The 288,358-nt window shown below is 42.9% G+C and overlaps 2 protein-coding genes across 2 annotated transcripts in view; both read left to right on the forward strand.

The window, feature by feature from the left end:
• The first annotated feature begins 11,676 nt into the window (after positions 1-11,676).
• Positions 11,677-141,801, forward strand: LOC126174797 (juvenile hormone esterase-like). Its single transcript, XM_049921168.1, has 10 exons — positions 11,677-11,904; positions 19,479-19,610; positions 47,250-47,394; positions 49,568-49,753; positions 56,136-56,326; positions 86,356-86,512; positions 109,096-109,262; positions 109,693-109,837; positions 126,673-126,808; positions 141,518-141,801. The coding sequence occupies exons 1-10, from the start codon at positions 11,689-11,691 to the stop codon at positions 141,663-141,665; spliced, it is 1,623 nt and encodes a 540-aa protein (XP_049777125.1). The 5' UTR covers positions 11,677-11,688; the 3' UTR covers positions 141,666-141,801.
• Positions 141,802-183,909: 42,108 nt separating this feature from the next.
• The window catches only part of LOC126176181 (juvenile hormone esterase-like), a 126,308-nt gene continuing 21,859 nt past the window's right edge, over positions 183,910-288,358 (forward strand). The window contains exons 1-9 of the mRNA XM_049923323.1: positions 183,910-184,125; positions 208,896-209,027; positions 210,494-210,638; positions 227,994-228,240; positions 238,462-238,675; positions 248,270-248,426; positions 262,405-262,571; positions 268,602-268,746; positions 280,437-280,572. Of these exons, the coding sequence (XP_049779280.1) occupies positions 183,910-184,125; positions 208,896-209,027; positions 210,494-210,638; positions 227,994-228,240; positions 238,462-238,675; positions 248,270-248,426; positions 262,405-262,571; positions 268,602-268,746; positions 280,437-280,572 (1,559 nt within the window). The remainder of the gene's footprint in view (positions 184,126-208,895; positions 209,028-210,493; positions 210,639-227,993; positions 228,241-238,461; positions 238,676-248,269; positions 248,427-262,404; positions 262,572-268,601; positions 268,747-280,436; positions 280,573-288,358) is intronic.

The raw sequence follows: 288,358 nt of genomic DNA on the forward strand, positions 1-288,358 counted from the left end.
ACACACAATATATTTAGCGCAACGCAATCTGACTTTCAAAAATCCCTACAAAAGAGTGGCCCTGACTAACATTAACCTATACCTTTCACAAATGACTTATCTCACCAAAAATCTTCGTTACTCGAACTATTGCAATACAGCGAGCGCCACTACTGCCAGCTAAATAATAAATTCAAACTACTGAAGGCACTAACTACTGATAGGCATAGTTAGCAAATGAAAGATTTTGGTAGAGAACAAACAATGTATTTACCTTAATAGTGTTGAAAAATCATTATATACATAGCAGTTCATGACATCCAGTCTTACAAATTTCAGAACTCCGCCATTTCTCTCCCCACATCCACCACTGCTGGCGGCTCACCTCCAACTGCGCAACGCTACACGCTGTTCACATCCGGCTGCCCAACACTACAATGGCAGACAACAATGCAAACTAGCCACAGACTACACACAGCACAGCCAGTGATTTTTCATACAGAGCGCTATGTGGCGTTACCAATAAGAAAACCTAAACAGCCTACTTACAATGTGGTGTCAGGCATTCAGCAAAACCAGATTATCCTGTGAGGTGGACCTTAAGTCATTGGGTGTGGACTGACACATCTTTTCACATAGTATCTCGATTTTTGTTTTTTGATCAAATTTTGTTCATTGTTTAACTTGTAATATCTTTATATTAATGTCTCGCTTTTCTATATTTGTATTTCTGTAACTTGTATATACTACAGTGTGTCTGCCGCTCATGTTTTCCTGTTTTCGGAAACGTGTATAGTGGTCGAAGCTAGCAAACCTCGCCCCGCGAGCTTGCAGTGAGACAGAAATCTCAGGATTTGAACTCAGGGCCGTCCGGACCCCGTTAACGCGCGATTTCTCTATTTCATTCAACGAGAGGCTTGTTTTAGGCAGAATATTTCCTACTGCCCAAAGTTAAGTATAAGTTCGCCCTTAGGATCGTGTGTTCGTGAAATCGCAATGTTGTTGTTGTTGTTGTTGTCTTCAGTCCTGAGACTGGTTTGATGCAGCTCTCCATGCTACTCTATCCTGTGCAAGCTTCTTCATCTCCCAGTACCTACTGCAACCTACATCCTTCTGAATCTGCTTCGTGTATTGATCTCTTGGTCTCCCTCTACGATTTTTACCCTCCACGCTGCCCTCCAATGCTAAATTTGTGATCCCTCGATGCCTCAGAACATGTCCTACCAACCGATCCCTTCTTCTAGTCAAGTTGTGCCACAAACTTCTCTTCTCCCCAATCCTATTCAATACCTCCTCATTAGTTACGTGATCTACCCACCTTATCTTCAGCATTCTTCTGTAGCACCACATTTCGAAAGCTTCTATTCTCTTCTTGTCCAAACTAGTTATCGTCCATGTCTCACTTCCATACATGGCTACACTCCATACAAATACTTTCAGAAACGACTTCCTGACACCTAAATCTATATTCGATGTTAACAAATTTCTCTTCTTGAGAAACGCTTTCCTTGCCATTGCCAGTCTACATTTTATATCCTCTCTACTACGACCATCATCGGTTATTTTACTCCCTAAATAGCAAAACTCCTTTACTACTTTAAGTGTCTCATTTCCTAATCTAATTCCCTCAGCATCACCCGACTTAATTTGATTACATTCCATTATCCTCGTTTTGCTTTTGTTTATGTTCATCTTATATCCTCCTTTCAAGACACTGTCCATTCCGTTCAACTGCTCTTCCAAGTCCTTTGCTGTCTCTGACAGAATTACAATGTCATCGGCGAACCTCAAAGTTTTTACTACTTCTCCATGAATTTTAATACCTACTCCGAATTTTTATTTTGTTTCCTTTACTGCTTGCTCAATATACAGATTGAATAACATCGGGGAGAGGCTACAACCCTGTCTCACTCCTTTCCCAACCACTGCTTCCCTTTCATGCCCCTCGACTCTTATAACTGCCATCTGGTTTCTGTACAAATTGTAAATAGCCTTTCGCTCCCTGTATTTTACCCCTGCCACCTTCAGAATTTGAAAGAGAGTATTCCAGTCAACATTGTCAAAAGCTTTCTCTAAGTCTACAAATGCTAGAAACGTAGGTTTGCCTTTTCTTAATCTTTCTTCCAAGATAAGTCGTAAGGTCAGTATTGCCTCACGTGTTCCAACATTTCTACGGAATCCAAACTGATCTTCCCCGAGGTCGGCTTCTACTAGTTTTTCCATTCGCCTGTAAAGAATTCGCATTAGTATTTTGCAGCTGTGACTTATTAAACTGATAGTTCGGTAACTTTCACATCTGTCAACACCTGCTTTCTTTGGGATTGGAATTATTATATTCTTCTTAAAGTCTGAGGGTATTTCGCCTGTCTCATACATCGTGCTCACCAGATGGTAGAGTTTTGTCATGACTGGCTCTCCTGAGGCCATCAGTAGTTCTAATGGAATGTTGTCTACTCCCGGGGCCTTGTTTTGACTCAGGTCTTTCAGTGCTCTGTCAAACTCTTCACGCAGTATCTTATCTCCCATTTCATCTTCATCTACATCCTCTTCCATTTCCATAATATTGTCCTCAAGTACATCGCCCTTGTATAAACCCTCTATATACTCCTTCCACCTTTCTGCTTTCCCTTCTTTGCTCAGAACTGGGTTGCCATCTGAGCTCTTGATATTCATACAAGTGGTTCTCTTCTCTCCAAAGGTCTCTTTAATTTTCCTGTAGGCAGTATCTATCTTACCCCTAGTGAGACAAGCCTCTACATCCTTACATTTGTCCTCTAGCCATCCCTGCTTAGCCATTTTGCACTTCCTGTCGATTTCATTTTTCAGACGTTTGTATTCCTTTTTGCCTGCTTCATTTACTGCATTTTTATATTTTCTCCTTTCATCAATTAAATTCAATATTTCTTCTGTTACCCAAGGATTTCTATTAGCCCGCGTCTTTTTACCTACTTGATCGTCTGCTGCCTTCACCACTTCATCCCTCAGAGCTACCCATTCTTCTTCTACTGTATTTCTTTCCCCCGTTCCTGTCAATTGTTCCCTAATGCTCTCCCTGAAACTCTCTACAACCTCTGGTTCTTTCAGTTTATCCAGGTCCCATCTCCTTAAATTCCCACCTTTTTGCAGTTTCCTTAGTTTCAATCTGCAGTTCATAACCAATAGATTGTGGTCAGAATCTACATCTGCCCCAGGAAATGTCTTACAATTTAAAACCTGGTTCCTAAATCTCTGTCTTACCATTATATAATCTATCTGAAACCTGTCAGTATCTCCAGGCTTCTTCCATGTATACAGCCTCCTTTCATGATTCTTGAACCAAGTGTTAGCTATGATTAAGTTATGCTCTGTGCAAAATTCTACAAGGCGGCTTCCTCTTTCATTCCTTCCCCCCAATCCATATTCACCTATTATGTTTCCTTCTCTCCCTTTTCCTACTGACGAATTCCAGTCACCCATCACTATTAAATTTTCGTCTCCCTTCACTACCTGAATAATTTCTTTTATCTCGTCATACATTTCATCTATTTCTTCATCATCTGCAGAGCTAGTTGGCATATAAACTTGTACTACTGTAGTAGGCATGGGCTTTGTGTCTATCTTGGCCACAATAATGCGTTCACTATGCTGTTTGTAGTAGCTAACCCACACTCCTATTTTTTTATTCGTTATTAAACCTACTCCTGCATTACCCCTATTTGATTTTGTATTTATAACCCTGTAATCACCTGAGCAAAAGTCTTGTTCCTCCTGCCACCGAACTTCACTAATTCCCACTATATCTAACTTTAACCTATCCATCTCCCTTTTTAAATTTTCTAACCTACCTGCCCGATTAAGTGATCTGACATTCCACGCTCCGGTCCGTAGAACGCCAGTTTTCTTTCTCCTGATAACGACGTCCTCTTGAGTAGTCCCCGCCCGGAGATCCGAATGGGGGACTATTTTACCTCCGGAATATTTTACCCAAGAGGACGCCATCATCATTTAATCATACAGTAGAGCTGCATGTCCTCGGGAAAAATTACGGCTGTAGTTTCCCCTTGCTTTCAGCCGTTCGCAGTACCAGCACAGCAAGGCCGTTTTGGTTAATGTTACAAGGCCAGATCAGTCAATCATCCAGAGTGTTGCCCCTGCACTGAAAAGGCTGCTGCCCCTCTTCAGGAACCACATGTTTGTCTGGCCTCTCAACAGATACCCCTCCGTTGTGGTTGCACCTACGGTACGGCCATCTGTATCGCTGAGGCACGCAAGCCTCCCCACCAACGGCAAGGTCCATGGTTCATGGGGGGGGGGGGGAATCGTAATAGATCAATGTTTTCTCAAGGCCATCACATGTTCATCAAATTGACATTTTGCCTGAAGTTTGCATAAAGTCTAGAATCTTCTGGACGTTGAGTGTAGTAGAATGCTAAGTGGAAACAGAACAATTAATAGTACTCTTCAAGTCAGATAGCATCAAATTAATTTTACCTTTTCAGTAAGTGTAAAACTGAGCGAGAAAGGCGATAGCCGACATTGCAAACATTTAATCTATTATTTTGGTTGTTGTTACCGGCACGTAAAGGGGCCGTTGTCACAAGTGTGACGGTTAATATTGTAAATATTAATTGTTGATAGGGCTTTGATATGCAAATGTTGTTAATTGATTATTACTGCTGATGAATTCATGTGTATGTGTAATCAATAAAGAAGTGTTGGAACTACAAACTGGTTGTGTTACTGGTATACGAGGTTACAGTGTGTAATCGCCACACCACTGAATACTAATTTTTACAAATGCGCGGGAGGGTGTAGCACATGCCCTGCAGCAACAGTAAGCAGGACTCCGCTGTGCTGTCACTTTCAAGGATTGTCTAACCATACTTGCGAGAATTCACCTAAGTCGGACCTCGACGCGTAAGATTTTGAGTGTGATTATAACAACAGGACTAACCAAACTGACATCTTTGCTGAGAAGGAAGAAGCCGATGCCTAATTTTTCTAACCTTCTAGACGAGAGAGGCCAAGGCGTTAACTTTGTTTGTGAGGCTTCATACTCTGCTGTGTGTCTTTTCATTAGCAGTAATTTTCATTTCTTTAAGTTTTAGCTGATAATAAATGACCCTGTATTAGATGTAACGGAAAATTTTAAAAACTAAACACTTTATAGATCCAAAGCTGTGATGTACCTGTACTAGATGCAGGTGCCATCGAAGAGTGTAAGCCGGTTGGAAAGGGGGAGGTGGAGGAGAGGGATTCGTCGGGTTGTTGAACTTTGAGAATTACAAGCTTTTACCATGAAAGACTTTCATTCTTTTGCTATTTTAAACGGCTTTAAATGAACTGAGTACCTCGTCGTGGGTTGGGGTGAGGTTTCCTGATGTTGTTAAACATTAACCATTAGAGGCACCTAGCTTTTTATTTTAAAGAACATTGAGAAATTAAAACTGTAGTGATAGAACCTATCCCTGTTGAGGGATTTTTTTATTTAATGTACACTCCTGGAAATGGAAAAAAGAACACATTGACACCGGTGTGTCAGACCCACCATACTTGCTCCGGACACTGCGAGAGGGCTGTACAAGCAATGATCACACGCACGGCACAGCGGACACACCAGGAACCGCGGTGTTGGCCATCGAATGGCGCTAGCTGCGCAGCATTTGTGCACCGCCGCCGTCAGTGTCAGCCAGTTTGCCGTGGCATACGGAGCTCCATCGCAGTCTTTAACACTGGTAGCATGCCGCGACAGCGTGGACGTGAACCGTATGTGCACTTGACGGACTTTGAGCGAGGGCGTGTAGTGGGCATGCGGGAGGCCGGGTGGACGTACCGCCGAATTGCTCAACACGTGGGGCGTGAGGTCTCCACAGTACATCGATGTTGTCGCCAGTGGTCGGCGGAAGGTGCACGTGCCCGTCGACCTGGGACCGGACCGCAGCGACGCACGGATGCACGCCAAGACCGTAGGATCCTACGCAGTGCCGCAGGGGACCGCACCGCCACTTCCCAGCAAATTAGGGACACTGTTGCTCCTGGGGTATCGGCGAGAACCATTCGCAACCGTCTCCATGAAGCTGGGCTACGGTCCCGCACACCGTTAGGCCGTCTTCCGCTCACGCCCCAACATCGTGCAGCCCGCCTCCAGTGGTGTCGCGACAGGCGTGAATGGAGGGACGAATGGAGACGTGTCGTCTTCAGCGATGAGAGTCGCTTCTGCCTTGGTGCCAATGATGGTCGTATGCGTGTTTGGCGCCGTGCAGGTGAGCGCCACAATCAGGACTGCACACGACCGAGGCACACAGGGCCAACACCCGGCATCATGGTTTGGGGAGCGATCTCCTACACTAGCCGTACACCACTGGTGATCGTCGAGGGGAAACTGAATAGTGCACGGTACATCCAAACCGTCATCGAACCCATCGTTCTACCATTCCTAGACCGGCAAGGGAACTTGCTGTTCCAACAGGACAATGCACGTCCGCATGTATCCCGTGCCACCCAACGTGCTCTAGAAGGTGTAAGTCAACTACCCTGGCCAGCAAGATCTCCGGATCTGTCCCCCATTGAGCATGTTTGGGACTGGATGAAGCGTCGTCTCACGCGGTCTGCACGTCCAGCACGAACGCTGGTCCAACTGAGGCGCCAGGTGGAAATGGCATGGCAAGCCGTTCCACAGGACTACATCCAGCATCTCTACGATCGTCTCCATGGGAGAATAGCAGCCTGCATTGCTGCGAAAGGTGGATATACACTGTACTAGTGCCGACATTGTGCATGCTCTGTTGCCTGTGTCTATGTGCCTGTGGTTCTGTCAGTGTGATCATGTGATGTATCTGACCCCAGGAATGTGTCAATAAAGTCTCCCCTTCCTGGGACAATGAATTCACGGTGTTCTTATTTCAATTTCGAGGAGTGTATTTGAGAAGTTTGCTTTTCTTGTCAAGCTCTGTATCGTGGTAAACCTGTGACGACAAAATAGGTCTCAGCAGTGAAAGGTGTAGGAAATTTAACGCTCCACAAAAGATCAAAGTGCTGTTGTTGCCAGATGTTACTATTGTAGGATACAAGGAAAACTCAATACAGAGAAAAAACTGAAGAAATTTTCAAAATTTCGATGTTTTTTGGCTCTCCAAGTTAGAACAGAATTATCGACGTCGAAAACTTGGATTCTACACTACAGATCACCTAAGCAGATCACACTTAAAATTCATGAAGTTCTGAACCTTTATAGGATGCAAAGTATCTACAGCCGCGATTAAGAATCAAATAGGACAATTTTTAGTTCTATTGGACCATTAACAATAAAAATAAAAAATAATTCTATTCTCCCACTATTTGACGTTTTAACGATGCGAGGTTTCACATTCGCAGTTCTGTCGAAAGTCTTTGACGCACTTTGAAAATTGCCTTGATGTGCCAGCACTACCTGCTGGAGACATCTACTGTGGTGACATCCTTCAAAAGATGCGTCTGAGAGACGTCCACTACCAATTAATTCAGTATTGTGAAGCTTTATCAACATACTCCACATCCAAGTCTGATGACGAATTTGCCAATCGGAAACGTCTAATGGCTATAATGGAGTAAGGTGACTGAAAACGAATGAATGAATGTGTGTGTGTGTGTGTGTGTGTGTGTGTGTGGGTGGGTCTGTGTTGTTCTTGGGGTTTCCTCGACGGATAGAATATTCCATCGCTTTTAAGGTATGTGCATCCTTAACAGCAAAATTTCTTCTTTCGATATTTCTGTTAGGAACTTTTACAGCGATCTTTATGCTTTCTTATACGCGAAATTTCTCTCTTTCTCCTACCACACAGGCCATGAAGGCCCAAAGGTACCGACTGGCCGCCGTGTCATCCTCAGCCCACACGCGTCACTGGATGCGGATTGGAGCGGCACGTGGTCAGCTTACCTCTCTCCCGGCCGTATGTCAGTTCCCGAGACCTGAGCCACTACTTTTCAATCAAGTAGCTCCTCAGTTTGCCTCACAAGGGCTGAGTGCACCCCGCTTGCGAACAGCGCTCGGCAGACCGGATGGTCACCCTTCCAAGTGGTAGCCCAGACCGACAGCACTTAACTTCGGTGATCTGACGGGAACCGGTGTTAACCGCTGCGGCAAGGCCGTTGTCATGCTAAACTTCTGGGCAGCCTATAAAGAGGCACGCTTGGATACTGGGAACACAGTCCCCACATTGGTCTGACGACTGCTATAAAGGTTCGCAACTGAAATATTGGAAGAAGAAACGTTGCTGTCTAGGATGCATGCCGGAAAGTCCACATACATTACAAAAATGGATGGATGTATATGTTCAAAAAAAGAGTCGAATACTTTGAGAGGTGGTAGTACTCATCGAAAGAAGGAAAATATGTCCAATAAAAATGGGTCCGGAAATGCATACTTTCTGCTATAAACACGTGTTTACAGGGAGTGATCAACGTGGGGCCTATTCATGACAATGTACCCCTCTGGCTTCTGGCGAAGGAATGACGCGCCCTTTGAAGTACACCCAATTTTTGTTATACTTGCTGGCACATATTGAAGACGCGACCCCGTTGTGTCCGTACGTCAAGTGTCTCCATAACGAAATGTGTAGAGGATTAAGGTCAGGGGACCGAGCAGATCAAGGTGTGTCCCGCCTGTCCCCGACCAATCCAGCGGTCCTGAAATGTCTGCGGCAGTTCACGCACATTGTGACGAAAGTGTGCTGTTGCGCCATCTTGCGTGAATCACATTCGTATTCTTTGCTGCAATGACACAGCTCCCAGCAAGTTAGACAATTCTTTAATGAGAAATTCTAGACAATGCATAACAGCTAACCTTTGTGGTAGCACATATGGCCCTATTAATCCATCGCCAAGTACGCCTACCCTCTTTCCTGAATTGCTTGAGGATTCACATCTGCCCTACATTCTGGTTTTGGAAATTCACAACACAATCTCTTGTGAACCCTGCCTCATCGGTAAATAAAATCTTGAATGTGAACAGTGGATCTGCGCACACTTCTGCAACAGCCGTTGACAGAACCGCCGTCTGCCATGATGATTCCGTGGCCTGAGGCCTGTAGATTACGTTTGTACAGCAATTGTTAGTGAAGTGCCTTCCAGATAAGGGAGTGAGACAAGTCTTCTGCCGCTGCTAATAGTCGCACACTGGTCCCAGGGGTTTCTTTGTCGAACATAGCACGTGCTCGTCCATGCCAGGCGTGCGGACTGTTCGGGACCTTCCACTGCCAGTCTTCACGTGTACAAGGGTATGTGTGTCCCTCAGAAGCTGTGACAATTCACCGAGCAGTTTATCAGAGGGCACTCTTCGCTCTGGCTACTCAGAATGTCATATCCGCCATTTCACTGGTCGGGTAGAAGGCTTCCGTTACTAAAAAGTAGTGGACGAGAGAAAATGTAGATGTTCTATATCTTTTGTACGTAGAAACAGCGCAATAGCAGGAAACACATAAGTGAATCCACAGTTGGAAGAAAGTAAAACACCATGATACGTTCCCAAGATTGACAGAACTTACAATAAGGCACACAAACAAAAGTAGCGTAGCCTACAACATGACACGAACCACCTCACTCACTGCAGACCACCTAATGCTAGCTAGAGTACTGTGAGTAAGACATGATAACACCCTGCCGACACATTTGACGGAGCGTAACCACTGTGCTGATATCCGCAACCAAGCGTTGTGCAGCTGTTCCTATAAACAAGTGTTCATCTCGCAAAGTATGCATTTTCGAACCCATTTCTGTTGAACTGATTTTCTTTACCTCTCCAAGCAGTCGACACTTCTTTTTTAACACCCTGTGTATGTATGTATGTTCCACATTTCCTTCTAAACCACTGCAGTGATTTCACCCTAACTTGTTACAAATATCACATACTGTCTGTAAATTATGGCTGTAAAAACCACCGGCCTATTAAACGGATGAGGGTGGGGCTTAAAAATCAGTGTAGTCCATGAATTGCGAATACCTGTACTTTAGACATCTATTATTTGAGAATGAGAACACTTAGAGACGTACGAAAAACTTTGCACATTATTTCAAAATTTTATGAAACATTTTTGAGCTGAGACCCCACAAAATGATGACAGGGAAAAAGTTTGCCTCTTAGTATCTTTTCGCTGTTCATGCAGTAAAACTACCGCATGAAGCATGACGTTTTAATTCATTGCCTCTTTACTATGAACTGTGTTCGGGACACATTTTGCAGACAGTGTTCACATATACCACTGAACGTACCAAAAAACTGCATCACTCTACGACACATAGTTCAGGAGATATAACGTCGTAAATATTGAGATGCTTGAAAACTGCTGCATTATGCATGACTTTTAATTTATCATTTCTTTTCTACTAACACTATTCAGAACAGATTTCGCACACAATAGCCACATATACCACTTTATATACTTGTGAAATTAAAACAGTATGTAGCGCACTGTTCACGAGAAATGACATCATGAATATTGAGCCGTGTGGAAATGAAACAACAGAGCGAAATTCGCTACAGATACAGGTTTGATGATGATGTTTGGTTTGTAGGACGCTCAACTGCGTGGTCATCAGCGCCCGTACCAAGAACAAATTTTTACACAGTTCTGTCTAGCCACTGTCACGAATGATGATGATGAATTGATGAGCACAACACAAACACCCAGTCCCCGGGCAGAGAAAAACCCCCAACTCGGCCGGGAATCGAACCCGTGACCCGTGATCCAGAAACAGCAACACTAGCCACTTTTTTTTCCCCAGCCACTATACCACGAGCTGCGGACACTGATACAGATGAAACAAGTGTACAGATACGTGTGAAATATGTTCAGTACATGTGGAATATATTTGAAATGTGCGTACACAGGAAAAGCGATGAATAAAATGCTCACTTAAACCCATAAAACTATTTCACCTAATTTGGTACACATACTAGTTACGATCTGGAAAGAAATGCTGTGGGCGTGAGAACCACCAGTCTTCTATTGGAATGACTGTGATAACGTGGAAAGAGAAGGGGGAGAAGCAGATGAACAGGAAAAGAGATGGGATGGAGGAGATGGACACAGATAGGGTGATGAGGAGATAACAGAGAGAGGAGGAAGGGGAAATGGGAAGAGGGGTGGGAGAGGAAGAGATGGACAGATAAAGGAAAGAGAAAGACACGGAAAGAGACATAGGGAAAAGAAGAGAAGCAGACAGGTAGGAGAAGAAGATAAACAGGCGGAGGGAGGAGAGGGAAATGCGCAGAGAAAAAGAAGAGGAGTAGATGGACAAGATAGGAGAGGGAGAAATGCTCAAAGAATGGATAGAGGAAGAGGTGAAGAGGGAGAGGGGGGAGGGGGATGAGAGAAAGAGAGATGGACTAACAGAATTTTGAAATAAGTATATACCTGGGCAATCGTAGGTACTCAGCTCGTGATAGAATAAAAGTATTTTTGGTTATTGACTCATAGAACGCACATGATTTTGAAGCAACGTCGTTATTTGACAAAATAGTGGGCTTCGAAATCCGTTTCGGTGTAGTGGTGAATCACGGTTTTAAACCTAATCTTCAATAACAGGAAAGTTCCTTGCGGTCTATCTCTCCCAATAGTAAAGTGTTACAGGGCAGCTACGATGGGTCAAGGGATTCGATAAGCGGCAGAGTGGCTGCGAGACCGTGACCCCGCAGCCTATCCTCAGGGTAAAAGCAGTGGCGCGCGTACAAAGCGTGAGTCAGTCAGTGCAGGCATGCCGGCTGCGGCGTCGTTGCTGTACTTGCTGGCGATCTCGGCCGCGTCGCTGCTGCTGGCCCTCTTGCAGGGCGGCGAGCGAGTCCAGCTAGTGGTGCCGACGCGTCAGGGCCTCGTGAGGGGTTCCACCGAGACGACGAGGGGCGGCAGGCAGTACCTGGCCTTCTACAATCTGCCGTTCGCCAAGCCGCCGGTGGGGAAACTCCGCTTCAGGGTTAGTGAACCGCAGCTTAGAGCAGGGAAACGTCTTATCCCTTCTGCCAATACCATTGTCAGAAAGAACGACGCAGGCTTTGCGAATGGGGCGGAAGTCGGTAGATGTGATGAACATATGCTAACAAACAAATGATTACACTTCAGAAAAAAAATGGGTAGTTCATTGAAGTGAAAGGGTCTCACCGATCGAGGAAGTCAACAATGCGTTGGTCCACCTGTGACCCTTATGCAAGCAGTTATTCGGATTGACACTGATTGATATCTTCCTAGAGATAACGTGCCAAATCCTGTCCAACTGGCGCGTTATATCGTCAAAATCCCGTGTTGGTTGTTGGGCTTTGCCCATAACAGTACAGATATCTTCCGTGTAGGAGAGATCCGTCGACCTTTCTTGACAAGGTAGGGTTTGGCAAGGGCGAAGACAAGCCGCAGAAACTCTCACAGTACGCGGTCGGGCATTATCTTCCCGAAATCTAAGCATATAATGGCTTGCCGTCAAGAGCAACAAAACGGTGCTTAGAATATTGTCAACGTACCAGCGTCCTGTAAGGTTCCCACAGATGACAAGGTGAAGGGTCCCGGTACTAAATGGAATGGCACCCTAGACTACCATTCCTGGTTGTTGGGCTGTACGGCAGGTGACAGTCATCCTGGTATCCCACCACTGTCTGGGAAATCACCACACAAGTCTTCGAAGTGCAACCTCATTGACTGCAGTAGAATTGTCTTAAGTAGGAGTTCCGCTTCGAACTTAGTCTCAATAACCATAAAAGACCTACCTGGAGGCGGCCTGGACAGTGGTGGGACACCAAACTGACTGTTTCGCTCCATACGGCCCAAGGAAAGAGTGATTATTTCATAGCAAGAGCCCTTTGGATGTCATCTGCTGCACCCTTACAGTAGAGCGGTACGTGACGATATTGTATTCCCAGTTTTTTTATCCTTCATTGCAAGCCATCCTCTGCTTACGTTTCAATAAGATAAGGCCCGCCCACGCACGGCTAGAGTTTCGACTGCGTGTCTTCGTGCTTGCCAAAACCGTGCCTTGTCCAGCGAGGTCGCCGTTGAGAACGTTTGGGGCATTATGAGCAGGGATCGGGATTTTGAGTACCTAACATGCCAACTGGATAGAATTTGAACGGTATCGCTCAGGAGGACATCCAGCAACAAGCCGAGTAGCTGCTTGCATTAGGGCCAGAGATGAAGCAGTGCGTTATTCACTTGCTCAGTTTGTGAAGCTGTTTCTCTTGAATAAACCATCCAATTTTTCTGAAATTTTAATTATGTTTTTGTGTTTGCATGTTCAGCGTGTCTACCGATTTCCGCACCATTCGTATAATTTCCTCGTAGTGTGTAGCTTCCTTTACCGTAGAGTGCAATGACTTGGAACGACTTGTTCACGATGTGAAAAAATTGCCTCACTGCGCTGTTGAGATATACCAGTAGTAAGTATCAGTGTTTTCCCCAGGGAATACAGGACTTGCGACCTCCGTTACACACGTAAATTAGACACACTGAGAGCGGGACTTGACTTCACAATTGGAATTTAAATACTGTCTTTGGCTCGAAAGTAGACTAACTACCCAGCGGCCATAAGACTTCCTAGCAGTGGTTGTTAATGGCAGCATAAAATGAATGTAAGCAGATGGACGCAGTTTGACCCGTAAAAGAAAACGACACTGAATCTTATAATTGTAGATCAAAAAGTTTATTTCTCTGAAAAAAATAGAGCATTTTGCGGCGTATAACTGTTTAGCTATAAACGAAAGCTGGCAGGCAATGCACAGAGTGTGTCAGTATCTCATTACATGGAGAATTAAGTTCATTTCCTACGCCTATTATTCCCTTCGTAACGATACCTGATCAAAGCTTCATTCACAACATAAAGTATAAGGAGTGATCAATAAGTTTCCGTTAGAAGGCCGTACAGTCCAGAATCGGTATGCCGATCAGGCAGAATGGCCGTGAGCGTTGAGACAATCGTCCCAACGACGCACCACGTTGAAGATACCCGTTTGGTAAAATACCGTGTTCTTCTGCGTGAATAATTCCTTAACTGCCTCCTGCACATCCTGTCCTGCACGCACGTCCGGAAGACACGAATGCTACACTAATCCCTTACCTATATGTCGGCGATTGTATACGAGCATTGGAGTCGTGCTTTGTTGCATGTGTGTGTGCACATCACAGTATGGCCCTCAAAAGGAAATTTTTTGGCTTCCCCTTACAGTTCACAAAAACACGCGACTTTCATAATCATCTGCCTCGCAAACTTGCGACTGCGTGGCTGTAAACCGTCCACATAGTTGTGAAACCCAGTTTGTGCGTGTAGAAAAATCGGTTTCGCAACAAACTGTGGGGTTGTTCCACCTTTAAACAACAGTACTGGATTAAATATGTACAACTGACTGAATTAACGATTTAGAAATTTTCGGCCTAGTAGTGAGATTTAACACTTTCGGTGTATTTTTCCACCGTAGTGTACTATTTTATTTTCGGTCGATATACGCGTCTGTAAGCGTTTTATGGAACCAGGCATAGCATGCTTTGTAGTGAACATTATCTTCTACAAGTCTAAATTCCAGTGCCATCTGTTTATCAACTTTTGAACTTTCAAGGCATGTACAAAGTGTCGTCTGTGAAATATTGTGGCTGCGACTACTTAGCCTTTATAATTGTATATTTTTTTCCCAAATAATCAATAGTTCTGGTACTTTTTCCTGTTGATGAAGGTTTCCATAATTTCAAAACCAGTTGCAATCGTAAGTTAGCGGAATTACAGTTGCCAAGGCAGCTTCAAAAAATCGTGAACGATAATGAACAAAGTGTCCTTAGCGATCCTTATCTTTGGTTTCCTGCAACAATCCTCGTTTTACATGTATGCTGGTTCTAAGTGCTTGGTCTTGTCTTCTCTTGTCTTGTTGTTAATTAGTTGGAGTTATTTCAATAATAATGAGGAGTTAAAAAAAGGCCAATGTGTAAGAGATTGTAGAAATTCAGGAAAACAGTGACAGTCCGCATCTGCTACTGAAGAACTTGAAGGTGATATTTTTTTTCTTCGGTGACCGAAAGCAATAATAAACTTTCGCAGACAATAGATGATCCAGAGGAGGAAGATGTAGCCGAAGCTAATCATGATGTTGAGTCTGCTTCTGATATACTATGTACTGCATATAGTAGATTATGGCACGAAAACGGACTATAAATTAGAGAGGCAGACCATCAGGTGAAGCTAGCGCAGTACATGTGACAGCAAAGGGAAGAAATGAACTGAACCGGTAGAGGATATCAGATATGATTCTGTGGACCATTTACGATATTTTGATCAGCAGGAATCGGTATATAAATGTAAAAACTCAGGCTGCAAAGCTGAAACTCATATGCAACGTACCAAACGCAAGCTCCATGTTTGAACAGGTGGAGGGCACAACTGCTTTCTACAATTCTACACAAAATAAATATTACTTGAAAATCATCCCACTTTTTAAAGCTTTCTCTAATAAATTTTCATAACTATTTTACAAGCGTGTTTTTTAAGTGTCCCATTACTTTAAAAACAAACGTCACAATAATTTTAGAGAAGCAAGGTAAAGAAAAATTTCTGAAAAGTATGAAAAATTATACCGCTACGTCAGAGTGTCCGCCGCAGTGGGCAGCCCATAATTTGGATATTACGATTTCGGTTTCTTCTACATGAAAACGTTTCTAAAAAAAGTTTTCTTGAATACAAAATTACGAAATTTTCATCCCACAAAATAAACAGATTGACAGAATAGGGATAATTTGGGGCGTTCACAATTATTTTATGCAAAAATACTGATCTCGATTCTTGTGACTCTGAATTTATTCCAAAATTTTTATGCATAAAATATGAAAAAGAAATGCCTTGAAATTGTTTTATGCACATTTCAACCCTCAATAAAGAATGAAGATAAATAATTAACGCCTGACTAAGTTAATTAATTTGGGATGGGGTATGCTAAACATTGTTTTCCTTTCCTAAAAAAAAAATTATCGTAGTTTGTTTACGCATCGATAACAGCGATTGTATGGATTGAATGAGAAGCTGAAGTTATCCATACAGCTGTGGCTGTACTGTCGAACATGGAAAAACTAAACCGTAAACGATGTTCAGTCCCGAAGCTCCCACTGATCCAACGTGTTGGTACTCTTGTCATACTAGTCAATGTAATGCGAGCAGACCGCTGGTGCGTGATCGGTTGCCATCAAAAGCGCACCGAGCAGTGCGCTGCTGTGAACTCGAACATAGGACATGAAACGTTCCCTTAGAACAATTGTACACGACTGTGCTTAAACTGACACACAATATTTTTTTAGCGCAACGCAATCTGACTTTCAAAAATCCCTACAAAAGAATGGCCCTGACTAACATTAACCTATACCTTTCACAAATCACTTACCTCACAAAAATCTTCGTTACTCGAACTACTGCAATACAGCGAGCGCCACTACTGCCAGCTAAATAAAAGATTCAAACTACGGAAGGCACTAACTACTGATAGGCATAGTTAGCAAATGAAAGATTTTAATAGAGAACAAACAATGTATTTACCTTAATAGTCATAATATATATATCAGTTCATGACATCCAGTCTAACAAATTTCAAAACTCCGCCATCTTTCTCCCCACATCCACCACTGCTGGCGTCTCACCTCCAACTGCGCAACGCTACGCGCTGTTCACATCCAGCTGCCGCTGCCCAACACTACAATGGCAGACAACAATGCAAACTAGCCACAGACTGCACACAGCACAGCCAGTGATTTTCATACAGAGCGCTACGTAACGTTGCCAATAAGAAAACATAAACAGCCTACTTACAGACAATGCTAGTCACCGCTGCTGTGGAGAGCTGCCTTCCAAATCTGCCACTTGGGACCTGCAAAGTAAGTTCCACAGTTGAGTTCCCGAGAGCCAGATGGAGAAGTAACGGAATACAACAAAAATGCCAAGGGCGAAAAAAAGAATGCTCATGTTGTCCTTCGATTAAACGAAGAATGAAGACGACATTTTGTAACCACTTCTGAAGAGTAATTTGAGCATAACACCGACATAGGTCTTGCTTGGATTGTAACAGCAGTGTCTACAGCAGAAGACTCTCTTTTTGTATGTATATTACAAGGTGTACAACTTTGCTTACGCCGTTTTTTTCGCCAACATTTGAGGCTTTAATGAAACAAATTGGTTACACATGTATCATTCAAAGTATTTTCCATCGCTAGCCACTACTTTCTCCCATATTTCGGGCAGTGTACGAATCCCGCCTCGAAAAAATAGTTCATCTTTTGAAGCGATCCACGAATCGATCCAATTTGTGACTTCTTCATGAGATCGGAAGTGTTGATCAGCCAGGTCATGCGCCATTGATCTAAACAGGTGATAGTCAGAGCGAGCAATGTCAGGAGAATACGGCATGTGGGTAGGACTTCCCATTTTAAAGTTTCCAAGTACGTTTTGCCCCTTAAGCAACGTGGGGTCGAGCGTTGTCGTGCTGAAAAATCACTGTCACCAAGTAATGAAGTTATTTTTCTTTTCTGTTCCCTCGGATAGAGAAAATCATACGAACTGGTAGAGTATATCACTGATGTTATTAGGCATATTTCATATCCTGTCATATTAACTGACAAGTATGTCAGACTTTTATTACTGCTACTATATGTATTATCATTTTTTAGAAATCTATATACTCATAGTTGTTTGCTCCTCTGTATCAGATGCTACAGAGCATGGGTTACAAACCCGAAAACCAGTTTTAGCAAATAAAATAATTCTAGTGCAGCTGATGGTGTGTAGAATATGTCCTTCAACAAATTTCTGTAAGCTGCAGAGCACGAAGCATAGCATCGTCTCCAAACCCTCCAAAAAGTACTCGACCAATTTACTTCAAATTTTTATACATTTTTAACAAACTTTTAGACTCGTTGAATAGTACAGAATCTGAATTTGAAATGAGAATAAACGAGATTAAATGTCAGAGAGGATGGGGAAGAGAAGATGGGCGAAGAGAGGGGTGGACGTGATCGATAGACGGAGGGGGAAGGAGGAGCATATGGAGAAAGAGAGGTGGAGGAGGAGGCGGAGAGAGACAGGGGGAGAAGGAGATTCTGGCCTATATCCATTCTCCACGCATAATTCAAACATGTGCTTCCTATTTTCTTTCTTTTCCTCTTAACCAGACAGCCACGCAGACGCTGGCAGGGAACAGGTAAGCTTCAATAAAGCATCTCGTCTTTTCTCAAATATGATATTTTCTGTCCAGAGCACAGATAATGTAGCGGTAATAGTTGGTTTGTGCTAATCTGGTATACAATCACTGCTATAATGTTATCACTTTCATTAATGTATTTGCCTAACTTAGTTATGTACGTCTGGAGAATTTTTCCGCCATTCTACTGCACGCACTTCTTTATTTTATATTACTGTCATGATTTCGGTCTTAAGTGGTTATCACATACAACAGAGTTGCGTATAATTAGACTTTGTTAAGGGATGTCATCGTCAGGATCTATTAACCTGGGTGTTCTGGCTTGTAGATAAGTACATAATCGCAAAATTTGTGGCAGACAGATAGCAAACATTTTCTCCACTCATAGAACAATTGAGCCACAGAATGAACATCATGTGCAGTGATCACGGTCTGAAAATATACTATATCTGGTTCACTGCACATAAAATGACTGTACTGGTGTTTTCCGTGAGTCAACTGTTCTATGGTTGAAAAACATGTTTGTCATCTGTCTGCCATACATTTTGTGATTTTGTGCTTACTTAGAGGCTGCGACACACAGTTCAGTAGATGCTGACGACGACATAACTTGACAATGTCTAATTATACTCGGCACTGTTGTACTTAAGGCCGAAATATTGATGGCACTATAAAATATATAGGTTTGTACATTCGAATGGTGGAAATACCTTTCAAACACTATAAACATGACAGTGGCCCAAAAATATGGGAATATTGGTTATGTATATTTCGTCGTATTGCCGATACGACCAACATTTTATGTATTGTTGCACCAAATGCATGCTACGTGGTTTATATTGCTAAAATAATATTACTTCCTCAGGATAAATTTCTATGGTTGACATCAACCAAGAAACATTCATTAAATATGTGATTCTTCAGTTTCTCACGGCGTATTTCTTGCTCGAACAGTCCACGGGTGTACTGCCGGTCCATAGTGTCCAACGGGCACTATATTTCGGGGATCAGACATGTCGCCATCGTCAGGTGCGCTGATGGTTACATGTCTGATCGCCGAAATACTGTGTCCGTTGGACACTACGGACCGACTCATTAAATAGTACATAATTTGGGACGTTAAACCTGCCACTAAGTTAATTTATTTTGTGACAGGAATACCTAGAAACTACCTGTCACTCCATAGTCCCAGTCTTTACATTTCGGTATTATCAAACGGCTAACACTGTTTAACGGCTCAAATACTCCGTACATTTGGAGAAACTACTGCATAAATGTGACGTACTTCAATATGCGCCCAAGCAGTTTCTTATGCAATTCCTCAGTTCGTTTCGTTTTGTTACAGAGCCCTCGACCTCCTGACTCCTGGCTGAACATCCGCGATGCCACCGTCCCGGGCCCAGTATGCCCACAGAATAAAGCGCTGGGGCCCGACGAGAGTGAGGACTGCCTATACCTAAATGTCTTCACGCCAGAGGTACACTCGTGCTTTATTGTTTAGTTTATCCTGTGTAGGGTTGTAACCACATTTAGACGTTGTACCTATCTATCGACGATAATATTGTAATCTGAGTTATTAGCTTCGTGAAAGGTTCGTATCGTGTCTCTTACAAAAATTTATCAACAATGAGACGCATACGATGCCGCCACGAGATGACATATCAGCAACATTGGGAAGAGGTGTAACGTCCTCAGTAACCCACAGAACTACTTCTGTTATCGTTTACTTTCAAGTCATATTAGGGAAAGTGCTCTCAAGACATATTTGACGATTCAGAATACAATATTAATTAATGTTAGAGTTGTAAAAGCTCCCATACTGCGAATTTACGTGATGTTAGAAGTGCTACTGTAATGTAATAAAATAAAATATGAGCCGTGACTTATACAAAAAAGAAACACACATTAATGCAATGGCTCAGCATAAAAGAGAAATAACTAATGTAGGAATATTATAAACAGTGTAATACGTTGTTTGATTTAGCCCGAGGTATATAACCACTCAGTAAACTAGCTCAATTCTCAGGGTAGTTATGTAATCGTCGATACATCGTTGTTTCGTCTCGATTCCCCAATATAAGATAACAAGAGTAGCATCTACAAATGAAATCCTATAGTGGAACTGGAATCTTTTGACCAGACCTTTTCTGCCTGGGATGTTATCTCGTGATATAAAGAAAATCTGTAAATAAAATTGTTAAATTATTAGTAGCTGCCTCCGGTCTCGTGGGATCTGAAATAAAGTTAATTGTCCCAACCGGCGGCGCGTCTTGTAAATGAGCTAAAAGAAAAATGTTAAAGATTTTTCTAAGATGGCGCCTAACAATTAAAATTCTTTGTTAAGGCCCATATCTACTTAAGACAACAAAGTTATCAGATTTACAATAGATTGACCACATACACAAATTATTTTGACGAAATAACCATTATATTTTTCGGGTTTTAAGTACAACTTACATTATCAGCTGGTACAGCAAGATGAGCTTCACACAAGAACGTCCTCTTAGGTCCGAATCCGAGCAGATAAGATAAGCGAATGACAAAGGAAAGATATTTCATGCATAGAAGCGCAAGAGTCCATGGAATAATATGTCCATTGTAGTTCTATCTCTTCTTCTTTGGCGTACTTGTCGATTATTTATAAAATTTGTCATAATATTTAGTTTACTTTTTTTTAACCCGAGTCCACCCAGGAGAAACAGTACAGTACGAGGGAATCACTCAGCAGAAGAGAATGATGTGGTGTGGAAGTGGTTTGCAATCAACTTTATTATCCAACCTGAAGAATCACCAACAAAACTGGCTTATAAACAAGAAAAATATCCTGTGTGGATAAACGAAATAAAAATAAAATACTCCTAAAGGCTTATACAAGAGACGGACAAAAATATCGAAACACCAAAACCACAAGATATTACCATGCCTAGTACGGGATAGGCAAACCGTTCTTATTCAAATCAGCTTCCAGCCATCACGTAATGGATAAATGGAGGTGTCGTATGGTTTTCATGGGAATCTCATACCACTCGTCGACCAAAATAGCGGCAAGTTCTGGTAACGATGTAGGAAGTGAATAGCAATGATGCACTCTTCTATCCAATGCAGACCGCAATAGTTCAATACTACTGAGACCTGATAATTTTAGTGACCAGGGGACATGTGACAGTTCATCCTAGCGCTTATAAAACAAGTCATGGACTATGCGAGTTGTGTGAACAGCGGTCGTGTAGTCTTGAACCAAAGCGTTACCATTGGTGAACAAACATTCTACCATAGGATCGTTTTGATCAGCTAGAACGGTCACTTAATGCTCGGAAGTAATGTGAAATTGCTTTCTAACCACGAGGCCTATGGATACCACGCTATGGCTGCTCAAATCATCACCGAACCCCGCTGTATTTCACTCTTGGGACGAAAACTCTGCCAGAAATTGGAAACAGTTTGAAACTAGACTCATCCGATCAAATGATATTCTTCCATTGCTCCATATTTCGCGTTTTATGGCTTCGGCAACCCGTTTTCCTGTTATGGGCATTTGCATCACTGGAGTGTGGTTTTGGAAATCCCGGTCCCCCTGTATTCCTATCTTATGGAGCTCCCTTTTTTGGTACTAATAGGGTTCACGAACGCGACATTCACTTATGGAGTGACTTTTACAGCTATGGTAGAATGTTTGTTCACCAATGGTAACGCTTTGGTTCAAGACTACACGACCGCTGTTCACACAACTCGCTTAGTCCATGACTTGTTTTATAAGCGCTAGGATGAACTGTCACATATCCCCTGGTCACTAAAATTATCAGCTTTTCTGTCACAGTCCTGTCCAATGAACATCCTTTACTATCACGTAGTTTTTTCCGCGTTAGGACTTAAGGGATTATTTTTATCCCCTTTCCCTGAATGCGGTAACAATCTTCGATGCGCTACCACTTGAAACACGAAACACTTCTGCTACTTTGGTAACAGCACCACCCACAAACGACCACTAACACTTTGCCCACATTCGAATTCAGTTAGTTCAGATACAATGCCACACAGAACACTGTTATGACCACGAATGACACTTGCACATGTGTCATCCATGATCAAATACAACAGAGTAGGGAAAAAATGGGACAGAGTACGCACTTAGCATTTAACCGCTCAGACCCAGTAGATAAGTTTAAAACAAACTTTTCTTATAATAAATTATTGCTGGCTTAATTGGGAACAACGTATAACGGTTGCAGCTGCCTAGCTTTTAACATGAACCTCAGATGTCTACATATGTAAGACATTGCTCGTTCGTACTCTTAGCCGCATAGTCTTGTGATGGTGCACGACATGTATTCAAAAAGTACGCACTAAAATAAATCACAAGAAAATTTAACATGTCCTTCATAACCTGTGCTTTCTTCGTAGCACTATTGGGAGCAACTATCACATTAATCCAGCGTTCAGTGATAGGCTGCTTGCAGACTTCGCCACACCCTGGACAGTTTAAAACATGGGAGCGCTCCTTGGATTTGGATCTGGTTGTTCCTGAAAATGATTGCACGGATAAGTCCAGATTAGCCATAGAGATTCTGCGTTGTTGATACTGGTATTTTGTCTCTTCTTGGTTTTGTCTGATTTAGGTTGTTTGTTTAAGAATGCATTTTGTCGGATTTTCTTCTTTGTTATGTGTCGATCATATTTTGGCAGTGGATAAATACTCGACAGGCCTACGGCTGTTCGTATATCAGCTCTCTGAACTTCGTTTGTGTTACGCTCTTGGTTTTTTCCTGCTGACTGCACAGACAAATCATGTGTCACTGAGAAGCAGCATTTGTCCGTGGCCTCCTGTTATACTCCTCTGCCTTCTTGAGTAGTTGGAAATCCAACTCTCTCAGTTATTTTTGATGGAGAAAAATCTTCTGATGCGAAGACATCCGGATTAAACCTAGGAGGATTTCTCAGCTGTTTGGATTGCGGCTACTCTAGAACATGAAGCTCGAGCAAAGCACTCACATATGTCTGCCCAATGGGCCTTCCTGGATTAGTAACCGTTAGAACCGAAGACGGAGGAGCGGGGAAGGGGGGAAGAGTTAGAGTACGCACGTAATCTTTCCCGCTGTCTTACAGTGTACTCTTAACCGATTGGCCAGACAGTTCAAGAAAATATCACAAATGGCAGACTCTGCTTGTTTCCGCTGTTTTGCTGTGGTTTGTTGCTCAAAGAACGGTGATTCATTTGGCAAGTAGTTTAATTTCCTAGCGCACACCTAGATAGCGCTTACTGCTTAGATGTACAAGTAAAAGATTACTTAATCTAAAACAAAAGCTTATATTTAGCTGCTACAACCCGTAAACCTGGCGGAGCTCTTCAAGATTACACGTGATGGCGTCAATATAGAACCAACAGCTAAATGCACTTTTCCGGTTTCGGTCAGCGTTGCCAATGAAGAGAAGATGCCACTGCGAACTCTAACCTGACGTGTACTCTTACTCTACCTTACCCTAACCTGCAGGCTTGGCCAGCAGCTGCACTTATGTTCAAGCACACATTTCTCGCGTTGTTACCATATTTGCGCCCGGTACCTGTTAACAGGGCATGTATCCAGTAACACGTAACGATAATAAAATAGTAGTAATGTAGGTTCAAAGGCCTATGCGCAAGATGTACTATAAAGAAACAATAATAGAATAAAAATATAGTGTGCACCAAGGATAAATTTCAGGGAAAGAATTGTTTAAAAGAAACTAATGGAAGTAGCGTGTTTAGTAACTTCAGTAGGACTATACCACAAATGTACTACATTAAGTGTATTAAGGTCCATAACGTACAACATGGAATGGCAGATAGCACATTCAGAAAATTCAGTTCAACTTCAGTAGCACAGAGCATCGTTCCTCTTAGGGACTCGAGTAAACGGCACACAGTAGAAAGCGCAGGCACTGCCTGTGCCCTCGACCAAGAGCAGTGTTAGGAATCAGATGGCCCGGCACGCTTTCTACGGCACTGCTCTGCGCAGTCGGTGCCATTATCTCTGATGTTGTGCTCCCAGGTGACGGCACTGTGCTGCCCCTTCTCTGGCTAAGACACAAGCAGCTAAGCGTTCTCCCCTTGCCGCCGGCTAGAAAAGACCCTCTCGTTACGCTGTTCCCGGCCAGAGGCAGAAGGTCGCTCCGTGTCTGCATACTTGAATCACCAGAAGGCATACATCATGAAACTTCCTGGCAGATTAAAACTGTGTCCCGGACCGAGACTCGAACCTGAGTTCGAGTCCCCGTCCGGCACACAGTTTTAATCTGCCAGGAAGTTTCACATCAGCGCACGCTCCGCTGCAGAGTGAAAATCTCATTCTGGAGGCATACAGCAATCAGCCATTATTTATACAGCTCGATTTATTCTAGGACGCGGAAATGCCAAGGGGCGGAGAAGTGTACGGTCCGTCGCTGGGGGCCAGGCACTGGCGCGGGGACCGAGCTTGTTCGGTATCGACGGGGCTGCAGCAAGGTGTTCCGTGTTCAGAACGGAGGAAGGGCATCCACTGATCCGCGTGAGGCCACCGCGGAGGTGAGAGCAAACACCTACGGAAGGAAGCTCGACAGTGGCGCCTGGAGTGGGGGCGGTTAGCATGGGGGCAGCAGGACAGGGGCGTTGCCGACCGTCGGCACCGAGAGTCGCCTGCTGTTAACGTGAGTCGTCGTCTGCTGGAGCAGCAGGCGGCGTTCGCCTCCATGTGTTTAGAGCAGTGGTCGTTAAACTGCAGCCGGCGGGCCGCATGCACCACGAATCATGCGCTCGCGCTGCCCACGGGTCTCAGCCGTATTTTATAAAATTTGCTTCTCGCGATTGACCGCAAAAACTTCAACTAACGTTAACAGCTTCTTAACACTTTGCCGTCCGCACGTCTCGTACAAATTTATTCACTTGGCGCCGGCAGCGCTAGTTCGAATTACTTGGCTTGTCGCCGGCCGCTTGTCACCTTTCCGTTGATGACAGGCCTCAAACACATTGACTTTTGCGCGTTTTTATGTTCCTGAAATCCTCTATTTTGCCGTATCGTTCCACAAGCTCGTATTTTCTTTTCAAGTATTTTGTCTGCAAGTTCTACACTGTTATTATAATGATCCATGCAGAGGTGATGCCACTTTCCATCACAAGGTGTCAATAGTTCCATCACTGTTTTCGCTGGAGGCTGTCCAGCGCCGGAATATTTCTGAATGAGGAAAGTATCCCGTATTCGAACCACACAGCATCCGAATGAATCTGCAGAATTTCGTAATTGTCGACGAATTGTTAACTTTAGAATTTAACCTTCCACGCCACAGTACCATTCCTTCATCAGTTGAGATATTTTGACTTAGATTAAACCCTTTCTATAAACTTTTTGGACAAATAATCACTTACGAATTGCACTTTGAGAAGCCGGTCGGCATTATCCGGTTTATTGTTGCTGTAGGAAAAATGTAAAAATGATAATATTTGTCTGAATCTGTTTCGGGACATCGTTTTGCGGAATATCGGTTCGTCTATCAACGGATTCGTTGACTAAAATCATCGATCCACGCTTTTTTTATAATTCCCATAAGGATAAAAAGCCCAAACCGATTTCTACGTTCGGATCCCGTAACGTCGGCAAATTTGGCATTTTTTTTAAAATCCAGTTTCCTTCTATCGCAATTTTGCCTGTAGTACTTGTTGGTTTCGTTGCTAATATATTCAATTAGATCGTTCCCAATATATAATTCTACGATATCCTCGACGCTTTGTGTATCCTTAGGAAATATATTTTGACCCGGGGATCCTTCAAATTTATTATTGGTCCTCGGTAAAGTATGACCACTGTGCACTGTCTTCTTTGTCTGATTCAGCCGAATCAGTTGGCAACCGTAGCGTTCGCCGAATTCTTCTTGGTAGTATTCCACTATCTTCCTACGTTTCTGCTTCACTTTCATTTTTTTGATATTCAGTGTCTTCTTCCCAATCGGCCAAATCGTCCGAAACGTCACACAAGACTTCCGCGCATTCATTGTAAATAATCCTACTGTCTCTTTCGTCCGCAATGATGAAAGGGCACAAGTACTTATAAAAGCAAAAAACTTGTCGTGTGTAACTTTTGTTACCTAAACAAAATACCAACAGAATGCAGAAGATACTAAAGTGCTGTCGCCGGTCACTGCGCAATACTATGCTCTCGACACCACCGTGGTATCGCTGGCCACTGAACGTACTATGCACACGAACCCACTGTGGTGTCGTCGGCCGTTGACCGCCATTTCACACACGACACCACTGTGGTGTCGCCGGACGGCATAGTGTTAACAGCGTATTTTTCTTGCTCGGTAATAAATAAATATGTTTACGGAGATACAAATATTTTAAAATGAACTTACTATTAATCGACGTTGGTGAATTCGGTCGTGATTTAATTGAAGTTTGCCGCTTACCTCACGGAAGAGTGGTGATTAGCGCGCCGGCTTCGGAGTTACTAGCAGTGAGAAGGGGAATAATCTATTTCTTGTCTTCCAATGACCACAACTTCCGTGCATGCTCAGCTAGTACCAGTCAACAGCTATAGCATAGATGTCAAACGGAAGTAACGTGGATTCGTGAATACTCATTAGACACGATCATCTTAAAATGTGGCACATCATTACATGTTCGTAGCAAGTAGTATGAAAACAGATGAAAGCTGTTGAAATAAAATGCAATGAGTAGAAGAAAAATGACATCCAAAATTGTTAGCAAACATTTAAGATCGTGTCCCGTATTACCGTTATTAATTAACATAACATACTAATTTAAGTAGAGTTCAAATTAATTGTAAGATCGTTAGGGGAAAGTGTGGTAAAGCCACCAGGGTGGAAAAGTGGCTATTGTATACTTATTATCCTGAAAAGCGCTACTGCCCGTCGAGAAGTGGTCACACTAGTTCTAATATACATCGCTAATGTTGTCGCTGAGAATGACAGAAGAAATTTTCTCTGTTACTTTTTAGTAAAAACTTTTTTGATTTTGAATCGTCTGATACAAAGTAAGTCATTTAGATACACATCAAAAAAAGTTTTTCATCACCTCGGTTCCGAGAGTTCCGGAACTTGTGTAGGAAATTGGAACAGAGATCAACATAAACATCTTTTCCGCCCTTTTTATTGCTCATGAAAACCACACATTTCGTGTTGTACCACCATACAGCGAGACTTTCAGAGGTGGTGGTCGAGACTGCTGTACACACCAGTACCTCTAATACCCAGTAACACGTCTTCTTGCATTGATACATGCCTGTATTCATCGTGGCATACTATCCACAAGTTCAGCAAGCCACTTTTCGTCTAGATTGTCCAACTCTTCAAAGGCGATTTGGCGTTGATCACTCAGAGTGGTTGGTGGGTCACGTCGTCCATAAACAGCCCTTTTCAATCTATCCCAGGCATATTCGATAGGGTTCATGTCTGGAGACCATGCTGGCCACTCTAGTCGATTTATTTATTTTATTTTGCGTTAGATATTCCAGATGTCTTACAGTACTATACGCATTCAGCATGGGAAACTTAATTAACATGCAAATGTAACAAAACATTATTCATTTTAAATTTAGTTATACATATTACAGCACTTATAAACCTACAGGGCATACATGTTGTAATCTGTCAAAAAAATTAACACTTAAACAGAAACACTTAAATCACAAAGCCAAGAAGTGGCGCAGTCTGTGAGTCTATGCAGATCCTCTAGTGAACCGTCTCCAAGACCATGAATTTCACACTCGATTATGTGATGCATCGCCTGTATTTCGCCGCAGTCACAGTGAGGATCGTCCACGTAGCCCCACTTGGCCATCAGCTCGTTGCACCATCCAACAGCAGTTCTCATTCTGTTTAGTGCCGCCCAGGTTCTTCGAGGGATGTTGAGGCCAGGAACACGATCAGCCGGGTTCTTAAGGAGGTGTTGTAACCTCCCCACAATAATTTACAAGACAAAGCCAACAAAAATGTGAAATTCGCAATCTGACTCTGGTGTAAGCTTCCGCAAAAATAATGGAAAACATTTCAGTGCTAATAAAACTTCTGTGACAATGAAAATTCAATTAAACCGAAATATCGGTCTTTGGCCCTGTGCAAATCAGAATTAAATTCTTACCTCATTGTAACTGCTAGTCACATTTCTGCTCTTATTCTTGCGCACAGCTTGGAGGAACTGCATTGCAAATAATAATATTCCTTTTTTTTTTTAATTTAACTGAGACTTTTGTTTTTAAGGGAAGTGGAACGAAATTTAGTTCAATAAAATTGCTTTTGAAATCATAATTATTATTGGGGCACTTGTCGGAAATTAATTACAATAAATGAACTTTACATTATCTGATGATTACCTTAATTAACAATATACCTCATTCAGCATCTTGACCAGTGTTGCCGACAGACTACATCACACAACCGCACTGGGCTGCTACTACTGTACTCCACGACGACTACCACTGAACTGCTCTCAACGACTACTAACAGAGTACTGCTCGCAACACTCGCGCGGTCAAGCGCAGACTAACCACGAAAATAGGCTCTCTGGTCAAAGATTTTAACGTGCCTCACCATCGCTGCTACGTTACATACGTGTTTCATAACCCTCCACTGGGGGGGCAAAAATTTGGCAGCGATGGTGAGTCATTTGGACTTGCCATCGCAAGAAATTTTTACAATTTACAGAATATTAAAATTTAGTACATAAATTAAACGTTGTGCACATGCACCGAGTACAAAATATATCAGACAAAGACAGGATGTGAGTACAAAACATAGTAGTAAATCAGAAAACTGTATATACAAATTATTTGACAGATAGCAAAGTGCACACGCACTGAAAAAATTCTTTAGCATTTCCAGAACAAATAAACAGAATGGCAGAAAATCGTGTTGATAAGTGACATGAGTGTACTCGCACTGGAGTTGAGAACATATTAGCAATTTACGAAATGTATATACAATTAGTAACAAATGACATAAGTGCATACGTACTGAAGTATTGAATATACAGAATGAGTACAAATCATATTGAAAATGCACAGGCACTGAAGTTCAGTAGAAAACATATTAACACACAACATAAGTGCACATGCACTGTAGTTCCGAACATATCATTAAAAAAAAATAATAAATAAAAAAAAATGTATATACAATATAAAAGACAAGAGTGCACATACTGTACTTGAGAACAAATCGAAAAAAATGTCTTAGGCATTTTTGCAATAAGTAAACATAATGGCAAAAATCATATCGACAAGTGACTTAAGTGCATTCGCACTGGAGTTCAGTGAATCAAAAAAAAAGTGTATAACCCTTGAACATAAATAATGTTAGCAAAAAAATGATTTTCACTATGTGACAAGAATTAGGATAGGAAAGGGAAGGATTGCATCATGGTTGTAGCACTTTAGATTGCACACAGCTGTTCTGAAAGTCCATATCTTTCCACAGAAGTACAACACCAAGTGACACAATTTGAAGTTCTTTTCCCATCAGAATTTACCAGTGTAGCCAAGACACTGAACTCTCGTAGTAACATTTCATGTTCTCATTTTGGCAGTACATTAGGTACACCAAACAGTGGGACCATAATAACGTCTTCATCGCTCACGGTGGTGGACAGCATGTCGTGTCAACACCACGCTCTTACAAGGCACACCAACATAGAATTAGTGCAAAACCAAAGATAGTGCTCCATGATCACTAGGATAGACAGGACAAATGGACATTGCAGTAATTCAGGGTAGTTAGCTCATGAGGTGAAGGACATTAAGTCACATAATATTGACAATTACAGTCTTCATTAGTAGTTTGCGGCATTCATAGCCCAGTGATTGAACATTTCTGTACCAAGTATGTAGTATTACAGAAAAATGTTCATTAATTGTTTTACATAGAATCAGTAACCTTCTTCTCCTAATTACAAAGCATTATGAAACAATCGTATTCTTTTCCAGTTACAAAGTATGGCATAGTTAATTCATTATTTGTCATTCCAATAGTAATAATCATTAGCCTTCTCCTAATTACAAACCATTATGAAGCAATCACATTCTTTTCCAGTTACAAAGTATGGCATCGTTAATTAATTATTTGTCATTTCAATAGTAATAATCATTAGCTTTCTCCTAATTACAAAGCATTATTACACAATCACATTCTTTCCCAATTATAAAGTATGGCATAGTTAATTAATCATTTGTCATTCCAATATACTAATAATCATTAGCCTTTTCCTAATTACAAAGCATTATTAAACAGTCACATTCTTTTCCAGTTACAAAGTACGGCATAGTTAATTAATCATTTGTCATTTCAATAGTAATAATCATTAGCCTTCGCCTAATTACAAAGCATTATGACGCAATCGCATTCTTTTCAGTTACAAAGTATTACATCGGTAATTAATTATTTGTCATTTCAATAGTAATAATCATTAGCCTTCTCCTAATTACAAAGCATTATTAAACAATCACATTCTTTCCCAATTATAAAGCATAGTTAATCATTTGTCATTTCAATATAGTAAGAATCATGTTCTTTTCCAGTTACAAAGTATCAACATTGAAAACAAGAGCTAATTAATGGCATAATTAATAACATCATTCAGTGAGTGACATTAATTATTGGCACTCAGCGGTCATCAAGTATCGAATAGTATAAAACATTGTTCCTCATTCAGTATTATTCAGATCATTAAGAAGTAATAACAATTCATTGAGTGACATTCAGATCATTACGAAGTCATTATTAAAAATCAGCTAATTACAGTCATAGCATTAATAATCATACACATTATAAGTAGTCTCATTACAATAAACAGTGGAGTTATTATAAGGGAAAGCAAGAAGAGAAAAAGAAAAAAGTTGGTAGTGGGCTGTTCCTGTAAATCAAAAATGTGTAACGTCATTCGTCATGAGTCAGCTGTAGCAAGGTTATGAAACAAGGCAGTATATGTGATCACATTTATAAATGATAAACACAAATGGGTAAAAAATAAAAATGCAAGTACTAGAACAGGTATAATAAGTAACAGGTTTAGTAAGTATCATGAAAAACTTCTCCTGGAAAAAATACAAAATGGATTATTGACCTGAAAGAAGAAACGCACACTATGCTGAAAAGTAGTGAACTTCGAATTAACAAGTAGTGAAATGTGTATAAACATGTGTTCCATAGCTGTCCTTTCCAAAACTTTCCGTCATCCTACTATGCAATATAACACCTGCTGTCAAAACAAACTGCAACAAATACTTAAATAACTACGTAGCATAAATACATAACTTCAACATTATCCTCATCTGTAAAGAAAAAACTTCATTATCAATCACTTCATTATCCATATTAACATAACTTCATTATTATCATCACCTGTAAAGAAAAACTTTATTATTCATAATAGCATATTCTTCATCATTATTCATCAGTATTCATTATCATCTGCAAAAATATCACTTCATTACTCATTATACAACTATTCCTTATCTCTAGCATATTTCATCACTAAAACTAAGATGTGTAGTTCTGTCCGACAGCCTGCATCAATCACCTTGTATTCTGAAAGAAAAAATTAGTTAAGACTGCTATTCTACGATGAGTATAGTGTATTCTTGTTAATGCTTGTTAATCCTGATCCATTTACTCTTCTTCATAAGGTTTTTGTATCCTCTTTCGTCTATTCCGTAGTTGAAATTCCCATTTCTGTTTAATTTATTTCCTTTACACGTTATTTCTTTCTGAAAATGATGAACAAAGATTAATGTCTTGCATTTACATCATATACCCACTAGGTAATTACTGATTAACGGTAATATAATTAAGCATACAGCATAACATGACAGAAAACGTAATATGTCGAAAGCACAGACAGTGTTCAAAGGCAAAATGTACAGAGAATATCACAATGCAGCAGCAAAAAAATGTAAAAGTCACGATGTTGAGATGTCATAAGGCCAAAAAAAATGTCAAAGTCGACTGGTGTGTGTTATATCTTAACTATTTCACAGTGCATATAGACAAAACTGGAATACAATCGTACATAAAAGTGGAAAATGTGCATGGTCTGATGTGTAACGACAAGAAAAGCGACCTGCTAACCTTACCTTGCCGGGCATTTGCCAAGAAAAAATACGATAATCATCAGTAATTACTCAGGTGAAATAATTGCATTAGTAAATGGCATCATAGCATGTTACATCATAAAGTGATTTCATTCAATATACGGTTTAATGTTTGAGACATGGTGATTGCCTTTCGATTTTCTGGTTCTCAAAGTTTCGACGTGTACAACATTGGGGTGAGGGATGCTGCGAATCCGATATGGACCTGCGTATAGAAGTTCAAATTTACTGCACTTACCTTTTAATTTGCTGGATAAATAGTGTGTACGTACTAATATTTTCTGTCCAACGTGAAAGTCGCGGCGTGTACAAACCTGTTTTTGCTGTCTTCTCCGGCGCTCTGCGGCACGTTTGATGTTGTTCAGTGCAATGTCGATTATTTCGTGGTGTCGTAAGCGACGAGATGTAGGAAAATTTATAAATTCTTTAATTTTGTTTGGTGGTTCAACGTTTTTCAGTATAACAGACGGAGATAGCATAGTGGATTCATTTGGAATGGAATTAATTACATCTTGGAATGAGAGTATGTGTGTATCCCAATCAATATGTCTTTTGTGGCAGTATATTCGGCACAGCTTACCAATTTCTTTCATTAACCGTTCACAGGGGTTCGAAGAAGCGTGGTACTTGGATATATAGATCGGAGAAATGTTTCTGGCTCGTAACATGCGTGTCCATACGCTACTACGAAATTGAGATCCATTGTCAGAAATTACTTTCATCACATGCCCTACATGAAATAGAAAATGTTTTACAAATGCTTTCGAAACAGTTTTAGCAGTAGCTTTGCGTAACGGAGTGAAAGTAACAAATTTTGAAGTGAGCTCAACAGCGACAAAGATGTAGCAAAAACCTCTGTTAGTTCTCGGAATCGGACCAAAAATATCTACTGCGGCCATGTGTCTTAATTTAACAGGTACAATGGGATATAAAGGAGGAATATGTGTAGTGGTGTCTGATTTAGCTTTCTGGCAAATTTTACAAGACGCTAAAACTCGTCGTATACGTTTCTCCATGTTGTTAAAATAACAGTTCTGTCTCAGTATAAGAAAACATTTTCTGGCTCCGTAATGTGCGTAACTTAAATGAGTGTACCAGATTAATTTGTTAACAAGTTCGTCAGGGATGCATAATAACCAATTGTTGCTGTCAGGATGAGAACGGCGAAACAGAATGTCATTGCGTACAGTGTAGTGGTTCCTAATCGTAACATTTTTCCTATCTTGCCAAAGGTGTTTAATTTCTTTCCACACATTGTCTTTATTTTGTTCTTGTGCTATGTCCTGTAATGACGATGAAATAAAATTTTCAAATGCTACTTGCTGAATGTACATGACACTGAAATTTGTTTTGCAGAAGTTTTTTGCTACGTCTTGCTGATTGTTGCTGAGAGAACGAGATAGTGCGTCTGCTACAACATTTTGTGTGCCGGGAATATGAACAATTGTAAAATTAAATTCCTGTAAATATAGTTTCCATCTACTTAATCTGTCGTGAGTGAATTTAGCCGAAAGTAAAAATTGTATCGCTCTGTGGTCTGTGTAAACTGTGGTATGTCTGCCGTAAAGAAAGTGCCTAAATCTCGTAAAAGCCCGTACAACACATAATGTTTCCAGTTCTGTAACGGAGTAATTTCGTTCAGCAGGTGACAAAATGCGGCTTGCAAATGCGATGTTTTTAATTACTATTGAACCATCTTCTTCAATTTCCTGAAAAATATGTACGCCTAAAGCTGTGTTGGAACTGTCGGTGGCAATGGAAAAATTTCTGGTAAGATCTGGGTGCGATAAAAGTGGTGCATTCAACAAGGCTTCTCTCAGGTTCACAAATTCAGAATGTGCTTGCTTATCCCAAGACCAAGTACTGTTTTTACCTGTCAGTTGACATAATCTAGGTGTGTCTAAAGCAGAGTGATGAATAAATTTACGAAAAAAGTTAATCAAGCCCAAAAAACTGCGTAGTTGCTTTTTTGTCGTAGGAACAGTAATGTCACGTAGAGCTTGAAGTTTTTCCGGATCAGGTGCAATGCCTTCCGCTGAAATTACGTGTCCAAGAAATTTTATAGAAGTTTTGCCAAAATGCGATTTACTAAGATTAACTGTGAGTCTTTGTGCATGGAAAGTTTGTAACAGTTGTTCAAGAATCATATTGTGTTCCGACCAGTTAGCTTCTGCGATAAGAATGTCGTCTACATACGTCGTAATTCTGTCCTTAAGTTCTGTCGGAAGTATAGTGTTCAAACCGCGAATAAAAGCTGCAGAAGAAATAGTTAAGCCGAATGGTAATTTGCAAAATTGATAACAGTCGCCGAAACAGAGAAAAGCTGTATATTTTCTGCAATTTGGATGAAGTTGAATTTGCCAAAATCCCGATTTCAAATCTAATGTAGAATAAATAGCAGTACCGTGAAATTATTGTAGAAGTTCCTCTAGTGTCTGTGGTCGATCTGTTTCATTAATAATAATGTCATTAATGTGACGTGAATCAAGTACAAGGCGAAGTGAGCCATCTTTTTTCTTAACAATATGTAGCGGGTTTATGTACGGACTAACTGCTGGTTCTATAATTCCTTGATCAAGCATATCCTGTAATTCTTTTTTAACTTGTTCTCTGTGAATATATGGAATGGGATAATGCTTTGCTTTAAATGTGTCGTGCTGTTTCACTTGAAATTCATACATAAAACCGGACATAGTACCAGGAATGTTGTCAAAAACTGGAGCTTGTTGTAAAAGAATTTTGTGTAATCGCGTTCGTTCGTCGTCTGTAGTTGCACTGCTTTGTCTAACTTTATCGGACATCATTTGCATTACGTCGTAGTCAACTTCGTCTGGAGTATTATCGTTGTGTACGTACGTATTCGTGAACAATGTGGGATTACAGTCTATGTTACGTGTTGCGGAAATGACCTCTGTGCGGTTAATTGTTTGTTCTTCCGCAGATAAAGAGTGCTGAAATTCTAAAGCCAATTGTACATTTTCATCCTTTAACATTAAATAAGAATTCTGAAAATCAATAACTGCGTCGTGTTGTACCAGGAAATTCGTACCTAAAATTACGTCTGTTGTCAATAAAGGAACAATCCAAAAATTAGAGTGGAAAGTATGACCTCCAATACAGAATGATAAATGCGTCTGTAATTTAACGTCTACTCCTTTACTCGATACTGCTCCTTTCACTTTTGTTTTGCCTAAAGGTAATGTCGGATAAGTATTCTCTTTGTTGCATTCGTTAAAAGTCTCCTCATTTATTACTGATATAGGTGATCCATAATCAATTACTGCTGAGAATTTCGATGAACCAATTTTGATTTCGATAACAGGATGTGAAATAGTTTTCTGAACAAAGGGTCTTTCCTGCAAGAGAGTGTCTCTGATGTCATCAAAAGTAATTACATTTTCGTGAACAACATTTTGCTTGTCTGAAGTAGTGCTTCTATTATTGGAAGATGCGATCTGTACAGTATCTAGTCAGATTCTATCTGACGTGTTATTATTATTAGGAGGATTCTGTGGCATTTCTACTATTTGAACAGTTCTATTACTTCTTCCAGACGTGTTACGCTCTGGATGATACCTACTGTCGGGTTCATTCATGAGAATAGGTTCTTGTGTAAAATTTTGCTGTTGGTATGTCCGACTGTTGTTAGATGTACGCTGAAAATTGTTCTCATTATTTTTACGCCTGTCGTAATAGTCATTCCTATACGGTGTATTGCGATAGGAATTGAAATACTGCCTTCTTTGTACGTAGTTGTTTCCTTGCTGCCGTACGTTACTATTTCTTGTATCAGGGACTATACGTGCGCGCGGCGAAACATTAAAGCCTGGTTGACCTTGTGCATTACATTGTTGGTTACGTATGCTAACCGGCTGGTTTTGATGTTGTTGTTGTGAAATACCTCTATTGTTACTAAAGTGTGGTTCCTGTTGCTGAAAATTTTGACGAAATTGATAATTAGAATTTTGGCTGTTACCAAAGTTCTGGTAGTTGTCGTTTCTAAAGCGTCTGTTACTTTTCCTATTGAAATTACGTCCATGATCATAATTACTGTAAGTTTGTTGACCTTGGTTATTATACGAAAAGTTTTTGTTTACAAATGAATAATCAGATTGCTGTACTTCTAAAAGCTGCAACAGATCCCTGAATGCTGAAATGTTTTCTTTTTGCTGGCCCGTTAGAAGTGACACTCGTAATGACCGTGGTAATTTGGAAATGCATAATTGTATAAGTGCGGATTCACTGTACGGTTCACTTAGGTACTGGTTCTGTTGCACCATGTGCTCAAAAAATTGCGTTACACTGGGAAAATTTGAGTTTTCATAGTTTGGCAAGCTAATTAACTGATCTTTAATTCCGCGCTGTGTCGTCTTCGACCAGTACGCTGACAGAAAAGCATTCTGAAATTCCTCTACTGAATAGCATTGCCTCGCGATCGGTCTCATACGAGTTGCCGGTTCGCCTTCCAAAAAACTGCAAATAAATTCAAGTTTATGCGTTACAGGCCAAGTCGGTGGAAGAGCAAAGCTAAATTGTTGAATCCAATCCAGTGGGTGAATCTGCGTTCTATCGTTTTTAAAAACTTTAAACTTTCTCACTGACAGAAAATGTTTGTAATCGAAATTATCATCTCTGTGTGATGGAACAGGTTCAGGATCGTAAGAGTATCTATTGAACTGTGGTTGTTCGGAATCTAAGTCCCGTACTCTGTGTAGATTACTCAAATTATATGCACTGCGTGAGTCTGGCAAATGTTCGAAAAGTGGCGCCTGCTGTGATGTGTTATTAACTGAAATATTTTTAATCTCTGTTACTTCTTGCTGTAAACTCGACAGTTTTCTACGCAACGTGTTGTTAGACGAGTCGATCTCATTAATTGTCTGCTGCAAATTTTGAAATTCAGGTGTTTGGTTAAATGAAACCGGTGCAGTATCGTCTGATTTGCTGTCATTAGCACTTTCGATAGCATCAATACGACTGGCCAATTCATCATATTTTTCAGTCAGTATTTTTGTCTGATCATCGGTTTTAGAATCGGACGCATTAATCTGTTTTTGCAACTTACACGTAGTCTCGCTCAGTTTTTTAACATCAGCTTTGATAACATCGCAATCCTGTGTTAGTTCTAATTGTTCGAATCTGTCTGTCACTGTTTGAATATTTACTGTGTGTGTATCTGTTTTTGATTTAAGATTGGAAATTTCGTCACGTAATTCTGTGTTCGACTGTTTGATGGAATTAATTTCGTCGGACACTGAGGCAATATTGTTGTCTACGTATGTCTTCGCTTTCGCGAACATTTTACGTTTGTCTTCTTGTCTCTGAGCCGTGATTGTTTCCATGACTTGTCGTTTTACTTTGTTTTGATCTTGAATAAATTTGCGGAAACGCGTATCACTGTTCTGTATGTGCTGATTAAAGCGTTCGTCAATCTGAGTGTTCTGCTGTTCGAATTTCGCGTCTATCTTTGCGTCCACTGTGCGCGAAAGTTCTGCTGTCATTGCTTTAAACTCGTCGCGTAATTGTGTAGCTTTTTCAGAGCATTGTTTAGCGACTCCGCTAATTTCGTCTCTGAGTGTTTCTGTTGCGGCTGTTTGCATTTCCCTTAATTCTTGCGCAACAGACTTAATTTCTTCGCTATTTTTTTGTGAACAAGCCTCAATTTCCACGCGTAACTGTTCCTTAGTGTCATGACACTGCACGGCAACGGCTGCAATCTGCTCGCTAAGCTGTCTGGAATTGTTGTATAATTTTTCATTAAAGTGTTGTTTGAGATTTTCATTATCTTGTTTGTTATCTTCTCTCTGTTGTCTGACCTGTTCACTAAGTTCTTTGTGATTTTTGTCTTGTCTTTCATTCTGTTGTTTAAATTCTTCCCTAAATTGTAGCAGTATTGCCAAAATTGGATCCGAGCCTAAATTAGCATTTCTATTATCTGTGCTGTTTAATGGTGGATCTGAAATTGTTTCGCTTTCTGTAACCATTTGGTCATTCTGTAATTTACAAAAACGTTTATCAGTCGCATGTACACTGTCAGTAATTATTTCGGAATTACATAACTCCGGCGTACTTTGTGTAGCTTGTTCATTTTCATTAAAAATATTTGTCTGTACGTTACTTGAATCTTCCAAACCGGTTGTGTTAAGCTGGGTAGCGCTCATTACAATAGAGCGTCCCGCGTCATCAATTGTCGTCAAATTAACAGAAGAGACAATTGAGTTCGTTTGTTCATCATTAAGATAAAAGTCATCATTATTGGTTGGAATGCACTGATTGTCAGAGAACGCAGGATTGTCATCATTACACTGCGTGTCACAATTACTATCGGTCACGTTGTTTAAGTCGGTAAATTCATTCATAATACCTCGCGATACACTATTCATAGTCTTTCGCGGCATTTTTACAGTAGTCACAATTATACACAAAACAATAAACACAAATGCAAAAACAACACACAAATACAACAGAGCAACAAATTGCCGTTGACCTGTAGAAAGAAAGTCACAAGATTAGTAAAAGCGTAGCGCCAAATCCTAATTATATCTAAGTAAATAAGAGCAGATATCTGACTGTTGTTCAAAAGATTCTCAACGAAATACGATCCTGGACTGGGTGTCGCCAAGTGTAACCTCCCCACAATAATTTACAAGACAAAGCCAACAAAAATGTGAAATTCGCAATCTGACTCTGGTGTAAGCTTCCGCAAAAATAATGAAAAACATTTCAGTGCTAATAAAACTTCTGTGACAATGAAAATTCAATTAAACCGAAATATCGGTCTTTGGCCCTGTGCAAATCAGAATTAAATTCTTACCTCATTGTAACTGCTAGTCACATTTCTGCTCTTATTCTTGCGCACAGCTTGGAGGAACTGCATTGCAAATAATAATATTCCTTTTTTTTTTTTTTAATTTAACTGAGACTTTTGTTTTTAAGGGAAGTGGAACGAAATTTAGTTCAATAAAATTGCTTTTGAAATCATAATTATTATTGGGGCACTTGTCGGAAATTAATTACAATAAATGAACTTTACATTATCTGAGGATTACCTTAATTAACAATATACCTCATTCAGCATCTTGACCAGTGTTGCCGACAGACTACATCACACAACCGCACTGGGCTGCTACTACTGTACTCCACGACGACTACCACTGAACTGCTCTCAACGACTACTAACAGAGTACTGCTCGCAACACTCGCGCGGTCAAGCGCAGACTAACCACGAAAATAGGCTCTCTGGTCAAAGATTTTAACGTGCCTCACCATCGCTGCTACGTTACATACGTGTTTCAGTGTCCATTTTTAACATTTGCTTGTTGCCGTAGGTGTTTCCATTCTGCTATGGTGTGCCGATTGTTCGAGGGGTGGTTCCAGAAGGGATTTCTTGATTTTAATCGTGTCGTACCATGCAGATCAGCGAGTATTGAGAGTGTGATGTAAGCAACATTTTTTGCATTCCTCTTTGGATTACGTGGTGCCTGCGGAGTGAGGGAGTTTCAGTGTTTGCCAGCACAGAGAGTCATGGTGTTGGGATAGGTCTCACTGTTCGAGTTATTGTTCGCAAGGTGTCATTTAGGCGAACATCTACATTACTGACGCGCGTACTGTTGGCCCATAAAGGTGCACAGTATTCTGCAACGCTGTAGACTAGAGCCAAGCACGAAGTGCGCAGTGTCGTAGCATTACTTCCCCAGGTAGAAGCTGCGAGTTTCTGGATGGTATTGACTCTGCCTCTGAGTTTTTGGCTGACATCCTCGCTGGTGTTCTTTGAATGTTAGGCTGCGGTCTAGTTTAATACCCAGGTATTTTTGGTGCTCTTTCGTGTCTTATATTCTGGCCTGCTATATTCAAGGGCAGCTTCCTGTCTGCTTGCTTGTTTTTCAGGTGCATCACTGAGCTTAGTGTTTTTGATGCATTAAGGTTCAGTTGCCAGGTCCTGTAGTAATTATGAAGCTGCACCAAGTCAGAATTTAGGCCTGATTCCAATTGTTCGAATGACTCTCTATGCAAAGCAATAGCCAGATCATCGGAATATGCGAACTTCCGTTATTTTAATTGCAGCATATCAGAGATATGCCCCTGTAGTCGAGCAATTTCGTTATCCTGAAAGAAGTCATTCAAAAGATGTGCACGATGGGGGCGTGAATTGTCCACGAAGACGAATACCTCGCCAATATGCTGCCAATATGGTTGCACTATCGGTCGGAGGGTGGCATTCACGCATCGTACAGTCGTTACAGCGCCTCCCATGATCACCAGCGGCGTACGTCGTCCCCACATAATGCCACTCCAAAACATCAGGGAACCTCAACCTAGCTGCACTCGCTGGACAGTATGTCTAAGGCGTTCAACCTGACCGTGTTGTCTCTAAACACGTTTCCGACGATTATCTGGTTGAAGGCATATGCGACACTCGTCGGTGAAGAGAACGTGATGACAATCCTGAGCAGTCCATTCGGCATGTTGTTGGGCCCATCTGTACCGTAATGCATGGAGTCGTGGTTGCAAAGATGGACCTCGCCCTGGCCGTTGGGAGGGAAGTTGCGCATCATGCAGCCTATTGCGCACGGTTTGAGTCGTAACGCGACGTGCTATGGCTGCGCGAAAAGCATTATTCAACATGGTGGCATTGCTCTGTGTTCCTCCGAGCCGTAATCCGTAGGTAGCGGCCATCCACTGCAGTAGTAGCCCTCGGGTGGCCTGAGCAAGGCATGTCATCGACAGTTCCTGTCTCTCTGTATCCCCTCCATGTCCGAACAACATCGCTTTGGTTCACTCCGAGACGCCTGGACACTTCCCTTGACGAGAGTCCTTCCTGGCAGAATGTAACAATGCGGACGCGATCGAACCGCAGTAGTGACCATCTAGGCATTGTTGAATGAACTACAGACAACACGAGCCGTGTACGTCGTTCCTTGTGGGATGAATTGAACTGATCGGCTGTCGAACCCCCTCCGTCTAATAGGCGCTGCACATGCGTGGTTGCTTACATCTTTGGGCGGGTTTAATGTCATCTCTGAACAGTCAAAGGGACTGTGTCTGTGATACAATATTCACAGTCACCGCCTGTCTACAGGATTTCTGGGAACTGGGTTGATGCAAAACTCCTTTTGATGTGTGTATCATTCTTGTTACTTTACTAGTATATACCTAAATTGTATAGCAATGTTTAAATGACATCTTTTGGCCTACAAATGTATTTCTTTGATATCTCCTTCAGTTTGTTAGTAGCTTCCATGCATCACTAATGCCGACCTGGCTTCCAATCGGAAGAACTGACCAGACTCTTCCTCGCGGATAGTGGTTCAAATGGCTCTGAGCTCTATGGGACTTAACATCTTAGGTCATCAGTCCCCTAGACTTAGACTTACTTAATCCTAACCAACCTAAGGACATCACACACATGCCCGAGGCAGGATTCGAACCTGCGACCGTAGCAGTCTCGCGGTTCCGGACTGCAGCGCCTAGAACCGCGGATAGTGGCCATGGTGTTTAACCAAATAAGAGTTATCTACTTCCAAAAAACACGCATAATACAACAGATAATATTGACTTCTCTTTGGGACAAATTTGAATTAAGTATAGCATATTACTTAAAACCGTCTCTGTTCTGGTCTAATACAAAAGTCCGACTGAAACGGTCTGCTGTAGCGGCTTGGTATTTTTCCAGATACTAAGACATGAAGATGCCTGGAACATATGCCCAGAAATAAAAGAGAAAGACAAAACAAATACGGAGTCGTGCTGCAATGGCACTGGCCACCTTGACATGGAATATTGGTCACTATGTAACCGTTCAATAAATAAATAAATAAATAAATAAAATCTAGTTCGTGTATATAGTTCCATTTATCATTTAAAATATTTGATTTGATACCTTGTAAAACTTTGAATTAAAATGTGTAAGTGGTAACTTTCTAACCATGGTGAAATTCCCTTTGAGTGACCACTTCACCCCCCCCCCCATCCCCCAACCACCTCCCTACGCTCATGTGGCCCGAGGTGCCTTCCGACAACGCAAATATTTGCTCTTGAGCTAAAAAGTTTGACGACCTCTTGTCTAGAGGATACGGCAGCTGGAAGCCAGCAAGCATTTGCGAAAGAGATATTTCCTTTGCAACGAATCGAATGCCATGCATAAAACTGATACTCGAGACAAGTGTACCTACTGCAGCGCCTTTGGCGTTTTATTCTGAGTCTCGTCTGTTTAGCGAGGTCATTTTCGTGTACATGTAAGGGCCAAAACTGTATGTGTTGTGAAAAACTGTCGGTTGTGTAGTCTGTCATCTGAATGGTGAAGGCGAGGTTATGAGGGACTACTCGTTTTGAGAAAAAATCGAAATATAGTAACAAAATGTAGGAACAAGCAATGATAACAAAGCTTATTAATAACCAAAGCACAGTTCATGGCGGTAGTTCTTGTGAGAGGTCGCGTTGTAAATTATTTACCCTCCTGAGAACTGAAAGAATACGAAAATATCACGCAAACGTTTCAGAACATACGCATTTATTTGCTCGAGAAAATATAAACGTGCAAACACATGGAACACCATGTCTACAACGCAGTAAAAAGCTGCTTCTTCTTTCCCCTTTCTGTCTTCCTTCCTTGCTCAGTACCAAATAACATCGAAAATTATTTTTCTCGTCATATAATTCTGACATTTCCACTGTTGAAATAACTTTCATTAAAACACGTGTATTTATTTACGTTTTTGTTTATGCATAGTGTAGCTTTTTCTCTGTAAAACGTAAATACGTTTCTACTTCCTGATATTTTTTTCTCTCCTGTAAGAGAACACTATTATGAAGTATTACCAGGACTTTGGATAAGATTTCAGTGTCTCATGAAAAGAAAGCAAACAACGGAATAAAGATTAAGAAGACGCGACAGCATAATACCCATTTCTGTAATAGGAATGAGCTCCCCCAGAATAGGTTAAAATCCGGTGTCATCAGACGCCGCTGTACTCCCCTGTTTCTACGCATGCTCAGGTGCACCTTGACATGGAAATTTAGAAGACAATCGGCACCATCCATAGATTATTGACTTTATAGACACTCTTACGTCATGACGGGTTCGAATTTACACGCAGGCACAAAAGGCACCCGAACTTCGAGAAGTCGATATTGACCAGAAAGTCGCTCGTATGAAACAGGTTTAAGAGTTACTTGTGACATTCTGTTGTATAGACCCTTGCGTCCGTGTTAAATTAGAGTATTGTCAAGATTATGAACTGATGAAACGGTGTGGCCACTAATTGGCCTGTAATTTGAGAAGCAGTGTCTTCTGTAAGTCAGTTATATCTCGATGTAAAATTTATGGCCTTGTGAGACCTGAACACTGTAAAGCAGTGATTTATCTGGGTAACAGTATTTTGGTGATACGCTTTCAGTGGTTCAAGTTGTCTGTTTACGTGCCTTGTTAATTGATTTACGTTTTTTTATTCTTTCGCTGTAGGGCCTGCTTCGTGTCCGTGCTGTCTCTGGGTATTTGCTTAGGTGTGGGTCGCAATGGGGTGTCCTCGTGCGAATTTGTTGACAAGTGCACGTTGTTTCAAGTAACGTCCACTGCCCGTTTCGTAAAGTATCTATATTGGATGAGATATGTATATTAGGTTAAGATTTCCTGATTATGTATTCATTTGTGCATCCCTAAAGTTTTTCTTTATACTGTGGGCTGATAGCTTATTTTCATGAAATTTTATGTTGTAAAATTGGGTGTTAAGTCAGTTGGATAGTTAAGTTTAAACTAACGGTTCATTTTGTGATATGTATGCGCTCAGATATTTGCGTGGTTCATACTGTTAGTAAAATTAAATTACAGTTGGTTGAGAGTCCACGCTCGCGCACCTCTCAGCCAAACTTCAGTCCCACAGAAACCCCGCGTCATAATTTTCATGTCAAAACTACATACTCCCCTAAAAGTAGTACACGAACTGAAGATTGGTGAAAACACGAAACGAATCTTGGCATAAATGAAGCTACGTAAAAAGTCACCGTTTGCTATGTTTCCTAAATCCTAGAACACTATAGAGGGAAATCGTTACATCGCTACTAAACCATCCTAAATTTTACTGCTCCAAATTTTATTCAAAGAAAGTCTTCATTTACATCTTATGCACTAGTTAATTTCTGTTATTTGATTTACAAGTATATGTTATATGCGAAATAAATACGATATGTGCTGTTTTATCCCCTATAATATTAATGTCACTGCTCAAAACTTTATTAGAAAACAATTCATAATTTGTGTTATGCGTTAACTCCAAGAGTATAAGGTGTACAACTTTGCCTCTGCCGTTTGCCGATAGGTGGCGACAACGGTAAGTAGCGGTCGAAAGAAACAGATCGCAGACGTCAGACAGTTAGCTTGGACCTCGGTCAACATTACCTCATTCAAACATTAGTCGATTTGTGTCTGCATCATAAAGTTGTTTTTGATTCAAAATGTCAGTTTACGAGCCTAATTCTCATCATTTGCGGGAGGCATTACTGTTTTGTTTCAATACGAAGAAAACAGCAGCTGAGTCTCATCGAATGCTCTCAAGTACGTATGGTAAGGACGCTATTAGTGAAAGAACGTGTTGTGAGTGGTTTCAACGCTTCAAGAACGGTGATTTTAACGTCGTAGACCGGCATAGTGGTAGAAGAGCTAATGTTTTCGAAGACGCAGAATTGGAGACATTGCTGAGCGAAGACTGGCGCGAAACTCAAGATGGATTGGCACGATTAGTGGTAGTGGCACAGCAAGCCATTTCAAAACTTCTCAAGGCTATGGGCATGATTCAGGAGGAAGGAACTTGGGTTCCGTGTGAGCTGAAACCAAGAGACATTGAACGGCGTTTTTGTGTTTGTGAACAGTTGCTTAAGAGGCAAAAACGGAAGGGATTTCTGCATCACATTGTGACCAGGTACGAAAAATGGTTTCATTACGGTAACCGTAAACGCAAAAAAATCATGGGGATATCCCGGCCATGCTTCCACGTCGACAGCCAAACCGAATATTCAAGGCTCCAAGATCATGCTCTGCATTTGGTGGCACCAGCTCGGCGTCGTGCACTATGAGGTGTTAAAACCAAGTGAAACAATCACTCAATTAATGCGTTTGAGCAGACCATTGAAAGACAAACGGCCGCAATACAGTGAGAGGCACGAAAACGTGATTTTGCAGCACGACAATGCTCGACCCGACGTTGCTAAAGGGGTCAAAACGTACTTGGAAACGTTAAAATGGGAAGTCCTACCCACCCGACGTATTCTCCAGACATTGTTCCCTCTATCACCTGTTTAGATCAATGTCGCATGACCTGGCTGACCAACACTTCCGATCTCATGAAGAAGTCACAAATTGGATCGATTCGTGGATCGCTTCAAAAGATGAACAACTTTTTCGACGCGTGATTCGTACACTGCCCGAAATATGGGAGAAAGTAGTGGCTAGCGATGGAAAATACTTTGAATGATACATGTGTAACCAATTTGTTTCAATAAAGCCTCAAATGTTGGCGAAAAAACGGCGGAAGCGAAGTTGTACACCTTGTAATATACATACAAAAAGAGAGTCTTCTGATGTAGACACTACTATTACAATCCAAGTAAGACCTATATCGGTGTTCTGCTCAAATTACTCTTCAGAAGTGGTTACAAAATGTCGTCGCCATTCTTCGTTTAATCGAAGGACAAAATTAGCATTCTTTCCTCCCATGGCATTTTTGTTGTCTTCAGTTAATTCTCCATCTTCTGTGTCTTTATCAGCTTCTTCAAGGAAATCATTTTATATTTTGGTATTACAATCAGCACCATCCATATTGCGCTATTTTAGTAGCAGAAGACGAGATTAGCACTGGAGAGGGCCAATATGATTAAACTAACATTCTTCTAATCGTGACTGCTTGGTAGTTCACCTAAGATGCCACACTAATTTGAATTCTAACGAATATGCCTACTATTAGAAAACAAGCACACCATTACAAAACATTCCTAATATTTACGACAAAAATATCAATATCAGCAAACCGCTGGAATCAGACAATAAATAATCCAGTCTTTCTTAACAACGATGTTCATTGTTAAGGTACTCAAGAATATGTGTCGCTAATGAGTCCAGAATGGCGGGAACCGCAAAGAGATATCAACTGCAATCGTAAATTTTACGAAGGTTTAGTAAAATAGGGTTAAGTAATTTAGCTTCCACATTATGCTCAATGGCAATGGAGAAGCGGTTTACTAAAAATTGTTCTTCGGATCCGCCAGTAAACACTGACGAAATTTAGGACAAAAAATTTTATATTCATCCTTTCCATTGCCTAAAAGAATTCTGACTGTCGTTCTCCATGAGACTGGGATCCAGTTCCACCTTACTTGCTTGCGATGGAGCACAATTTGACGTCTGCAGTAAACTGTCCGTGAACTGCAAGGGAGAGACCAATTTTGATATTTAAGGTCATAAATACAGTTCACAGTACAAACAAATAAAGCACTAATACGCCTAGACAAATTATAGCACTTCATAAGTAATGCGAGCACCCTCATTCTTTTTGTGTCTACCAATTATAGTGCTGAGTTTGTGATAAGAAGATAGCTGTCAACGTAACTTTTCTGTCCCTCTATCTTCTCATTTTTGCTCCTTTCTTCTTTCTCTTATTTTCTTTTAAATGGAAAGCTAGTCATCTCTTTCTGATTACGGAGATTTTGCGTAGCTTCTGTCAGCTGACTTGTACTTTAACGCCATCCGTTACAAAAATGTAATATCAAAAGTAACCATTAGAGTCCGACGGTGAAAATTCTGTAGAGAATGTGCGTGCGACTGAGCGAAATATTCAACAAATTTTTTTGACTTATTAATTTTCATGTTTTCTCATTTCAGCCAGTTGCCTCTTAAGGTGAGTGCCACGTTGTGCATTTTCGTAAGAATTTCATATTTGCTGGTATTGTGAAACTACATTCTGGATAGTTAATTCAGAACTGTTTGTAACGCATACAGCTGTAATTTAAATGCTTTTCAGTTAAAACCTGCTGTCCCTCTTCCGGTAATGTTTTTCATTCATGGAGGTGGCTGGATAGGAGGCACTGCAAAAGGGTACGAGGCAGGATATCTCCTTGATCACGACGTCGTTCTCGTCACCATCAACTACCGTATCGGTGTTCTAGGTAAGCAAATGTGTTCAAAGTGATCTGATCTGAAATTAACCAGATAATATGAAAACACTGCACTGTACACGGGACACGATTACAAATAGAAGTAGACAATTTTCATGCTATTAATCTGCGTGCTGTGAAAGGGTTCCCAATTACACTGTTATTCAAAATTTAATCTACAAAGAAGGAAACCAACATATTTTTCTGATTAATTCTCATTTGCTTTGCTCTCTTCAGTTGTTATGTGGAAGACCACCACTGGTTTGACTGTTGTTTCGTCTGCGTGTCTTCCCTCGTATCATGATGTCCCGGTGACCCTAGCAATTTCTGACAAAAACTTAACGCTGCCATGTTGTTCACAACTGGAGAACCGCCGAACACGTGAAACAGAGTTCATGACAACAAACACTGCAAACTAAGACTTTCGGAGGGATGACAGGTTGCCAAATAATACAACACGCTGTTGGGCAGGAGCGATGTCTGGAGCAGCCGTTATGTTGATTCCCTATTCGTGTTTCGTAAGAAAGTACCCTTAAAAGTGATGGATGGAGACGTTGCAGCCGTTCAAGTGGAACACTTTATTTAAGACTAAAAATTTATTGAGTAAAGTAATCCCTATAGTAAACTCTGTTACAATAGTGTTTTGATTTCTAGTTCCTTGTAAATGTGATGAGTATATGAGTATATGGTTGTGCTATATTGTATATGAAGCACCTCTGACTTAAGAATGCGCTACGGGACGAGGAAATGGGGTTATGTATGTGGTTTCAATGTTTAACGTTGTGCTTGGTGTTTTGTGTGTGTCTGGTATCGATCTCTAAAGTGGCGCGTAGCGGTTGTTTTGGGCGTTTGGGAGAAGCCTCTGGTGGTTCTTGTCCTAAACTTAGAATGAGAATGTGGGACGCTGTTGGTATTGTTTCGTAAAATTTTGTGGATTTGTCCTCAATAAACGAGTAGATTATGAGATGCCCTAAAAGATCTCTTATATATGTGTGGGGGACGTACCTACCAGCGCCTGAGAAGACACGGAAAACTTTGCTTCGCAGACACTTCAGTCTTGTTAGTATAGTGTCTGGTGCCATAGACCACACTTCTGAGCAATACTGTATGACCTGACGTACGTGCTGGCGCCAGAGGAGTAGTCTGCACTCTACGGTTAGTAAGTTACCTTTCAGGAGTGGATACAACCCACAGAAAAGTGTTCCATTTGTTTGCTGCAGTAGTGAGATGCTTGTTCCGTGTTAGGCGTCGATCAATCTCAAGGCCCAGTTATGTTACAGAATTTCTCCAAATCAATTCCCTGCCGTCATTGATGGTCAGGGAGCTTGATTTTGGGGGTGAAGTAGATCGCCTCGCACTTTGTGGGGTTGATCTTGATGTTCCATCAATTACACAACTGCGTAGTCTTGTCCAGGTGTTGCTGCAGGTTGAGATGTATTTGGAGAGACTGCCTTTACTTTTTCAGACGGTGGTGTCATCGGCATAGAGAGCAATCTCCTCACCGATTTGCTTAGGAATGTCATTTGTGTATGTGGTATAAAGGACCGGACCTAAAACCGAACCTTTCTGGATGCCTGATGCAATTTTCCGTGTCTAGCTGCACTTGTCTCCGTTCCTAACGAAAACTGTCGCCCTGTAAGGAAGGAGTCAACGATCTATATTATGTGACCTGGGCACTCAATTTGATCTACTTTGTAAATTAGGCCATCGTGCCCGACACGATCAAGTGCCTTCTCTATGTCCAGGAACACTGTTCCTGTTGCTCCTCTCCTTGCCCTGGCCAGGCAAATGTGCTCCACCAAGCAGAGGGATTGCTGGAAAATGGAATGCTCGGTGCGCAGTCCAAACAGTTCCAGAATAAGGATATTGTTTTCAGCCAGGAACTGACAAAGGGGTAAAGGGATGATTAACTCTTGGATTTTTGTGAGGCCAGTTAGGAGGGAAGTGTGTCTGTTGACTTCGGGAAGGAGTAAGGTCTTGTTAGGTTTGGGTAGGGTGATGATCTTCGCAGCTTTCCTCGCTGCGGGAATGTATGTTAGCTACAGGCAGACGCTATAAACGCTTGCGAGGAATGTTATGGCCGAATGAGTTTAAAGAAACTGACCAAAGAACATTAATTTTACTCCATTTACACCTGGTCAGTGATCATTCATGGAAGCTTGATAAACAATTTTTATTTTAACAGGTTTCCTAAGCACGGACGATGAAGTTTGTCCGGGTAATTACGGTCTCAAGGACCAAGTGGCAGCGTTGAAGTGGGTTCAGCAGAACATCGAGGCGTTCGGCGGTGACCCTGGCAACGTGACGATCTTCGGCCAGAGTGCGGGAGGAGCTAGTGTGAACTACCATATGTTGTCCCCTCTTTCTAAAGGTACGTTCTGATAGCTAAACATACATATTTAGACTAGGGACATATTTCTAATATACAGGGTGGTCCATTGATCGTGACTGGGCCAAATATCTCAAGAAATAATCATCAAACGAAAAAACTACAAAGAACGAAACCAGACGGCGCTATGGTTGGTGCGCTAGATGACGCTGCCATAGGTCAAAAAGATATCAACTGCATTTTTTTAAATAGGAACCCCCATTTTGTATTACATATTCGTGTAGTACGTAAAGAAATATGAATGTTTTATTTTGACCACTTTTTTCGCTTTGTGGTAGATGGTGCTGTAATAGTCACAAACACAAGGCTTACAATTTTAGACGAACAGCTGGTAACAGGTAGGTTTTTTAAATTAAAATACAGAACGTAGGTGGGTTTGAACATTTTATTTCCGATGTTCCAACGTGATACATGTACTTTTGTGATCTTATCATGTCTGAGAACGCATGCTGTTACAACGTGATTACCTGTAAATACCACATTAATGCAACAAATGCTCAAAATGATGTCCGTCAACCTCAATGCATTTGGCAATACGCCTTCCGTAATGTTCGCACATGCATTGACAATGCGCTGACGTATGTTGTCAGGCGCTGTCGGTAGATCACGATAACAAATATCCTTCACCTTTCCCCACAGAAAGAAATCCGGGGATGTCAGATCCGATGAACGTGCGGGCCATGGTTTTGTGCATCGACGACCAATCCACATGTCATGAAATATGCTATTCAATACCGCTTCAACCGCACGTGAGCTATGTGCCGGACATCCATCATGTTGGAAGCACACCGCCATTCTGTCATGCAGTGAAACATCTTGTAGTAACATCGGTAGAACATTACGTAGGAAATCAGCATACATTGCACCATTTAGATTGCCATCGATAAAATGGGGGCCAATTATCCTTCCTCCCATAATGCCGCATCATACATTAACCCGGCAACGTCGCCGATGTTCCACTTGTCGCATCCTCTGTGGATTTTCCGTTGCCCAATAGTGCATATTATGCCGGTTTACGTTACCACTAAATGAATGACGCTCCGTCGCTAAATAGAACGCGTGCAAAAAATCTATCATCGTCCCGTAATTTCTCTTGTGCCCAGTGGCAGATCTGTACACGACGTACCTGGTGCATAGAAATATGGTACGGATGCAATCGCCGTTGATGTAGCATTCTCAACACCAACGTTTTTGAAATTCCCGATTCTCGCGCAGTTTGTCTGCTACTGATGTGCTGATTAGCCGCGACAGCAGCTAAAACACCTACTTGGGCATCATCGTTTGTTGCAGGTCGTGGTTGACGATTCACATGTGGCTGAACACTTCCTGCCGGCGGGAGTGGCCTAGCGGTTGTAGGCGCTCCAGTCTGGAGCCGCGCGACCGTCACGGTCGCAGGTTCGAATCCTGCCTCGGGCATGGATGTGTGTGATGTTCTTAGGTTAGTTAAGTTTAATTAGTTCTATGTTATAAGGGACTGATGTCCACAGATTTTAAGTCCCATAGTGCTCAGAGCCATTTGAACTATTTGAACCTATGGCAGTGCCATCTAGCGGACCATCTGATTTCCCCCTTCAGGCTAGACGAGTTCCGTTCTTTGTAGTTTTTTCGTTTGATTCTTATTTCGTGAGTTATTTTGCCCTGTCACTATCAATGGATCACCCTGTATAATTTAGCTATTGTTGTGATTGCTCGAGAGGAATAAAATTATTAGAATGCTTAAAATTTACGCTTTGGTTAACAAAATTGGTTAAACAAGGTTAGTTACGTGAATCAAGAGACAAATGTTTAAAAAAATAGCTTTGTTTGGATATAGGGTGATGACCTACTCAGTTTTCCTCTCTGTATGTAGGACAGATGAAGCGATAAGATGTATGCAATTTCTCCGTATACTTTCTATTTGATAGTGTTGCTGGAACTGGAGGCATTAATTGTTCTCTTTCTTTACATTTTTAAAGGCAACTCCGTTGATAATACCAAATGAACTGAATATATTCTTTATCTTGTCATACATTATAAACAAAAAGTAAATCTCTAATAAATTCCATCGAACATAAATAGTGAGAAAGTGAGCTGTTTACAGCTTCTCCTCTGTTATGAAAATGACTAATGTACAGCTGGTACCAAAGGAGCTTCGAGTACTAGACTCCAATGTAGTTATACTGTCCATAAAAGCTCTAATGATATGGTTACTGCATAGAAGATAGAAATTAAAATGTAGCATCAGTTCTGCATTTGCCAAAAGTTTAATCCCTCTATAGCGTACAACACGGAGATTGGTTTCCAGCAGTACGCCGTTCCCTTCTTCTGCCAGCCTTCCTCATCAGTTCCGTGCATGTAGTGCATCCCACGTCATTCACAAATTGCTACAAGTATATCATCCTTGGTTGTTCCTGGCGATTCCTCCCATTGTCCACTTCTGCTATTGTTCCCGTGACGTTAGTGCGCCTTGATAAGTAACCTGCGAGTTTGTGTCTTCTTCTTTGGATGTGCCTCCACAGAGATCTGGTTTCCTATACTCTTCTCAGCATCTCTTCGTTGGTGGTTCTGTCACTCCAGCTGATCTTCGTCATCCTTCTGCAGCAGTAAATCTCCAGAGCCTCTAGACGCCTTCCCTCTTGCCTTGCTCCTGTCCAAGTGCACGACCACACTCCAAACAAATGCTATCACGATTCGTTTCCTTATTTCCAGACTGGTTGTATTTCTCTTGAGTAAGTTCTTTCTGAAATTAATTGCAGTTTCGGTCTGCTGTATCTGCTTACTATTTATTCCCGACTTTTACCATCCTCTGTGATCCTGCTTGACAAATAGGAGAATCCCCCCTACAATTTCTAGCTCCTCTCTTTTAATTCTTATTCATAAAGCTTCGTACTCTTCTTCAGCATTGCATACCACCACTTTAGTCTTTCGCTTGTTTGTTCTCATACCATGCTGATAACAGTGAATGCTTTCCATTGTGCTGAAGACCTTCTGTAGATCTTTTTTTGTCTCCGTGAAAACAGAAATATCATCTGCGTAAAGCAGCACGTCTGTCTTCTGCCACAATTTTTTTAGCTACCTTTGCTGTACAAGAAACGATGGAATCATTGGCAACTCTTCATATTGTGCGAAGCATAATATAACTCAGTTGCCGTTCTCCATCGCTTTTAATTGTTACTGGAATTACAGCTTGTTTCTGAAATGACTGTTGTATTATTGAAACAGCACAGATGACCAAAACAGTAAGGTGTACGTAAATAAAAACATAGTTAAACAACTCAGGCAAGCGGCAGTATTAACTGCAAACACAGTACAGGTATAATGACGTTGAAACGGTTGGTCTTAAAGACGTTAGTTCTCTACAGTCTCCTTTGCCATGAGACAGTAAATTCATTGATACGGAAATAGCTTTCAGAAGATCAGTATAAACAAAGTATGAAACACAGATTATACATAAAAACCTAAAGTATTTGTCATATTACACAGTAAACAAAACAAAAGAATACGTTGCGTTAAGAACTGAGAATTGCAGTGGATAATCTGATTATATCAAACAACATATTGTAGACTACACTTATCCCTAATAACTAAATTCCTTATGCAGTGCTATGGCATGCCATCTTTGAGACGGCTCACAAGTTTCTGAGGATAGGAACCAGTAACTCTGTAATAACAGTGCTGTTCATTAGAATTTTCCTCGGCGTATGTTGTCTAGCTGCATGTCCACTTCCTACGATGTCTGAAATGTTGTCAGTACGATTCGGGTATAGAAATATCATTGGAGAAGTTGTATGTAGGTCTTCTTTTCTTAAAGGACTTCTTCGAAACCTATTGTCTCAAAACACACCAACGTTAACATCTTATAGAGTGGAACCTAATCGGATTGCACCTCTGTAAAGTACGCTATTTTGTTGACTCTCAAAATAACCAAATGTAAAATACTGCGTACAAATAGGCGGAGAGCACTGCGCACGCGGGGATGAAAACTATAACGACTTCATAAAATTAACCGTAGCGAAGCCAGGTGAGAGTCTAAGGTTTGTTGGTTCTTAGGAAATGTAATCCATCCACAATGGAGCCAGCTTACAGAACCCTCGTTCGACCGATACTTAGTATTGCTCGTCAGTCTGGGACCCGTACCACAAAGAATTGATGGAAAAAGTAAAGAATATTCACAGAAGCGCATGGCGTTTCGTCACAGGTCCGTTTACGAAGAGGGAAAAACATCACGGATATGCTCATCCAACCCCACTGGCAGGCGTTGTAAGAGAGGTGTTGTGCTTCAAAGTGTAGTTTGCTGTTAAAATTAGGTAAGCATTCTGTATTAAAATACTCAGCCTATGTGTTGGTTTCTCCTACGTACGCCTCAGGAAAAAATTCGAACTCGCTCGGAGGAGTATCAGCAATCGTTTTCCCTATGACTGGGAACAGGAGTGTGAGGAAGTGACCGTGTATGACGCCAACAGAGCTAAGAAGCCTTTCGGCTTGTACAGGGTGGTCAGAAACAGTCTGAAATGCTTGTAGGGACGTTGCAGGATATGTTATGTTGAGAAAAGGTTGTTAAGAAAAAAATACCTTACGTCGCCCCGTTTCCGAGTTGGTTATCACTGAAGTTAGCCAATGAGGCCGTTGTATGCGAACATTCAAGAGACCCACTAGATACAACAATTAGTTCAAGCTGTTCTCATAGCATACATGATAGCGCACGGGACTGTTCACCCTTTGCCTCGGGGTCGAGCCTTACTGCCTTCTCAGATCCAATTTTTGTACGGCTTTCATGTTTGATCTTAGGAAATCAAACGGAGTACACGTCTGTCTGGTCTCTGGCGGGCCGCATGAATTTGCGCTCGCAGCTGACGATTGGTTAACTCCACTGCTAATTAACTCCGAAACGACGCAACGTATCGATTTTTTTCTTAAAAATTATTTCTCTGCACAACCTACCCTGCACCAACCCTACAAGATTTTTCGTACTGTTTCTCACCACCCTATACAGTGAATCACGTAAGTATACCATCACTTCAGGTGACGGCAAAGATGAAGATATGCGCGGGAAAAGGAGCTAACCCTCAAATATAAAAGCTTAGAGATGAGTGTTTCCATCTGTTGCTGAACAAGGGAACTATCAAAATTGACATTGGTCTCATCAATAAATATCACATTAGGACATTTAGGAATGAGACCAATGTCAGTTTTGATAGTTGCCGTACCCAGCAACAGTTGGTAACACTTATTTCTAAGCATTTACATTAGAGGGTCAGCCCGTTTTTCAGCGCATGTCTTCTTATAAACTGAATGTCCTGAGTATCCATTCCCAATATTATCAGAAACTCGAACTTCAAATGTGGAACAACATGCAAATATGGTTCAAATGGCTCTAAGCATTATGGGACTTAACATCTGAGGTCATCAGTCCCCTAGGCTTAGAACTACTTAAACCTAACTAACCCAAGGACATCAAACAAATCCATGCCCTAGGCAGGATTCGAACCTGTGCCGTAGCACCAGCGTGGTTCCGGACTGAAGCACCTAGTACCACTCGTCCACAGCGGCCGGCTGTTTTCTAGCATACTTCGACGTTTTCCTTTGAGCACTTCAGAAAATTTGTGGAGCTATACAATTTTGCAAAATTCTTAAGCTCTATACATATTTATAAACAGAAAATAGATTTTTGTATTAGTCAATGAGGAAAATACTAAGATATTCGTCTAAACTGCTTCTACAGGTTTCTCATTGAGGATTTTTTTATCACCAAGAGCACACACATCGATCTGTATGTGAAAATACAGCATGCGACATTTCGTATAGTACTGTGGTTAAGGTGAAACCACCTATCTTAATTTTAAGGCCGTTCTAACGCTATTTCTTGAGACATTGACAGCGTGTTCACAGAATATTGTGTTACAATCTCATATGTGTTACAGTGTTGAATTACAGTTAAGTTAGTGTATGGAATGTAAGGCATTATTTCTTTTATCGTGAAAGATAAAAATTAAATACGGTATTGACAATTGATAAAGTAATAAAATTCTGATGAATTACCTGCAAGAAAATTACAGGGAAAACTAAACTGAGTTGTTGGAGCAAAAAAAATTACTTGCAACAATATTCAAACATTGCTTCACTTCCCAGAAAACATAACTCTAATACACTCTTAAATCCTGTCTAGTAACTGAAAGCGACACATGGATTTCACAGCGTTTGCAACGAAATTGTTAGAAACTAATAAAATCGTTAATATTATTTATTTAGACTGTTTCTTAATCTTGGTAAGCAATAACTAATCACCATGACTTGTCGTGTCTGCTTAACTATTGTCAATTTAGAAATTTTTTCAGCATACGCCTTGGTCATTTACAAAATGATGAATGCTGTGTTTACGTTCCAGGTCTGTTCCAGAAGGCTATTTCCGAGAGTGGTGTAGCATCGGCAACTTGGGCGGTCAGAAGACCGGGTTTGGACAAGGCTCGCAAAGTGGCAGCCCTGCTTGGATGCCCTACAGAACCAAACACCGCGTTGGTTGAATGCCTGCGGGGCATCGATGCGTTCAACCTCACCGCTACACTGTTGCACTTCATTGTCAGTACTTGTAGATTTTCATCAATTTGAACATGAGAGCACAAGCTCCAAAAACAAAGTGGAATTCTTAGAAGTAGTACTGGACATAAGGTGAAATTACATGTTTCTTTTAATTGCACTACATTAGTCATTAAGTCGTGAAGAAAGGACATGTTACGCATCTCATGCCACGGAACGTAGCACTAAACTGCACCCAGCTGCTGATGCAGACAGTTTTCTCTTGCATATTGAGACCCGACTTCAGAACATTTTGCAAGCATACTGTATATTTGTCAGAAGTTAGGCAAGCAGGTTGTCTGTGTTGGCATGGGATATGCTGCGGTCGTAAAGTTGAACTTATTTATCTCATATAAGTATCTATCATTGGTAAGAAAATACCACCGAGTTGCATGAAATGGGAGCATTAAAGAAATCTTTTAAGCTGAGAAAAATTAGTGGGAGAGTAAATGTTGCTGTTACGTAAGCTGAGGCAACTAAAGACTCTGAACAAAGGAACAAGTTAGTCACTCCCAGAATACATCACGAAAAAAAAAAACAAGTAATATCGCCTCTGTTCTTGATAACAGCCTGTATTCGGCAAAGAAGAGACTCCACAAGTTTCTTCGGGTATTCCTTACCCAGCACAAGCCACTTATTGATGACTGAGGTACCAAATCGCGGAAATTCTTTACATCTGAATAGCAGCGGGCGATTTTTCGGGAAAGGTGAGGTGTGATAAGGTGCCCAACTGTTCGACAAACTAGCAGCACACACTCAGGTGACTAAAGCCATTGGATACTTGGTAATATCGTGACGGATCTCCTTGTACCCTGCATAGTGCAGCAGCTCGACGTTCCATGGACTAAATTAGTCGTTGGAAGTCCCCTGCAGAAATATTGTGTCATGCTGCCTCTATAGCCGCCTATACTTGCGAATTTGTTGCCGGTTCACTATTTTGTTCACTAGCTGACCTCTTCAGTATGTCCAACAACGTTCGATGGGATTTCTTTCTAGCAATCTGGCTGGCCAGATCATTCGCCCAAACTGTCCAGAATATTTTTCAAAAAATGTTCAAATGAGTGTGAATTCCTAAGGAGCCAAACAGCTTAGGTCATCGGTCCCTAGACTTAGACTCTACTTAAACTAACTGAAAGAAACCTATGCTAAGAACAACACACACACCCATGCCCGAACTCGAACTTCCTGCGGGAGCGGCCGGGCAGTCCGTGACATGACGCCTCAAACCGCACGGCCACTCTGCGCGGTAAATATTCTTCAGGCCAATCGCGAACAGCTGTGCCCCCAGAGACATGGTGCATTGTTAACTATAAAAATTCCATAATTGTTCTGGAACTTGAAGCTCATGAATGGCTGCAAATGGCCTCAAAGTAACAGAAAATAACCAATTCCAGTCAATGAACCGTTCGGTTGGTCCAGAGAGGCCAGTGACTTCCATGTAAACACAGCCTCCACCATTACGGAGCTAAAGGTAGCTTGATCAGTGGTTTGTTGACAACTTGGGCCCATGGCTTCGTGGTGTCTCCGCCACACTCGAAACCAGCCGTCAGCTCTTACCAACTGAAATCGAGACTCACCTGACCAAACCACTGTTTGCTAATCTCCTAGGGTCCAACTGATAAGGTCACGAGCACAGGACAGGCGTTACAGGCAATATCGTATTGTTAGCAAAGGCACCCGAGTAGGCCATCTACTACCATAAGCCATTAACGCCAAATTTCGCCGCTCTCTCCTAACAGAAACGTTGATTTCTGCGGTTATGTCACGCTGTGTTGCTTGACTGTTAAAACTGACGACTGTAAACAAACGCCGCTGCTTTCGGTCGTTAAGTGAAGACCGTCGACCATTGTTTGTCCGTGCTGAGAGGTAACGCCTGAAATTTGGTATTCTCGGCGCACCCTTTGACACTGTGGACCGCAGAATACTAAATTCCCTAACGATTTCCGGGAAGAAATGACCCATGCGCCTTTTCCATCTTCCACTTCGCATTCAAAGTCTTTTAATTTATGTTGTGCGGCCATAATCACGTCGGACCCTTTTCACTTGTATCACCTGAGTAAAAATGGCACCTCCGCCAACGCAGTGCACTTGTGTACACGATACTGTCGCCAACTGTATACAAGCCTACCGCTGTCCCATGAATTTGTCACCTCAGTGTGTGCGTGCAGCCTGTTAACACGGCTATTGTCTTCTGGTAACTGGAGTGTCCACAGCACGCTAATCATCAAGATATATCAGAAAAGAGCAATTCCTGCTCACCAATAATAATGGAATAAACGTACTCGCCATTTTCGCGGTAACATACATGAATGGGTCCAAGTCAGTCTAGGACAAACAATCCCGAAGTACAATAACATATGGTTACAATTAAAGTGCAGCTACTCACGGAGGTCAGTGTAGGCTGTAATTACCGTACGGCAGCGAAATTTGCTAGATATGTTAATGCGCTAATGTGGAACCGACTTACACTGTGAAAAAATTCGTTACAATCCTGACTATCGGATGCAAATCTGGCGCTGTATGTAATGGATCCTGAACGGAACATGAGCAGAAAGCGTCAAACGAGTAAGAAAGGCATAATGTTGATTTTTACTGTCAAGCGCTACTTACACAATTTGTTCACTACGAGCACCAGAGACGTCGACAAGATGCTGCATCCGTAAAACGATGTGATTAACAGGTGCTCGCAGTATTTCCTGCGGAATCTGACCAACGTGTTTCTGTATGCTGGCCTTTAGATCAGATATAGACCGAACGTGTCCCTGGTGAACGCGTTCTTTTAAACAGACTAAGAACCAAGCCACATGGATTCAGGTGACCTTGCAGGCCACCCATCAGGAAAACTTCTGGAGATAACACATTCGTGGAAAGTTACATCAAGCAGCAGATCTTTCTCTGGGCGAGCAACGTGAGGCATTGCCCCATCTTGCTTAATAACATTGGTTTCCACACAGTTGCGCTGTTCCAAAGCAGCAACCACATGCTGTACATGGAGGTCTCGATGACAGGCAGGCGCCACGGTACACTCGACAGGCCCTCTGGGTGTACTATATGTTGGACCGAGAATAAAGTGCTTGTCAATCGACACCATATAGTCAATGCGAGTGCAATGACTCTTCATTCACAACACTCTTTTCAGCAGCACTTCAGATTCGGCAGTTGTTTGTATTCGCTGCATCCGGTACTGCAAAATGTGCCTCATCACTCCACAAAATACTGCTCATCCACTTGTCGTCAACTTAGATCCGTGTCAGAAACCAAGAGCAAATGCGTAACACTGCTGCGGATCACGAGGTCTCAGTTGCTGCACCGTGTAGATCCTGTACGGGTGGCAGTGTTATATATACCGCAAAACTGTCCATGCTCTTGAGCATGGTATGGAAAATTCTCGTGGCACTGCTCGAGCACTAGCACTACACGAGGTATATGCTGCGTGGCCAGTTACGTCAACAGCAAACTCGTCAACAACTTCCACCAGGATAGGACGCCTACCTCTTCTAGGTGCCACACCAAGCTCACAAATGTCTTCGAGTTTCATTACATCTTCTTTAAATCATTTAATGACTTCGGGCCTCTCCTCATATCTTTCAGTCGGCGACACTCTCGCAATGCAGTATTGTAATTGCTGCCGTTCATATAAAACAGTTTCACTAACAGCACACGGTCTCTCTTCTCGACAGCGATCCTGCTCAGTCACGGCTTGTCAAATAACGTGAATGTCATACCGTCGTACAGCGCCAGATTTGCACCTGGTGGTCACAATTGGAAATAATTCCCTTTTCAGCGTAGATCTTTTCCGCATTAACGCATTAGTATGTCTACCAAGGGTTAAGCGCATTATTGGCCCTTCGGTGTACTCGACGCCTTATTTGAAACAAGACAAAATCGTCAGTTGACGGTCAACAGTATACGCCTCCAGTCAGCTGTTACCACATTTGTGCGTTGTTTGGCCCATTGACGAGGTGCAGCGTTACGCACCGCAGTGGGTAATGGCCTGTTGCGCGGTACACAACCATACTGGGTGAGATTCTCTACAGCTCCCGAAGTTGACATTTTACCATAATTCACAGGAAGATATGAATTCATCGATGGATTCTATGGATATCTGCGTATCGACCTTTTTATCTGCTCTTAAAATAGTAACGTCTAACTGAAACATTTATGAAGTTCAATAAATTGTGGACTAGCTTAGGTAATTTAGCCGAAACTTCGAACGATATAAATTTTAAACTGCATTTATTGCATTTAGCATGAATTTGAGAAACCACTGTAAACCAGGAAGCTCCGACTAGATAAAAGCAGGCGCGCAGTAAAATACCAACGAGAAGGTACGCTGAATAATGTTCACTGACTAAAATCGCACCACTAACTTACGGAAATTTCGTTCAAGGTCCATAACCCATTTCCTGTGATCAAACTAACTTTGTTGTTCATAAGACCTACTCACTCTTCAACATAACTATCGATTTTTATCAAGTCCCATGCGAGACTAACTCCGAAAGGTTTGTAAAAGTAGAACAACTCTAGAGTATCGACAACAGTACTGAACGCTACTTCATCACCGTCCAAACCTACGTACGACGCTGACCGCTTCTGCTGATCCCACCAAGCAATTCGGCTGCCTTTATAAGACTCACTGCACTCAACCTTCGAAGGTACGTGACTACGTGCCGTTCCACCTCCCTGCTTTCTAACGTCTGAAATCTGCTTCAGGACGCTTACACTATTTGTTAAAATGGAGTGTCTTCACAAGTTTACGGGCAGTGCTGCACAGGCGCTATCAAGACAAAAAAAAAGAAAAAAACTGTCTAGTTGTTTAATTCTATGTTAATTGGTATTTGATATCGACTGTTTTCATAGTAGCGTATAATATAAAAGATACATGAAGGCTAAATCACTTTAATACACGTATGTATAGTGTCTTTGACATAGGAAATAATGTCTTTTTTGTGTTAGTGTTAAAATGGTGATATCTCTCACTATCCTCTCGTGATTTGTGTATCTATATTTAATCTTACTATCTATAACATTTTATCAATAAATGGGCTTTATTCGTCCATTTAAACGGTACCGCAAGACTGTTGTGCTTCTAGCTTGACGTACTTTCAGGTGTCAACACGTATCGTACTGCTACGTGATTATCAACTAACGAATGGCTTAATTTTTGTTGTTGCGATCTTCATATCGAAGACTGGTTTGATATCGCACTCCATGTTACTCTATTCTGTGTAAGTCTTTTTATCTCCGAATAACTAATGTGAACTACATCCTTGTGAACCTGCTTATTATATTCATTTCTTGGTCTCCCTCCTTGGACAATGTCCATTTCGTTCAACAGCTCTTCCATGCCATTTGTTTTCTCTGTCAGAATTACAGTTTCGTCTAAAATCTTTAGAGTCTTTATTTCTTCTCCCTGATTATTATTTTTTTATCCGATTTTTTCTTAGGTTTCCTTCATTGCTTGTCCAAGGTACAGGTTCAATAACATCAAGGATAGGCTTCAATCCTGTCTCACGCCATACCCTTTCAAGCCTCTCGCCTTTTATAGCCGCAGTCTGATTTCTGCATAAGTTGTAAATAACCTTTCGCTCCGTATATTTTACCCCGTTACATCTATAATTGAAAATACTCTAGTTCGCTCATAATTGCCAAAATTTTCTCTAAACCTAAAAATGCTATAAACGTAAGTCTGCCTCTTCTTAACGTAAGGGAAGTCTTAGGGTAAGTATTGTCTCACGTGTTTCTACATTTCTCCGGAATCCAAACTGATCTTCCTCGAGGTCTGCTTCTACCGGTTTCTCCATTCTTCTGTAAAGTATTAGTGTCAGTGTTTTGCAATCGTGACTTAAGGTGATAGGTAGTATTCACACCTGTCAGCACCTACTTTCTTTGGAATTGGAATTATTATGATCGTCTTGAAGGCTGAGGGTATTTCACCTGTCTCTTACATCTTGCACAATAGGTGGAATAGTTTTGTCGCGACTTTGTCTTCCAAGGATATCAGTAGTTCCGATGCAATGTCTTCTATTCCAGGGCACTTCTTTCGACATAGATCGGTCAGTGATTTGTCAAATTCTTCTCGCGGTATCGTATGCCTCGTCTTCATTTACAACCTCTTAACTTTCTGTGTTATTCTTTTCAAGCTTATTTCTCTAGTATATCCCCTCTATATAATCCTTCCACGTCTCAGCCTTCCGTTGTTTGATAAGTACTGTCAGCCTCTGTAGCTGAGTGGTCAGCCTGTTGAATTTCATGCGAGGGGGTCGCGTTCGATTCCCTGCTGCGATCGAGAGTTTCCCCGCTCGGGAGTTAGCCGAAGTGGCGTCGGATAGAAGCTCCTTCCAGGTCATCCGCGCTTCCTTCTTTCCGTTGGGGTCCACTGCCACACTTTTTTGTCAATCAGCTATCGTCCGTCCTTTCCAAAAGTCCATGCGATTTTACACATTTCGTCTTTAAGGTATTTGTTATTGATTTATCGACAGCCACTGCCTCTTTTACGTTGGTATTTGGTACAGAGTCTAGCTTGGAGATGACGCAACTTCGACTCCAAAAATCCATCTCCAGTGTAAGCATTTTTGCTGAGGTTTGTTTATTCCCCACGTTTCTGCTCCGTATGTAGCAATGTTTCTAACAACTGATCGTTATATGGCCTGTTTCGTTCTTTTTCTTATTTGTTTACTCCAAACGCCTAAGTTCAGTTGTCGTACGGATCTCATGCCCTGTCCTATGTTATTATATATACCGTCTTCGCCTTTTCCGTTTGATGGCATGATAACTCCCAGGTACTAAAAATGCTTACTTCCACTGATCTTACTGGCTCCAACCTCCAGATTTTCTACGTAATTGCCAGCTTTCATATACCGTTTTTCTCGTACTTATTGTGAGGCCCCATCTTTCATATTCTTTTAATTTCCAAAGCATCCTGATATCCTGTTCCGATGATCCGGTCGTCAGCGAAAGAAGGTTGTACAAGATTTCATCTCCCACAGGGACTCTCATGCCTCCACATCTGTTCCTGAAGGCTTTGAGTGCGTCCTCCACACGGATTTTAAATATCGTCGGTGCGACAGTACAACCTTGCCATAGCCATTTTGTAACATAAAACTCCAGTGGCACTGAATTTCCTACTTCGATGGCACTCACACAGTCCGTATTGAACCTGTTAAGTGCTTTGAAGCAAACAGTTGACTCGGAAATGTTCTTCATACTTGTCCATAGATTGTTTTGAGGTACCGTAACATAGGCCTTCTGCAAATTCACAAAGACTAAATGTATCTGTATCCCTCTGGCAGTTACCTTCTACATTACATTCCGTAATGTGAATATTCCGTCAATACATGAGCACCCTGGTCTAAAACCGTTCAGTTCTTCAGATACTATAACCTCCATCTCTGTGCTTCCTTATAAGATTCTCTCGTATAATCACGCAACTGAAGGCATTACATCCCCCGGTAATTTCCACAGTCCTACCTACTCTCTTTCTTATAAATTGAAGTGATACTAAATGTTTTCCATTGACTGGGTATGGTATCCCCTTAGAAACACTTACTGTACAATTGGACCAAGGTTTTCACATACAACCATAGGAACTGCTTTTATTAATTTTATATTCATGTCATCCAAATCTGGTGATTTCCCATTTTTCTATATCGCAGAGCTTTGCAAATTTCTTGTGAGGTTATCTTTCGTGCACACATACGGATGTACGTCTTCGTACGTCAAATTTTACATTTATTTTACAAAATCCTTTATCTTATTCGTGGGCAAGGCTTGGTAACGCTTCACTCACTTTTTCATCATTATTAGAATAATCCCAGCACTGTCTATGTCTTCAGCTCTCACCATCCTCAGTTTCTTCCACGCTCTGTTTGCTATGGTATCACCTAAGTTTCCTTCTGTCCCCTTAATACTTTCTGCCACGCCTTTTTTAACTTTAGTAATGGCCTTTTCCCCTTCTTTCGATTTAGCTCCATATATTTTATGGCTTTCATCAAGCGGAGCGCTCAGTCACTTATTATAAGCCTCCTCTTTCATTTACACCAGTTTCGCTTCTTTCTCATTCCACCATGTATTCCTCCTGTCTTCTCCCCCAGAGCTTCGACAACCGCCTCGTATATCCATGCTTTAACAAACTGATACACATTCCTTACAGTATCATCCTTGATATCTGAAGCTTTGGCTGACAGACTAAGTTGACAGAGGAAGCGAGTCGAATCCTTCTGCAAACTTAACAGACGACTTAACACTTGCCTGCTCTTCACCTACTATTTCTTTCCATCTGAAGGGAAAATAGATCCCTAAAATTAGTAATTAATGGTCTGACCCCTGTTCGGGGCCCCGCAAAACTCTCACGTCCTTAATAAACAACCTTGTTTTTGCCCTTTTATCAGTCTGTTATTGATTTTGACTTACGAGTCGGTTGTTGCCACGTATATCATCGATGTATTATCTTGTGACGAAACCATCCATTAGGGCCGGCCCTGTGGCCGAGCGGTTCTAGGCGCTTCAGTCCGGAACCGCGCGGCCACTGCGGTCGCAGGTTCGAATCCTGCCTCGGGCATGGATGTGTGTGATGTCCTTAGGTTAGTTACGTTTAAGTAGTTCTAAGTTCTAGGGGACTGATGTTCACAGATGTTAAGTCCCATAGTACTCAGAGCCATTTGAACCATTTGAACCATCCATTATCTTAAGCATTTTGCTGAAATAAGTCTATCAGCCTATCACTACGGCATTTAAAACATTTTTCCCATACTGACCAACAATGGGGTTCTCCTCTGAGGATGTGCATTCAATTTAACAAAAACGGTGCACAAGTTCGTAGCGTTTTTGTTTTTCACGGTTGTGCTCCGGTTGCTATGGATTTATGTAGAAATTATCATTTTTGTCTGTAGTTCACTGTTGCTATTTGAGTTTACGTATTGAAATTTTGTCATTCAGAGAGAGTGTGCAGCTGTGGATTCTAGAAAATGGAGTGCTAAGTGGAGAAATTAGAACGTTTCCGACAGATTCTTCTGTTTGAGTTCAGTATAGGGATAAAAGCAGCGGGGAAAGCCAGAAACATTAGCGCCGTGTACAAGGATAATGACGTTGGACAGAGCACGGCAAGAATATGTTTTTCTATTTAATGGAGGACTCTCCGCGATCAGGAAAACCTTTGGGGTTTGAGAAAGATCGTTTGAACACATTAATTCCAATTATCCACTCCTGTGTACACGAAAACTGGCAGATGTGATAAACTCTGATCGTGCTACATCTGCATGCAACGAGGAAGGTTCTAAAATCGGCTCTCCGGGTGCCACACGCTCGACTACAAAATCACAAAAATCAGCGGGCGGTTATATGTGCGTCTCTGCTTGCTCGTCCTCAATAGTCTCGCGAACAACACCGATCTTTCCTATTGTGTACCGTTACTGGTGACGATAAATGGTGTATTTATGCTAACATAAGAAAAAAAGAAAGAAATGGTCAAGCCCAAACAAAGCAGCAACTTCCCATACAAAGACAAGAGTGCATCCATAAAAGTTAATGTTTAACGTCCGGTGGAAGAGCGAAGGGGTGATGCACTATAAATTGTTCCACCGAAGCGTAACCATCAATGGTGACATTTATTGTCAATGACTGAAAGGTCTTTCAGACGCAATCCAAGAACAACGATTGAGTGAAATGATGTTGCCCCATGATAATGCCCACTCGCATTCTGCTAAACTGACAAGAAACACTATATGGGATTTGAGTTGGGAATTATATATCTGCATCTACATGCATACTCTGCAAATCACATTTAAGTGCCTGGCAGAGGTTTCATCGAACCACCTTCACAATAATTATCTATTTTTCCAGTCTCGTGTAGCGTGCGGAAAGAACGAACACCTATATCTTTCCGTACGAGCTCTGATATCCCTTATTTTATCGTGGTGATCGTCTCTCCCTATGTAGGTCGGTGTCAAAAAAATACTTTCGCATTCGGAGGAGAAAGTTGGTGATTCGAATTTCGTGAGAACTTTTTTTAAATGATGTCCAGCCCAAATCCTGTATCATTTCAGTGACAGACTCTCCATATTTCGAGGTAATACAAAACGTGCTGTCCTTCTTTGTACTTTTTCGATGTACTCCGTCAGTCCTATCTGGTAAGTATCCCACACCGCGCAGCAGTATTCTAAAAGACGACTGACAGGCGTAGTGCAGCCAGTTTCCTTAGTAGATCTGTTACATTTTCTAAGTGTCCTGCCAATAAAACACTGTCTCTGATTAGCCTACCCCACAACATTTTCTATATGTTGCTTCCAATTTAAGTTGTTCGTAATTGTAATTGCTAGGTGTTTAGCTGAATTTCCGGCCTTTAGATTTGATTGATTTATCGTGTGGCCCAGTTTAACAAATTCCTTTTAGCACTCATGTGGATGACCTCACACTTGTCGTTGTTTAGGGTCAACTGCCGATTTTCTCACTATTCAGATATCTTCTCCAAATCGTTTTTCAGTTTGTTTTGATCTTCTGATGACTTTATTAGTCGATAAATGACAGCATCATCTGTAAACAACCGAAGACTGCTGCTCAGATTGTCTCCTAAATCGTTTATATAGATAAGGAACAGCAAAGGGCCTATAACACCACCTTGGGAACGCCAGAAATCACTTCTGCTTTACTCGATGACTTTCCGTCAGTTACTACGAACTGTGACCTCTCTCACAGGAAATCACAAATCCAGTCACATAACTGAGACGATATTCCATAAACAAGCAATTTCACTACAATCCGCTTGTGTGGTACAGTGTCAAAAGCATTCCAGAAATCCAGGAACACGGAATCGATCTGAAATTCCTTGTCAATAGTAGGCAACACTTCATGCGAATAAAGAGTTAGTTGCGTTTCACAAGAACGATGTTTTCTAAACCCATGTTGACTGCGTTTCAATAGCCCGTTTTCTTGTAGGTGATTCATAGTGTTCGAACACAATTTATGTTCCAGAATCCTGCTGCATATCGAGGTTAATGATATGGGCCTGTAATTAAGTGGATTACTCCTACTACTTTTCTTGAATATTGGTGTGATCTGTGGAGCTTTCCAGTCTTTGGATACGGATCTTTGCTTTAGTGAACCGTTGTATATGATTGTTAAGTCCGGAGCTAATGCATCAGCATACTCTAAAAGGAACCTAATTGGTAAACAGTCTAGATCAGAAGACTTGCTTTTATTAAGTGATTTAAGTTGCTTCACTACTCTGAGGATATTTACTTCTACGTTACTCATGTTGGCAGCTGTTCTCGATTCGAATTCTGGAATATTTACTTCGTCTTCTTTTGTGAACGCATTACTCACCAACATCATTTACACGATGTTGTGCCATCAGATTTTCACTTTTTCCGTTCTCTGTACAACAAGTTTCAAGGAATTTCCTTTCCGGATGAAAATGCTGTCCGAACATGACTCGACGAGTTCTTCACCTCAAAACCAAGTAATTTGTACCGTCGAGAATCTACAAGTTACCCCAGCGTTGGCAGACGTCGATGGTTAAAGAGAATATATTACTGATGGCTAAAGTCCCTGTTAGTTGTCTCTGTTGTGTTTACTAAACTTAAGGAAAAACATTACGAACTTATGCACCAACCCAAGAACATTTCTTTTTGACCACTTACCATCTCTAGCGATCCCGTCAATTCCCCACAAAAATTTTTCCTTTTCCTCCATCTTGACGACGTCGTCTGGCACATACACTACCGTGGTAAAGACATGCGGTGGGACAGGGTCGGTCGTCTGCGCTTCTGTTAACGCTATCATTCAGTCCACCTACCTAGACAGGGTTCTTGCTGATGTCTCTTCACTCTGTATTAGCAGATACGTGCTAGACAGTGTAAAGCAGCGTTGATGAAACCACCACCCAATACCTGCCACACAGAGGCTGCCTAAGTCTAGCTGAAAGTCAGTTCCTGAAAGCTCATGATTAAAAAAATCGGGCGTTCGGGATCTTCAGTCTACTTGCGGAAAAGCATTTAAAATTAGATTAACTCTGCTTTTTATTCATATTGAAACACATTAAATGGCTATAAACTCCGTATTTAACACGGTAAAACGTTATCATTCTGTGTCCACTGTCTGTATAACAAATATTCACTCGAAAAGCAGCCATAATTTTAGTAAGTCCGACCCGACTAATTTTCACTTTCTGTCAGTCACAGACCCTCAACTACTCGCGAGTTAGACATTCAGTCGTTTCAGAGGTCTTCTTGGTAAGAGATGCTAGCGAAAATATTCCGTACACAGCACGAAACACGCCACGCGGAGTTGTTACTACGGCCAGAAAGTTCCTACGCTCATATATCTCAAACTATTTAACTTAGAAACACCACACTTTCATTAAAATGTTCATAACTCCAGTCGCTTCAGTCACGATATGTTCGAACCGAAGTTAGCTGACTATTTCCTCATCCTACAGAGTATTTTTAAGGAGCGATCTGACATTGTGTTATGCGTAGACAGCCTAGCAAGCGAATCTTCTCGAGGTACTCCCTGTATGCCCACTCCTCTTTCCGCGCGGTAACAGCTTAATTCTGATAGGCTGTTGATCTAAACGACCAATCAGAACGTTCCTTCCAGATCATTCTCACGGCAAATCTTGCCTTACCCAGTCACTAATTTGATGGTAATTAATGTCAGCAAAACTTCAAATTCTTGTATTTCGTTTAATCAAAAGAAACGAAGTGCGAAATTCAAACTGATAAATAAACTTGTTCCACCTCTAACTCCCATTCTGGCTGCTTTTATACAAAAGCAAGCACACACCGACATAAGTCACCTGAATCATGGTTGCAACGCAACTTTCCCACGGTTCGTTTGTACAAGCTTTTATGAAAAAATTAAATATTAAATTTTAACGTGTGACCCATGTACACTCAATCATTCTCACGCACTCACACGCAAAATATAATCAAATACCGACTTTGGATTACATAATGCACAGTGACTAAAGTTTTAAAAAAACTGCCTCGAGTCATGAATCGGAAGCTCTTCCGTTACCGCACATTCCACACTTTGTTTTAACCGCGTGTGGCGTTATCTTCCGTTAATGCGTTCGTTTATAGTCCCCGTTTCGCCTATATAACTCTGCCACAAGTCATTTCAAAATCTCCCACAATGTGAAGGTACGTATGTGCCTCCACTTTGCTTCGGAAAATAGTTTTCATATTGTTTTGACTGAAAAAAGAGGTCTGTACATACTTTTCCGTAGAATACTGCTGATGCGGTCAGTAATTCCAGAAACGAACGGTAACCCAACACAGCATAGTTGATACTTCGTTCAAATTTCCTGTCAGTGGACAAACTATCATAGCTGTTCGCCTTTAATGTCTTCTTTAAGAACTCCAATCCCAAGTACAATCTGTTAACTGTCACTGGTACGGAAGGTACGTGAAGGCAGACTTTTAAGCACTGTTTGCTTTTGGTTTGGGTGGTTGTGCCATATGAGTACTTATTCAAATTACCAGGCTTCCTATTTATTCTGTGCCCCAGAGTGTTGTCCCATCTTTCTACCCAATGGCGATGGTCAGCAGATGGCAGCAACAGGAATTTTATACAACAATTCTAATTCTTCAATTTAGGTGCCGGGAAAATCCCTCTCTGTCCAATGACGGTGGTCTGCCGATAGTAACCACAGAAATTTACCCACTTCTTCAGCATAAGTGCTTCAAAGCTCCCTTTTGTAAGACAACGAGACACTGCTCTTTGAGAGTGTTCAGCTAACCGTGAACAATACAAGATGTTTAAGGAGGTCCCGGTGTAAGGCCGAAACGACGATCGTGTAAAAGAAACATGACCCAGAAGAGCTTACCTTCGATTACAACGGCCATGAAAGCCTATAGACTCACATAAGAAATATAATCCTTGACTTCTCCAGATGACTTTATAATTCTATCAGTAGTGACAACGGACTTCGAGGAGCAGCTGAACCGAATGTATTGCATTTTGAAAATAGGTGTTAAGATAAACATCAATGAAAGTAAATCAAGTAGTTGAATTAAATCAGGCAGTACTGTGGGATTTAGATTATAGAAGAGGTACTGAAACTAGCAGACGAGCTTTGCTGTTTGGGAAGCCAAATAGCTGAAGATAACCGAAGTAGAGAGGGTATAAGATACCAATGGAAGGCATTTGTCTGGCGTGTGACTTTGGCTGGGAGTGAAACGTCAACAACAAATAGGTCAGCAACAAAGAAAATGAAATCTTTAAAATCTACATCTACATGACTACTCTGCAATTCACATTTAAGTGCTTGGCAGAGGGTTCATCGAACCACAATCATACTATCTCTCTACCATTCCACTCCCGAGCAGCGCGCGGGAAAAACGAACACCTAAACCTTTCTGTTCGAGCTCTGATTTCTCTTATTTTATTTTGATGATCATTCCTACCTATGTAGGTTGGGCTCAACAAAATATTTTCGCATTCGGTAGAGAAAGTTGGTGACTGAAATTTCGTAAACAGATCTCGCCACGACGAAAAACGTCTTTGCTTTAATGACTTCCATCCCAACTCGCGTATCATATCTGCCACACTCTCTCCCCTATTACGTGATAATACAAAACGAGCTGCCTTTTTTGCACCCTTTCGATGTCCTCCGTCAATCCCACCTGGTAAGGATCCCACACCGCGCAGCAATATTCTAACAGAGGACGAACGAGTGTAGTGTAAGCTGTCTCTTTAGTGGACTTGTTGCATCTTCTAAGTGTCCTCCCAATGAAACGCAACCTTTGGCTCGCCTTTCCCACAATATTATCTAAGTGGTCTTTCCAACTGAAGTTGTTCCTGATTTTAACACCCAGGTCCTTAGTTGAATTGACAGCCTTGAGAATTGTACTATTTATCGAGTAATCGAATTCCAACGGATTTCTTTTGGAATTCATGTGGATCACCTCACACTTTTCGTTATTTAGCGTCAACTGCCACCTGCCACACCATATAGCAATCTTTTCTAAATCGCTTTGCAACTGATACTGGTCTTCGGATGATCTTACTAGACGGTAAATTACAGCATCATCTGCGAACATCCTAAGAGAACTGATCAGATTGTCACCCAGGTCATTTATATAGATCAGGAACATCAGAGGTCCCAGGACGCTTCCCTGGGGAACACCTGATATCACCTCAGTTTTACTCGATGATTTGCCGTCTATTACTACGAACTGCGACCTTCCTGACAGGAAATCACGAATCCAGTCGCATAACTGAGACGATACCCCATAGGCCCGCAGCTTGATTAGAAGTCGCTTGTGAGGAACGGTGTCAAAAGCTTTCTGGAAATCCAGAAATACGGAATCAACCTGAGATCCCCTGTCGATAGCGGCCATTACTTCGTGCGAAGAAAGAGCTAGCTGCGTTGCACAAGAACGATGTTTTCTGAAACCATGCTGATTACGTATCAATAGATCGTTCTCTTCGAGGTGATTCATAATGTTTGAATACAGTATATGCTCCAAAACCCTACTGCAAACCGACGTCAATGATATAGGTCTGTAGTTCGATGGATTACTCCTACTACCCTTCGTAAACACTGGTGCGACCTGCGCAATTTTCCAATCTGTAGGTACAGGTCTATCGGTGAGCGAGCGGTTGTATATGATTGCTAAGTAGGGAGCTATTGTATCAGCGTAATCTGAAAGGAACCTAATCGGTATACAATCTGGACCTGAAGACTTGCCAGTATCAAGCGATTTGAGTTGCTTCGCAACCCCTAAGGTATCTACTTCTAAGAAACTCATGCTAGCAGCTGTTCGTGTTTCAAATTCTGGAATTTTCCATTCGTCTTCCCTGGTGAAGGAATTTCGGTAAACTGCTTTCAATAACTCCGCTTTAGCGGCACAGTCGTCGGTAACAGTACCATCGGCACTGCGCAGCGAAGGTATTGACTGCGTCTTGCCGCTTGTGTACTTCACATAGGACCAGAATTTCTTTGGATTTTCTACCAAATTTCGAGACAACGTTTCGTTGTGGAACCTATTAAAGGCATCTCGCATTGAAGTCCGTGCCAAATTTCGCGCGTCTGTATATTTTAGCCAATCTTCGGGATTTCGCGTTCTTCTGAACTTCGCATGCTTTTTCCGTTGCCTCTGCAACAGCGTTCTGACTTGTTTTGTGTACCATGGGGGATCAGTTCCATCTCTTACCAATTTATGAGGTATGAATCTCTCAATTGCTGTTGCTATTATATATTTGAACTTCAGCCACATCTCGTCTACATTTGCAAAGTTAGTTCGGAAGGAATGGAGATTGTCTCTGAGGAAAGCTTCTAGTGACACTTTATCCCCTTTTTTTAAATAAAATTATTTTGCGTTTGTTTCTGGTAGATTTGGAAGAAACGGTATTGAGCCTAGGTACAACAACCTTGTGATCACTAATCCCTGTATCAGTCATGATGCTCTCTATTAGCTCTGGATTGTTTGTGGCTAAGAGGTCAAGTGTGCTTTCGCAACCATTTACAATTGGCGTGGGTTCGTGGACTAACTGCTCGAAATAATTTTCGGAGAAAGCATTTAGGACAATCTCGGAAGATGTTTTCTGACTACCACCGGTTTTTAACAAGTATTTTTTCCAACATATCGAGGGAAGGTTGAAGTCCCCACCAACTATAACCATATGAGTGGGGTATTTATTTGTTACGAGACTCAAATTTTCTCTGAACTGTTCAGCAATTATATCATCGGAGTCTGGGGGTCGGTAGAAGGAGCCAATTATTAACTCAGTTCGGCTGTTAAGTATAACTTCCACCCATACCAATTCGCAGTGAGTATCGACTTCGACTTCACTACATGAGAAACTACTACTGACAGACACAAACACTCCACCACCAATTCTGCCTAATCTATCTTTTCTGAACACCGTCTGAGACTTCGTAAAAATTTCTGCAGAACTTATTTCAGGTTTTAGCGAGCTTTCTGTACCTATAACGATTTCAGCTTCTGTGCTTTCTATTAGCGCTTGTAGCTCATGGACTTTCCCAGCACAACTACAACAATTTACAACTACAGTTCCGACTGTTCCTTGATCCAAGCACGATCCGTTATTTGCCATGTACACTTTGAGATTGCAGCCCACTCCCTACTTTCCTGAGGCCTTCTAACCTAAAAAACCGCCCAGTCCACGCCACACAGCCTCCGCTACCCGCGTAGCCGCCAGCTGAGTGTAGTGAACTCCTGACCTAATCAGCGGAACCCTAAACCCCACCATCCTATGGCGCAAGTCAAGGAATCTGCATCCAACACGGTCGCAAAACAGTCTGAGCCTCTGATTCTGACCCTCCACCCGGCTCTGCACTAAAGGTCCGCAGTCGGTTCTGTCAACGATGCTGCAGATGGTGAGCTCTGCCTTCATCTCGTAAGCAAGACAGGCAGCCTTCACCAAATCAGATAGCCACTGGAATCCAGAGAGAATCTTCTCAGATCCAAAGCGACACACGTCATTAGTGCCGACATGTGCCACCACCTGCAGCTGGCTGCACCTTGTGCTCTTCATGGCATCCGGAAGGACCCTTTCCACACCAGGAATGACTCCACCCGGAATGCACACGGAGTGCACACTGGATTTCTTCCCCTCCTTAGCCGCCATATCCCTAAGGGGCCCCATTACGCGCCTATCATTGGAGCTCCCAACTACCAATAAGCCCACCCTCTGCGATTGCCTGGACCTTGAAGACTGAGAATCATCCTCTGAAACAGGGCAGGCAGCTGCATCTGGCTCAGCCAGAGACAGTGCCTGAAACCTGTTTGTCAGACGCACCGGGGAGGCTTTCTGATCAGCCCCCGGGGACGACTTTCGCTGCCTGCCACGCCTTGGAACGACCTCCCAATCAACCACAGGCAAGAGCTCAGCCCCACTGCGGGCAGCAACCGGGGCAACCACAGCGGCAGACCGATCTGAGGACAGACGGGACGAGGTTGACATCCCCGTGATACCCAAGTCCAGCTCCCCACAGTAGTGCCCATTGGCAACAGCCTCAAGCTGCGCGACCGAAGGCAGCGCCGCTTTCAGCTGTGAGCGAAGGGATGCCAACTCAGCCCTCATCCGAACACAGCAATCACAGTCCCTGTCCATTCTAATCGATGTTGAACAACAGTTACTGAAACACGAGTCTGTGCCTAGATAACGCAAGGGAAACACGCAAAGCATGTATGAACTAACCTGTATAAATGCCTAACGACTGCGCTACAATCTGCCTGAATTTACGATTACAGTAACTAAAACTCGAAATTACACCTCCTATACGAAACTCACACGCAATTTAAGTTAGAATCTACGAAGCAAACACTAAAGCGCGATGCTACAACTCTCAAATACTCTAATACACCCGAAATTTATGAATTAAACATTGCAAGTACCCAAAAACACGCAAAGAAATTAAGAATTAAACCAGGGCTTCACAACATACGTGCTCGCGGAGCAAGCTGTGAGCAGTCAGGCGCAAGCACGTAGCAGCGCGAGCACGCTACCCCCACTAACGGACCAGAGCGGAGAGTGGGGAGAGTCACGTGGGGCACACAACAGCAACCGCCAGTCAATGTAAATCCGCGGCCACCTGCAGGGATATCACTCACGAGTTATTACTGCGACAAATGAAACAAATAAAGAAAAATGTACACGTGCCACATAAATTTATTAGCTTAGTGTATGCCTCTACATTCGTATTAATTTGTGAACTGTTACACAATAAAAGGTGTCACTGAAGTGTGGGATTCTCGGTTATCTTGTACTTTTTGCCCTTTACAATTGCGTCTATGTTCGGAGTAATTGTTCTTGCGTACTGTACTCGCAGCGTGCAGTATAAATTTCGATCAGTCAATGCGTTTCTCAGGCGCGTCTTGTTAAATTTCATTCCAGAGAACAGTTGTTCACAAACATACGTGGAACCGAACATTGATATTATTGTAGCCGCCAGTTTGTGCAAACGAGGAAATCTGTCCTGAGGGAAGTGTCTGCAGATTCCAAAATGTTTTTCTTGTTCTGAAATTTGTCTCTGTATTCTCTGTCACACTGCAGGTCAATAAGTTCTAGTTGCAGCTCAGGACGAATCTCTTCAATATTCGCTGAATATGGAGAGGAGAACAGATCAAAACCACTGTCTAGTGCTGTCAGATCTTGAAAGCGTTGATCAAATTCTTCCTTAAGGGCAACTAAACTATGTGAATAACGTTCACAGTCTTTGTGATCATCTTGCATGGATGATAATTTAGGAAAATGAGCTCGATTTCCTGTTTCCAGCTGACTCACCCAAAGTGTCAATTTCATTTTAAAAGCTCGTATTCGTTCTATGAAATGAGTAATTAGCAGATCTTTACCTTGCAGTGAAACGTTCAAAGCATTCAGATGGCTAGTTAAATCTGCTAAGAACGTGAGATCACATTTCCATGAAGGCTCTTTCAATTCAGGAACACACATGTTATTTATTTCCATGAACATATTTATCTCGTCTAATAGGGAAAAAAATCGATTTAATAATTCGCCACGAATAAGCCAGCGGACCTCGCTGTAATAAGGCAGGCTACCATACTGGCTTTCTACATCCTCAAGAAAGCTTTTAAATTGCCTGTGTTGTAGCCCATGCTTCCTTATATAACTGGTTGTACGAACAACAACACTCATCACATTTTTTAGAGTGATACTCTTTGCACATAAGGTTTCCTGGTGGATCACACAGTGAACGCCCCTTATTTCATTCGGCACGGTCAGTTTTCTCATTTTCTCCTTCAACAGCGCAATGAAACCTGATTTTTTCCCTGTCATCGCTGGTGCACAGTCACTGATACTAAAGAATTCCACGACAATCCTATATTTTCAACACTTTCTTCAACACTACTTAAAATAACACCTCCGGTTGTAGTGTTCTTCATGGCTACCACATCGAGGAGCTCCTCTCTCACCTGAAGATCTCTATTAACACCTCTAATAAATATGGCCAGCTGCGCTGTTCCAGTGATATCAACACTTTCGTCCAGAGCTAGAGAATACGCCATAAAATCTTTACAGATATTTGCAAGCTGGCTCTGGACGTCGTCTGCCATGTCCTGTATGCGATGCATAATGGTCATGTTAGATAATGGCACAATCCGAAACTGTTCAACTTGAGATGGACACAAATGTTCCGCTGCAACTACCAAACATTCTTTTATTAAATCGCCATCAGTGAAGGAGCGCAGGGATTTTTCTAAAAGCAAAGCAATTTTTTAACTCACTCTGAGAGCTGCCTCAGTTGATTTTTCTTCGTCGTCCAGATCTTCTTCGGATAGCTTCCTTTTAAGTTTAATAACTTCCTGTGGACGATCTGGTCCATCACATTTTCCACTTACGTAGTCTTTTGCGTGGTACGAAATATAATGTCGCTGCAAATTAAATTTCCTAAAAGAATTCAACATTTTGTGACGTACTAAACATTTTGCAACACCATATTTTACTGTAAACAGATACAATTCCTCCCAATGGGGGTTGAACTGCGAAAACATGGTTGGGGATACACAATGGCAACTTGACATGATTCTTAACCTGCGAAGTGACTGTTAGAGCTGATCGTAGTACTTTAAACGTTACACAGTCGGCGCGAATTCAATAGGCACACTGCGGTCCTGTTAAAACGTGCGCGCGCATTTCCCCTCCCTCCCCTCCCTCCCTACTTAGCGACCTTGGACCTGCTCGCGAGCACGTGCCTGAGCAGACGCGAGTACTCGCGCTCAAAACCGGCCAGTTGTTAAGCCCTGAATTAAACTATGTAACAAGTAAGTAAGCTAACAGTATACGACTTGCTGCTGGCAGCTGCTTATGCAAAGGTGGCAGGGAGCACACTGTGGAGCATGTGGTGCTACAGAGGAATGCTGAAGACTATGTAGGTTGATCGAATATCTAATGTGATGATACTGAATCGAACCGGGTAAAAAATAAGTTTCTGACAAAACTTCCTAAAACAAAGTATAGGTAGACATGACTTATTCAGAAGTACCATGGAATCTTCAACTTGGCAGTGGAAACTGAGGAAAAATCGTAAAGGGAGACCAAGACTAGGATTCAGCAATCAGGTTCAATTGGATTTTGGTTGCAGTAGTTATGCTGGGATGAAGGGGCTTGCACAGTATTCCCTAGCGTGTAGAACTGCGTCAAATCACTCTTGGGACTGAAGACATAATCATCAACAACACCCACTTATAGAGTGTGTTACTCTGAAAAATATTCACTATAAACTAATCTTCAATACAATAGCATTCCTGGGTGATGTATAATGTGTCACCTCCCATTTACGTCTACTCGCTACGACACTCAAACAAAAGTGTTTTGAAATTACTGTTTATTCATATTAAAAGAGATGTAGCATTTGGACTGGAAAGTTATTCAAAATTGTTTTTCGTTTTCATCCGTCTTTATTTCACAAACTCATCATGAAGAAATTTTTACATCTTCATATCATACGAATCTGTATCATACATTATACCAGGAACTTGTCAATACGCTCATAATCAAGCTATGTCACGTTATGGATGAAGTTGTAAGCTGCTAAATAAATTTGGGAAGATATAATAGCTAAATTTTTTGACGAATTCCACTCCTGTGCCAACCTCTTCATCTCAGAGTAGTACTTGCACCCTATATCCTCAGTCATCCTGTCCCTTCTCCTTATCAGTATTTTCCATACATTCCTCTCCTCTCTGATTCTGCGCAGAACCTCCTCATTCCTTACCTTACCGGTCCACCAAATTTTCAACATTCGTCTATAGCGCCACATCTCAAATGCTCCGATTCTCTCCTGTTCCGTTTTTCCCACAGTCCGTGTTTCACTACCATACAATGCTGCACTCCAGCGTACACTCTTAGAAATTTCTTCCTCAAATTAAGGCCCATATTTGATACTAATAGACTCCTCTTGACCAGGAATGCCCTTTTTACCATTGCTAGTCTGCTTTTGATGTCCTCCTTGCTCCGTCCGTCATTGGTTAGTTTACTGAGTAGGTAGCAGAATTTCTTAACTTCATCTACTTCGTAGTCATCAATCCTTACGCAAGTTTCTCGCTACTCTCATTTCTACTGCTTCTCATTACCTTCACTCTTTCTTTGATTTACTCTCTATCCATACTCTGTATTCATTGGACTGTTAATTCAATTGAGCAGAGCATGTAATTCTTCTTCCCTTTCACGCAAGATAACAATGTCATCAGCGAATCGTGTTATTGATATCTTTTCACCTTGAATTTTAATCCCACTCCTGAACCTTTCTTTTATTTCCATCATTGCTTCCTCGATGTACAGCCTGAACAGTAGGGGCGAAAGGTTACATCCTTGTCTTACACCCTTTTTAATAAGAGCACTTCGTTTTTGGTTGTCCACTCTTTATACTCACTCTTGCATGTTGTACATATTGTATATGACCTGTCTCTCCCTATAGCTTATTCCAAATTTTTCAGAATTTCGAACATATTACACCATTTTACATTGTCGAATGCTTTTTCCAGGTCGACAAATCCTATGACCGTGTCTTGATTTTTTTTTAGTCTTGCTTCAATTATTAACCGCAACCTCATAATTGCCTCTCTCGTGCCACTATCTTTTCTAAAGCCAAACTGATTGTTATCTAGCACATCCTCAATTTTCTTTTCCATTCTTCTGCATATTATTCTTGTAAGTAACTTGGATTGTGCGATAATTCTCGCACTTGTCAGCTCTTTCTGTCTTCGAAATTGTGTGGATGATGCTTTTCCGAATGTTAGCTGGAGTGCCGCCAGATTCATACATTCTACACACCAAACTAACGTTTTGTTACAACTTCCTCCAACGATTTTAGAAACTCTAATTGAATGTTATCTATCCCTTCTGCCTTATTTTGTCTTGAAACATCCAAAGCTCTTTTAAATTCTGATTCTAATATTGGATCCCCTGTTGTTGTTGTTGTAGTTGTGGACTTCAGTCCTGACACTGGTTTGATGCAGCTTTCCATGCTACTCTATCCTGTGCAAGCTTCTTCATCTCCCAGTACCTACTGCAGCCTATATCCTTCTGAATCTGCTTACTGTATTCATCTCTTGGTCTCCCTCTACGATTTTTACCCTCCACGCTGCCCTCCAATACTAAATTGGTGATCCCTTGATGCCTCAGAACATGTCCTACCAACCGATCCCCTCTTCTAGTCAAGTTCTGCCACAAACTCCTCTTCTCCCCAACCCTATTCAGTACTTCCTCATTAGTTAAGTGATCTGCCCACCTAATCATCAGCATTCTTCTGTAGCACCACATTTCAAAAGCTTCTATTCTCTTCTTGTCCCTACTATTTATCGTCCATGTTTCACTTCCATACATGGCTACACTCCATACAAATACTTTAAGAAACGACTTCCTGACACTTAAATCTATACTCGATGTTAACAAATTTCTCTTCTTCAGAAATGCTTTCTTTGCCATTGCCAGTCTTCATTTTATATCCTCTCTATTTCGACCATCATCAGTTGTTTTGTTCCCCAAATAGCCAAATTCCTTTACTACTTTAAGGGTCTCATTTCCTAATCTAATTCCTCAGCATCACCCGACTACATTCCATTATCCTCGTTTTGCTTTTGTTGATGTTCATCTTATATCCTCCTTTCAAGAAACTGTCCATTCCGTTCAACAGCTCTTCCAAGTCCTTTGCTAGCCGGCCGGAGTGGCTGTGCTGTTCTAGGCGCTACAGTCTGGAGCCGAGCGACCGCTACGGTCGCAGGTTCGAATCCTGCCTCGGGCATGGATGTTTGTGATATCCTTAGGTTAGTTAGGTTTAATTACTTCTAAGTTCTAGCTGACTGATGACCTCACAAGTTAAGTCACGTAGAGCTCAGAGCCATTTGAACCAAATCCTTTGCTGTCTCTGACAGAATCACAATGTCATCGGCGAACCTTAAAGTTTTTATTTCTTATCCATGGATTTTAATACCTACTCGGAATTTTTCTTTTGTTTCCTTTACTGCTTGCTCAATATACAGATTGAATAACGTTGGGGAGAGGCTTCAACCCTGTCTCACTCCCTTCCCAACCACTGCTACCCTTTCGTGCCCCTCGACTCTTATAACTGCCATCTGGTTTCTGTACAAATTGTAAATAGCCTTTCGCTCCCTGTATTTTACCCCTGCCACCTTCAGAATTTGAAAGAGAGTATTCCAGTCAACAGTGTGAAAAGCTTTCTCTAAGTCTACAAATGCTAGTAACGTAGGTTTGCCTTTTCTTAAACTAGCTTCTAAAATAAGTCGTAAGGTCAGTATTGCCTCACGTGTTCGCGTATTTCTACGGAATCCAAAGTGAGCTTCCCCCAGGTCGGCTTCTACCAGTTTTCCATTCGTCTGTAAAGAATTCGCGTTAGTATTTTGCAGCCGTGATAATTTTCACATCTGTCAACGCCTGCTTTCTTTGGTATTGGAATTATTATATTCTTCTTGAAGTCTGAGGGTATTTGCCTGCTTTTGCTCACCAGATGGTAGAGTTTTGTCAGGACTGGCTCTCCCAAGGCTGTCAGTAGTTCTAATGGAATGTTATCTACTCCCGGGGCCTTGTTTTGACTTAGGTCTTCCAGTGTTCTGTCAAACTCTTCGCTCAGTATCATATCTCCCATTTTATCTTCATCTACATCCTCTTCCATTTCTATAACATTGCCCTCAAGTACATCGCCCTTGTATAGACCCCCTATATACTCCTTCCACCTTTCTGCTTTCCCTTCTTTGCTTAGAACTGGGTTTCCATCTGAGCTCTTGATATTCATACAAGTGGTTCTCTTTTCTCCAAAGCTCTCTTTAATTTTCCTGTAGGCCGTATCTGTCTTACCCCTAGTGAGATAAGCCTCTACGTCCTTACATTTGTCCTCTAGTCATGCCTGCTTGGCCAGTTTGCACTTCCTGTCGATCTCATTTTTGAGACGTTTGTATTCCTTTTTGCCTGCTTCATTTAATGCATTTTTATATTTTCTCCTTTCGTCAATTAAATTCAGTATTTCTTCTGTCACCCAAGGATTTCTACTAGCCCTCGTCTTTTTACCTACTTGATCCTCTGCTGCCTTCACTACTTCATTCCTCAAAGCTGCCCATTCTTCTTCTACTGTATTTCTTTCCCCATTCTTGTCAATTGTTCCCTTATGCTCTCCCTGAAACTCTCTACAACCTCTGGTTTAGTCAATTTATCCAGGTCCCATCTCCTTAAATTCCCACCTTTTTGCAGTTTCATCAGTTTTAATCTACAGGTCATAACCAATAGATTGCGGTCAGAGTCCACATCTGCCCCTGGATGTGCCTTACAATTTAAAACCTGGTTCCTAAATCTCTGTCTTACCATTATATAATCTATCTGAAACCTGTCAGTATCTCCAGGCTTCTTCCATGTATACAACCTTCTTTTATGATTCTTGAACCAAGTGTTAGCTATGATTAAGTTGTGCTCTGTGCAAAAGTCCACCTGGCGGCTTCCTTTTTCATTTCTTACCCCCAATCCATTTTCACCTACTACGTTTCCTTCTCTTCCTTTTCCTACTATCGAATTCCAATCACCCATGACTATTAAATTTTCGCCTCCCTTCACTATCTGAATAGTTTCTTTTATCTCATCATGCATTTCTTCAATTTCTTCATCATTTGCAGAGCTAGTTGGCATATAGAATTGTACTACTGTCGTAGGCGTGGGCTTCGTGTTTGTTTTGGCCACAACAATGCGTTCGCTGTGCTGTTTGTAGTAGCTTACCCGCATTCCTATTGTTTTATTCATTATTAAACCTACTCCTGCATTACCCCTATTTGATTTTGTATTTATAGCCCTGTATTCACCTGACCAAAAGTCTTTTTCCTCCTGCCACCGAACTTCACTAATTCTAACTATATCCAACTTTAACCCATCCATTTCCCTTTTTAAATTCTCTAACCTACCTGTGGGATTACGGGAGCTGATATTCCACGCTCCGATCCGTAGAACGCCAGTTTTCTTTCTCCTGACAACGATGTCCTCCTGAGTAGTCCCCGCCCAGAGATCCGAATGGGGGACTATTTTAGCTCCGGAATATTTTACCCAGGTGGACGGCATCATCATTTATCCATACAGTAAAGCTGCATGCCCTCGGGGAAAATTATGGCCGTAGTTTCCCCTTGCTTTCAGCCGTTCGCAGTACCAGCACAGCAAGGCCGTTTCGGTTAGTGTTACAAGACCTGATCAGTCAATCATCCAGACTGTTGCCCCTGCAACTACTGAAATGGCTGCTGCCCCTCTTCAGGAACTATACGTTTGTCTGGTCTCTCAACAGATATCCCTCTGTTGTGGTTGCACCTACGGTACGGCTATCTGTATCGCTGAGGCACGCAAGCCTCACCACCAAGGGCAAGCTCTATCGTTCGTGGGGGGAAAAAGTGTTCCCATGCCGGGAATCGAACCCGGTACTGTTGGGTGAAAGACAGCTATCCTAGCCACTACACCACATGGGATCCCCTCTCTCTTCTAATCTTCGGGGTCCACTCAGCCTCGTGATGCCAAATGAGGACCTACTAGACCTAATAGTATCGTCTCAGGTCGAAGAAAACTTTCATAACGACCGGGAGAGCGGTTTGCTGACCACACACCCCTTCTATCCGTATCCTCAGCTGAGGATGACACGAGGGTCGGCTGGTCCCGATGGGCCACTTGTGGCCTGAAGACGGAGTGCTTTTGTCTCTTCTAAACCGACTCCTGTTTCTTCTTCCATCACATCAGACAAATCTCCCCCCTCATAGAGGATCTCAATGTTTTCTTTCCTCCTATCTGCTCTCTCCTCTAAATTTAACAGTTGCTTGAATTACCGTTGCACTGCTCATGTTGTCACCCTTGCTTTTGATGTCATCGATGTTTGTTTTGACTTTTCTGTATGCTGAATCTATCCTTCCGACAACCATTTCTTTTTCGATCTCTTCACATTTTTCCTGCAGCTATTGCATCTTAACTTCCCTGCACTTCCTATTTATATCGTGCCTCAGCGACTTGTATTTCTGTATTCATAAGTTTCCTTGAACATTTTTGTACTTCCTCCTTTTATCGATCAATTTAAGTATTTCTTCTGTTACCTACGATTTCTTCGCAATTACCGTATTTGTACCTATGTTTTCCTTCCCAACTTCTGTGATGGCTCTTTTTAGAGATGTCCGTTCCTCTTCATTTGTACTGCCTATGAGCTATTACTTATTGCTGTATCTGTAGCCTTAGGAAACTTTACCCGTATCTCGCTATTCCTTAGTACTTCTTTATCCGACTTATTTGGGTGTTGATTCCTCCTGACTAATGTCTTAAACTTCAGCTTACTCTTCATCACTACTATATTGTGATCTGAGTCTATATGTGCTCCTGGGTACACCTTCCAATCCAGTATCTAATTTGGGAATCTCTGTCAGACCATGATGTAACTAAAGTCCCCGGCCTTTTCCAAGTATACCTCCTCCTCCTGTGATTCTTGAACAGAGTATTAGCTATTACTAGCTGAAACTTGTTACAGAACTCAATTAGTCTTTCTCCTCTCTTATTCCTTCCCCTACAACTGCATTCCAGTCCCCCATATTAGATTCTCGTCCTCCTTTAAATACTGTATTACTGTTTCAATATCCTCATACACCTTCTCTATCTGTTCATCTTCAGCTTACGACGTCGGCATGTATACCTGAACTATCGTTGCCAGTGTTGGTTTGCTGTCGATTCTGATAAGAACAACCCAATCACTGAAGTGTTCACAGTAACACATTCTCTGCCCTACCTTCCCGTTCTTAACGAATCCTACTCTGGTTGCTGCTATTGATATTATCGTATACTCATCTGACCGGAAATCCTTGTCTTCTTTCCACTTCACTCAATCCTACGATATCGATATTGGGCCTTTGCATTTCCCTTTTCAGATTTTCTAGTTTCCCTACCAAGTTCAAGCTTCCGACATTCCACACCCTGCCTCGTAGAAAGTTGGTTGTTCAGTCTTTTTCTCATGGTAACATCCACCTTGGCAGTCCCCTCCTGGAGATTCCAGTGGGGGACTATTCCGGAATCTTTTGCCAATGGAGAGATCATCATGACGCTTCTTCAATTACAGGCCACGTGTGAATATACGTTACGTGCCTTTAATGCAGTGGTTTCTGTTGTGACTTGGCAAGACAGCCAAGTCACTATGCGAGGATGCCGAAAGGCACGCGTTTAAGCTCACGCAGGCTGGCGTGAGGTCTGGAACAGGACAATGTAATTAATATAGCCAATAAGGAACGTTGCTGCTGGAATACTTAACTTTAATCCATAATTGGTGTACATCGGTCTGATGGTACATGCTTCACAAGCTACATAGCAAAGGATAAATGGCGCCTTGCTAGGTCGTAGCAAATGACGTACCTGAAGGCTATGCTAACTATCGTCTCGGCAAATGAGAGCGTAATTTGTCAGTGAACCATTGCTCGCTAAGTCGGCTGTACAACTGGGGCGAGTGCTAGGAAGTGTCTCTAGACCTGCCGTGTGGCGGCGCTCGGTCTGCAATCACTGACAGTGGCGACACGCGGGTCCGTCGTATACTAGCGGACCGCGGCCGATTTGAAAGCTACCACCTATCAAGTGTGGTGTCTGGCGGTGACACCACAGTTTCCCTTGCCTTCTGCGTCCACGTGCCGTTGATCATTGCTGATTCTTCCACCTTTAGGGGCAGATGCCCACCCCTAGGACAAGAGAGTGCCTTGAAACTCTGTCAGCTCCTCCGTCCTCTTTGACAAGGCCGTCGGCAGAATGAGGGTGACTTCTTATGCCGGAAGTCCTCGGCCGCCAATTCTGATTATTAATCAAAATTTAAGCAGCGGCGGGATTCGAACCTGGGACCGAAATCGTTTTGATGATGAATTAGATCTCATTTTGTTCTATATCGTTCGTTGAATTTGTTCGTGGCGGACGTCCGATGACACCCGTTCAGGTTGTTCGTTGATCCTTTTAGATCCGTTTACTCAATTTTTTTATTACAGAGGGTAACTAAATCCTCTGGCCGAACACGCTGAGCAGCCGTGCCGGCACCCTCGACCTCTGGTGTTGTTATTATCCCAAAGCAAATTCCAGAGTTTGGAGTGGTGCCGTGATCTGGAACCAAGGGCTGCTCTATAATGTCGTCACATTCTGTTCTGCAATGAATAATCGCGGTTCTGCACTACCCTGGATAACCATCGTCGCGAGTATTGTGAGAACCTGAGGAGAGGTTCCATTCTTCCAATGTATGGGCAGGCCGGAGGTGCTAGTCGTGGCGTCATAGTGTGAGGAGCCATCAGATACGACTTCATATCACGGCTGGTAGTTATTGTAGTTTTGACGGCCTAACTGTTTGTCACTTAAATTCATCCCCCGTCTGTGTTACCTCTCATGTGACAGCGTCGTTGTGAAGTTATTGGACAGGACAATGCTCGTCCACACCTGGCGCGTGTCTGTAGGAATTGTCTGCTTGATGTTGAGGTACTCCTGTGACTTACAAGATCCTCAGATCTATCCCTGGAAGCAATGTAGGACCTGCTCGAACGTCAACTCCATCCCAGGGCCTATATCAAGGGCATCGAGGCCCAGTTGCACTTCTTGGCCAGCTTGCCTCAGGGGAGGACACAGAGGCCTTAGGACACCCTCCGTAACCGAATTAGTGCTGTATTCAGGCCGGAGGGGTTCCAACGCCGTACTCAAAAGTGAGCCTCCACCTCCAAGTTAGTTGTACATTTGACTCAACCCGTGAAGTCTCGTTTCGTTTCCTCTTCCTCTTCTGGGTGCTTAACTTCTTTGTCAGGCGGTATAACTGCAAAGAAAGCAACAGAAGGAAACAGATACTTATGTCTTGATGCTGAATTGACTCTGAAGCAAAATGAACAGTACTGCTTTGAGGGTTCTAATATTAAGACGCTTCCAGTCTAGTAACTATAAAAAAGGTAACACCTTTTCATGCGCTCGTAACAAAGTGAGACACTGCATTTTTATTCCTATTTTGATATTTTATTTTGCCGTATGTATTACTATTTATACCTGTTTATCGGTTTATTAACTGGTTTTTCCTCTTCCAGGAGTGGTTCTTCTGTCCTATGTCTCCATTCCATCCAGTGATAGAAAAACATCATAAAGATGCATTTCTGTCAGAAAACATATTGGACCTAAAGCCTCATTCTTTTATTCCATGGGTTGTTGGTGTGACTAAAGAGGAAGGAGCCTTATTTACTGGAGGTAATCTTTCGTTCTGTTGTTATATTCATGTGTACTTACATTTACACTTGGTTTGTGAAATTTTTGAGGTCATAATATAGATGAAAGAAAGAAGACCAAAAACATTTCACTAAAATTATAAAAGGATTTTGAAAATAGGATGAACAGACTTCAGAATAGTTTAGATTAACTTTAGGTCAAAAATCATTTAGAGATGATATGTATTCTCAAATAACAATGAACCACTGAAATAAGAATGCTGTATGTCTATATGATTTAGCACTCAGTCATTGCTGGTCAGGTATGAGGGGAGGAGCAATTCCTTATTAAAATTATAAGGGAAACTAATACAAATGTTCTGATATACTTTGACTGAGACGGGAACAGTATTCTGAAATTTGTGTTACAGACGTAGAAATTGCTCAAAATTTATTAGTATTTCTCACCAAGTCTTCGAAGGGTGTTACACGTAGCAAAATCAATATAATTTTCTGTTAATGTTCAGTTACTGAAGCCCATCTGAAAGTCTCAAAATAGTTTATCTGTAGTTAGATGTATTTAGATTCTTCTATGCATGTGTACTTAAAACTCTTGGGAAACTGTGGCAGCAAAGATATCACACTATCATTTTCTACACTTTCTTTCTTCCTTTTACTAAGTGATTTTGCAATGGTGCACTGGTCTTTGTAAGTCTACCTGACAATTCAACATACATATGACAAAGTTTACCTTGATTGGCGACTCCATGGCGTGTTGCGTGCACCACGACCAAATAGTGGATAGCGTTGGAAGGAAAATCAGCACTGGCCGTATTTTGTTGTTTTATTGTCAGCAAAATCGATTTTTGGTCACTTAGTGACCACCCTCAGTGCTGTAATATACAATTAAAATTGGTAGGCACTGGTATCAAGCTATAACCACAAGCTTAGAGCGATCACAGTTTAGCTTGATACCAGTGCCTACCAATTTTAATTGTATATTACAGCACTGAGGATGGTCACTAAGTGACCGAAAATCGATTTTGCTGACAATAAAACAACAAAATACGGCCAATGCTGATTTTCCTTCCAAAGTTTACCTTTCAGTGATTCGATTAATTGACTCGTTTTCCTCCTTTCTTTGCTTTATCATTGCACGAGACATAACAGTTTGAGGAGAGCAGCCTTTGAACGTTTACCACTATTTCTTGTAACAATAAAACTAGATATATCTTCTCAACTACTAACAAGAAATGTTTACTAAATTTTTTGCGTGAATATGGTCGCTCATTATACGTATAATAGCCAAAGCGGATATTTTAGTTAGTTACTTGCTCATAGAACAAATTTGTGATCAGTGTTATGGTATGGAATGTCACAATGGAACAAACAAACTTCAATTATATATATATATTTATTTATTATTATTATTACTATTATCGTTAATTCCCCATTAAGGAGAGTGTTAAAACACAATCAATATTCACAATGACAATATGGTACATAAATTGGTACATTTCAAATTCATGGGACTTTTTTCTGTCTCTTTCTTTTCTCTTCCCAAAAACCTCTCATAAATTCACTGTGTTTCTTCTTCGCTTTTCTGTCCACTTCTTTTCGATTTCTTCTCTTTTGGTGTTTCTTAGAATTTCTGTTTGTTCATTTTTTCTCTGTATTTTCCTCTGTCTGATATTTCTTCTGTTGAGATGTTTAGATTTTTGAGGTCTTCCATGGTTTCCTTTACCCAGTTAGTTTTCACCTTATTCGTCACCACTGTGTTAAAAATCTTCTTGGTCAGCCTATTTTCATTCATCCTATGAATGTGCCCATAGAATTTTGCCCTTCTTTTTCTGATATTGTCTGTAATTGTCTCTGCCTGTTTGTACAATTCCTTTGTTGGTCTCTTTATCCAGATCCCCTGTCTCTGAACTGGCCCATAGATCTTTCTCAGAATTTTCCTCTCTTGCTTTTCCATTTCCTTGATTTTAGTTCTTCCTCTGACTACTGTTGTTTCTGAGGCATACAAGGCCTCAGGTAAGACTACTGTTTTGTAATATATTAATTTGGCATTGACGGAAATATTTCTTTTATTGTAATGGTTCCATGTAAGTCTGTATGCCTTTTGTAGCTTTGTAACCCTTTCTTCATTGGCTGTTGAATTCAGTCCTGTTTTCTGTATAATCTCTCCCAGGTATTTGAAACTTTCTACTTGTGTTATCTTTCCGTGCTTTGTCATCAATGGGCTCCTGTCTGTAGATTTTGTGTCCACGTACTGGGTTTTTTCGTATGATATTTGTAGTCCTGTTCTGGCTGCGATTTCATGCAATATCTCTAGGGCTTCTCTGGCTTCTTTTCTATCATTTGTAATGAAGGCTATATCGTCGGCAAAGGCCAGACATCTTATGTTGACGGTTCTATTTTTCTCTCTCCCCATCTTTACCCCATTTACTCCTTTGTCCCGCGTCCTGATTATTTTCTCTAAAACAGCGTTAAATAAAATGGGCAACAGGCCATCTCCCTGTCTCACTCCTGTCTTGATTTCAAAAGATTCTGAGATCTCGCCCATGAACTTCACTTTTGACTTTGTATTTGTTAATGTTTCTTGAATTAGTTTTCTGGTCTTATTGTCTACCTTCATTTCTTCTAGTGTATTAAAAAGTGTTTCTCTGTCTATGGAATCGTAAGCCTTCTTGAAATAAACAAATGTTACTGTGGTGTTTCTGGACTTTCTCGTTGTTAATAATGTTCTCAGACACCAGATCTGCTCATTGCATGATCTTCCCTTCCTGAACCCTCCTTGGTATTCTCCGATCTGTGGATCTATCTGAGTTTCTAGGCGATTTAACAGAGCTTTTGATAGAATTTTCTATGCCACCAGCAGTAACGAAATTCCTCTGTAGTTATTAGGGTCTGTTTTGTCTCCTTTCTTGTGGAGGGGGTGTATTAGGGCTGACTTCCATTCTTCTGGTATCTTTTCTGTTTCCCAGATGTTTTTGATTATACTATGAATTTTGGGTGTAATGTTTTCATGGTCTAATTTCCAGATTTCTGCAATCAGTCCATCTTCACCTGGTGCTCTGTTATTTTTCAAAGATTTTATTATTTTCACGATTTCTTCATATGTTGGGGGTTCGGAGTCCCGGTTGGGTTCTGGTTTTGTAAACTGTAATCTCTGTTTTGGTTTATCACAGTTAAGTAACGTGTGAAAGTATCTGGCTAATATTTCACAGTTTTTCTTCGGATTTGTCTCCAGTGTTCCATCTTGTCTTTTGAAGCATAAGCTTGGTGGCTGATATCCTGTCATATTTTCTCGGAATACTCTGTAAAAATTTCGTGTGTTGTTTCTGGTGAAGTCTTCTTCTATCTCCTTCAACCTGCTGTTTTCGTAACCTCTTTTTTCTCTTCGGATTATTTTTGAAGTGTTTTTCTGTATCCTGTTGAAGTCCTCCCATTTTTCTTGTGTTTTATGGCTGTTAAATTTTTTTTCCAGGCTTCTATTCTGTCTTCTATGGCCCTGTCGCATGTCATGTTCCACCATCGGTGTTACCTTTTTCTCGGTGGCTGCCCCAATTTTATCAGTTCTTTTATTTTTTCTGACAGTTCTGTCCAGTTGTTGCTATTGATTTTCGTAATTTCTTCTATTATTTCTATTTTGTTTATTTGTAGGTACTCTGGATCTGTTCTGAAAGGTCTGTTGGTTCTCTTGATTTGTCTATTGGGTATAAATTTTACTTTAATTTGGAGAAGGTGATGATCAGATTCGAAAACTCCTTTCCTTGTTCCTACGTTCATTATTTCTCTGGTGTTTTTTGTGGATACTGCTACGTGTTCTATCTTAAATTCTCCTAGAGCATGGTTGGGGGATTTCCAAGTTACAAGTTTTCTGTGTGGTTTCTGGAATTGCGTTGACCTGATTTTCAGATCAAAATTTATGCAGAAGTTTATCAAGTTCTCTCCATTTTTGTTTGTTCTCATGTGGGCCGTGTGTTTCCCTGTCGTGTCTCGGAATTTTCTTTCCTTGCCTAACTGGGCATTTAAGTCTCTTAGTAACACTTTTATGTGATTCTTGGGGATTTTGCTGGTAGTTTCTTCCAGATCTTCCCAGAATTCCTCTATCATCTCTGGGTTCTTCTTGTTATAATTGTTTGTGGGGGCATGTCCATTGATTAATGTATAGGCTTTGTTTCCAGATCTTATCGTGAGTGTCGACATTTTTCCTGATTTTGAGGTGAACTCTATTACGGAGTCCAGTATCGATTTATGTACAACAAAACCAGATCAGAAGAGTTTGAGATTTCTTCCTGGGATGGTTATGGCTAGTTTACCCTTATATATTCTGTAATTTTCAGAATCAAAGTGGTTCTCATCTGCAAATCGTGTTTCCTGTATTGCCTTAACTTTGATGTTGTATTTATCCATAGCGTGAGTTAATTGTTTCAGTTTACCTGGCCTCAGTAGCGTGTAGGTGTTGAGTATTCCCATGTAAAATACTTTCTTCATCTTGAGGGTTTTTGAGAGGCTCCGATTCTTCTCTTCATGACATGCCTGATCCCCTGGAATCCGATGATCAGGTCTATTACCCAGTCTTACTGACTGGGGCCCAGGGTAGTGGATTCTTTCCCGTTGTTCTGTCATGATTATAGTTTGTGTTGAGGTATTGGTGGTGAAATCACGAAGGATCTCACATAATTTCGACTGGAGTTTTGAGTTCCAGAAGATTAACTTACAGCCGAGCTCACAGAGCCAACAGACGCTGACCAGAGTACCGGTGGCTGCCACGCACATGTGTCTGGATTTTTGGGCTTCGCATGTAACCCTATGCAGGGGCCCTCACAGGGTGCTACCATCCGGAACCAGATGGACCCAGGTTTGTTTTTTTTTTTTTTACGAGGTGTTACTCCTCCCCCTCCTCCTTCCTCATCACTTGCGAGATGAGGCCCCGGGCTTGGGACAAGCAGTGGCGGAGTATATATATATACTACTGGCCATTAAAATTGCTACACCAAGAAGAAATGCAGATGATAAACGGGTTTTCATTGGACAAATATATTATACTATAACTGACATGTGATTACATTTTCACGCAATTTGGGTGCATAGATTCTGAGAAATCAGTACCCAGAAGAACCACCTCTGGCCGTAATAAGGGCCTTGGGTGCATAGATTCTGAGAAATCAGTACCCAGAAGAACCACCTCTGGCCGTAATAAGGGCCTTGATACGCCTGGGCATTGAGTCAAACAGAGCTTGGATGGCGTGTACAGGTACAGCTGCCCATGCAGCTTCAACACGATACAACAGTTCATCAAGAATAGTCACTGGCGTATTGTGACGAGCCAGTTGCTAGGCTACCATTGACCAGACGTTTTCAATTGGTGAGAGATCTGGAGAATGTGCTCGCCAGGGCAGCAGTCTAGCATTTTCTGTATCCAAAAAGGTCCGTACAGGACCTACAACATGCTGTCGTGCATTATCCTGCTGAAATGTAGGGTTTCGCAGGGATCGAATGAAGGGTAGAGCCACGGGTCGTAACACATCTGAAATATTAAGTCCACTCTTCAAAGTGCCGTCAATGCGAACAAGAGGTGACCGAGACGTGTAACCAATGGCACCCATACTATCACGGCAGGTGATACGCCAGTATGGCGATGACGAATACATGCTTCCAATGTGCGTTCACCGCGATGTCGCCAAACACGGATGCCACTATCATGATGCTGTAAACAGAACCTGGATTCATCCGAAAAAATGACGTTTTGCCATTCGTGTACCCAGGTTCGTTGTTGAGTACACCATCGCAGGCGCTCCTGTCTGTGATGCAGCGTCATGGGTAACCGCAGCCATGGTCTCCGAGCTGATAACCATGCTGCTGCAAATGTCGTCGAACTCTTAGTGCAGATGGTTGTTGTCTTGCAAACGTGCCCATCTGTTGACTCAGGGATCGAAACGTGGCTGCACGATCCGTTACAGCCATGCGGATAAGATGCCTGTCATCTCGACTGCTAGTGATACGAGGCCGTTGGGATCCAGCACTGCGTTCCGTATTACCCTCCTGAACCCACCGATTTCATATTCTGCCAACAGTCACTGTATTTTGACCAACGCGAGCAGCAATGTCGCGATACGATAAACCGCAATCGCGACAGGCTACAATACGACCTTTATCAAAGTCGGAAACGTGATGGTACGCATTTCTCTCCTTACACGAGGCATCACAACAACGTTTCACCAGGCAACGCCGGTCATCTGCTGTTTGTCTATGAGAAATCGGTTGGAGACTTTCCTCATGTCAGCACGTTGTAGGTGTCGCCACCGGCGCCAACCTCGTGTGAATGCTCTGAAAAGCTAATCATTTGCATATCACAGCATCTTTTTCCTGTCGGTTAAATTTCGCGTCTGTAGCACATCATCTTCGTGGTGTAGCAATTTTAATGGCCAGTAGTGTATATATATGGTCCATTGATCGTGACCGGGCCAAATATCTCAAGAAATGAGCGTCAAACGAAAAAGCTACAAAGAACGAAACTCGTCTAACTTGAAGGGGGAAAACCAGATGGCGCTATGGTTGGCCCGCTAGATGGCGCTGCCATAGGTCAAGCGGATATCAACTGTTTTTTCTTTAAATAGGAACCCCCATTTTTATTACATATTCATGTAGTCCGTAAAGAATTATGAATGTTTTAGTTGGACCCTTTTTTTCGCTTTGTGACAGATGCCGCTGTAATAGTCACAAACGTTAAGTACGTGGTATCACGTAACATTCCGCCAGTGCGGACGGTATTTGCTTCGTGATACATTACCTGTGTTAAAATTGACCGTTTACCAATTGCGGAAAAGGTCGATATCGTGTTGATGTATGGCTATTGTGATCAAAACGCCCAACGGGCGTGTGTTATGTATGCTGCTCGGTATCCTGGACGACATCATCCAAGTGTCCGGACCGTTCGCCGGATGTTTACGTTATTTAAGGAAACAGGAAGTGTTCAGCCACATGTGAAACGTCAACCACGACCTGCAATAAATGATGATGCCTAAGTAGGTGTTTCAGATGCTGTCGCAGCTAATCTACACGTCAATATCACACAAATGTGCGAGAATCGGGAATCTCAAAAACGTAGGTGTTGAGAATGCTATATCAACATCGATTGCATCCGTACCGTATTTATATGCACCAGGAATTGCATGCCGACAACTTTCAACGTCAACAGTTCTCTCACTGGGCACAAGAGAAATTACGGGACGATGACAGATTTTTTGCACGCGTTCTATTTAGCTACGAAGCGTCATTCACCAACTTAAACCAGCATAATATGCATAATATGCATTATTGGGCAACGGAAAATCCACGATGGTTGCGACAAGTGGAACATCAGCGACCTTGTCGGGTTAGTTTATGGTGCAGCATTATGGGAGGAAGGATAATTGGCCCCCATTTTATCGATGGCAATCTAAACGGTGCAATGTATGCTGATTTCCTACATAATGTTCTACCGATGTTACTACAAGATGTTTCACGGCATGACGGAATGACGATGTACTTCCAACACGATGGATGTCCGTCACATAGCTCACGTGCGGTTGAAGCAGTATTGAATAGCATATTTCATGACGGATTGATTGGTCGCATACCTACCCTAAAATAATTCTAAAAACCCGCTAAAAAATCTCATTTCTTTAAAATTATCTTGTGCATTTAGAATATTGCTTTGTTTCTTTTCATGGATGGCTATCTCGAATTCCTCTTGTAAATCAAGTTTTCTCCCTTCCTTTTCTACATGCAATATTTCTACGTTGTCTTCTATGCTATTAAGGGGATCGCCTGTTTCATATATATGGTTCGCAACAGCTGATTTGTCATAATTTCCTAACCTGAACGCATTTTTATGTTCTTTATACCGGATCGCGAATGATCTTCCTGTCTGCCCTATATATTTTGCATCACAGGTTCTGCACTGAATCTTATAAACTCCCGATCTTTCAAACTTACTTCTCTTCTCGCCAATATCGTGCTTAAGGCTATACCTCACTAGGTTATTAGTCTGAAAAGCTATTTTAACATCGTATGGCTTTAAAATATTTGCTATCTTTTGTGAGACTGTTCCGTAGTGTGGCATCGTGATAATTTTCACTTTCTCTCCATCAGATATTTTCTTTTTGCGCTTATTACTTTTCCGTAACAGTTTTTTAACCATATCTATTCTGTAACCGTTATTCATCGCTATTCTCTTAACGGTATTAATTTAATTAATTTCAGTCTCCCTATCTTTTTCGCTCGTAGGTATATTGACTGCCCTATGCACGAGATTACGGAAAGCAGCTTCTTTGTAAGCCTGTGGATGGCATGAATCATTCGGGATCACGGCATCAGTCGTAGTTTGTTTTCTATAAACGGAGAACGCATGTTTGTTGTCCTGCTTTTTTTATATTCAGGTCCAGGAACTGTAAACAATTGTCAGTTTCATACTCCACGGTAAATTCTCTTTTATTATGTGCGTCATTGAACTTTTTTACTATTTCCTCAATGTCCTCACGGGAACCATCGACAGGTAACAGAGTGTCGTCAACGTAACGTTTGTAATAAACAATTTTATCCATAATGTTATCGTCAGAATTTAAAACTTTATCTTCAAGGTCATTGATAAAAATGTCCGCCATAGTTCCTGAAATACTGGACCCCATGGCTAACCCATCGTCCTGAATATAAAATTTGTTATTAAACGTAAAATAATTAAAACTTGTAATGAGCTGTAGGAGTTCAATAAATTCAATTGTCTCTTGCGTTGAAATTTTACCGTATTTGAGGAAATTTCTCTTAATGATTTCTATAGTTTCGTTAACCGGAACACTGGAGTATAGGTTCTTAACATTCAACGAAACCAAACGGGAAGTGTCAGTGACTGGCGTATCTTTAATTTCATCTATCATGGTCATACTACCACGCACAGAATAGTTATTTTTATACACGTAAGTCTTTTTTCAGAATTTTGTTCAACAATTCCGTTATTTTATATGCTGGACTATTTCGACCGTTAGCAATCGGACGAACCGGATGCAGATCTTTATGTATCTTCACCTGTGATCTTAATTTGGGGGCCGTTGGATTCATGATAACACATCTTCTTTTTTCAGCTTCTGTCAGCAGGAAGTGTGTGCGTTTAAGAACATTTTTTAGTTTAATTTGGAAATTGGCTGTTATGTCTTTCGGAATTTCCGTAATGCTGTTTTCGACAAAAAACGCTAAGGTCTTCGAAACGTGCTCCTCCTCTTTTAATATTCCGACCGTATTCCCCTTATCCGCTTTCGTGGCAATAGCTTTCACTTCATTGAGTTTTTTATTTATAGAATCGACAGTTAGTCGGTCTGCTCTAGTCTTATGATTAACATTATTTCGCTTATTTAGTTCATTTTTTAATATTTTATGTAGCTTATGACCGACATGCCCGGTTTCATTATTATTTAATTTGGCAATTTCTGTTGTCATTTTAGTGAGGGCAATTACTTCTTTCGCGATCTTCTTGTTAAATGACGGCTCAATATTAAACTTTAATGCCTTATTTAACATTTCTACTTCTGTATTATCAAATACAATATCCGTTTTGTTAACCACCCGTGGATAAAAGTCAGTGCAGAACCTGTGATGCAAAATATATAGGGCAGACAGGAAGATCATTCGCGATCCGGTATAAAGAACATAAAGATGCGTTCAGGTTAGGAAATTATGACAAATCAGCTGTTGCGAACCATATATATGAAACAGGCGATCCCCTTAATAGCATAGAAGACAACGTAGAAATATTGGATGTAGAAAAGAATGGGAGGAAATCTAGATTTACAAGAGGAATTCGAGATAGCCATCCATGAAAAGAAACAAAGCAATATTCTAAATGCACAAGATAATTTTAAAGAAATGAGATTTTTTAGCGGGTTTTTACAATTATTTTAGGGTAGGTATGCGACCTTAAACTTGTAGCATGTCACTGACGGAGTCGCGAGAGGCTAATGATGGCAGACCAATGCAATAAGGAAATAAGGCGCCCAATAGCATAGCGTTACCGTCAAGCACACGGCTGTAACCACGCCCAACACCTAGGCACGTCAGTCCACAATAGCTCCCTGATCCGGCACAGCATATTTTGGTAGCTATGGGACGGCCATCCACTTGTGTCAACAACTTCAGTGTAAGACGAGGACCCACAGTCCAATATACTTTTAATTCTGTTTTACTCTATGGATTTCCCAACTATTTGTGATGGTATTTTGTCTTTTTAGTCCGTTTAATTCTATATATAATATCTGAGAACTATATTTCGAAAGAAAGGGTACTCAGAGTGGCAGACTCAACGTGCTCTCCGCCCAACCACTACAGCATAACCTGTGGAGATAGATGAAAACACGAGGGAGGAGGTAGGCACTGCGTTTATTCCATATACAGGGGCACTCTCGGGGTAAATCGCCCGCATTTTGAAGAAAGACCGGGTCGGAACTGTGTTTTGTCCTCCGAATAAAACTCGAGCACTGGTGGGGAGCGCTAAAGATGACCTCGGTTTGAGGAAGGCCGGCGTGTACCAGATTCCGTGTCAATGTGGCAAGTCGTATATTGGTCAGACGATGCGTACCGTCGAGGATCGATGCCGTGAACACCAGAGGCACACTCGACTGATGTATCCGAGCAAGTCGGCGGTCGCTGAACATTGTTTGTCGGAAAATCACGCCATGGAGTATGAACGCACGCGGATTCTGGTACAGACGTCGAGATACTGGGACGGTGTTGTTAGAGAGGCCATCGAAATTCGCACCAATGACTACCTCATAAACCGTGAGTGTGGCTATAATCTTAGCAAAGCTTGGGAACCAGCGATTGGGTTAACCAAGAGTAAATCGAGCAAACGTATAGTTGTGACGACCACGGCGGACAGAGTCATCACTCCGACGTCATCTCAGACGCCGTCGCAATCTGTTCCACCGCGCGACCGTGGCGCGGGGCGCGGACAGCGGAGGGAGCGCGCCACGGGCGGAGGGTATTTAAATCGGCCGCATCCGTGACTGAACCCAGTTCCCTCTGAGCAGCCACAGCGTACGGATCTCCGTGCCGGCACGTTCACAGGAGCTCAGTCCGTCAGTTCACCTGATGATGGCGACATGTATGATCGCCGAAATATTGTGCCCGTTGGACACTGTAGACCGGCAGTACACCCGTGGATATTTTGATTATCAAATACGCCGGCAGAAACTCAAGAATCACAAGTTAAATAACCTTAAAACCCTTTTATGCTTTGAAAGCCTTCATTTTCGCCATTGACTGTAGTTTTATTAAAAATCCACTGTTGGAATTTCAACCTTGTGATTATTTCCGAGTTGGTAACAGGTGCCGCGTAAAAAAAATAGGCTGACGTTTGAGAGACTAGCCAGCAAGAATCGATATAAAAAGAACTGGGATACTGGTGAACTAAGGAATGAAGAGATATCCTTGAAATACTCTGTGGCTCTAGATAATGCGATGATGAACAGCTCAGAAGGTTGGGCGTTTCTGAAAAGGTCAATCACAGAAGTTGCAGAAAACAGCGTGGGTATAAGATCAGCTAACTGCGGAGAAAGCATGGGTAAGACAAGAAATACTTCAGGTGATCGACGAAAGAAAATTCGGGAATACAGAAATATAAATGATTTAGGAATGAAATGTGGTAAATAGGATGTGGAGGGAAGGTGAGTCGATACGGTTCAGTCAAAATGTGAAGAAATCGAAAAAGAAATGAATGTCGGAAGGACTCAGCATATATAAAAAATCAAAGCAACCTTCGGTGAAACATTAAGAGTGCAATGGGAATTCCACTGATAAATGCAAAGAAGAGAACGAATAGATGGAATGAGTACGTTGAATGCCTCTATGATGGTGAGGATATATCTGATAACGTGATAGAAGAAGAAACATCAGTTAATAGGGAAGAGGATAAAGTACTAAAATAGGTATTTAGAAGACCTTTGGAAGGCTTAAAATGAAATAACTCAGGAGAGATAGGTAATATTCCTTAGTAATTTATAAAACACTAGGAGAAATGGCAACAAAACGATTATTCACGTTGGGGTGCAGAGTGTATGAGACTGGCGATCTACCATCAGACTTTCGGAAAAACGTGATCCACACAATTCCCAAGATTGAAAGAGCTGAAAAGTGCGAGAATTATCGCCCAGTCAGCTTAAAAGCTCATGAATCAAAGATGCTGATAAGAATAATACACAGAAGAATGGCAAAGAAAATTGAGGATAAATTAGATGACTATCACTTTGGATTTATGGAAGATAAAGGCACCAGAGAGGCAGTTCTGACGTTCCGGTTGATAATGGAAGCAAGACTGAAGAAAAACCACTCACCGTTCATGGAATCTGTCTACCTGGAAAAGGTATTCCAAAATCCAAATTGGTGGGAGATTTTCGACGTCCTGAGGAACTTAGGGGTAAGCTATGGGGAAAGACGAATAATTACAATATGTTCAAGAACCAAGAGGGAAGAACAGGAGTGGAAGACCGAGAACGAAGTGCACAGAAAAAAGAAGGGCGTAAGACAGGAATGTAGTCTGTCGCCCCTGCTGTTGATTCTATGCGTCGAAAAAGCAATGACGAAAATAAAAGGAAGGATCAAGAGTGGGAATAAAATTCAAGGTGAAAAGATGTCAGTGATGAGATTCGCTGAAGACATTGCTCCCCCACAATGAAAGTGAAGAAGACTTACAAGATCTGTTAAATGGATGAACAATATTATGGGCATGAATATGGATTGAGAGTAAATCGAAGAAAGACGGGAGGAATGAGAAGTAGCAGAAATGAGAACGACGACAAACTTAACATCATAATTGCTGATCACGAAATAGATGAAATTAAAAGATTATGATACCTAAAATAAGCCACGACGAGCAGAGCAAGGGGGACATAAAAAGCAGACTAGTACTGGCAAAGAAAGGGCGTTTCTGCCCAAAAGAAACCTACTAGCGTGAAACATACGTATTGATATCCGGCAGAAATTTTTGAGAATGTACGTTTGGAGCACGGCATTGCAAAGCAGTGAGACATGGACTCTGGAAAACCGGACCAGAAGAGAATAGAAGCAATTGAGATGTAGGGCTACAGAAGAAAATTGAAAACTAGGTGGACTGATAAGGTAATGAATAAGTTCTGCGCAGAATCGGCGAGGAAGGGAACATATGGAAAATACTGATAAGAGAAAGGGCAGGATGGGATGGCGTCTGTTAAGATATCAGGGAATAACCTCCGTGGTACTAGAGAAAGCTGTAGAGGGTACAAACTGTAGAGGAAGAAAGCAAATAATTGAGGACGTAGGTTATAAGCGCTAGTCCGAGGAAAAAAAAACAGAAACTGTAAGCACTATACCAACTAACAGTCAAAGGAAAGGAAAACACGTGAGGCTCTAGTGCTCAATTCAGCCTTGGTCACGTAGAGCATGGTTTGGAACAGGTCTTCACTAGTTGCGGAACGGTGAAGATATGGCTCACTTCCAGCATTGCTTGGGAACCTTAGATACGTAGAAACATTCTGTTGCTGGGTGACAATCATGGGCGAGGTGTAGGCTAACAGTTGCAGAAGACGATATCTAAGGAGTAGCAACTCATCAGCATTTTAAGCCGAGTGAAGTGCTTTGTAAGGTGGCGGAAGACTGAGAGGCATCATGTAGAAACTTTATTAGAAACGCTCGTTAGTGCTAGTGGAAGTGGCTGGAATAGTAGAGGCTGGGCTTTTGATACAGGCTGTAACGCGGAGAAGATTGCAGTTCAGACATTAGATTTCACAGTATACAGCTTCTGTGGCGTCGCCATCAGACAGAGCAGGACAGGGCTGTGAGGTGAGTCAGTATGTGTTTAAGGAGAATACGAATGACTGCTGACAAGGGTCAGTTTTCAATGGCACCACTTCAGAGAATCCGTAAGCCAGTGTGCGCTATACTTGGATTACACGTTATATGAATACGACTGGTAAGAGATTGACTGGTTAAGTTTTTAATTGATCGTACAGTGGAGTATTGGTGGGCGAGACATTTTTTGGTATGGAGTGAGTTAAGAGATCTCCCTTAGCGAAAAAGATTCTGTCGCTGACTGAAATTAGTTCAGTAAATGGGAAACAGTGATTAGAAGGCAGAATTCTTATTTCAGTTAAATATGAAGTGAGTCAGAGGTAAACAATATGAACTGCTGACACGTACAAAATTGTGGTTCAGAGAATCACTTAACTACAGAAGAAATACTAAGGATCATTTAATTGGGGGGGAGCATACTTTTTATCCGATTTCTATGCAGTGAGTACTTCGTAGTTTACTAAATGTAATTTTTCATTAAAAAAAACAGAGAGAGAGAAAGAAAGAAAATGTACCTTTCATATATTAGATATTAGGATTAAGAATAAATAGTTACAGCTTATGTTGGAATGTTTGAACTATTAAGAAAGAAATTAACAGCAAGAAAATGCTCCTGTAGGAGCACAAAAAAGGAAAGACACTGACAGAAATGTGGGGAACCTGGTTATTCACCCCTCATACAACCTTCTATACAAAAGTTTGGCATGCGAACGTATTCGCGGTGTTTTAACAAATAAAATTGTAAACCATTTTACGCGGTCTCTCTTAAGCTTTCATACTCAGCGTCTGCCTCTCACTGCCTTTGTCAAAAAAATGTCTCTCTCTTGCTGTCTCCCTTTTCTCCTTTCATTTACAGTATCTCCCACTGCCATTGTCTCCTCTCTCACTAACATCTTCTCTTTTTGCCTTTCTTGGCCACCGCTACTATCTCCACCACACATCGGCAGCTCAAAAATTCTGGGGGTCTAACTTATTTTCGCCTATATCCATATGCTTAAATTTTCGGATGAAATTGCGCCCCCTCTCTACATACGTGCTAAGGTTTTCCACTCAGAGAGGGTACAGGACCCCTGTCCCCCTCCTAGCAAGCATATGTGTGCTAGTTATCACTGTGGAAATATAGTTCTCAGATGTTCCAATTCCTGGGGTAGACTCTCTGCGTCAGGGATAGTGCGCGCCCTATGTACTAGAGTACACTCCTGGAAACTGAAATAAGAACACCGTGAATTCATTGTCCCAGGAAGGGGAAACTTTATTAACACATTCCTGGGGTCAGATACATCACATGATCACACTGACAGAACCACAGGCACATAGACACAGGCAACAGAGCATGCACAATGTCGGCACTAGTACAGTGTATATCCACCTTTCGCAGCAATGCAGGCTGCTATTCTCCCATGGAGGCGATCGTAGAGATGCTGGATGTAGTCCTGTGGAACGGCTTGCCATGCCATTTCCACCTGGCGCCTCAGTTGGACCAGCGTTCGTGCTGGACGTGCAGACCGCGTGAGACGACGCTTCATCCAGTCCCAAACATGCTCAATGGGGGACAGATCCGGAGATCTTGCTGGCCAGGGTAGTTGACTTACACCTTCTAGAGCACGTTGGGTGGCACGGGATACATGCGGACGTGCATTGTCCTGTTGGAACAGCAAGTTCCCTTGCCGGTCTAGGAATGGTAGAACGATGGGTTCGATGACGGTTTGGATGTACCGTGCACTATTCAGTGTCCCCTCGACGATCACCAGTGGTGTACGGCCAGTGTAGGAGATCGCTCCCCACACCATGATGCCGTGTGTTGGCCCTGTGTGCCTCGGTCGTATGCAGTCCTGATTGTGGCGCTCACCTGCACGGCGCCAAACACGCATACGACCATCATTGGCACCAAGGCAGAAGCGACTCTCATCGCTGAAGACGACACGTCTCCATTCGTCCCTCCATTCACGCCTGTCGCGACACCACTGGAGGCGGGCTGCACGATGTTGGGGCGTGAGCGGAAGACGGCCTAACGGTGTGCGGGACCGTAGCCCAGCTTCATGGAGACGGTTGCGAATGGTCCTCGCCGATACCCCAGGAGCAACAGTGTCCCTAATTTGCTGGGAAGTGGCGGTGCGGTCCCCTACGGCACTGCGTAGGATCCTACGGTCTTGGCGTGCATCCGTGCGTCGCTGCGGTCCGGTCCCAGGTCGACGGGCACGTGCACATTCCGCCGACCACTGGCGACAACATCGATGTACTGTGGAGACCTCACGCCCCACGTGTTGAGCAATTCGGCGGTACATCCACCCGGCCTCCCGCATGCCCACTATACGCCCTCGCTCAAAGTCCGTCAACTGCACATACGGTTCACGTCCACGCTGTCGCGGCATGCTACCAGTGTTAAAGACTGCGATGGAGCTCCGTATGCCACGGCAAACTGGCTGACACTGACGGCGGCGGTGCACAAATGCTGCGCAGCTAGCGCCATTCGACGGCCAACACCGCGGTTCCTGGTGTGTCCGCTGTGCCGTGCGTGTGATCATAGCTTGTACAGCCCTCTCGCAGTGTCCGGAGCAAGTATGGTGGGTCTGACACACCGGTGTCAATGTGTTCTTTTTTCCATTTCCAGGAGTGTATTAAGTACCCCATTCCTCTGTGAAGGGTGGTGGCAGCTGCCTGCGTGCAAATACAGATCAGTGTGCGGTGTCTTCCGATACACCCCATGACCTAGGGTGCCGTCAGCCCTTCTCTTGACCAAGACGTCAAGGAAAGGTAATTTACCCTCCGTTTCAGTCTCCACAGTGAATTTGGTGTTGGGGTGTATGGAGTTTAGATGTGTAAGGAAGTCAAGGAGTTTATCCATACCATGTGGCCAGATGACGAACTTGTCGTCGACGTAACGGAAAAAGCAAGTAGGTTTCCATTCGGATGACGACAGGGCTTCCTCCTCGAAGTTCTCCATGTACAAATTCGCTACCACCGGTGAGAGTGGGCTACACATGGCTCAGTCCATCAGTTCACCTGATGATGGCGACATGTATGATCGCCGAAATATTGAGCCCGTTGGACACTGTAGACCGGCAGTACACCCGTGGATATTTGGTTCTTTTACTTAATTATCCCCAGCTATATTGCAATAACTATAAAGTGTACAAGAATCTGTTTCTTCAGCTACCTAGAAACTAAGCATTAACTAACGAAATACGAATGCTGCGTAGCTTATTTCCTCGTTTTGGCCAACGACAAAAGTCATATTATACTCAATATTGTGCATACGTAAATAAATTAATATTTACATCTTTGACCCCCCACCCCATGAACAATGGGCCTTACCATTGGTGGGTTGGCTTGGTTGTCTCAGCGGTCTGGATAGCCGCACCGTAATGCAACATCTTCTGAGGTGTACCTGTTGATATGCCAGACAAACATATGGTTCATGAACAGGGGCAGCAACCTTTTCAGAAGTTGCAGTGGCAGCAGTCTGAGTGACTGACTGAGACGGCATTGCAACATCAGCCAAAATGACCTTGCTTTGTTGGTAATGCGGACAACTGAAAGCAATAGGAATCTACAGCCATATGTTTTCACGAGGGTATGCAGCTCTACCGTATGGTTAAATGTTGATGGCATCCTCTTTGATAATATATTCCGCAGGTAAAACGGTCCCAATTTGGGAGCATGCCATCATCAGGATAAACAAATCTGCAGTTACATGTAACGGAGCGTGGAATGTTAGAACACTCAATCGTACAAGTAGGTTAGAAAATTTAAAAAGGGAAATAAATAGGCTGAAGTCGGATATAGCGAGAATTAGTGAAGTTCGGTGGTAGCATTAACGTGACGTCAGGTCAGGTTTGATAAGGGTTGTAAATACAAAATAAAATAGGGTAACGCAGGAGTAGGTTCAATAACGAATAAGAAAATGCGAATGTGAGTAAGCTATGAAGAGAATAGGAATGCATTATCGCAGCCAAGGTTCAATAACGAATAAGAAAATGCGAATGTGAGTAAGCTATGAAGAGAATAGGAATGCATTATCGCAGCCAAGATATGCACGAAGTCCTCACCCACCACAGTAGTACAAGCTTATATGCTCACGAGCTCTGTAGAAGATGGAGGGATTGAAGAAATGTATGATGAGATAAAAGAAATTATATAGATAGGTAAGGGAGACGAAAATTTAATTGTGATGGGGAACTGGAATTCGAAAGTAAAAAAATAAAGGAAGAGAAGGACAAATAGTAGGTGAATATGGACTCGGAAAGAAATCACAGAGGAAGCTGCCTGGTAGAATTTTGCACAGAGCATAATTTAATCATTGCTAACACGTGGAAAGAATGAAGGAAGTTTGTATACCTGGAGGAGGCCTGGAGACATCGGGAAATTTCAGACTGATTACATAATGGTAAGACAGAGATTTCGGAACCGGATTTTAAATTGTAAGACATTTCCAATGGCAGATATGAACTCTGACCACAATTTATTAGTTATGAACTGTAATTTAAAGCTGAAGAAATTGCAAGAAGGTAGAAAACTAAGGAGATGGGAAATGGATAAGTTGAAAGAACCAGAGGTAGTGCTAGTTTTAGAGAGAGTAACGACTGACTCGAACAGAGGAAAGACATAAGAAAGAAATACAATAGAAGACGAATGGGTAGCATTAAGAGGTGAAACATTGAAGGCAGCAGAATATCAAATAGGTAAAACGACAATACCTAGCAGAAATCCTTGGATAACACAAGACATATTGAATTTAATTGCTGAAAGGAGAACATATAAAAATGCAACAAAAGAAGCTGGCGGAAGGGTATACAAACTTATATCAACTGAGAGTGACAGAAACGGCAACATGGTTAAGCAGGAATGGCTAGAGGACAAATGTAAGGATATAGAAGCATATATCACAAGGAGAAAGGCAGATACTGCCTACAGGAAAATTAAAGAGACCTTTGGAGGAAAGAGGAGCAGCTATGTAAATATCAAGAGCTCAGATGGAAAACCAGTCTTAAGCAAAGAAGGGTAAGCTGATGGGAGGGAGGAGTACATGCATGGTCGATGCAAGGGAGACGAATTCGTAGGCAATATTACAGAAATGGAAGAGGACATAGATGAAGAGGAGATGGGAGATATGATACTGGGAGGAGAATCTGACATCACTAAAAGACTTAAGACGAAGTAAGGCCCTGGGAGTAGACGACATTGCTTCAGACCTACTGATAGCCTTGGGAGAGCAAACCATGACAAAACTTTTCCATCTGGTGCGCAATATAGGTGAAATATCTTCAGACTTCAAGAAGAATGCAGTAATTCAAACAGTAAAGAAAGCAGGGAGTGACAGCTTGGAATATTACCGAACTCTCTGTCTAAGAAGTCACGGTTGCAAAATACTTACACGAATTCTTTACAGTAGAATGGAAAACCTAGTACAAGTCGATCTCTGGGAACATCATTTTGTGTTCTGCAGAAAAATGGGCACACGCGAGGCAGTACTGAACCTACGAGTTATTTCAGAAGATAGGTTAAGGAAAGGCAAACCTGCGTTTATATCATTTGTTGGCTTACATAATGCTTTTGACATTGTCGGTGGGAATACTGTCTTTGATATTCTGAAAGTAGCAGGGGTAAAGTAAAGGAAGTAAAAAGCTATTTAAAGTTGTACAGAAACCAGAACGCAGTTGTAAGAGCCTAGGAGCATGAAAGGGAAGCATTGGTTGGGAGGGGAGTGAAACAAGCTAATCGCTTGTCCCCAATATTATTCAATCTGTACATTGAGCAAGCAATAAGAAACACCAAAGAAGAATTTGGAGTAGGAACTAAAGTTCAGGAACGATTAACAAAAGCTTTGAGGTTTGCTGATGACGTTATTAATCTGCCAGAGATATCAAAGAACTTAGAAGAGCAGTTAAACAGGATGGACAGTGTCTTGAAAGGATACAAGATGAACATCAACAAAAGCAAAACAGGGATAATGGAATGTAGTGGAAGTAAATAAGGTGATGCTGAGAGAATTAGATTAATAAACGAGACACTTAAGGGGCTCCGGAATGGCTCAAAATCATGAAAAGTTCAATTTTTACTTTTTTGCGTTTTCTGAATCTGCAGACTATTGCCTTTTAATAGATATATAATTTATTCAATTCCGAAGACTACAACTATTTTTAATTTTTTTTTTTTTGAAATGTGTTCTACATGGGCGTGACCCACTGTGGCGCTGTTAAACTGCTGTCAAATGGTGTTATTATTAACGTCCGTGTTCATCAGGTACATTTTAGTGATGTGAGATAAAGTATGTGTTGTGGCTAACCTGTGATGGTTCAATATATAACGCTCGTGTCATTGTCGATTGATTCATGTTTATTTTCTCCGTCGTTATCTCGAAAATATTATTGTAATTAATTCTGTTTCTTGAGTCTCTGTTTTGTTGAAGTTTAATAATGAGTAAAAGTAAAGTTATTAGAAATCCTCTGAAGGCTTTTAAGAAAAGGAGAAATGTTGGAAAGCCAAAGGTATGTGTTATTACTGTAAATAATAACATTCTAACATGGTACGAGCGATGCTTGCTTTAGACAAGGAACGCCTTCGGGCTGCAGACAGGGCTGTAAAGAGTCTAGAAATACAAGCAAGAGTAAACAGGAGGAGGAACAAGAGGAAGCCAGAGGAGGAGTTTGCAGAGGATGAAGATAATCCATCCTATGGACCTGGAATGCACTAAAAAGTTAATCCAATCTTTGTCGCTCGATTCCCAAAACTTTTATTTTCTCATACTAATTACATATTTTCTACGGATCTTCCAAACAAATTTGTTTCAAACTTTCAGTAAATGTTACACAGTACCTTCTGCATAATTTAACACAGCCTTTTTCCAAAAAACTGTATATTTTGGAATATATAAATAAAAAATTGCAAAAAAATATTGTGAATTTTCATTACAATTGAAAAAAAATCATCTTTAATAACTGAACTAAAATTTTGTAAAATCCCTGTGTTAAGTTGTAGCCCATATTCTAATAAATAATCTGTAAAAAGTTCAACTTCCTACCTCAAATACTTTGTGAGGAAAGATGTAATTTATAAGCGTTATTTTAACATTGCAAGTATAGGGCGTTCCGGAGCCCCTTAAAGCAGTAGACGAGTTTTGGTATTTGGATACTAAAATAACTGACCATGGGCGAAGTAGAGAGGATATGAAATGTAGACCGGCAATGGCAAGAAAAGTATTTCTGTAAAAAATAGATTTGGTAAATGGAATATAGACTTACGTGTTAAGAAGTCTTTTCTGAAAGTAATTGTATTTAGTGAAGCCATGTATGGAAGTGAAGCATGGGCGATACATTCTAGACAAAAAGAGAACAGAAGTTTTTAACACGGGGGTAAATTACATAACAAAAGAGGAGGTACTGTACAGAATTGGGGAGACAAGAAATTTGTGGCAGAAATTGATTAAAGGAAGGGATCGGATAATAGGACACATTCTAAGACATCATGGGATCAGAAGTTTAGTATTGGAGGGAAATGTGGAAGGTAAAAATCGTAGAGGGAGACGAATAGAACAAGCCAATTTAGAAGGATCTTAGTTGCAATATTGACAGCTGAAGAAGCTTCCACAGGCTAGAGTAGCAAAGACAGATGCATCAAATTAGTTTTGGGACTGCAGACCACAAAAATAACGACACATCTTAGAGTTTATTTCGCACCACTATCCTGCATACCAATGAAATACGATTCGTGTACTGTGACACGAAGAAATGCCTTTCCGTTCTATGTACATACATTGTGCAAGCCATACCGTAGCTTTCGTAACTGATTAGCCATTCAGCATCGCTCAGTAATAGGGAAGTTCCTAATGTGGATTTTAGATTATGTAACACCCAGGCCTTCGTGAACAATGAAGACTTACGGATACCGAGTTCTAGTATTGTTCATAACATAATTGATTACGACAGCTTACAAACTGATCTATGAATTGTTTGGGCACTCTCATTTCACTGAATAGAAAGAGAGATACCTTTGTCGTCCATATTTAAATAATCAGTATGCCTAAAATGCTCTTGCTGCTGAGGTTAGCAATGCGTTTTCATGGTGCCGGAGGGAAGATAAAAATCTGTAGTCAAATTCTCAATTTTTTCCGCAATCCTGAACAAAAATGTGCATTTGCACATGCAAAAATTCTTAGTGGATACTAAATTTGGTGTAAGTTTGCGTCGTCTCCTGTCCCGTCACTGAACGTGCATGATAATTAGATTCAAACATAAGGAGGTCAGTAAAAGACTTTTAAAAAATATTTTACAAAAATTTCTATATACTTGTAGAATCTGTTTAGCCCAGTAAGATAGTGCTCGCCAGAAAAATAATTAAAGGCCAGCTTTATTTACAATACAGGCAATCATTAACACTGTTGTGATCAATGTAAGATACTGCTGTGTGCTGCTTATTTATGACTGGTTTACATACGCTGGTAGTCTATCATTTGCAACACACAGTTGAGACGTTGAAGAAATGGTTTGTAAATGTGGTAGCTGCATTGTTTCTTACGATAGCTCAGTTTGTCGCTACTTGTACTTCTTAAATTGCCATACAGGGTACTTTATCGGTGTTACAGTCTTGTGACCTAAAATTAAATTTGTCCACACATTAAACAGAAATTCGAGTATGATTACGTAACGTAAGTAACAAAATTTTTCTGATGTATTACTTCAACGTACTGTACAGTTTTCCTTTTCTTTGTAGTTGTTAATGCATCTTTTCTCAAAGTAATTGTTCATACTGTCTGATTCATGATTTCAGCTTTTGTCGCAAATAAAACGTTGTTGCAAGAACTAGACGAGAAGAGTGACAAATTATTCCCCCTGTGTCTAGCATATCAGACGTCAGCACGGGCTAAGCTCATAACCCAGAAGATACGCAACTTCTATTTCTCGTCCGGTAAACTGACTATGAATGGAGTTGCTGACGTAAGTATTGGTTAAGCAAATATAGTAGGTGAAAGATTAGAAGTTTTCTATAAATACTTATGAGCATGGTAAATACAATTTCTTCAGTGTACCGAGATTATTTATGTAATAAATTAATATGGATAAATGGCTATGTAAAGGCACGTCTTGTAATTCTGATTAATTTGGCTGAAAGTATTCTGTATCTTCAATTTCACGTAGCGTTTAATTATTACCTTATGTTCCATTGCATAAGAAGACTGGTCGACTGTTATGTCCTGTTTATTTTTATGGTTCCATCGTGCGCTCCAGTAACGATCATACACGATGTCAGTTACAATTACCCGTCTGCGATGGGAAATATTCTAGTCTTGAATGTGTTTGACAATCTTATAATAGAGAACGTTTTTCTCCGGCATTGAGTATGAGTATATTTGTTATCTGTCTTCAGATGTGCACCGATGGTTTCTTTTCATGGAAAACGGACAACGCTGTTAGGAAGTACAAAGACAAAGGTTTTGTGTATTACTACCGTTTTTCGTACAGAGGGAAGTACAGCATGTCGCAGTTATTCGGCGGCGGCGACAAGAATTTAGGTAAGAGCTTTCCGGCATGAAATACCTATCCTCAATCTCTTACAATCAAAAGCATATAGCAGAAATTCAGGCAGGTAAGTCAACTATGTGTGTTCATTGTTAATATTATTTATGTGCTACACAACTTATTAAACAGTAACTCTTATCAATATTAAGCATACTGAGGATCCTGCAGTATTAAATTTCACGGCAACAGTAACTTTTCGTCGTTGGGCTTCACTGTTCTTTGTAGCTAGTAGCTTTTAGGTAGGTAACACTCGATTCAGTTAATTCTAATTACACAGGGCTTTCCTTACAGAATGGCGATAGGTCAAAGATTTTCACTGACTATCCTTTACAATACTAATATGCAAAAGTATGATTTGGCGGTTTCATATGAAATTCTATAAACAGCCTGTACAAATATTTGTAGTACATGTAGCACGTTTCACACGCCACAAAGAAAGTGCAACCGATAATACCACACTCTACAGTTACCGAAGATATGAGTGTAAAAATTAAATGTCTTCGCAGTTGCGAATATGGACAACCACCAGCTGTATAATGGAATGACAACAATGGAAAATTTTTGTCGGACCGGGAATAGAACCCAGATTTCCTGCTTTTCGTAAGCAGTCCGCTTACCAATTTCTTTTTGGAAATTTGGAAATTTGCGGTAAGGTCTTATGGGCCCAGACTGCTGAGGTCATCGGTCCCTAAGCCTACACACTACTTAATGTAACTTAAACTAACTTACGCTATGGACAACACACACACCCATGCCCGAGGGAGGACTCGGACCTCCGACTGGGGAGCCGCACGGACCGTGAGAAGTCGCTCCAGACCGCGTGGCTACCCCGCACGGCAATTTCTTTTTCTTTTACTTTTTTTACATTGAACATCGTTTATTTATTTATTTTCCTTTACTTTTATTTCTTATTTTTATTTGTTTACTTATTTTTGTCATTAATACCACCGAGAATATCAGGAAACCGACGTCACGCGAGAAGGAGGGCGCAGCAAAACTTCAGACTAATTGAGACTATCAACGTATAGTTTTTCTAAGAAGAACATTCCGATGACCAGTGTATATATCGGTTCTAAGTGTGGAAGAGGCGGGGATCAGCTCTTCATGACAGAAACACCCCTTCTGTGGGTTGGGTTAAGAAAGACACTGCACAGGAAATTAGAGAAAAATTGCCTGTATTTTGGATTGCCGACAACTGCACAAACAAGTAGACCACTGTGCCTCCGTAAATTCACTTCTCTGAGTTCTTCTTCGCTTGCGGGAAGTGTCCCGCGGCCATAAACAGGAGCTGTTGAGAAGGAATCTGATGAGGAGTACGGGTAACTAGGGACTACATCTGTCGCACCAATAACCAGACATCTCTCGCCGATCTCCTCACCAGGCGGTGCTCGCCTGTGTCCATAACAACACAGTCGACACACTACGGGGTGACTGCGAGGTAAACCCTGAGAACCCACGGCCGGCATACTTGCTTCCTATTGACAGTAAGGTACCATGCAGACTGGACGTCAGTGTCAACGTAAAGATCGTACGCCGATCGCTAAACGGCACGCCAGTCGACGTTGGGATGCTTCCCCTAAAACACATTCGATGACCTATGCTACTGAAGGAAACCAGAGATCAGCTTCGTGGATGGCAACTGCGCTGGCAGCTCAGTTCAAGGAAAAAGTGACGGAAGTAAAAGAAGGGCGGTGGGACTTCCGAAAGATAGATAGGTGCTGAGAGAGAGTGTGGTGCAAGCGTCTCCAGCAATAGGCTGGTAAGGCACTACGGTGCCGCAAAGGGCTACAGTTCTGTCAGGCACATGATACAGACCTAAACCGCCCACGCACAGCAGGAGGGTAAGGGTCTCATACCTTATATTGAACAGCAAGGTGTGGCAACGAACCCAACGCCGCTAGCATGTGGCGCGCCATGGATGGCGGAATAGGAAATGTCTGTGTCATGTGGGGGATACGTGACGCCAGATATACATTCACGTATTTTGTGCGTTGCAGAATATCGACGCTCGCATTTGAGAAAGTAGATGTCGGCAGTTGAGGGCAATTCTCCGCCGCAGATCAATTGCGAAATCGAGTCCTAAGCATCGGAGAGTATCAGCTACGCGCAAAGGAGCAGCGGTGTCCACAGGAAGCCCCACCTATAGAAAAGGCGCTCGATTTTCGGACGTTTAGGCAACTACCAGAAGCTTCGCCGTAAGTGGTAACCCATTCCAGTGACTCCCTGACCTCAGCACTGCTCCGAAGAACGACGACGAGATCGTCTGCGTAAGCAGTGCAGCTGAAAACATGGTCACCGAGAGACATACCAGAGAGGCGTTGACGGAAGCAGCATAGCAACCGTTCCACGGTGAATGCATACAATAGTGGAGAGAGCGAGCAGCCTTCACGCTCTCATCCAAGGATCGAGATGCGAGGAGTAAGATGGGCATTGTAGAGCACACGAGACGTGGCTCCATGAACGAGATGCATTACGATGTCGACGGTAGTATCAAAGTAGCCTATACTGCGGAGCACCCCTTCCAGGAAGTCGTGATCGACTCGATCGAACGCCTGACTCACGTCAAGAGCTGCAGAAGTCAAGGCATACGACGAGCATGAGCAAGAGCGATTATGTCCCTATAGTAGCAGAGGATATTGCGGATGATATTGGCACGTCCCGTAGAAGTCTGATCGGGGGAAATCACGCACCGAGCTGTCCTTTTAAGCCGCCCAGCCAACAGCGGGATGAAGATCTTGGTATCGCTGTTCAGTATCGTCAAGGGGCGGTAATCGCATATCCGTGAGGTATCCCGAGGCTTGTGGATGGGTCTGGGAAAACATTTGAGGTAACCCTTTGCAATCGGCACGAAAGGTGGCATAAGGTCCTGACAAATTACCGTCCACACTGGCGCCAGAAGAGGACGAAATGTCCGATAAAATTCCAGTGGGAGGCCGTCAGGGCGAGGCTACCTGTTCGGAGAACCCGGATGGATATCGTCATGGGTTTCGTCCTACGTGACGTTAGCAGTCAGATCCATCGTCGCATCCACGGGAACTGAGCCAAAGGAGATCCTGAGGCCGCCGTAATGTTGGCAGGGCTGTGCCGTTGTTCAGAGTACAGCGTAACATAATGTGTATGGAGGGCAGATCCGGTATTGGGTGTCAAAACGCTGCCCATTGTCAGTCTTAAGAGCATTAATGAAGTTCTTCCGACGGTTGCGTCGTTCCACTATGTCGTGATACATAAATGGATATTCTTGCGCTAACCCATCGTGTGTGCGCACCCTGACCACAGCTCCTTCAAGATGGCGGCGAGAGAAGGATGTGAGCTGTGCGTTGCCACGATTCACCATCGCCTGGCGCTCTAGCGAATACGGCATCATAGTACATTCCCGGAGAATGGTGAAACATAATTCCTGGGTCCATCGCCGCGACGCCGCAACCTCCCTTCCGTAACCAATCAAGGCCTTGCGGAGGGTAGGCTTTGCACTGAGCACCCACCAAGACAGGGCAGACTGGCAGGCGTCACGGCGTCGACGACGAGCTGCCACGTGGTCTCGATGAGCTGCCGGCAGTCGGATGAAGTAAGGTGGATAGCGTTCAGATTCCACGGTCCACGGCCTCGTCACAACCTTTGGCTGCAGAGATCACGGCGCAGATTTATGCATCATGGTCAGAGAAAGCAGTGGTCTAGACTTTAGCAACCTGCTCCCCACCGACAATATCGTAAGATATGTAAACGCAATCGGGTCGGCTGGAAGAATGGCTAGTGAAATGCGTAAACCCCGGACGATTGCCATGAAGCTTGAATCCTCTAGGTTGAGGTGCTGGAGAATTGTCGCTAGCGCCGCGCACAGAGAGTGACGTGGTAGGTGGTCTTTGAGTGCCTGGATGCAGTTGAAATCTGCCTCCCATAAGCAATGCATCCTGCCGATCCAGGAAGAGATGAGTGTCTCTGAGTAGCAGGAGGAACGTTCATGGTGGCGACCCGAACCAGATGGTGCATAAAAATTTACGATTCTGACGCAAGTAAATATGACAGCCACGCCTCTGGCATCGAGCAGACAGGCATCTGCATCAGCGAGGATAGGGCCACGTAAAAGGATCGTCACCCCACTGCCAGTAGGGGAAGCATCAGAGACATGTCCTGTAAAACCACGGGGAGCGCAGAAAGTTGGAACATACATCTCCTGAAGGAGAGCTACGTCAACGTCCGCGACGTCAGCATGTTGTTGTTGTTGTTGTTGTTGTGGTCTTCAGTCCTGAGACTGGTTTGATGCAGCTCTCCATGCTACTCTATCCTGTGCAAGCTTCTTCATTTCCCAGTACCTACTGCAACCTACATCCTTCTGAATGTGCTTAGTGTATTCATCTCTTGGTCTCCCCCTACGAATTTTACCCTCCATGCTGCCCTCCAATACTAAATTGGTGATCCCTTGATGCCTCAGAACATGTCCTACCAACCGATCCCTTCTTCTGGTTAAGTTGTGCCACAAACTTCTCTTCTCCCCAATCCTATTCAATACTTCCTCATTAGTTATGTGATCTACCCATCTAATCTTCAGCATTCTTCTGTAGCACCACATTTCGAAAGCTTCTGTTCTCTTCTTGTTCAAACTATTTACCGTCCATGTTTCACTTCCATACATGGCTACACTCCATACAAATACTTTCAGAAATGACTTCCTGACACTTAAATCTATACTCGATGTTAACAAATTTCTCTTCTTCAGAAACGCTTTCCTTGCCATTGCCAGTCGACGGTAGCATACCATGGAGTAAAGCCTGTGGCGTACGTGACTGATACTGACGTTGACCATGGCTATGGGAAAAGTCTGGAAAGCCGACATCGTCACGAGGACAGGTGATTCAAACACAGGGGAAGCACAGGGAACTCGCTGTTAGGCCCCTATGGAAAGGCACATCACTGTGATGGGGAAGGAGCTGACCCCAGCAATGGTGGGTGGGGGGGAGGGGGCATCCATTGTTCTGTAAACCCCCAGAATGTCCATCCCCATCCTCAGCATCGACGTCGGCTGCCCAGGAGACAGACATGTCACTGGGCAGGATCAGTGGAACATTATCAGAGGTGCGCCCACAGCTAGCGTCAGACACAGAAAGGGAGGCGAAGCCATGAGACGCAGGCGCGGGAAGGTCAGTGTCTGGAGGTGAACACTGTCTGGAGATGGAGGAGGAGAAGGACGTCGCGTTGTCAGATGTGAGGGCTTCAGAGGACAGCGCACCATCAGTAGCAGGGTCCTCATCCTGTGCAGACTTCCGATGAGCGCAGTCATCACAAGGGGTACAACATTGTCTCTTCCGTTTCCTCGACGACCGTTCCCCGGTAACATGCTGTTCCGTGTCGAATGGCGGGCAGCTATTGTCCGACATGTGGTCAGATGGCAGAAAGGCGGAGGTAGCTCCATGGTCAACAATCATGGGGTCGGGACAGACGTATCTGCTGACGGTCGTCGTTCAGGGTTGTAGGAGAGACAGGTGAAACGTCCATCGCGTCGTCGAGAGGGGGGCGTAGCAGGCAGCACCGCCGCAGACGTATAAGACGGAGGTAACACAGCGGGCGCCGCAGGAAGAGCGACGTCCCCGATCGGCGTCCGACCCAGTCTACGTCGGAGACATTCAGAACAGACGTGGCCTTCCTGGCCACACCTGAACAGTTCCGCGGCTGGCCATCGTACATGACGACAGCCCTGCAGCCTGCAATGACCAAGTAGGAAGGCACGTGTTTCCGTAGTTCAATTTTTATCTGGCGGACACCACTGAGGACACAGTATGTTCCGATGTCTTCCACGTTTCTGCCACATGACTGACGACGTTGCCGTATGTTTTAAAAGCAACCACCACGACGTCCGACCTTACTTCAAACAGGAGTTAGAAAGACCGCAATGTTCGGAAGCGAAAACCAGCATGATCAACCACGACAAAGTTAGGAAACTAATGCGAAAGCAAAGAGAGCTTCACTGCAATTTTAAACGCAGCCAAAACCTCTCAGACAAACAGAAGCTAAACGATGTCAAAGTTAGCGTAAGGAGGGCTATGCGTGAAGCGTTCAGCGAATTCGAAAGTAAAATTCTGTGTACCGACTTGACAGAAAATCCTAGGAAGTTCTGATCTTACGTTAAATCAGTAAGTGGCTCGAAACAGCATATCCAGACACTCCGGGATGATGATGGCTTTGTAACAGCGGATGACAGGCGTAAAGCTGAAATACTGTCCGCCCCCGGTAGCTGAATGGTCAGCGCGACAGACTGTCAATCCTAAGAGCCCGGGTTCGATTCCCGGCTGGGTAGGAGATTTTCTCCGCTCAGGGACTGGGTATTGTGTTGTCGTAATCATCATCATTTCATCCCCATCGACGCGCAAGTTGCCGAAGTGGCGTCAAATCGAAAGACTTGCACCAGACGAGCGGTCTACCCGACGGGAGCTGAAATACTAAACAGCTTTTTCCAAAGCTGTTTCACAGAGAAAGACCGCACTGCAGTTCCTTCTCTAAATCCTCGCACAAAACAGAAAAATGGCTGACATCGAAATAAGTGCCCAAGGAATATAAAAGCAACTGGAATCACTCAACAGAGGAAAGTCCACTGGTCCTGACGGGATACCAATTCGATTCTACACAGAGTACGCGAAAGAACTAGTCAAGTCAAATGATTGGAAAAGAGCACAGGTAGCCCAGTCTTCAAGAATGAGCAGATGCGCAAAACTATAGAGCTATATCTCTGACGTCGATCTGTTGTATAATTTTAGAACATGTTTTTTGCTCGCGTATCATGTCGTTTCTGGAAATCCAGAATCTACTCTGTAGGAATCAACATGGATTCCGGAAACAGCGATCGTGTGAGACCCAACTCGATTTATTTATTCATGAGACCCAGGAAATATTAGATACAGGCTCCCAGGTAGATGCTATTTTCCTTGACTTCCGGAAGGCGTTTGATACAGTTCCGCACTGACGCCTGATAAACAAAGTAAGAGCTTACGGAATATGTGACCAGCTGTGTGGCTGGATTGAAGAGTTTTTAGAAAACAGAACACAGCATGTTGTTCTGAATGGAGAGACGTCTACAGACGTTAAAGTAACGTCTAGCGTGCCACAGGGGAGTGTTATGGGACCATTGCTTTTCGCAATATATATACATGACCTAGTAGATAGTGTCGGAAGTTCCATGCGGCTTTTCGCGGATGATGCTGTAGTATATAGAGAAGTTGCAGCATTAGAAAATTGTAGCGAAATGCAGTAAGATCTGCAGCGGATAGGCACTTGGTGTAGGGAGTGGCAACTGACCCTTAACATAGACAAATGTAACGTATTGCGAATACATAGAAAGAAGGATCCTTTATTGTATGATTATATGATATCGGAACAAACACTGGTAGCAGTTACTTCTCTAAAATATCTGGGAGTATGCATGCGGAACGATTTTAAGTGGAATGATCATATAAAATTAATTGTTGGTAAGGCGGATACCAGGTTGAGACTCATTGGGAGAGTCCTTAGAAAATGTAGTCCATCAACAAAGGAGGTCGCTTACAAAATACTCGATCGACCTATACTTGAGTATTGCTCATCAGTGTGGGATCCGTACCAGATCGGGTTGACAGAGAGATAGAGAAGATCCAAAGAAGAGCGGCGCGTTTCGTCACAGGGTTATTTGGTAATCGTGATAGCGTTACGGAGATGTTTAGCAAACTCCAGTGGCAGACTCTGCAAGAGAGGCGCTCTGCATCGCGGTGTAGCTTGCTGTCCAGGATTCGAGAGGGTGCGTTTCTGGATGAGGTATCGAATATATTGCTTCCCCCTACTTATACCTCCCGAGGAGATCACGAATGTAAAATTAGAGAGATTGGAGCGCGCACGGAGGCTTTCCGGCAGTCGTTCTTCCCGCGAACCATACGCGACTGGAACAGGAAAGGGAGGTAATGACAGTGGCACGTAAAGTGCCCTCCGCCACACACCGTTGGGTGGCTTGCGGAGTATAAATGTAGATGTAGATGTAGACAGTGTCAATATATCCGTCAGAGTATCGGAACTTCAGATCGTTAGCGTGTCGCCGCACATCATCGGCGCACAGCTCGTCATTTACCAGCCTTACGTACACAGGAGCACTGAGGATCGAAAAAAGTATTCCGAGAACATCTTGCAGCGGGAGAGGCATTTCATCCAGTACAAAGCGTTCAACATCATATGTCTTCGGTTGTTCGTTATCTATTGGAAAAGCAGATTTAATTTTGGCTTTGCGGGAAGAAAACGCCATGATGGTCAATGATGTCGGACTCTGGGACAGGCCACTACGCGGAAGTAAACAAACGCACGCTCGCTTGCAAGAAGCATAACAGCCGAGACGCAAACTAGGGCTGGCTCTGAGCACTATGGGACTCAACTGCTGTGGTCATAAGTCCCCTAGAACTTAGAACTACTTAAACCTAACTAACCTAAGGACATCACACACATCCATGCCCGAGGCAGGATTCGAACCTGCGACCGTAGCGGTCGTGCGGTTCCAGACTGTAGCGCCTTTAACCGCTCGGCCACTCTGGCCGGCCGCAAACTAGGCGTGCGGGCCTCACCACAGCCAGAGGCCGACTGCCTTACCATTTGGCTATAGCGGAATGATTCAAGGTTATACCGTAACTTCAATAGGTCGACAACCTGTACTGGTACATCCATTATGTATTTTCTCCTATTGGGGTAGATATTTTGCTTGAAAGTCGCTTGCCCGGTGTCGGCGGATAAATACAGTATTGCAGTGCCTGTTTATTCCAAATCAGGAGGCTATGTTCCTTCGAACATGCATACTCCACACGTACACCCTCAAACTGTTTTCCTCTTATAGGGGCTTACGTTTGATACTACACGTCCCAGTCTCTATAATGAGACTACCACCTACGTTCGATATCAACGTGCAGTATGCACTCATGGACAGCAGGTGCAAGTACTAGCAGTAAATCGTATACGTAATGCCGAAACTGGGCGATTTGTCTGACGTCTAGAAGAGCATGATCATTAAGTTTCTGGCCAATGGTGGAATTATCTCCGAAAAGGATGAATTTTAAACCGTTCACATGACACCGTAGCTGAAGTATATCGAACATGGCAAAATAGACTTATCCAAAACCACGGAACGATAGCGGTGAGCGACGCTACATATATGTGAACGGGGGAACAGATGTACTTCTGTTGAGCAACTGACGACCCAGATGAACCAAGGGGCTACCAATAGCGAACCTTCAAGAACCGATCAGCGTACGTTGCTAAGAATGGACCTACGCAGCATGTACCTGATTCACAGACCCGTGGTGAGTGCTATTCATCAGTGACGAAGGCTGGAATTTGCGTACCAGTAGCACAACTTAACGTCCACTAAGTGAGGGCAGGTGGTCTTTTCCGATGACAGATAGCCCTTGCATGTACGGGGTGAAACGCCTGAAAGCAACAATCGTCGGAAGGGTAAAGGTCGGAGGAGGGAGCGTTATGGTCGGGGTAATGTTTTCGTGATCTCGTCATTCTGAAAGGTAGAATGGATCAACAAAAGTACGCACCTGTCCCTGGGTGCTAATTCTGCCCCTACATGCCGTTTGTTTCTCCTAGGCAGAATGGTATTACAGCTCTCAGTGTACGTGCGTGATTCGAATAACACCAAGATGAGTCTATGGTACTCCCCTGGTCACCAAACTCCATGGATTTAAACCCAGTCGAGAGTCTGTGGGACCACCTCGAGCGGGCTTCTCGTGCCATGATTCTCAACAAGAAACCAAGTGTACCTGTCCACAGCACTGGAGGTTGGCACGGCTCCGCTTCCCTGTTCGTACCTCCAAGAACTGACTCTCTTCGCCGGTCTGTGTGGCCTAGCGGTTCTAGGCGCTACAGTCTGGAATCTTGCGACCGCTACGGTCGCAGGTTCTAATCCTCACTTTTTTATTTATTTATTTATTTATTTTACTCTCTTCCTGCACGCCTCGCAGCGGTCCGCGCTGCAAAAGGTGGTATCTCAGGCTTTCGGCGGGTGATCACATTAATGTGATTGGTCACTATAGTAGATTTCTTGTAGCGAGGAGTGCCTTCTTTGTCTCTGTTATTCTGCTTCTTGCTTACTAATTGATTTGTCCATCCTGTGTTATTCTGTTTCCCAGTTAGTATAATTCAATCATTTAGACCAAAATGGGACCCGCGCAATTTTTATGCAACGTTTGTCGATAATCTCATTTCTCCTGCTCCTCAGTACTTCAGTCTTTCTTTACTTTATTTGCCTAACCCTAACGTTCGTTCGACTCCCAGTACCGTTGTATCAGTTTCTGCTGTTTTTTTCCTATTATCTGCAGTGTATTTCATAATTCCTAATAAATGGTTCTAAGGGTTGTAGGGGTGACTTAGTAGATAAAGAACAGAATGGAGACAGTAAGCTCTTGCCTGTGTGATCTGACCTGTGTGTCATTCCGTTTCAAGTAGTCATCAGTTTTTCCTTTAAGTAACGGAGGACGTCCACCTCGAAGTCGAGAATGTAACGTTTTCAGCATGTAGGCGAGTTACTGGTATATGTAAGGCTGGTACTGAGAGGCTGTGTTGACCCAGGTCCGAGGGCGCGTCGTGTCCGGTACCAGCTAGCCAGGTGCACAGAAGGAATGGATAAATCCCAAAGCTGGGAATTTGGTCGGCTGTAGCTCGCACAGCTGTTCAGCAAGAGACAATGCTCCAAGATATGGCGGTGTCAGACAAGCTGAAAGATGACTTCTTACAGCCCTTACAGATTCGACAATAACTCACAGTCAAACATTAATGTCAATCTGAATGCATCAAGGATCTCACAAAAATTAGGTGCATCTAATGACACAACAATATTTTCAATATCTTTAAGGCTACACAAGGAAATATTTCACAGCGGATAAAGATTTTCACGCTGAACATCTGAATTAAGAATTTTTAACGCTACATGCGATTTCAAAAGTCGATATCTCAGATGATAGTATTTCACTGCAGCAGTCACCCTTAAAAGCTACGTATCTGCATTTTTTATTCATTGCACGATGTCCTTTACATCTTTTCCATTATGCAGCTATTTGTAAGAACATTGTATCGTCACAACTGCATAGTAAACGAATACAGCATGAATACCTCATATACTGCAATACTCGTCTATTTACTTAATGAACAGTTCACTGTTTTTCCAGTAACTTTATTCAAATGTTGATTGCATGTCTATAAAAAAACTGTGCTAATTTAAAGGTGGCCAACCGCATGCATTAGCGAAGGCCACAATTGAAAAGAGAACCAAAGGACTTATCTGTCAAGAATGGATAAATAATTGTTTAAGCATAATTTAACAGCAGTACATTCTTATTTAACGTGAGTTAGTCTAATACTAGTCTATTTCTTTAGAAATAAACCTTTATTGGTAATTATTGTGAATGATCTGTGTCTGACTGGATATTTATAAACTTTCAGTTTTCAAATATTTTTATGATATATTAGTTTAGTCCAAGAAGACATAGGATTGAATCAGATCACGTCTCTCTAGCTTAAGTAAGATGTATTTTTGGTGTTGACGGCCTTCAGTCAATTTAAAAGCAGACAGTAGAGGAACACCGTGGGAGTCAAGTCGAGACTGGAACTTTGCAAGTGAAGAGCTCAAGGAAACAGTTCTGGCACTTTGTGTCGACTGCTGGTAGAAGGCAGTTCTGCCTAAGGTAGCGGGAGTGATTCAGTCCTACACGTGATTGATTTAGGGCAGTGAACGGCCGCTACAACACCCTAAATTTTGAAAGGACTCTAACCCATGAGAGATCTGAATGTGCCCCAGAGTAGGAATCTAATGTTTTCCGGTGGTATTTTGGAACTGAGAGTAGACAGAGTATCAGTTACTAACCTTTGTGTCACGTGTCATAACTGGTAAATTATCATGTTAAACCCTGAACTGTTTAGAGCTGGTGATTATTTGTGTATTGTGATAACGAAATGGACTTAGTTTCCTCGTATCTTCAACGATCATTTAGTTTGGGGATTTGGTTGCTATTCTTGTAATGCTCTCAACGTAACTTAACAGTATTTGATAAGGGTATTTTCTGTCAGTATCTTAACTGGGTATCGTAGGTACGCTTCCCGTTTATTCGAGACTTAATTCTCTGTCACTGACATCAATTACAGACGTCAGAATAGAACCCTCATTATTAAGTTATTCTTTTATTTCGTATTTCTATATATTTTATTAACTCGAAATTCTAGCCAGTACGATGACTACTTGACTGCAGGATCAAAACTACAGGTTATTATCTGAAGTGAATTAGTTGCGGGTCATGAAAGGAGACGTGCGTGGCTCGACCCTATGAGTACATCGAGCTATTCTTTTTAAACAAAACAGTGCGTAGCCCGAGTACCTAAAGTACGAATAACCAAAGGTAAAGGAAATTTGTTGTAAGTTCTACGGGACCAAACTACTGAGGTCATCGGTCCCTAAGCCTACACACTACTTACTCTAACTCAGACTAACTTACGCTAGGAACAACACACACACACCCATGTGCAAGGGAGGACTCTAACCTCCGACGGGGGCAGCCGCGCGAACCTTGACAAGGCCCCTAGACCGCACGGCCAAGGTAAAGATGCAACTGGTTTGCTCGAATGGGATGCCATTTTGGAGGAACAAATACACTCAGCAGTAACCGTCAGGTACTGTCGAAAGGAGTACCCCCTTTGTCTGTGTTAGTCTGGTTCTTTCATCACATGTGCCGCGGTGGTAGCCTCGCGGTCTGGGGCTTCTTGTCACGGTCCGTGCGGCTTCCACCGTCCTTAGGTTCGAGTCCTCCCTTGGGTATGGGTGTGTGTGTTGTCCAAAGTATAAGTTAGATTAAGTAGTGTGTAGGCTTAGGGACCGATGACCTCAGTAGTTTGGACCCCATAAGACCTTACCACAAATTTCCAAAATTTCATCGCATGTTATTCTGTTTCCCTAGCAGCATAATTCAGTCATTTCGACAACCATGAGACGCACATAATTTAATCTAACGTTTATCGCTGATCTCAATTCTCCTGTTCCTCAATACTTTCGTCTTTCTTTGGTTTATTTGCCCAATCTTAGTGTTCTTAGTATTCCTGCCACCGTTGTATCATTTTCTGCTGTGTCTGCTATTATCTATAGTGTGTTTCATAATTCCCAATAATAGCTCGCACGGGATGTAGCAGGTAAAGAACGCATTGGAGACAACGAGCTCTGACCTGTTTGCTCTACAGCCGTGGGCAGTGTTTCGAGCAGTTGTCGTCGGGTTCTGCTCTGCGTGACGAAAGAAGTCTGGCTCAAAGTCGAGAGTGCACCGAGTTCGTAGATCACCACAGTCTAGCCTCCTAGTTGCGAACGAGACACTTTCTAGCAGCCGTTTTCGTAGTTGGATGAAAATGATATGTGATGTCATAATTGCAACAGGAACTGATCAGGAAGGCTTCCTCTCACTCTGTGTCCGTATTGCGTAGCGAGAGATTTATAAGTGAACCGATCTTCAAACTCATTTCATATCCAAGCGGTAGATTTCTGGACAAGTATTCCCTGTCAGAACGTTATCTTCTATGTCCCCCCTTTCAGCACCTAGAAGACTGTAACAAGAATTGTGAAACACACTGTATTTTAATCTAAACAGAAATCTGTATCTCCTTTGCACATCACTTACCAATGGCGCTGGCGTAGTGGTAACACCGGTTCCCGTCGGATCGCCGAAGTTAAGCCCTTTGGGGCTGGGCTGGCACCTGGATGGGTGACCATTCTGTCTGCCGAGCGCTGTCGGCAATAGGGACGCACTCAGCCCTGGTGAGGCGCACTAACGAGCTACTTGAATGAGGAGTAGCGGCTCCGGTCTCGTAAACTCACATATCGCAGGGAGAGCGCTGTGCTGACCACATGTCACTCCATTTCCGCATCCGGTGACGCCTGTGGGTCAAGATGACAAGGCGGCCGAACGGTAACGTTGGGCCTTCATAGCCTGTCCGGGCGGAATTACACTCCTGGAAATGGAAAAAAGAACACATTGACACCGGTGTGTCAGACCCACCATACTTGCTCCGGACACTGCGAGAGGGCTGTACAAGCAATGATCACACGCACGGCACAGCGGACACAACAGGAACCGCGGTGTTGGCCGTCGAATGGCGCTAGCTGCGCAGCATTTGTGCACCGCCGCCGTCAGTGTCAGCCAGTTTGCCGTGGCATACGGAGCTCCATCGCAGTCTTTAACACTGGTAGCATGCCGCTACCGCGTGGACGTGAACCGTATGTGCAGTTGACGGACTTTGAGCGAGGGCGTATAGTGGGCATGCGGGAGGCCGGGTGGACGTACCGCCGAATTGCTCAACACGTGGGGCGTGAGGTCTCCACAGTACATCGATGTTGTCGCCAGTGGTCGGCGGAAGGTGCACGTGCCCGTCTACCTGGGACCGGACCGCAGCGACGCACGGATGCACGCCAAGACCGTAGGATCCTACGCAGTGCCGTAGGGGACCGCACCGCCACTTCCCAGCAAATTAGGGACACTGTTGCTCCTGGGGTATCGGCGAGGACCATTCGCAACCGTCTCCATGAAGCTGGGCTACGGTCCCGCACACCGTTAGGCCGTCTTCCGCTCACGCCCCAACATCGTGCAGCCCGCCTCCAGTGGTGTCGCGACAGGCGTGAATGGAGGGACGAATGGAGACGTGTCGTCTTCAGCGATGAGAGTCGCTTCTGCCTTGGTGCCAATGATGGTCGTATGCGTGTTTGGCGCCGTGCAGGTGAGCGCCACAATCAGGACTGCATACGACCGAGGCACACAGGGCCAACACCCGGCATCATGGTGTGGGGAGCGATCTCCTACACTGGCCGTACACCACTGGTGATCGTCGAGGGGACACTGAATAGTGCACGGTACATCCAAACCGTCATCGAACCCATCGTTCTACCATTCCTAGACCGGCAAGGGAACTTGCTGTTCCAACAGGACAATGCACGTCCGCATGTATCCCGTGCCACACAACGTGCTCTAGAAGGTGTAAGTCAACTACCCTGGCCAGCAAGATCTCCGGATCTGTCCCCCATTGAGCATGTTTGGGACTGGATGAAGCGTCGTCTCACGCGGTCTGCACGTCCAGCACGAACGCTGGTCCATCTGAGGCGCCAGGTGGAAATGGCATGGCAAGCCGTTCCACAGGACTACATCCAGCATCTCTACGATCGTCTCCATGGGAGAATAGCAGCCTGCATTGCTGCGAAAGGTGGATATACACTGTACTAGTGCCGACATTGTGCATGCTCTGTTGCCTGTGTCTATGTGCCTGTGGTTCTGTCAGTGTGATCATGTGATGTATCTGACCCCAGGAATGTGTCAGTAAAGTTTCCCCTTCCTGGGACAATGAATTCACGCTGTTGTTATTTCAACTTCCAGGAGTGTATTTTAGTTGAGTTTCTACATCACATAACTCATTCCTTATTTGCTGTTATGGAATGTGGAAACTGAACCAATGCTTTTACAATAAAGTGAGCTATTGCATCTGCCTTCTCTGATTTTCTAGCTTTCTTATCAGCTTCAAGCCTCTTACACCGGCAGAGTGTTACCGTTTCGTTGGTTTCTAAATCATCTTCTCGTGACCATCCCCTCCTTGGCAGTCAACTTCTGGACATCGGAATAAGCGTCTAACTCAGAATTTCTTCCCAAGGAGATATCGTCACGACAGTTTCAATTGCAGGCAATGCTACTTTGAACACATTCTGCGTCTTAATGCAGTAGTTTCCTTTGGTTTTTGCGCTCTCATTCCATCGGTCATATTTGGTTCTTATCACTGAAAAGGCCGTTTCCTACCCCAAGGGCGAGAGGATGCCCTGAGGCTCCATCTCTCCGCCCTCTTTAACAACGGATTTTGCAAAATGAAAAGTTCTCAAACTGCATGTTCTCTACCACCATTGCTGATGATATTTTCCCAAATCTAATTAGTGGCTGGTATAGAATACAGGACCTAGATCGTTTTGATTTGTCGTTTCACACGCTACACCTCTATTTTCTGCCATAGAAGCCTGACAATAATCGCTTCCCACAACTGCGAGCCCATCCATAAGAAAGTCGTGCTATACTGGACACAAAATATTGGTGAATGTGTCACATTTTTCTGTCGTTCTTGATAGAATCAACAGTTACAAGTTTCTTGTCTGAGATCTCTGGCGGCAAAGCTTGAACAAGTTTCGTTATTCATTGTTGCATATCCATCTCTTTCATTAACGACTGTGCCATAACAGTCACGAGCGTTATTGCCGTGGCTTTTGTTGTAGCGTCTTAAGATATCCACTTTTGTCGCGATAACGGCAACTTTAGACCTTTGTGTAAGAATTATCTTCAAACACCCTTTTAAGTCCATTGAGTAACAATATCCGTGTGCACAAATTTATGCCGGCTCTTGATAGTGAATCCTGATGTCCGTTTCTATTCACTCTGTTACACCATCGTTACGCAATATTACGAGCGGTATTCGATAAGTAATGCAAAACATTCTTTTTTCTTGAGAGGAGTTTCGTTTCATTCAGGATTCCAGTACACTTAATTATTCTGCACTGTTTGGGCTACAAAACCATATTTTTCAACATAAACTCCGCTCAGTGCGACGACCTTACGCCACCTTACTGAGAGGGCCTGTTTCACGGCATGGTACCACTCTATTGGTCGCCGTCGGAGCCAAGATGTTGCTGGATCAATAACCACTTCTGTTTCTGTCCGTAATATTCGCTATTTGACGCTACTTCCACATTTCGTTTTTTATATCTATAACATAAAACTCATACAAAGTAAAAAGGAAGAAGGTGTAAAGCTTATAGCATACTATGTTTCAGGTGCCGCACATGGAGACGAACTCTTATACTTATTTTCAAAGAACCCCTACATTGCAACATACGGAGAGCTGCCAGCAAAGGATACTCAAGTCGTGAAGACGATGACTAAACTCTGGACAGACTTCGCTAGAACAGGGTACGTATTCAGTCATCAGAAGAAAAAAAGAAAAAGAGAACCTGTAACTGACAGACAATACTATCTCGATAATTAAACAATTCTGTCAAATATAATAGGAATCAAACTATTGAAAAGGAAAAAGCCCAAATATAACAGCAATCAGACCCTTGAAAATGAAAAAGATGCGTTAGGATTTAATGTCCCTAATACACAGAGATTGGACGTCAGTAAAAGCACTGCAATTGTTAATACGTTGCTGTTAGGTATACTGGACCACATAAACTGTACACTTATGACTCGATAGATTAAGAACCGCTTCTCAGATTTTGGCACTGACAAATACTAGTGTCTTTCGCTCTCCTATAACGATTAGTTTGCAGAATAACCAACGACAAGGGCCATCATCTCTTTTTAATTCACGTTTGCATTGTCGTTAGCCATAGCAATACTCCGAGCTATGTTATATCTTATATTTTGTGGACCTGTGTCACTTTTGTCCTCGTTATTCAACAACATTGCAATCTCAGTGCTGGAATTTTCTTATGAGATATTCTTACAATTTGACATTTAGTGGGCAGACACAACACGTGGCGAAGCGAAGCATGCTGCCCTTCCCACTGCCACAAAAGACTGAGAATGATATAAAATTAATTTTCAAAATCCGATTGCATATTCATGATTCTGGTGAGATGACTGATACCTAACACAGACCGTTCAACTGAGTAATTAAAAAGTTCCTTATTTAAATAATTCAATGTGAGTATCAAAGTTAATTTTCCCCAACCAACAGACGACACCGATCAAGACTCGAAGGAGTTAAAGGCATTAGCTGCCGGAGGGCATTGATTTATACCAGTGGGATGAGTTGAAAATTAGTACCGGACTAGGAATCGAACCTGAGTCTTCTGCTTACGTGGCAGATGTGCTGACTGCTTCGCCATCCGGACACAGTCTTCACCACAACTGCACGGACAATCCTAATATGCCTCACATCAAACCCAAATTCTCAACTTATACCACAAACTATTGACGCACTGACCCTGTTCACTAGCCTCATTAATCAAGACAACTCGCCAATTCGTGCTTAGTGTGCATCTTCACTGAAGGGATCACTGGCCGTCATCGCCTTAATTATGTGTGATGTCTGTTCTTTCGGACATATCCGAAAGAAAAGATACCACATATATACAAAAACAATGTCACGCCTGCAAGACGGACTACCGAGAGGAGGGGGCTAAACGTTACTGCTGTGATACGCTTCATTAATATTAAAATCGCTCAAGATGGCTGGTTGTGTCAAAAATTGGTGCAACAACGTTCAAATATGAACAGACGGCACGCTGTCGTGCTGGCAAATCTGTGCGTCGCGCGCTTCGGAGAATTGCCGCCCAAACAGGCCCGGTAACACAACCGTCGAACGCCCGAGTCGCGACTCCCAGTCCGGAAAGTAAGAACTGTTAGCGCAACCCCCCCACCCCCCCACAGTATCACATACGCTATAAATCTTGCTGTACAGCGTTTTAAGGCGATAATTTTATTGTAGTAGTGGGAAAGCAAACGTGGAATGTGAAGATAGGAATGGTTACGTATAAAAATAGTTCACCCGACGTTACAAATTACCGCCCTATTCACATATAAGTATGGTCCCAACCCCCTAAGCTAAGCCATTGGTAACAAACCTCGGAAGGCATTTGTTTACCCGTCTGAGTTTATGTACTACATAACTCCGAGTATTTATCATTGCATATGACATTTTTGGGAAATAATACATATTTACAAGTGCTTTGGTCAAGGATGTGCTACGTATACCCATTTCCCAATCAAAAGAGTAATTATATTCAAGAGACGATGTGAAGGATAACGTTATTCTCATTGTATGGTGGAAAAATCCATAGTTCAAAAAGTTTAAGGATGGATGAAAACTGAGTTGCAAGATCACAGACTGATGCCTGTGACTATAGCTGGAGCCTTATAAACAGCCGTGTATGTATTAAAGGTTGATCACGCGATCATGATGCCACTTCACGTTATAACACGTTAAAAGTTTGTATTGGCACTACGGGTAAAAGAAATTGCGTAACCTAACAGGTTCGTTCGTGACTCCTCGATTTACGAATTAGACACTGCTCTGACGTGTAACCGCCCAGTTAAATTGTTGGAAGCTTAGTCAGCCGGTGTCGTAATTTCGAAATGAGAGTTGTTATGGTGTTCGGGTGATAAGTATTTCGCGTGAAGCGCCGTTGCGACACAGGCAAAGGTCAATTGTCGAAATTAAGGCACTGGGTATTACAAGAAACGTTATTATAGAATACGACCAACTGACTCCACAAAATAAGAGGGCACGTACATTCACGAGTGAGTGGTTCAAAATAAGAATCAATACCGAAAGGAAATGGGTCATAAATATACTCAGTTATATGCGAATGTACGATCGGGATAGAGGTACGTACGTTCTAAGTACTATCATTCAAGATAGCCTAGATAAAAAGAATTGTGATTAAATGCATTTATTCATATAAGAAGGAAAATTATCGGACTTCCAAATTAAATGAAAAGAAAGACTGCAGGTTCTGAATGTCGCGGAAAGACCATCGAAGTTGACGTTGGCGGCAACGAAGGGAAAGAGATGATCACATTCACGTACCTGTATCGTTAAATAGCGCCGTCGTGACAATCGTCGCCTCCATATAAATTCACCATATAAAATTAAAATAATAATAATCTCCCAGAGTTATAGGAGCTGTGATCCGTAGTATTATAAATCAGTAAATCAGATTGGTCATGAACTGCTTTGATTGTATAACACCATTTCACTTTAAAATTACGCAACACGTCTTAACACCAGGACAGGAGAACAACGAAAGGTAACTAATACTAAAACTAATAAACGAAGAGCGTAAAGCTTCTTTTATCCATCAGTATTAAATACTTTTCACATTAATATTTGGTATGAGAGTCGAACAACTATCTATCTATTTATCAATAAGAAAAAAAAAATATTAAGATCTCTTACAGACGTTACAACAGATAACGTTAAACTCGTACGCGAATATGTATGTTACAGTTCCACTAGGCTGATGTTAATATGCTGTCGTAAAATACGAATACCTGTAATTACCAGAGGTGATCAATCTATTCTATAATTACTTATCTCTTTCACCCCATGTTTCCGTAAGCGATTCGGAATTTCAAGGGCGTTTTTGATCGTGTATCACGTAAAAATTGATTAGTTTGAGATTTGCTCGTCAGGCTGTTACTGGGTTGGATAAATAGATACATTGACGTTGTGTATAATTATCATGAAACCTATCTTAAACGTATTTACTCTAAAATTTGTCCAGAAGAGTGCGAACTATAAGGGGAAATCATTACATGCAAAGAATACGGACGTCTTCCAAACGAAGTGCTGCGTTTACCACCTTACAAGAAAACAACAACAAAAAATTAAATAGCGATTTGTAGGTAGTACCATATCTACAGATTACTTCTCTCGACAGATTCAGGAACTGGACTTGACTCTGATGCTAACCGGTTTGTGCCTCATCTTCAATGACACTGTCGTAGACGAGACGTTGTTGGACCTCAAACGATACATGAGACGCAGAAGATAAATCTGGCCAAACACAGTGTCTAATGATTATATTGTGGTGGACGAGTTTCTTTGTTATTAAATAATGCATTTTATTGCGAGTATAAACGGATTTTGTTAAAGACAGCATCTCACAGACAAGCTCAATGGCATACATGAGCATACATGTGATAAAAGTAATTTTTCTACGTTTCTAAGGTCACTTGCATACTACATTCTGTGCGTGGGCCCGTCTGCCAGGCATCCGTGCGTGTTTCATGTCGGTCTCTGAAATGCTGGACAATTACCCATTTCATAAACACGCCTTCCGCGATTTGTGGGTTAAGACAGACCAGCAATGGAACTGCTGGAGGCTTCTCCACGACCATAGAATCCTGTGTAGGCGGAATGTGTATTCAGTACCTTGAGCAACAACAGCAGTATCTCTCCAGGCTCCAGACGGCTATATCCCTGGCACAAAGAGGATTCCTCAAAAATTTTATTAGTTTGTTTTTAATAAAGAGCCGACGCAGAACAATTACTTGGATGCAATACGACATAAGAAGCGTCGTCAAGGGAAAACTCTTGCTAAAATTAGAAAAGGAGCTACAATGATTATCATTTCTGAGTGAAAGACACATTTTAAACGTCTTCTTACAGAGGACTCGGAAGAGTTTCGATAAGAGCAGAATGAAGTGAAGATTGGTCCTGTGGAAGAGGTGCCTGACAGTGAAGTTTACCAGGCACATAAAAAAATAAAAAATAAATATTAAAAATGGGAAGACAGCCGTTCCTGGAGGTATAGTAATAGAATTATTGAAGTATAGAGGCCAACGAATAGATATGATAAGATATGCCGATGATATAGCTGTCCTGGCTGAAAGTGAAGAAGATCTTGTAGTCCTACTGAATAGAATGGATAAAGTTATGGGTGAAGAATATAATATGAGAATTAATAAAGCAAAAACAAAAGTAATGGCATGCGACAAAGAAGATCAAGTGAAAGTCCAAGTTCATGTAGGCAATGAACTGCTTGAACAAGTTGATAAATGTACTTATCTGGGTAGTAATATTACCAGGGATGGAAGGAGCAAGGCAGAAGTGAGAAGTAGAATAGCTCAAGCAAAGGCTGCTTTTAACAAGAAGAAAAACATATTAACATCTAAGAGCATCAGCCTTGAAATCAGGAAAAGATTTTTGAAATCATATGTGTGGAGTGTGGCATGCTATGGGTATGGAACATGGACTCTCGGGACAGAGGAAGACCAGAAGCTAAATTCTTTTGAAATGTGGTGCTACAGACGCACGCTCAAAATAAAATGGATCGACAAGATCACAAACGAAGTGGTTCTGGAAAGAGCAGGTGAGAAGAGAAGCTTCTGGAGTTTCATTGCTAAAAGAAGAGTGCAATTTACAGGCCACCTATTAAGACATAAAGGACTCCTGAACACAATCATAGAGGGATATGTCGAGGGAAAAGACCAAGAGGAAGACCACGACTGAGGTACATGGATCAAATCGTGAAAGATGTGGGATGTAACACCTATAAAGAAATGAAGAGAAAAGCTGAAAGACGCACAGAATGGAGACAAGCTGCCATTGTAGCTGTTGCAAACCAATCCTTGGATTGACCACTACAGAAGAAGAAGAAGAAGAAGAAGAAGAGGTCCTGAAGTAGTAGTAGTACTAATACTAGTCTTAATAAGGTGGTTGAAGGGGATGAAGTACCCCAAGAATGGAAGATATCATACATAATAGTCATTGTAAGAAAGGAAGCAGGAGAGATCCAACTAATTACAGGAGAGTACATGTAATGCTACGGTGAATAGATTCTTCAGCAGCATACAGAAGAAATGATTTTTGTATTGCAGGATTAGTCAGGTTTTACTGGCGGGAAAAGCTGCGTTGATAACATTTTTCGTGTAGCCTAGATGCGTCAGAAAATGATCGCAAAAATCAAGATCTCCCTTTGGTGATTGTTGATTTAGAAGAATATTATGATTCTGTGGCAAGGGGGTTTCTGTGGACAGCACTGGAAAAAGTTGGAGCGGATAGTGCATTAACAGAGTTGGTGGGAAGGATGTGCCACGCCGGCCGAAGTGGCCGTGCGGTTAAAGGCGCTGCAGCCTGGAACCGCAAGACCGCTACGGTCGCAGGTTCGAATCCTGCCTCGGGCATGGATGTTTGTGATGTCCTTAGGTTAGTTAGGTTTAACTAGTTCTAAGTTCTAGGGGACTAATGACCTCAGCAGTTGAGTCCCATAGTGCTCGGAGCCATTTGAACCATTTTTGGATGTGCCACAAATACGAGGCAGTTGTGAAGGTTGGTTGTAAGATATACGAAAGTTTTAAAACTAGTAAAGGCTTAAGACAAATGTGTTCTATGTCACCAACATTATTTAAGTTGTATTTAGAAGTTGCTCTTTAGTAGTGGAATATTCAGTGCAGAAGTTTGGTTGTGGCAGTACAGCATCAGAGTTTACATTTATTATTGTTTGCCGACGATCATGTACTTATGGCTCTAGATAAGGATGATGCCATGTATCGAATGAAAAAGTTAATGAATACTTACAAGGAAATGGAACTAATAGTCAGTATGGATAACACAGACTATCTTGCTGGAAGTGGGTGAGGGAAGGATTAGGAGTCTGGCCGAGTAAGAAATGTGGAAGTGTTCAAGTATATGGCTTCACTGATTAATAAGACTGGACAGTGTGACTTGGACATGTTCCATAGGATAAGTCAAGCGAGGTTGGCTATTAGATCGAGACGTACTGAGAAAGTAGTTCTATGTGCTGTGGTTGAAAGCATTGTGACTTATGTCTCAGAGTGTTGGACATTGAACGAAAGACAAATGGAAAAAATTGAGGCTGCCTAAATAGACGGGCTAGGGTGAAGCACGAGAGTGACCCGCATGGATAGAGTGAGGAGTGAATATGCAAGAATGGAGATGGATGTGTTGGAAACAGTCAAACATACGATTGATACTCCAGCGCTGAGATGGTATGGACGCGTCCGACGGATGGAAGAACAAAGTTGGTCGCAGTGTTTGCTTAACTGGTCTCCGCCAGGGAAAAGCAGCCGATACAGACCGAGAGCAGCGTGGATGGGAACCATAGCCAAAGCCATGGGAAGGCGAAGATTGGCAATTTGTGGAATCTGAGAACAGGCAACTGCTGATAGTGGGAACGCCTACTAAAGTAAGTGGAAGTATCTTCCTGTACCAATCCTATCCAGTGTTGGAGAGTCTAAACTGTCACGGGGGTGTAGGACTTCTTTCTCCGACGGTTACTGGCAGCTAGGTGCCTGAGCTGTCTGCAAGTTACTGTTAGTTTATGTACTAAATGTTCGGGTCGGTATTCCCGTGTGCGTCTTTGGAATCTTGAGGGAAATCAATATACACTCCTGGAAATTGAAATAAGAACACCGTGAATTCATTGTCCCAGGAAGAGGAAACTTTATTGACACATTCCTGGGGTCAGATACATCACATGATCACACTGACAGAACCACAGGCACATAGACACAGGCAACAGAGCATGCACAATGTCGGCACTAGTACAGTGTATATCCACCTTTCGCAGCAATGCAGGCTGCTATTCTCCCATGGAGACGATCGTAGAGATGCTGGATGTAGTCCTGTGGAACGGCTTGCCATGCCATTTCCACCTGGCGCCTCAGTTGGACCAGCGTTCGTGCTGGACGTGCAGACCGCGTGAGACGACGCTTCATCCAGTCCCAAACATGCTCAATGGGGGACAGATCCGGAGATCTTGCTGGCCAGGGTAGTTGACTTACACCTTCTAGAGCACGATGGGTGGCACGGGATACATGCGGACGTGCATTGTCCTGTTGGAACAGCAAGTTCCCTTGCCGGTCTAGGAATGGTAGAACGATGGGTCCGATGACGGTTTGGATGTACCGTGCACTATTCAGTGTCCCCTCGACGATCACCAGTGGTGTACGGCCAGTGTAGGAGATCGCTCCCCACACCATGATGCCGGGTGTTGGCCCTGTGTGCCTCAGTCGTATGCAGTCCTGATTGTGGCGCTCACCTGCACGGCGCCAAACACGCATACGACCATCATTGGCACCAAGGCAGAAGCGACTCTCATCGCTGAAGACGACACGTCTCCATTCGTCCCTCCATTCACGCCTGTCGCGACACCACTGGAGGCGGGCTGCACGATGTTGGGGCGTGAGCGGAAGACGGCCTAACGGTGTGCGGGACCGTAGCCCAGCTTCATGGAGACGGTTGCGAATGGTCCTCGCCGATACCCCAGGAGCAACAGTGTCCCTAATTTGCTTGGAAGTGGCGGTGCGGTCCCCTACGGCACTGCGTAGGATCCTACGGTCTTGGCGTGCATCCGTGCGTCGCTGCGGTCCGGTTCCAGGTCGACGGGCACGTGCACCTTCCGCCGACCACTGGCGACAACATCGATGTACTCTGGAGACCTCACGCCCCACGTGTTGAGCAATTCGGCGGTACGTCCACCCGGCCTCCCGCATGCCCACTATACGCCCTCGCTCAAAGTCCGTCAACTGCACATACGGTTCACGTCCACGCTGTCGCGGCATGCTACCAGTGTTAAAGACTGCGATGGAGCTCCGTATGCCACGGCAAACTGGCTGACACTGACGGCGGCGGTGCACAAATGCTGCGCAGCTAGCGCCATTCGACGGCCAACACCGCGGTTCCTGGTGTGTCCGCTGTGCCGTGCGTGTGATCATTGCTTGCACAGCCCTCTCGCAGTGTCCGGAGCAAGTATGGTGGGTCTGACACACCGGTGTCAATGTGTTCTTTTTTCCATTTCCAGAAGTGTAACTCTTATTAGTAATTGAGGGTTGAGATCTCTGCCGTTGTGTGATTACGGGATGAGGAATGTGTTTTTTCGTGAATACTTCACTGCAGAATCGACTTATTTTGTTATAATAATGAGCCGGCCGCGGTGGTCTAGCGGTTCTAGGCGCGCAGTCCGGAACCGCGCGACTGCTGCGGTCGCAGGTTTGAATCCTGCCTCGGGCATGGATGTTTGTGATGTCCTTAGGTTAGTTAGGTTTAAGTAGTTCTAAGTTCTAGGGGACTGATGACCACAGCTGTTAAGTCCCATAGTGCTCAGAGCCATTTGAACCATTTATTGTTATAATAATGAGCTACAGTAACTTTACTTACTCAGATTTTCCCACAGTTGTTTAGGAGTCTTAAGGCGAGGCCACACACTATTAATATAGGGGTGTAGGAATAGTTTATTTGTTTAAATATTGTTTTCTGCCTGCCAAAGGTTACGTCGTCCACAAATGAGCTCTAGTATTAAAAGCGGGATGGTTGGGGAGTAGGAAGAGTTTATTTCTTATTGGCATAAAGAGAAACGGGGGAGGTTAGGGTAGCGCTTGGCGCTTAAACTGTTAGGAACGGTTATCTGCAGAGCTGTCAACTGACTTCCGCTAGTGAACGTGTAGTAGCCGCGGTTTACGACAGGGTTGGTGTTATTAACGTGGACTGTATGTCACTCCCTGAATGCTTGATTTAGTAGCACTGTCTTTTCTGACAGGATTCTGGTCGGTCGTGTCAGAAATGTTTACACAAACGTTGTTTCAATAATGGAAATTTCCCTACAATTGCTTGGAACGGATAGTGAACGGGCGTCGTGTTAGTTGTTCGATTTATTTCGGTCGCCTCTTCTTCGGTTACGGCCACCCCTTTATGTGTATATTTAAAGCACTGTGCTGTTTCTCAAACATAGGAATTACGCAGCCAACGGGTTTCAAATAACTGTTTGGCACAGTTTACCTAGGTTTCGACGCCCTCTAATGGTGTCATCAGAATGAAATTTTGAGAAATCGTAAATCTGCATTGAGAGAAAGTAATGGCAGAATTTAGAGCAGCTGTGGTCAAGTCAGAAATAAAATAAAATAAGTTCAAGCCTTCACGTATGCCTAGCTAGGAACAACATCTGACTGTGCTAATCCTTATAAATATCGTATATATGTGCGTTTTGGTTGAAAGTCTTGGAAATCGATAAAGCTGCAGTGCACACAGAATTTTGCTACGAGGTCACACTAGTGTTTTACATCATACATTTTACTGTAAGGGGCGCTCAAAAAGTTCCGTTTGAGGGCGTTACTGCAACGCGTATGCAACGACGCGTGCCTCCAGTGTGGGTATTTAAACACTGACGCGTAGGCAAGGGATCAGGGTGGCAATAGTGTCCTTCCAACGTTCGTGTGGTAAAAGTGAAAAGTGAACTACAGCGGCGTTATTATCAAATGCGTCCAAAAGGGACCAACCCAACGTTTTTCTACTCTTGGTTGGCCAAGGAAAAACACTGGTAGGCATCCATCACCATTGGCGAATGAATAGTGTCTATCAGCTGCAGAATGGAGCTCCAAGTTCCACTGTGGTCTTCAAGACAATACAGGTCCCCACATCGCAAATGTCGTTACGTGCAAGTGAGCCAACTGTCGACAATACCCTATAATCCTGATCGGTCCCTGTGAGATTATGATGCCTTCGGTTGCTTAAATGAGGCCTTGAATGGTTGATGATTCCTGCCAGACGAGGATACGTGGCAGACAGTTATAAACTTCTTAACACAGCAAGTCGCAGCAAGCTATTAATTTAGCCTCACACTGCATTGTCACAGTGTCTTACACCATAAATTACATTAATATTTCCAACGGTTTAGTATAATACGTCATGATGTCATTAATTTAGGTACTCACTGCAATGTCAAAGGACACCAAATCATAAATTACGTTAATAGTTGCAGCCATTTTGCGTAGTATGCCGTGACGTAGTTAATACATAACGTCAAAGTGTCATATCTCGTAATAGTTGCCACCATTATGCCGAGAGCATCATGACGTTGATGTGACTTGATGTCGATGTGACGCAACACGACGCTGATTCTTGTGGCGCCGAGAGTAGTAGGACCAAACTCAGGTAATTTGAATAATAATAAATTTAATATTTTGATCCAAATAAACGTGATCCTCCCCTATAGCGCACAGCACAAAACTGCCATCGGTCACTCAACTGCTCTGGTTAAAGGATGTGGAGGGGGAGCGGTGTTTTGTACCTTAATGGTCAAGGAAGGATGATGATGATGATGGTGGTGATGTTTGGTTTGTGGGGCGCTCAACTGCGCGGTCATCAGCGCCCGTACAAAACCCCAATTTTTAAACGGTCCAATCTAGTCACGAATGATGATGATGATGATGATGATGGAATGATGACGACAACACACTCAATCCCAGCGCAAAGAAAATACTCCAACCCGGCCGGGAATCGAACCCAGGACCCCGTGATCCAGAGGCAGCAACGCTGTCAAGGGAGGGAGGAGGGAGGGAGGGGCGCATGGGTAGGATGGTGCTTCCCCTGGATGACCTCGCACAATTTCTTGGCTGGACAGTGGACAATTTTGTGTTAAGTAAATTTCTTGAAAAAAAAACACTCTTGCGATCCATCATTGAATACTACTGAAGTGTGTTGGTCTCATACCAGACAGAACTAGCAGAGGATATTGAATACATACAAAGAAAATCAGCATAATATTGCTTGATCCATGGCAGAGCATCTCTGAAATGCTGGAGAAAATGATGTGGCAACACTAGAAGGTAGTCGCCAAATATCCAGTGAAACCCTACTTGCCATATTTGAAGAACCAATATCAAATCGGAAATCCTAAAGCATACTTAATCCTCTTAACTCTCGCTCCAGTAGCGCGCATAAACATGCAAACAATCATTCTTCCCGGACTACAAACGTAAATGAGATGGAATAAAACTTAATACATGGTGCCATGGTTAGCACCCTCTGCCATTCATTTCGCAGTATCTTTCAGAAATATATGTATATAGATGCTGGCACGCTTTTACGGCAAGGTACGAGTTTGCCTGGAAAAGCATGAGCCGATGGATTCTGCGTGTCAACAGCACACCATTCATGAGGGTAGCTTGTTCATGTACCCGTTGATACTTCTGTCATCCTTTCACGGTCGTATGAAAGTGGTATTCCAATGCGACGCGTATGTCGCACCAGTCGCCATATTGGAATCACATCTTTACAGGAACTATTACCACTCGGTCATTTGTTCACCTACAGCACGTCACGCTTCCCACGCCCAATTGAATCTGTGTCTCAAACAACACGTTGCATCCGTCCATCACTCCCTAAATGTGTCAGAAGGTCTTGAGGAACACCCCACATAAGTGTAGGTTCATATGCGGTCACAGTTCATTTGACCAAATCTCTGCGGAGCATACTTAGGCCCACACCGAGCGAGATGTGCACGCCTTGGACCTGTCTTCGTTGAATCTCTGTAAGAGTTGGCTGCTTTCGAGCAGTTACGGATCCGCCTGACTATCAGTGACTCGCGTAGTTCAAACCACGAGCGACCGGTGCCGCCATCTTCAGAGAAATGAAGTCCTCCAAAATTTCAGGTAGATGTCTCTGATTCTGTTTTTGATGAACTCTAAAAAAACGGAACTGATGACAACTATTACTGAAAAGTTTCATCGTTTCTAAGTGAGCTTAATCCGCACATTTCTCCTTTCTTAGTAATGTAGTAATATGAATATCTTTGATGGAATCTACTCGTATATCTCGTGATCATGTTCATTTCTCCTACTTTAATTCGACGTACAACACCGATCTTACCTCCACTTTATCTCATTTATAAATCGTTTATTGTTTTCTGTGACAGAATGTACGTTTGAATATTTCGGTTAAGAAATCCTCGATCAATTACTTTAATTTATTATTTACTGCACAGTACATTTCTTGGCCTGTGGCTTCCTCATGTGTATTTTAGCGGAATTTCTAGTGCCGATTTGTTCGAGGCAGCCAAACGGTCTCTACAGGGTGTTACAAAAAGGTACGCCCAAAATTTCAGGAAAAATTCCTCACACACAAAGAAAGAAAATATGTTATGTGGACATGTGTCCGGAAACGCTAACTTTCTATGTTAGAGCTCATTTTATTACTTTTCTTCAAAAACATTAATCATGGAATGGAAACACACAGCAACAGAACGTACCAGCGTGACTTCACTTTGTTACAGGAAATGTTCAAAATGTCCTCCGTTAGCGAGGATACATGCATCCACCCTCCGTCGCATGGAATCCCTGATGCGCTGATGCAGCCCTGGAGAATGGCGTATTGTATCACAGCCGTCCACAATATGAGCACGAATAGTCTCTACATTTGGTACCGGGGTTGCGTAGACAAGAGCTTTCAAATGTCCCCATAAATGAAAATCAAGAGGGTTGAGGTCAGGAGAGCGTGGAGGCCATGGAATTGGTCCGCCTCTACCAATCCATCGGTCACCGAATCTGTTGTTGAGAAGCGTACGAACACTTCGACTGAAATGTACAGGAGCTCCATTGTGCATGAACCACATGTTGTGTCGTACTTGTAAAGGCACATGTTCTAGCAGCACAGGTAGAGTATCCCGTATGAAATCATGATAACGTGCTCCATTGAGCGTAGGTGGAAGAAACTAAAATGAGCTCTAACATGGAAATTAAGCGTTTCCGGACACATGTCCACATAACATCTTTTCTTTATTTGTGTGTGAGGAATGTTTCCTGAAAGTGTACCTTTTTGTAACACCCTGTATATGCACCTCGTGCTGTATAGTGAGAATACGGTTCTCATAAATCAAATGAAATCATATTAAGCATGATGGGCACATGCATACTTATCAGGCAGAACATTATGACCACTGACCAACTATCCACATGAAACCGTCCAGGCGATAGCAGCGTTATCTGACTAAGAATGACAGCTACTGAGACACACGCACGGTGCCTGTAGTATCAGTAAGCATGCTGTACTAGTGTAGAATGGAGAAAGCGCGATGTATCGTTGTTTGACCGATGGTAGATTATGATGGCCAGGAGGCTCGACGCGAGCATTTCGGTAACTGCACAGCTTGGTGGGTGTTCGAGAAGTGCTGTGGTCAGTGTCTTCAACACGTGGAAAACGACGTCCAGACGTCCTGAGGTGGGGCGACCACCCCTCGTTACAGATGTCGGACGACTTAGGCTGGGCAGGCTGGTAAAACAGGACAGGCGGCGAACTGTAGGGAATTAACATCAGACTTTAATGCTGGACAGACTACAACTGTGTCTGAACACAAAGTGCACCGAACGCTACTAATGGCGAGCCTCCGCATCCGACGACCCATGCACGTGTCAATGTTAACACCACTACTTCGGCAACTACGACTGAAATGGGCACGTCATCATCGGCACTGGACTTTGGCGCAGTGACAGAGCGTTGCAAGGTCTCATGGATCCCGATACCTTCTCCGTCTTGCCGATGGGAGGGCGCGAAAATGTCGTCTTCCAGGGAAACAGCTTCTTGACACTTGTACTGCTGGACGGAGACAAGCTGGTGGCGACTCAATTATGCTCTGGGGAACATTCACGTGGGCATCCATGGGTCCAGTGAAGATCTTCTAAGGCACCATGACAGCCAAGAAATATCGTGCTCTGGTTGCGGACAACATACACCCCTTCATGCAGATTATGTTTTCCGACTGCAATGACATTTTTCAGCAAGACAGTGCGTCATGTCACAAAGCCAGGAGTGTGCTGTATTAGTGCGAGGAACACAGTGGCGAGTTCCAGTTGATAAACTGACGTCCCCCCCCCCCCCCCCAAACTCGTCAGATCTGGACCCGACCGAACACATCTGGGATGTAATTGAACATGTCAGAGCTCATCGCTCCCAGCAATTCGTGGGAATTTGGTGACTTGTGCGCGCAGGTGTCGTACAACACCCTCCAGCGACCTACCAAGACCTCATTGCTTACATGCCGCGTTCCATAGCCGCTGTTATCACTGCCAAAGGTGGTCATAGTGGCTGTTGAGTAGGTGGTCATAATGTCCTGGCTGATCAGTGTATACTTTGTGTCTAGATGGAGCAAATCGGTATTAGAATGAACATGTAACCTCCACTAAAATACATATGACAAGGAACCCGCAGGCTTCCAAATGTATTATGCAGTAGATAGTGTACCCAACCTTGTGAAGGAGGTTTTGTTAATCCAAATATTTTACGAACAACAGACACGACACAAGCGCCAATGCTGAATGAATTGTATTAGAAATTCAGGAATTGCCTCACCGCATTATTTTGTTTATATTTTGCAGAAATCCAACACCGAATGACGCGCCGCTGCATTGGCCAAGAGTAACGTCAGACGATGAGCTGGAGTTTCTGGACATTGGTGAGAAGTTGGAAGTAAAGAAGGGGCTCTCACAGGAGCGGATCCACTTTTGGAACTCACTTCCTTTCTGAGAAAGACCGCATCGAACACTTGTAATGATACTGATTGTAACAAACCTCTGATAATTTATGATTTTTTCTTCGAAAGAGAAATAAAAAGGAAACGAAAACTGTGACAGAAACTACATACTAGTCTCAGAAAGTAAAATCAAGCCTTTATTCTTAGTGTTCCTCCTGCGATCTGCTTTTTGGGTGCGTTTTAACCATCAGCTGTTTTTGGCCCATCAGTCATCTACCGGTTTCAGTTATTAACTATCATCCAGGATGTAGGGTACAACAGATTACTTAAAAGCATCCCATATTCCTTTGAAGCAGCACACTATTAAAATTATCCAGTGAAATTGTACAAACACATGAAATACTTTGTCTTAGGTGTTTGCACAATTTCACTTGATAATTTCGATATTGTTCAGCTTCAAATGAAGACGTAATATTGGATGCTTTTATCTAATCTGTTGTACCCTGTATCATGGGGATGATGATTACTAATCGAAACCGGTAGATGAATAATGGGACAAATAAACAGCTGATTGTTAAAATGGATTTTATAAAATACTTGACCGCTGTTGAGCCTCATCTTATGGAAACATTTTCAGTTGTTGCTTGTTGACTACCAAATTAGAGTGTTTTCTGACCCTATGTGGATCATTAAAACTCACATTTTGTGGATACTAGACTTAGCTTATAACTTCAACGTCGTTCCTTCGGTTGGATGTTTATGTCCTCTGATTCTCTTCAGGAATTTTATGCTTTGTCTGGCCATTGCGTACAATAAATGCTGATCTCTCAATACTGTATGTATTTTTAGGTTTCACATCAAAACAAAACGGTCTATAACTCTACCAAAATATTAAAATGTCAAAATCCTTCACATCTTTACTTCAGGCATAAAATCTGTCACACGAACGCACTAACAGCTACACAAACAATACTCGTGCCACATACAGAGCCTCTAGCTCTAACTACTGGCATCATCTGAGGCCAGTCCTTTAATTTCGTATCTCATTTCTGTAGTACGACGCTCCGGTAGCTAAGAACAATAGAACTTTATTACAAAGAAAATACAGAATAACTTTAGCAACAGTTTCCGCGTAAAAGGAACGTAAAGATCGTCCTGACCTCATTAGGGTGTTTTGTAAACACGGTAACAGTTCTTGAATGTAAAAACAGAGTACTTCTCGGTCACTATTGAGACACACTGTCACAGGCTTTAGCAGCGGCACTGGCGATAACTCTGCTTTCACAGGCAAGTACTGCTCTCTGACGAGAGCACTTGCGATGTGGAGACGACGATGTCGGGAACAAAATTCACGTTCACTGGCGAGCTGCTGGCAGTGTCGCATAAAGGCTGCCCGGCGGAGGAATACAGGGAAGTTGTCTTGTGTCACGTGGATCATGGATGCGAGCTAGAGGTAGATGTGGGGCCCTCACACATTGCATTCTCTGTCGCAGGCAAGATGAGCCACGAACTCACAGACCTCTGTTGTAATATGTGTAGCTGTAACGTAAGCCATCAGCTGTATGCCACAGACCTCTGGCCAAAGACGATATGTCACAGTAGTATTTAGAACGTGCATGCAGGAATCTGGAACCGATTCCACAGGAATCACCAGGGAGGAGTCAATGTTGGAGGATGGAGAGTGGCTTGCGGCGCACGGGCCAGCAGCATGCGGGCCTGTGGTGTGAAATTCGATTGCGTGAAAGGTGCCAGTGATGCTGGAAACCGAGGAGACGCCAGGGATGGTGGTGAGAGAACTGATGGTGCTGGAACAGACTGCGACAGGCGCCCAGTGCGGAGACTACAAGACGTGCCTTGCAGTGTTGACATAGGCTTGCTGCGAAGAAGGTAGCAGGGCTCCACCAGCCAGTGGGAGACAGGTGTTTGACGAACAGCGGCTGCCAGGAGTTGAGGAAACCGATGGAGCCAGCCAGCCAATAGTGGTGTGAGAGGGCGAGGTAGCAGCTGGTACCAGATACGACAGTGCAAGCGTGTTACCCAGGAGGCCAGGGACAGCTCATCGCCAGGAACAGGTTGTGCCCAAGAAGGAAGGGTAGCCATGGATCCTGGCTTCTGGCAGAATACAGGAACAGCATGAGCTGGGGCAGTGGAAGGCAGCTGCCCAGCAGACTGGTGGAGAGGGAAAATAAGGAGATATACAGGGACATTGTTAACAAGGACAAACGAAGGCAGCGAAGAAAGGGGGTCTGGGACTTGTGGTGAAACTCCCGAGACCACAGGCAGAACACAACAGTGGAACCACACACTCGAAGGGCTGGACACCACACGACCTGGCGTGTGGCAACTAGCCCGACACTTCACCAGGGAGAAAATATACACGCCAACACTTCAAGGGCCCGACGGACCAGCATACTCAGCGGAAGAGAAAGCAGAACTAATGGCCCGAACACTCGCAGCGTCATTCACACCGAACCTGGTACCATCAGATCCAGCGTTCACACTTGCTACTGACCAAGAGGTTACACGCATTCTAGCCCAACCATCGCGCGACGACATTCGACATGCTAGCACAGCCGAAGTCTCCTGGGCCATAATGCATTCCGCTGCTAGGAAAGCCCCTGGTCATGATGGCATTCAAAACCGTGTCCTCCAGGAGTTCACGGATAAAGCAACTGAATACCTAACACACATAACGAATGCCATACTAAAACACCAACACTTCCCCGCCTTTTGGAAGACGGCCAAGGTCCTGATGTTCAGGAAGCCGGGGAAAGACCACAGCCTCCCACAAAATTACCGACCCATCAGCCTTCTGAGCTCGCTCAGTAAGATTGTTGAGAAGGTGATTCTCAAACGCATCACTAGGCACTGCATAACAAATGACATCCTGAGACCGGAGCAATTTGGCTTCAGAAATCACCACTCCACAACACAACAACTCCTACGGGTCGTTGAACACATAACACATGGCTTCAACATAAACAAAGCTACAGGGGCAGTGTTCCTGGACATCGAAAAGGCTTTCGACCGTCTATGGCACAACGGCCTCATCCGCAAACTCAGCGACGCGGGATTCCCCGACGGGCTGCTGCGTCTAATACACTCATACCTCACAGACAGGAGTTTCAACACTGACGTGCAGGGAAAACAGTCAACACGACATGGCATACACGCGGGAGTACCCCAGGGAAGCATCCTAGGGCCCCTACTGTTTAACCTCTACATAAACGATCTCCCAACCACACACAACACAATGATGGCAATCTACGCGGATGACACAGCCATCCTTGCGCAAGATTGGAAACCATCAAATATTACGTCACGCCTACAGACTGCACTCAGAGTGGCTGAGCCTTGGCTGGAGAAATGGCGTGTTAGAGTAAACGTCGACAAGTGCGAAGCCGTTCTGTTCACGAGAAGACCGAAGCAACTGCGCAAACACCGCTACTGCAGACCAATAACTCTACATGCACGCCCAATACGTTTCCGCGAGAAAGTCAAAGACCTCGGTGTCTGGCTGGACCGGAAATTACTCTGGGGGGACCACATACAACACATGACCAACCGAGCTAGCGCGAGGCTCAAACAGCTTTATCCTATGCTCAACAGGCGTAGCACACTGAACAGAAGGGTGTCGAGGTCCATGTACATGACACTTATCCGACCCCTGATGACGTACGCAGCTCCCGTCTGGGGATACGCTGCGCCTACACGCCTGCGCCGTCTGCAGCTCATACAAAACAAGGTACTCAAAATCATAAGCAATGCTCCACGATACACACGCATCGCGGACCTTCACCGGGAATACCGACTTGAGACTCTCACGGAGGTAATCCACAAACTCACCACAAGACTATACAGAAACTCCACACATTCGCAGAACCCGTTTATTCTGAATCTGGGGAACTACGACCACAACCATAGATGGAAACATAAAAGACCAAAAGACATACTTGCAAGGACATAACATCTATGGCCAAGCTTACGCAAACATAACGGCACAGGCGAGCCCCTGTTAATCAGACGCATTTACTGGATATCCAGCTGAAATACACTGCCGAATAACTGGCACCATACAGGGAAGCCGTACCGTACACTGCATGCAAACAAGCTCCACACATCCCCCACACAGTGAGATGATCTATGGCCGATCTCCCACTACTGTATAACGATATTGATTGTTCCAGGAAAGTAGCAGCCGCAGCAACTGGGACACATCGCCATCGCCTGTCACGGTAATGATGCATGATACCTATACTAACAAATCCAACCTTGCATGAACTATCGCAGCTAGTAAGCCACTACTGCTCTTACTACCCATCCCACTGTCGCAGAGGTTTTTTTCCCACGGCACGAGCCATGGCACTTTTTTCCCTCTGCTCTTCAAATCGCTACCCTCACTCGCGTTTCGTCCACTATCTATCACCTGATGGACCGTGTTAATGCGTAGCCTTACCCAGACGCACGGACAACATCACAGCCCAGCATCCTGTGATCCACCCACTAGATAATTAACATGTTTACGGAGGTGACAGTAGAACTTTTGGTTTGGTCACCACGTTGGTGCGGGCGTGGAGGGGCCCCATCTCTATTTAGGCTGCAAGAGATGACTATGATAAAAGGTATACGAGGGTAGCGACCAGGTTGAGGTGGTGTGGGGTAAGGCCAAAGAATGAAGAACGCTCGCTTTGAAGGCATCTGTCAGAGAAGGAGGCGATAACATGAGACCCATACAGAGAAGGGAGGCACCTGTGACGGGAAAGAGGACACCTGAAGCTTGTGTGAAGCATAGACTGGTGGAAAAATTTGTGTCATGTTAGGAGGTGATGTGCCAGAATCGGTGGAAGCGGAAAAAAGATGAGTGATAGCACCAGCGGCTGTATGTGGGGAGTCTGTAGAGTGGGAATGCCCGAGGGCACCTGAAACTCAAGAGGGCCAGCGACTGGGCTAGCGGCAGAGGACCTGGCCACACTAGAGCAGTAGGGTCAGTCAGGAGAGACGCCGGCGGCGAAGAAGTGCTGGGGACGGCAGCAAAGGCACCGGCGGCGCAGCACAAATCAGCGTTGGAGCCAGTGGCACCCCAGTAGGAGGTGCCAGCTGCGAAGGAGCTGGTTTGGCAGGGGCTGCCTGCGGGACTGCCGTAGCTGGTGGCGCTCTAGAGGTAGGCGCCTTAGCGTAGGGTGCCCACACATCCTGTACTTTATGCAGTTGTTCTTTACTTTGTTCAAGTGTCCAGTTCTCCCGACTAAATACACACGGGACGTAAATTGTCCCATTACTCACTAACCGTCCCGTATATTTTGGAATGTTTGGCTAGGTGGTTCCTTGGTAGAGTGCCTAACTACAAATCCAAAGTTACTGTGTCCTATCCCAGTCAACCTCAAGATGTTTATCTGTCATTGATCACTTTTTTCATCTCTGGCAGCTTGATGTCTGCTGAGTCAGCACAGGCTACTCTAATTCGTTTCAATCTCTCTGTTTTCAATACTGCTCTACCTAAAATAGTGAAAACATTTTATTTTATCCCACATTCCAAAACATCTTTTCATATTTTTAGCACCGCAATAAGCTGCGAAATACGACCGATTTGCAATTTAAATATGCTTCTGCACTCCATGTACACCAGACACGATCGTTTCACCGTGTGTTTATACATGCTAGCGCTACAGTAGCGAAGTTGCAGAAGAGTGCTGGGAGTTTCGTGCTCATTGTCTTAATCCTTGTACATGAAGCGCACATTATCAGAAATGCTTTCTTTGTGCACTTCATATTGCTCCAGATCGTCGTGTTAGAAGTGCTTTTTTACAGAGTCACAACTTACTTTATTTGATACGATGTATTGCAAACTCTTCACAGAAATGCCAAAAAGAAAGTATGTATTTAGTGATAGAATTAAAGCTGTGTTTACATTAGAACAACAAAGCGAGAAATTATTTTTCAGCTGCGTCTAAGCTCATTTCCAGTCGGTCACGGAGGTCGAACTGATGTTGTATAATGCATTAATATGAAGAAAGTAAAGTTTCTCTTTTCAAGCAAACTGCGTCAGAAACTATGATGTCTTTTGCTACAAAACGTGACAAAAGTGTCATTATAAAGCGTATTGCTGCAGAGGAAGGTTTGCTAATCTTCCAGACATTGAAACATAACCTTTCATTCAGATCAATGGGGTGCGCTGCTGTGATCACCAGGAAGATGTGTGACAAGAAATTTACCTGCTCCAGAAGAAAGCGTAAATCTGTGATAATAAATGTGTTGGCTCCATATGCAATGCATCAAATGTGTGATGAGCGGAAAGATGCCAAGTACATTTCAGTTATCGTGCACACCTCTAACCACAGAAGTGTAAAATTGATACCAGTGATTCTTAGGGCATTCAAGTGAAGGTGATTTAACTTCCAGAATATGACATGTGTAACGGCTGATGTTATAACAAATCTTATCATGGAGGTTCTTAATTTCATCTGAGGAATAAAACTGTTGCTTTCCGTAGTGAAAACTGCAATACAATCCTTGGAAGCACAGGAAGAATGGGACAGAACAACGTTTTCGCAAGACTTGAAGCTTAGCCGAAAAAGAAACTCATGGTGTATGTGTGCTACGCACGTAGTGCATAATGCGGTACAAACTAGGGCTCTTATCTTTCCAGTACACATAGAAACCATTGTGAACAAAATTCTTCCACATTTCGACACATGCACCATTCGTGCTGAAGAACTGAAAGAGTTTTGCGAGTTTCGTGAAGTACGATATAAACAAGTGTTTCGTAGTGTTAAAAACAGATGGGTTTCCTTGGAACCGGCTTTTAACAGACCTATTGATATTTACGACTTATTAAAATCTTAAAGTCTTATCTTTATTCGTTCTTTAGGGGTCCTCAATTTGTACTTTCGCTCTGTTTCCTTCAGAGCCGCTTGAAAATGCTTTCACCAACAATAAAAACTATTGAGGCAGCAAATGAAGTTCTGTACGAGTTAGAAGTTAGAAATATTGATGAGAAAAGTGAAACTGGGGAAGGAGAAAAACTTTCGAAGTATGAAAATTCAGTCTTGTTTAGTGCATTCCAAAAGATGGCTTACTGAAAGATTCAGGTTCCTTGAACGCATCAAGTTTATTTTACGAGATACAAATTAACCACATTAAAAAATGAGGTAACCCATTTCATGTGCCAAAACCATTTAACACGCCTCAGCACGAATTCTTCTTCTATGGAAGTTGTTCCAGCAAAGTCTTAAAACTTTAACAGAGTTTGAAAAATGTTTTAAAGAAATATGTAAAGATGAATTTTTTGAGGAAATAAACTACGTTAAAATGTATTTAAGGTAGAAAACCATAAATTAAGAACTATTAAATTTGTTGGTGAAAAATGGACATTCATTTCTAACTTCCTTGCATCTCAAGACATCTGCTGAAAACATTTGCAGCTCATTACTGTGATTGTGCTAGTTCTACCTGGCACTACTGTTGCTGCAGAAAGAATGTTGTCCATCTGAAATGTATTATGGACTGATGAAATGAAGAAGTTTAATGTTAAGGACATAATTATAACTAAGACTCATTTTCAGGATACTTCACAAGTTGACTTTTACAAACTTCTACTCGAAAATATCGAACTCCTGGATGACATACTCTTCCGCAAAATATAACAAAAAATGTTTCAGAAATTATTCATGGAGAATCCTTCAAGCCAACTGCGAATCGCAAATAAATAGTCTATGTAAGTAATAAGCATTGTCCACCCTTGTTAAAGACATCCTTATAATGTAGTTGCACAGAGTGGTCCATTGATTGTGACCGGGCCAAGTATCTGACGAAATAAGCATCAAACGAAAAAACTTCAAAGAACGAAACTCGTCTAGCTTGAAGGGGGAAACAAGATGGCGCTATGGGTGGCCCGCTAGATGGCGCTGCCACAGGTCAAACGGATATCAACTGTTTTTTTTTTTTTTTCAATAGGAACCCCAGTTTTTTGTTACATATTCGTGTAGTACGTAAAGAAATATGAATGTTGTAGTTGGAACACTTTCTTTCGCTTGGTAATACATGGCGCTGTAATAGTCACAAACGTATAAGTACGTGGCATCACCTAACATTCCGCCACTGAGGACAGTATTTACTTTGTGATACATTACCCGTGAGAAAATGGACCTTTCACCAATTGCGGAAAAGGTCGATATCGTGTTCCCGTATGGCTATTGTGATCAAAATGACCAACGGGCGTGTGCTATGTATGCTGCTCGGTATCCTGGACGACGTCATCCAAGTGTCCGGACCGTTCGCCGGATACTTACGTTATTTAAGAAAACAGGAAGTGTTCAGTCACGTATGAAACGTCAACCACGACCTGCAACAAATGATGATGTCCAAGTAGGTGTTTTATCTGCTGTCGCGGCTAATCCGCTCATCAGTAGCAGACAAATTGCACGAGAATCGGGAATCTCAAAAACGTCGGTGTTGAGAATGCTACATCAACATCGGTTGCACCCGTACCATATTTCTATGCACTAGAAATTGCATGGCGACGACTTTGAACGTCGTGCATAGTTCTGCCATTGGGCACAGGAGAAATTACGGGACGATGACAGCTTTTTTGCACGCGTTCTATTTAGCGACGAAGCGTTGTTCACCAACAGCTGTAACGTAAACCGGCATAATATGCACTATAGGGCAACGGAAATTCCACGATGGCTGTGAGAAGTGGAACATCAGTGACTTTGGTGGGTTTATGTATGGTGCGGCATTATGGGAGGAAGGATAATTGGCCCCCATTTTATCGATGGCAATCTAAATGGAGCAATGTAGGCTGATTTCCTGCGTAATGTTCTACCGATGTTACTACAAGATGTTTCATGCATGACAGAATGGCGATGTACTTCCAACAAGATGGATGTCCGGCACATAGCACGCGTGCGGTTGAAGCGGCATTGAATGGCATATTTCATGACAGGTGGATTGGTCGTCGAAGTACCATATCATGGCCCGCACGTTCACCGGATCTGACGTCCCCGGATTTCTTTCCGTGGGGAAAGTTGAAGGATATTTGCTATCGTGACCCACCGACAACGCCTGACATCATGCATTAGCGCAATGTCAATGCATGTGCGAACATTACGGAAGGCGAACTACTCCCTGTTGAGAGGAATGTCGTTACACGTATTGCCAAATGCATTGAGGTTGGCGGACGTCATTTTGAGCATTTATTGCAATAGTGTGGTATTTACAGGTAGTCACGCAGTAACAGCATGCGTTCTCAGAAATGGTAAGTTCACAAAGGTACACGTATCAAATTGGAACAACCGGCATAAAATGTTCAAACATACCTACGTTCTGTATTTTAATTTAAAAAACCTACCTGTTAGCAAACGTTCGTCTAAAATTGTGAGCCATATGTTTGTGACTATTACAGCGCCATCTATCACAAAGCGAAAAAGTGGTCCAACTAAAACATTCATAATTCTTTACGTACTACACGAATATGTAATAAAAATGGGGGTTCCTATTTATAAAAACGCAGTTGATATCCGTTTGACCTTTGGCAGCGCTATCTAGAGGGCCAACCATAGCGCCATCTGGTTTCCCCCTTCAAGCCAGACAAGTTTCGTTCTTGGTAGTTTTTTCGTTTGACGCTTATTTCGGGAGATATTTGGCCCGAACCCGATCAATGGACCACCCTGTATATTACGTTTGCTTGTGACAATAATAAAACAGTAAAATATTTAGACAATTAGTAATGCAAGGTAATTTGCTTTTTAAATGTGAGTTTTAACAAAAAGATACAATGATCTCTGGAGCTGCAGCTTAAACATCCTATTTTAATACAAATCTACTACGTGGAAGTAGTATTAACGCTAGTTTCCACAAAATCTCATTTCATTTCATCTTCTATTTGGTGTCCCATATTTTGATTTTCTATGGGTCGCGCCAGAGTGGATGAGCCCAAAACTGATGGCGGGTGTTGGAATGTTCACTTAGAGTATACTGTTGGTCACTGTCGAGAAACACTGCCTTAGACGTAGTTTGTATACGCCGTACTGTCGGAATGTCTGGTTTCATGGCGAGCGCACTCTGACGAGTAGACTGGAGGCACTTCCGAAGTAGACCAGAGACGTCGACGTCGCGAGTGGATTTCGTACTGACTGGCGAGCTGCTGGCAATGTTGCATAAGGGCAGCCAGGCGGAAGAATACCGGGAGGTCGCCTGGTGTCACATGCCTCGCGGACACCGCCGGCCGCATCTCGTGGTGTGGCATGTGGCTCGATGGTAAGGCACCAGCTACGAACCACAATTCCGTGCTTGCTCGGATGTCAGTCGAATTGTACGTCATAATGACATTGTCCGAACACAACTATAATTTAATATTCAGTTTAGGCTACAAGAACTTTTCTCTATGACTCAGTGATTCACAATTTGAAGGACAACTACTCACACTGCAGATATTAACTGTTGACTCAGTCTCATTGACACTACGGTAATAGTGCCAGAAACAAAAAAAATAAATTTATTGTATCCCAAGAATATGACTTTTAGGATATCAGTAGATGTCATCTGATTTCAGGAATTTGAATCTAGATTTACGTTCTGTCCAAGCAACTTTTGCGAAAGTTTGTCGATGTTTCTTATCTTGATTTTTTGCTTAATTCACATTAATTAAAATATCGCATTTTGTTAGAAACTGCGTGTAAGAAGTGCAACATATTTGCCATCTGCTGTGATTGACGTAACCCAATTACTTCACTGTCTCTTTCTAGATACTGTCTAAAACCAAACATCGGAATAGCTCCATAACTTAGATCTGGTGAATTATCTCAAGAGAGTTCTCCTCCGAAAAACATAATATTAAACTGATAGTTAAATATGGTTCTGACCTTCAGTACTTCTCAGCAACGGTAGTCATAATTTATAAAAAGAAAGTAAATGTTAAAACTTGAATCATGTGTTGATAACAGATTGAGTAAACATATCTAAAAGAGTCCCGTAGAAGAAGGTGTAATTAGATGAAAGACGAACACTAACTTCACTTAACGAAGGTTTATTCAGCTCTTGCACGTACAAGAGCAAACTGCCTCCTGCCATAACAAATATGGTATACATACAGTTACAGACCATTCCAGTACAATGATTCTTGACATTTGTGGACACTACTACAATGTACTCGAACCGAATACAGAAATTAAAATCTTACAGTTCAGGCGAGTTTCGAACTTACGATTTTCCATGCAACAGTCTAGTTTCATAACCACTACAACAAGCTGACTGTGCTTCTAAGCTTCTTCTGTGATATTGCTCCCTCCTTAAGAGATCAGCATCTCGGTGTTGCGTCGTTCTAGTTCGGGAACGAGTCATCGGTCCTGCATAATTCGACTCCCGATGACTGATGTTTACCCTGGTGGTTATCTTCTTAGAACTTCCTTTGCCGCTACGCTCTTCGTCACTTTTCCGCTTGTTGCCTGTCGCTGGAGCTTCGAATTTACCCTTGGTTGCAGGATCCTTATAGGGCTTCATTCGAAGGACGTGGACCGTATCTCTGATCTTTCTTCGTCTTATGTTGGGATCGAAATCTTCAACTTCGTAAGTAATATCAGACAAATGTCTTACAACCTTATAAGGTCTAAAGTAGCACCTGAGGAGCTTCTCAGATAGACCAACCTTCCAAACAGGAGTGAAGATCCAGACGAGGTCACCAGGCTGGTAGACAACAGGGTGGTCACTCCTTCGGCGATCGTTTTCTTGAGACTGCAGCTTGCGTAGCAGAGCTAAATGCCGAGCTTCCTCAGCTCTGGTTAACACCTGGCCGATGTAGTCGTCGTCCACGTCATCAGGATGTAACGGAAACACAGAGTCCATCGTTGTAGTCGCCTCACGCCCATGCACCAGGAAAAATGGCGTAAATCCTGTGGTGTCTTGTTTGGCGGTGTTGTAGGCAAACGTCACGAAAAGCGCTCTGCTCAAGATTGACGAACATTTATAGCATGTCGGTCAAGGTCTTATTAAGGCGTTCAGTAAGACCGTTAGTTTTCGGAGGGTAGGCAGTCGTCATGTGATGAGTTACGTTGCACCGACGGTTTATCTCTGTCACAAGATTCGATTGAAAAACTTTCCCTCGATCCGTAATTAACGACCTTGCGGGACCATGTTTTAATACAATGTCTTCCACAATGAATTTGGCTACCTCGAATGCTTCGGCTGTTTTCACGACTTTCGTAATGGGATAGCGTGTCAGATAATCAGTACAAACAATAATCCATCTATTGCCACCAGCAGACATTGGAAATCGTCCTAGGAGGTCAATCCCAACACGCTGGAAAGGCGTTTCGGCTGGTGAGATTGGTATGAGTCGGCCAGGTGGTTTCTGAGGAACTGCCTTTTTCCTTTGGCACTCCCGATAGTGCGACACATAGTGACGGACACTCCTATATAAGCCTGGCCAGAAAAATCTCTTGCGGATCCTATCGTATGTCTTAATAAATCCTAAATGTCCGGCCTCAGGCGTGTCATGGAATTTCTGTAGAACATCTAAGCGCATGTGTTTAAGAATCACTGGTAGCCACCTCTTTCCAAAAGGATCAAAGTTTTTCTTGCAAACTAATCCATTAACTACCTTCAATTGTTCTTTCACATCCTCTGACCTATTTAAGGCAAGCATAATTTGAGATACCTTGGCGTCCTTCTTCTGCTCAGCACAGAGATCCTGGAGTGCAACGAGACAGTCACCATCTTCATTAAGGTCCTAATGGTGTTTCTTGAGGGACAGTCGGCATCTTGGAGTTTTCTTCCACTTTTGTACACTATGGTAATGTCATGCTCTTGAAGACGTAGTGCCCACCTTGCGAGTCGTGCTTTTGGATCCATAAGACCTGTCAAGCAACGAAGTGAATGATGGTCTGTAACAACTGTGAATGGTCTTCCATAGAGATACTGTCGAAACTTGCACGTGGCCTAGATCACAGCAAGACATTCTCTTTCTGTGGTTCAATAGTTTCTCTCGGCTTTTCTAAGTGTCCTAGAAGTATAGCCTGTAACCTTCTCTATTCCATCCGAAATTTGCACCAGAACAGCACCGATCCCATATCCACTGGCATCTGTGTGTTGTTCTGCAGGTGCTCCCTGATCATACAGATCAAGTACAGGGTCAGTCGTCAGAGCTTTTCGCAGCACATCGAAAGAATCTTGTTGAGCACCACTACAGATAAATTTAGCATCGGCTTCTAACAACTCTTGGAGTGGTCAGGGTTTGATACAAAAGTCTTTGATAAAACGACGGTAATAAGAACATAATCCCAGGAAGCTTCTCACACCTCTAATACTTTTAGAAATAAGAAATTCCGTTATAGATATCATATTTTCTGGGTCTGGCCACACACGTTCGTCTGACACAAGGTGTCCAAGTATTTTGATTTCTATTGCTACAAAGAGACACGCTCTTGGATTTCGTTTCAGTCCGCCTTGTTGGAGATACTTAAGAACGGCCCTCAGTCTTTTTACATGTTCATCAAATGTCTTTGAGAACATTATAAAGTCATCTAAATAACAATGACACATCGTCCACTTCAGGTGACTTAGAAGATTATCCATTATCCGTTCAAAGGTTGCTGGTGCATTACACAAACGAAACGGCATTACCTTAAACCCAAACACGCCCTCAGTGGTGATGAACGCAGTTTTCTCACGATCAGCCACATCTACTTCGATCTGCCAGTATCCCGAGTACATTTCCATTGTTGAGAAAAACTTAGCCCCCTTCAGGCAATCTAGTGTATGGTCAGTTGGTGGAAGGGGGTAAACGTCCGTCTTACTTATCTTATGAAGCGTCCTGTAATCAACACAAAAACGCCAACTGCCATCCTTCTCCCTTATGAGGACCACTGGTGACGACCATGGGCTCTGCGAAGGCTGAATGATTTCATTCTTAATCGTTTTCTCATTTTCCCTACCTCGTCGCCAATTATTCGAAGTTCCGTTGCTGACACACGGTATGCTCTCTGGCTTATTGGTTGATGGTCTCCAGTGCTAATCCGGTGCTTCACCGTCGATTTGTCTAATTTGCTCTTCACCTGTGGATTGAAGCATTCAGATAACTCTTGAAGAATGGCAAGAAGCTTCTGTAGTTCCTTAGTGAGATCTGGTGATAGTCGAACTAGAGGATTTTGTCTCGTAGTGGTAGCGCTAATTTCGACCACAGACTCGGCATGGAAGGTTTCTATGACGCTCAGCTGTTCGGCAATTAACGGCTCAGCGTTTGATACGCATATGTGTCTTAGAAGGGTCTGCGGTTCTCGGCGACAGTTAACTATCCACAATTCACCGAATCCATTCTTAAACGAGACGACAGAGGCTGGGATGACCAAGTTATTCTTCAGTGGTATGCTTCTCTTACATTCCACTACAAGATCCATGGGTTGATGCATGGCATGGCACATGGCAGTTACCTTTCTAGCGCTGAGCGCAGGAATGATCACTTCATCCAGCACACATAGTGTCCACACACTCGGATGCGCATTTTCCTGTCCACAGCATCTCGTCTAGGGTAATCTTCGAGCGACCACAATCTAGAATTGCCTGAGAGGCTTTCAAAAAGTCCCACCCGAGAATGACCTCATGACTACACTCTTGTAAGGCGATGAATCCTAAGGCCTGTGTATGGCCACTTATACCCACACGAATGGTGCATCTTCCTATAGGTATTACATATTTCCCAATAGCCATCTTCAGCGGTGATGTTTTGCTGTCGACGAATACGGTTTTCTGCAACTGGCGACGGTACTTATCCGAAATGACTGAATATGATGCTCCAGAGTCCACAAGTGCTTGGGCTGGTCGGCCACCCATGAGGATATCGACGTAGTTTCCTATCATTTTAGTAGTGATCGACGGCGGAGGATTTTACTCTTCGGCGGCCTCACATCCGAGGAAGGTACCACCCTTTACTTTTCAGATTGCGGCGGCTAGGTGATCAGGTGGAGCTTCTAAATGGCGATGTAGACCTTGATCGGCGTGTTGTGGAGCGTCCTATCCAGCGGCTAGTTTGCCGCGATGGTGACCTACGTCGTCCTGCCACCACACCTTCTTGTTCATCTTCGTCGTCGCGGAGTTGGCGTCGGTCAAGACAGGTCTGCTGCCTTCTGGCGCGGGCGTCATCAAATATCCCCCGTCTTTCTAGCGATCCACATGTCCCGGTTACCCTGCGTCCTCCAGACGTCAATCTTCCTTGGTGCCCAAACAGGTTCCTCATGCGGCATTATAGGAACGTAACTTCTCCTGGGTCTCGACTTTTTCACAGTTTTAAAGAAAAATCGAAGACCAGAGATTGGGTTCAATGTCTTTTCCACTTTCTCTCTTATGACCTCTTGGAGCGTCTCGGATTTTTGCTCGCCGCGCAATCCAAGTGCCTTCTGAACTTCTCCTCTCACTATCTGACGAGGAACACTTGTGAAATCTGTTCCTTCCTCCATCACAGACATCGACACCACTTTTGGAAGCCGTTCTAACTTCTTGCGTGTTCTTTTTTGATGCATTGTCTCGATATACTAGCACCATTTTATGAAGTCGTCTCCTGTCGAAACCTCCTTCAGGAGTAGGGCTTGATACATGTCCTCAGCAACACCCTTCATGAGCTGTGCAACCTTATCTTCCTCCTTCATTCTAGGATCCTATATTTTATACAGTTACAAGACGTCTTGAACGCATTATGCTGTATTTTCTCCTGGACGATGTGCCTTGCACTTTAATTTAGCTTCAGCGTAACACTTCTGTCGTTGTGTGTCACCGAAATACTTGCGCAGTTCCGCCAGGAATACTTCCCAGCTTGTGAACTTCTCGTTGTTCTCATACAATTGCTTGGCAGTGCCCTCCAAGTAGAAAAATACGTTAGCCAAATATATGGTGTCATCCCAATTGCTAAACTTAGCTATACAATCATATAGGTTCAGCCACTTGTTTGGATTTTAGCCAGAGACCCCGGAAGGATGTCTCATGTGGTGGCACGCAGTTGCTGTCATTGTAACGTCCACCTCTTCTTCTGTCTCCGATAGATTGCGATCTGTTGAATTTGGCTCGAACTCGGGTTTCTCGCCACGTAAACGGCGGCTCTATCGTGACCCGATGGGAGATACTGTTGAGCTGTGCTGGCCCCAGCTTATGCGTTGGTTTAAACCTTGACTGTTACTTTGTGATTGGCTTCCCGCGGTTACTGCGGTTATGCCGTGGTTCTTTCTCTTTCCACGTGTGGTAGCACTTTGTACTATCTTTGGTCTGGTGCTGATAGTTTCCGGCTAGCCGGTGTGTGACAGTCGGTCGGTTGGTGTGGATCAGCTAGGATATCTCCGCGTGGCGCAGTGGGCCGGGCGCGCTGGTGATCTCTACGCAGTGTCGGAGTGTGTGGGAGCTGTTCTGATTCCTACGAGGTTCGTGGCTCGCCGACTCAGGACATCAAAGTTGAGTGGCGATTTAATTACCGAAGCTAGTCTGTTCACATTGTGCCGTTGGTTTTCATGATTGGCTCTTTGGGGTATTCCCGTGAACAACAGAGAGTGTTCGAGTTAGAGAAAGGTTGGCCACCATACGGTGGAGTTAAGCTGCATTTTGGTTATTTCAAGCCCAAGTGCACCAGCGGAATTTTCTGCCTTGTGGCCGTTAGCGTTCCGGTTACCTGCCCTGGCTGCTGACGTGAAGTTCAGGCAGTGTCCTTTCCTCACCGTGTTCTCGCTGTCCAACTTGTGTGTGTAGTTTTGACAGCTTATGCATACTTGGTTGTGGGCGGCTACGCCTTTACGTTTATCTCTGGAGTTCCTTGTGTACAGGTAGAGTGGGAAGCAATTCGTATTGTCGGAGGATCCATTGACTGACTCTTGGTTGGGTTGCTGGTGGATCGGATATAGTTGGGCCGACTACCCGTCTCCTCTAAGCGAGTGTAAATATTTCAAGTGCAGACCGACCCCCGGAAACTTCTGAGCACCCCTGTTGGTACTGCCATTCTTATTGGAGTTTTAATGGCTCATTGCCGATGATTTGAATTTGTATGCCTTTAGTTGGGTTTCAAATAATGAGCCTTCAGTCGCTTTAAAACTGAAAATTCCTTACTTGCTAAGTCTTAGATTGTTTGGGACATCAGCCTCCTTTTTTTAAAAGTATTTAAGGATAGAGCTTTGGGCCTTCGCCTCTGAAAAATTATTGTAGTTGTGTTTTACATCACGGGCCTTCGGCCGTTTTAAATATTCAAGCGGTTGTAATCCATAAGATTGTGTGACATATTCAGTCGACAGTTAAGTTCGGAAATTTGAGCTGTAATGTTTGGGCAACTAAATAAAGTTATATGTGTTCGAGTGCAACTGACAGCCCGTTATTTTGGCCCCTTTCCACAATTTCCAACTACCTGTTCTGGCCTGCGGATTTAACCAGGCATTTCAACTGTGTCGTCGATAATGTGCGCTATCACGAGTTCCAGTACCCAGCGTCTCCATCAGAATAATGTCACGCAGAAGAAGGTGTAATTAGATGAATGACGAATGCTAACTTCACTTAACGAAGGTTTATTCAGCACTTCCACATAGAAGAGCGCTGAGCGAATTGCCTCTGGCCAGAACACGTACGGTATATACGCCGTTACAGAACATTCCAGTAAAATGATTTTTGACATTTGTGGATGCTTCTAGAATGTACTTGAATGTAGAAACATAGAAATAAAAATAAAGAAATAGAAATTTTGCAGTTCAGGTGAGTATAAAGAAATAGAAATTTTGCAGTTCAGGTGAGTTTGGAATTCACGACCCTCTATGCAACAGCTTAGTATCATAACCACTACACCACACTGAGTGTGCTACGCAGTTTCTTCTGCGAAAATATTGCTATAAAAAGAGACAAGAAATATCACGCAATTTTATGTTGTAGTCAAACTGGTTACTTACACACACCTGAATGAAAACACCAATAAAACATTTTCAAACGATAAATCTTATTTTATGGATGAAAAGTAAAAAAAAAAAATGCTTAATGTCTGATGTTGGACGAGTAAGTCAAAAACCAGCTAACTAAATAAATTAATACTTTAGAATATCCACGTTTACTTATAATCTAAAGGTATTCTACGAAGCAGCGATGGAAAAATTATTACACTGAAAGAATCAGAGTTTAAAAAAATGAAAACCTTTTCCTCTGTGCTATATATGTAGAAGTTTACGTATAACTGAGGACTATCACACAGCATCCAGTCTCAATATAACTGATCAAGTACAGTTCAGAATTCCTAAACATTAAATACAGCCTGTTTGTACGAAACATAGCTTTTGAGGAAACTAATGAACCACAAGAATATGGTCAGAATAGGGGACTCAGAAAAATTTCCTTTGCATGCAGTCAACTGACACATTTCTTTATGAAGTGCAACTAGTGAAAGCTCTCTACAAATTCCAAAGTTGGCGAATACCGTACTCATGAATTTCCTGTGCATTCAACCAAAGGACACATTTCTCTATAAAGGGCAACTAATGTATTATATATTAAATTATTAATCACATATGAAGTTGAAGAGTGCATGTGGATTCTAGTATAATGTTTACTTTGTTGATAGCAATCCAAGAGTATAGGTAGAGAGTGAAAGCTCTCTAAAAGCTTCAAAGCTGTCCATCTTCTTAATGTCCTTTTTTGACTGCTGAACCAGTAACAACACTGTCGTATACCTTAACTGCGAGATTCTATGTAATTGTTGGAGTGGGGCTCCAGCAAACTGATACGAGCTATTGTGATTAAGTATCTTTCGTACCCTTATCAGCCAAATACTGAAGGTAAAAAAATACATTTGGGCCGATGGGTATTATGTTAGCCTCAGATAGGTAAATCAATAATGAGGCGAGAATTGCGCCGTCAGTAAATAAATGACATTGAAGTCTTACTACATTCTGCCTAGAAATTTGATGATTCCTAGATCCATAGATGTCATGTATCCTGTTGTATGAATCCATCGACAGTATTTGTTAGATACAGAGGACCGATCACGTATTTGTCTTCAGTCAGAGCGTATGTTCAGATTTATCACGTTACTAAGTTACTGCTGTACTACACTTTGTTTTACGAACACTGTACCATATAACACTAAATTAAAACGAATTACCGTGACGCGCACAACCAAAAATACTTTATCTCTCAATATATGTTAAACAAAGATGTCTTAGGAACAAAGGGCAAAATATTTTTTCGAATTAGGTAAAAGTTGTAGCACTATTTCTTAGAGCTGCTGGATAATGAAAATTATAGAACGGTTAGACTCTTAATAACTTTTTATCTCAATTTCACGTGATTTGTAAAGGAATCTAGAAATATAGAAAAAGAATTTCATTGATGTCAATGATCTACGGTAACTCCCTGTGCCACTAAAATCAGCCTATAAGGTAATATAAGACATTCTGAGAAAAAGATCGTTTGCCCTATCCATTTCGCCTTATTTAGGCATCTTCAGGTTGATCTTAATTTGGTATTTCTTAGTAGGATCCTTTAGACAATGTAGCCAAAGGGAATCGTAGAATACATGAGGCCAACATCGCTTTCGTTAAACTCAGTAAAAACTTTTATAGATGGTTGCGAGTGACTCCAAGACCTGCATAACGATATCCCGTTCACGGGAGCGAGTAACAGAATAAGATGGGGCTCAGGCAGTAAGCATAATACCAAATTAAGATCTACCTGAAGAAGCCTAAACAAGGTGAGACGCGCAGTTGAAAAATAAAAAAACAAAAACAAATTGTAACCAAGACTGTTTTATCCACTACTGTTAAGCACTGGTTTGCTGTATGCCACACATGGATTGAAAGAATTTCATTTTCCCTTATCTATGAATGTCTTGCCCTGGCATCTATTAAAATGCTTAACAACTTTCCTTGTTACTTTACCATTTCATGTTCTAGAGATTTATGATTTACCACTTTTTAAGTACCTGTAGTTCTACCCAATCCCTCTCCCAGCGCTTCCACTGGCAGAGACACAATCGTCGAATAGCTCACCTTTCTGTTCACCCAACACATGGTCCACAAAATATAATCATAATCACCGAATAACAAAAATTTGTAGGTCTAGCAATAATTTCTGTAATTATGTGAAGATTAACCTGCCCGGTTAGCCATTCGGTCTAAGGCACTGCTTTCCGTCAAGAAGGCGTGCTGGTCCCCAGCACCAATCCGCCCGGAGGATTAGTGTTGAGGTCCGGTGTGCCAGTCTGTGGGTGGTTTTTAAGAACGTTTTCCTCGGCGAATGCTGGCTGGTTCCCCTTATTCCGCCTCAGTTACACTATGTCGGCAATTGCTGGGCAAACAGTGTCTTCACTAAGCTTACACCATAATTACCACGCAAACATTTGGGGCTACACTCGTCTGGTGTGAGACGTTCCAGGAGATGGGGAGGGGCGCGGGGCGTTCCACTGGGGGTCGAACCGCACAATAACCCTGGGTTCGGTGTTGGGCTGCAGTGGGGTGAGTGGACTGCTGTAGCCCGCTGTAGGGTTGTGAACCACTGAGGGCTACGGCGGGGACGAAGACTCTCCGTCGTTTCTAGGTCCACAGTCCCATACAATACAATGTGGAGACTAAACAAAACTCCGGTGACTTTCAGATATACACTGAGGTCATGCGATAGCGATATGCGCTTACGTACATGACGGTAGATCACGTACACAAGGTATAAAATGGCAGTGCCTTCTAGAAGCTGTCATTTGTATTCATTCATGTGAAACGGTGTCCGGCATAATGATGGCTGCACGATGGTAAATAACAGACTTTGAATGACACGGGATGGTAGTGAAACTAAACGCACGGGACATTCCATTGCGGCAATTGTTAGGGAATTGACTATTTCGTGATCTACATTTTCGAGAGTGTGTCAAGAGCATCAGATTTCTGGCATTACTGCTTACCACAAAGAACGCAGTGGCCGATGGCCTTCACTAAATGACCGCGAGCAGCGGCGTATGCATAGAGTTGTCAGTGTGTCTCTGCTAACAGACAAGCAACACTGCGCGAAATAACCGCAAAAATCAACAAGGGACGTAAGGCGAGCAAATCAATTAGGACAGTGCAGCGAAACGTAGCGTTGAAGTGCTCACTTTCCCGTGAAAGGCGAAGCTCCCGAGTTCGAGTGTCGATCTGGCACACAGTTTCAATCTGCCAGGAAGTTTTATATCAGCGCACATTCCGCTTCAGAGTGAAACTCTCATTCTAGTTACTTCATGTCTTGGTGAGAGACCTGAAGAAAACCGCAAGTGGTTCAGGTGTTCCTGGAATTTCCTCACTGTACAATAAAAAATGAATGTTCTGCAAATGAGAGGAATCAATGTTAGAACCTTGAAGGCAGCAGAGTCACTGCAAAGATGAGAGATAAAGATATACATACACAACACGGTCAGATAAAAGTGAAACTACTAATTAGCACTGGGGAAAGGAAAAATATTTCTAGCAAAAAAAAAGTTTCCTTACGCTACGACATTATCTGCCATACGTCACCAATTTCGCTATCTGCCCGCATCTCGTAGTCGTGCGGTAGCGTTCTCGCTTCCCACGCCCGGGTTCCCGGGTTCGATTCCCGGCGGGGTCAGGGATTTTCTCTACCTCGTGATGGCTGGGTGTTGTGTGCTGTCCTTAGGTTAGTTAGGTTTAAGTAGTTCTAAGTTCTAGGGGACTGATGACCATAGATGTTAAGTCCCATAGTGCTCAGAGCCATTTGAACCATTTTTTTTTCGCTATCTGATTATCCTTGTTATACAAGTTTTGAGGTAAGACTAATAGGTATCATGAAGCTGAAAGTTTCTGAAAAGGCATAGCAATCATGTAGCACTCTGCGGCAAAAGCATTTTAAGTGTGTAGGTATGCCTTCGTTATTATTAGCGTAAATCATGTAAAAACATTTGGCACTGTTTTTTCTAAACTTCCGAATTTAAAGTAGTAATTAATATCTATGATATGGCGCAACCAATACTCGTTAGTCCAGTTCGAATACAAAACAATGACTGATGCTTTTACAATAGAATGCTGATTATCCTTTACAAAATCGCTGCTGGCCGTGGAAGTTGCCTCATAGTATTCCTTGCCTATTCTTCACGGGCTCCGTCGCACCCCATCATTTTTGTGCGTACTCAGTACCCCAGAATGCAGTGCTGGATGATGCCTCATATAATCTTTGCTAGCCAGTAATATAAAACTTGGTTTTTGCCATACAGAAAACTAAAAGGAACGTCGCTGGTACTTCCCCTTTCACCATCACTCAGTAAGAAGTACTTTATTTTTTTAAACACACCCCCTTTCATAACTTCAGCGTGCTGATATAGTGGGACAGCAACCCATTTTAGATTGTGATGCAAAAAGGAACAGCCAGAGTTGCAACTAAAATTAATGTTTCTATGGTCGGTGGTCGGTTTCGGGCTACAACCATTCTGAAACCAACCCATGTACACAATTTAAAATTACCCTATATCCACATATGTTTACATTAAATACGAGTCCAATGCAAATTGGACAGCATGTCACAACCAGTACTTACCAATGTTTGCCAAGTACAATGCCCATCCAAAACAGCAGTAAATGAAGTGGGTACTCCCCTTTGCCACCTATGCTGCCCTCCTCCCCCACCCATGTTGGGTGCTTCCCGCCGCTTTCGAATCCTTTCATCCCCTCTGTCTCATCCACTTCATTCCCATAATGCTTTTCTTTTGCCAATTCTCCTTTACCTCCTGACCCCCACCCCTTTCCCATGTTCCTTTGCTGGTAATTGTTTTGATTGCACAAATGATATTGTTTATAAAACTACAGTTTATTTTATGTTATCATTAATTTGTGTAATGCTGCTGTTGTATTTCTCTTTATGCATGACGTAGACTCGTCCATTTTTATTTCAAAAAATGTAGAAACTGGTTAGGCTTGCGGACATCTTTTAACAGCACGTCTTTAAATGTTTTTAAAAACATTTGCTTGCTGTTTATGTCCATGTTTGGCGTCTTTGCAACAACTGTGCCACGAAATGGTAACGCTGTAGTGGCTGCAAGGTAGTTTTTTTTTATTGTCATTTCATTCCCCTGGCCCACATGGGCGGGAGAGGGCTGGCAGCAGCACAATCCGCCACTCTTCAGCCGAGTGACATGACAGTTAATAAAAGAAAAAACTATGTGTAAAAGGCGATAAAAAGGGGCACATAAAAACAGAATAAATTGAGACAATAGGGTTCATTGTGAGACAGTTAAAAAAGTTAAAAAACGCATTTGGCGATTCGTGAAGCACATAAAATACACTGAAGTCACACACACAGGTTTAAAGTCGGTCTCAGTATTAAAACACTCCAGAACAAAGGCACTTTAAAACCACTGTAAGAGACGAAGCACACACGACGAAGAATAAAAACTGCCGGGAGGGACCTGCCGAGGGAGAGGCCTGAGAGGAGGCAAAAAGAGGGGAGAGCAACGGCCAGCGGGGAAGGGGGCGGGATGAAATGAATAGGGGGGTTACAAGGTAGCAATGCTGCTTTATAATTTTATGATGTACTGACACTTCCATGCCTTACGGCACGTAGACCTTACCCTTCCTGTAGCTGTAAGTCAGACCATAGTATTACATTGTATTCTGTTTGTGTAGATAAGCAATATTACAGAACACATGCACGTGCCACACATGTTATTTATGCGTTTCGTACACTGCTTGTTGTTAACGATTCTAAATTGCTATCGAAACAACCTTTTCCAAAATAAAGGAATCATGGCCCAAAGTGGGCGCGACCTCCCCTAGGTTAGCTAGTAGCTTCCAACTTCTGCAGTGTCATTCACTAACGAGAATTAGGTGCGACCAAGCACATATGTACCAACATTGGACATTTTGGATGGACATTTTACTTGGCAAACATTGGTTTGTATTAGTTGCGATATGCTATCCATTTTGCTTTTTGCTTTGCACTCTTATTTAGTGTAAGTATGTATGTGAATTTAATGTAATTTGGATTTTTGTTTGCAGGTTGGTTTGTGAATGGGCGTAGTGCGTAACCGGTCACCGACTAAATAAACATCCATTTTAGTTGCGGCTCTGGTTTTTTTTTTTAATTGTCTACCCTCTTTCTTTTTAAACTGAAGTGTTATGCTTATTTACATACAGCTTTTTTCCTATCCTCTCTTTTACTTCAAATCACCTGTCACAAATCATACGTACTGCAACTAAGACAAGGGCCTTTTTTAAGAGTGCACCGTCTACAACAGTAGATGTACGCTTTATGGGACACGGCAATCGACTGCCGCATCTACGCTCAAAAGCACGAGCCGAGTGGCTGGGGAGTGTCCCAATTCCCTGGAGGTGAGTGGGTCACCCTGATAGCGCCCAATGCCTGCCTAAGGCGGTGGTAGAGAGATACCAGAAAATCGCTGACCCTGTTCATAGTCCGGAAAATCAGCAATCAGAATAGTCAACACGTGGCGAGATAAGCTGAATCGTAGTCAAGATGAGCAAGAGGCAGCAAGATCGTCTCAAGCGAGCCGTCCGTAGCACCGTCCACCGATAGCAAAAACGCCATGACATACAAACTGGAAAACTGGGTGAAGAGCTCACGACTTAGTAGTCTGAAACACACTGAATGGACAGTTACAGATGTCGCTCGGTAGCTGAGGGTGAAATCCAATGGCTTCTCGAGTTGCAGGCCTCCATCTTAACGACTGCTCATAAAATGTTAGCAGTAAAGCAGAGCGACTAAACATGGTTTTCCTAAATTCCTTCACAAAAAAGAAGTAAATGCTCCAGAATTCGAATCAAGAACAACTACCAACTTCAGTAACTTAGACGTGAATATTCCAGGCGTAGTGTAGCAGTTTAAAACAAGAAAGACAAGGCTTACGGTCCAGATTGTATGCCAGTCAGGTGTGTTGATACAATTTCTTCATACTTAGGATTCGTGTACAGCCGCCGCTCGTAGAAAGATCCTTATCGAAAGAGTACAAAGTTGCAAAAGTCACATGAATACCTTTGGAAGGAAACAGGAGTCATCCGCTGAAATACGACCCATATCACGAATGTCGATTTTCAGTACGGTTGTGGAACATATACTATACTCGAAAGTTACGAATCACGTCGAAGAAAATGACAACGACAAATGCAACACAGATTCAGAAAATACCATTCTTGTGAAACACAACTAGATCTATATTCTCACGAAGTAATGAGTGACATCAAATTGATTCCGTCTTTTTAAATTTCCAGACGGCTTTTCACACAATTACTCACAAGCGACTTTGAATTAAATTATGTGCCCATGGAATATTGTCTCAGTTTTGTGACTGGATTCGTGATTTCCTACCAGACAGGCCACAGTTCGTAATAACTGACGCAAAGTCAGCGAGTAAAACGGAAGTAGTATCTGGCGTTCCCCAGTGAAGTATTATAAGCCCTCTATTGTTCCTGATGCCCATAAACCATTTACCATCACTTAAAATCATTATAAGATCAAAACTAATTGCAAAATACTTTAAACACAGTATCTTTATGGCACAAAGAGTGTCAATAGACTCTAAAACATGAAAAATGTGACGTCATGCACATGAGAACTAAAGGAAATCCGCTAACTTTCAGTTACACAATAAATTACACAAACCTAAAGGCTGTAAACTCAAATAAATACTCAGGGATTACGATTACGGATAATTTAAAGTGGAACCATCACATAGATAATGTGTGGGGAATTCAAACCAAAGACTGTGAGATATTGGTAGGACACCTAGAAAAAAAAGTCTGCTAAAGAGACTGCTTACACCACGCTTGTCCTCCCTCTTATGGAGGACCCATATCAGATAGTATTGATGGAGACTATCGAAAAAGTTCAAACAAGTGCAGCTCGTTTTGTATTATCGTGAAGTAACGGAGAAAGTGCCACAGATATGATACACAAATTACGGTGGCAATCGTTAAAACAAAGGTGCTTTTCGCTGCGGCAGGACCATCTCATGAATTTTCAATCGCCAACTTTCTCCTCAGAGTGTGAAAATATTTTGTTGGCGCCTATATACATAGGGGCAAATGCTCATCATAATAAAATAAGAAAACTCAGTCTTCGTTTTTTCACACGTGCTACTGGAGATTGGAACGATAGAGAAGCAGCTTCAAAGTAGTTCGATTAACCCCATGCGAAGACTAAATAATGAATTATAGATTAGACGAAGATGTTGACAGTACTACACATTGTGGCCTGTGGATAAGATGGTAGAAAAATTCTACTAAATATGTTTCGTTCTATGATGGACCATCGCATCTGACCACATTCGCACTACAGTCACGGAACAGCCAATAAATGTTTATCGAGGATTTCTGGTTATGCATAAAGTCAATCAACCGATCGAAGCTGTGCATTCAATATCTTGTGGTTCCGTGTGGTGTCGAAACTGATGACAGTGGACAGAATGCAGAAAATTCCAGTTTTGCATTTAAAAATATTTTCAGGCAAAAGGCTGCTAGAGTACCAATGTTTAACTAATAAGTGAGCGCTATCGGTATAACCATACTTGGTATCTAAATATAATGTAAACTACTTGAACCGAACAAAGTCCCAGATCCTGAAGGAATACCAATCAGATTTAGGTGCTTTTTCCGCACGTATTTATCGGTAACCACATAAGCAGAAATTACTCCTACAGTAGTGCTGAAAATTATTTTGTAGTAGCGATGTAATGTTGTTAGTTCTGTTCGCATGCAGTCACAGCAGGGCAATGCATGTTAGTGTGTGTGTGTATCTATAAAGAACTTCACGCGGTTGCTGTTACATATCTAGTAAACGAACATGGCCATACAGTAACACCGTAGGTATATATTCCTGTAGCTCAAAAATATTTTGTAATTTGTTTCGTTGATATGATATTCATTAACTATTGTCACTTAGGCGTTCAGACGGCCGCCCGGTTGGCCGTGCGGTCTCACGCACCGCTGTCCGGGCGGGAAGGAGCGCCTGGTCCCCGGCACGAATCTGCCCGGAGGATTAGTGTCGAAGTCCGGTGAACCGGCCAGTCTGTGGATGGCTTTAGGCGGTTTTCCATCTGCCTCGGAGAATGAGGGCTGGTTCCCCTTATTCCTCCTCAGTTACACTATGTCGGCGATTGCTGCGCAAACAAGTTCTCCACGTACGCGTACACCACCATTACTCTACCACGCAAACATAGGGGTTACACTCGTCTGGTGTGAGACGTTCCCTGGGGGGGGGGGGGTCCACCGGGGGCCGAACCGCACAATAACCCTGGGTTCGGTGTGGGCGGCGGAGGTATGAAGTGGACTGCGGTAGTCGTCGTGGTGTTGTGGACCACTGCGGCTGCGGCGGGGACGGAGCCTCTCCGTCGTTTCTAGGTCCCCGGTCATCATACAACACAAAACAATACAATAGGCGTTCAGTCAATGTTTATTTGGTGGACAAGTAAAAACATGCCAAAACACAAAGAGTACTCAGCTGATGTGAGACAAGCTGTTTTGCATGCTTTGAAGAAGCGAAGTCTCTGTCTAGCATTTATAAACGTTATGGCAAGTCACAACAACTAGTAAATGTGTAGAGTCGACGGCGAAAGGTCAGGTCGTTCTCGAGAAACAACATGGAGGGCAGAACGATTTGTAATCAGTCGGCTGCTGATACAAGCAAATCGTCTCGACAAATTAGGGATGATCTTCAGCAGCATCATGGGCTGAACGTACATGTCTCTACTGTAAAACGTCACCTGATAGCAGGTGATTTAAATGTATACGATCATCACGTAAACATCCCATAAATTAAGATAATTTGAAGGCCAGGATAAAGTTTGCAAATGAATATCAAATTTTGAATGCTACAGATTGGTCTAAGTTATTATGGAGTGATGAAAGTGAATTTAATGTATTTTCTTGTAATGGTGCCGAGTATATACACCGATCAAAAAACCAAATGGACAACATTAATTATGGTGGAGGCAACATGATTGCGTGGGGATTTGTTTCTAGACTTGAGGCTGGTCCTCTAGTCCAACTAGAAAGCAAAATGGATCATTTCTTGTACAGTGACATTTTAGAAAAGAATATAATACAACATGGGAGAAAGAATACACCACGTAACTGGATATATCAGTAGCACAGATATTCAAAACACACTTCCGACCACTACAAAAAATTTCTTTTCAAATTAAAAAAATCAAACATTTGGAATTGCCAAGCCAGAACCCGGATCTAAATCCAACTGAACACCTCTGAGATCAATCAAATCATCAAACTGACGTTTTCGGTGTAGAAGGTACTCAAACAAGTATCAATTTGCTACTGCCTTATTACACGAATGGTCAAAACTTTCACGTGACCTATGGATTGAATGCAAAATAGACGTACAGCTGATTTATCTTTCATATTCCAGAATGGTTTCATTTTTATCTTACATATTTAGACATACAAATTAATTTTGAGCCAGAAGAACCATTAATTCTGCTTTGATGTAAGATAACTTTGTTTAAACTAAATGTAGTTTTGTAATAATCTGATTTTCAATTATTCACTGACAGGTTAGTCTATCACATTCTTGTAATTCTGGAACTGTTACTAATGCTTTCTACAAATTAGTTTGAACACTACTGTACATGACTGGAAAAGAGTAAAGACTACTCCCTTTTCCATACAGATATACCAACTATCAAAATGGCCACTGCATTGTTCGCATAGGCCGTATGGCCTACATTCTTTTCTTATGTTTTTGTGTAATGGAATTTTTAAGTTGTTCACCAACTGATACAAATTTTAAGCTTTTCAGGCTAGTTAATGGCATAGAAGCATTGTACTCCTGACCAAAAAGCATATGAGGTAGATGAACTCCAAGCATTTTGTTAATCATGTATTTTTTGCATTCTTATGCAGATATTTCAAAGAAACTTTCATTTCCTAACACATATTTCTTTGCATTTATCCGAATAATGATATACCAGTTTTCATAGATTTTATTGTAATTTATTTTAATGTGACGAGATATTTACTTAAAAATTTTCGTCCCCTATTTAACCCTCTTAGGGGCTGAATTCTCAAAACCATTATAACACTTCTTTTTCATTACTAACAGATAAGGGAAACACCAAGTTTAATGGATGTACCTTGTAATCTCCCCCGGTCTTCCTCCTGCCGTCTATTGTCCACATTAAATAATGCCCAGTCTAAATAATTAACAGAGTCTCTTATGAGGATTTGTCAGGAGCGAAGATTACAATAAACTTTTAAGTGTACTTAGCTTGTCATGCTGAGATGACTCCAGTTCTTCTTGTCTAGGGATCTGATCCTTGAAGCTGAAAATCTAACGTCAGGTCCCCATGGTTGGTTTGAACTGAATAAATTTGAAGACTGTTGTTGCATAATTTTTTACGTAAATATATTTTCGACTGATTTCCTCACATTTTAGTGTATCAAAAGTTTTTTTATTTTTCACATTAACAAATCCGAAATTACATTATTCCCACCTATTATGCACAAATACGTCAGATCATAACAGTGGCAAGCTTATGACTCTAATACTCTGCGGAAATAACAATATTTCAAAGGATTTACAATTTTTCTTGACAAATGGATTCCTACTAGTTTTCATTGCATTATTAATTTTGATTATTATTTCATAAATGAATCCAGAAATAAGCATAGTAAACAGTACAGTATTGCGTAATTAATAACATCAATTTTGCGTCTGCAAATAATTAGTAATTTCAAATGTTTCTTAAAAGAATAATTTTAACTGCTCATTCAGAACCTGTACTTATCGATTATAACATCGAAACTAAAATACTTTATAAACTAATTTCTTTTTATAAATTTCAGCTTGAAATACACTATATAAAATTATATGAAATTTTTCAGAAAAGAAACTGAGACAATATTGATCTATTCAAAATTCGAAAAATAATACTGGTATCGACAACTACTTTTGAGGAAAAGTAATACTAGAGGAGGATGTCCCGTATAACCTTCAAAAATGCTTCAGTAGTAGTGTAATAATGATTTATTTACCAAAAAAATTTCACTCACTATTTTACACCCTTAGCCGTTGAATTTCTAAAAATGCTGAAAGTATTTTGTTATTTCTAGCTGAGAAACCAAATATGTTTTCGTATTATAGCTTTGAAATTGTCTAAATAGCGTCATATTTTCAAAAGACCTTGCGTCCATTATTTCACCGTCTTAGGAATGCAGTTTCGAACAATCTCTTCTTGTATAAGATCCACAAGCTCTCCAAATTTCAAGTTTCTATTCTTATGTGTTTATGGAGAGTGACGATTAATCAGTGAATCAGCCTTGTCCTATTTCATCCCCTTAGTGACTAAATTTCCAAAAACAGTAAAACAGGTATTTTTTTCATTTCTAACCGACAAGCCAAGCACCAATTTCCAAATATGTAGCTTTAAAAATACTTTCGCGATGGAATATTTTCGTAGAATGATTAACCCCTACTTCCCCCCCTTACGGGTAGGATTAACGAAAACAATTGTATGATAATTTTTTTAATTTTTAACATAGAAGGCAAATACAAATTTCCATAATTTTAGCTTCAAAAGGCTAATGAAATATTTCCATAAAAATTTTGATCCCCTATTTCACCCCCATAATGGCTGAATTTTCAAAACAGTGAAACGTGTATTTTTTTATTTCGAACTGAGAAGCCAAATTCAGTTTTCATAGATTTAGCTTTAAAAGTGCTTTCATAACAAAATATATTCATAGAACATCTCATTCCCTATTTCATCCTCTTAGGGGTTGAATTTCCAAAGACACTGAAACATGTATTCTTAAAATTATTTGTAAGAGAAAAATCAAATACCAATGTTAACAGACTTAGCTTTAAAAATATTTCAATTTTTCTTTATTAATGGCATAGTTTAAAAAAAATTGACCCACTGTTTTATCCACATAGGGGCTGAATTTCCAAAACTGCTGAAACACGTATGTCCTTCATCCCATTCGAGAAAGCAGATTACCGGTTTTGGTAGGTCAAGCTTCAAAATTGTATTAATAGCAAAATGTTTTCAAAAAATTCTTCATCCCCTACTTCACTGCCTTAGGATTGGAATATCACAAAATCCCTTCTTAATAACGCCTAGATTATAAGACCAACACACCCTGCAAATTTCAAGTTTAAATTCTTAGTGGTTTGTCCTGGTAGATGATGAGTCGATGAGTGTGCCATTGCCTTTTACACAACGATGACCCAAAACACTGTGACCACCAGCTTAATAGCTTGTTTGTCCTTCTGTCAAACGAAATACATCACTGATTCTTCGTATCAGTAATCCGACAGTTTGTTGGTAGGTTTGTGGAGGTATGTGACGTTAATTGTCTACGAAGACGTCATGTAATACGCGACAATAATGGGTTGCAGATTTTCGTACGCGGTTATGGCTGCGGATAGCGACCCAGATGGGTTCCATAGAACTTACACCAGGCGAATTTGGCAGTCAAGACATCAACGGAGTTAACCATAATGCTCCTCAGACCACTTCAGCACGGTTCCGGCTCCAATACACGCAAAATGATACTGCTGAACGAAGACATCACCGTCGGAAGTAGACATCAAGCATGAAGGGATGCAGATGGTTCACAGCTGTCAGCGTGTCTTCGATTACTACCACAGGTCCCATGCAAGCACAGGAGAATTTCTCCCATAGCTTAATACTGCTCCCACCAGCCCGCGCTCGTGGCGAGTGGCACGTTTCGAGCCACCGTTCACCTTGATGTCGGCCTTTCTAGAGACGACCTTCGCCCTAGCGTAGCAACAGTGTGATTCACCCGAAGAGCCGACTCGTCTCCATTGACCGACTGTCGAATCTCGATGGTCCCGGGATCACTTCAGTCGTAATTGTCGACGTCATTGGGTCAACATGTGAACACATAGTGGTGGTCTGCTGCGGATCTACTTGTTCAACAATGTACGATGAACGATGTGTTCCGGAACACTTGTGAATGCACCAGCACTGTTCTCTTTCAGCAGAGATGCCACGGATCACCATCTGTCCTACTTTATAGAGCGGAGAAGCCTCCGAATCCCACGTTCTGTGAAGAGTCGTTGACGCCCAACCTTTTAGCGTCTATTGTTAGTTTCACTGTCCTACCTATTTCCGTACATGTTCACGACAATAGCACGGGAACATTCGAATTCGCCGTTTTCGAGATACTCGCTCTCAGGCTCCGCGTAATAATAATCTGCCCTTTGTCACAGTCGCTTATCTCAATGGATTTCCCCATTTGCTGTCCACATCTTCATTAGGGTGATACCCCATCCGTGTACGCGTCACATGCCCGCAACACCCCCAGGTGGCATCCAACCTCGTGGTGGGTAGTGCTCATAATTTTGGCTTATCAGTGTATATAGAGATTAAGCTGACGGTTTCTGATTGCAGGATTATAGGGCATATTTAAATTAAAAAATTATGAAATTCCTAGAGGAAAATAATCATCTGTCGAAGAATCAGCATGGTTCATAAAAGAAATACCACTCGTGTGAAACACCGTCTCTTTCGTCATACACGCCATATTGCAAACAGTATACACAGGGGACTAGTGGATCCCGACCTGCTAGACTTCCGTGAAGGGTTCGACACTGTACCATGTCGTCAACGACTTACACGGAAACGACCAGTTGGAGTATCCTCGCAAATGTGTGACTGGCTCAAGAAACGAACCCAGTACGTTATACTGGGCAGCCATTGTTCCACAGATTGGAAAGTAACATTGGTTGTGCGCCAAGGAAAATTAACACGATCTTTGATGGTTTTAATATACAGGGTGGCCCATGTACATGAGTTTGACTAATTGTAGTATTTGTGATTCTGGACAAAGAGTTTCGATATGGAACACTGTGTAGCCTGACAGTGGTGAGAGGTAACGTCTGAAATTTTGTATTCTTGACACACTCTTCACATTGTGAACTACACAGTAACTACCTAATACGACTCGTTGTGACAGGAGGCACGCGGAAGAGTGATATTGAATTCCTAACGATTTCCACTGGAATGTGCCATGCTTCTTCTCGAAGTTCTATGCTGCGTTCACAGCCTGTTAATTCCCGTCGTGCGGCCATGATTACGTCGGAAACCTTCTCACATGAATCACCTGAGTATAAATGACAGCTTCGCCGATGCACTGCCCTTTTATAACTTGTGTACGCGATACTAATGGTGTCTGTATATGCGCATACTGCTATCCCTTGATTTTTGCGACCTCCGTGTGTTCGTAAACCTACAAAGCCTTACGAACACTCGGATGATTTTATGCACATTTTTTAAAAGAGTAAACTATAGATGACAGTTCTGATTTTTCTTAAAAGACAATTGACTGCTAAAATTTGGCTCCCTGCATCACTCATTCGCTCGCCTCGTGTCACAAAGGGTTGTATAAGTTCGTTACTTTCTAGTTTCTGTACTTCTTAGATTAATAGCATAATCTTGAGAGAGATGACGTTTTTTATTTAATATTATCATAATTTCTTGTCTTAACATTGGTTTTAAAACACTTTTTCAATTTTTTGTGGCGGAGAGCAACGAGTTAAGCCGAACGATACTCAAACGGTGATGCCATTGATCGGCCGCCATTACAGCAGCGTTAAATGAATATTGCATAACAGACTGTGCATTTATTCTAAATTTATCATGCGAAGTCCTATACCTTGTAAAGAACATTGCATAGCAAAGGCCATACTGGCATTAAAATGCTAATTCACAGCCTTGCATCAACCTGTTAGCGTCGAAGCAGCGGTTACTCATTACGCCTATTTTTTCCTTAGCTCAAGTTATTAAAGTAATTCCTCTTTCCATCTTTGCTAGTAACGAAGTAATTATCCTTCAATCTATGGTTTGAAGTGAAACAGGAATTGTAAGCTCAAGAAATATCTCAGCACGCTGCTGATCTGGTAGTTAATTTTGTTGTATTGTGTGTTGGAGGCGAGAACGTGTGGTCACTGATGTAATGGTAACTGTACTAATAGAGAGAATTGAGAAGGAAGGGATGTAAGACATGGCTGTAGAGAATCCCGATGTTATTCAAACTGAAGAAGTGATAAAGCAAAGAAAGAAGATATGTTCGGAAAGGGAACTAATTAAATCCTTAAGGTTTGCTGATGACTTTGTAACTTTGTCAGAGACTTCAAAGGACCTCAGGGATTAGTGGGAAAGAATGGATAGTGTCTTGAAAACATCCTATAAGATAAATATCAATAAAATTCCATCTGTGAGTAAGTGACATAAACACTGATACGAACCAGAGAAATTTAAATGTAAAGCAGCATCGGTGTATTTTTAAAACTGATAATTATTCTTTGATTTTAGTGAAGTAACAATGAGTGATTAGGAATTTTCTGTGCTTTAGATCACAAAGGGTTGTTCTGGACTTTTCTGAAATAATGAGATATTTGTTTGCGAGCTTATGGACATGAAAACGATTTTGTTCGGAGAATGTAAAAGGAAATAATATTGAGAATTCACCAAAGGTTTCGAGATACTGCAAGAGAAATTTTATTTGCTTTAATTTGGCATTATGTGTAGGTTATTTCTAACACTTCTGTTCCTTTTTCATTATTCAGACTGCAGCCTGGTACCATTCAAATACAGCTCTCAAGAAAGGAAAATAATTACAAGGGAGTTTATCTGTTGACGGAAATATTTACAAAATAGACCACTTTGCACAGAGAAGGGGACCAATGTCTTCACTTTTTTGAAAAGGTCATGTAGGTTCGCGCCTATTCACCAAGTAAGTAAAACAAAAACCCATACTGCTGAAGTGGCGATTTGTCAGTGGTAATTCTGGCCTTCCAGCGTATGACGGGGAAGATGAGAACAACATTTTTCAGAACATTAAATATGTATACTTTCTCCAATCCGTGACCTACACCTGTCACACTACAAAGCTTCCACTAAAGTTTTAATAGGAAACGAGTGTATCTCGTCGCATACAGTCAGTTCCAGAAGAATGTGTATGCCGTTATTTGTGTGAAGTAAAAGACACTACTATAAATATATGTTCACATGAAAATACATGTCATTACTAATTGAACAATTACCTAATAGTCAATCCAATCATGGCCATTATCGATCATAGCTTGGCACCTTTTTGGCATGCCTTTCATTAGATTTTCTGCGTGTTCTCTCGGTAACGATCTTCGTATCGTCCTGATCTTATATGACTGCTGCTTCAGAGTATATATTGACTTTCGTTTCAGCTTCATCTAAATATACGACCAAACATTGCGATCGGATTTGCATCCAAAAGACTGCAGGCCAGTTTATCGTGGACAAACCATTGTCTCCATGTAGTACAGAAACTGTTTTGACGTTTCTGATCATTATCCTCTTGAAGCACCCAGTTTGCCTCGTTCGAAACAGAGACCTTCTAAGCGAAACTCCTAAGCCGTATTTAATAAATAGTGCACTTTTTTCAGCGTTTAAATTTGCTTTAAATAAGTGCAGATAGCCAAAGGTGCAAACGACAAAATAAAATAATCAATTCTCACACTGTTTATCTGCACACTGTGCAAAAGCTCATTCAGTACACATTTGGAACCACCGCCAGAGATGTCGCTGTAGGCGTTACGTCTAACTTTATAGCTCACATTTTCTTGTGGAACTGACTGTAACTTCACTGCTCATTACCTTACCAACGGGAAACATGCGTTATTTACTATCGTATACGTGTTTGGTCCGTCCCGGTGCCCTGGAGATCCATTTTCGAATATTTAACAAATATTATCATTTGTTTGCTTAAAGCACAAAGTCCGATACACAAGGTTCTTTGATCCTTAAAAAGCTTGTGCGTGACTCTAGACCCAGTGAGGCTAATTCTCAGAAAATAAAACACCAAGATTTGATCCTGCGACCTGTCGGTTTGCAGGCACCCGCTTTAGCGCTCGGCCACCATGAGACCTTCGTTTGGCTCATAAAGTAATTTGTAATTATAACCAACATAGCAAAAATAATGCAATGTGAACTAAAGACGAAGTCTGAGAAGCAATTGGAGTATTATTGTTTTTAGGGCTGTTGAACACAATGAATGACAGTAAAATAAGTATTGTTCATCAGTAGATTTAGAGGAGTCAGTTAGCGAGTATTAAAAATGCGTAACATACACGAGCGTACCTTTTAACTTGGAAGTTTAAATTATTTACACCGCCGAGGGACGATAGGCCTTAGTATTTCACATGAATTTCAACTTGATACCTCTACCCGCTCCTAAGATAAATCAGTCTTTTCAGTCACAGAAAGACAGGCAGGCAGAAAGCAGGCACCCAGATAACAAAGTGATTCTATAATGGTCCCTAAAAACACATATCAAAGTCAGTGGCGTTAATTATAATTATACACATAAAAAAAAAGTTTCGCATCACTCCAGTTCCCAGAACTCCTGAGGAAAAACGTTGACTTTGGTATTGTATCACAGACACAGCCCCTTTGACTGTTCAGAGGTGTCACTAAACCCGCCCAAAGATGTAAACAACCATGCATCAGCAGCGCATATTAGACGGAGGAGGTCCCAAAGCCAATCAGTACCAGTCGTTGCACCAGGAAGGAGGTACACGGCTCGTGTAGTCTGTAGTTGAGCCATGCCTAGACGGTCTACTCCGCGGTTCAATCGCATCCGCATTGTTACTTTGTGCCAGGAAGGGCTCTCAACAAGCGAAGTGTCCAGGCCTCTCGGAGTGAACCAAAGTGATGTTGTTCGGACATTGAGAAGATACAGAGAGACAGGGACTGTAAATTACATGTCTCGCTCAGGCCGCCCAAGGGCTACTACTGCAGTGGATGATCGCTAACTGTGGATTATGGCTCAGAGGAACCCTGACAGCAACGCCACCATGTTGAATAATGCTTTTCGTGTAGCCACAGGACGTCGTGTTACGACTCAAACTGTGTGCAATAGGCTGCATGGTGTGCAACCTCGCTCCCGACCTCCATGGCGAGGTCCATATTTGCAACCACGACACCTCGCAGCGCGGTACGGATGGATCCAACGACATGCCGGATGGGCCGGTCAGGATTGGCTTCACGTTCTCCTCACCGATGAGTCTCGTATAGCCCTTCAACCAGACAATAATCGGAGACGTGTTTGGAGGCAACCCGGTCAGGCTGAACTCCTTAGACACACTGTCCAGCGAATGCAGCAAGATGGACGTTCCCTGATGTTTTGAGGTGCCGTTATGTGGGGACAACGTACACTGCCGGTGGTCTCGGAAGGCGCCGTAACGACTGTACGATACTTGAATAACATCCTCCGACCGATAGTGCAACCATATTGGCAGCATATTGGCGAGGCATTCGTCTTCATGGACGACAATTCGCGACGCCATCGTGCACAACCTCTGAATGACTTCCTTCAGGATAACAAAATCGCTCGACTAGAGTGGCCAGTGTGTTCTCCAGACATGAACCCCATCGAATACGCCTGGGATAGACTGAAAAGGGCTGTTTATGGACGACGTGACCCACCAACAACTCTGAGGGATCTACGCCGAACCGCTGTTGAGGAGTGGGACAATCTAGACCAACAGTGCCTTGATGAACTTGTGGATAATATGCCATGACGAATTAATGAGAGAGATATGCTACTGCGTATTACAAGTACCGATTTGTACAGCAATCTGGACCACCAACCCTGAAGGTCTCGCTATATGGTTCTACAACATGCTATGTGTGGTTTTCATGAGGAATAAAAACGGGGGAATTCATGTTTATGTTGATCTCTATTCCAATTTTCCGTACAGGTTTCGAAACTCTCGCAATCGAGGAGATGCAAAACTTTTTGATATGTGTATTATGTTTATTTTCGTTTCAAACGGACATCGGAACGCGTAGACAATTGTAGCACTTTCCAGTACCATTTTCATAATAGTGAACAACAATTCTTTTCTAATTCTCAGTTGCATGAGATTCTTTTAACTGAATCTTAATGTCTGTGTTGTGATGGTGGTTTTACTCTGCATGCTCTGGTTTTCATGCAATTCAGATTTTCAATTTGCGCTTAGATTAATTACTTACACGAAAGATGGGACAAATATACGATGGCAGATTTTTGCTGGAGTATTAAACGAGATCTCTATAAAGTACTCTACAACTGGAAGAGCTTGAAACAAATTTGGTTCTCTCTCCAAACATGTAGCTGAAGTGTCAGCCTCTAGATTGCAAAAAAATGTGTACTGAGTGATATTGCAATAGTGTCATATTACCGAAAGCGAGAAGAGGGTTTCCTCTGCTATTGTACAGAGTATAATAAGTTTGTCTACTGCCTTAATGTCTCAGGTATTCTCCAAGAACTAGGGGTTACGTTGTACAATGTAGATGAGGGGTTAATTTGAACATAGTTATTTATTTATTTACATGTCAAATTTCCTAGGACCAAATTGAGGGACAAAGCTCCAAGGTCATGGAACATGTCAGTACATGAAATTACAACATAAAAGTAATAACAGATAAAAATGAAATAATTCTGAACCCGAAAAAAGGCAGTCCCTATGTTTAAGTAAACGCAATCAACAATACAACAAGAATCAGCTTAATTTCTCAAGGAACTCCTCGTTAGAATGGAAGAAGTGACCCATGAGGAAAATCTTCAGTTTCGATTTGAAAGCGCGTGGATTACTGCTAAGATTTTTGAATTCGAGTGGTAGCTTATTGAAAATGAATGCAGCAGTATACTTAAGGAAGTCCGATCCAAAAGCAGGTTTGATTTCTGCCGAGTATTAACTGAGTGAAAGCTGCTTATTCATGGGAATAAGCTAATACTGTTAACAAGAAAGGACTGTAAGTAATATATATATATAGAGGGCCCAATGTCAAAATACCCAGACACGTGAACAGGGGTCGACAAGAGGTTCGTCAACTTACATCACTTGTTGCCCGAACCGTCAGTTTCTGAGCCAAAAATATCCTTTTAGAATGGGAAGAATGGCTCAAATGGCTCTGAGCACTACGGGACTTAACATCTGAGGTCATCAGTCCCCTAGAACTTAGAACTACTTAAACCTAACTAACATAAGGACACCACACACATCCATGCCCGAGGCAGGATTCGAACCTGCGACCGTAGCAATAGAATGGGAAGAGTTACCCCAAAATATAATACCATATGACATAAGCGAATGAAAATAAGAGAAATAGACGCAATCTGAAGTTTGTCCTATTACATAATGGAAATGTCTATCGACCTGTTCCATTTAGTTACACTGTGTATTTACGAGAGGAGAATAATGACTTGAACACTGTGAATAAGGAACCAAAATACCTGGAGCACAACTGGACTATATGCGTTCACCTCAAAATAGTTAATTTGCAGCTAGGTCAACATACTGGATTTACAAAGTACCCCTACTATCGTTGCATGTGGAACTACCGTGCAGGAGATAGGTACCGGAACCAGAAGTAGTAGCCCTTACGTGACACTCGGCAAAACGGTATGCCAAATTTTGTCAACGATTCAATCGTCAATCGAGAAACATTACTTTTCCTTCACTCCGTATTCGACAGGGTTCGATCGACATCTCTCCTTCGAAGGATTGTTGTTGTATTCAGATTGGTGTTGTATTCACCTGTTCCAGTTGGCCAATATCTCATTATCTTTTTTTTCTCTTTTTAATGTGTTTTCTGTAAGTCTGTCAACATGATCCTTCCATTTCATTCTATTCTCTTCTATCTTGCCAACACCTGAAAAAAAATTAAATGTGATCTTGTTTCATTCCTTATTTTGTCCATTTTGTTATAGCCTCTTACATATCTCTTGATCTTTCCTCTGCTGCTTGTATAAGTTATTTTTTCATTTATTGTTACTGTCCTTGATTCGTGACCATATACAAAAGTAGGTAAAGCCATAACTTTATACAATTTCATTTGTACTTTTTTCTTATTTTTCTTCCCAAAGTTCTTCCAATTGTTCCCCAGATTGCTTGATAATTATTAACCTTGTTCTGAATGTCTTTGTCATAGTTAAAACTAATGTCACATCCTAGATAATCGGTGTCGGATACTTGTTCTAAAATTTTATCTTTCATTATTGCTCTCCATCTGACTCGATTCTTTCTTTTACTTTTGGTTTGATGAAACAGGTAGGGACTGTAAATAGTTCCAGCATCTGGTCAGTGTTCTTCTAGCTTTCTCCTGTGAGAAGGTAAGTGCAGGAGTGTTTAACCGACCCCAGATTCAGGCACTTGTACGTGATAATGTATTTATCACATAGAAGAACGTGAAGGTAAGGGCTACATGGGTGTCATTCGCAGTGATAATCGAAAACTTCCCTAGCAATAAAAAAACTGTTAACTATGAAAGTCTCATGATGCCAGATTTCTACGTCCTCGGACGTAATTTGAGTGTCAAACTTCATTTGCTATACAGTCATCCTCATAAATTCCCTGACAACTTATGAGATGTTATTGACGCATGAGACGAATGGTTCCATTAGGACCCCAACACTGCGGAAGAGCGCTGTCAATGGACGTGGGATAAACATATGATAGCAGACTGTGGCTAGAGTATTAAAGGGGAGTATCGTAGGACCGTTGCTATTCACAGTATGTATAAATGACCTTGTGGATAACATCGTAAGTTCATTGAGGCTTTTTGCGGATGATGCTGTAGTATATCGAGAGGTTATAACAATGGAAAATTGTACTGAAATGCAGGAGGATCTGCAACGAATTGATGCATGGTGCAGAGAATGGCAATTGAATCTCAATGTAGACAAGTGTAATGTGCTGCGAATGCATAGAGAGAAAGATCCTTCATCATTTAGCTACAATATAGCAGGTCAGCAAATGGAAGCATTTAATTCCATAAATTATGTGGGAGTAGGCATTAGGAGTGATTTAAAATGGAATGACCATATAAAATAAATCGCGGCAAAGCAGATGCCAGACTAGATCCTAAGGAAATGCAGTCCGAAAACAAAGGAAGTAGGTTATAGTACACCTGTTCGCCCACTGGTTGAATGCTGCTCACCGGTGTGGGATCCGTACCAGATAAGGTTGATAGAAGAGGTAGAGAAGATCCAACGGAAAGCAGCGCGCTTCGTTACAGGGTCATTTAGTAATCGCGAAAGCGTTACGGAGATGATAGATAAACTCCAGTGGATGAGTCTGCAAGGGAGACACTCAGTAGCTCGGTACGAGCTTTTGTTGAAGTTTCGACAACATGCCTTCACCGAGGAGTCGGGCAGTATATTGCCCCCTCCTACGTATATCTCGCGAAGAGACCGTGAGGATAAAATCAGAGAGACCAGAGCCCGCACAGAGGCATATCGACAGTCACAAGCAATACGGGACTGGAATAGTTGGGAGAACCGATAGAGGTACTCAAGGTACCCTCCGCCACACACCGTCAGGTGGCTCGCGGAGTATGGATGTAGATGTAGAAACGAGCTCTCCCTGAAGTAGTCCACAAAGGGAAGAGCTTGAAACGAAAATTTCTGCCTCAATGGAATGTTTTAGTTAGAAGGCGCTATAGTCTGGAACCACGCGACCGCTACGGTGGTAGGTTGGAATTCTGCCTCGGGCATGGATGTGTGTGATGTCCTTAGGTTAGTTAGGTTTAAGTAGTCCTAAGTTCTAGGGGACTGATGACCTCAGAAGTTAAGTCCCATCGTGCTCAGTGCCATTTTTTTAGTTAGTAGTAAATCACTTTCCTCTAACTGTAACCTTACTGATGATGGTATTTGTTTCAATTTGTACCTCTGAATTGATTTAGACTTTGTTTCTGTATCTAATTTGTGTTACCCATGTAAGTTCGAGAGACTTGAATCAAATTTTTATCCAACTGCTTTACGATCTGATGACGGAAAGTTGAAATACTGTCACTTTTCTAATGCATAAAAGAGGGGATCCCTCAAAATAAAACGTCCTCCGATCTGCAACCAGCGGCCTTAGAACAGGTAAGAAAAACTGCTGATGGCAATGCAACAAAAATGTTGTCGACCGGTGTCATCTGTAGTAATGGGGGTAATTCGTTCGACGTAATCTCCCGAAGAAAATGTGCGTAGTGTGTTTTCAGGCAAGGCTTTCCAAAGGTTATTACGATAGCACACATTTCTCTTAACAGAAAAATCCTCTTGGCCATCTCCACGTGGCTCACGTCCCCGTCAGTGATACATTCGCAGTATCTGTGTCAGCTGACGACTGTGTGCCAGCTTGCAACCAAAAACGGAAAAACTCCAGTTTTATACGATTACGATAAAATAAAGCAACGCTCCCCAGCTGAGGTGGGTCAGAGTCCACGACAGCTGTCAGCGTGGCCGTGGCGACCCTGGTCGCGCTGCACGGCAGTGGAGAGAAGCAGTCGCGCGCGTGCAGACCTCACCTCGCGCCAGTCCAGCCATGCCGGCGGCGTCGCCCACCCTCTTCTTCTTCGCGGCTTCGGCGGCATCACTGATGCTGGCGTTCCTGTCGGGTGACGACCCCGAAGGGCCTGTGGTACGGACGCAGCAGGGACTCGTGCGAGGGGCATTCGACACCTCATATGGCGGTCGCAAGTTCCTGGGCTTCCAAAACCTGCCCTACGCCAAGCCGCCCGTGGGACAGCTGCGCTTCAGAGTGAGTGAGGCGTGCCACAGTACACAGTATACTGTGAAACCAATTACGGTTCTTCTTGATTACATCTATAGTTGCATGACAAGTCTCGGTTGACATTTAACTGTTTGTTAGAGGGTCCATGGAACAGATGTCAGACCATTCTACTCTCAAGTAACACGTGGGAAAATCAGTACCTAAGTATTTCCGTTCGAGCTCCGATTTCTGTTATTTTATAATGCTGGTGATCTCTCCCTTTGTAACTGACAATCGACAGAATATTTTCACATTAGGAGGAAGAGTTGGTTATTGAAATTTCCTGACAGTATTTCAGAGCGACGAAAAGAGTCTTTACACTGAGGTGAGAAACGTCATGACTTAGCGATATGCACACACACAGATGGAATTAGTATCGCGTACACAAGGTATAAAAGGCTGGTGCACTGGCTCAAATGGCTCTGAGCACTATGCGACTTAACTTCTGATGTCATCAGTCGCCTAGAACTTAGAACTAATTAAACCTAACTAACCTAAGGACATCACACATCCATGCCCGAGGCAGGATTCGAACCTGCGACCGTAGCGGCAGCCCGGTTCCAGACTGTAGCGCCTAGAACCGCACGGCCACTCCGGCCGGCTGCTGGGGCACTGGCGGAGCTGTCATTTGCACTCAAGTGATTCATATGAAAAGTTGTCTGACTTCATTTTGGCCATACGATGAGAATTAACAGACTTTGAACGCGCAACAGTAGTTGGAGCTGGACGTATGGTACATTCCATTTAGGAAACCGTTAGGGAATTCAATATTCCGTGACCCACAGTGTCAAGAGCCTAGCAGGAATTCAAAAATTGCAGACGTTACATCACGACGGACAACGCAGTGACCGACGGCCATCACTTAAAGACCGAGAACAGGGACGTTTGCGTAGTTTCCAGTGCTCATAGACAAGCAACACTGACTGAAGTAGCCGCACAAATTAGTGTAGAACGTGCGTCAAACGTATCCGTAAGAACAGTGCAGCGAAATTTGGTGTCAATGGGCTATTTCGGCGCATGAAGCGAGTGCATTTACTAACAGCACGACATCGCCTGCAGCTCCTCTCCTGCACTCGTGACCATATCGGTTGGAGCCTAGACGACTGAAAAACAGTGGCCTTGTCAGCAAGGCACTGCGCAAGCTGCTGGTGGCTCCATTGTGGGGTGGGCTGTGTCTACATGGAATGAACTGGATCCTCTTGTCCAACTGAACCGATCACTCAGTGGAAATCGTTATGTTAGGCTAATTGGAGACCATTTGCAACCTTTCATGCACTTCATGTTACCAATCAACAATGGAATTTTTATGGATGACAATGCGCCCAGCCATCCACCACAATTGTTCGCGACTGGTTTGAAGAACATTCTGGACAGTTCGAGAGAATGATTTGGCCACCCATATCACGCGTGGTGAATCCCATCGAATATTCATGGGACACAATCGAGAGGTCACTTCCTGCACAAAATCCTGCACCAGCAACACTTTCGCCGGCCACTGTAGCCGAGCGATTCTAGGAGCTTCAGTTCGGAACCGCGCTGCTGCTACCGTCGCAGGTTCGAATCCTGGCTCGGGCATGGATGTGTGTGATGTGCTTAGGTTAGTTAGGTTCAAGTAGTTCTAAGTCTAGAGGACTGATGGAAATGAGCGTTTGGGGTCATTGGCCGGGAGGCCCCTTACAGGGCAGGTCCGGCCGCCTTGGTGTAGGTCTTACTACATTCGACACCACATTGGGCGACCTGTGCTCCGGATGGGGTTGAAATGCTGATGAAGACAACACAACACCCAGTCTCTGAGCGTAGAAAATCCCCAACCCAGCCGGGAATCGAGACGGGACCCCTTAGGACGGCAGTCAGTCACGCTGACCATTCAGCTATCGGGGTGGACAGGGCACTGATGACCGCAGATGTTAAGCCCTATTGTGCTTAGAGCCACTTGAACCCACAACACTTTCGCAGTTATGGACGACTATTGAGGCAATATGGCTCAGTTTGTCTGCAGGGGCTTTCAACGACTTGTTGAGCCCCTGACGCGTCGAAATGCTGCACGTCGCCGGGAAAAAGGAGATCCGACACGATATTAGGTGGTATGTCATGACTTTTGTCACCTCAGTGTATTTTAATTATTGCCACCTCATGTCTCCTACATTCCGCTATAGTGTAAAACGAGCTCCCCTACTTTGGACTTTCTTCGACGTACTCCGTGAATACCATTTGATAACGACGCCTTACCTCACAGCAATAACCCAAAATAGGACTGGCAAGCTTAGTATAGATAGGCTGCTGTGTAGATTTTTTGCATCTTCTAAGAGTAAATTTAAACACCATTCACGTACCAGGCGTTGAGCCTGCTCCCACTGCCTCTTCAAGGCCAGAACACTCCAAGCGCTTTTGGCAGCAGATGAACCCCGAAGACACCGCTACATCTTTATTAAAGCAGCTCCTCACTCGGCCTCACGAAGCTGAGTGCACCCTGTTCCAGACCTCCACCCTCAGAAAAATCCGATGAGTAACTGGGAATAGAACCCAAAGTTCTTCCAAACCAATGGTAGCGACGTTAGCTTTTCACCAATATAGGCTAAGTGGCCTGCGAATAAACGTACTCTTTGGTTTACGTTCCTCTCAATATTTTCCGTGTGATGGCGCCAGTTTAAGTTGTTCGTAAATTTAATCCCATATATACTTGTATATTACCAGAAAGAAAAATGCTTCTATAATAGAACAAAAAATGCCAATACATCCTGGACAGAGTTGGGGATGTAGAAGAATGGAAGTTCGACGTATCCGAGAGTTTCGAAGACATTTAAATCAAAACATCTTGAATATTCGCTCTTTCCTACGAGTTAACACTACTTCCTCATCGTAGTGAGCTCTCTTAATTGCAAGGTGTTGGCACATCTGCAATTTGCTCATCTTGCAATTTACAGTCTAAAGCACCTGATCCTGTGAAAAATGAGAATATGTCAAAACTTTCTGATTTAAACGTCTTTAAAGCTGCCAGATCAGTTGAAAAGCTGAGTCCAGAACATATTCCCCTTTTTGTGCGTATTTGCCTTTTTATGCTATGACTGGAGGATTTGTAATTCTACTTCCCAACTTCTTCTCTACCTCGAGACATTGTAACAACCACTCCCAATTAAGTGTGAGTATCACCGGCTGAAACAAACAGAAAACTGCTAAACCACGCATGCACGACAAAACTTTTCAATCCTGTACGAAAACTGACTGAATACTATCAACTTTTCAAACCTGTGCGAAAATTGACGAACTTCATCCTGTTTTGTCCAAAAATCAATTTTCTACAAGATAGCATAGTAGTTTTTTGAAGGGGCCAAATATCTCACGAAATAAGCGTGAAACGAAAAAACTACAAAGAACGAAATTTGTCTAGCTTGATGGGGGAAACCAGATGGCGCTATGGTTGGCCCGCTAGATGGCACTGCCATAGGTCAAAGAGATATCAACTGCGATTTTTTAAGTAGGAACCCGCATTTTTTATTACATATTCGTGTAGTACGTAAAGACATATGAATGTTTTAGTTGGACCACTTTTTTCGCTTTGTGATAGATGGCACTGTAATAGTCACAAACATATGGCCCACAATTGTAGACGAACAGTTTGTAACAGGTAGGTTTTTTAAATTAAAATACAGAACGTAACTACGTTTGAACATTTTATTTCGGTTGTTCCAATGTGATACATATACCTTTGTGAACTTATCATTTCTGCGAACGCATGCTGTTACAGCGTGATTACCTGTAAATACCACATTAATGCAATAAATGCCCAAAATCATGTCCGTCAACCTCAATGCATTTGGCAATACGTGTAACGAAATTCCTCTCTAACAGCGAGTAGTTTGCCTCCCAGAATGTTCGCACATGCATTGACAATGCGGTGAGCATGTTGTGAGGCGTTGTCGGTGGATCACGATAGCAAATATCCTTCAACTTTCCCCACAGAAAGAAATCCGGGGACGTCAGATCCGGTGAACGTGCGGGCCGTGGTATAGTGCTTCGACGACCAATCCACCTGTCATGAAATATGCACTCAATACCGCTTCAACAGCAAGAGAGCTATGTGCCGGACATCCATCATGTTGGAAGTACATCGCCATTCTGTCATGCAGTGAAACATCTTGTAGTAACATCGGTAGTACATTGCGTAGGAAATCAGCATACATTGCTCCATTTAGATTGCCATCGATAAAATGTGGCCAATTATCCTTCCTCCCATAATGCCGCACCATACATTAACCCGCCAAGGTCGCTGGTGTCCCAGTTGTCGCAGCCATCTTGAATTTTCCGTTGCCCAAAAGGGCATATTATGCCGGTTTGCCCTACCGCTGTTGGTGAATGACTCTTCGTCGCAAAATAGAACGCGTGCAAAAAATCTGTCATCGTCCCGTAATTTCTCTTGTGCCCAGTGTCAGAACTGTACACGACGTTCAAAGTCGTCGCCATGCAATTCCTGGTGCACATAAATATGGTACGGGTGCAGTCGATGTTGATGTAGAATTCTCAACACCGATGTTTTTGAGATTCTCGATTCTCGCGCAGTTTGTCTGCTACTGATTTGCGGATTAGCCGCGACAGCAGCTAAAACACCTACTTGGACATCATCATTTGTTGCAGGTCGTGGTTGACGTTTCACATGTGGCTGAACACTTCCTGTTTCCTTAAGTAACGTAACTATCCGGCGAACGGTCCGGACACTTGGATGATGTCGTCCAGGATACCGAGCAGCATACATAGCACACGCCCGTTGGACATTTTAATCACAATAGCCATACGTCAACACGATATCGACCTTTTCGAAATTGGTAAACGGTCCATTTTAACACGGCTAATGTACCACGTAGCTAATGTTCCGCACTGGCTGAATGTTACGTGATACCACGTACTTACACGTTTGTGACTATTACAGGGCCATCTATCACAAAGCGAAACAAGTGGTCCAACTAAGAAATTCATATTTCTTTACGTACTGCACGCACGTGTAATAAAAAATGGGGTTTGCTATTTAAAAAAACGCAGTTGATATCCGTTTGATGTATGGCAGTGCCATCTAGCGGGCCAACCATAGCGCCATCCAATTCCCCTTTCAAGCTAGACGAGTTTCGTTCTTTGTAGTTTTTTCGTCTGATATTTATTTCGTAAGATATTTGTCCGGTCACTATCAAAGGACTCAAAGCAACGAATGAAAATTTGCACTAAGGCCGCGATTCTAATCTTCGTTTTTAGGAAGAAACAGACTATTCAGTTTAGTAAACACATATAAACAGCAAAATTTATTAATAAATGTTACTTTACTTTTCGTTTCAGTTTCTCCTTTTAAGCTTTCCTCTTCTCAGGTCTCCTGTTCTCTGGGCATATGCGGAAACCCCTACGCTATCCCAGCACGCCTCCTTCGTCACTCCAAATTCCTATTAACACCTCAGCCCACTCGAACAGCGTTGCAGAGGTTCTCGAACTATTGGAGTAGCACCGCAGCGTCGAACGAAACGGGAGATCAAAAAAATGGCTCTGAGTACTATAGGACTTAACATCTATAGTCATCAGTCCCCTAGAACTTAGAACTACTTAAACCTAACTAACCTAAGGACAGCACACAACACCCAGCCATCACGAGGCAGAGAAAATCCCTGACCCCGCCGGGAATCGAACCCGGGAACCCGGGCGTGGGAAGCGAGAACGCTACCGCACGACCACGAGATGCGGGCAAACGGGAGATCCTGCCTGAAACCCAGGCATAGCTACATTAATGAAATGAAACTATATGCTTAATGTCTCAAAAATCTATTATGTATATATCTACCCGTTATAAGTAAGGTGACCTTTCTTCTGATTGCTATTTTACAGCAATTTTCCGGTGAGTGAAATTCTGTGCGTGGTCGTCGATAAGGCAGTAAATGCTCGATCAAACAGTATATCACAGAGCTGGGAATAAATATGATTTGGTACACGCTTTTATCCAAAGGCATTTCCATGATTTTAAGACACAGATAAATGAAATCTGTGACGTATAAACAACGAAACGATAATGAACTGTCATAAACAGTTTTTTAATTATATCCAAACGCAGCGCTTGAAACACAGAGGTGGCGCGCGTAGAATATCTCACAAAAAACGTGTTCTTTGCCCGCAGCATTCAAGCGATGGTGACTTTTTTTCTACGTAAAACCCAAACTGTATACGTAAAAATGGTGCCATTTGCTGAACATTAATTTCAGTCCAATTAAAATCTTTTGCCGAAGGTTTCAATCGATTTGCACAACTTTTGCATCTAGATAATTCCTTTGCGGTGCGTCTCTCTCTCTCTCTCTCTCTCTCTCTCTCTCTCTCTCTCCCTTTGTCCCTTTCCCTCTCTCTCTTTCTCCTCTATGTATCTCTCTCTCTCTCTCTCTCTCTCTCTCTGTGCCAGTTTTAAGAGTGTATTTACTTGAATCGGTAACCTTTAAGTTTATCTGAGTTTTTTTTTTTTGTTCTTACATCAAAATTTAAAGTGATTTTTTTTAGTTTTCTTTGCGGAGGACGTTACATTTTTTACTGCGTAAGGTTAACTGGCTCTTTTCGCAGATATCTTGTCTACAGAATTTATGTAGTTGGTTTTAATCTTCTAATGACTTGGCTAGACGGTAATGAGAGCATCACCTGCAAACAATCAAAGAGGGCTGTTCAGATTGTGTTCTGAATAGTTTATATAGATTAGGAACAGATGAGAGCCTATAAAGCTACCTTGGGAAATGCAAGATTTCACTTAAGTTTTACTGAATGATTTCCCGTCAGTTACCACCAACTGTGACCTTCCTGACAGGCAGATTGCACAAGTGAGACGATACTCCACAGGCACACAATTTGATTAGAAGCTGATTTTGAGGGAGAGTGTCAAAAACTTAGGCAGAATGCACAACTGATCTAGGAATATGAAATCAATCTGGCATCCCTTGTCGTTAATACTCACTACTTCGTGTGAATAAAGGGCAAGCTGTGTTTCACGAAAATGATACCTTCTGAGTGCGTCCCCTTGTCATCGCTTGTCATCGATAACTCTATAGCGTTTTCAGCATTAGAATTTGGCGCCTAAAATATTTATGGTTGAATTATTTGACCATCATTCAATTTTTTGCTATCGATAGTCGAACACAGGCACCGATGTGCAATGAGTAATTAATCAGGACGTCGGTAGCCAGTATAGTGCGAACCTAAACTCCAACGACAAAATTTTGGTGGTTTCTTGGAGATACCATCTGAGCAACAAATTTAAGTGGCTCGGTGTAGAGTAACTACGCTTCGTTTGCTTTACTGCCCCATATATCTTTTTATCAGTACTGCACTGATAACACCTGCACAACAGTGAAAACGTGTTCCACCATTCATTATACTTGAAGCTGGTAACAGTACCATCAAATTTAATCAAGGTCCGTAAACATGCATTCGGTACTGCTCCCTTCTGTGTAGAGTACAATTTTAGAGCAGGTGTCGGGACATGACTCCTACGAAAGCAAATTGTCACTTGTCCGCCTGGACGTTCGGTGCGAGAGGTGGAGGCGGCTGGAGTCACACAACGAACCGTTAGCAAGACGTCCCTGGCTAAGAAAATGCTATATTTATATGTGGTACAATGACAAGTTCTTAGGTGGTGCGAAGGCTGTGGTCCTGGGTGACATAAACGGTCCCCTCACATTAATGTGATCAGCAACTACGTTCGACGTGAATATGTAATATCCACCCGCAGACGGCAGGTGTAAACATTAGCAGCGAAGGGTACGTAAGGCGCGTCGGCAGGACGCAGGAAACAGTACAGTCGCTGTTGTAATACGGGAACGGAGCGATATATCTGACGTCCAAAAGGACATGATTACTGGTTTTCGAGCCAAGGGTGGATGATGATGATGATCTTTGGTTTGTGGGACGCTCAACTGCGCGGTTATCAGCGCCCGTACAAATTCCCAGCCTTCGCTCAGTCCAATCTCACCATTTTCAGGAATGATGATGAAATGATGAGGACAACACAAACACCCAGTCATCTCGAGGCAGGTGAAAATCCCTGACGCCGTCGGGAATCGAACACGTAACCCCGTGCTCGGGAAGCGAGAACGCGACAGCGACATCACGAGCTGCGGACGCAAGGGTGGAAGCATTTCTGAAACGGCTAACTCTGCAAACTGTTCGCGTGCCGCTGTCGTTAAAGCATATTGTGCATGGGGAAAATGGCGCTATCCTAAACTGGCGCCGTGGTAACTGTGGGGCACCTCGGGCCATAGGTGACAGGGGTAGATGACGGCTGTGGAAACATCTACAGGCGAACTGACGTGCAACTGTTGAACAACTGTCAGCCCAGGTGAACAACAGTGTCTCCTCAACGACCCTTCAATGAACGTCGCTGCATGCGGGCCTCCGCGGCAGGCGCGTAGTTCATGCATCGATGGTGACTGTTGTTCACTGGTGACGAAGGCTGCTATTAACCCGCCAATACCGCAACTGAGTGACGGCAGGAGGTTTCTTCAGATGAAACACGTTCTGTGTTCCACCAAGCAGATGACCTTTGGCGTGAACGGTTTGAAAAGTCAGAAAGCAAACAACAATATAGCGTTATCGTTTGGGGAATGTTTTCGTAGCATTCCCAGGTTGATCTCGTCGTTCTGGAAGGCACAATGGATCAACACAAGTATGCATCTATCCTATGGGACCATGTCCACCCCTACATGCACTTTGTTTTTCCTGGTCATCAAGGCATAGACCAGCAAGATAATGCAACATGTTAAACAGCTCGCAGTGTACGTGCATGGTTCAGAGAGCACCGGGAAAAATTTACCGTACTCCCATGGCTACTCTCCGGATTCAAACCCAATCGATTATTTGTCGAACCTCCTTTTTAAAGCTATTTGCACCATGGATCATCACCTGATAAACCTAGCGCAGCTAACAAGGGCATTTGAATCGGATTACTATACATCGTTGTCAGTACCTTACAGAACACCACTGACTCTCTTCCTGAACGCCTCGAAGTTTTCTGCGCTGCCAAAATTGTTATTTCAGGTTTCTGACAGGTGGTTTCATTAAGGTGACTGGGCGGTACAGATGGCTGCAGAGGCGTGGTGTGCAGATGTTAGCATCTATATGTCAGAGAGGTAATACATGCAAGCAGTGATGGCCGCTGATGTTAGCGAGGCCAATAAACGACGGCCGCACGCCTCCGACGATGTATGACGCAGCTCTAAGCTGGTTGACTAACTCGTAGTCACAGTATACCACACTAGATAGAATGCTGTTTGAATCGTAGTTACCATGATGTCCAAAGTCGAAGGTTAAACCCACATTAGGCAGCGGCCAGCAATAATGATGGTCCTTACAGAGTGATGAACAGCGAAAATGTTACTGAGCCGTGCGTCTGGGAAGCCCAGAATTGAATACACTGCCAACCAGAGAGGTGGCTATCAACAGTAGATGGTCTAGTGGAGCGAAGGCGCCAAGTTGTCAGCACGTGGACACAAGCTCAGGCAGCTGATTGAGGCAAAGTCAGCAAAAAGTGGTTGGTTGCACCATCTGGTACTGCAGTGGTCTTCAGCATTACATGCACACCCATACGCTATCGTGAACGCAAAACGTCGGCGAGCATCTGAGAACATTTCGGGGAGAGGGCCCGATTCGAGTGATATTTGCATTGAAGGGAAAAAGTCAGAACACCAAGAAGAGATTTGTCACATAAATGGAAGTTGGTAGGCATGTTTGTAAATGTAAAAAATGATTATTCAGATTTCGCGCCAGTCACATAAGAATGGCGCCAGTAACACCCCTAAGGATTTGCTTTAAATAGACGCTGTAACTGTCATGAGCATTGTTTATCTTTGGAAGCCGTGAGTTGATGCTAGTCAAGAATGCCTTTAAGGTAAAAAGGCTCCATTGTCGACACCTCCTTGTGTTTGAACGAGGTCGTGTAACAGGACTACGAAAAGCTGCATGTTCCTTCTGCGATACTGCAGAAAGAATTGACAGGTATGTAGCCACTGTACACGATTGCTAGCGTTGCGGTTCACTGGAATGTACAATCGCAAGAAGACCGGGCTCTGGACGGCCACGTTGCACCACTGAGAGGTAAGAAAATCGTATTCCGCGTATGGTTCTAGCACATAGCACTGCATCTGCAGCAGCCGTCTCAGCAGCAGCTGGCGCCACAATGACACAACGAACTGTTACATAACGGTTACTTCAAGAACAGCTCCGAGTCAGACACACTGTACCGTACATTCCACTACCGCACACCATCGCCAGCTGCGACTTCAGTGGTATGAAATGAGAGGGCAGGTAGAGGCCTATTCCGTTTTCTGATGACAGCTGGTTCTGCCACGGTGCCAGTGACAGCCATGTGTCGATTAGAAAGAGACCTGTTGAGGGCCTGCAACCAACATGTCTGCCTGTTAGACACATTGGACCTACACATGGAGCTATGTTCTGAGGTGCGATTTCGTATGACAGCCGGAGCAATCTCGAGGTTTTCCCACGCATCCTGACTGCAAATTTGTACGCCAATTGTGATTTGATCTGTTGTGCTTTCACTCACGAACAGCATTCAAGGGCGTGTTTTCCATCAGGATAACGCACGTCCTCACTGTTGTTAACCAACATGTTCTGCTAGTGTCGACATATTGCCTTGGCCTGCTCGGTCATGAGATCTGTCTCCAATCGAGCACATATGTGACATCATCGGACGACAACTCCAGCGTCATCCATTAACTGTACCTATATTGACCGAACATTTGCAACAGGCATGGAACACTATCCCCCAAAGAGGCATCCGGCGCCTGTACAACACAAAGCATTCATGTTTGCATGCGTGTATTCGGCATTCTGGCGGTTTCACCTGTTAGTAATGCACCAGAATTTCACATTTGCAATGTATTCCTGAAATTTCATTCATCTACCTTAATTATTTTTTGGTGTTGCTACTTCTTTCCTTCAGTGTATGTTAACTACGCCGGCTAGAGTTTTTTCCCATCGCAAGCGCTTCAGCCCAGAAATCGTTACAAGTTGGGGTGCTCACTCATAGCTGTTAAGCAATGGTGACTTCATTCGTTCTGGTTTTCCTATCCAGACAGCTTTTCTGGAAGCTGGTGATCCTGAAATATATCTCAACTTTCAAAGACCGCTGCTGAGGTGTTTTGCAGTGTTGGTGTACTGAATTAGGACTCTTGCTCTCTGATTTCATTTCCTTGCTCTACAGTGACAGGTCACCAAGATGACGGCACCTCTCCCCGTATGAGGTCGTTTTGCTGCATCGCCGCTACGCAGTTAATTACTCTAGCCTAGGTCGTGCTGCATTATTACGTTGTCAGCGACATACGGCAATAGCAGTATACACATGTTTACTGGCCGGTACACACCTCATGTATGGTTCCACTGAAAACCGTGTAAGAGTAACATAGTAACGTTACGCTGAGCTGTTTCATCAGCTACGGCAACCACTTCGCACTACTGTTTGTTTTGAGGACTGTCGCATGGCTCTTTTTTTGTGTTGTACGTTTATGCGATTCAATATAACAGGCTTTTTACTGTTATGTATTTATATTCACAGAAGCAAACGTTAGTGAGGTGTCATAATTACATCAGCGGAAAAATGCTCCAGTCCGAGCGAATATGTTCTCTTTTAAAACCCTGTGGCAGAAAAGTGGAGAACCAGCTACCTCAATCTTCATTCCGCCTTCCTTTTGGCATGTGAGCATATTCGCGCTCTTTTTACACCGAACATTCTAAATCCTTTTACCTAGTTTCTCTTTGTAGCTACACGTTCATACGCAGCAATGCGCAGCATCTCCCTCTCATCCCCGCTGTTTCCCTTTTCTCCCAAGGTTTATAGTACATCATAATGCCATCGTCTCTTCTATCACTTACACTGTGTCCTTCTTTTCTTTCTTTCCCACTGCCACTGTCTCAACCATACGTCGGTAGCTTCAAAATTCTGGGGGTGCAAGCTACGTTCCCCTCTATATATACACGTGTTTAAAATTTCAGTCGCAATTACACCCTCCTCTATATTTGGGTATTAAATTTCGCCAGTCTGAGAGAGTCCAGACCTCCAAAGATGATGTATTGTCTCCACTCATCTGTATTTCTCATTTCCTCTGTGTCCTTTCCCTTTCGCTCTCACTGACACCGTCTGCTCTCTCTTCCATCGTCATTTTGATTCTGGTACTCTCTATCAGTGCAAGAAGGCGCGAAAATGTTCGCATACCAAAGTTTTTGATAAGGAAGGCGTAATGAGGATTGAGGCAGCTTGTTCCCCCTTTTTTGTCAGACTTTTCTTTTACTTAATAAACTTTTACTGTCAGACTCTTGGAACATATTTGCATTTTTTTGTGCTGCGACAGGAGCATTTTTCCGCTAGAACCCTTCTTTTCCCTGTTACAACAGGTTGTGGAAACGGCTAAAAACCAGTTTTTGCGTTTTCCTGCGTAACTACGGTAACTTTGAATCTCTGGATATCAATAACGGATAGTGATATCGAAAAACGTTTCGAATTTCCTCGAGGAAGTAATGATTTTTGCGAGGTTTTTCTCAGGAACCGCTCATGAACAAAGGGTGCTTTCATAAGACGCCTATGGTACAGCTTAGATCACATCAAGTGCAAAAGAATCAACCGATTTGCTCAATTTTTAGGGGCTGGAGAAAGTGTGTAATGTTTTAATTTGATCCTGCACAGTAGGATAGCTACAGTGCGCCTGTTCCGCTGACAGGTACACGAATGGTCGCTAGGTCAAGGGCTATCCAAAAGACTTGACCCGTTATGTCTGTTGTTAACAGAACCCTGTGAAAAATCGAATTTCTATGCGCGGCTTTTTCGAACATATTAGTACCGTACAGTGACCGATTGTTACTTTACGAACTGCAGGAAACTGCGAGTACCTTATATCGAAACGCTGCAAAAAATATCCCTGAACGACCTCCCAAAATATGGGAGGGGAAATCGGACTTCGTCTGCGTAATGTTAAGTCACGTACGTAATATGCAACTAGCTGGTGAGACTCAGAATAAGGGCCAGGCGCAGTACTCACATTAGCTAAATCAGCTGGAAGTGGCTCAATTATAGTGTTGATACGATGGCGCAGGTATCTGGTGTCAGTGTACGCACCTTACAGCAACTGCAGAAGAGTTACTGACATGAAGTCACACACTGAATATAATTCGGTATTCGTTGATGGTTCCACAGAATAATGGGGGTAATAAATAGCATCTCAGGATATCAGTTGAATCATATAGCTCAATTGTTTGTTATATATCTTCCCTTGACGTTTTTACTCTCTATGGATTCCCTCTACTGTCTTGGAAATTAGTCCCTGTTTTCTTAACGCATGTCCCATCATCCCGTAACTTCTACATTTCCTCGCTTATTCTGTGGAGAAACTCCTCATTTCTTCTATTATCAGTACACTTCTATTCTTTTTACCGGTTTTCGCATTGGCCACTACTCACTGCCAAATAATGTTATGCTCCAGATGTATATTCTCTGAAATTTCCTCAAATTTAGGGCTGCAGAAACTTGTTTGTAGCTGTAATTCCATGAGTAGCACTAAAAAAATAATGTGTTCATTAATTGACAACACCAGTCATATACACATATTATGTAAACTGACATATTGCGCATCATTTCAATAAAATAGTCGTTTAGATGATCTATGGAACATGTAACTTACTAATAACTAACAAGTAATCTTTTAGCAGGGATTGACCTCCTAGCCTGTGCTAGTCTGCTTCTTATATCCTCTTTATTTCGCCGGGCATAATTTATGTTACTCCGAATGCGGCATAATTCCTTTACTTACACTGCACTCACCAGCCTGGTCATCAAGTTACTGCAGGAGGATCGAAGCTGGATTGCTGGAATTGCTGCAATCTCATCCTAAATGTTCTGTTGCAGTTCTTGAAGACTTTGAGGGTTTTTGCGATACGCCTTAGACTTCAGGGCCCTCCACATTGACGCACCGGGTGACCTGGCTGTCCAGCTAGGGTCGCGACCAGACTAATGCCTGCTAACAATTCTGTCAGGCGTGAAGATTGTGTAAATGCATTCCAAGGTTCGGCTGGCAGTATGGGCAGTTGCTCCATCCTGTTGGAAATAACTTTAGGTACCTTCCTCCTCGGTTAATGCTGCTACAAATGGTTTCAAAATGTTGTCAATGCAACGCACCGAAGTCAGTGTCCGGTGAAAGAAGATGGGACCAACAATGTGGCGTGCAGACACTGCACACCAAGCCCAAACCTTCCGGCCATACAGTGGTGTTTCGTGGAAGTTATGCGGATTCTCTGCTGTGAGTTGACGTAACGCACGTGAAACCAGGCGATATCAGACATAAAGAACAGATCCATGTCCAAGCAATTCATTGTTATCTCATTGAAGAGCTGCTCACAAAAATGGAGACGCTGAGAAAAATATGCTGGCTTTAATGGATGAACAAGACACTAGACACTCGGGAAGGATGCATGTGCGGGTCCAGGAGGAGTTTTCGTCCGCCTGGTCGACGAGAAATGCCGGTCTTCGTGACAGGCGTCGGTTTGATTTCGTAGGGCTCTGAAGCATTTTCTGGTGAAGTGCAGCCACATTTTCTGGTGTACGGGCAGACTTCGGAATGTTTTTTGACTCGTTCAAAACAGATCCTCTCTGACGCCATTTTCGGACTATGCGTTGCATGGCACTCTTTGGTGGCACTTTGACAGCAATCAACTGACCACAATGTTTCTTCGTTTTTATGCTCAGGTAACGTTCCACAACGAGCACCCGCTGCTCCGTTGGGGGTCCATCGCCCCTTTTCACTGCTTTAATCACAGCCCGCACTTGGCTCTGAACTGGTGTGGATCACGTGACGCGTGTATACACAGTGTGCGCGTCACGGTGTGTGGTTATATGCATAGACTCACGTTCAGTCGTGTCCACCCGTAAGGGTCACTTTTATCTGCCCAACCATGCATTACGTATGTCCGTTTATGGAACTGGAGCACTGGAAATGGTTTATGGTATAATAACCTTTTAATTTAGGCAGAGAATTAGAAGTTCACGGCACAATTAAATTCCCGGCCGGCTGCTCATACGCTCCTTTCACACTAGAGGGCGCACGTACTTGCGAGTATAGCGAGCTCAGCGCCACGGCAGGACCTGGAGCGGCGTGGAGTCAGAGCGGTTGGAAGTCTGACGACCAGATTTTACTAATCTACCTGGATGAGCCGTTGTCGGTAGTGCAGGCGAGACTTCTGGATCGGTGCCCGTTCTGGCTTGGTTCCGCCGACAGAGCTTGTTGATGTTTCCAGCCTGGTTGGCACAGGAGTTGCCCTGTGAAAGCGGCCGCTTGCAGATAGTGGACGTCGTGGCCGCGGTTGTGGTTGGAGAGCGGAGGCACTTGGAATCAGCCAGCGAAAGCGGACGCTTCTAGCTAGTTGGAGCTTGGGAACACCCGCCAGGAGACGAAGCTGGAGGAGTGGCGGAGCATCGTGGCAGCTACGTGGACTGACGGCCGAGGTTGGGTGCAGCTTGTTTCCAACATGGGGCATTGTTCCTGATGGAGCAGCGGAGAGTGTGTGGCTACACGCATCCAGAGGAAAATGACGCAGCTGCGAGTAGGCTTGATTTAAAGCAGTGGCCGTGAAACATTTTTGCTCAAGAGCCGGTACTGACTTCGTGCGGCTGCACCTCAGGCCTCATATGTACCAGTCTGATTATTAATTGGCAATCTACGTAAATTAGTATGCTATGAGCCCCAATACAATAGCGACAGAGTGCGATAAATTAGCGCCCGGCCCCAAGTACTGATCGTTAAAATTCGACACCATTCAGAATATTTGGTGCTGATTGTTCTCCGGGCTTACAGCCAACTTCAGCGTGCCTAGAGTTGTAACCTGTAATTGGCTGAAGAGCTGTTGTATTGTTTATAACACTGCAACTGCCTGACGAACCGTTGTGTTGTTTAGATGAGTGAATGGTTCACTGACTATTAACAGTAACTGTCCGCTCATGGTCTAGAGGTAGCATATTAGACTAGTAATCAAAACAATCTCGGTTCCGGGTTCGAACCCTCCCCTGCTTAAAATGTCAATTCATCTAAGCAGCAATGGCAGCCGTAGACTTCTTGCATAAGAAGTGACCCACATTCTGCCAACGGCCTTGTCAAACGCGGCGGAGGAGCGGTCAGAGGTTCGGGGCACGCACTTGCACTTGCAGTGCGAAAGAGCCCATAAAAGGCGGAAGAATCAGGAACGATGAACGGCATGAGGATGCAGTAGGCAATGGAAATCGCTGCAAGGTTGTTGTTGTTGTTGTTGTTGTGGTCTTCACTTCAGAGACTGGTTTGATGCAGCTCTCCATGCTACTCTATTCCGTGCAAGCTTCTTCATCTCCCAGTACCTATTGCAACCTACATCCTTCTGAATCTGCTTAGTGTATTCATCTCTAGGTCTCCCTCTACGATTTTTACCCTCCACGCTGCCCTCCAATACTAAATTGGTGATCCCTTGATGCCGCAGAACAGTCCCACCAACCGATCCCTTCTTCTCGTCAAGTTGTGCCACAAACTCCTCTTCTCCCCAATTCTATTCAATACCTTCTCATTAGTTATGTGATCTACCCACCCAATCTTCAGCATTCTTCTGTAGCACCACATTTCGAAAGCTTCTATTCTCTTCTTGTCCAAACTATCTATCGTCCATGTTTCACTTCCATACATGGCTACACTCCATACAAATACTTTCAGAAACAATTTCCTGACACTTAAACCTATACTTGATGTTAACAAATTTCTCTTCTTCAGAAACGCTTTCGTTGCCGTTGCCAGTCTGCATTTTGTATCCTCTCTACTTCGACTATCATCAGTTATTTTGCTCCCCAAATAATAAAACTCCTTTACTACTTTAAGTGTCTCATTTACTAATCTAATTCCCTCAGCATCACCTGACTTAATTCGACTGCATTCCATTATCCTTGTTTTGTTTCTGTAGATGTTCATCTTATATCCTGCTTTCAAGACACTGTCCATTTTGTTCAACTGCTCTTCCAAGTCCTTTGCTGTCTCTGACATAATTACAATGTCATCAGCGAACCTCAAAGTTTTTATTTCTTCCCTATGGATTTTAATTCCTACTCCGAATTTATCTTTTGTTTCCATTACTGCTTGCTGTCTCACTCCCTTCCCAACCACTGCTTCCCTTTCATGTCCTTCGACGCTTATAACTGCCAGACTCTTGTCAGTATTGCCTCATGTGATCCAATATTTCTACGGAATCCAAACTGATCTTCCCCAAGATCGGCTTCTACCAGTTTTTCCATTCGTCTGTAAAGTATTCGTGTTAGTATTTTGCAGCCGTGGCTTAATAAACTGATTGTTCGGTACTTTTCACATTTGTCAACACCTGCTTTCTTTGGAATTGGAATTATTACATTCTTCTTGAAGTCTGAGGGTATTTCGCCTGTCTCACACATCTTGCTCAGCAGGTGGTAGAGTTTTGTCAGGACTGGCTCTCCCAAAGCCGTCAGTGGTTCTAATGGAATGTTGTCTACTCCCGGGGCCTTGTTTCGCCTCAACTCTTTCAATGCTCTGTCGAACTCTTCACGCAGTATCACATCTCCCATTTCATCTTCATCTACATCCTCTTCCATTTCCATAATATTGTCCTCAAGTACATCGCCCTTGTACAGACCCTCTATATACTCCTTCCACCTTTCTGCTTTCCCTTCTTTGGTTAAGACTGGGTTTCCATCTGAGCTCCTGATATTCATACAAGTGTTCTCTTTTCTCCAAAGGTCTCTTTAATTTTCCTGTAGGCAGTATCTATCTTACCCCTAGTGAGATAAGCCTCTACATCCTTACATTTGTGCTCTAGCCATCCCTGCTTAGCCATTTTGCACTTCCTGTCGATCTCATTTTTGAGACGTTTGTATTCCTTTTTGCCTGCTGCATTTACTGCATTTTTATATTTTCTCCTTTCATCAATTACATTCAATATTTCTTCTGTTATCCAAGGATTTCTACTAGCCCTCGTCTTTTTACCTACTTTAACCTCTGCTGCCTTCACTATTTCATCCCTCAAAGCACCCATTCTTCTTCTACTGTATTTCTTTCCCCCATTCCTATCAATTGTTCCCTTATGCTCTCCCTGACACTCTGTACAACCTCTGGTTTAGTCAGTTTATCCAGGTCCCATCTCCTTAAATTCCCAACTTTTTGCAGTTTCTTCACTTTTAATCTACAATTCATAACCACTAGATTTTGGTCAGAGTCCACATCCGCCCCTGGAAATGTCTTACAATTTAAAATCTGATTCCTAAGTCTCTGTCTTACCATTATATAATCTATCTGATACCTTCTAGTGTCTCCAGGCTTCTTCCATGTATACAACCTTCTTTCATGATTCTTGAACCAAGTGTTAGCTATGATTAAGTTATGCTCTGTGCAAAATTCTACCAGGCGGCTTCCTCTTTCATTTCTTCCCCCCAATCCCTATTCACCTACCACGTTTCCTTCTCTCCCTTTTCCTGCTATCGAAATCTAGTCACCCATGACTATTAAATTTTCGTCTCCCTTCACTATCTGAATAATCTCTTTTATCTCATCATACATTTCATCAACTTCTTCGTCATCTGCAGAGCTAGTTGGCATATAGACTTGTACTACTGTAGTAGGCGTGGGCTTCGTGTCTATCTTGCCCACAATAATTCGCTCACTATGCTGTTTGTAGTAGCTTACCCGCACTCCTACTTTTTTTATTCATTATTAAACCTACTCCTGTATTACCCCTATTTGATTTTGTATTTATAACCCTGTATTCACCTGACCAAAAGTCTTGTTCCTACTGCCACCGAACTTCACTATTTCGCACTATATATATATATATATATATATATATATATATATATATATATATATATATATAACCTATCCATTTCCCTTTTTCAATTTTCTAACCTACCTGCTCGATTAAGGGATCTGACATTACACGCTCCGATCCGTAGAACGCCTGTTTTTTTTCTCCTGATAACGACGTCCTCTTGAGTATTCCCCGCCCGGAGATCCGAATGGGGGACTATTTTACCTCCGGAATATTTTACCCAAGAGGACGCCATCATCATTTAACCATACAGCAAAGCTGCATGCACTCGGGAAAAATTATGGCTGTAGTTTCCCCTTGCTTTCAGCCGTTCGCAGTACCACCACAGCAAGGCTGTTTTGTTTAGTGTTACAAGGCCAGACCAGTCAATCATCCAGACTATTGCCCCTGCAACTACTGAAAAGGCTGCTGCCCCTCTTCAGGAACCACACGTTTGTCTGGCCTCTAAACAGATAACCCTCCTTTGTGGTTGCACCTACGGTACGGCTATCTGTATCGCTGAAGCACGCAAGCCTCCCCACCAACGGCAAGGTCCATGGTTCATGGGGGGAGGATCACTGCATTAAAGACACGTAATGTGTATCCATAGGACATGTGGCCTGTAACTGAAAAAGTGTTATGATCATCTCTCCACTGGCAAAAATATTCCGTACATATTCCCATTCGGACTTCCGGGAGCGAACTTAGAAGGAGGAGGTGACCATGAGAAATAAATAACGACCGAGCGGGGTGGCGCAGTGGTTAGACACTGGACTCGCATTCAGGAGGACGACGGTTCAATCCCGCGTCCGGCCATCCTGATTTAGGTTTTCCGTGATTTCCCTAAATCACTCCAGGCAAATGCCAGGATGGTTCCTCTGAAAGGGCACGGCCGACTTCCTTCCCCAACCTTCCCTAATCCGATGAGACCGATGACCACGCTGTCTGGTCTCCTTCCCCAAAACAACCAACCAACCAACCAAATAAATAACGTTCTACGAGTATGGGGAATGTTAGAAGTAGAACGCGGTAGGGAAGCTAGAAATTCTGAAAAGGGAAATGCTAAGGCTCAGTCTACATTAGTGCTGGGCAGTGAAGTGAAATGGAAAGAAGACAAGGATATCTGGGCAGAAGAGTATCGGGCAATTACAATAACAACAGAAAATGATATAACGAGAGTAGGATTCGTTATGTATAGGAAGGTAGGACAGAGAATGGGTTACTGTGAAAAGTTCAGTGATAGGGTTGTTCTCACCAGAATCGACAGCAAGTCAACACGGATAACGATAGTTGAGACACACATGCCGATGTCGCAAGCAGAAGATGAAGAGGCAGAGAACGAGTATAAGGATATTGATTGAGTAATTCAGTAAAGGGAGATGAAAACCTGATAGTCGCCGGGGGGGGGGGGGGACTGGAATTTGGATGTAGGGGAAGGAGTGGAAGAAATAGTTACGGGATAATATGGGCATGGTAGTAACATGGAGAAAGGTTGATTAAGTTCTGCAATAAATTTCAGCTAGTAATAGCGAGTATGTCGTTCAAGAATAACGAGAGGAGGAGATATAGCTGAAAAAGGCCGGGGAAACGGGAAGAATTCAGTTAGATCACATCATGGTCAGGCAGAGATTCTAAAATCAGATACTGGATTGTAAGGCGTACCCAAAAGCACATATAGTCTCAGATCAGAATTTAATAGTGAGGAAGAGAAGTCTGACGTTCGAGAGCCTAGACAGGGAGAAACAATGTGCAGTGAAGTGGGATACGGAGATACTAAGAAATGAAGAGATGTGCTTGGATTTCTCTGAGACTGTAGGTATTGTGATAATGAACAACTCAGTACGCAGTTCTGTTGAAGAGGAATGGACGTCTCTAAAGAGGTCAGTCACAGAAGTTGGAACGAAAAATATAAGTACAAGGAAGGTAACTTACGAGGAATCCATGGGTAACAAAGCAAATACTCCACCTGACCGACGAAAGAAGGAAGTACAAAAATGCTGAGGGAAATTTAGGAATAGAGATACAAGTCACTTGGGAATGAAATAAATACGAAATGCCGGGAAGCTAAGGCGAAATGACTGCATGAAAAATGCGAAGAAATCGGAAAAGAAATGATCGTAGGAACGACTGACTCAGCATATAGGAAGCCAAGACAATCTGCGGTTAAAGCAAGAGCGGTAATATTGCTACCGGAATTCCTTTGTTAAATGCAGAGGACAGACCGGATAGGTGAAAGAGTGTGCTGAAGGCCTGTATGAGAGGAAGGGATTGTCGGTTGAGGAATGGACGGAAGGGATTTTCGGTTGAGGTACGGACGACTTAAGGTCAGATAAAGCGGGAGGGATAGATAACATCCCTTCAAAATATTTGAAATCAATCGGGGAAGTAACGATAATACGACTATTCGTGTTGGTGTGTGGAATGTATGAGACTGTGGAATGTATGAGTATCGGAAAAACATCATCAACACAATTCCGAAGATAGCAAGAGCCGGTAAGTATGAGAATTAGACAAGAATAACATACAGAAGAATGGCAAAGAAGACTGAGGATCTGTTAGACGACGATCAGTTAGGCTTTAGGAAAGATAAAGGCACCAGGGAGGCAATTCTGACGTCGCGGTTGATAATATATGCAAGATTGAAGAAAATTTAAGATATGTTCCTGGGATTCACCTATCTGGAAAAATATTTCGACACCGCCAAACGGTGCAATATATTTGAAATTCTAAGAAAGGTTGGGGGTAAGCTGTAGGGAAGAATCAAGAGGGAGCAATAAGAGTGGTACACCAAGAACGAAGTTCTCGAATTAGAATGCGTATAAGAGAGGGATGTGGTCTTTCGCTCCTGCTGTTCAATCTATACACCGAAGAAGCAATGACGGAAATAAAAGATGGATTCAAGTACAAGATTTAAAAATTTAAATTGAAAGGATGTCAATGATAAGATACGCTGATGACACTGCTATGCTCAATGAAACTGAAGAAGTATTACAGGATCTGTTGAATGGAATGAACAGTCTAATAGGAACAGAATATGGACTGCGAGTAAATCAAGAAAGACGAAAGTAATGAGAAGTAGCAAAAATGAGAATAGCAATAAACTAAACATCAGAACTGGGATCACGAAATAGACGATGTCAAGGAATTTTGCTACCTAGGCAGCAAAGTAACCCATATCGGACGAAACAAGGACGACATAAAAAGCAGACTAGCAGTACCAAAAAGGGCATTCTTGATCAAGAAAATTCTAGTAGCATCAAATATAGACCTCAATTTTTGAGGAAGAAATTTCTGGGAATGAACGTTTAGAGCACAGCATTGTACGGTAGTGAAACATGGACTGTGGGAAACCGGAACAGAAGAGAACTGAAGTATTTGAGATTAGTACTACAGAAGAATGTTGAAAATTAGGTATATTGTTAACGTATGTAATGAGGAGGTTCTCCGCAGAATCGGCGAGGAAAGGAATATATGGAGAACACTGGCAAGAAGAAGGGACAGATTCATAGGACACCTGTTAAGACCAGCGAACAACGTCCATGGTACTGGAGGGAGCAGAAGAGGTTGAAAACTATGTAAGTAGACGTACGTTTCAACTGCTATTCTGAGATGAAAAGTTTAGCGCAGGTGAGGAATTCGTGGCGGGACACGTTAAACCAGTCAGAAGACTGATGACACAAAAAAGACAGTAACTTTACTTGTTTTTTTTAATTCATTGTTCTATTAATTGCGTTCTGTCACAACAGCGTTAATTTAATTTCATATTACTTGCTACAAACAGGTACTGCATTTGAAGTGCCCATTTGTATATACTGCAGACACGAACCCCGTCACTTCAGTTTGAAGTTTATGCCGCAGCAGCTGATCGGTTTGATCTCCCTCGCCCGTGTGTTGTCACTGCTGGAAGATAAACATTCTCACATTCCCTATCCCCGCAGTTTCAGCACTACTTACCATTCTGAAACGGCAGAATCTTCCAACGGCGATTAAAGTGTAGCATATCATAAAATATTACTGTCTCTGTAAGCATTTTTATTTGTTACTAACTTATTATTATTACAAGATTAATCAATACAAAGATTAATTAATAACAACATCTTATTGTATTCCTGTTATCCTCCGTCAAGTCTCTTTATCCAGCGCATCTTACTTGTCGATGCTGAGATGTCCATACTCCTTTTATGTGGTCTGTCCAGGAACGTCGTGGTCTTCCGCCCTTCCTACTGCCGTGTGGTTTCCATTCATAAACCTTCTTTGGCCACCGATGATCTGGCATTCTCATCACATGTCCGTACCATTTTAATGATTTTCTTTCAATTCTATCTATCACTGTATCATTTGCCTTCATTCTAGCCCTTACTTCATCTTTTTTTTTCGAATCTTGATATTCTGGCACTCCTACGCAAATAATCCATTTCCACAGCTAGAAGTCTTCTTTTGAGATCTACATTTAAGATCCACAGTTCTCATCCATAGCATAGCACTGATTCAACCATATCTGGCCTACTCTTTTCTTACTGTTGTTGGAAATATTCTTATCCCACCAAAAATAATTCATACACCCTAATACTTTTCTGCTTTTCTGTATTCTATATTTTACTTCTATATGGCCAAAACCATTTTTAACAATATGTGCCCAAGATAGTTAAATTTCTCTTCCTGTCTCGTAACGGCTTTGTTATTGATGTGTACTTCAAATTTAGCATCACTATTCACCACCAGGTGCTCTGTTTTTGTTAGACTCATTTGTAGTCCCCATCTGTTGTAGTCCTGACATTATCGTCGTATGATGAACTAAAGGTCATAATCGTATTATAATAGCTTGATCGTCAGCGAAAGTTAATGAAAATACCTCTACATCGTTGACAGTGATTCCCATTCCTCTGCAGCTGTTCTTCCAATTTCGGAAAGCAACTCCTACGTATAAACTGAAGAAGATGGGTGACATACTGCAACCTTATCGCAAACCTTTAGTGACATTTAATAGGTTCTGATAACTTTGAACCTCGTTTAATCTGTAGCACATTATCACTGTACATTTCAATAGTATTTTATAAGAGGTGATCATCCATACCTATAACTTTCATAGCTTCCCACAGCTTAGATCTAGGGACTGTATCGTAAGCTTTTGCTAAATCTACAAAGAAAATGTGTAACTCCTTTCCTAATGCTATAAATTTCTCCATTATTTGTTGTAAAATAAATAGGTTATCTGTACATGATCTGTTCTGCCTAAACCCGCTGTGGTCTTCCCCAATATGGTGGACAACATATTGTCTTATTTTTTCAAACATTATCTTGCCAAACAAGTGGCTCATTGTACAGTTGACACTAATGCCTCTGTAGTGGTTTGTGTCTTTTCTATTCCCTTTCTTGAAAATAGAAACCATATATGACTTTTTCCATTATGAGGGAATTTCTAGCCTTTTACAACAGTTGTTCACCAGGCAGGTTATTCATTTCTTCAGACATCTTCCTCCAGCCTTCAATAATTCAACAGCAATGTTTCCTGGACCAGGTGACCGGCTATTCTTCATTTTAATTAATGCGCAGTTCACTTCCTCTATTGTAATGTTTATATTTTGATCAGTTACTTCCGTCCTCTCTTTATTCCTTTGGGTGTAATATGGCCTACCGTCAATTAAAAGGTCTGCATAATGCTTTTTCCATTCCTTTAAGGGAATTAGGTTGTCTACTACCATGTTTACTTGTGTTTCTTCATACTGGTAACTGTCCTCCACACTTTGTTATTTCTGGTTCACTTTTCTTCCAACATACCCTACGAGATACAATGTTGCCTTGGCTATTTGAATAGAAAAATCAGTTACAGCTGATCCTTTTCATACATGAATTTTGTTAAGGAAATCGGGACAAGTAATGTAGTTCTGTAATTTAGTTATTTATTTTTGTTACAGAGCCCTCAGCCTCCAGACCCTTGGGTGGATATCCGTGATGCCACAGCTCCAGGGCCTGTATGTCCACAGAATAACCAGTTGGGACCTAACGAAAGGGAAGACTGCCTGTACCTGAACATCTTCACTCCAGAGGTACGTTTACTCTATCCTGTGCGCTAATGCAATGTAATGTAAATGGAATATCTGTCTGTGCGTTATGTTGTAATAGTTAACTGGAAATGTTATACAGGATGTTAAATAAAAGAGATGGTAGTATGGGCGAAAACAAAAAGAAAATTTCCAGTAAACATGGACTCTAAAACGTATACCTTAAGAGCTATGAGCACATTTTTTATCTTTGCTTCTGAGGAACACATCTCTTCTACTGCAAGCTTCTTTCTATTACAAATTACCTACAGAAAGCAGAAAACAAATGAAGACAAATGCCTCTTACTATTTATTTGGCCTCCGGCAGCTAACGACCATTTAGCCAGCTAAAAGATAAATAAGAGACATTTAGTACAAACCCTAAATGGATGGCGTAACAGTAATACAAATAAGAGCTACGTTAATAATTAACAATGTTGCAGTGACGCAAATATTATTTAAGATAATTAATGACATATCAGTAATATAAATAGAGCTAGGTTAACAATTAACAATTTTGTAGTGAAACAAATATGATATAAGATACACGTATCTATTTAACAAAGTAGTTGAACATGTAGTATATCAGTTATATACGAAAAAATAGGATCACTAGAAATACAATTATTCATGTGTTAAAATGAAATAATGATGCATATAAAATATGTACTGCTGTATTAATAATTCTCTCCATCTACCTGATCTCCCTCCCTCTCTTCCACCCCTTTCCCTCCTATCACTCTTCCTATAAGCCTGTTTCCCTCCTCTCTCTCTCTCTCTCTCTCTCGCTCTCTCCCTCTCTCTCTCTCTCTCTCTCTCTCTCTCTCACTCACACACACATACACACACACACACACACACACACACACACACACACACACAAACACGCGCGCGCGCTGGCGCACATGCGCACAGACACAGCCCACAGTTAATGTGTACAATTCCCGATAAGCCCGTTTTGTGCCGATGTCCTGGGTTAAATTCCAAATCTCTTACCAGCGCGTGGTTGACTGATGGCAGAACGCATGGCACCACCGATGGTGATCTTCCATTGGATGCATCGGATGCAAACATTTATGTTGACACTCAACTTGCTATCCAAAAGAAGTAGACTACCCTGTGTCATCGAGTTCTATCCTCTGCATTCAGTTCACGTATTACAACACCTTACTATACATACTGTCATCACAATCTCCTACATGATGTGGATACACGTCTGGGTTTTTACACCATGTTGAAAGAAAATAACCAGAGAAATCCATCATCACAACCCTGCCCAGGAAGGCAGCCCAAAATCTAGTCAGTTTGAATATGGATCTAATTTATTAAATAAAATAGAGATTTGCTTTTTATAAATATACAAATTTGAACAAATGTATGTGAGAATAAGTGAAACATTTACTGAAGATATTTAGCACTAACGAAGTGTCCTGCAATGGCTGTAACAGTTATAGCTGTTTACTGATTTTCAGCTGAAACCTGCGGAGCTGTTCCCAGTGATGTTTTGGATTCATGGTGGTGGCTGGGTTTCAGGAACTGGTGTAGGGTATAAAGCAGGCTATCTCATCGACAGAAATGTGGTGCTCGTCACCATAAACTATCGCCTCGGGCCTCTAGGTAAGTAAACTGAATCTGCAGTGATGTAAAGCCTCAGTAACTAGGGAAACTGGAGGTTTCAAACGCAAAAGTGGTTGCCTACTCTATCGGCAACACTCCATGATGGTAAAACAACTATCCCCTGGTAATTTACATATTTCACTCGATACCATAACAGATTAACAATGGCCTATTACTTGTTACTATCCTCGTCCTCCAATTTTTTATGCTTCTTCGGCTGACGGCCTTTGCCAATGATATGTATAACTCTTTAAACAGAAGAAGTTTCGAGTTAAGCCTTTACCCTTCTACTATGTCGCGTCCAGAAAAGAAGGACTGAAGGCTCTTTGAACCAATTGTTACCCATCTGTTTTTTCCATTTCTAGTTTTCTATTTTCACTGACGTTAAACGTGATAATCAGAGCTGATTTTATGCAGAACCGCACTGTAAATCAGAACTTAACTAGGAAGAAGAAACTGATCTGTGTTAGCATAAAATACTTATAACTGTGGACAGGGAAACGAAATAAGGCATTCAACAACCTAACTACGGATGCTGCGGAGCACCAGTATATGTACATTGTAATATTCTACGAACACAAAAGCTGGCGCATGCTGATGCTGATTCGCTGCAGACGATAAAAATCCAAAGTTTCAATAGAAATTAAGTGGACAGCATTTCGCAATCGCTGGCATCTAGGGCTTGTGCAACCTGTGGTGCTATTGCGTGGACGTAATTTTCTTTACGGACCCGTCCATGGTGTCGAAACACAAAATGAAGACAAGAAAATAGAGTGACATTTTAATAGCTTCGGTAAACAATGAATGAGACAGCAGTTTTCTGAGGCAAAATCACATTAAAGTTCAAAAACTGTAAACACATGTTTTGTCTTTGGCTTCTTTTTTCAAACATTAAAAACCCCAATGTAGAATCATATCCATAAAAGTACACTAAGCAATGTTTTCTATGAGAGTACGTTGAGAAAATATTACCGTGACACATGCACATACACAGACATACAGAAAACACAGCAAACGCACTGCAAATGTGAAATATGTGGGTAGAGGAGACTAGATGCAATCGAGTACAGTGCTATATTATACTTCCAGATCAGAAAAAAATAGTGCATTTGCGCTAAGTGTTGCTAGCTCGTAATACAATTACAAGCAATTTTAGAACGCGGGACGAGTCGTCACCTCATTGTCGCACGGATAGAAGTGACGTAAAATCGATAAAGTTATGAAAAAGATGGAAAATACGTATAAATTGAGAGAAAATACATCGAAATGCGGGGAAGCTGAGGACGTACTTGCCTGTTTTCTCGTTGGTGCGGAAGAATTCTTGTGCTTGTGAACGAGTATGCGATAGCAAGAGTAACAAAAGAAAACGTTGATATGGAAGCATCGGAAACCAGGGAAAACGTTAAGTTTTTCGTCGAGGCACCATTCTACCGTATGTCTACTGAGATAATAGTGATACACATTAGTTGACTGCTGTCTTTGATGCTTTCCAGGAAAAACAGAGAAACATCTGCCTCTAAACTAACTTGCATATGCGCTAAAGGCTGACAGAGAGTGGATGGAGTGGTCATTTGAGATGGAGTTGTGACGAGGTACGATTTAATGGTAGACTGATGATGCATTCTAGAGAGAAAGAGAGAGAGGGAGATGTTGCTGCAGGTCATTTGACACTTTTTTCCCAATATTCTGTCTCAGGATGCAACAGTTGTGTTCGACTCGTATAAAACCGCGTGTTCTGTGTGGGTCTTAGAGCAGTGTCTACATGCCATCGTTAACAGCAAACTTCTCGGTCATCAGAGGACTTCTATCTCATGTGTGATGAAACGTGACACATTCCTCTAAACGAACGAAGATTTATGTGATGTACTGCATTCCCCTGTCGCATCTTGGGTATAAAATCGAGACTTCAGTTTCATAACTAAGATGATTCTAAGTTAGCGATAGATGTTTGTGAGGCACTGCAGTCCCCGTGTATACATTTGCTCGACAGATGTCCTGTTTACTGTGTTAGTGTCGGAATAACGTGTAATTTCACATGTCAAACTCCGCTGCTATGCTTTTATTTGTTTTCTTGTAAGAGGTAGTCTCCATTACTAACGATCATTTTATATAGGACTGATGTGGGCATAGCATAATTTCTGAACCTTGATCGGGCGTGAACAGTGGGCGCTATACATATCTGGAAAGCTATATTGTGCACGTATCACACAGAATCGATATTTTAAGGAAGTAGTTTTTTTTTCATTTTAGGGCTTGTTATCGTAGTTTATAGTAGAGAAATCTGCAAGAAGGATGTATGTCATGCGCTGGAAATATACTTCTTACATTGGAATATTAACAGCGTAACAATCCATACGACTAATATGTCGGAAACTGGAGCGATCTAACATTATAGCCTGTTTCAAGAGCGGAACCTTGTAGCCTTAGGAGTGCGTGTGTTTATGTCCTCTCTTACCAATACCTTCCAGGTACTGATCCCAGACTCTAGAACAATACGTTAGAGTTGATAGCGTGGTTGATTTACATAAAAATACTTCAAAGTCCAACATGCACAAAAACCAGCCATTTATTGTTGTTCTTAACCGTCTGCTATTACATCACAAAACTTTCACATCTGTTACTATACATCGATAAGGGGTGCTAATCTCCTCGACGTGGGTGCATCTGGAGAAAACTTGTGTAATTGGAAGGTGAGGACTCAGCTAACTCCATTCATTCAGGAGACGTTGAATGTATTGGTCTACTTCTGGTTAGCTGCAGATTAAATCGGTAATAGTGCTGCAGGCCGGGCTGGTCAAAGACAATGCGACGGGTTCCTTCATTCTCTAATTTTATCCTATGACTGCGAGAATGCTCTGTGACTCGCAGGCGCATAGAAATAGATCGTACATTATGCACTACGCTCGAGGTGCTAGAAAGCACTGCCTAGTATACTTTGATGATGTATGTGTTCGAGAATTAACAATGAATGGATGTACTGCACAGTCATCTATCTACATTCGCAATGATACTTGCAAAGTAGGGAAGGGGTGGTTTAGCGATGATACGGAATTTGGGAAACATGCTGTCGCATCATTGGTCGGTGTTAAAATTACTGTAAAATTGCTAAAATTGTTCGCACTATCAACTGTGATACTTATTATTACAGTACATCGACGGTGTCTTTTCCATCCCATCTGTCCACTGGTACCCTGTTGGTTACCACACAATGATTGACTGACATCGCTTGTTTGAAATGGAAAAAGAATTTTAGTGGAGGAGTAATACCTTCTGGGGATGACTGGCACCGAAACAGTGATCACGTACTTGACTGCAGTATGAGGACTCAGTAGAAATGGAATGCAGAGCCATCAGCTATTTCGTCACTGTGAGAGATGAATTTAAATGTAGAGGTCGTCAATCACCTTCGGGCAGCAGTTTGGATACTGTCCACAACGCCGCCTAACTTTTCCAGTTTCCTTATGTTGTAACTGTCTTTTATTTAAAACCGTCCATTGTGTAAGGTGTGTTATGGTAGCAGCAGTAACATGACTTATACCGTGCAACGTCTAGTTTTTGTGTGAAGCAATGGATCAGAAGGTGTTAATGTCAGTTTAGAACCTGACACAGACTTCGAAGTCGTGTTGGAAAAAATAAAATGTATGGCAGTGTAGATAGCGTCTTACAGCAGAAAAAAACAATTTTTCAAACAACGACACAGGGCCACAGGGAGGGTCTCTTGCGGCTTACAGTATAGTTCATGGGATAAGGTCATCCTCCTACAATACAGGCGATGCAACTTTACACTGGTCCAAGTACTGGATGAATACCTGTATATTTAATAGGATTGTCACATGTGCTCGATGTCTGCAGATGGTATTTGTTTTCGATATATGAGAGAAGAGATGTGCTAAAAATCTTAGCGAGTTCTCTATTGGATAAAGTTAGTGGAGCTTTTATGGTTCGTAATTTTTCTCTCTTGGATGGTACGGAATAACGATGATAGCATGTTGGGGTGATAGACTTGAGTGGGCCCTGAGGGATGCAGATCTGCTTTGGACTGCAGTACCTGTATGTAGTTTGGGGACACACCACAATGCAGTAGCAAAATCCTCCTCCTTCTCCCAGTTCCCGTACTGTCTTTTGTACTACCTTTTGCTGCAGGTGCAGACTTTGTTTGGCACTGACCTTACACATCGTACAATGTTGGCGGAGCTATGACAACATCGAATGGTCAATACAGAGTCCTGTCGCAGTAATTCAGCATAGTCTGTTTCTACATGGGCTGCAGAAGGTGGTAGATACAGCTCTCTCCGGCTTCTGCTGAGTTCCGACTTAAATTGGAACGATCACATGCGCAAAGCTGCATAAATGGCGGCAGTTGCAAGTGGCATAGGGACTATCTAAAATTTTACTGTAGCTAATAGGTTACCAAAAGGTGACTCGTTTAGAGATATGAGAGTGCCAGATATATGATTCACTAGTGGCTGTAATCATTAAAGGTCTTCTCCATAGGATCCAGTGCAGGTGTGTGGTTGAATGGAAAGACTTGACTCCAAATCCCAGACAGAATTTCCACTGGAGAGCGTAACACTAGAGATCTGATAAGCTAGTGCACATTTCTTACGGCCTCAATGAGCACACCATCCACTGGTTGTGATCCTTTTCAACGAACCTTCACCTGTAATCCAGTGGATATATCACAGAACCTCTGACAGGGCATCGAGACAAAATGTGTTACAAATACTGGAGAAATGTCAAGCGGAGGCATGAGGGAGCTGCAAATACTGGTATCATACCACGTTCCTTAACTGAATCACTTTCTAAATTAGGTGATTTTATCACGAGGCTGCACGGTCGGCAATGTGTAACATCTACATCTACATCTACATCCATACTCCGCAAGCCACCTGACGGTGTGTGGCGGAGGGTACCTTCAGTACCTCTATCGGTTCTCCCTTCTATTCCAGTCTCGTATTGTTCGTGGAAAGAAGGATTGTCGGTATGCCTCTGTGTGGGCTCTAATCTCTCTGATTTTATCCTCATGGTCTCTTCGCGAGATATACGTAGGAGGGAGCAATATACTGCTTGACTCTTCGGTGAAGGTATGTTCTCGAAACTTTGACAAAAGCCCGTACCGAGCTACTGAGCGTCTCTCCTGCAGAGTCTTCCACTGGAGTTTATCTATCATCTCCGTAACGCTTTCGCGATTACTAAATGATCCTGTAACGAAGCGCGCTGCTCTCCGTTGGATCTTCTCTATGTCTTGTATCAACCCTATCTGGTACGGATCCCACACTGCTGAGCAGTATTCAAGCAGTGGGCGAACAAGCGTACTGTAACCTACTGTACTGTAACCGCACTGTTGGTCTGATAATATACACTCCAGTGATCACAGTTTGTATTCATTGTCGCAGTATTTGTCTGGAAAAACCACATCATTTGGAGGTAATGCCATACCTCGATTTATAAAGCCAATATGGCTTTTAACAAGGATTCTTGTGTGTACCTATAGAACCAAGACCTCTTGTGACAGTAACATTCAGTAGTTGTTGCAATCATGTTTGCCGGTCGGGGTGGCCGAGCGGTTCTAGGCGCTACAGTCTGGAACCGCGAGACCGCTATGGTCGCAGGTTCGAATCCTGCCTCGGGCATGGATGTGTGTGATGTCCTTAGGTTAGTTAGGTTTATGTAGTTCTAAGTTCTAGGGGACTGATGACCTTAGAAGTTAAGTCCCATAGTGCTCAGAGCCATTTTGCAATCGTGTTTCTTAACATCAGGCGGTTTATAAGACGATTATGCCTCTCTTTGTAAGATGCAGTGGTACCACTCCCAGGAAAAGTTATGAGACACGTCCACCCATCGCCGATTTTCGGGCAGTATAATTTCGTAACGCTGGCAATCGGTTATTGGCGACGTATTATACTCAGTAGTAGGGGGTGCGTGCTAGGTTCACCTTGAGCATCAAGCTTATAAAGAGTGTGTGTGTGTGTGTGTGTGTGTGTGTGTGTGTGTGTTCCGTCATATGCAAAGGAAATGACTATGTCCAGTCGTAAGGAAGGTATGGATTTGACGTGGAATACTGTAATAGCATAGGGGAAACTATGTCAAGTCATAAGAATGGTACAGATATTTCTATTTCCAGAGTCACTGCCGTCAGCAGGGCGTATTTCCGATACTTCGCTCTTTGTTGAATGTCGTCTAATTGAGTCTGCAATCTTAATAATTAATTGTAAGTATAGCGATCAAATATGTATGTGGCCACCTTCCTAGGACGATTCTGTCTAGGGGTGCATCCTGCCTTAATAACGAGTATCAAAACGGATACAGGGATTAGTGAACACAGGGTTGTAGCGAAATTGAATATTATAACCCCCAAATCCTCCAAAAACAAACGAAAAATATACCTGTTCAAAAAAGGAGATAAAAATTCACTTGACGCAATCCTGAGAGGCAATCTCCACTCATTCCAAATTAATGATATAAGTGTAGATCAGATTTGACTTGAATTCAGAGAAACAGTATCGGCAGCAATTGGGAGATTTATACCAAATAAATTAACAAAGACGGAGTTAATCCTCCTTGATACACAAAACGAGTCTGAACACTGTTGCAGAAACAACGAAACAAACATGCCAAATTTAAACAGAAGCATAATCCCCAAGATTGACGATCTTTTACAGAAGCTCGAAATTTAGCGCGAACTTCATTGCGAGATGTTTATAACAGTTTCCACACCAAAACTTCCTCTCGAAAGCTGGCAGAAAATCCAAAGAGATTCTGGGTCGTATGTGAAGTATGTTAGTGGCAAGAAACAATCAATGCCTTCTTTGCACAATAGTAGTGGAATCTAAGACAGTGCTGCCAAAGCAGAGTTACTAAACACAGCCTTCTGAAATGCCTTCACAAAATAAGACGAAGGAAATATTTACGAATTCGAATCAAGAACAGTTGCCAACATGAGTAACGTGAAAGTAAATATCCTATGAGTAGTGAAGCAACTTGCTTTTATAGCTTCTGGTCCAGACTGTATGCCAGTTAGGTTCCTTTAAGAGTACCACGGTATGCTGATGCATTTGTTCCTTACTTGAGAATCATATAGAACCGTCCGCTCGACGGAAGATCCGTACCCAAAGACTGGAAAGTTGCACAGGTCACACCAATATTCAAGAAAGGTAGTAGGAGTAATCCACTTAATTAAAGGCCCATATCATTAACATCGATTTGCAGCAGGATTCTGGAACATATATTGTGTTCGAACATTATGAATTACCTCGAAGAGAACAGTCTATTGACACACAGTCAACATGGGTTTAGAAAACACCGTTCTTGTGAAACACAACTAGCTCTTTATTCGCATCAAGTGTTGAGTGCTATTTAAAAGGGATTTCAGGTCGATTCCGTATTTCTGGATTTCCGGAAGGCTTTCGACGCTGTACCACACAAGCAGCTTGTAGTGAAATTGCGTGCTTATGGAATATTGGTTCAGGCATGTGACTAAATTAGTGACTTCCTGTCAGAGAGGTCACAGTTCGTAGTTATGACGGAAAGTCATCTAGTAAAACACAAGTGATTTCTCGCGTTCCCCAAGGTTCTGAGCAGCCGTCTTTGGTTGTTTGCAGATGCTGCTGTCGTTTATCGACTAATAAAGTCATCAGAAGATCAAAACAAACTGCAGAACGATTTAGAAAAGATATCTGATTCGTGCGAAAATTGGCAGTTGACCCTAAATAACAGTCAAATATAAAGGCCGTAAATTCAGCTACATACCCAGGAATTACAATTACAAACAACTTAAACTGGAAGGAACACGTAGCAAATATTGTGGGGGAGGCTAACCAAAGACTGCGTTTTATTGGCAAGACACTTAGAAAATGTAACAGATCTACACTCCTGGAAATTGAAATAAGAACACCGTGAATTCATTGTCCCAGGAAGGGGAAACTTTATTGACACATTCCTGGGGTCAGATACATCACATGATCACACTGACAGAACCACAGGCACATAGACACAGGCAACAGAGCATGCACAATGTCGGCACTAGTACAGTGTATATCCACCTTTCGCAGCAATGCAGGCTGCTATTCTCCCATGGAGACGATTGTAGAGATGCTGGATGTAGTCCTGTGGAACGGCTTGCCATGCCATTTCCACCTGGCGCCTCAGTTGGACCAGCGTTCGTGCTGGACGTGCAGACCGCGTGAGACGACGCTTCATCCAGTCCCAAACATGCTCAATGGGGGACAGATCCGGAGATCTTGCTGGCCAGGGTAGTTGACTTACACCTTCTAGAGCACGTTGGGTGGCACGGGATACATGCGGACGTGCATTGTCCTGTTGGAACAGCAAGTTCCCTTGCCGGTCTAGGAATGGTAGAACGATGGGTTCGATGACGGTTTGGATGTACCGTGCACTATTCAGTGTCCCCTCGACGATCACCAGTGGTGTACGGCCAGTGTAGGAGATCGCTCCCCACACCATGATGCCAGGTGTTGGCCCTGTGTGCCTCGGTCGTATGCAGTCCTGATTGTGGCGCTCACCTGCACGGCGCCAAACACGCATACGACCATCATTGGCACCAAGGCAGAAGCGACTCTCATCGCTGAAGACGACACGTGTCCATTCGTCCCTCCATCCACGCCTGTCGCGACACCACTGGAGGCGGGCTGCACGATGTTGGGGCGTGAGCGGAAGACGGCCTAACGGTGTGCGGGACCGTAGCCCAGCTTCATGGAGACGGTTGCGAATGGTCCTCGCCGATACCCCAGGAGCAACAGTATCCCTAATTTGCTGGGAAGTGGCGGTGCGGTCCCCTACGGCACTGCGTAGGATCCTACGGTCTTGGTGTGCATCCGTGCGTCGCTGCGGTCCGGTCCCAGGTCGACGGGCACGTGCACCTTCCGCCGACCACTGGCGACAACATCGATGTACTGTGGAGACCTCACGCCCCACGTGTTGAGCAATTCGGCGGTACGTCCACCCGGCCTCCCGCATGCCCACTATACGCCCTCGCTCAAAGTCCGTCAACTGCACATACGGTTCACGTCCACGCTGTCGCGGCATGCTACCAGTGTTAAAGACTGCGATGGAGCTCCGTATGCCACGGCAAACTGGCTGACACTGACGGTGGCGGTGCACAAATGCTGCGCAGCTAGCGCCATTCGACGGCCAACACCGCGGTTCCTGGTGTGTCCGCTGTGCCGTGCGTGTGATCATTGCTTGTACAGCCCTCTCGCAGTGTCCGGAGCAAATATGGTGGGTCTGACACACCGGTGTCAATGTGTTCTTTTTTCCATTTCCAGGAGTGTACTAAGGAGACTGCCTACACTATGCTTGTCCGTCCTATTTAGAATGCTGCTGTACGATGTGGGATCCTTACCAGACAGGACTGATGGAGTACATCGAAAAAGTTCAAAGAAGGGCAGCACGTTTTGTATTAACGCGAAATATGGGAGAGATTGTCGCAGAAATGACACAGGATTTGGGCTGGATATCATTAAGAGAAAGGCGGTTTTCGATGCGACGGAATCTTCTCACGAAAATCACTAACTTCCTCCTCTGATTTCGAATATACGAGTATTTTGTTGACACTAACCTACATACGGAGAAACGATCACCATGATAAAATAAAGGAAATCAGAGCTCTTACGGAAGGATATAGGGTTCGTTCTTTCCGCGCGCTATACGAGACTGGAATAATAGAGAATTGTGAAGGTGCTTCGATGAACCCTCTGCCAGGCACTTAAATGTGATTTGCAGAGTATCCATGTAGATGTAGATGTAGATGTATGGCGGTGACCTGTGGCTGGAATGATTCACGTTTCCCGCTTACAGCAGGAGCCGTCCGAAAGGAGAGGCCTGTTGGGATGCAGGAATGTAGCTGACTTAACCGTGTCGTCCTCTAGACGGTCGAATAGCGAACTAATACTTAGTATGTGTAGGATAGCTTTCATCAGCGCGTGCAAATTTGAGAAGACTCAATGCGGACGTATGTTTCTACAGGACCATTGTACCCTCCCATATAAATTGTCTGGTTGACTGCTTCTGCACATTTCGCAGATTTATTTAGTTGAGGGAATATCGATTGTGGTGCGCGCATCTAGCAGGTGAAAGACGGGTGGAAGACAAGTTCGCTGGTTCTCTAAACATCAGAGCGGGCCGGTGTGGCCGAGCGGTTCTATGCGCTTCAGTCTGGAATCGCGCGACCGCTACGGTTGCTGGTTCGAATCCTGCCTCGGGCATGGATGTGTGTGATGTTCTTAGGTTAGTTAGGTTCAAGTAGTTCTAAGTTCTAGGGGATTAATGACCTCAGATGTTAAGTCTCTTAGTGCTCAGAGCCATTTGAACCATTTTTGAACATCAGAAACACCTTTGTTCACTTTGTAAATTATAAGGATGATTTGGAATCTGTTACATCACCAACATCGGTATTCGCAAGTGGAAATATCAGTTTCCTCTATTTTTTCGAGGTTTCACTTAAAGATCTCCGCAGATGAGATGAGTTTCTAGTTACTCAGGTGTTCACAGCACGCTCCATCTCGCTAAATTTGAGGTTCTAGAGAAATAATTTCGAGTCTATATCTGTAGATCGAGAAAGTAATGATGTAAATAAAAGAAAGGTTCAGGAGTGGAATTAAAATTGAAGGTCAAAGAATATCAATGACACGATTCGCTGATGACATTGCTATCCTGATTGACAGTGAAGAAGAATTACATGATCTGCTGAATGGAATGAACAGTCTAATGAGTACATGGTATGGATTGGGAGTAAATCGAAGAAAGACAAAGGTAATGAGAAGTAGTAGAAATGGGAACAGCGAGAAACTCAATATCAGGATCTATGGTCACAAAGTAGATGAAACATCCAGCAAATAATAGAGGACGTAGACTGCAAGTGCTACTCTGAGATGAAGAGGTTAGCACAGGAGAGGAATTCATGGCGGGCCGCATCAAACCAGTCAAAAGACTGATTACCCAAAAAAAGTCTTCTGAATTATACTGTGTGAGCGATACTGCTATGCAAGCGATATTGCTGTCTGCCTGATATCGAGAAGTACCACGTAAATGGTATAATATTCTGGTAAACCATGTGAAAATACATGTGTTCTTGTATTCCTAGAGTCTGGAGATGTATGTAGAAAGCAAGCAAGCAAGCAGGTTGGGGCCAGAAACAGTTGCCCCTTTGTGGCGAGGGGAAAAGATCCCAACTTTGTACAACAGTTTGGAGAGTGAATTCAGTCCTTTGAGGAACCTCTAGTCATGCATCGGAATTGGATGACTTGTGATCCTCGGCTGTGGTGAATGACTGTCCGACATCGCGGGAAATACCTAATGCCGCGAGGAGTATATACGGTGCATGTGCTTATGCTGTCTCTCTTCGCGGAATATGTACGAGTGTCTGACGGTCGATAGCTATATGTATGGTGCAAAAGGAGCGATTTTGTATGGCGCACGATACGAATTACGTGATTACTGCATCGATATGGTACGTAGAGATCAGTTTCACTCTGAAATATTCAAGCTTCCGTACTCAGTGTCTGAGCAATGTAATTGAGCAAGTGTCTTTCCGAATATGACGATCTATAGATCGTTTTTGCTGGTTTTAACTGTCAGTGCAGTATGGCGGTCTGTACAAAATAGTTTGCCACTGAAAGTCTCGTCTGCAGATGGAAAAAGTAGGGGATTGCTTCCACACCGGCAGCATCAGTAATTTGATGGGTGAATTCAGTAAGAGCCGATCAGAATGCTCCAGTCATTGGCAAGACATCCTTTGTGCTGGGACGTAGGAGCCTCTACATACTGGTGAGAACGTTTGTGTTTCGCAGATGTTTGTTGAAGGCAGGACTTAACGATTTGCAGGAAGGGTAACACGTGATGGACGGGGTGCCACCTTAGGACCATCAGGAGGAATGCATTCGGCGTTATTCTGGGCTATTTTCGTAAACAGTTTCTGTTGGGACAAAAATTTCCATGGAGACAAGCTGAGACGTCACGAAAGCTCCTACAAAAGTGACTGTTAACTATTTCTATGGCACATAACGATTTCCAAGAGATAGACCTGTCTCTTATTTACATAGCCATGTGACGTCAGTATAACATTGAGAACCTTTTAGCTGCACCTGCGATAGTGAATCACTACACGAGCATTTCACGGCGATGCGTCAGCCATGCTGGGCAGGTAAACACATGCATGGCTAGACGCATCTCACATGTCTTGTTCCATTATACTGTTTCGTTGGTGGTCATAACTTTTTCACTTTATTTCAGAGACAGTCCAAAATAGACAAGATGACAGGACAAATAGAATCTGCAATCGATAGGATAGGGAATATGGTTCAAATGGCTCTGAGCACTATGGGACTCAACTGCAGTGGTCATCAGTCCCCTAGAACTTAGAACTACTTAAACCTAACTAACCTAAGGACATCACACACATCCATGCCCGATGCAGGATTCGAACCTGCGACCGTAGCGGTCGCGCGGTTCGAGACTGTAGGGCCTAGAACCGCTCGGCCACCCCGGCCGACCGATAGGGAATATCTCAAGGCTTCTAAAACACTGGGTGCCTATAATTAACCTGCAGAGATCCAATATGACAGCGAAACTTGGTAGATATGCTAATGCGTTAAGGCAGAACTGATTTACACTGGAAAAAAAAGTTTTAATTTTGGCCACCAAGTGCACATTTGTAGCTGTAAATCATCTCGTTGAAGTCTCCTGTGCTCGACTTGTGTGAATTATGTACGTGACAGTTAAAATAAAATCAACATTGCGCTTTCGTCACTTACTTCAACTTATCTGCCCACACCCCGTTCCTAATCCATTATACACTCCGGGAAATTGAAATAAGAACACCGTGAATTCATTGTCCCAGGAAGGGGAAACTTTATTGACACATTCCTGGGATCAGAAACATCACATGATCACATGACAGAACCACAGGCACATAGACACAGGCAACAGAGCATGCACAATGTCGGCACTAGTACAGTGTATATCCACCTTTCGCAGCAATGCAGGCTGCTATTCTCCCATGGAGACGATCGTAGAGATGCTGGATGTAGTCCTGTGGAACGGCTTGCCATGCCATTTCCACCTGGCGCCTCAGTTGGACCAGCGTTCGTGCTGGACGTGCAGACCGCGTGAGACGACGCTTCATCCAGTCCCAAACATGCTCAATGGGGAACAGATCCGGAGATCTTGCTGGCCAGGATAGTTGACTTACACCTTCTAGAGCACGTTGGGTGGCACGGGATACATGCGGACGTGCATTGTCCTGTTGGAACAGCAAGTTCCCTTGCCGGTCTAGGAATGGTAGAACGATGGGTTCGATGACGGTTTGGATGTACCGTGCACTATTCAGTGTCCCCTCGACGATCACCAGTGGTGTACGGCCAGTGTAGGAGATCGCTCCCCACACCATGATGCTGGGTGTTGGCCTTGTGTGCCTCGGTCGTATGCAGTCCTGATTGTGGCGCTCACCTACACGGCGCCAAACACGCATACGACCATCATTGGCACCAAGGCAGAAGCGACTCTCATCGCTGAAGACGACACGTCTCCATTCGTCCCTCCATTCACGCCTGTCGCGACACCACTGGAGGTGGGCTGCACGATGTTGGGGCGTGAGCGGAAGACGGCCTAACGGTGTGCGGGACCGTAGCCCAGCTTCATGGAGACGGTTGCGAATGGTCCTCGCCGATACCCCAGGAGCAACAGTGTCCCTAATTTGCTGGGAAGTGGCGGTGCGGTCCCCTACGGCACTGCGTAGGATCCTACGGTCTTGGCGTGCATCCGTGCGTCGCTGCGGTCCGGTCCCAGGTCGACTGGCACGTGCACCTTCCGCCGACCACTGGCGACAACATCGATGTACTGTGGAGACCTCACGCCCCACGTGTTGAGCAATTCGGCGGTACGTCCACACGGCCTCCCGCATGCCCACTATACACCCTCGCTCAAAGTCCGTCAACTGCACATACGGTTCACGTCCACGCTGTCGCGGCATGCTACCAGTGTTAAAGACTGCGATGGAGCTCCGTATGCCACGGCAAACTGGCTGACACTGACGGCGGCGGTGCACAAATGCTGCGCAGCTAGCGCCATTCGACGGCCAACACCGCGGTTCCTGGTGTGTCCGCTGTGCCGTGCGTGTGATCATTGCTTGTACAGCCCTCTCGCAGTGTCCGGAGCAAGTATGGTGGGTCTGACACACCGGTGTCAATGTGTTCTTTTTTCCATTTCCAGGAGTGTATGTGGAAACAATTCTATACGTCTCTCCTGCATTCACAGAGTCGGATTTGCACATGGTGGCCAATACTGCAACTAATTTTTTTCCAGTGTAAATCGTCAAATGGCGTCTGGGTGCTCAGGATAAATTACATGGAATGACTGAACCGCAGTTCAGGTAAACATCATTCATCATTTTTAAAACATTCATTATGAAACATTAGAGTGCAAACATCCAATTATTTTTCACAATAGGAAAATTTTCTGTATATAACCATCGCCTATTGCAGCTTGATAAAATTAAAACAGATTGAATAAAAAAAAATATTTTACAATATAGAAACAAGCTCAGAGGGCACTTAAATAAAACTTGAACAAGAAATAACTGAATTTACTGTAACTTTGACTTTCAACGTTTAGAAAAAGGAGGAAAAAACCAATGAATGCAAACATGAGGCGTAATTACTCTGATGAAGAGAACTAACTGGCCTTGTTGAATCTCGTACCACAATTCAAATCTACAAAGAGGGTCCCAACTAATATGAAACCAAGAAAATTATGGGTAATAAGGACAATTACTTATAAATGCGGCCCACCATTAACACACTGTCTCTACATCTAAAAAAAGCGATAAATAGAGAGAGAGAAAAAAGAGCAACTTTAATTAAACAAAATTGGCCAGTGTCAGGTAGCAAAATCTTTAAAAAAATGTAGTAAATTAGGAAAGCGTAAATCACGGCTCTTCAGAAACTTCAACCTGGCTAGCACCAGATAATAAAATTTAAGGAAATGTAACAACCTGGGCAACGGCCGTCTACGATCATGAAAACATTAATGCAATAGAGTGAAACTCTTAAACTTACATTAATAAGTGAAATAGATCAAAAGTATTACAATTATTGCGACAGATGCCGGTGACAAGGTTATATAACTTTATTCTCTGCAGCTTGGGAAGTGCAGTAGACGGCAGGTTTGGTGAAGAAAATGTCGGAAGCCGATGCACGCAGGTGGCTGGTCCACACTCGAACTATGGCGGCCAACAGGCTCTGTGCCCTCTGCATTTGTCCCAACAGCCGTGACACTGGAACAAACAGAGGGAGCGTCTAAGTTGCGGCACCACGAGCCCCTTTCACAATCTCCCGTAATCGGGTGTTGAGTCATGAAAGGATTCCCGAAGCAGACACTACTTCCGCAGAAGCAGTTACTAATCATTTTCTACCATGTCCGATTTACTGCTGAGCTTACGGATCAACAACAAAATTACTAGAACCACATATTGGGCATTGCAGGCCTCTGATTGCGCCCGACACCGGGAGGGAAGATACCGTGACAATAAACAAACCAAAACACCGCCAATATACGAGTAGCCTTGTGCTGACTTAGACCGTCTAACGTACTTAACCAGCTCCAGGCTTCACTGGGGCGACGGACAACACGGTAATTCCATCATGCCAAGTCCAAAGCACCTAATGAATGACATTATCCAAAATACAAGACAATCCGTATGTTAGTTCATACAGGCTGAATCCTCAGGTGAGAGGAAAATGACTTGAACTCACAAATGAAATTAATTTTGATGCTCGAGGAACACACAGGGCCAAGATCACTTACAATGATGAGCACTCAGGACAATCGTCGGAGAACCACCGGGTCAACAGGCCTCGTACCAAATGCTGACGGCCAACGTGACCAAACCCGCGCCCTAAACAGCGCATCACTCCCAGTGGAGCTGAGTACGAGTTGATGCCGCAAACCCCACTGCCGCTGACCACAACCCCCCGGGCGCACGCGGTAGTAGTGCCGCACCCCCCTCGTTGGAAAGCGCTCTCTGCGGCGTGAAATTGCTAGTTCTCTGGTACGCACGGTGGGAGATCTGTAAGAAGGAAGACGCCACGGCTCAAATCGCTGCCGCATTAACGCATTGGGATATCTACCAAGTTTCGCTGCCATGCGACAATTACAGCCAACACTGGACCTCTGTGGGTAGCTGCATTTCAATTAGAGCCAACCGGCACTTTGCTAGTGGCCCCTCTTTGCGATGTGACAAACTTCAGTAATACAATCTAGCTTTTGTCACACTCAACAGGGTATTCGACGGTCGACGTAAGCGATTCCATTCACTGCTGTCACTTGACAATGGAGGCACGAGGTAACTATCTTTTCTTGTTATCCATTAAAGAATGGCACCTACTTAGGTAACGTGAAGGCCGCTGAAAAGCCATAGTATCAAATATACCCTATCGATGCTGCTGAAGAACATGATCTACATCTCATCCATACTCTGCAAGCCACCTGACGTTGTGTGGCGGAGGGTACCTGGAGTACCTCTGTCGGTTCTCCCTTCTATTCCAGTCTCGTATTGTTCGTGGAAAGAAAGATTGTCGGTATGACTCTGTGCGGGCTCTATCTCTCTGATTTTATCCCCATGGTCTCTTAGCGAGATATACGTAGGAGGGAGCAATATATTGCTTGACTCCTCGGTGAAGGTATGTTCTCAAAACTTCAACAAAAGCCCGTACCGAGCTACTGAGCGTCTCTCTTGCAGAGTCTTCCACTGGAGTTCATCTATCATCTCCGTAACGCTTTCGCGATTACTAAATGATCCTGTAACCAAGCGCGCTCCTCTCCATTGGATCTTCTCTATCTCTTCTATCAACCCTATCTGGTACGGATACCACACCGGTGAGCAGTATTCAAGCAGTGGGCGAACAAGTATACTGTAACCTACTCCCTTTGTTTTCGGACTGCATTTCCTTAGGATTCTTCCAATGAATCTCAGTCTGGCATCTGCTTTACCGATGATTAATTTTATATGGTAATTCCATTTTAAATCACTCCTAATGCCTACTCACAGGTAATTTATGGAATTAACTGCTTCCAGTTGCTGACCTGCTATATTGTATCTAAATGATGCACGTTTTAATTCTAGCCCCCTCATGTGGCTAAGTGAAGCCTTCTCTGTTTATACGAAGAGATAGACGCTGCTTCCATAACTCTTCGAGACAACACGAACTCTTCCTATGGTTAAGCATTATAGCCTTGGTAACGCATTTTTTGTGAGTTGCCTAATTAACGTTAGTTTCATTTCCTCTAGATCTGGTGCGTATGAAACCTTCGAAGTGGATAATCGTTGACCCTTTTTTGCAGGTTTCTTGAGCACGGATGACGAAAACTGTCCAGGAAATTTTGGCCTCAAGGATCAAGTGGCAGCCTTGAAGTGGGTGAAAGAGAATATAAAGGCATTTGGTGGTAATCCTGACGATGTGACGATCTTCGGTAATAGTGTTGGAGCCGCTAGTGTGCACTATCATATGTTATCTACTGCATCAAAAGGCAAGTTCAAGAAGTATGAGCTACTTTTTAAAAATAGCAATATTATTAACTTTCAAGAACGGTAAGCAGCAGTTGTAACAAATTTTCTGAATTTCGTTATATTCATTCAGCAAATATTTATTTTAAAAATTTAATCTGTTTGTGAAATAAAGGTTTTCTGTACAGATGATTAACACTGCATTGTGAAATGGACATACGATAAACATAAGTACCGTGAAGTTAACTTGAAATGTGAATACAATGATTCACAGATGGTAAATTTCGAAACGTTCAGGGAATAACACCTAGTCTCTTTTGCTTATGTTTCGTTTACTGGTTTAAAAAGGCTACTATGTTGCCTTTTAGGCGCAGCTACCTACTTTTGTCTATGATAATGCCCACATTGATAAGTTTAGATACTATTTTTCTTTTCTCTAGATAATTATCACAGAGATTGAATTCTACAAATACGAAACATTGGGTCGTTGTGTACATCATTGTCATTATGACTCACATCATTGAAAGGAGTACACATTTGCTATTATGAAATCTCTCAACCTATTTATAAAATGATAAAACCAAAGTCTTCAGTGTAGTTTGTAATTTCGTGCACTTTCCAAAACGTCAGGGAAATCTTTAAATATTGTTGTAATGCTGTCCTCAGTTCAGTGCTGATAATTTTCAGATATGTTCGTCTATGAACAATTGAATAACACCACGTTAAAATGCCATGCGCATTTTGCCTTTCTTTTTGAAAGACATCATCAGAGGTACATAGTGAGTATGCCATCTTGCTTTATGTATTATCCGCTGTACTTTCTGGTTAAGCACGTTCACTTTCTGACTTTGTGTAACGTAATAATGGTACAGATTTTTACTTACAAGGTACGTAAATAATGCTCTGTAAGTGTACTTTTTTTGCTGGTTTTAAAGTTATTTTTCTTATTTCAGTCTTTCGAAATTTCACTAGCACAGCACTGAGACTTTGAACATGCGTTTTCTTCGTACTTTATTTTGAATGTTGTTGCCAAATACTGAATGTCGTTCCGTTCCTCACGTTGTCTTTGTGATATCTGTGTGAGTTGTGCACGTGTGCGTGTCGGTGGTACACAGGCCCTCAGCGGCGATGTTATCGGTGCCGTTACCAAGATTAGGGAAACGAATGTGGCTGGAACGGTTAAAAACATCATATAATAAGGAGACGTAAGCCCTGCAGAGTGACATGCTCACCCAACCTAACTCACGGTATGTACACCACAAGCACACATAGGAGGATCCTCTCGCCGCAGCACGAAACCACGCTTCAGAAGGCGATGTATAGTCCGCGCAGGACACGTTGACCTATGGGCAGTGACCAGTTTTCGTCCAAAGCGCTAGGCGAGCTCATTCGTTTGTTCAGGAGCGGAGGCCAATAAGTGTTTTCCACCTTTTGGCCGGTCAACGATGACAGAATCGAGGCGCGCACACTGCAATCTTTCTCAAACTATTTTACGGAAACTATTCGGTAAACAAAAATAATTTTTGCTTTAATTAAAACTTTATGTGTCAAGTTTATAATGATGTGCCCATCATTTTGTTAATAGTCCTAGTTATTGTGATACTTACGTGAAAGTAAGATACTGCGTGAAATTCGGAAAAGTTTGCAATGAAAAACAAAGGTGCTATGACTTTGCGTTTTGTGCATATTACATAAGATGTTGTTGCTTATGAAATTTACATAAGATATTGAATTTTTCTGTGGACATGAGTAGATTTATCTATCTGTCACCAATCTCGAGAAAATTGATCCGATGTACTACAGTCATTTGCGATCGCGCTGCGCCAGCGATAAAACCAGAGTAAAATATCCAAAAAAATCCTCATACTTGATAAATGGTTTCAGATATCGAAATGAGATTTTGGCAAATGATAGCACGCAAAGAAGAGAGTATTTTAACATGCCGTTATTATGTAAAACTTTACTGTCCATCGTGTTATTCCGATAACTACAGATTTTTCGGTGAAAGAATGTAATTTTTGGGGGTCATCGATAGCTGGTAAAACGAGAAATGCTGTGGGGTTCGCAACAACATATGTGAAAGCATTACTAGTTTTTTTTGTAAGGAGGATGTAATTTCGCTTAAGCTACTGACTTTTTTCAACAGTTCCTCAGTTAATAAATCACTGTTTCAAAATTCCCTCCCAATCGTGTCTGCGCAACTCCTTTGTGTTTTGGTAAAGGAAGCAAATTTTGCCAAGACAACGAGAAATGTGTAGGTGTTTCTTAAAACTTGCCATTCATGACGCTTCTCTAAAAGCTACAGATGGTTAACAAGGCAGGCGAAACCGAGAGCTGCATTTTCGGCGGAATTCTTTTTAGATGCTGACGAAACCAGAGGTGACGTAGATCTTTTCGAATGGTCGCCATGCAAGTGTGAGAATGGAGAGGCCCCACTTAATATTTACAAAAAATGTGAGACTAGGCTTCATTTTAGAACGGCACATTTTAGAACCCCACACCACTGCCGCTCTCCCCACGCTTCCCCAGCGGACTGCGCATCTAGCGGCCACAACATTTTGTGCGCACTGTAGTATGCAATGACGAGTGAGAAGAACCTCATTCCGCCCGTGTAAACGGAAGGAGGTACGCCTAGGCCGAGTTTTTGCTTTACAAGAAACGGCTTATTATCGGTTACTGTCAACAACTCTTCTTCCCATCTGTACATGACTGTTCATCAGAAGTGAGGTGATACTCGTAGCATGTGGGTGTGGGGTGGGGGGGGGGGGGGAGGAGAGGCGCACTGAACTATCGGGTGATCGTGATATGTCTCCTTCGCTGCTACTTCGCCATTTCGTTCCCCGTAATATCCACGTGCTCTGCTACCCAGCAAAAAAACACCTGCTTTCCCAATCTTAGCAGCTGGAGAAGCACGTCCTGGATATTCAGGGGTACTTTACCCGCTGGGCACAAATTCTATAGACACATCTCATCTGCTCCTGTGCTCTCAATATCGGTTACAATTATACATCAAACACAATAAACTCTTGAGGCAGTCGCATCTCGAGGACACGATAAATGAAAAAAACAGAGCAACCAAAGGAGTCCCCTCTGTTTACACCCACTGTCAACACAGCTTTATCAGTATAGTGGTGACGTGTCAGGGCTGGCGGAAAACGAGTGTTTCGTTTGCCGTCCGCAACGCGGCGGTAGATACTTTTAAGTAGCCCAGCAGTAATTTCGTCTGATAATTAGACGAATGTTCATTCCAGTGTAACGACTTTTTGTATGCCGCTGGTACTGAAATCCGTGTGGCGAGTGGAACATTGATTCACTCCACTTTTAAAGCGAGCTGAACTGTTTTTGACTCCTCCGACTGGTGTTTAATAGACACAGGTTGTAAAACTATGAATATGAATTTGATTCTTAATTGTGCTGTGTACCGAGGAAAGGAAACGATTTTGGTGGATTGTCAGTATTTATTGCAGGTTGTGCAAAGGAAATTTGCCAATATCGGTTTTTTCGTGATATATTGTTTACGTAATCACAGTAGTTACGTTCTCGCTACCTCACAGTATCAAAGTAGAGTATATTTTCAGATTAGGTATGCACAAGTGGAATGCAGACTATAGGTAACTCGTTTACGACTATTTTAAGGATACCTCCACAATAAGTATACTTGCCCTTGTTGTGTGATGGACTATAGACATTAGGACCCAGGCGAATAGACTGACCGAAATACGGAAATCAAACAACAAATTTAACCATCCACCCCACAACAACTTAGGAACTGTGGCCTTCCCATCTGTCACAGACAGAAGTAATTACAAATACGAATTATGATCTGCAAAATGAAATACATGAAAGACAAAAAAGTACATGAACAAACAAAGAAATCATTAAAATTTTTCTATGGTTTGTTCAAGAGAAAGAGCTACGCATACTGAGCAAGTCAATAACGCACTGGCCCTTCTCTGAACCTTATGCTAGCAGTTATTCGGCTTAGCATTGACTCATATACTTGTTAAATGTCCTTCTAAAGGATATGGAATCAAATGCTGTCCAAACGGCGCGTAATATCGTCAAAATACCGAGTTTGTTTGAAGGTCCTGACCATGATGCTCCAAACATTCTCATTGGAGGAGGGATCCGGCGACGTTACTGGCCAGGGTATGGTTTGGTAAGCACGAAGACAAGCGGTAGTAATTCTCGCGCTGTGCTGGTGGAGATTATCCTGCTGAAATATAAGGTCATGATTGCTTGCATGACAGGCAACTAACCGGGTCTTAGAATATCGTCAACGTAACGCTGTACTATAACGGATCCGAGAGTATCAACAAAAGGGGTGCTGCTATGAAACGAAATGACTCCTGGTTGGTATCCCACTGCTGTACAGGGCGTCTCCAGACTATAATCTCATTCACTTCAAACCGTCTTCAGTGTTGAGTCACGCTTCGAAAGAGCCGCGATGTCTGGAGACGCCCTGGACAGTGGTGGGATATCAACCTGACTCTCCCGCACTATACATTCCTACAAGCAGGAGTGATGGTCTGGGATGCTATTTCTTTCCATAGCAGGACCCCTTCGGTTGACATCCGCGGCACCCTTACAACACAGCGAGATGTCGACCATATTCTACGCGCCGTTTTGTTGCCCCTCATGACACGCCATCATGGGTTTACATTTCAGCAAGACGATTACAGCGCGCACACAGCAAGAGTTTCTACTGCTTATCTTCGTGCTTGCCAAAGCCTACCTTCACCAGCACCGTCACCGAATCTTTCCCCTATTGAAGCATTATGCACAGAGCCCGCCAACCAGCTCGGGAATTTAACGATTTAACACCCAATTGTACAGGATTTGGCACGATATCGCCCATGAGGGCATCGAACTTCTTGAATCAGTGCCAAGCAGAATAAGTGTTTTCGTAAGGGCCAGAGGTGGACGAACGTGTATTAACTTGCACAGTTTGTAAAAGCTCTTTCTCTTGAATAAATCATTCAATTTTTATGAAATCCTAGCCATGTGTTTGTGTACGTGTATGCATCTACCGATTTGCGTCACATTCGGATAATTCTTTCGCTGGGTCGTCAGCTGTTCTTTTTTCTTTTTTTTTTTTTTTTTTGCTTTAGAGTCTATTATTTAGGTGGCTTAAATAAACGAATGTTGTTAGCGTGCTACATCTATATACTTCATATCTACATATTCATTTCCAGTCAGCATGGCGACTAACACATTTCTCCCTACGAGATATCAGTTTGTTGATACCGTCACTGTAGAATGTCTGTCTTTAGTGGTGGACCCACAACCTCACTTCTGCTTGCACTGCTTCATCACTATCAAAGTAAGCTCCTCGAAGGTGTTCTTTAAGTTTTGGGAATAGATGAAAATCGGCTGGTGCCAAGTCGGAACTGTATGGAGGCTGATCGATAACATTGGATTTTAAGCGTCAGATTGTTGCAGATGTGCAGAGCTCGTGTGTGATCTGACTTTGCATGCAGAAGGATAGGGAGCTCCGCGCCGTAGACGACTTCTTTGGAATTCGAAATTCGAGTGTTGCACGTTGTTTCTCACGCACCGACATAGTTACGTCACACCCCGCTGATTACACCTTACAATTTGAAGCCCTATTGCGGCTTCAGATATGTAGGTATATCGAATACGGATGCAGAATATTAATAATGTTCATCTAATTTTTTTAAAAGAACTTTTAGAATTTTCACATTAAAAATCGGAGGCATTGCTTTTCGGCACGTCCTCGGGGATGTTGTTGTTGTTGTTGTGGTCTTCAGTCCTGAGACTGGTTTGATGCAGCTATCCATGCTACTCTATCCTGTGAAAGCTTCTTTATCTCCCAGTACCTACTGGAACCTACATCCTTCTGAATCTGCTTAGTGTATTCATTTACCCCCCACGCTGCCCTCCAATACTAAATTGGTGATCCGTTTATGCCTCAGAACATGTCCTACCAACCGATCCCTTCTTCTAGTCAAGTTGTGACACAAACTTCTCTTCTCCCCAATCCTATTCAATACTTCCTCATTAGTTATGTGATCTACCCATCTAATCTTCAGCAGTCTTCTGTAGCACCACATTTCGAAACCTTCTATTCTCTTCTTGTCCGAACTATTTATCGTCCATGTTTCACTTCCATGCGTGGATACACTCCACACAAATACTTTCAGAAACGACTTCCTGACCATTAAATCTATACTCGATGTTAACAAATTTCTCTTCTTCAGAAATGCTTTGCTTGCCATTGCCACTCTACATTTTATATCCTCTCTAATTCGACCATCATCAGTTATTTTGCTCCCCAGATAGCAAACCTCCTTTACTTCTTTAAGTGTCTCATGTCCTAATCTAATTCCCTCAGCATCACCCGACTTAATTCCACTACATTCCATTATCCTCGTTTTGCTTTTGTTGATGTTCATCATATATCCTGCTTTCAAGACACTATCCATTACGTTCAACTGTTCTTCCAAGTCCTTTGCTGTCTCTGACAGAATTACAATGTCATCGACGAACCTCAAAGTTTTTATTTTTTCTCCATGGATTTTAATACCTACTCCGGATTTTTCTTTTTTTCTCATTCACTGCTTGCTCAGTATACAGATTGAATAACATCTAGGAGAGGCTACAACCCTGTCTTACTCCCTTCCCAACCACTGCTTCCCTTTCATGTCCCTCGACTCTTATAACTGCCATCTGGTATCTGTACGAATTGTAAATAGCCTTTCGCTCCCTGTATTTTACCCCTGCCACCTTCAGAAATCGAAAGAGACAATTCCAGCCACCATTGTCAAAATCTTTCTCTAGGTCAACAAATGATAGAAACGTAGGTTTGCCTTTCCTTAATCTAGCTTCTAAAATAAGTAGTAGGGACAGTATTGCCTCACGTGTTCGAATACTTCTACGGAATCTTAACTGATCTTCCCCGAAGTCGGCTTCTACTAGTTTTTCTATTCGTCTGTAAAAAATTCGCGTTAGTATTTTGCAGAGGTGACTTGTTAAACTGATAGTTAGGTAATTTTCACATCTGTCAACACCTTCTTTCTTTGGGATTGGAATTATTATATTCTTCTTGAAGTCTGACGGTATTTCGCCAGTCTCATAAATTTTGCTCACCAGATGGCAGAGTTTCGTCAGGACTTGTTCTCTCAAGGCTGTCAGCAGTTCTAATGGAATGTTGTCTACTCCCGGGGCCTTGTTTCGACTCAGGTCTTTCTGTGCTACGTCAAACTCTTCACGCAGTATCATATGTCCCATTTCATCTTCATCTACATTCTCGTCCATTTCCATAATATTGTCCTCAAGTACATCGTTCTTGTATAGACCCTCTATATAATCCTTCCACCTGTCTGCTTTCCCTTCCTTGCTTAGAACTGGGTTTCCATTTGAGTTCTTCATATTGATACAAGTAGTTACTTTTCTCCGAAGGTCTCTATAATTTTCCTGTAGGCAGTATCTATCTTACTCCTAGTGAGATAAGCTTCTACTTCCTTACATTTGTCCTCCAGCCATCCCTGATTACCCATTTTGCACTTCCTGTCAATCTCATTTTTGATACGTTTGTATTCCTTTTTGCCTGCTTCATTTACTGCATTTTTATATTTTCTCCTTTCATCAATTAAATTCAGTATTTCTTCTGTTACCCAAGGATTTCTACTAGCCCTCGTCTTTTATCCTACTTGATCCTCTACTGCCTTCACTACTTCATCCCTCAAAGCTACCCATTCTTCTTCTACTGTATTTCTTTCCCCCATTCCTGTCAATTGTTCCCTTATGCTCTCCCTGAAACTCTATACTACCTCTGGTTTAGTCAGTTTATTCAGCTCCCATCTCCTTAAATTCCCACCTTTTTGTAGTTTCTTTGGTTTCATAACCAATAGATTGTGGTCAGAGTCCACATCTGCCCCTGGAAATGTCTTACAATTTATGACCTGGTTCCTAAATCTCTGTCTTACCATTACATAATCTATCTGAAACCTGTCAGTATCTACAGGCTTCTTCCATGTATACATCCTCGTGGATAGTAACAGTAATTACAACAAAGAAACTGGGTAGTAATAAACGTTTGTGCTACATTCTGGCGATAAGGAATATTATCGACAGCTAGAAGGCTAAACACGAAGCATAGTCGAGAAGTAAGGGCCACTGGTATAGACCTCCAGCGGTGCAGTTGTTATTAACACAGGAATTAACGACTTGGCGGACAACAGTCTAAAGACGGTGAGAAACCCAAGGCTACCGTTGTCGACTATTTCAATTTCCAGGCGGAGCACTTCTATGCAGATCTAACACAGGAGGGATCATCGAAAAGGGATTTCTAAACGTTATGCTTGGTACCAGCAGTGGTGTAAGATCGTGCATTGTCATGAAGGAGGTCCATGACAGACGACAATTTTCTGCACCGTTCAGTAAGGATGGCTCAGCTAAGATAGGTGTGCGTTTCGGAGTACACGTTTTCTGTGATTGTTGATCCTCTTATGGGATGATTAAGTGCTACAAAATTTTCTATTATTGAAATGATTATAGAGAATAATACAAAAAATTATACAGCTGTATAATCACACCAAAACTATAATTTGCCTAATCTGTAAATCACACATTCACACAAACACATCCATTCATTCTCTCTCTGTCTCTGTCTGCACACACACACACACACACACACACACACACACACACACACACACGCACACACACACAAGATGTATATGATGATATAATCAATTCAACAAAATCAATTCGTTTCACAATAGAGACTAAGCAGACAGTAAACTAAATTGTCTGGACCTCACCATACCACGCAAAAATTATAGATGTATTCTTACTATACTGAAAACTATTTACCTTTCGGTTATCACTTTTTGTAAATACTGCTCTAAAATGCCTCTTTGTGGGAGTTTCATTTGATTTTCTTATGTTGAGCTCATTTACATACTGTGGTGCATAAGGCAGTGTTCACATACTGAGGTTTACCCGTCGCAACACACAATACGCTCGCACAGCGTCGGTTCCTACGTCACCTATCAGAGCACCTCTCACAGCAAGTGCCTCTTAGCGAACACAATTACACAGTAGTCCCAACTATAATATTTCAGAAACAAATCAAATATATTTTGGTCAGACCAGACTAAAAAGAGACAGGATCTATCACAAGATGACCATTTTCCCAGATCGTCCAACCACAGCTGTGGATGAAAATCCTGAAATACTTTTACGTGCTCTGATGGCCGTTCTCGTTTCGGACATCGGTTTATTTCGTCGCCTAATTAAGTGCCTAATGCCAAATTTTAGGCAACTCCTGTTACCCAGCGCTAAATAGGCTTTCAAGATCGGACATTTGTACATGGGACTTTGCGGATTATTTGGGGAGGCTGATACTTCGTTCGCTAACTGATATATTTCCAAGTGTCCTGAGATTCTGCCATCTGCCGTCTCATTACCAACCAATCACTTTAGCAAGAGCATACATACAGACAGGGTAAGACCATACAGAACAATAATTTAGATGTACTATGCAGTCTTATACTTACATATCTGTGAAGTCCTCCACCCCGTTTATAGTATTTGTAAGTATGCAGACTTAACAAAACGTAGTGGAATACTCTAAGTTGTTCAAAAAATGGTTCAAATGGCTCTGAGCACTATGGGACGCAACTGCTGTGGTCATAAGTCCCCTAGAACTTAGAACTACTTAAACCTAACTAACCTAAGGACAGCACACAACACCCAGCCATCACGAGGCAGAGAAAATCCCTGACCCCGCCGGGAATCGAACCCGGGAACCCGGGCTTCTAATTTGTACTCTATGATATTTTCAGTTAGTGTTTACTCTCGAGCGCTGGTGCTGAGGTCATAATTCATTTCGTGAAGGGGTAGAGAACAGCTGTTACGGTGAAGTAATTAAATTTTAACAATCCTAGTTGAAGACAAATTTTTTAATCAACTGTGACAATAACAAGGGCAAATAGTTTCATTTATGTGGAAAACAAAACCCTTTCCACTCTTCAGAAAAGAATCATTTTGCGTGAATATTTAACGCAGCAGCCGGATATTTGGAAGAAGTGTACCACATAACAGTTTTTAATATTTGCAGTTTATAGAAATCATTTCTTTAGCAGTCCGTCACTATTTAGAAACACTTAACATGTGAATGTATATCAAACCACCTAACTTCATTTAGAAGGCCTACTAAGCTACGTTGACTCACTTTTTCTTCCACTGTTCGTTCCCCTCCCGTTCCCGCCCTCCACCTTTCTTACCACCGTTTTTCATGCACTTGCCCAAAAAATGTCTTCACAATTAAAAATGCAGTCAGTCTCCTATTTATACTCCAGGTCTCTTCAACAAGGCTATCTCAGAGAGCGGTGTTGCACTGGCGACTTGGGCGCGTCCAGAGCCCGGTCTAGATAACGCCCGCAAGATTGCTGTTCTGGTGGGATGCCCATCAGAACCCAGTGCCGCGCTGGTCGAATGCCTCAGGGGCGTCGACGAACCCATACTCACTGCAGCTGCATTAAATTTAACTGTAAGTGAACCTGACGTTTTATTTTTTCATGTTTTTAGTAAGAAATGAAGTGGTAGTACACATACATATCAGTACTAATGAAAATGTATCTATAATATGACTGCAATACAAAATTCACATCTAATGGATACTGACTGGCGCAGAAAAACCTCAAAACTGGTACCGCGTCACTAGATCCAAGTGGTGAACCATTTTCACCTGAAGCCAGAACATTCTCAAACGTTGCAACTATCAATATTCAGCAATTTTGCTATGTTCCGTTGGCGATACACATGGGTGCCTATGCTGTCCTCCCAAGTTCTGTAGCATGCATCCCGTTTACACCTGTCAGTAGGATCATTTTCCTGTTGAAAGACTTCGCCGTATACAACACATTAACTAGCATAATTTGAGGAACAGAATTCAGTAGGATGCTGGTAGCGGCCTGAAATGCTGATGATGACCGCCATTACTATGACACGAACAGTAACAACAGTTCAAGGGATTATTATATCTTTTGAATACATATTTAGTAGTTGTTGCAAAGATGCTAATCTCTACAGAAATGCAGAGGCCCTACCAATATTATGAAATAACGGATGTAACTTGAAGTCCAAACTCACCAACTTCAAGGTTTTTTTCTTTTGTACTGAAATATTATTAAGGTTATATATAATTTCTAATAAACTATATCTAAAAACGTCTGATATATCTTGATATCAACGACTCAGATATTTTGATCCAGATAACCGCAGTTGAATTGCATCGTTTGTGCGGCTGACACTAAAACTTACGTAAGATTCGTTTTATGGATCCGGAGCGCTATTCACTGTAATAATATTTATTTAACAAAAAACACAATGACTACTTACACAGTGTAAACTTAGAACTGCTAAGAACAAGTATATTTCAACCATTTGATTGAAGTTCAGAGGCGTCAATTACCGGTGAATGTTCACATTGCGTAAAACATAATAGACGACTTACTATCTACAAATGGTTAGGTCAAAGAATCTACGTTCATTAGTGCAAGATACGGAGTGCAGATATGTTTCCTTTAAGTACGGGCGCCTTCAATAAGTAATGCAACGCATTGTTTTGTCTGAAAACAGATTTATTTTATTCAGGATTTCAGTACACCATACTATTCTCTAACCTCTTGGCTCCCAAACCCTATGTTTCAACATAATTTCCGTTCAATGCGATGGCCTTACGTCACCTTACTGAGAGGCCGGTATGCCCGCATGTTACGTCTCTAATGGTCGATGTTGTACCAACGTCTTGCTTCATCAGTGACCTCCCCATTATCCTAGTATTGCTTCCCGTGGAGTGCGTCCTTTATTGGGTCAAACCGATGTAAGTCGGAAGTTGCGAGATCCGGGTTGTAGGAGAGGTCGGACAGGACAGCGCGAACTTGTCGCGATAGACGCCTCGCCCAACGACTCACCGTGATTTTGTTCGCTGCCATGTCTACGTAGACGTTTTCAAAGCGCCAATGAAGTTACGCCACGCTCTGATTTTCCGTCAGAATAAACTCAAGGCCAGCTCTATGCTTGCGGTTACAGACGCCATTTTGAGTTTACGTATAGCGCCGCCAAGAGTTGGAAGTTCTTGGAAACTATAGGGGCTGAAGAGAGAAAATTCCAAGTTGCCTCACAACCAAATCCACATTTTTTCACCCGAAGATGTCCGAGATTAAAAATGTGTTCCATTACTTATTGAATAACCCTCGTAGTAATACAGAGGGTGATTCAGGAGCCACTTTCTTTTTTAGTCTTCATTCTTCTGACTGGCTTGATGTGGCCCGCCACGAATTCCCGCCACGAATTCACGCCACGAATTCCTCTCCTGTGCCAACCTCTTCATCTCAGAACAGCACTTGCAACCTATGTCCTCAAATATTTCCTGGATGTATTCCAATCTCAGTCTTCCTCCGCAGTTTTTGCCCTCTACAGTTCCCTCTAGTACCATGGAGGTCATTCCCTGACGTCTTAATAGATGTCCTATCCTTCTTCTTGTCAGTGTTTTCCACATATTCCTTTCCTCTGTACTCATTAGACTGTTCATTCTATTCGGCAGATCATGTAATTCTTCTTCACTTTCACTCAGAATACCGATGTCATCAGCGAATCGCATCATTGGTGTCCTCTCACCGTGAATTTTAATTCCACTGCTGAACCTTTCTTTTACTTCTACAACTGCTTCTTCTATGTACAGATTGCACAGTGGGGGCGAAAGACTACATCCCTGTCTTACACCCTTTTTAATCCGAACAGCTCGTTCTTGGCAATCGGCGCGCATTATTCCCTCTTGTAGGTATTGTATATTACCTGTCTCTCCCTACAACTTACCCCTATTTTTCTCAGATTTCGAACATATTGCGCCACTTTACGTTGTCGAACGTTTTTTCCAAGTCAACAAATCCTATGATCGTGTCTTGATTTTTCTCTAGTCTTGCCACCATTATTAACCAAAACGTCAGCCGGCCGCGGTGGCCGAGCAGTTCTAGGCGCTCAGTCCGGAACCGCGCGACTGCTACGGTCTTTCCCATTCCTGCCTCGAGCACGGATGTGGTGATGTCCTTAGGTTAGTTAGGTTTAAGTAGTTCTAAGTTCTAGGGGACTGATGACCAAATATGTTAAGTGCCATACTGCTCAGAGCCATTAACCAAAACGTCAGAATTGCCTCTCTGGTTCCTCCTTTCTGGTGTCTTACCTCTCCTAAAGCCAAACTGATCATTATCTAATCCATCCCCAATTTTCTTTTCCGTTCTTCTGTATATTATTCTTGTAAGTAACTTTGATGCATGGGCTGTCAAGTTAATTGTGCTATAATTCCCTCACTTGTCAGCTCTAGCAGTCTTCGGAATTGTGTGGGTGATATTTTTCCGGAAGTCCGATGGTATGTAGCTAGACTCATACATTCTACATACCGACATGAATAGTCGTTTTGTTACCACTTCACCCAATTATTTTAGAAATTCTAATGGAATGTTATCTATACCTTCTGCCTTATTTGATATTAAGTCATCGCAAGCTCTCTTAAAATTCTGATTATAATACTGAATTCCCTATCTCTTCTAAATCGACTCCTGATTCTTTTTCTATCACATCAGACAAATCTTGCCTCTCATACAGAGCTTCAGTATACTCTTTACACCTATTCGCTCTCCCTTTGAATTTAACAGTCGAATTCCTATTGCAGCGTTAATCTTACTATCCTTACATTTTGTTTCACCGAAGGTTGATTTATCTTTCCTATGTGCTGAGTCACTCCTTCCGACAATCATTTCTTGTTCGATTTCCTCACATTTTTCATGCAGCCATTTCGTTTTATCTTCCCTGCACTTCCTGTTTATTTCATTCCTCAGCGAGTTTTATTTGTTTATTCCTGAATTTCCCTGAAAATTGTTTTAGTTTCCTCTTTCATCTTCTGTTACCCATGGTTTCTTCCCAGATACCTTCTTTGTACCTATGTTTTTCTTTGCAACTTCCGTGACTGCCCTTTTTAGAGACGTCTATCCCTTTTCAACTGTACTGCCTACTGAGCTATTCCTTATTGCTCTATCTTTAGCCTTTTAGAACTTGAAGAGTACCTCGTCATTCCTTAGTATCCCGTTTCTTTGCGTATTGAGTCTTCGTGGTTCTTAAACTTCAGCCTGCTCTTCATCACTACCACTTTATGATCTGAGTCTACATCTGCTCTTGGGTAGTTAGGCCTTACAATCCAGTATCTGATTTCGGAATCTCTGTCTGACCATGATGTGATCTAACTGAAATCTTTCCCTATCATCCGGCCTTTTCGCAGTATACCTCCTGCTCTTGTGATTCGTGAACTGCTGTCCTTACCGCTGTTTTACGCGTTGGAATGCCACGCTCGGGGGCCCGGGTTAGATTCCTGGCTGGGGTGAGATATTTTCTCCCCTCAGGGACTGGGTGTTGTGCTGTCCTCCTCATCATTTCATCCTCATTGTCGACACGTACGTCGCCCACTGTGGCGTCGCACTCAATAAGATTTGCACTTGACGGCCGAACTCCCCGCCTGGGAACTCCCAGCCACTGGCACCATACGATCTTTTTTTTTTTTCTTGCCGCTGTTTTATGCAGTCCGCAGTGCTATATCTAGCCTTCAAAAACCACATACGATATTTTCATATTCTCTGGCTCGCTAAGAGCAAATATTTACTCCTACAGAAGAAATGAATGGGACAATTTTTGTAGAAAATTTAATGTAGTTAAATTTTATACTGGGACGCGTTTTCCATAGAGGCCTCCGGTTTTCGGGTTATTCAAGAAGAACTTACAAAAGAGATCTTAAAACGCACCTCCACACCCACATTCATCCCTCACCACTCAGGATTTGTAGTCTGTTTTTCGTGGCACTCCCTCCTACCATTGTACAAAAATTTCCGGCTTCACGAACTGTTCCCTATAAACGACTTTTTTTGGTGTCCCTTTGTTGTGTCATTACGCCACCAGCATAGTCGGCTGTTTCGTTAACATTATTATTTTAAATGTGCTCTTGAAGGTAATGAAAGAAAGCCGACTTTTGTAAACGTTACGCTAAAACTAATTACACCGGCGATTCAATCCAGACTCATCTCTTACAATCACTGTAGTTTCCTTGTCAGAAGGCCTTTCGACCGCAAAACATAATTGTTTATTTCATGCTGTTTAAAACTCACTAAACTGTTAGGTGTAATTTACACTAACGTCACGTCTACTATCTGTAAGTGCTCGACTAATCCGATGGCCTAATAAGGCCAGTTAATGAAGACAAAAAAAGTCGAATATCGGGAATAGTTAGTGCAGTCGCAAATATTTGTACAATGATAGGAGGGAGTGCTACGAACAACATATTACAAATCTTAACAGTGAAGGCTGGATATGAGTGGTGGAGTGCGTTTTTATGTTACTTTCGTAGGTTTTTCTCGAATAACTCGAAAATTATGGTATTTAGGACAGACGTGCCCCGGTATAAACTACATTAAATTCCGTACAAAAAAAGGCGCTGTTCATTTCTTCTGTAAAGCTAATAGCCTGCACGTAGCGAGTGAGAGATATGAATATCTCGCACTTAGTTTGTGAATACCATATCATTTAGGGCTGCATAAAACGACAGCGGTAGGAGCTACTGAATCGCCCTGTGTGTTCAACAGCTTCAAAGCATGTGAGATGATCTCGGCGCAATATCAGAATGCCTAATTTTCGTTAATATATTGCAAATCTATTACCTGTTTGGATGCAGATGCAGAACATAGAGCTTCTCACTTTCTGTCAGTTGCTCTGTGAAACATCTAAGACACAGTTTCTAAGTTCCTTCGAAGTACCGATTAGGTCAACAATACATTACTCGTGATTCAACAGTATATTGCGATAGTTTTAAGGTTCACTAATTTATGATTTAAATAATAATGCACTGCACCAGTTACATGTTTTCGTGTGTAATACGACGCGTTTGTGTGATGTTTGTATGGGTGTGTTGTTCTGCCTCTCTTGTACTGCTGCAGTTCTTACATATGTCTTGTGATGCTTTATTGCTACTGTTAGTAAGTAGTATTATTCGTCTGTTTACTTACTGGTACTATGCCTCCTTTAGTGTACAAAAATCCTCACACATGACTCACAGTGTTTATGTGAAAACAAAATATGTTACAAAGATATTAAAAACGTATGTCTTCCCAAAGAGCCTGTATAAGTTTGAGATGCCCAAGATTTCGTGGAAAACATTATTTCCATCAAGCTATCGCTTATAACTAACATCCTAAAATTGCTGACAACTTAAACACTATCAGTTATAATGCATATTCGATTTTATGTTATGTTATTGCACACTGCACGAAAAGTTGTTTGATTCAGTGTTTTACAAGGTTATGTTGCCTACAGCCCAGAAGAATTTTACTCTAGCTGCCAGTATCTACGAAAATATATTCCATCACGTTCCTCCCCCCCCCCCCTTATTAGAAGGGCTTTTTTACGTCTATGTTGTCCTTAAATTGTTGGTTAATTTAGTCTATAAACCTCGCTATTTTTAAATATTGGAACCTGCGCTTGTGACTTCCTAGCTGATGACTCAGTTTCTTTGTGCCTTTGTGACTCTTCTTCTTCTTCTTCTTCTCGCGTTATGGCTTCTGTAGGACTATGGGTAGCCCCTTCATGGGTTGCAGTTTACTCTTCTCTTCCCAGAAAATATTCAACCTTTCTCTTCTTCTTTTCGGCTTTTCTTCGGAGATCTTCAGTATCCTCTTCTCTTGTCCGCTCCACTGGTGACTATTCTTTCCTGTATCCTTTCCCATCGTCGATCCCTGGCATACTGGTTGGCGATGTGTCTTTGCTTCTGGGCTTTTCGTTTTCTTCCACCTTGATCTACAATCTCCACCAAGTCTTCCAGAGTTCAACAATCAACTTGGGTCCTGTCCTTCCACTTGTCCTCCCTGTTGTTTCCCACACTCTGTCATTCTATCCATATTCATGTCCGGCAAACCTTACCCTTTATAATCTGGTTTCTCCTGATGTTATCTCCATGTCCAGGTACTGTTATCCCTAGGTTTCGCAACTATCTCTCATCACCTGTCTTAGAGATTAGTATTTTGTTCAGTATTTTTCTCTCTTATTTCTCTAGTTGTTCTGCTCAATTTCTTCCTGTTGTCTTCTCAGCGGCATATAATACTACATTCCTCACCGTTGTCTTGTAGTTTCCGATCTTTCCGTCTGTAGATGTATTTTTATTGCATATATTCTGGTCATACAGAAGGCCGACCTCATCTTCCTTATCCTCTGTGTTATTGCATCCACGCTCCTATTTGTTCCTGCCATGTTCCTCCGGCGTATTAAAACTTACCCACCTTCTGCGTGGTACCTTCCGGTGTTTTACAGTCCCCAAAGGTAATCAAAGTCTTTGTCTTGTTGTAGGCGATCCTCAGTCCTATCCTTCTGGCTATCTCGCTTAGGTTGTCAAATTGCATCTTTGTGTTTTCTCCTGCACTTACTATCCCTATGTTGTCCGCAAAGGATAGACAATATATTTGGGCCCGTGTCCTTTTATTCTCAGGATGTGTCTTTGGTAGTGCCATTTCTTGTTTATTGCTCTCCACTGCCTGATCACCTCGCCCAGTGCTATGGTGAACAAAATCGGTGAAGTCGATCTCGCAGTTTGACACGTGCCTTAATCTCAAACTTTTCTCCTAGTGCTCCTCTGAATGTCACCCTTGCCTTTATGTCTGTCAAAATTTCCAACATTAGTTATTAAGTAGTGCGTCTAGTCCATGTTCTTCAGGATCCTTCTAAGAGTTTGTCTCTCAGTGGAGTCATATGCTCTCATGAAGTCCACGAAAGTTAGTACTGTCTTTTTGTTCTTTAATGCACTACGTTCTACACATCGCATTCCCTTCCTTAATACCGCTTGATAGTCTCTAACTGCATTCCTATCTATTTTTCTAGTCTATTGAAGAGGAGTTTTGACAGCAGCTTTTAGCCGATCCCCAGTAGCGATATTCCGCTGTAATTGTTTTCATCCCTGTTTTCCTCCTTCTTATGTTTTGGTACTATGACTCCGTTCTTCCATTCTTCTGGTAACGTCTTTATTCTCGAAATCTGACAGTTAACGTTGGTCATGTTGCCCATCGCCTTGTCGCCTCTCCACTTATCATCTCGGCTGCTACCCAATCTTCTACAGCTGCCTTATTATTCTTTAGATCGATTATTGCCTGTTCGACCTCATCTCTAGTGGAAAGGTGTGACACTCTTCTTTGTCTACCCCAATTACAGCTCGTACTTCAGAAGGTAGCGCAAGTACTCTGCAAGTATCTTCTCCTTCGCACTAAAGGCTAGTTCGTCTTTCTGATCACTTATAAACTGTTCTCTGACCTTCTATCCAGTCAAACTCTCTATGAATTTCCCGAAGAAGACTCAACAGTTTGTTTTTCTGTAGTTCTTCTCAACCTCGTCCACTTCCTACTTCATCCTTTGTCTTCTGATCCACCTTATAGTTCTAACCGCTTCCTTCCTTTTTCCTTGAAACCCTTTTTCCGAGTCCAGCTCCGGTCTCCCTAGTTTTCTCTGCTGTTCTCTACCGCTTCCTCACAGTACTTATTCAACCACAGGTGCTTTATTCTGATTTTTCTTTACTAATATGTCAGCCTATTTCCCCATGTTCTGGTGCACAGCATCCCATTCATTATATATTTCAGTTCTTTTCTTGTATTTGCTTCGTTTGCATCCTTTTTCTGTTTATCCAGCTGTCTACCCCTGTTTGGAATCCACTAACACTGAACTTCTGTTCGGATTCGATTCTTGTGTTCCTCATGACCTTGGTGTTCACGATCTCTTTAGTATTCGTCCGCTCTATGCTTACTCACAGGAGTCTATGATCACCTGATAATATAAAGTTGGTTTAGGTCCGTCACATCCTCAACAATTTCTTAATTGTTTGATGAAATGTTGTCAATTTCATTTTTAGTTCTGTTTCGTTCTTGCTACGTTAATTATCTGTTTTATTTCTGTGAATGGCTTTGGAGGTGAACATGTAGTTCTGCTTTGACAGTTGTTCTGATGTGTGACCTGCCATTCCTGGTGTCGTATCCGAAGCATTCCACTGAACAATCGTTCTTCAGTTTTTATATTACTGTCACGTGAAAATCTTCCATTATTACCTTCTAGTGGGATTGACTTTATCAGCTTCTGTAGCTCTTCTTTGAGATCTTCCACTTCATGGTCAGAATGTAAACGCGTTGTTGCATACACTAAAATGATTTCTATGTAATATATTTTGCTTATTTTAAAAACAAATCTTGTTATTCTGTCATATTCCTTCGATATTGGTAACATTAAAATCTACATCTAATTTTTCCCTCTTGTTCTACATGTTTGTAATAAAGAAAGTCTTTATTTCGTCCCAGTTTTGAGATATATTATTATGTATTTATTGAGACGTCGAAACTTTTTAAAATTTCTGGGTAAACGCAGTATTCTGGAAGTTAATACAGTAATTTGATTGATTTATAAGTAAACAGTGCTGTCCTGAACGCCAGTACAGATTGAAAACATTTGCATTTTTAATGAAAGCCTGGGACTATACTAGAGAACTTTCTCTACTACGAGATATAACGTAGTTTTACAACCTATGAATATATTTCGTAATCACTACATTCTCGATCCATGTAAGTAGGAATCCAGCTTCTTCAGTAGATTTTCTATCCGCCATCTTTCTCCTGCAAGAAAACTCACCAAATTCCATCGAGACATCTCTGTTACACTGTTAAAAATTAAGAAGCCCATGTGTTAAAGACGCCTAACTACAGTCTATCAAGTCTTGCATTTCAACTGTTTGGATTCCGTTACTGTCTTCCGTTTTTTTTTCAGATACAGCTCGGTGATACATATTTAATATTTGAATCACAGCTAATGGCAATTAGTTATTTTGTTTCTTGTCAGCAAAAAGTTTTCCCCGACATGCTATTCAGTCTGAAATGAAACGTGAAAACTGCAGCTTGGAAGACTCAGTCTGCAGTAAAAATATCAATATGATTTTTTCAGCGGACTGACACTTTTTGTTAAGACGATTATGACTACGATACTCTATACATGGTACTTTATTGTATTGTTTCGTCTGTTTCAGGAATGGTTCTTCTGCCCTATGGCGCAATTACGCCCAGTAGTGGAGAAAAAAAGTGAAGATTCTTTTCTGTCCGACAACCCGTTGAACTTAAAGCCTCACTCTGCTATTCCATGGCTTGTAGGATTTAATTCAGAAGAAGGAGCCGTATTTACAGGAGGTAAAAGACCATTGCATCTCCTCTGTAGACGTTGATACAGCCGTGATTCGATTGCTTCAGTGTTTGAGAAAAGAAACCGAATATGTCATTGTGTTGGAACATCTTCTCACAACAGTGACAGTACATGCAAAGGCTCCTATCTTCCTTAGAATAGATATAAATTATAAAAACGGATGTATTCTGATGAGCCAAAACATTATGACCACTTTCTTAATAGCTCTCTTGTCCCTCTTTGGAATGAAATACACTCCTGGAAATTGAAATAAGAACACCGTAAATTCATTGTCCTAGGAAGGGGAAACTTTATTGACACATTCCTGGGGTCAGATACATCACATGATCACACTGACAGAACCACAGGCACATAGACACAGGCAACAGAGCATGCACAATGTCGGCACTAGTACAGTGTATATCCACCTTTCGCAGCAATGCAGGCTGCTATTCTCCCATGGAGACGATCGTAGAGATGCTGGATGTAGTCCTGTGGAACGGCTTGCCATGCCATTTCCACCTGGCGCCACAGTTGGACCAGCGTTCGTGCTGAACGTACAGACCGCGTGAGACGACGCTTCATCCAGTCCCAAACATGCTCAATGGGGGACAGATCCGGAGATCTTGCTGGCCAGGGTAGTTGACTTACACCTTCTAGAGCACGTTGGGTGGCACGGGATACATGCGGACGTGCATTGTCCTGTTGGAACAGCAAGTTCCCTTGGCGGTCTAGGAATGGCAGAACGATGGGTTCGATGACGGTTTGGATGTACCGTGCACTATTCAGTGTCCCCTCGACGATCACCAGTGGTGTACGGCCAGTGTAGGAGATCGCTCCCCACACCATGATGCCGGGTGTTGGCCCTGTGTGCCTCGGTCGTATGCAGTCCTGATTGTGGCGCTCACCTGCACGGCGCCAAACACGCATACGACCATCATTGGCACCAAGGCAGAAGCGACTCTCATCGCTGAAGACGACACGTCTCCATTCGTCCCTCCATTCACGCCTGTCGCGACACCACTGGAGGCGGGCTGCACGATGTTGGTGCGTGAGCGGAAGACGGCCTAACGGTGTGCGGGACCGTAGCCCAGCTTCATGGAGACGGTTGCGAATGGTCCTCGCCGATACCCCAGGAGAAACAGTGTCCCTAATTTGCTGGGAAGTGGCGGTGCGGTCCCCTACGGCACTGTGTAGGATCCTACGGTCTTGGCGTGCATCCGTGCATCGCTGCGGTCCGGTCCCAGGTCGACGGGCACGTGCACCTTCCGCCGACCACTGGCGACAACATCGATGTACTGTGGAGACCTCACGCCCCACGTGTTGAGCAATTCGGCGGTACGTCCACCCGGCCTCCCGCATGCCCACTATACGCCCTCGCTCAAAGTCCGTCAACTGCACATACGGTTCACGTCCACGCTGTCGCGGCATGCTACCAGTGTTAAAGACTGCGATGGAGCTCCGTGTGCCACGGCAAACTGGCTGACACTGACGGCGGCGGTGCACAAATGCTGCGCAGCTAGCGCCATTCGACGGCCAACACCGCGGTTCCTGGTGTGTCCGCTGTGCCGTGCGTGTGATCATTGCTTGTACAGCCCTCTCGCAGTGTCCGGAGCAAGTATGGTGGGTCTGACACACCGGTGTCAATGTGTTCTTTTTTCCATTTCCAGGAGTGTACATCACTGGTTCTGAGAACCAAGGTTCGGTCACGTGTGCTCATTTGCATACGCTGTGACGGCGCCCGATAATGACCGAGATGGATTCCTCAGGATTCACATCAGGCGAATTTGGTCGCCATCACTATAAAGGTAGTCAAACCACTGTATCACGGTTCTGGCACGAGACACGGACAATTATAGTGCTGAAAGAGGACGTCTGTGTCGGGTAAGATATCAAGCATGAAGAGATGCAGATGGCTCGCAGCTGTCAGTGTGCCTTTGACTACTACTTCAGGTCCCATGAAAGCGCAGAATAATGCCTCCTATAGAATAACACTGTTCCCACAAGCTTGCGCCCGTGATGCGCTGCAAGTTTCGAGCCGCCGTTCACCCCTACGACGGCGTTTATGGAGACGACCAGCGACCTAATGCAGCAAAAATGTGATTCACCCGAAGAGCCGGCACGTTTCCATTGGTTCACGGTCGAATCCCTCTACTCCCATTCCCACTGCAATCATAATTGACGATGTCATTGGGTCAACGTGTGAACACATCAGGGTGGTCTGCTGCGGAGCTCTATGTTCAATAATGTACGATGAAAGCTGTGCTCCGAAACATTTGCGTGTGCACCAGCATTGTGCTCTTTCGTCAGAGATGCCACAGATCACCTTCTGTCCTACCTTACAGAGCAGAGAAGCCTCCGAACCCCACGTTCTCTGAATGGACGTCCACCCATTTAGCGCCTAGTGGTAGTTTCACTGTCCTTGTCCATCTTTCCGTAGATGCTCACGACAGTAGGGCGTGAGCATTCGACCAGCTTCGCCGTTTCCGAGATACTCGTTCACAGGTTCTGCGTAATGAAAATCTGCCCTTTGTCTAAGTCGCTTATCTCAATGGATTTCTCCACTTACAGTCCATATCTTCGCCAGAGTGATCCCCCATCCGTGTCTGCTCAGCTTATATACACTCCTGGAAATTGAAATAAGAACACCGTGAATTCATTGTCCCAGGAAGGGGAAACTTTATTGACACATTCCTGGGGTCAGATACATCACATGATCACACTGACAGAACCACAGGCACATAGACACAGGCAACAGAGCATGCACAATGTCGGCACTAGTACACTGTATATCCACCTTTCGCAGCAATGCAGGCTGCTATTCTCCCATGGAGACGGTCGTAGAGATGCTGGATGTAGTCCTGTGGAACGGCTTGCCATGCCATTTCCACCTGGCGCCTCAGTTGGACCAGCGTTCGTGCTGGACGTGCAGACCGCGTGAGACGATGCTTCATCCAGTCCCAAACATGCTCAATGGGGGACAGATCCGGAGATCTTGCTGGCCAGGGTAGTTGACTTACACCTTCTAGAGCACGTTGGGTGGCAATGGGTACATGCGGACGTGCATTGTCCTGTTGGAACAGCAAGTTCCCTTGCCGGTCTAGGAATGGTAGAACGATGGGTTCGATGACGGTTTGGATGTACCGTGCACTATTCAGTGTCCCCTCGACGATCACCAATGGTGTACGGCCAGTGTAGGAGATCGCTCCCCACACCATGATGCCGGGTGTTGGCCCTGTGTGCCTCGGTCGTATGCAGTCCTGATTGTGGCGCTCACCTGCACGGCGCCAAACACGCATACGACCATCATTGGCACCAAGGCAGAAGCGACTCTCATCGCTGAAGACGACACGTCTCCATTCGTCCCTCCATTCACGCCTGTCGCGACACCACTGGAGGCGGGCTGCACGATGTTGGGGCGTGAGCGGAAGACGGCCTAACGGTGTGCGGGACCGTAGCCCAGCTTCATGGAGACGGTTGCGAATGGTCCTCGCCGATACCCCAGGAGAAACAGTGTCCCTAATTTGCTGGGAAGTGGCGGTGCGGTCCCCTACGGCACTGCGTAGGATCCTACGGTCTTGGCGTGCATCCGTGCGTCGCTGCGGTCCGGTCCCAGGTCGACGGGCACGTGCACCTTCCGCCGACCACTGGCGACAACATCGATGTACTGTGGAGACCTCACGCCCCACGTGTTGAGCAATTCGGCGGTACGTCCACCCGGCCTCCCGCATGCCCATTATACGCCCTCGCTCAAAGTCCGTCAACTGCACATACGGTTCACGTCCACGCTGTCGCGGCATGCTACCAGTGTTAAAGACTGCGATGGAGCTCCGTATGCAACGGCAAACTGGCTGACACTGACGGCGGCGGTGCACAAATGCTGCGCAGCTAGCGCCATTCGACGGCCAACACCGCGGTTCCTGGTGTGTCCGCTGTGCCGTGCGTGTGATCATTGCTTGTACAGCCCTCTCGCAGTGTCCGGAGCAAGTATGGTGGGTCTGACACACCGGTGTCAATGTGTTCTTTTTTCCATTTCCAGGAGTGTACTTTCGTTGCAGCGTCATGTGCCCACTGCGCTACCTGGCGGCATCCAACATTGCGTTGGGCAGTGGTCATAATGTTTTGGCTCACCAATGTATGTGTGTGTGTGTGTGTTCGTGTGTGTGTGTGTGTGTGTGTGTGTGTGTGTGTGTGCGTGCGTGTACAGCATATTACCTCCTAAGTCACTGGACTGCTTTCCACCGAACTTAGTATGCGTATCATCTACTGTCAGGAAGAATCACTGTGGGGTAAGAACCACACACCAGTCAAACGGGTGCGGGTGAAAAGGGATTGTAGCCCAGGACGCGAGAACACCCATCCTTCAGTCACCCATTATTCGAGAGCACTTTGAGACTTGTAGCAAACTTTACACATAGTAACAAACCTTTAAGAAAGTTCTTCTCGCTGATGACCCCCACATAATGATGAAAGAAAAAAGTTTGCCTCTTACAACATCGTCGCTGTTCATTCAGTAAATATGCCACATCAAGCATGGAGTTTTACTACATTACTTCTTTAATATTAACCGTATTCTTGACACTTTTTGCGGGCAGTATTCACATATACCATTGAATGTATCAGTAAAATTACATCATTGTAGGGCGCTTAGTTCACGAGTACGAGATACGTCGTTAGAAACTAAATGCGTGAAAAACTACAGCATCATGCAAGACGTTCACATTCATTACTTTGTTGGCACTACATCTATTCACAACACTTGTTACAGACACTGCCCATATTTGCCGCTGAATGTACCTACAAAAGATATATCATTTTACGACACGTAGTTCAGGTGATATGACGTCAAATACTGACATGAGAGAAGAAAAAACTGCGGCATTATGTATGACGTTTTACTTTATTGCTTCTTTACTAGTAACTCCATTCAGAGCACATTTCGTAGACAATAGGCGCATATACCACTGGATGTACCTGCAAGATTATATTATTGTACAGCACATAAGCTAAATTAAGAGAATTTTGAAGAAAAAACCTCCTGTTGAATATCAAGAGCTCAGATGGAAAACCAGTCCTAGGCAAAGAAGGCAAAGCAGAGAGGTGGAAGGAGTATATAGAGGGTCTATATAAGGGAGATGCATAAGGACAAATTACGGAAATCGAAGAAGACGTAGAGGAAGATGAGAAGGAAAATATGATACTGCATGAAGACTTAGACAAAGCACTGAAAGATCTAAGTCGAAACAACGCCCCGGGGTAGACAACGATCCGTTAGAGGTACTGGCCACATTGGGGGAGCCAGTCATGACAAAACTCTTCCATCTGGCGAGCAAGATGTACGAGATAGTCGAAATACCCTCAGGCTTCAAGAAGAATATAATAATCCCAGTTCCAAAGAAAGCACATGGCCGGAGAAATGCAGGAACATGTGAGGCAATATTGACCCGACGACTTCTGGTAGAAGATAGGTTAAGGAAAGGCAAACCTACATTTATAGCATTTGTAGGCTTAGAGAAAGCTTTGGACAATGTAGGCTGGATTACTCTCTTTCAAACTCTTAAGGTGGTGGGATAAAATACAAGGAGCAAAAGGCTATTTACAATTTGTACAGAAACCAGAGGGCAGTTATAAGAGTCGAGGGACACGAAAGGGAAGTAGTGGCTGAGAAGGGAGTGAGACAGGGTTGTAGACTATCCCCGATGTAATTCAATCTGTATACTGAGCAAGCAGTAAAGGAAACAAAAGAAAAATTTGGAGGAGGAATTAAAGTCCAGGAAGAAGAAATAAAAACTGTGAGGTCTGCCGATGACATTGCAATTTTGGCAGAGGCAGCAAAGGATTTGGAAGAGCAACTTGAAGGAATGGACAGTATCTTGAAAGGAGAGGATAAGATGAACATCAACAGAAGCAAAACGAGGACAATGGAATGTAGTCGACTTAAATCAGGTGAGGCTGAGGGAATTAGACTAGGATATGAGATATTTAAAGCATTAAATGAGTTTTGATATTTGGGAAGCAAAATAATTGATGATTGTCGAAGTAGGGAGGATATAAAATGCAAACTGGCAATGTCAAGAAAAGGGTTTCTGAAGACGAGAAATTTGCTAACGTCGAATATAGATTGAAGTGTAAGGAAGTCCTTTCTTGAAGTATTTGTATGGAGCGTAGCCATGCACGGGAGCCGGCCGCGAGTCCGTGCGGTTCTAGGCGCTTCAGTCCGGAACCGCGAGGCTGCTACGGTCGCAGGTTCGAATCCTGCCTCGGGCATGGGTGTGTGTGATGTCCTTAGGTTAGTTAGGTTTAAGTAGTTCTACGTTCTAGGGGACCGATGACCTCAGATGTTCAGTCCCATAGTGCTCAGAGACATTTGAACCAGCCATGCAGGGAGTGAAACATGGACGATAAATAGATTAGACAAGAAGAGAATAGCAGCTTTTGAAATGTGGTGTTACAGAAGAATGCTGAAGATTACAGGGGTAGATCACTTAACAAACGAGGAGATACTGAATAGGAGAGAAGATAAATTTATGGTACAACCTGACCAAAAAAGGGATCGTTTGGTAGGACACATTCTGAGACATCAAGGGATCACCAATTTAGTACCGGAAGGAAGCCTGTGGGGTAAAACTCTTAGAGGGAGGCCACGAGATGAATACAGTAAGCAGATTCAGGGGAATGTAGGTTGCAGTAGTTCCACGGAGGTGAAGAGGCTTGCACAGGATAGAGCAGCATGGAGAGCTGCATCAAACCAGTATTCGGACTGAAGAGCACAACCACAACAACGTAGCATATACACACACCAAAAAAAGTTTTGAATCGCCTCGGTCCCGAGAGTTCCGGAACTTGTACAGCGTAGTGGAATAGAAATCAACGTAAATACCATTTCTGCCCTTGTTATTGCATCGCATGTTGTATCACCATACAGCGAGACCTTCAGAGGTTGTCGTCCAGATTGCTGTACACACCGGTACCTCTAACACCCAGTTGCACGTCCTCTTGCATTGATGCGTGCGTGTATTCGTAGTGGCATACTATACACAAGTTCATCAATATACTGTTGATCAGATGGTCCCACTCCTCAACGGCGATTCAGCGTGGAACCCTCTGAGTGGTTGGTGGGTCACGTCGTCCATAAACAGCCCTTTTCAATCTATCCCAGGCAAGTTCAATAGGATTCATGACTAGAGAACATTCTGGCCACTCTAGTCGAGTGATGTCTTTGTCCTGAAGGAAGTCATTCATTCACGAGATGTGCACCATTGGGGCGAGAATTGTCGTCCATGGAGACGACTGCCTCGCCAATATGCTGCCGATATGGTTGCACTATCGGTTGTACGATAGCATTCACATATCGTACAGCCGTTAGGCTTCCATGATCAGCAGCGGCTGAAGTTGGCTCCACATAATGCCACCTAAAAACAGCAGGGAACCTCTAGTTTGCTGCACTCGCAGGACAGTGTGTCTAAGGCGTTCAGTCTGACCAGACTGCCTCCAAACACGTCTCCGACTATTGTCTGGTTGAAGGCATATGCATCGGTGAACAGAACGGTCCATTCGGCATGTTGTTTGGTCCATCTGTACAGCGCTGCGTGGTGTCGTGGTTGCAAAGATGGACTTCGCCATGGACGTCGGGAGTGAAGTTGCGCATGATGCAGCCTATTCCGCACAGTTTGACTCGTAACACGACATCCTGTGTCCGCACGAAAAGCATTATTCAACATGGTGACGTTGCTGTCAGGGTTCCACCGAGCCGTAATCCATAGGTAGCGATCATCCACTGCAGTAGTAGTACTTGGGCGGCCTGAGTGAGGCATGTCATCGACAGTTCCTGTCTCTCTGTATCTCCTTCATGCTCGAGCAACATCGCTTTGGTTCACTCTGAAATGCCTGAACACTTCCCTTGCTGAGAGCCCTTCCTGGCATAAAGTAACAATGCGGACGCGATCGAACAGCGGTATTGACCGTCTAGGCATGGTTGAATTACAGACAACAGGAACTGTGTAGCTCTTTCTGGTGGAATGACTGGAACTGATCGGCTGTCGGATCCCCTCCGTCTAATAGGCGCTGACCCTGCATGGTCGTTTACATCTTTGGGCGGGTTTAGTGAGATCTCTGAACAGTCAAAGGGACTGTGTCTGTGATGCAATATCCACTGTCAACGTCTATATTTAGGAGTTCTGGGAACTGGGGTGATGCAATACTTTTTTGATGTGTGTAGTTCACAAACATTAAGTGAAGTGAAAATGAAAATGCAAGGGAAAATTCGCTAACACAGAACTGAAGTATGTGTACAAATACGCGTAAAATATGTTTACCAAGCGCGGTGTCGCATTGGTTAGCTCACTCCACTCGCATTTCTTTGGATGTCGATTTAACCCGCGTCCAGCCATCCTGATTTAAGTTTTTCGTGGTTTTTCTAAATCGCTTCAGACAAATGGCGGGATGGTTCCTTTGAAAGGACACGGCCGTCTTCCTTCCATAAATCGATGGGACTGATCACCTCGCTGTTTGGTCTCCTCCACTGAATCAACCAGCCAACCAAAATTTGTTAACACATATTAATATGTGTGAAATACATATTTAAATGTGTATATGCAAGCAAAGCCACAGGTAAAAAGCTCATGCTAAGCCCCTGGAACTATTTGAATGAAACTGGTGCACATGTGAGTTTGGAAGGAAATACTGTAGGGGTAAGAAACCCTATCCTACTATTGGAGTGTGTGTTATGATGTGGAAAGAGAAGGCTGGACAAGGAGATGACAGACAGCGAATGAGGAGGAGGACACAGGCGCAGATAGGAGAAGCACGGTATGGTCACACATAGGGGAGGAGGGAATGGACGGAGGATGGGGAAAGGAGGAGATGGGCAGAGAAAGGGAGGAGGAGAAGATGGACAGATGGGTGGTGGAGTTGGACAGAGAGAGGGCTGGTTGAGAGGGGAAAGAAGGAGATGGGCTAATATAACTCTGGAATAAATACTTACTCAGGCAACGTGAGGTACTCAGCTAGTGATAAATAAAAAAGGAGTATGCCACCGAAACCACTTACGCACTATGTAGTTATATTTATGGAGTCTTTCCAAGTGATTTTGTAGCCAAACAATCGTTTACATGAGAATCCTTGTGTTTGAATTAGGCTCAAGATTTAAATCTGTAAAGTATAATTTAAATCATCGCTAATTCCAAACCAGCACGAAGAGCAAAGAATTGCTTGCCAGCCAGAGTATTTGTTACGTGAAAGTTTAGAACCAGCTATGACTGAGTATGTAGACTAGTATCTGCCAAACTTCGTAGACATAAAATGTATTCCAGATTACATTCTTCCACAAACTAATAAATAAAATATTTCTTGATCACTCTCCTCGTCTTCTAGGGCGTAGCAGTAACAAATCCAGTTTCAGTGGACCATAGTTATTCGTAAACATGAAGCGTCCTGTATTGCTATTAATAGATTAAAAACCGCAACTCAGTTATGTTTTAAGAAATGGAATCACGTAACGTGATTTAGCTGAAATATTCTTAGGATCGAAGATTGTTTTTTGTCACTCGAGCAGATAAACCGACATAAAATTTATATTTAATGACGTGCCATTTTAGGAATGGATTTTATATACAACTATTAACCTACTATTACGAGAAACTAGTGCAGTTTGTTGTTTATTAACCAAGTATCTAAATTAGAATGTTGTTTCAACCAGATGCTGTTGTTATTAGCTGTCAAGCAAACACAGACTTGTTTCTAAATACATGCAACTAAAACTATTTCAGATTGCTTTTTTATTGTTTTGATTTAGATGCCCTGAAGGTAAGGCGTTCTAAGTTTCAAATGGCACTCAAGGATAAATAAACTGTCTAAAAATCAAATCATCTATCGTTATCACCGTGTATTTTAAAATGCGAACCGTTTGTTCTAAGCAGATACGGAGATAAATATCACGTGGATAAGCTTTTTGTAAGTAAAGCTCAGGTTCAAAATAACTGTAATGTGAATTTTAACAAATTTGTTACAAGAACGACTATAGCTCAATTCCAAACATATGTTACTTGTATGAAATCACAAAGTTAACTGTAAGGGGGAAGGCTTATCTGTTGTTATCTATTTCAGTAGTAAAAGGAAAACACTGCTTTACTAGTTCTAAGAGGCCACCTTCCTACAGTGAAATTATTTATGAAACATCATCTCTCTCAGTTCAGCATAAAAAATCATTTTGTTACCCTGCGTTCTAGAGGATAATGCGATTACTGTTATCACAGGAAGTTGTTATAATCACCTCCAGTTTTTTGGTTAAATGGTCGCAGAGTGCGGACATGACCAGTCAGGGGTAAACAACATTTTACAACGTAAAATAACAGTATACAACCTAAGAAGCAAAAAAGTGTAACATAAAACCATCAATAATTCTCGTATATGAAGGTGGTATCTGTTCTTTCGGACATGTCCGAAATAACAGATACCATCGGTGACCGTGCAGCTCGTTATAATTAAATCAATACAATGAAATGAATATCCTTAGCTGCATAGAGGCGTTGATATACGTCAACGGGGACACTTGAAAATGTGTGCCCCGATCGGGACTAGAAGCCCGGGATCTCCTGCTCATATGTCAGACGCTGTGTGTCCTCGGTGGCTCAGATGGATGTAGCGTCTGCCATGTAAGCGGGACATCCCTTGTTCGAGTCCCGGTCGGGGCACACATTTTCAAGTGCTCCCGTTGACGTATATCACGCTAAGGGTATTCATTTCATTTTATTAATTTGATTGTTAATCCATTCTAACGAGCTGCACGGTCACCTATGGCATCTGATCCTTCGGACATTTCCAAAAGAACAGATACCACCTTCATATATATAGTTAAGGCTGACCGGCCATTTGACCATCTTCTGTACGGATTCACACACATTCCCCGGTACTCTTACGGGAATCGGTAAAGCCTCGAGTAATGAGTGTAATGAGCAGGGGTACTACGAATATAGAATGGGGCAATAAGTTGGAAATGTGGGTCTCTCGGGAAGCGAGCCAGAGATAAGTCCCTGCAGTCGCACTACCCTCTATGTCCTCTGTGGCACAGATGGATACAGTGTCTGCCATATAAGTAGGAGATCCTGGGTTCGAGTCCCCCTCGGGGTACACATTTTCAACGATCCCCGTTGATGTATATCAGCGTCTATATGGAGCTAAGGTTTTCATTTCATTGTATTGATTTAATTGTAAATAATTGTTGTTAATGATTGTTGGCTTGTCCATCTCGTTGTAGTTTAAGAGTATCTTTAATCAGATGCGTTTCGCTTTGGTTTTTTGGTTAAGTATCATCAGTAGGCATTCAGGAAATTGGTATACATAATATGTATTTACATTTTGTATTTATTGATTAATAATAGTACTTATTCCTAAAATTGGAGCACAATGCATTTAGGATGTTTTTGCCTCTTCTTTACATGTTCAGAAATCCCCTGCCTTTCCTTTCGTTGTTAGCTTAGACTGAAATACAAAGAGAAACACGTTAGTCATTGACTTTTCACAATGTTTCAGCCATGGAAATGAACATATAATTCAGAAAAATAGGCTGTTATGAAACGTATCTTATCAGGATTCCATCGGAGAAAACAGTATTCGTTATGTAAAGTCAGCATTAAAGCTACATTTAACACGAATAACATGTTAAAAATGTGTGTGAGACGATGTTTCACAAAAGATCAAGAAATGTTGTCGTTCGCGGATCTATAAAATAGCATGTACTGACTGCCGAAAATTCATATCTGCCAGACAGATGCATGTTCACAAAATAATTTAATGAACACCCGTAAACGTAGAATAAAATTGCGCTTGGAACATATTTGTACGCCGATAAATGGAAAATGATATGCACAGTGTTATCAATATTTTACTGCTGAAAATTTGCACTGTAACTAGAAAAGACCGCGATGAAGATGTTAACGAGCAAAATGATTTGTTTCATGCCGCTTGTTACAAAATTTACGATGACACTCCATATAAAGTTGTGTAATCATTTTCGCGCACAGAACGTTCCTGAGATGCGTGATGTGTAATATCTGTAGAGCCTGAGGCAGAAAAACCGTGTAGTTAGTTTGCCCGGTTAATAAACACTGCAGGCCGTGCTCGTTGCATGACATGCTCTGCTTCTGGACAACGCGGTCTCGTATCGCATCTGAACATTTTTTTTCTTTTTTTACGGTTACTACACATTGTTTGTGATATTTTAATATCATGTTTCATAATTCCTTTATATTTTATTATTACTGGTGCTTATAGTATAATATAACATTATGAACACAAAAACAGTTTTATGTACAATGCAGTAGCATAACAGTAAACTGTAACATTATTTTAAATCACAAGACGATCTTGTTGTTAAACTCATCTGTCCAGCTATGAGGAATGACTCGTATTACGATCTGGAACGAAATCAATTTTGCTGTGACTTTTCCATAAATAGGTCTATACTAATGAGCTGTACACAGTAACAACAAAATTTGTACGTGTACCTTTTCAATGCATCTGTTTAAACCTTTTTGTTAAATTCTATTTATTTTTGAGTCCCCAGATCTGACGATGCTTCTGTGGGAGTCGAAACTCGTAATAATAATAATTGCTGTTTAAGGATATTTATTTTTTGTTGTAAGAAACTGATTTACGTTCCCATTGTGGTCATCTTAATGCGACTACAGTAAAAATTCGTTGTTCCACATTTTCGGAACTTCAGTGTGTGTCTGCCACATATGTAACAGAAGAACTGAAGATGACTGTATATAGCAGGGATGTCCAAAATACGGCCCGCCGGTTGCATCCGGCCCGTGAAGGGGTTCAATAAATTACAGGGATGCGACCAGGAGCGCCCGCCTGAAGTTGACTGTGACTTCCTGGCTATGTTTACCGTGTTATTTCAAGTTTTCTTCCTTCGAGTGCTTGTGAAAATATGTCTAGAAACTAAAAGTAAAAGGTAGATAGCGAGCGTCGTATCTTCAGTACAGAGTGGACTACGAAATATTTCATTATACTGAAAGACAACAAACCAGTGTGTGTTGTCTGTTATAAAGGAACGGAGAATAGCTATGTAATGTAGCTTTGTTGCTGAAGTGCTGTAAATTTGAATGAACTGAATGAAAAACTTCAAGGGAAGGACAATATTATTCGTGACCTTTACACAAGTTAAAATTTTCTGACAGAAACTGATATTTTCTTAACTCAACGTCAAACAGAGAAAATCTTCTCACACTTCGCCAACTGTCGTTCGTTGGAACGTGAACATGGTTCAAATTTTCCAATTCTGTTTGCAATGGAATTGCCTTATATGAAGGTAGAATTATCTTCCCGGTTCTCAGCTATAGATGCGCATTCTAAAGAGGCCCAAAAATTCCGGACCTCCTTTTCTTGTAAAGTGGAAGATGATCAGGCGGAAAAGACTAATCCGCAGGCTGATGACACCATGAACGACAAGTTTAAAGAAGGAAGCCTTGTTTAGTTTTGAGAGTTTCTTCCATAAGAAAAACACCTCAGGATCAAAGACTGTGCACGAAGTTCACTATCTCTATTTCGCACCACCTACAGTTGTCAACAGATATTTTCTTTGATGACATTTATGCAATTTAAATACAGAAGTACAGGTCATATTACTCATACAATAGAGTAAGTCAGAGTCACAGTCTGAAAAAATTATGCATTCAGAATACAAATTTCATATCTCTCACAAATCGTACTAAACGGTAATAGGTCATACGTGATGTTTTCACTGAATCTTGCGTTCGTGTCAAATAACAATTCCGTTACAATTCTCTAATTTCTGAGAAAATTTGTTAACCGGCCCCAATGAGATTCAAAACTTGATATGTCGCTCGCAAGGGCTAGTTATATGGACACCCCAGATATATGCAGTAGGGATCACCACACATAATCTAAGCTCTTAGTACAACAAGCAGCAGCTATTTCGTTATATATACAAATCCTATGAGCTCTAACGTATGTTTACAGCTTTCGTTGAATATAATACGATGTTAGAAGACCTGGACCGTAACAGCGACAAGCTTTTCCCCAGCTGCTTCGCTTATCAGACGTCTTCACGAGCTAAACTGATAACTGAGAGGATTCGGGACTTCTATTTCTCGTCCAACCCCCTTACAGTCAGCGGATCCACTGATGTAAGTATGCAGAAAGGCAAGTTATTTTGAATACAAACTTTCTCTCAGTACAATTACTAATGTAAGTTAGGAAAAAAATGGTTTAAAAAATTCGAAGATCGATCAGACACTAAGGTGCAAAGTGCTTACAGTTTTTCAATAAATAGTAAAACTGAAAGTAGTGTTGATAAATGGTAACACGTATTGGACTGTAGATGCATTCGTGTCTTCATTCGTCTTTCGGCTGCAGGCCTGATTTAGAAACTTGTAATGAAATGGAACACCCACATTATCAGGCAGAACATTATGACCTCCGACCGTTATAAACCCGTCCAGGCGATAGCAGCCTCACCTGGCGAGGAATGACTGCTAGTCAAGACACAAGCACAGTTTATGCAGTATTAATGTGCGTGCTGTCCGTGTGTCGAATGGGGAAGGCGCGTGATCTGTCTGAGTTTGACCGAGGACAAATTGTAATGGCCCGGAGGCTCGGCACGACTTATTGGGTGTTTGAGGAGTGCTGAGGAGAGTGTCTCCAACACGTAGCGGAACCGAGGTGAAACCACGTCCAGACGTCGTGGGGTTGGGCGGCCACCCCTCATTACATCTGTCGGACATCGTATGCTGGGCATACTGGTAAAGCAGGACAGGCGGGGAACTGTGGCGGAACTAAAATAATACACTCCTGGAAATGGAAAAAAGAACACATTGACACCGGTGTGTCAGACCCACCATACTTGCTCCGGACACTGCGAGAGGGCTGTACAAGCAATGATCACACGCACGGCACAGCGGACACACCAGGAACCGCGGTGTTGGCCGTCGAATGGCGCTAGATGCGCAGCATTTGTGCGCCGCCGCCGTCAGTGTCAGCCAGTTTGCCGTGGCATACGGAGCTCCATCGCAGTCTTTAACACTGGTAGCATGCCGCGACAGCGTGGACGTGAACCGTATGTGCAGTTGACGGACTTTGAGCGAGGGCGTATAGTGGGCATGCGGGAGGCCGGGTGGACGTACCGCCGAATTGCTCAACACGTGGGGCGTGAGGTCTCCACAGTACATCGATGTTGTCGCCAGTGGTCGGCGGAAGGTGCACGTGCCCGTCGACCTGGGACCGGACCGCAGCGACGCACGGATGCACGCCAAGACCGTAGGATCCTACGCAGTGCCGTAGGGGACCGCACCGCCACTTCCCAGCAAATTAGGGACACTGTTGCTCCTGGGGTATCGGCGAGGACCATTCGCAACCGTCTCCATGAAGCTGGGCTACGGTCCTGCACACCGTTAGGCCGTCTTCCGCTCACGCCCCAACATCGTGTAGCCCGCCTCCAGTGGTGTCGCGACAGGCGTGAATGGAGGGACGAATGGAGACGTGTCGTCTTCAGCGATGAGAGTCGCTTCTGCCTTGGTGCCAATGATGGTCGTATGCGTGTTTGGCGCCGTGCAGGTGAGCGCCACAATCAGGACTGCATACGACCGAGGCACACAGGGCCAACACCCGGCATCATGGTGTGGGGAGCGATCTCCTACACTGGCCGTACACCACTGGTGATCGTCGAGGGGACACTGAATAGTGCACGGTACATCCAAACCGTCATCGAACCCATCGTTCTACCATTCCTAGACCGGCAAGGGAACTTGCTGTTCCAACAGGACAATGCACGTCCGCATGTATCCCGCGCCACCCAACGTGCTCTAGAAGGTGTAAGTCAACTACCCTGGCCAGCAAGATCTCCGGATCTGTCCCCCATTGAGCATGTTTGGGACTGGATGAAGCGTCGTCTCACGCGGTCTGCACGTCCAGCACGAACGCTGGTCCAACTGAGGCGCCAGGTGGAAATGGCATGACAAGCCGTTCCACAGGACTACATCCAGCATCTCTACGATCGTCTCCATGGGAGAATAGCAGCCTGCATTGCTGCGAAAGGTGGATATACACTGTACTAGTGGCGACATTGTGCATGCTCTGTTGCCTGTGTCTATGTGCCTGTGGTTCTGTCAGTGTGATCATGTGATGTATCTGACCCCAGGAATGTGTCAATAAAGTTTCCCCTTCCTGGGACAATGAATTCACGGTGTTCTTATTTCAATTTCCAGGAGTGTACCTTAATGCTGGGCAGAGTATAAGAATGTAGGAACACGACGGGCCTTCGCAGCCGATGACCCATGCAATACAACACCGGAAACAATGACTGAAATGGGCACGTGACCATCGGCACTGGAAATTGGCGCTATGCCATTTTTCATCGTCCCGATGGGAGCGCGCGAAGTCGTCGTCTTCCCGGGGAATAGCTCTTGTCATCTGTACTGCGGAGGCTGCATTATGCTGTGGAGAACATTCAGCTGGGCATCGATGGGTTCAGTGGAGCTTGTGCAAGGCACCATGACGGCCAAGGAGAATCATTCACTGTTTGCAGAGCACATACACCCCTCCATGACGATTGTTTTTAAACAGGATTATGCGCCATGTCCCAAGGCATGGAACACGACGGAGTGGTTCGAGAAACAAAGTGGCCAGTTCCAGCTGAAGTGCTTTCCTCGCCCTCCTACCAATTCGCCAGATCTGAATCCGATAGAACAAACCTGGTTATTGAATGGGTCGTAAGGGCTTATCGCCCCCTCTCCGGAATTTACGGGAGTTGTATATGCAGATATGGTTCCAATACCCTCAAGCGATCTACGGTGACCTCATTGTTTCCATGTCACGATGCGTCGCCGCAGTTATCCGTGCCAAAGGTGGACATACCGGCTGTAAGGTAGGTGGTCATAATGTTCTGGCTGATCAGTGAATCGACAGAGATTACAAGTTTAATGTGAGGTCCTATGGCTGTGCTCAAACTGAGTCCTGGTGAATAAGTGGACAGTAGCAAGCAGCAGGTACATGCCGAAAAGTGATTTGGAGAGACTTTGATTAATGCAGTTACTGTGCCGTGGTGTATTGGGAAGCCTGAGTGTTATTTATTGGGATATAGGTTTTAAGATACACGGTACAGTCATATTAATTTTATCACCTGTCAGAACTCTCATTAACTAAGCTTTGCAGCGTGGAAGAAAATCACTGAGGTTTTGGAAGGTACCGACAAGGATATGTAGCCGTGCCGACTCCCGTGCCGTGCACAGCAGGCTATGTTCAAATGGCTCTGAGCACTATGGGACTTGACTTCTGAGACCATCAGTCCCCTAGAACTTAGAACTACTTAAACCTAACTAGCCTAAGGACATCTCACACATCTATGCCTGAGGCAGGATTCTAACCTGCTACCGTAGCAGTCGCGCGGTGCCAGACTGAAGCGCCTAGAACCGCTCGGCCAAATCAGCCGGCTGTCACTAACATCCCAATAGAGCTAGACCCTGGGAGTCTGATAACTAGAAACTCAGCGTTCTTCAAACCACGTACTTACATTGTGAGCTTTTATGACATATTGCATTGCCCCACTGGTAGATGCCATCTCACCAAGGAAAAACAAATTGCATGTTTCTGGTCGTCATGTTCCCCAGTATAGATGCACTGTGCCTTCCGAACGACGATATCTCTCAGGGAATCCCACGGAAACATACCCCAAATCATAACGCTCGCTCCCCCGGTCTGGACCCTTCCGACTATTGTTGCAGGCCACTTGTCCAATGGAACGTAACACGTAATTCATTTGAAAAGGCCGCCTTTCCAAACATGGGTCGTCCAATTGCGGTACTGGTGTGCAAATCTCAGCCTTCGTAGCCTATGAACAGCAGTCGACATGGGTGCATGAATCAGGCGCCTGCTGTGAAAGTCCACACGGAGCAACGTTCGCTGAACAGTCGTTGAGAAGACATTGTTGGTAGCCCCCTGGTTCATCTCGGTGGTCAGTTGCTCAACAGCTGCACGTCTGTGCACCCATACACGTCTCCTCAGCCGTTGTTGACCCCTGTTATCTATGACCTGTGGTGCACCACAATAACTCGGCACTAGTTTTGGATAGCGCCAATCTTCCACGCACGGTACATTTCAACCACGGCGGCACGCGATCTGTTTACAGACTTAACGGTTTTGGAATTACTTCCACCCCGGCACGAAAGTCAATGACCCACCGTATATTCACCATGTCAGAAGAATACTTTGCTCTTAAAAACTTTTCCAGGATAAATAAATAATCGTAAGAGACTGGTAGCGTTTTCACTAAGACAAAAAGAATCACAAAATGATATTCATACAGGTATTGACGGAAAATGCAAAATCGTAAACTTTTGTGGCCATTGAATTGAATGTGACGCTGCAGCGCAATTTCACCGCGCCATTTACAAGGATGACAAGGATCGTAAACAGTGGACATGTCGGCACCAGGGCAAAAAGTGTTGGCGAATTTCATTTCGTGTATTCAGTTGGAGAGTAACTATGCCTCGCAGAAAGGCGTTTGATCAACGTACGCAAGTGTCAGCATTTGAGATACGAAATGTAGTTGAGCTCAAACAAGCCGGTTGGGATAATAGGTGAATCGCTTAACATTTGGATAGGAGAGATGCCACTATTTGACGATGTTGGCAGTAATGGGTGAATCAAGGCCGGACACACAGTCAAAAAGGAAGCGGTCGGCCTAGGGAGATAACAGAACGTGAGGACTGAGCAGTAATCAGAGAGGCACCTGGATTCGTTATTATCATCGATCCGACGTGCAAGTGGTACTTCAGTCACCACAAAGATCATTAACAAGCGGCTCGAAGAAAGGGAACTGAGCTCACGGCACCCCCTGCGCCGACTTCTGTTCACCCAGGAGCCCGTTTGCAGTGATGTCGGGCATATTCGGCCTGGAATCCCATTGAATGAAGCAGAATTGTCTTCAGTGATGACTCTCGCTTCGAAATGAGCCCTAATGACCATCGAAGACGTGTCTTCAGACGTTCCTGATAGCGGTGGGATACCAACCTGACTGAAGACCGCCCTAAACTCTAAGATCCGACAGCCAGGTGTGATGGTCTGGGTACCTGTTCATTTCTTAGTGGGACGCCTTTGGTTGTTATCCTGACACCATTACAGCACAGCGATACGTCGACTATATTCTACGCCCCGGCTTGTTCCCCTTCACGGCAAGCCATCCTCGCTTTACATTTCAGCAATGTGATTCCCGCTCGCACACAACGAGAGTGTATACCGCTTGTCTTCGTGTTTGCCAAAAACCTACCTCGGTCAGCAAGGTTACTGGATCTCTCCCCAGTTGACAACTTTGCAGTATTATGGGTAGATCCCCCCCCCCCCCATCCTCCAACCAACGCGGAATTATGACGATATAACGAGCCAGGTGGACAGAATTTGGCTTGAAAAACCAACAACTCTGTCAATCAATTCCAAGTGGAATAATTGCTTTCATAAGGGACAGAGGTGAACCAACGAGTTTTTGACTTGGTAAATAATCTTATAAAGCTCTTTCTCTTGAATAAATCATCCAATTTTTCTGGAATTTTAATCATTTGTTTGTATCTACATATACATCACATCTACTGATTTCCATCTCAATCTGATAAATCATTCTAGTGCGTCGTTTTTTTGTCTTACCATCTAGTATTTATCGGAGACCGGACATCCTTCCCTGTCTGAAACGCCTTTGTTTGTTTATGTTTCTGGAGCGTCAATTTGCAGTTAATTTCATCCTCTGTACCACTTTTTACAGTTAAAACTGAATGAGACAGTAGATCGTTTTTTGGTGCATCTACCTTTGGTCAGTCAGACATCTCCATCGATACAGTAAACAGGTACAGAACTACAGACGCCAGAAGTGTCATTTTAATTCAACAATCAATTTTTTCTAGCTGTGCTCATACCACTGGTGGAGTGGTAAGTACGGTAAGAACTTAACGGGACTACAATTCTTACTATTTTACAGCAAACCTTATCGGCGTGTAAAGACTAAATAACGTGTCACGTGAGGAATGGTTTCTTAGGACACTATCGTGCATTGAAATTTGTGTGTCTTGCCAAGTTCTCACAGTCATTCATGAGCAGTATTCCTCAATACAACTGTTTCATTATCAAAAACACCTACTTCATTCAATAAATTTACTGTTTTCATTTTTTTTCAGATGATCAGTGATGGTTTATTTACATGGAAAACAGACGAGTCCATTAGGTGGTACAACGATACACAAGCTATTTATTACTATCTCTTTTCGTACAGAGGAAAATATAGTATGTCAGATATATATGCAATTGGCGATGTAAAAATAGGTAAGAGAATGACGGAGGACTTTCCGATGTTATATGCATGCCTAGAATCAGCGAAGCCCTTAACATTATCATATACAAGGTGACAATTATTGAACTATATGAAATAAAATCGTCATAACTTCTGAACGGTTTGCTTTAGGAAGTCCAAACTGCACGGATGCCCGGGGCACACAGGATTTTTTAAGTATGCGCATGTATGGTTTGGTTTCATTTGAACAGGTTCGTCAATAAGCAAAATTGGCGCATTTTGGGGACTGAGAATCCGCATTTTCCGATCGAGAAGTCTCTTCACCATCGACACATGACTGTGTGGTGTGAAATGTCCAGTCACGGAATAATCGGTGCGATATTCCTTGATGGCACGGTGACTAACGAACGGTACGTGAAATTTTTGGATGATGGTTTCATCCCTATTATCCAAAGTGACACTGATTTCTACAATATGTGGTTCATGCAATACGGTGCTCGACCCCATCGAAGCAGGAGAGTGATGTCCCGGAGGAGCCCTTTGGGGACCGCATAGTGGCTCTGAGTACCCAAACGACACTGGCATAAGCCTCGATTGGCCACCGTGCTCTCCGGATCTCAATACGTTCGACTCCTTTTTGTGGGGCTATGTTAAAGATGAGACGTACAGCAATAGCCCCAAAACCATTGCTGAGCTGCAAACAACCATTCAGGAGGTCATCGATGTTCCGACACTATTGGGTCATGTAGAATTTCGCTATTCGTCTGCGCCACATCATCGCCAATGATGGCAGACATATTGGAGATGTCATAACTTAAATCTGAATATCTGTAGTGACGTTTACATGTTGAATAAAGTGTGTGCACGCTGTAGTTGGTAACTAATTTAAGTTTTTTCTTATAGTTCAATAATTGTCACCATGTATTTACAAAAGAAAAAACATGTGAATAAACACATGCAATTTCTTTAATCTTAATATCATATAATTATACTACGTGATGCCTATAGCTATTACTGCCATAATGTACACTCCTGGAAATTGAAATAAGAACACCGTGAATTCATTGTCCCAGGAAGGGGAAACTTTATTGACACATTCCTGGGGTCAGATACATCACATGATCACACTGACAGAACCACAGGCACATAGACACAGGCAACAGAGCATGCACAATGTCGCCACTAGTACAGTGTATATCCACCTTTCGCAGCAATGCAGGCTGCTATTCTCCCATGGAGACGATCGTAGAGATGCTGGATGTAGTCCTGTGGAACGGCTTGCCATGCCATTTCCACCTGGCGCCTCAGTTGGACCAGCGTTCGTGCTGGACGTGCAGACCGCGTGAGACTACGCTTCATCCAGTCCCAAACATGCTCAATGGGGGACAGATCCGGAGATCTTGCTGGCCAGGGTAGTTGACTTACACCTTCTAGAGCACATTGGGTGGCACGGGATACATGCGGACGTGCATTGTCCTGTTGGAACAGCAAGTTCCCTTGCCGGTCTAGGAATGGTAGAACGATGGGTTCGATGACGGTTTGGATGTACCGTGCACTATTCAGTGTCCCCTCGACGATCACCAGTGGTGTACGGCCAGTGTAGGAGATCGCTCCCCACACCATGACGCCGGGTGTTGGCCCTGTGTGCCTCGGTCGTATGCAGTCCTGATTGTGGCGCTCACCTACACGGCGCCAAACACGCATACGACCATCATTGGCACCAAGGCAGAAGCGACTCTCATCGCTGAAGACGACACGTCTCCATTCGTCCCTCCATTCACGCCTGTCGCGGCACCACTGGAGGCGGGCTGCACGATGTTGGGGCGTGAGCGGAAGACGGCCTAACGGTGTGCGGGACCGTAGCCCAGCTTCATGGAGACGGTTGCGAATGGTCCTCGCCGATACCCCAGGAGCAACAGTGTCCCTAGTTTGCTGGGAAGTGGCGGTGCGGTCCCCTACGGCACTGCGTAGGATCCTACGGCCAGTGTAGGAGATCGCTCCCCACACCATGATGCCGGGTGTTGGCCCTGTGTGCCTCGGTCGTATGCAGTCCTGATTGTGGCGCTCACCTGCACGACGCCAAACACGCATACGACCATCATTGGCACCAAGGCAGAAGCGACTCTCATCGCTGAAGACGTGCGTCGCTGCGGTCCGGTCCCAGGTCGACGGGCACGTGCACCTTCCGCCGACCACTGGCGACAACATCGATGTACTGTGGAGACCTCACGCCCCACGTGTTGAGCAATTCGGCGGTACGTCCACCCGGCCTCCCGCATGCCCACTATACGCCCTCGCTCAAAGTCCGTCAACTGCACATACGGTTCACGTCCACGCTGTCGCGGCATGCTACCAGTGTTAAAGACTGCGATGGAGCTCCGTATGCCACGGCAAACTGGCTGACACTGACGGCGGCGGTGCACAAATGCTGCGCAGCTAGCGCCATTCGACGGCCAACACCGCGGTTCCTGGTGTGTCCGCTGTGCCGTGCGTGTGATCATTGCTTGTACAGCCCTCTCGCAGTGTCCGGAGCAAGTATGGTGGGTCTGACACACCGGTGTCAATGTGTTCTTTTTTCCATTTCCAGGAGTGTAGTACGAAATAACCGTTATCTTTATTTCAGATAAATACCAGTGCCTACCTAACATTTCTACAAAATTATTAGAAGTTTTTCGACGGGCCACTATGGCATTTCACTTGATACTTTTGCGTCCTCTTCTCTAATAACTTTGCCATGTTTTCATTACTTATAATCTGTCTTCTAAGTTTCCCAAGACAAGAAATAGGACGGAATTAGTTGGGAACTTCGCTCTGATAAACGTTCATACCACCATATAAATTTTCCGTCCTTAGGATACTTACACATATTTTCGTTACGAAATTGACATCACAAAATCTTTTAGAGAAAAGAACGGAGGAATACTAGATACTTGATTTTTGCTGAGCTGCAAAAGAACTGAGACACACTTCCACAAAATCAGTTTTGGTGCGGCACAAGGAATATATTTGGTCAAATGGCAACGTGGAAATAAGAAATATAATCATATTATCATAGTGAAAATATGGAACAAACTTTAATCACAAATAGCAGACACAAGCCATTATGCCACATTATGGTAGAAACTCTCTTCAATTCTGCATGTAACTCAAGCTTTTAATGCATCAGGAAGAAAACGTGGTAACCAGAGAAAATAAGTCACAAGACTGTAACCTGTATACTCTTCTTCTTGTCGATGATGCGTTTACTGACCCGTTGTTCTTGGAACAACCAAGTTTGATAAATATGAGGCAAAATAATGAATATAAGGAAAATCCGATATTTTCAAAAACGATAAAATATGGAGGACGACCTGGACATTGACACATAGAGTACTACAGCCTGGATACGTCTTCAGTATTTGAGAATAACTAAGACATCAGGGGCATATACCTGTCGTATGCCCGAACGACGTAACCAGCCAGAATAAATCTGCAATACATAAACTGAATTCTGCGTTTTGGTCCTCAAATACGATAAAAGATGTCACACAATATCTACAGTTAAGTTGTTGAACATTTCAGAACACCTGAAACAAGGACGTGAGTTTTGTGAAGATACAATGCTAAAGAATTCTCAGATTTAAAATCAAATTAAGGAACGGAAGCAATAACATTTCTGGGATAAGATGATAAAGCTATAACAAGATAATAGCTATATGAGAATAAAGTGGAAAATCGTAGATACAACTGGAAAGTAACGTCTACCATAGCACGAATATGTCGAGAAAGTGAGTTGAAGAATATGGCCTAGAGGGGCTGGGGAAATGCAATGTTTCTATGGGAAGGGCTGTATGAAAGGTAAATGGGACAGAAGTAGCTTCGACGGTTATCCATTGACTGATTTCATAAGTAAATGGAGACTTACCTGCTGAACAATTCGCAATTTCTGAAAATCTGGTCAGGGCATGCCTTATTAAACGTTTGTGTAAGATGACTGCCGAATAGAGTTGTGTAATGATGCATGAAGCGTACATATACTAAGATTATAAATGCAAAAATAACTGTCTGTTACATTAGTACGACTAAACGGCTCAATCGATTTCCATGATATCTGGTAAAGAGATAGCGCGAACCCTGATGATGAACACAGGCTACTTCAGAAAGAAAAAAAGTCGATCACGAAGACTGTGAAACAGGGGCTGGTGCACCTTTGTTTACATTAGTGAACATAAAACATGTTAAATAATTATTCAATGTGATGCATACAGTGAACTGTGTAATCTACAGCTACTTCGATAGCACGTCCATAGATGTGCGCTCCTGCTGATCACGCCCCTCCGCATGCAGTGCAAGACAGTGAGCCAGCCCATGCTGAATCGCCGTGTGTCGTGGCCGAGAGGGCTGGTGGGGCGATACGTGGGGGAGGGGGCAGGAACTGCACTGTTGCTGTTGTTGTTGTTGTTGTTGTTGTTGTGGTCTTCAGTCCTGAGATTGGTTTGATACAGCTCTCCATGCTACTCTATCCTGTGCAAGCTTCTTCATCTCCCATGACCTACTGCAACCTACATCCTTCTGAATCTGCTTAGTGTATTCATCTCTTTTTCTCCCTCTACGATTTTTACCCTCCACACTTCCCTCCAATACTAAATTGGTAATCCCTTCATGCCTCAGAATATGTCCTACCAACCGATCCCTTCTTCTAGTCAAGTTGTGCCACAAACTCCTCTTCTCCCCATTTCTATTCAATACCTCCTCATTAGTTATGTGATCTACCTATCTAATCTTCTGCACTCTTCTGCAGCACCACATTTCGAAAGCTTCAATTCTCTTCTTGTCCAAACTATTTATCGTCCATGTTTCACTTCCATACATGGCTACACTCATACAAATACTTACAGAAAACACTTCCTGACCCTTAAATCTGCTGCGCGTCACCAGTTATTTCCACCCAAAGGGACAGGCACGTGAGGCAGCTAACGTTAGGAAAGGTGTGGCACTAAGTCCCTGCTCACCAGACCTTATGCCAGTGTGCCAGTTTAAATAGCAAACCACTCTGCAGTGTTTCATGAACCGAGGGCATGTCACATCCGTCCGTCGGTTGGGGCCGTAAAAAATAAAACTAATAGCTTACTTAGTCACCATCAATCATCATAACAGCACTACTGATGTGCGAACTCAGCCACATGTAACAAATAGTGTTAAATAATTGCAGTGCCCGCATCTCGTGGTCGTGCGGTAGCGTTCTCGCTTCCCACGCCCGGGTTCCCGGGTTCGATTCCCGGCGGGGTCAGGGATTTTCTCTGCCTCGTGATGGCTGGGTGTTGTGTGCTGTCCTTAGGTTAGTTAGGTTTAAGTAGTTCTAAGTTCTAGGGGACTTATGACCACAGCAGTTGAGTCCCATAGTGCTCAGAGCCAGCCATAATTGCAGTATTTTCTAACAACAAGGCAATCGAGTATGTCTAATATTTGTGCATTATATATCCACACATTCAACGAGCCATCAAGGATGTATATACCCGAACGAGAAGTACCTCAGATACGGTAAAGACAGCGGCGGAGCAGTGGTACAAAAGTTTGTCAACTGGACATTCAATGTCTCTGTAAAAGTAGCTTCGTAATGAAACTGAGCAAAAGGGCTGCATTAAACCATGGAACGTTAAACAATTTTTTTCTTTTTAATTCATGCTAACAGGGAACCACGCGCGTAACGTAGTCGTCGTCAATTTCTCTTGGTTATCCTTCATAGTCACCCACGTGACCAATCGTTCACAGTACCTGACTGGCTGCTAACGACTCTTCAAAAACGAGGCGAAAGTAGCAGCATTGATCGCCCCTGTTCGACGTCTATTCTCTAACTGCTGCGTCACTAAATTCGCACTCTTTATATTCTCGCGAGTTTTCTTATATTTCCTCAAGTCCGCCGATGTGTGTGTGTCTCCAAACAAAAGTAGGACTATATTACTGGTATGCTTAAATCTACACTCCTGGAAATGGAAAAAAGAACACATTGACACCGGTGTGTCAGACCCACCATACTTGCTCCGGACACTGCGAGAGGGCTGTACAAGCAATGATCACACGCACGGCACAGCGGACACACCAGGAACCGCGGTGTTGGCCGTCGAATGGCGCTAGCTGCGCAGCATTTGTGCACCGCCGCCGTCAGTGTCAGCCAGTTTGCCGTGGCATACGGAGCTCCATCGCAGTCTTTAACACTGGTAGCATGCCGCGACAGCGTGGACGTGAACCGCATGTGCAGTTGACGGACTTTGAGCGAGGGCGTATAGTGGGCATGCGGGAGGCCGGGTGGACGTACCGCCGAATTGCTCAACACGTGGGGCGTGAGGTCTCCACAGTACATCGATGTTGTCGCCAGTGGTCGGCGGAAGGTGCACGTGCCCGTCGACCTGGGACCGGACCGCAGCGACGCACGGATGCACGCCAAGACCGTAGGATCCTACGCAGTGCCGTAGGGGACCGCACCGCCACTTCCCAGCAAATTAGGGACACTGTTGCTCCTGGGGTATCGGCGAGGACCATTCGCAACCGTCTCCATGAAGCTGGGCTACGGTCCCGCACACCGTTAGGCCGTCTTCCGCTCACGCCCCAACATCGTGCAGCCCGCCTCCAGTGGTGTCGCGACAGGCGTGAATGGAGGGACGAATGGAGACGTGTCGTCTTCAGCGATGAGAGTCGCTTCTGCCTTGGTGCCAATGATGGTCGTATGCGTGTTTGGCGCCGTGCAGGTGAGCGCCACAATCAGGACTGCATACGACCGAGGCACACAGGGCCAACACCCGGCATCATGGTGTGGGGAGCGATCTCCTACACTGGCCGTACACCACTGGTGATCGTCGAGGGGACACTGAATAGTGCACGGTACATCCAAACCGTCATCGAACCCATCGTTCTACCATTCCTAGACCGGCAAGGGAACTTGCTGTTCCAACAGGACAATGAACGTCCGCATGTATCCCGTGCCACCCAACGTGCTCTAGAAGGTGTAAGTCAACTACCCTGGCCAGCAAGATCTCCGGATCTGTCCCCCATTGAGCATGTTTGGGACTGGCTGAAGCGTCGTCTCACGCGGTCTGCACGTCCAGCACGAACGCTGGTCCAACTGAGGCGCCAGGTGGAAATGGCATGGCAAGCCGTTCCACAGGACTACATCCAGCATCTCTACGATCGTCTCCATGGGAGAATAGCAGCCTGCATTGCTGCGAAAGGTGGATATACACTGTACTAGTGCCGACATTGTGCATGCTCTGTTGCCTGTGTCTATGTGCCTGTGGTTCTGTCAGTGTGATCATGTGATGTATCTGACCCCAGGAATGTGTCAAAGTTTCCCCTTCCTGGGACAATGAATTCACGGTGTTCTTATTTCAGTTTCCAGGAGTGTAGTTCCGTCTGTCACATGGTGAATGCTGTGCTGTATCTGACCAAGTATAAAGTCCCGGATTAAAAAGGGCGTAAGACAGGGATGTAGTCCTTCACCCTATTGTTCAGTCTATACTCCGAAGAAGAAATTATGGAAGTAAAAAAGACCTCCAAGAGTGTAATTAAAATTCAAGGTGAAAGGATATTACTCATAAGATTTGCTGATAACATTGGAATCCTCAGCGAAGACGAAGAAGAATTACAGTATCTGCTGAATGAACTGGACAGTCTAAAGAGTGTATAATATGGACTGAGAGTTAACAGAAGGAAGACGAAGGTACTGAGAAGTAGTAGACATGAGGACAGTGAGGAACTTGACACCAAGTTTGGTGGTCATGAAGCAGATAAAATAAAATTAATCTGCAGCCAAGGCAGCAGAATAACCGATCATGTCGGAGCAAGGAGAGCATAAAAAGCGGACTAGCGCAGGCAAAAAGGGCATTTTTGGCAACAGTAGAAATTTGTGAAGGTGTACTTTTGGAGTACAGCACTGCATGATAGTGAAACATGGACTGTGGGAAGACCGGAACGGAAGAGACTCGAAACATTTGAGATGTGATGCTACAGAAGAATGTTGAAAATTAGGTGGACTGATAAAGTAATAAATGAGGAGATTCTCAGCAGAATCGACGAGGAAAGGAATAAATGGAAAATATTGAAAGGAAGAAGGGACAGGATGATAGTAAATGTCATATTAGAGGGAGCTATAGAGGTTAAAACTGTAGACGAAGACAGAAATAATTGATGAAAGAAGCAGCAAGTGTTATTCTGAGTTAAACAGTTTGTCACAAGGGAGGAATTCGTGGCGGGTCCCATCAAACCAGTCAGAAGAGTGATGATTCAAAAAAAATCAGTACATCAGTGAAGCTAATACCTCGAGCGTTATGCGTGCTACTACAAATCAAGGAGGTACAAGTTACATAATAAAAGTAAACTTGAGATTTCAGTTAACTAAAAATAGACAGAGGCAGTACTGATGACGATATAAATATATTACGCTAGTTGAAGGTGGCTGAAACCTCGCAAGATATTTTAGGAGGAATAAGGTTACATAGAAAGTGGCTGGTTGCTGTATTTCGTCAATTAACCCATTCCATTGTTTTTTAAACATCACTTCAAAATACAATAAAATGAATTCTTCTCGGAATGAATGTTTCACGTTGCAGTTGAGAGTGTACTGTTTAATCTACCTAGAGAATTAAAACAATGTACCGGATAGGGATTCGATGCTAGCTAGCCAGAGCGAATAATGCTCTTACTGTGTGAACTATCCAGACACGAACATCTCTAACACCCTCAGTTCTCTCAGTACCTCAGTCACAGTTTATAAACTTCACGGACGCTCCCCTACGTATCTTTCACGACAAGCAAACCAGGAAGAAATGGTAACATTAAGAAATGGATGAACTACAGCCAAGGTATTGTTTATGAATTTCCATGTGATGAAATGACATTTTACAACTACAGAAATATATAACAGTGCAAAAGCGCATCCAGCTGCTCAAGTGGTTCAATATTAAGACTATTTTCGATTAACGTGTAATGTGATATTGTATTATACAGAGTACATACGTTGTTGGTGCATGTTCGCCGTAACAAAACAGTACAGGTAACAGTTTGAATACCATATAGTGAGGGCAGAGTAACTGAAATCGACTGTAATAGTGTGTGGCACTGTAGCTGTTTTCTTATTTTTATGAAAGAAAACTGGTTTTCCCTACATTGACCAACCCATACTACGTTCTACCAATAATAACATCCGTTTTATCTCATCTCTGACACTATTATATCAAACACAAAAATAAAATTCTATGTTATCTGTTAGATGAAATCACTTTTTAGTACTGCACTGCGGCTGAGTAATGGCGCTGCTTTCTCACCGATATCTATATTTTTCAATTTCGTCAGTCGACGTTGCTGCACTTCGTTGACCAGAGTCATCATAGTCACTGAGTACGCAGTCAAGTGACACGGCTGTTCAGGCAGCTCAGAAATCTGGGAACGACTCATAACGATGTCTCTGTCAACAGGGCATTACAATCTTTCCTTTTTTCTTTGTTATAAATAATGGCAGCTATGACAAATTATTCAATGCCATAAGACCTGATACCACTGTTTAACAATGCTGCTACCTGCCTGACGTAACAAACGTTTTCTCGTACATGGTTAGTCTACCAGAAGTGACGGCTGGATTGCGAACACCTACGCAGTTTGCTCCCTCAGTGTGGTTCAGTCTTGCAACATTCATGGCAAATCACAGTTCAAAACCGTTGGTCATATTTGCTGGAATTAGCTAATCAATAGACAGCGAGACACTTCTCATCAGGTGAAAGTGAAATAATTTATTCGCGACTGACGAAGTCCCACCAAATGCCAGTCCACGGGAATACTTAAGCTACTGCTTTGATCTCGTGTGTGTTTTGAGAATAGTTTCCATATGTGAAGTCGATAGAATGTCAAGATAATAGTGGATACAACGAAAGTCCGATTCTCCAAATGAGTATTAGGTTTGGTGAATCCTGTGGCCAGCAGTGTTGACTATTATCATGCAGCACCTAGATGGTTTTTGTAGACCTGATGGGGACGATCTGTTAGATGATAATGAGTTGGCTTCATGAAATGTAAAGGCACCAGAGGGGCTATCAGGAAAACCAGTGTAAGCTATAGGGGAAGACGGGAAATACAAATTATGTACAACAACCAAGTAAGAAAATTAAGGATGGAAGACTAAGTTCGAAGTGCTGGGATTATAAATGGTAGGAAGTAGTCTTTCGCCCCTACTGTTCAAACGATATATTGAGAAGCACTGATGAAAATAAAAGAAAGGTTCAAGAGTGGGTTTAAAATACTGGATGCAAAGATATCGGTGATAAGACTTGCTGATAACGTTGTCATCATCAGTAAAAATGAGGAAGAACTGCTGACTCTCCAATTAAATAAACAGTCTAATGGGCACACACAATGGAAGTAAAGAAAGAAAAATGAAAGTAATTAAGTATAGCTAGCAGAATTACACACACACACACACACACACACACACACACACACACACACACACACATACATACATACATACATACACACACGAAGCATTTTTCTCTCTTTTAAATGAAATATTCCCCCTCTTTGGACTTTTTTCTCGTCATTAGATATTAACTCACAACCTTTTCTCGAAAAAATATACATATTCAAGAGCTCGAACTTTTTAGTCAGTAACTGTCAGACGTGCATACAGTACGCACGTAACAGAGTAATTTCAGCTCTCACCTGCTGCTGCTTCTGAGAGATAGAGTCCACTGCAGAGAGTTACCGCTGCACATTTCAGCTATCCTAATTAGATGCAGCCTATCTAAAAGACTCTGTTAAGACAGAGACACACTAACATTCTGTGCTATGTGAAGGAGAAACTATAAAGGGAGTACGAAGGAAAAACAAGTGTTCAAAAAGAAAAACTATGATACATATAAAATTTTTGATAAAAAATTGTTTTTCCATACACTTATTTACATACAATTTTGTTTCCTGTACTTAAATTATTTACATTTTTATAGGTATTTAAGGTATTCACATTTAATTTTTCCACGTTGTTTACATTTCTTATAATCATATTTTTCAATCACTTACATAATTTACCGATATTTACATTATTTACAATCATCATTTTTCACGTGGTAAGCTCCAGGCCAATATATTTACTTTGTTGGGGAAGATATGTTTGTTTTTCTGCACAGATAAAGAATTTTTGTATTTTTCAGTGGTCGCATCAACTTCCTCACTAACTTTTATAGTAAGTCTGATAAACCCACTTTCTTTAAAATTATAACTGATGCAAGTTTTGTCTCTACAGAGAAAGTGAACCTGCTCAATCCGCACCTCCACTCATTCGCCTGGTGTGATTAAGTGAAATAGTAGAAATGTAAATCATTATGAGCACACATCGGTTTGAACCACCCCCTTTTTTGTAAGGGAACAGATACACGTTCATTAATGTATCTCCAACTCTGTTTCAACATTGGAAGCCATATTAACGCAGGGAAATAAAAAATCACAGTATCATTGCAAATGTCTAGTTACATAATTTTCGCACTGAAACGTTGCTACAAGCAAAACATTCGTATTAGTTCACAGAGTCCTCATATTTCAGAGGTCACACACATAAAATCTATACTACCAGTCTCCAAAATTAAATAAAAACTTATATGTTACTTATGAGGGAAAGCAGGGATCGAGACTTACTGGCAGTATTTAGTGCATAATACCCATATGCATTATATGAAGAAATAACTTTCAATGTATGTTTTTACAGGTGTTGCCCATGGAGATGAAGCATTTTACTTATTTTCAAACAATCCATATATGCCAATAACTGGAGACCTACCGGCAAAGGATATTGAAATGGCTAAGACGTTAACTAAACTATGGACAGACTTTGCAAAAACAGGGTGAGTTCATCAAAAATTCTACGGCACATTCGGTGACTTTAATCCCTGTTCTCTATAGTATCGTTAATGTCACATTTAACTCCTGCCCAGAATTACACATGTTATTGAATTACATATTCCGTAAGTACCCAACGCAACGAAACGAAATACTAGTTGTACATTTATCCGAGTTCTTGGGAGGAACTACTTCCAGTTTTGTGCTGCAGTCTTTAATAAGGTTCTTTTATAATAAAATATTCAGAGCACTGTCTTCGAATGCAGCAACCAAAATGTCGAATCACAATAAGAGAACTAATACAGCCTAAGAAAGTTGACACACAAACCAAAAAAGTGGACCACTGTGAAGCCTTTAGTCTAAAATTCTGTGTAATACAGTGGTAAGCAGAACTGAGAGACGAGACGGGAGATACCACATAAATTCTATGGGTAATTGCTTTAGGGGTGTAAATGCTTAATAAAAATAAAAAAGACGATTTCTATGTAAGAGAATGAAGATATGAGATTCCGAAGAAAAGTTATTGACTACGTATTAATGGATGCGAAATGAGTGGAAAAAATCAGATTGAAACGAACTATGTTTGAAATCTGACCTTTCAGAGTGCGGCATAACCAACATCATGCAGGTGAAACAATTGAACCAGGGTTTTAAGTGCATCTGTTTCACCAATTAAGAAACTTCATCACTACCTAAAATAGAGACACTATACAAAGAGAAATAATTCCTGAGATCAGCAACAAATACATTAAACAGCAAGTTAAAAAGAAGGGAACAACAGTTTAGACAGCAGCAACAGTTGTAAAATGAAACAGGGCTTTTTACCAAATTATAACTCTTCATAGAAAACCCCATAGAACTGGAAACCTCTAATGTCAAATTGCGACCAAATGTTATTGCCGGCGAAACTACAGACTATTTATTTTAACAAAGGGCACAGCTTGGGATAACAGTAATGGGCGCATATACACTCCTGGAAATTGAAATAAGAACACCGTGAATTCATTGTCCCAGGAAGGGGAAACTTCATTGACACATTCCTGGGGTCAGATACACCACATGATCACACTGACAGAACCACAGGCACATAGACACAGGCAACAGAGCATGCACAATGTCGCCACTAGTACAGTATATATCCACCTTTCGCAGCAATGCAGGCTGCTATTCTCCCATGGAGACGATCGTAGAGATGCTGGATGTAGTTCTGTGGAACGGCTTGCCATGCCATTTCCACCTGGCGCCTCAGTTGGACCAGCGTTCGTGCTGGACGTGCAGACCGCGTGAGACGACGCTTCATCCAGTCCCAAACATGCTCAATGGGGGACAGATCCGGAGATCTTGCTGGCCAGGGTAGTTGACTTACACCTTCTAGAGCACGTTGGGTGGCACGGGATACATGCGGACGTGCATTGTCCTGTTGGAACAGCAAGTTCCCTTGCCGGTCTAGGAATGGTAGAACGATGGGTTCGATGACGGTTTGGATGTACCGTGCACTATTCAGTGTCCCCTCGACGATCACCAGTGGTGTACGGCCAGTGTAGGAGATCGCTCCCCACACCATGATGCCGGGTGTTGGCCCTGTGTGCCTCGGTCGTATGCAGTCCTGATTGTGGCGCTCACCTGCACGGCGCCAAACACGCATACGACCATCATTGGCACCAAGGCAGAAGCGACTCTCATCGCTGAAGACGACACTTCTCCATTCGTCCCTCCATTCACGCCTGTCGCGACACCACTGGAGGCGGGCTGCACGATGTTGGGGCGTGAGCGGAAGACGGCCTAACGGTGTGCGGGACCGTAGCCCAGCTTCATGGAGACGGTTGCGAATGGTCCTTGCCGATACCCCAGGAGCAACAGTATCCCTAATTTGCTGGGAAGTGGCGGTGCGGTCCCCTACGGCACTGCGTAGGATCCTACGGTCTTGGCGTGCATCCGTGCGTCGCTGCGGTCCGGTCCCAGGTCGACGGGCACGTGCACCTTCCGCCGACCACTGGCGACAACATCGATGTACTGTGGAGACCTCACGCCCCACGTGTTGAGCAATTCGGCGGTACGTCCACCCGGCCTCCCGCATGCCCACTATACGCCCTCGCTCAAAGTCCGTCAACTGCACATACGGTTCACGTCCACGCTGTCGCGGCATGCTACCAGTGTTAAAGACTGCGATGGAGCTCCGTATGCCACGGCAAACTGGCTGACACTGACGGCGGCGGTGCACAAATGCTGCGCAGCTAGCGCCATTCGACGGCCAATACCGCGTTTCCTGGTGTGTCCGCTGTGCCGTGCGTGTGATCATTGCTTGTACAGCCCTCTCGCAGTGTCCGGAGCAAGTATGGTGGGTCTGACACACCGGTGTCAATGTGTTTTTTTTTCCATTTCCAGGAGTGTAGTAGGTCAGATACAATTTTCCATAACCTGTGGCTGACTCAACATTTAAACAGCCATGAAACAGAGGAGCAACGTCTTAAATTTTAGAATTACAAAAAGGTAAAAAATATGTAATGTTCTGATTAGGTACTGCCTCTATGTCTCCAGTACGAGGTTTAAGCCACGGGCACTGCGCCTAAAAAAAACACGCAACTGTGGCCAAGCCAACTGCGATGTGCCCAAAACCAGTACCGTCACAGCCCTCGACATTAAAAGAAAGGGGAGGGGGCGGCTACATTAAATAATTCACTAAAACAAAAGAATGAGCAGTTTACAGTAGGAGTATACAGTGTTTTCTCCTACCAGTTGTGTCAAACATTCAGGTGTGTAATCTTCCATCACGATTACAGTTTCCCACAAAATATATACGAATAAAACACTTACCTTGTTACTTTGTGACAAAAGATTATTTCAGTACAGTAAAATGTCTTTGGAAATCAACTTTGCCCACCTGTCACGAAAAATAAGATAACAATCAATTTGCACCTCGAATCGATTGCATCTAAATGCCGTCTTGTGATCATAGAAGTAAAATTTCATGGATTTCACGAGAATATAGAAAACTGTTGGTGCGAATGGAAGCTGTAAGAAACACAGTTAACAAATTATTCTGTACCTCGTAATAATCAATTCATCTGAAAATTCAGAAGAGAAGAAACTAAAAATTATGCCCATTAAGACAGAAACTAAAGTGCAGATGCGGGCACTGTGCAGATCTGCGCTTTTTTATCTTCAGATCTATACAAATAATGTATGCTAACCAGTGTATTCATTGCCTTCGTAATGTTTCGCTCTTCTTTAGTCTTCTAGTGATGAACCGCATCCACACCCATGAGTCTGATTGTTTCTTTGTATCCTTCCATCTACTATCTTTGTGTTACTGTTCGGTGTTCAAAAAGCAAAATATTATGCCTGCTCCCACGAGGTATTAAAACGAGGTCGCAAGAAGGCTAACGAATTATAATCAAAAAACAGTGAGACACCAATTTGTCGTCATGGTGTTAAGTCGACAGAAATAGGTGGGTGTTATTGCCTGCATCACCGGCATCCCATTCTCGTCTTCTCATATTGAGATTCTCATATTATCCTGAACACAAGACGCTGAGATAAATGTGTATATTCTCCGTGGCGAAACATCCCACATTTCATTCATCCTGATCCATTCGTTACCGGCATCGGCAGCAATGAATGATAGGAAAGCTGTTGTGAGGTGACGAATAACAATAAAAATGGTAGTAATAACAAATCAGTAATCAAGGAAGTTTACTGCATTACAGACGATTAACAAAATAACCAAGAAATGCTGAGTGTTTAATTGGCCCACTGCATAGGTGTTCTTACCACTTTGTTACTGAATTCTGTTCTGGTTGTTTGCAGAGAGAAAAGAAAGAACCCTGTAGCCACACATATCTCTAGTACCACGAGATATTACCTATCAACTATCCTTGCTTTACATCACGAGACGAAAATGGCGTCACCGAGCTGATATTTGAAATACATTTCTGTTTACTCTCTCTCTGCCTCTGTCTCTCTTTTTATTTTTTGAGGAAAGCCTCGAGAAGCGCGATTAATAAGCATCTAGGCATATAACCAGTTTACAGTTATTTTTATTGGGATACATAATGCAAAAATACAACTTTTAAGTGTATTATTGCGTAATTCCAGTTATTGACAGTCTATTCGTGAGCTTGCTCGCATACAGTGGGGTGAAACCTATCACAGAAGCAAGCAAAATACAAATATTTCTTGCACCATGCGCAACACACAAACGAAATCTCGCTGCACTGATGTCCGATATATTGCACGGAAAACATATCTGATTCATGTCGCTAAACACAGCTCTATCAGATATCAATTTGGATGCGTACCAAGTGTATAAAAGTATATAATGAAATACGCAGAAAGTCACATAGAGGTATTAGACTGAAACATAGCCATGACCAAGATTGTAACTGATGTCGACAGCATCGTCGTCTACCACCTTGACAACTCAAACGGTTACAGTGCTCGGCCGGTTACTTATGTTTACTGGTATCAAAGCTACAGCATCAAAGAACAAAAATGTTAATAATCCGAAGATCATTAACTTTGGAACCCATAGAAAGTAAAGCATCATCAGTCGGAAGATTGGTTTGAACACCACAGTGCTTTAACAGCCACGGTCTTGTTGGAGGTGGTATGCCGTTGCTTTCCTCCGACCTTTGACTTGACCTACCTAGCCATTTAATAGGGGAACCTACAGTCTAACGTGGCTTTCGGACCACGGTGCAACTCGGCACTTATCACATCAACAAACACTGCCCGAGGGGAAATAAGTGTAAAATCGCGCATAAAAACTGTGGGTCTGACGAGGAATTGAACTTGAGACCTTCATATCCGTAGACTTCCTCTTTATCACTTTGCCACCACGCAGCTGCTGCTGTGGTTTCTGCTTGGCATTAAAATTAAGGACCTCTCGTTTGTGCCTGCGTTGGCACTTGCGTGTCCCTTAGGAGAACTTACATTTGGGATTACCCTCGTATACGTGTGTGTAAACGCCTTCCGATGCCCACTCAAGGAAGACAAGGATACGCAGTCTAGCTTCAATATTATAAATACGCCTCAGTTTGTGTATGAACTCAGGTTGATAATCATTTTGAATATTTAGCAGTGCTGTACCCACTGGTGTTAAACTCGTTTTCAACCAATGATTCCCACAGCTACTGGAACACTACTTGTGATATTTCTTAGACAAAATGCTTACGCAGTGCTATCAGACGAAAAGATCAACCTGGCACAAACTGTGGGAAGTTTGTTTTACAACCTTCGTACCTGGATAAAGAGCTTTTCCTATTTGAGATATCTGTGAACGTTGCTGCATAAGACGATTTAAGAAGAAACTAAATTCCTTCAGCTACGACAATGTTTAAATAAATCGTCTTAATGGCACTAAATCGTGGTTTGTGAATCGTTTACTGGCTGTACCCTGCCGCATTTCGCTGGTTGGAAGGCAAAAAGCTTACTGACAAATTTCACACAAGGAAAAGGGGGACGAAATGTCTCCCACTGGAAGGTAATGTTGTTTTATTTAAATGATTACAAAATCAGCTAAAACGAACAGCGAGGTTGTCAGTATAAGCACATTACTGTTGTCAGAATGATGTTGCACTGCTCAGGGCCTGTAATGATAAAGGGCCCGTTTAGGCCAGGCATATTGTATACAGAAGTGGAAGAGAGAGCACCACTAAATTGCACAATCTGCGTGCATTGCAAACACACAGAAATTACTGTTACAGTGTACTTACGGAGCCCAACGAGTGAATTGTATATTTTCCGGTGAGAAAGAGCACTGGCAAACAGTCTACGCTACATTAGGTTACTTAAACTGGTGTCACTCTGAGCTAGAATTTATGGTCAGCGACTAAGTATAATGACAATGAGTCAATTGCGGGTTTTGCAACTGTGAAATACTTTCCTACATTAAAGAAGCGAAGGAAGGCAGCGCGTTTTTGATGTCAAGCAACGTCTCCATCAATTACTTTAGTTCTGATGTAATCTACGAGTAATTGCTGATGTTTGATATTAACATGAAAAGGATTCCGTAGACAGGGAAAGAACCTGTTCTTGGGCAACTACTTCTATAATCGCCAAAAGGGCTGGCCGGTGTGGCCGAGCGGTTCACGGCGCTTCTGTCAGGAACCGCGCTACCGCTACGGTCGCAGGTTCGAATCCTGCCTCGAGCATGGATGTGTGTGATGTCCTTAGGTTAGTTAGGTTTACGTAGTTTTAAGTTCTATGGGACTGATGACCTCAGATTTTAAGTCCCATAGTGCTCAGAGCCATTTGAACCATTTTTGACCAAAAGCCCTTAAATGATTTTCAAGCACATGTGTTCCAGCAGCGGTATGAAGATAATGATAGTAATAATGATGGTAATAATTGAATTATCCGGTAACTTCACACTTCACAGTGGATTTTCTCGAACTAAGAAATTTCCTGAATTAGTGAAAATTTCAAAATGGTTTCACATCGAGGCTATGATGCCTAGAAGAGTCTTTACATCCTGCTGACATGAGAATAGCATAATGTCCGCGTCAGAAGCTTTCTTCAGCTTGACCATTTAATAGACTCGCATTTTTTCCACCGTGACTAATTTTGTAAGCTAAGCACATCATCCGTTACAGCACACTCCTGGGGCTGGGAAATGTGGCCACAATGGTCTGGTGGGACGAACTATTACAAGTGCAATACGTGGGTTCAGGCATTTACTTTTAAGAGGCATAAACAGATTTACTTTACCTCTGGTAACCTCAAGAGAAAGATGTTATAATCCAGAATCCGCGTTAAACATCACGTTCCTTCATTCCCAACTGGACAGAGCCGGTTTACTTTGGGAAATGACATAGGCCGAGGCCATGGTAAACAGAAATTCTGTCGCCAGTAAACTTAATAATATTAGAAAATTTTATTTTATTTGATGAACCGATAGCCATTTAAAGGAACAGGGCCCTTATTTTACTTGTACTTGATTGAACTAGAGACGCTGAAAAATTTGGTGCTGAACTGTTATTCGAATTCGTATCTCCTCTTTCGAGGATCTGAATCTCTCGGAACAGTATAGTTCAATCATTTCTTTCCTTTTTCCAAGACTGCAATCTTATCTAGGTGTTCTGCAAAGGTAAGTATGTGGTCCGATTCCTGATACAGTACAAAAATATTCATAATTTCATTCCAAGCCCTATCACGTGCACACCGGCCTGCTGGTGAAAATTAACGTCCATTTTTAATGTCTGTTCATGTGTTGCCAACAATTTCTGGTCAAACACGCACACATCTTACTGATGGTGAGTAAGCAGTTGATACTTAAGCTATATTCTTGGACAATAAAGAAGAGCGATAGGAGTGCGGTTCGATTGTCGCTCAGGCATAAAAATTTGTATCCCTAGTTTGGATTGCAATACCTAGCAGCTAGTAAGAGAACCGATACGTAACATTTGATTTTACTTACTTAACAATCCGATTACTTGTTGGGTTCGTATCTCCGCCACAGAATTTCACAACATGTGCTTCATCTTTAAATGCACATGCACTTTGTTACTTCTGAATGGAGATATATTAGACATCTTTCGTGGTTAGTTAACAGGGATGAAAGGGTCTTGATAGGAGTAACGGTTTATTACAAAAACTGTCGTCTTTTATTTTCAAGTTTAGATTTGGTTGCTGATATTGGCGAAAATTTCGGTAATTCATGACTCTTCACGGCTAGTTAGCAATTTGATATGATTAGATTAGATTAGATTAATACTTGTTCCATAGATCATGAATACGACATTTCGTAATGTTGTGGAACGTGTCATTTTAATGAAAGATTTCTTTACATAC

Source organism: Schistocerca cancellata, chromosome 3, assembly GCF_023864275.1.
Source record: "Schistocerca cancellata isolate TAMUIC-IGC-003103 chromosome 3, iqSchCanc2.1, whole genome shotgun sequence".
Lineage (NCBI taxonomy): Eukaryota > Metazoa > Arthropoda > Insecta > Orthoptera > Acrididae > Schistocerca > Schistocerca cancellata.

Bases quoted from the DNA above. Each gene is read 5' to 3' on its own strand.
- LOC126174797 (XM_049921168.1), top strand. From the start codon at position 11,689: ATGCCGGCTGCGGCGTCGTTGCTGTACTTGCTGGCGATCTCGGCCGCG. The intron at 19,611-47,249 runs GTACACTCGTGC...AATGCTTTTCAG, and splicing joins TAAATGTCTTCACGCCAGAG to TTAAAACCTGCTGTCCCTCT. The intron at 49,754-56,135 runs GTACGTTCTGAT...TTTACGTTCCAG, and splicing joins GTTGTCCCCTCTTTCTAAAG to GTCTGTTCCAGAAGGCTATT.